The sequence below is a fragment of the Alligator mississippiensis genome, chromosome 1 (genome assembly GCF_030867095.1).
Source record: "Alligator mississippiensis isolate rAllMis1 chromosome 1, rAllMis1, whole genome shotgun sequence".
In the NCBI taxonomy this organism is placed as follows: domain Eukaryota; kingdom Metazoa; phylum Chordata; order Crocodylia; family Alligatoridae; genus Alligator; species Alligator mississippiensis.
In genome coordinates this window covers 430,641,560-430,858,727 of record NC_081824.1, presented here as the reverse complement: position 1 = coordinate 430,858,727, position 217,168 = coordinate 430,641,560, and the positions used below count along the sequence as shown (strand labels likewise).

Genomic DNA, 217,168 nt, shown 5'->3' with positions numbered 1-217,168 from the left:
TGAAAAATTGGAGGATTGGACCAAAAGAAATCTCATGAGGTTAAATAAGGATAAGTGCAAAGTCCTACACTTAAGATGGAACAATCCCATTCACTAGTACAGGCTGGGGACTGACTGGCTAAACAGCAGATCTACAGGAAAGGACCTGGACATTAAGCTAAATATGAGTCAGTGTGCCTTCGTTGCAAAGAAAGCTGGCTGCATTGGTAGGAATGTTGCCAACAGATCGAGGGAAGTGATTACTCCCCTCTATTCGGCACTAGTGGGGCCACATGTGAAGTACTGTGTCCAGTTTGGGGCCCCCACTACAGAAAGGAGGTGGAAATATTGAAGAGTCCAGGGGAGGGTAGTGACAATGGTTAGGGGGCCAGGGAGTAGGACTGATGAGGAGAGTCTGAGGGAACTGGGCTTATTTAGTCTGGAGAAGAGAAAACTGGGTGTATCTACATGTTCTATTAGTGTAACTCAACAAACTGTGGTGCAGTTCATGCCCAAGTCACCTGCTCCTGGGCACAGTGTCTTTATATGCACCCAGGATTGCAGCAGTTTGAGCTGGAGTGGAGCAGCCCTGGATTGGCAACAAGCTTGGGGGGTCAGCTCTGGGCTCTGGGTTGCAGTGTTGGGCATTGGGGAGGCTGGCTAGGGCATGAGAGTGCCCAAAGAGCAGAGCCATGTGGCTAGGTGGCAGGCAGGGGTCTGGTCTCCTGCTGTCTAAGCTGACTGGACACAATTTATGCCCAGGTCACCATTTATACATGCATTTAGGCGCAGTTATTTTCACTTCCATAAGCTAGTACCGTCAACAACACTACTAGTTTACAGTGGTGAAAATTAGTTTGATGCAGTCTAATAGCATCGCAAATTAATATACTGCACAATTAAGTACACATGCAAATGCACCTACTGAGGTGGGATTTAACAGCAGCCTTCAACTACCTAAGGAGGTTTCAAAGAGGATGAAGCCAGACTGTTCTCAGAGGTGGCAGATGACAGAACCAGGAACAATGGTCTCAAAGTTGCAGAAAGGGAAGTTTAGGTTACATATTGGGAAAAACTCTCATTAGGAGAGTAGTAAAATACTGGAACAGACTACCCAGAGAGAGAATCTCCATCCTTGGAGGTTTTGAAGACCCAGCTAGACAAAGTCTTGGCTGTACTGATATAGCTGGGGATGGTCCTGCTTTGAGCAGGTGGTTGGATTAAATGACTGCCTGAAGTCCCTTCCAATCATAATTTTCTATGATTCTCAGTGCAGATTCAGGGCTGGAAGATCAACCATTGATGTAATATTTTCCCTGCATCAACTTCAAGAAAAGTGCAGAAAGTAAGACTGACCATTGTACATTGCCCTCATGCATCTAACCAAAGCATTTGACAGTCAGCAGGGCAGGCCTATTTGCAGTTCTAGAATATAGGATGTCCACCAATCCTGTTAAGTATTATACATTCCTTCCATGACAACATGAAAGCAACTGTTCAGTTTGATGAGTCCACTTTCAACAGCATTGAGGTGAACAGTGGAGTGAAGCAAAGATGTGTTCTTGCCCCTACACTCTGGACTTTTCTTCTCAGTACACCTGAACTGGGCATTTAAAGATATGGAAGGTGGAGTGTACCTTCATAGAAGATCGGATGGGAAAATCTTCAACCTGTCATGACTCAAGGCAAAGACTAAAGTTAGAAAGGTGCTTATCAGGAAGCTTCTGTTCACCAATATGCTCCCCTTACAGCCCACAATGAAGACCTGCTACAAAAATAATGAATCACCTTTCAAGAGCTTGTCAGGCATTTGCTCTCGATATCAGCATAAAGAAAACAGTTGTACTAGGACAGGGAATTTCACAAGATCCATCGACCACCCTTAACCAGCTAGAAATGGTTCAAAAGTTCAGCTACCTAGTTTCTACAGTGACCACTAACCTCTCACGGGATGAAGAACTTAATGTACACATCGGAAATGCTACCACCACCTTCAGCAGACTAACTAATAGAACATGGAGCAACTCAAAGCTTACCACCAAGACTAAAATGCTAGTGCACAAAGCTTGCATACTCAGCACTCTCAAGTATGGTGGGGAAACACGGACAATTTCTACACATCAAAAGAAATGGTTAAACAAAATAGCTTCCACCTAAACTGTTTACATCACATACTCAACATCAAATGGCAAGATAAAGTTACCAATGTAGAGGTTCTTCAAAGGGCAAATTTACCCAATTTGACAGCCCTACTCAGACAGAGATGACTGCATCTGGGCAGATCGGAAGATAGATGTATACCCAAGGACATGTTATATGGGGAACTATTGAAGGGAACAAGCACAACTGGATGCCCCAAGCTTTGCTATAAAGTCACATGCAAGTGAGATATGAAGGCATTTGGAACTGATCCTGGCCAACGGAAAACCTTGGTAAGCCATCAGAACACATGGTGTCAGTCTCCACCAGGGCATTGAAGTCCACAACAGGAATTAGCTGCAACAGCTTGGAGAGAAAAAGAGTCTGTAGGAAGCAAGCAGCTCCTGAACCACCTGACTGCGACATATATATTTATAATCACTGCCTCAGATCATGGAAATCTTAGACTGGACTATTCAGTCACATGAGATCTATGTTACAGGCTACAATATCCACCATCTCTCATGGATGAAAGGAAGCTATATGACTATGAAATGGGGTGAGCGGTGCTTTCATCAGCCAGTCTGGTTGCTCACCTCCACAGAAAACTAGGGCAATCTCATTAGCCAAGGATCAGGGGAAGGTGCGATGGCTCAAGTGCTTGGCCAGGATGCTTGATCAGAGTCCTTGCCACCAGGCACACCACATTGCTTTGCTCCTTAACCACCCACCCACATTGACTCAACTACTTACTCTGGTATGTAGCTGAAACTCTACTGCCCCTTTTTAAAAATATTTTTCTGGCACTTTTTTTCACTTGCATTTTTTGGTCAATAAAGCTATTACCAACTAGCTATGTCCTCTCTCCCTACTTGACAACGGCCCCTCATCATGATCCCCCAGCCCCTGGGAACCAGAAAACATGAGTCCAACCATTTCTCCTCCAACTCCAATTCAGACAAGCACACAGAGAATTCTGTCATTTGCAGGCTATTGAAGTTTATTGAATTCATGTTTAGGAAACAATGGAAAGCAGAAAGGCAACAGTGCTCCAGCCATGTCACCCATCCCCTGGGACTCTCAAAGCATAGGTGCAAGCATCCCCCACACTGAGAGGCATGTTGGACTGGGTGCTTACTTCCACCCCCTGGTGGCAGAGCCACAGCACTTTACACAATTGTGAACCAGTTCCCAGTCAGTGCCTGAATCAGAGTGAGCTGGAAAGAAAAATTCTGCCCTGAATTATTCAGAACCTGAATTGAAATTTCCCTGTGTTTCAGGCTAAATGCCCTAATCATGAGGTGCTCTCACGTTCTCATGCACTCCTGCTTCCACTTCCTCACTGTTTGTAGAAGCATTTGTTAAAGTTCTAATACAGGATGGGAAATTAGTTTTTAAACCTCAAAAGTTGGTATAAACCAGCATCATCATTCTCCCATCAGTTTACACAGTACCTCCTTCATTAGTGATTTATTTTTGCTTCCATGAGGGACTGTGGCTCCTTTCTGTCAGATCCAGATTAGGAAAGGTCACGGCAGATGCACAAGGGTGCTGCAAAAACAAATATTTTATATTTTCTCCTGAAGCTTAGGAATTAAATCCTACAATCAAGCCTGACGTGCTTTGTTTACAACAAGCCCATACTGAGAAGCACAGGTAGGAACAATCATAAAACCAATAACAGAGAACATGACACTTATGCTCTAAAAGTATGGAGGGGGCAGGGGAGACACAAAGTATTTTAACCTTAACAAAGGGATCTAACAGACAAAAAACACCAAACTTTTAAAAAAACTGTTCCACAATAAATTTTATAAGACACAGCGGAAGAACTTCAGCTTTGTATATCATGTAATTAAAACGTACAATAAGAGCAAAATAATAGGAATGTAGGTTTGTATTCATTTCCAGAAAAGATTCATTTACAATGTACTGAAAGTAAATAAATCTGGCAACACAATTATTTCTGAACAAATATACTTCAAGTTACTGCAGTCCTATACATTGTACTTCAGCTGTCAACAGCCAAGTCACGTTCTGTAGCCATCACACTTGATTTACAACATGTGTAACAGCCCACAGATGGTAAGATGCACAAAGCATGTACATAAGATAAAATGTTACAAAAACACTTGTCAAAATAAAATATATAAGCAAGTCATCCCTAATATTTACAACAAATAGTCTTAAATTAGATAGCACTCAGAAGGCATCTCCTGCATACAAATGCCACATGTAGGAAAAAAAGAGAAAGGCAGCCAATGAAAGGTACAGTATTTGTTATGGCTAAGAACCTTTGGCTCCAAAACTCTAACTCTAAGCTATGATCATTTTAAAAAAGAACTAAACATTAAAGGTAGCACACTACTATTACATCTCCTTTACTATATTTGACTGTCATATATTAGTATAAAATTTAGCATGGCAAAAGCCACTTGTAAAACAGTCTTATTATTTTGATCAAATAGTTTGATCAAAGCTTGAAGTCAGATGAAACTATTGTTTGGTGTTATCCTAACTTAAGGAAAACACTGGACAAAGACTATACTTTACTGACTTTTCATGCATTAAATTCTGAGGTTATCTGCTCAATAAGCAATAAGAAATGCTCTTGTCAGGCTGAGCTTTACTTTAATCAGGCACAGTGATGTACTTAGTGATGACCCTAGAACATGATAAAATAACTTAATCTCACAAAAATGAGAGAAAAGTAATGTCCACTGAATTCTGACTTTTGTGTTGCTATGCAAATAAAAAGTTGTTTCTTCATCAGAGGTATGACAGCAACTTGAGATTCAGTTCAAGGGAAGTTTTGATAAAGCAGTTAACCATTACATTTAATTAATAGTTGTTTCCTCTAAACTCTACAATCATTTGGGTCTTCTTGGTTAATATTTGTTTTGACTGGTGGATAACATCGTTGTGTTTTAATTTAACTATGATTTGTTAAAAGAAAAAAGAAAACTGCAATGGAATCTAGATTTGGTCTGTTTTGTTATATTTCACCAAACTTCCTGCCAAGTCAGCACATTCCTAAACCACATATAAATAAATGAGATAAAAAAAATGCACTCAAACATGGCATATTGGTCTTTTTCATTTGGTGGAAGATTAGACTGCAAAGAAAGATGCATAAAAGATGGCAACAAAACCACTTCTGTATGTAAGGTACCATGCATAAAACTGTCCTGAGTAATTTATGTGACAAAATACTTTGTTTTTCATCTTCTTGAAATGAATTAAATTCTTTTGCAGAAGGGAACTTAGAGCATGCAAAAACACAGACATGCCATACTATTCATTCCCAAGGTAAAGGCACCAGCACTGCAGCGCACGAAGAACTTTCGTGGGTATTGACTTTTACGTCAGTAAATCCATCTAGAAACTTATATTGCTTCCATAAACTGCCACAGGAACCAGCTTCTTGGTGTGGAGTAGATTTTATCTTTGACAAATACACAATCAGAGATGGTTCTTACAAATTCTTCAGAATTATCCCACATGGCATAGAAACCTGGGTTGAGTGCAGTGTTGCCCAAACTCTTAGGTTTTTCTTGTACCTAGGACAACTTTTTTCAGTGTGAAGTGGTGTCTTCTAATACTTCTGTATACCCACTACATATATACAACTTTCATTTTTATATATGTACTTGACAACTGACCAGAAAAACGGCACCTAGAAACACAACAGAGCTACCCATTTTTGGGCAGGGACAAGCTTCTGTGCCTTCATCTGAAAATGTATTTCTTACATTTACATAAAGCATTCAGAGTTATTTTTAAAAATATCTGACAGGAGAAAGCTTGTTTTGAACACTGAAAAGGAAAAAAAACTCAAACAACCCAGATAACTGTATCAACAACTTTCTTGCCCAGTCTTTAAGATGAATAATTGATAACAAGAAATAATCAGTGAATAATTCAATTTTCAAATATTTCAGACTGTTTTTCAATGATCAGTATGAGAAAGCAGAAGAAATAAGGTTCACCACACAGCAAATAATTCAGATGAGTATCACCAAACTTCACAGTTACAATGCTGAGCTATGTACACAAGGCATTTCAAAAGGTACAATTTGCAAAAACCATATCATTTAAAATTAAAACCACTTGTTAGTAAAAAGCTTGTACATATGTCCATCTAAAATTGAGGTGGATGTGTTCTTTAAATACATTTATTGACAAACATGTACTGGTATACATCTTTATTAAGGTCTTTTATACTTTTAGAAGCTGCCACACACTTATTAAATCAAGCAGCCTTCAAATGCCTGGGCTATAGAATACTGGCTATAAATAAAAATGCAGAGGGTAACAACAGAGAGGTGAAAAAACAAATGTTTAAAATAAGGTTTTTTTAAAAAATGTTTTAAAATGCCCGATCACTAGCCTATTGTTTATTCATCATTTATTTTTATTGATTCATAACAAAGCAGGCTATCTATAGTTAAAGAACACTCCTGAATCTACATTTATCATCAAATAATGCCCCTGATTCAGCAGCATAACTTTTGCAAGGGTAATTTTTTTTTAAAGAAATCCTTTAAAAATCAATTCTGAAACCTACAGGATATGTTGTCCCCACCATACTTGTTACCAACTCTCATTAATATTGAGAATTTTTAATGAGAAAAAATAACAGTGCTACAAATGTCAAGTCCTGTTTTCTCATAGGGGACTTTTTATATAGGTATTCTTCTAAATCAACTTCATGTCACAAGGAAAACAAAGCAAATCAGGGAAATGCAAACTGGCCAGAGCTGATGTTAGGCAAAATAGGTCCTTCTCTTCCAACAGAAATTGATGGTTTTCAGTCAAAGTCATTTCTGATTTTACCAACTGCTTTTGTCATAATGGTGGTGCCATCTTTTTAGATGTGAAGAAATAATCCTTCGAAACCCACGGTCACTTGATCGGTGTAAAAAGTACAGAATCAAAGACTGCTTCAGAAACTTAATGGATGTTTTAGTTACAGTTCATATATTTTCCAGATGAAACTGTATAAATGAGGAGTTCAGTGTATGAGAATAATATAACAAAAGCTATCTATAGAGTGCCAGTAGTTTTACACGATTCCTTCATGTTGCATTTTTTCCTTGCTCACATTATCAACATTTAAAAAACACTTTAGTTTTTATACTGAAAACATACAGACTTATTACAAGCATAGAGGAGAGTCTCACAGGATAAGAAGTGTAGGCAAGTAATGAAATAATTTCTTATACTGAAGTGCAGACATGCAAACAGTATAGTATGCTAACTGAAAAGAATCACCCAAAGAAACAGTGGGCCATTCCTCTTCACTCCTCCTATGCAGTTAATGCATAAATCTTTGTAATCTATTTTACATTATATTCTGTTCAGGTTTCCATAGTTGATAGTCAAAAAAAATCCCCTGCTCCAACCTAAAAAATAATAAGGCCTTGCAGAACTGTCTTCTGCCAATTTGGCAATTTTATAGAAAAATTGAAAAAAACAGGAGATCAGTCCATCAAATTCAGCAACCATAGCAAAAGTTAAACTACGTGAGATTCACTCACCTGATCCCAATTCCTGCTCTGTGCTCCAAAAGGAAGGAGAAAAATCCCCAAGTTCCTTGCAAATATGCCCTGAGGGGAAAAAATGTCCTAACTTAAATTTGCCCATTATTTCAGTGTTAAGAAAACTGAAATGTTAAAATGACCTCAATGACTCTACCATTAATCCAATACAACTAAAAGAATGATAAAATGCTGCTGCTAGAGACTAGTAGCAATCTGTCTCTGTCACAAAAGGATTTGCTCCTCATTAGCAATGCTTACTGACAGGTCAGTGTTTACTTCAGAACAACCTCGGTTCTTCATCATGGAAGCTCAGGAACTTCATTTTCCTTCCAGACAAGGGTGATATTCAGGGCTGAGGGGAGCCGAAGTGTTTCCTTCCAAAACTGAGAATTCACTGAGCTCCAATAAGTTCAGCAACATCCCAAAGATTCTTCTCAGGGAAACATCAGCTGCTGTCCTTCCAAAGATTTTAGTCCTCTCATTTCTTGAATGGAGTAAATTTATTGATGGTATGCCAGAGGGATGGCTTGCGCTTGGGTTCTGCCAGGGCAAAAACCTGCTGTTGTGGAATGCTGGTAGGCACGGTGATGTGGCGCTGATGGATAGGGTGTAAACTCTGGTGTGGAGGTGGCATGGGGCACCCATTATAACTTACTCCTGTAAAAGGGAATGGTCACGAAAGCACATAAGACAGATGACAAAGCAAACAACCCACAGAACAGACAGAGAATACCAGGGGACAAATCCAGCTTTCAGTCAAGTCAATGAGAATTTTGCACTCTTCAAAGGCAGGCTGATCAGATCCCACCATATCTGCAACTTTTCTAGTTTTGTCTTCACTGGGCAAAAACAATCATTCAAGTTCAAAAATGTGTACAGTATTTACAGTTTTATAGTACTGTTGGGAAAAATTAGCAGTTTTTTGGAAAGCCTTTCAGCATATGCAGAGGCATTGTCCTTTCAGAAAGAAAGGTGGCTAATATACCACACAGCTATTACCACTGAAAACCTGACTGAATCTTGCCACCTTCATTCGTATCTATTTAGATACAAAAAATGCTTAAAATGAATACATATATAAGAATCTCTCATAATTTAATATCTCATCAAGATCAAAATTTTGGTATGGTCAATGACTAATCCATTAAAAGACTCATCATGGCTTTTTCAGCTTCTTAAGGGAGAGAACTATCCCTAAACAACTTCCCTCACTTGGACACACTGTCTCCCAGTTGCTCAGCTCATGTATTCAACCCATCAAAAAGTGATCAAAGTTGGTCTGAATACTGAAAAAGACCAAAAAAAAATCACAATTTTTCCTTGAAGCTACACAAAATGGACAAAAATCTGTTGCAGATGACAAGTCTGCAGATGATACCAAGCTGTTGTGCATCTACTACTCCCCCCACAAGCTTAGTTTCATCTGCAAACTTGCTGAGGTCTTGTTTGTTTGGCAACAGATTTTTGAGACAAGAAGCAATGGTCTCAAGTTGCAGCAAGGGAAGTTTAGGTTAGATACTAGGAAAAACTCTCTTACTAGGAGGGTAGTAAAGCACTGGAACAGGTTACCCGGAGAGGCTGAGGAATGTCCATCTTTGAAGTTTTTAAGGCCATGCTAGAAAAAGCCATGGATGAGATGAAATACTTGGGGATAGTCCCGATTTGATCAGGGAGTTGGACTAGATGACCTCCTGAGGTCCCTTCCAACCCTCATTTTTTATGATTCTATGATCTCATCTGACAGACACCCTATGTACGTACTCATACACAAACTCCTGAACTTCTCTATTCAGTTTCCTCTGTAAGACAGTGATAATACTGACTTGCCCATCTGAAGAAAATCATTAGGATTATATAGTAAGTAGTTTACAAAAGGCTCTGAAATTTAAATAAATGCTAAATTATATCACTTTGACTTTGTCTCCAAAAAAGATTAGCAAAGTATCACAGAATGATTATGTTGAAATTATATTATTTCCTGTAATCAAAACAATGAAACCTGTTTAATTAAAACTTCTTAAATACCCACCTTTAATTTTCCCATGCCTTGACTTTCGGGCATTTTGCATGGCTTGCTTCTTCTGATTTTCTGAAATTTCCATTCCTATATTAAAGGATAAATTAGGGTGTCAGCATTAAAATATTTTATCTGCTCTGTGATGACCAATAATTAAGAAAAGGGCAAAGTAGTAAGTGATACTTCAGTGACTAAGTCATTTTAAGAATAATGTACCTTTTAAAAAAAAAAAGAAAAAAGAAAAAGAAAAAAGAAACAGGTCCAAATTTTACTCTATTATACTAGTCTAATTCTAGGGTTTTACAGACACAAAGGAGATCACAAACTGGCCCTCAGCACAGATTAATGCTATTTTTTTTGCGAAATAATACATGTCCTTCAACACCTGAATCTAGTAGTCACTGGCAACTGACAAACCAAATATCATTTTACATGGCTGATAGCTAAATTAGACATGAAAATGCAAATTAACACTAAAGTAAGTTATGTGAATTTATAACACTCTGGGAGCCACTGTATCTATAAGTGTACTACTGGACTGCATTAAATGTAAATACAGGAGCTGATTGACTTTCACTCCCTCAGGGATAGAAGAGGGTTAACTAAAAGAAGTCAAATTTATATAGTAATATAAATTTGGTATATGTGAAAGAAAAATCAATCCCATAATATTTGTGTGACAGACAATCCTGTTGAAATAGTGCTCCTGCCTGCAAAGGAAAAGTTACCAGTTTCCCTCAGATCAACTTTTTCAGTATCTATTGTCCTTTAATGTATTAATATGTTATTCATTTTATGTATCCTGATTTGAATTTAAGAAAAAATTTAGTAAAGCTGAAAAAGCTCTCTAAGCCTATAAATGAACTTCAAAGTAAGGGCACAAACTAGCAAACCTCCATGACAATCTTGAACAAATCGGGTATTGCTTTCTTTTAATCACCATGCGTGTCAACCAGAATGGAGAAAAGGTTATTTCACATATATCTTTGCTTGCACATTTATAGGTCTCGTGTCATTCTACAGGACGGGGTGTCCCCAGTTTGCTCTTGTAACTGAGGTTATGTGTACGAGTGACTGCCATGTGGCTGAGGAAGGCTGGCCCACAGAAAGGTTAGGCACCGATTATGAGTGCTAGTCAGTGGAATTCTTTCCTGCCCCAAGCGTACTGTGCTTCCTGGAGTTGAAGTGCCAGGACTACAGTATTATCTCCATGATTCTTTTCTCATTTTCACTGATTTAAATCCAAAGGAGACCTATAAAAGTAAATAGGTTTACATTTGTAAAAAAATCAGAATTGGCTTTGGTGTACACAGGAACATTTCCTATTTTCCTCCTGTATAGGAATGCATGTTATAGATAGGTTGGGAATAAAAGGCTCTGGATTGTGTTAAAATGTTATTAACTTGTAAATAATGTCATCTAGGAAATCATATTCACAGTGCTCCCAATTTTAATTTGCTGCTATCTAAAACCTGAAGCATATTATGAATTCTCTCACTTATAAAGATAAATGTCATGACAGCAGATATCTTTCATTACTTCAACCCCCAATGGTTTTTTCCTCCAACTATTTTCCTTTGGACCATAAAATCAGTGTTATGCTTCCTATGACTACAGTCCTCCTCTATGTCTATATTTTCTGAATCTTTTGTTGCTGACTCTGTTACACTAATGCTATTTTACCAATCTAAGACAATGAAGCATTTTAAATTAAAAACCCAAATCCATTTGCTCATAGGAAAAATTGTGGCCAGTGGTTCTCTCCAAGACAGTGGTTTTCAGTCTTTCTGGACTCAAGGCCCCTCTCATTGGACTCAAGCTCCCCCGCACTGGACTCAAGGCACCCCTCTGTAACTTAGGAAACTGAGTGGCACCCAATTTGAAAAACTAATGTATATATTATAGTACTACCTTCCTTACAGAGAGGCTGGGCAGTGGGAGTGGGGAATCATCCCAGCAGGGACAAGCCTTAGCCTGTGCTCATCTGTTTACCTCCTTACAGGATCAGATTCACAGGCTCTGGTGGCACCCCAAGGTGCCCCTGATACTCTGACTGAATCACTGCTCTCAGATTTGCAAGATCCTGTGCAACACTGACCCTAGCATACAGGTCATACCTTATTTCTTTCCTCATTTATCACCACGCATTTCTTCTTCTGCAACTTGTTTTGTGTTGGAACGTGGCAGGCCCCCCATGCCTCTGACTGGCTGAGGGGCCCAGTGGCCCCATCCCTTGCCACTGATTGGCTATGGGGGCTGCCTGTCATGTGGCCCCACCCCTCATTGTTGATTGGCTGGAAGGCCTGTCCTTGTGCAGCCCCACCCCTTGTCCTGGATTAGAAAGGGGCAGGTCCACAAGACAAGCAGCCCTTGCAGTCAATCAGTGGCAGGAGGTGGGGGTGGCACCTACCTTGCCAGCAGCCCTTTGGGCAGACAGCCCCTCCCCACTTCCCCTGCCCTGATGAGCTAGCACAGCATTCACTAAATTGTGGGGTAGGGTTCCCCGCCACGGGTTTTTCAGGCACTGCCTGGATTTCACAGGCAACGCTGTAGTTCATGGAATGCATAACATCGCAAATTCGGTAGGTACCTACCGATGACTAAATGGATTAAAATAAGCATTCAGGGCTCCTGGGTACATATTCATTATGCTACATGGGCAGCATGGACCTAAGGCTGCTAGAGCTTGGCTTTACAATAAAAGTCCTTTAGACTAGTAGACTGCCAGTCAACGGCTGAGTTATATTACTTTGTATTTTAACGACTAGTACTCTAAGCTCCTCCTCATGAAGCAACTCCTGTCACATCCTTGAAGCTGTATAGAGCCACAGTAACCTATCAGAACTACATGGGTTTCCACTGTGCAGTGAAAGGGTGGTTTGGATGGGTTGCATGGTGGTTTCTAAGTCTTCTGTGTGTCAGAGCTCTACTCTGGAGGCCTTTCTCCAGAGGTTTGTTTACATGGAGAAAAGGGAGCACAAGTAGGGGGTAGGCCAAGCAATGGGAACTTAGTTTCTAGTGCAGATCAAGAGCCACAGTGCTGGTTTTGAGATAGTTTTGCTCTTGTTCTGTGGCCAAATTGGGACTACATCCCCTGCACAGTCACTTAGCCCAGAACCATCTTTTGCAATCTGGGAGAAGTCTCTATGCTGCCGTAAGTGTATTCACCCTACCTACTTGTTACTGGCCATGTCTACACAAGATGCTGCCTGCACAGTCATTACTTGTACACACAAGTACTAAATAACTGCACAGTAACTGGAGTTACTGCACAGTAATGTCACCAAATCGCTTTTAGGCAACACGGACTGTGCAGTAGCTCGTTATTACTGTGCAGTAGTGTTGCATCATGCTTCATGCCACACAATGCTTCTGCGCAGTAGTAATGAGCTACTGTGCAGTAGTAATGAGCTACTGTGCAGTCAGTTTCTCATATAGTTGTGGCCACTATGTGGTGTAAATCTAGCCTGCCACAGAGCTGTATCTGTTGCAAACCCCAGCTGCAGGATAATAGAAAACATGCAGATGTTTAGGAAGTGGTGGGCATTCATGTGTGGCAAACAGGCACAATTGTCCAAAGAGACTGAGAATCTATCCAAAAAAGAGAAAAACTTTTCTTGTTCTTTTAACTATGTTTTGTACTGTCAAGTCTTTGCACTCACCCATTTCTTTGTCTTCCTGCACTCTTCTCCTTTCATTTTCACATGCTTCCATCCACCTTTTCTTATCCTCCTGTTTTTTTGCGCAGAAGAAATGAACTTCATCTGTTGCTCTATTTATAATTTTAAAAGCATTCTTCACAGTAATGTTGAAGTCCTTGTCTTTGCCATCCTCAGCATCCACAAGTTCCATCTCATCCATATCAATCCGCCCCTTATAGTATAATATGTCCCTTCTCAATAGGTCCTTCTTACAAAACACAAGCTGATGGTCAAAAAGGAAGAAAGTTCTCTGCTGGCTTTTGCCTTGCTTTAACATTTTGGTCAGTTCTCCTGAGTGGATTAGTTCAGAGCTTCTGGCTAAAACATCTGCCCCCTAATATCGTACATGTGAAAAAGAAAGAAAGAATATTTTAAAAAGCTCAGCCCATGTTACTAATTAGTAATATTTCTATTGTGCTAATTATTCTTTATATACATTTTTTCTTCTGGAAATAAGATTAGCATTTTGCCACATAACTGAAAAGCTATACTTTCATTTCATTTTTAAAAACTATAAAAATAAAATGTAGAATAAATTAGACAAAATTAATTCTGTTCTCCTTTACACTTGTAGAAATCAGGCATAATACCATTAAGCATCAATGAAATGTCAGCAAATGCTAATAAAACAATCAAGAAATCAGAATCAGGGCTAGTAACCCCAGTCTAAAACAAACTCTCTTTTGCCCTCTTTCACATTTTTTTTTGTACTCTCAAAGACAGGAGTGCAGGTTACGGCTGTCACTGTTTGTAAGTAATAAATGAGATAATAAGTAACAGAGTCATTGCAAAGGAAGCAACTGGACTTTTAACTGAACAATGACCACATGAAACGCATGCACCATAAACCCACGGAGAAAGGAACATACCCCAGAGGCCATTTAAGTACACAGTACCCAAATTCCTTTGCTGTTAAATCCTTGCAAATTGTAAGGGTGAAACCTACCTCCCAGTCAACAATAGACACCTGCCAACGTGCAATCTTGTCTATGCTTTCCAGTCTTCGCTTACGCTCATTGATCAGGCATGCTACATTCTTCATGGCTTCGTATGCTGCCTTTATATCGTTATAATCACTGTGAAATGTAGGCAAACAAATGCATCCCATACAATGGATATAACACAACCACAGTTTGTAACCGACTGTACGTATATTTCCCTAGCCAGAGCTCTTAACCATGAAGAGAGCCCAAATCTCTACTACCTTGGATCTTATATATACACAAGTCAATGCTACTGTGTTACCCACTTTGCTTAGAAATATTTTACCACACAAAATGAGTCCTGGGTCCATTAAAATCAATGGCAAATGCCCAATAACTTCAACTGGAGCCAAGGTTTTACCAGTCTTTTGCTTATAAGCATGCTTCCAGGGGGATTAACTTTCTAGAAAGAGGTCTCCTTTGTTATTTTTAGATTATATTTTCCTCCTCTTCTTTCTCAGTGGGCAGCAGATAGGGATGTGGTCTGATAACAAGCACAGCCCTGTGGTAGCATTCCAAATACAGGGCTGAGGCATTACACCATGTGACAGCATTGTCCCTGGCTTCTTACAGAGAAGTAAATGAGAAATGGAAGGACGGCCTGAAGAAGGGGCTGCTGACTGGCTGAACCACTACATGGAAAAACTCTTATAGTTTAGAATGCTTTAGCAATAAGGGTGCTCTTATGGCTTAAGACATATCTTTTTAATCCTCTTACCTGTGCTCTTGGGTAGTATACTTGAGTAATTCTGCAAGCTGAAGAGGGTACTTGCAGATTTTCTGAACTGGTGTTAAAAGAAAACCATCAATAGCAATATCAATCATCTGCTGAAGCAGGCGACAGGCCTCGAAGAAGTGGCGGTATTTGCCTTGTTTCATTAGGTTGGAAAGCTCAACGCAGGCACTGGGATGATTGTTGCAGTACTCTGAATAAATGGCAAAACCTTCTTGCTATAAAGGAAAAATAAATAAAAGCTTTAGCTAAAACACTGGCCTACAAAAGACAAAGAGTCCCACAGAAGTTATAAGCCCTTCTGGTTATCTTAATTGGACATCTTGTAAACTTTGCCCAAAGTGAACAACCACCCATTTGGGAAACATTGGGGAATCTACTTTACAACTGCTTAATGTATACTGACAATTTTATATTTTTACTTTTTAAAATAGGGGAAAAACTTAAGTATTTATTTTTTAAAAATCATTTTTTGGCTCATAATCATAGGGGTTAGCCATGAACAAATATTTTAGATAGGTCCCCAAAATCATGATATTCAACCACACTTTAACGGTACCGACACAGCAGCATAGCAACTGTATCACTAACAACTTTACCACTATCAATAGTCTTGGCAGAATTTGGTTTTCCTTGTTTTCATTTTGATAGCTAAAATTGATGTTTATTTGAAGCATTTATTTCAATTTTTATCTATTGAAATTTTACAGAGTTGCATGAGATTAAGGGTGTTTTTTGATTTTTATCAATTTAGCACACACGCACACGTACATGCATGCATGGCGGCAGCTGCAGAACTTGGGGGCTGTGTTGGTAAGGCTGTGCTCGGAGTGGGGTTTGGAGGAGCAGAGCTGGTAGCACCCAGGAGCCTGGTGCCACATGCTCCTTGCTCTGCCAAAGTCTCAGCAAGGACAGGGGCCAAACTCCCGCAGATCTCAGCCTGGCGAGGACTCCACAGGAATTTGGCCCCTGTCCCAAACAACAGGGGCCGGGCTGGGCCTGCCTCCATGGAAGTTTGGCCCCTGCCCCAGCTAGGACTTGAGCAGAGTGAATGGCTGGTGGCACTGGGTCCCCTGTGGCTACCAGCTGTGGCCCTCCAACCCCCCTTGTAGCACAGCCATACTGGCTGAGCCCCCAGCTCCTGCAGCAGCTGCTGTGTGTGCATGCATGCGTCCACGTGCGCAGCGGCACCCTGCCGCAGATTTCCTTATCTCTACCCCTGATTTTTTTTTAATGTCTCTCATGTAAATTTTGATGACTACCAACAGAAATATTTTTCTGTCAGTCTGGGAGCATCACATAAATTTGTTTATCTATGTCTATCTATGAAAATCAAATCCTGCCAACTATCAAAGAATACCAATACAAATATGAAACTCCTATTTCTGCATCATTCCATAGTTATACATGTGTAGCAAAACTGCTTCCACTTTTATCCTGCTGCATCCAGGGTCAAAGTTAAGGCAATTCATCTTATTTGTGTTTAGCTGTTATGTCTGTGTGATCCTGTAGAAATACAGCAGTTGCTGCATGTTCCCAGCTCTCACCCCTCCCTGTTCTTCTTTTAAAGCAGCTATAAATGTACATGTCCATACCCTAAAAAGCAGTTTTCTTAAAGCAGCCTTGGGAATTGGAAGTCTCTTGTGGTTTCCAATTTTACAGGCATGAATATGTGCCTCCATTACTACTTTTGTTAATCAACCCTACTCAGTATTTATTTGAGAAATTAGGGGGTTAAGTTTTCATTGAGCAACATCAATAAAGATGCTACTTTGAAGATTCAATCTGTGACTTTTGGAAATGGTCCTGTTCCTCTGTGATGATTAAAGTTTTGAAAAAATAAAATGTATTCATGTACAGAGAAACGCGTTTACCAAAACAGTAAGAATTCTAAAATATTACTCATGCACAGTATCTCATGTAATCAGCATTAATTAGTGAAGCATATTCTCTTGGTTACTTAATACTTTCTAATCAGATTTTAGTTTATTTTATAAGCAAAATGGAATTAACATACATGGTAAAGAAAGCATGACCCTATTTCACTTAAATGAGGCTCTTCTTTGTTGTACTGCTTCTCAAGATCCTTCAAAAACTTTCTTTGGAATTTGTAAATATCTTCAATGTTTCCAAATATCGTGGTTAACTGAGCCGTAGTGAACATTCCGGTATGCTTACGGCACTGGCGAATATATCCCTGGAAAAACAAAAACAAAAAGAGGGTTTTTTTTATCCATTTGGAAAAACATGAAAAACTTGAGCAGTATCTTTACTGTTCTGATTTCAAGTACTTGGGATGCACACATTCAAATTTCAGTCTGGACTGCTACATTACTAATTCTCCTGATCCTAATTCTGTTTCACAGGAGACTGAATTTTCCACACAGCCAGATGTCAACATTTACAGCAGGGGTGGCCACAAGTGGCACAAGCAGCCTCTGAGTGTGGCCTGCAGCAGACTGGGAAGGGGATGGACAGCACAGCAGCAGATAGGGCAGGAATCAAAGCAGAGCAGCAGATTGGGCTGGGAGTACAGGGTAGGGAGCAGAAAGTAGAGTGGCCAATCAGGCAGGGAAAGGAAATTGAAGCAGCACTTGAGGAAGGTGCAGGGCTAATTGTTGTCATGCCTACCAAAAAATAGTGGTCACCACTGATTTAAAGAATATCCAATACCAATTTCCATCTTGTCTTTACGACAACCGGCCAAGTAGAAGAAGAGTTTGTTTAAGTGTCCCATCTATGCAAACAATTTTGACAAAGTGCCCATCTGTGCTAACCAGACTGTGATCTTTCTTGTGCTGATGAAACTGAACCCTGTAATAATTTGCAGTCAGATCTGTCATGTAGGTGTCCCTACTTAAGCACTGCAGTTCCTACAAATTAGGCATGAATAAACTACATAGCCTAATAATGAGGACACTTCCCTAAGAGAACAGGTTCTAATCTACTCCCAGAACTATTCATGCATTTTATATCAGACAGTCATTGCATCTGAAACAGAAACAATCCTGGGACTCTCCCCACCCAGAAGCATACTCCAATCACTTAGCTACAGAATCAGACTTTCTCTTGCTTGTTCTCCTTCTGCTACCATGACTCTCCATCATGGATGCCCAGTTACAAATATTCAGCTGAAAAGCAGAGAGTGTCCGCACCTAGCCTGTTCTATAAGTTGGTAGCTAGGTACTATTCTGAAAGGTGGGAGATCTGGGTTCAAGTTCTTTCAGGTTGAGAGACTAAACCAGAGCTTTCCCTCTTGGCCAAATGCTCTAATGACTGGGTGGTTATACAAAATGTGCGGACAGCACCACTACTGGCTGTGTTTTGTGTGAAAGTGATCATGGCATGTGTGCCATATACTGAACTCAGGACTGCCAGTAAGTTAGGACATCTAATGGATCAGGCATCTGATGGCAAATCAAATTGATCTGGATTTTGGGCTTAGTCTAAAGACCATCTTTGCCAGGTCTAGACTGTGGTTCCTGAACACAGCTACTACAAGGCTCAGTCCTACACAGTCAGATTAAGCCTTATTAAAAATTGTTCAAGATGCTATTGTATTTAAAGTACATAGCAAAAATCTATAGCATGGGCAGCACCCTGATGATTCTGTCCGGCTGCCATCTAAAAGCCCAACCATTCCATTTACAAGCATTTCTCTTCCTTTGGTTCCCTCTGTACAAGCAGTATAAGGGCTCAGTTCAATGCACTTGTGTCAGACTTTAAGCAGATGTCAAAGAATACTCCAACGTTGCTTGGATGAACGTCTACTCTGCATTCTGTACCAAGCAGCTGGTACTTTACATAACTAGGAATAAGAGGGTAGGGATTCTGGATTCTGCTAATATAAATGGTATGCTCCTATAGAAGGGCAAATGAACAAAGGCAGTGAGATACATATGGCAGGACAACAAATATTTGCAGTCTGAAGTATTGGAGATAGCTTATGATACAATACACCAGGGGCGGGCAATTATTTTGGGTGGAAGGCCGCTTACTGAGTTTTGGTAAGCCATCGAGGGACGCATGACAGGCAGCCAGGGGCAGAAAAATATTAATTTTCTAAATTTTTTAGGGGTCCCGTGGGCCAGATAGAGGGGCTTGGTGGGCTGCATCCGGCCTGCGGCCGCATTTTGCCCACCCCTGCACTACACTATGCTGGCAGCCAGAAAACATCTGATACATGTACAAAAGTTTATGGAATCTGGCCCATGGAAGCACTGAGCCTGACAAGTGTGACTAGGGGACATCTGCAAGCTCGATACACTAGGATGCCATCAGACCCTATAGTTGGACCCTCCCTGAGAACTGGTAGCAGCAAACAGCAAATGCTACAGTGCAGCAAATAGGTTCAAGCAGAGTCTGGCAACCACTGGGTATTGTTATAAAAGTGCCCCTGCCCTCCTAGCACCTACCTGTTGTAAGTGGTATAGTCACTCCATACCTCAAAATAAGGTGGTACCTTTTTCCTATTGCTTTGGTGCAATTCCCACGAGGGAAGTAATCACTATGCTGTCTTGTAACTCTGGATCAGAGTAATATTTCTGACTCAGCCCTATTTGTGAGCCTACACCAGCCTCACCCTCCTGCTGGCACTGCCTTCAGTGATTCACTCTGCTATAGGGAAGCAGAATCACCTTGGCCCCAGGGAACACTATTTATTCCACTTGGAAAACATGTGTATAAGCACTTTTCCACTAAATGCACAGGTACTCTGGCTTTTAGACATACTATATCAGTAGTGTTTCAGGCCAAATCCTGAAAGGTGCTAAGAACCTCCATACATCTGTGTGTGTATTTCTGTATATGAGCAATAAGTGTTTAAAGCCAGGGGTAGGCAAACTACGGCCCATGAGTCGAATCTGGCCTGCCAAGTGATTGTGTCCAGCCTGTGACAGGTCCCTCAGCCCTGCCTGGTCCCAGTGCAAGGGGTAGCTCAGGCCATTGCACGTGTGGCTGCTCCTGCTGCCCCTGGGCACCTAGCAGGGCTGGGGCAGCACTGCAGCTGGACTCGCTTTTCAGCAGTCCCCGTAGTGGTGGTACCTTGCAGCTGCAACTGCCAGACACCACCGCAGCCACCAAACCCAGCCCTGCTGCCTGAGCACCCCAGCCTGTCTGCCCCGTATGGCATCACATGTGGAAAAGAAAAGAAGGCTAACATTCAGAAGGGATTTTTTTGTCAATCTACATAATAACTTTTTATTAACAAAATCTACAAATAAAAGGTCAGCCTAAACACTCAGCGCACACTAGGGATTAAAAGTATTCACAGCAAAAGCTTCAGTCCCAAGCTTCCTTCATGTAACAACCTTCACGGTCCTTCATGTAATAACCTGTAGGTTCCTGCATGTTGGAACACAAAATATAGTGGGGATGATTTGGAAGGTGACACCAGGAAGTTCTTTGGGTTTGCAGAATTTCACAAGCACACATGGCACCACATGGCTGCAAGCAGCAGCATGGAGCACATGGCACTTCTAATAAAGATCCAAGTTCCTGAAGTCCATATTGAGTCACCTTATTATTGCACAGATCTCTGTGCATAAAACACTTCAAGTAAATTCCCACAAAAATGGAGACGGCAAAACTTAATATTCCTTATGATATAGAAACAGCAGTCACATGAACAAGGCTTTCTTGACTTGTGCAGACTGAAGTGGTCTTTAAAAAAAGGAAGTGGTGTTTTATGAAGATCAATAGAGAAGAGAATCAGAAGTGCATAGAGAATATTCTGCTAGACCGTCTTTGAACTACAGTTCAGAACCTTTTGAAAATTTAAAAAACATTCAAGCTTTCACTCATGCAGGACATTGTTTCAACTGGGCCTGCAGAATGCTATTTAACTTGAAAGTGTACCTCACAGATATCCTTGAGATGTTTGATATAGACTCGCTCCGTGTTCATTATTTCCTGGATAACATTGGTTCTCATCTGATCCTTGTTTTCAGCAATTTTTTGGCGGTGTTTACTAATGTCTGCATCTTGCTCTTCATCCTGAATGCTACCACAATTCTCTGGAAGCTCTTCCTGATTAACTCGCAGCTGCATTCAGAATAAAAAAGGCAAAAAGAGTACAGCAACATACTCCAAAAACAAATGGAGGAGGTTCAAAATATAAATGTACCTACTAGCATTAGAAGCAGCAGAATATAAATGTACCTACTATCATTAGAGTGAGCACTATTGGGCTGGGCAGGCTCCTGCTTGCTTCCATCTGCAGCTTCCCGCTGGAGTGCTGGAAGCCTCATGTGGAGGCATGGAGCCCGCCCAACCCGATGGCAGATGTCCCAGTCTGCAACATTGGCTGGGGCCAGCTGGCTTTGTGCCTCCATGTGGGGCTTCCAGCACCCCAGCAGGAAGCCGTACATGGAGACACAGAGCCCACCAAGCCTGCCTCTACAGTGCTAAGATCCGCACAGGCCAGAACAGAGCTAGTCTAGTCTGGTTTGAAGGTGCGTGCCAGTGGGCCAGGCTGGCTCCATGCGAGCACACACAGGCCCTGGGATTCAGACAGAGGTGCGCACTGCCATGAACTCTCCCTGCCACGGACATAATTGCCCCAAAGGCCTACTGCCTGCTGTTGCTGAGCCACTAGTGGTAAGGGCTGTGCACAACAAACCCCACACCCATCCACAAACCCCCCACACCCACTGATTCCCCTTTACAACACTCCCCACAAACCCCACATACTCCCATACCTACACACACCTACACCCCCACACCTTCACAAATCCCCCTACACACACCTCACACCCCACCACCATACAAAGTACCCGCATATATTTCTAAGGATGGTTCAAATAGTGTTGTATTTAGTTTAATTTATAAAAAACATAAAAGTGATTCATTTTACTTAATTTTGAGTTTTTCTGAACATAATTTCCTGAGGTGTACAGAGTGGTTTCAGCAAGAGCTCTGATTTTCCATGATGAAAAACCCAAAAATCAAATGCCAAAATATTTAGCTATTTAGAATGTATTCTATTATAGTGATCGAGGCACTGGTGGCCTTTCATTTTAATCACAGATTTGGGGGGTTTTAATCAGAGAATTTGTGGTGTTTTTATTAGAGACATTGTGATTTTTTATCAGAGAAAACCAGGATCCCTGATGATAACAACAGGTCTCCAAAACAGGCCCAAACTTGGAAAAGTATTAGGAACGAGCCCATTTTTTCATTGTTGGTATTCAGAGGCATAACTAGCCAGTATGGGCCCCATGCAGTACTGCCCCCTGGCTTTGCACCTTCCCAACAGCAGCTCCAGCTCTAAGATAGCAGAACAGCAGCCATAGTACAGAAACAGCAGCTAGAGGTTCACTGCTGCTGAAAGTGATGAACCTCCTTTTCTTTTCTTGCCACTAACTCGCATGTTGAGTGGCTAAAAACCACCAGTTTTCAGTGGTAAAAATAGGAGGTGACAGCAACAACGAACCATTGGTTATGGCTCCTGCATCACATGCTGCTTCTCTGCCCTCCCTGTTGGTAGAGCCAGAACAGAAGCCACTGAAGGGAAGATGCAACATGTGGAGAAAGGGAGGAAGGAAGGGGGGGATGGGAGGCTGAGGCACACCACCCACCTTCAGCAGTGCTGGGGGCTTGTGCCCCACTCATCCACCAATTGTTATATTACTTACTACTGGTATTTATAAGGCCCTCCTCACTGTAGCATCCCAAGCACATCATAGTTTCATAGTAGCTAGGGTCAGGAGGGACCTGAACAGATCATCTAGCCTGACCCCCTACCACAGGCAGGAATGAATGCTGGGTTCACAAGACCCCAGACAGGTGATTGTCCAACCTCCTCTTGAATTTGCCCAAGGAAGGGGCGAGGACCACCTCCCTGGGAAGTTGGTTCCAGATTTTGGCCACCCTAACTGTAAAATATTGCCTTCTGATCTCTAACCTAAACCTATTCTCCATCAGCTTCTTACCACTGGTCCTTGTCACCCCAGGTGGTGCTGGGGAGAAGAAGGCTCTACCTATTTGCTGTTGATCTCCCCTGATGAGTTTGTAGGCAGCCACCAGGTCCCCCCTCAGCCTCCTCTTGCTGAGGCCGAACAGGTTCAGGTCCCTCAGTCTCTCCTCATAGGGCCTGTCCTGCTGCCCTCTCACCAAGTGGGTGGCCCTCCCCTGAACCCTCTCCAGGCTGGCCACATCCCTCTTGAAGTGCGGCGCCCAGTACTGGACACAGTACTCCAACTGCAGCCTGACCAAAGTCCTATAGAGGGGGAGTAACACCTCTCTGTACCGGCTTGAGATGCACCTTTGGATGCATGACAAAGTATGGCTGGCCTTGCTGGCTGCGGTCTGGCATTGGCAGCTCATGTTCATCTTGGAGTCAATAATGACTCCAAGATCGCTTTCTGCCTCTGTGCTTTCAAGAAGGGAACTCCCCAGCTTGTATGTATGCTGTGGATTCCTTCTCCCAAGGTGGAGCACCCTGAATTTGTCTATGTTGAACCCCATCCTATTCTCATCTGGACACTTTTGTAGTCTGTCTAAATCTATTTGCAGCCTCTCTCTCCCTTCAAGTGTGCCCACCTCGCCCCACACCTTAGTGTCATCAGCAAACTTGGACACTGTGCTTTCAACCCCTTTGTCCAAGTCACTGATGAAGATGTTAAACAGTGCAGGCCCGAGGACCGAGTCCTGGGGTACCCCACTGCTCACATCTTGCCAGGTTGAGTACAATCTGTCCACCACTACTCTCTGGGTGCGCCCCATTAGCCAATTTTTTACCCATCCAACTGTGTAGGCATCAATGCTACAGTCGCTTAATTTATTGATTAGGATGGGGTAAGAGACAGCGTCAAAGGCCTTCTTAAAGTCCAGAAAGACTACATCCACGGTGACACCATCATCCAAGGATTTAGTTACTTGGTCATAAAAGGCAATCAGGTTGGTCAGGCAGGACCTGCCTTTGATGAACCCATGCTGATTGCCCCTGAGCATGATCTCCCCTGCTGGCCCCCCACAGATGTGCTCCTTGATGATTTCCCTCCAAGATCTTCCTGAGCTCCAAGGTGAGGCTTATAGGCCTATAGTTACTTGGGTCATCCTTCCTCCCCTTCTTGAAAACTGGGACCACATTAGCCAGTTTCTAATCCCTGGCACCTGGCCAAATGACCATGAATGCTCATACAGGATTAATGTGGTGCCGTCTCTATTTTTTGCCACATGTCCATATTTTCTCACTTACCACATGCCCCCATATAAAACATCAACTTTGTTTTTGGAAGACAGAAAGTAGAAAAAAAAGATTATCTCAGAGTCATGTTCTAGAACTGGCTTTTTTATGGAGAAGCTGTGGTGCAAGATGGCTGTCAGTTTCTCTCTGGGACAGCAAAGCAAGAGAGATGAAGTTCAGTGTTAGCCCTTTCATAGCCCATCCCAAATTGGCAGCACTTTTTTCACTGCTCATTTGGCTGCTCAGTTGCCAATTTGAGAGCAGTTGTCAAAGGGTTAACACTGACTCCACCCCTCCTGCTTGCTGATCTAAAGAGAAGCTGGCAGCCATCTTTCAGCACAGTGTCTTCATGCTTCTATTCCAGCAAAGAATACAAACAGCTTCCCCACTTAAGACATGCACTCCAATTTTGGTGGGCTGATTTTTGGGAAGGTGTGCATTGTGTGTCCGTAAATATGGGAAATGGGCCTCTCGTAAAGGCCAGGTACTGCTGGTGTTCACTGGTAAACCATGATAAATACGCTGTGGCTTTTTTCCTCATGGTAAATCAGGATGACACTAATATGAAGTAACTGACAGCCATTTCTTTCCCCTTTTCACAGTGAACCTGTCCCTTTCCTAAGAAACAGAGCACTCTCACTGATATCTGAAATCAAAAGATTCAAAAACACTTTTTTATTGAAGTCAGATTTAATAATTTGCCTAGAATTTCATCAACTTCAATATCTGCCTGATGCCCATGTCCCTCCCCTGGCGTTTAATACCAAAATGGTGCGGCGCCCACCTTTTACACTTAGTGGCTAGGATGCTTGTCCAGGAAGTAGAAGACCTGGGTCAAAGCCCTCTTCAGCTTGGCAGAACTCAAAACCGTATTTCTCACTCCTGAGGAGAATGCCATAAGCACCAGCTGACAAAATAGGTTGGTTAGGAACAACCTCCACTGCTGCAGTTGAAGTGGGGCCATGAAATAGTCAAGAGTCCAGGAGCCATGGGGTCAGAAAGAAAACAAGCAAGAAGGACCCAGTGCTGAAGCCCAGTGGTAAGGGCACTTCTTTGATGGAGTGGGGACAGGGAGGGGAGAGTGTTCTGGCTCCTACTTCCAGAACCGTTTCTGCATTTTTCTTGATGAGGTACTTGGATAAAAAACAACACCAACATAAATAATTCTGCAAGCAGGGACCAGAATCCAGGACTCTCCCATCCCATATGGTAGGGCAAACACCATCTCCTTCCTCCCACCCTTCTGCTGACATACCTACTTAGACTTTAATCCACTGGGTGCGAGATGAGTACCTTTGATACAGTGCCTCACTCAGGGAGGCCCCACTGTATAAACTGTGGACTCTGCATCATATTATAAATAATACAATATAGCTATAGCTTTTAATGCTTTCAGGAGTTGTGTTGTTATGAGACTCCTGGCTGAACTTCAAATAAAGGGTTCAGATTGTGAACAGAACTCCCACAGAACAGGTCTGGAAGTATTTTCTCAGAACATCTCTACAATATCAAGGCATTGGGTAGAGCAGTTTCCCCACATCCTCCCCAAAACTTCTGTGCTCATTCTGTCTGTACTGCCCACCTGCATAGCACGTTGGTTGCCACTTTCACCTCCATGAGACATAGCAGAAGTAAAAATAATCATCAATCAATTTTGTCCTCATTTTCATTTGTGGGATTCTTTTGATTTCAACAGACTTAAAGGAAGGGAAGGTAATACATGGAAGAGAAGATTCTAATCTTTGGGCCAATATTTTTTTTTCTGATTTGACCCTTGCATAGTCATGTATGCCTATAAAAAGTGTGAATTACAATTCTGATTTTTAGATGCAAGGAAATGAAGAATTGGGCCCTCCATTTCAATTCTATACTGGTGTGGAGCACTCTTTATGAAATGGGGAAATAAAAATGAGCATTTAATTCCTATTTAACACTGTAAAATAATATTTAACAAAGTGAGATGAATCACTATTATGCTGGTATTTTACTAACAACCTGGAGTAATGCTGTGGTGCACTGGATCCCTCACTAGGCTCAAAACAAAACGAAATAGAATTACTGACCCTGACAAAGCTAGCTGGAAACCAGGCTTCCTTGTCTTCATTTCTTCCCCACCACCAGTCTTTGTTGGAAGCTTCAAGAACTCTGATGACATCTCCAGCTTTAAAACCTAGCTCTTGATCATCCATAGTCACATGGTCCCAAAGTGCTTCTGCATAGACCATAGTGCCATCACTTATCAGCTGAAGAAGGAAAAAAAAAAAAGGGTTTGCAAAGAAGAAGGGTTCATCAGTGAACAAAAACCAATCTACAAACTGCTAGAAAAATAAAAAAGCATAAATCGATAAATGCAGAGAAATAACCCTGATCCAAGAAATCTGTGCTCATTTAGACTGCTTGCAGACGTTAAAAAAAACAACCCACACTTTACTGGAAGAAGCAGCGTGTTACTTCCACCCGGCTCCACATATATAGATCTGTATAGCTCCTGTGTAGATTGGGTGCTTCAGCAGGGCTTTTTGCTGCTTTTTATCTAATGAATCAGCTTTAGGTAAAGTGCCAAAACCCCCACTAAAGCACCCGATCTATAGAGACATTGAAAGAGCCAGGTCCAACTAATGCGCTGCTTCTTCTAGGCATGCACTGGGCTCAGGGTGGGGGCACGCCCAGCTGAAAGTAAACCACTGTTTTTTTGTTTTGTTTTTTAATGTCTGCAAGTAGCCATAGCTGTTAGTCTGAGAAATCACACCATGGCAAAATGCTCTAGATTCTTGACCCCCACATTTCTGAACTTGTATATAAAAAACACACACTCTATCCTCATTCAAACTGAGAAGTTAGACATACTGGAATGCATCCACTTGTTACCTCATTAATTGCTAGCTGTTCCCCTCCAGGCTGCCGGTATCGAGGGCTTGTTTGGCAGAGTTCCTCATAACTGTAATCCTCCTCACTACCATTGTCATCAACTAAGGCAGAAGATTCAGTCCCACCATCTGCAGCAACTAAAACAAAAAAGATGACAGGCTTGAAACAGAAAGTAAATTAGTTCAGTCAAAGCCCTTTCAGAGAAGCTCCTATATAACAACTCAATAAAAAAAATTAAACATAAAACCAGAAAGAGGAGAAAACAAAAATAAAAAGTAAAAAGTGCCTTTGCCTTTTCTATGAACAACAAAGATTGTTTATCACAGTAAAAGCTAGATGAGAAATTTGCTTCCTGTACTTTAATAATTATTGCAAGAGACTTTTGGATTTTTTTTTGGGGGGGGGGGAAGGGATGTGGGGGCACATGGTGAAGGAGGAAGCAGGAGGAGATGCAGAGAGAGAAAGAAAGAATGATAGCCAACTTGAGCCCAGCGGTTTCACCACTGACCTGGGATATATGAAAGAAGCTGATCTAGGGCATGGAGTTGAATGAGGGGAGTGCCCTATTGTTTGGGCTTTCTGGGGTAGCTCTCTTAAATCTTTCCTGTTGGAATTTGTCTAAATTAATTGGACCAGACTGACACTGAGAATGGCTTAATGTTAGGGCAATAACCTGGGATACGAAGACTCAGGTTCAAGGCGTAGGTCTAAATCCACTTTCACGTCTCCTGCAGCCTAGGCAAGTGTCAACACTACCGGGCCAGGGTTATAATGTGGGCCTCTGCTTTTGAACAGTAGTTCCACCCTGGACTTCAGGCAAAACCTGACAAAGGTTTTGTTCTAACCAGGCCCTTTTAACAGAAAAGGTTTGAGTTGGACAAATACACACCTTCTGACAAAAATTGTTTTGTCAGAAGTTCTCAGCTGGCTTTAACACAGAATGATTTTCATTTTATTTATACACCCAGACAAACTAGGAATAACTCCTCTGAAGCAACCAGAATTAACAAGTTGTAAGGCTGGAGTATAAGGGACTGCATCACTGGTGGCTGGCTGTTTAAGGGGATTTAGCTCAACCTACAAATAGTCAGTCATCTCTCAAGGTTGTAAGGCTTGAAGAGAATTTGGTCCTCAAGAAGACAGGAAATAACTCATCAGCACCAAAATGACTTACACACATCCTGGTGAGTCTCAGGAAGATGGTTTGCTGAGTCTAACTGGTGACTAGAAGACCCAGGGTCAGAGGAAAGGAACATGACAGATATATTGAATCCGGGTTGTTTTGAAAGAATAAACAGAAGCCCCTGAAGTAAAAGGGTGTGCAATCCTGTGGCTGGTGAATGGTCTTTGGTACAGGGGCTGGTTAGTTAGCCCACTGGCTTGCAGCCTGATTCTCGTTTACACTAATGCTGCCTAACACATCTCTGGCAATGTAAAGACACTTCAAATTGGATGCAGGTGGATGTAAATGATAAAGTCTCTTCACGTTGTTAAAGAGCTGTGAAGCCTTTTATCTTCAAAAATCTGTCAAAACAGATTACTGTTTGGATCATCCACCCTTTTCTCCATCATAATGTCACATATATGAACCTAGGATCTGTGCAAGTGAAGGGGGCAGAGACTGAACCAACCAGATAGGGGCAAGGAAGAAGTCAGGTCTATAGTGTGGAGAGGGCTTTGAGAGAGTGCTAGAGAAACAAGTGTTACATTCAGAAAGCTCATGTGTATTTTGAGCTTCTCGTTGGAAGTTGGGTCAAATACACTAAGCCATTAAATTCTACCAGGATTATACTTTGTCACATACACAATACTAGTAACATATTTCATTTGATAAACAAGCCACAACCCTTTTTCTAAGTAAGCTGCTAATAGTAAAGTCCTTGCACTGGACTGTAATGCTACTGAGTGAGCACCAGGAGGGACTGTGTCACAGAAAGCATAATCCCACCTCAAGTTCTCAGGCATGCATGAAAGAATGTGCCTGCTGCACTTCGTAGCCTGCTGTGTCCACTGACTGGTCAGACAAGGCAGCAAGTCAAGAGCTCTGTCTCTCACTGAATCTACATGTACTGCTCCCTGCCCCTACTCGTGTGTGATCACAGGGACTGTGAACGTTCCTTGCCTTTGACTGGGGGTGCATGAGTGGAAAGGAAATGACTCCTTGCCCCTTATATCTCTACAAGAACCAAGCATCTCTAGCCCTCTACGGTTTTCATGATGCAGTGGTAAAAGCACCTGAGCCCTGTCTATACTAGCAACAGTCACTTTGTGACTAGTGATGCATCTCTACTACTGTTTGCAGTTTTTATTATGCAGACACTATCTTTTCAAGAACAAGGCTAAAGGATGCAGGGATCAGCTAAAACATTTTCTTGCTGATTTTTTTTCTTCAAAACGTTGCCCCTAGCTTTGGTGTAATAAAGCATGATAACTGTGCCAATCCCAACTTTTCAAACTCCTCACTTATATTAATATCATCAGAGCACTAGCCAGAAAGGCTACAACTTTCCTGTTTAGAAAATTAAGATTTCTTAGTCACAGGGTTAAAACACAGAGAAACCTTTAAAATAGTTACTCCTATAATGTAAAATTTACTGGAATTGCTTTCTTAAAAACTTGTGAATAAATAATAAATGAAAATCAGCCCTTAGCCTAAGGTATCAGAGCAAGTTTTATCCTGAAGCTAATTTTTGCAAGCCACATTGTAATATCACTACTGACTGCTGTTTTTTTATGGCAGAGCCAGTAGATGCAAATACTCCAAACTACTGAACTAAAGATAAAAAATTAAACACAAGTTTGGGTCTGGTAACTGCTTGTTATTGCTCCCTAGTCAAGAAACTTTCAGTGTCTTGATAGGTAAATCTCAAACAAAAATCAGTCATCTCTTCTCAGCATCCATTCTTCCAGTGTTTACTGACAGAAGTAAACACACTACAGATACCAATGAGCTATCTCTGTAGTAAAAAAGGAGACTGCAGAAACTTAAAAGGCAATGTGGGCCTTATTCTGACGCACACTGGCTTTACACTGGTGTGACTGTTGAACACAGCAGAAGCAACGTTGTTTACAACAAAACAAGTATGAACAGAATCAAGCCTAGTGACTGTAGCAGTTACTAATCTTAAACCAAAAAGAATAAATAGAATGCATCTTCTACTCACACATGCCCATCTGAAGGCTCTCCAGACTCCAAAACCGTGCCATTTCCCCCCTGGCTACCATGCTGCCTTCCAAAACAACATACAGAGCAGGGGACTGGCCTTTAAATGGTGAAGCTCAGTCCTCAAAGGTTCCCGGAGAACCACAAAGGCTTTGAGCTACTGAAAATGCAGAAACAGCTTATTCATTGCTTTGAGCTTCAGTATGTGCAGATCAGGCCAGAGCCTACTTAGAAACTGACAGCTCACTCACCCTTCAGTGTAGCTGTGAGTTTAGTGCTTCAGTGACATCATGGGGTACCCTTAGGGAGGAAGTAACAGAAAAGAAACAAAACCTGTATATAAAGTGTTCAATCCTAATGTACTTACAGTCTACAACACTGTAGTTAATAACACTGCAAGGAGGAATGTTTCTAAGTGCTTTCAGTGCCAAAGAGTACATTGGCTACTTTTAATTAAAGCAGCTAAATGTGAATTAGAGTTTCAATCTAAATTCAAATTACTCCACTTCCCAGGAAAAGACTGTTAAATGAAAAGTGGGAGCTGGGATTTCTCCTTGCCATGTACAAAAAATGATTCTGCTTTGCAACACACTGTGCATTTATAATATTTTTCCAGAATGTAAGGTGTTACGTGCCCCAAAGGTGTGTCTACCTAGCTATTTAAGACTGCTGTTACTTCACAATGAAATTCTGTTACATGTGTTAGGTCACAAGTAGATATCGCCACATTGTAGCCCAAGCCAAGGCATCAGCTAATTTTTCCACACAAGTTCCACAGCCTGGAAGCAAAAGCAAGACTTGCCTCTGTCACAGCACATTTAAGCAACCTGCATTTGTATTAGTAATGTTTTACAAGCTAGTACAAAAACAGAAAATAAAAGTTGCACCCCTCCTCCAAATATTTTGAAGTCACAGCACTGTATTGCTATCGTCTCGAAAATCCTACACAGAGAAGTTCTCACTATCTATATGGAAATAATGTTATTTAGCGGTGTCAGTCCTTTAACTAGGGACTGATTTCTCCAGTGACATGCTCAGAAAGCCCTTGAGGCACTATGCACACAGCAATATCCCAACACCCACTAAAATCACATGGTTTCCTATAGCACTGCTTCAGAAACCGAATGAAAAGGCAAACATTGCATTGCAATATTAATGCTGCCTTTTTTTATAAAGTCCAGGCTCTGCTGCACTTTGAAGGCAACCAGTGGAGATGAAAAATACACCTCTCTCTTCTGAATTACTGAACTGCCCCATTAGCCCCTGCTGGAAAAGATTTACTAGATAAGCAGAGTTTCAATAAGCTATAGTATAATCATAAAAAACATATATAGCATATTAACATAAAGATATCATAGCACATCTTGAAATATAAATCAATAAACAACGAAAAAACAAGGCATCTGCAGAAAACTTCCTGTATTTAAATCATTCAAAGGCTCAGTTCTAGAATTGGTGACTAGAGAATTCATGTACAGAGTTGGTGAATAATAGGAATTTGCACTATATGCAAATTATCGTATTCCAATTATTTTTTTTCCTTACAGCTCAGTAGAAAAATCAGACTTGTTACATCTTCTGTTGATGGGAAATTCTGAAAAATGTTTATTCCAGAAAAACTGAACAATGGACTGTGCTGACCAGGGAACCCAAAACACCTGCTGGAGTTGCTGTTGGCCACAAAAGATGAGACTAGGAAAATTCTCAAGTGTCTCTGTCTTGACACAAAGCACAAACAGGGGCCTGACCCCTGTCTGGCTCACAGAGAATAATGCTGAGAAGCAATAGTGGGTCAAGGTCTGTGGGGACAAAATTAAAAGAGTGCCTAATCAGATATAGAAAAATTTAAGTGATGTCACTGGCATGCATGAGGTTGTATGAAGGAAGGCTCAGGTTGGATAGAGGCACAATGAGAGCATGTAACTTGGCACTGGCACCTGAGCAGGGCTTATAGAGTTTCTCTCTCTTTTTAAATATACCTGTTCAAAATAAATATACCTGTTCTATACCATGGGTCAGCAACTTATGGCCTGCAGGCTGGAAATGACCCACAAAGAGGTCGGATTCAGCCCACAGAGGTCCAATGTAGTAAGGCTATATCAGCATCACAAAGCTGCACCATACTGCTCATTCCCTTGCAAGTGTTCCCCTCTGCTGTGGAGTTGCAGAGTCTCAGAATCCAGCAACTGGCTGCTTGGGACTGGGGAAGGGAGGGGACTTCTGGCCTGCAAGGATACTGGGACACAAGCTCTGGCCTGTGATGGCAAAAGGTTGCCAACCACTGGTCTAATCTGTCTTTTGTTTAATTAAATCCTAATGAAGCTGCCAGATGCAAATCAGGAGCAAAAAATTAATATTCTAGTAAACAGCAATACATCACTTACCATTTTCCATCACATTAACAAATAAAATTAATAAGAATCTGAAAATATTCAGATAAATAATTACATAAACAAAAGCAATTATAATGTACTCTCTGAGGCAGTAAAATGCACAACATTTGGTGAAAAGGCCATATTAGTTGTAACTTTATTGTAATAGTCTTATCAACCAATCAAAAAGCACCTTTCTTAGAAAAACACTGAAAAATGGAGGGGGTGAGGGGAAAGCTGTTTAAAATAACTGATTTAAATAAGGTTTTCCACTTGGTGATTTGAATCAATCCATCCTGCTTTATACAGCATCCAGGAAGATAGACAAAACATAAGTGCTGCCCCAGTAGTCATTTAAATACAGAAATGAAAATGTTCTCAGCATATTAGGCTATACTCAGGCCTTGAGCTTTAGAACCAGTTTTTTTTTGTTTTTGTTTTTTTTAAGGGAAGGGATTTCTCTCAGCTTCAGGTCTGCCTCCAAAGGCTCAGGAGATTTGGCTTTACTTCAGCTGTCAGCTTGAAAGTCACAGCAGAGACTTTAAATCATCATAATAAATGTACTATAAATGAGTAAGCAAGAAACCTTAGCTAAAGAAGCTAAGCAAGCTAAGGAAGTATGGGTTGGATGGAAGACTGACTGGATCATTGGGGTCACAGGGCAGTAGTCAATGACTCAATGTCTAGTTGGCAGCCGGTATCAAGTGGAGTGCCCTAGGGTTGGTCCTGGTGCTGGTTTTCTTCAATATCCTCATTACAACCTGGAAGATGGGATGGAGCGTACCCTCAGTAAATCTGCAGATTATACCAAGCTTGGGGGAATAATAGATATGCTGGAGGGTAGGGCTAGAATTCAGAGAGACCTTGACAGACTGGAGGACTGGACCAAATAAGTGTCAAGAGGTTCAATAAGGACAAGTGCAAAGTCCTGCGCTGAGGACAGAACAATCCCATGCACCAGTACAGGCTGGGGACCAACTGGCCAAGCAGCAGCTCTGCAAAAAAGGACATGGAGGTTACAGTGGACAATAAGCTGAATATGAGCCAACAGCGTTCCCTTGTTGCAAAGAAGGCTAATGGCATACTGGGCTGCATTGGTAGGAGTGTTGCCAACAGAGTGATGGGAGTGATTATTTCATAGATTCATAGATTGTTAGGGGCTGGAAGGAACCTTGCAGATCACTGGGTCCAGCCCCCACTCCCCCTCCCCCTCCTGGCAGGAAGACAACTGGGGTTAGGTGACCAGTGAGGTGACTGTCTTGCCTCTTCTTGAAAACCTCCAGGGTAGGTGACTACACCACTGCTGGAAGGAGTTTATTCCACAGTTTGAACACCCTGACTGTGAAAAAGTTTTTCTTGGTATTAAGCCTGAAGCAGCCTTCCAAGAGTTTGCATCCATTGGTCCTGCACTTGCCCAGGGGAACAGTTGTTCCTGATGCACTCCTCTGATATAGCGGTAAGCCGCTATCAAGGCCCCTCTCAACCTTCTCTTCTTTAGGCTTCTTTAGGCCCAGATCCCTCAGCCTTTACTCGTATGGCTTGCCTTGCAAATCCCTGATCATACGGGTGGCTCTTTTCTGGACCCTCTCAAGTTTTTCCATGTCCTTATTGAAGTGCAGTGCCCAGAACTGGACACAGTACTCCAATTGTGGTCTCACCAGTGCTGAGTACAGCGGGAGTATCACTTCTTTAGTGTTTTCATGAGATGTATCGGTTGATGCATGCCAACATGCTGTTTGCCCAGAATGGGCAGCGCCTCGCACTGACAGCTCATATTCATGTGATGGTCAATCATTACCTTGGGGGGACCTTGTGACCGTCTATAAACTCACTAGGGGGGGACCAGAAGGGTTTGGGGGAGACCTTGTTTCCCTTAGCGCCCCCCGGGATAACAAGGAATAATGGCCACAAGATGTTGGAGAGTAGGTTCAGATTAGACATGCATAAGAACTACTTCACAGTTAGGGTGGCTAGGATCTGGAACCAACTTCCAAGGGAAGTGGTGCTGGCTCCTACCTCGGGGGTCTTTAAGAAGCGGCTCGATGCCTACCTGGCTGGGGTCACTTGAGCCCAGTTTCCCTCCTGCCCAGGGAGGGGGTCGGACTTGAAGATCTACAAGGTCCCTTCCGACCCTACTTCTATGATTCTATGATTACCCCTAGGTCCCTTTTGGCCGTGGTGCAAGTCAAGCTGTCACCACTGAGCCCGTATATGTATGTTAAGGGTTGTTTGCCCCCAGATGGAGCACCTTACACTTGGAAGTGTTAAATTTCATCTGGTTCTGGTCGGCCAACTCTTGAGCCTGTCCAGGTCTGCCTGTAACTGCAACCTATCTTCTAGCGTGACCACACTGCCCCATAACTTGGTGTCGTTCACAAACTTGGCCAGAGAGCTTTTCACTCCCCCATCCAAATCATTGAGAAAGATGTTGAAAAGCACTGGTCCAAGCACAGACCCCTGAGGGACAGCACTGGCCACTCTGTGCCAGGACAACACAGATCCATTCCTGAGAACTCTCTGGGTCCTACCCTTTAGCCAGTTTCCCACCCGCTGAACTGTTGAGCAGCTCAGCCCACAGTCTTCCAGTTTTCCCACAAGGATATCATGAGATCAAAAGCCTTTTGGAAGTCTAGGTATATAATGTCTACCATGTCTCCCGTGTCCAGGTGGCAAGAGACCTGGTGGTAGGAGATGAAATTGGTAAGACAAAACCTATCCATGACAAAGCCATGCTGACGGTTGTTCAGAATCTTACTTTCTGCAAGCGTATCGCACATAGATTCTTCAATGAGTTTTTCCAGGATTTTCCCTGGGATGGAGGTTAGGCTGATTGGCCTATTGTTGCCTGGGTCCTCCCTCTTTCCCTTCTTGAAGATGGGTACAATGTTGGCCCTCTTCTAATCCTCAGGGATCTTCCCTGTGCACCATGAATTCTGAAAGAGCTTTACCAGGGGTTCTGTGATGACCTCAGCCAGCTCCTTCAGCACTTTTGGATGAAGTCCATCTGGTCCTGCTGACTTGTAAATGTCTAGCTTTTCTAGTTAGTATTGCAGCCACTCAGCATCCACAGTGGGGAGGCCGTCAGTCACGGCATATCCCCTATGAACCTTATCTCACTTGACTTTCCCCATGGTCCAGTGAAATACCAAAGCAAAGTGGGCATTCAGGAGTTCAGTTTTTTCATGAATGTCAGTTACCAACTGCCCCAAGGTGTTAAGCAGGGGTCCCACACTTCCATTTGCTTTCCTTTGACTGCCTACATACCTAAAGAAGGACTTCTTACTGTCCTTGACTCCAATAGCTAACGTAAACTCCGTCGCTGCTTTGGCTTTCCTGATCATTTCCCTACAAATGCTGGCCACTGTTGTATAGTTGTGCTTGAGGACCATCCCTAGCTTCTACTGTGCGTACACCTCTTTTTTTAAGAGGACTGCAATGGTTGGGAGTGAGGGGCACCAGCAGGACTGGGGGGTGGGGGGAGCAGGGGCTGAGGGTTGGAAGTGAGTGGCACAGGGGACCAGGTGGGTGACTGGGTTGAGTGTGCAGGGCACTGGAAGCACTAGGGGGCTGCGGGTCAGGAGTGAGGGGCACCAACAAGAGGTGGAGGGCAGGGTACTGCTGTTTGGGAGTGAGGGCCGCTGGCAGGGCTGGGGTCTATGGGTCCAGGGTGAGGGGGAGCAGCAGGACTGTGGGGAGGGTGAGTTGTCAGTGAGGGGCAACAGAATGGGCAGATGCAGGGCACTGGCATGTCACTGTCCCCCCTCACCAACATATTTCTCCCCCCATTTCCCCCCCATGACAGGTGTCCTCTTTTTTGGAACTGGAAATATGGTAACCCTACCTGAGCCTAAAAGGTTGAGAACCCCCATGTTAAGCTATTACATATAAACATTCATGAGCAACATTTTCCATTATTCCTGATTGGCCAGGGAAGTATGCCAGATCCCAGGAGAAAATGGCCAAGACCCAGTTATTCGTACCTTCATCTCTTTTCAGCTGCACTATAGGAAAGCAATATGCAATGGGCCCTATACATGAAAGCTCAGCTAGTACAGAACACTGCTGCATGTTTCCTCATCAACAAAAGCTACCACAAGCAAATCAAAGCAGTTTAGTCCACACTGCCTTCACAAAGAAATCTCAGTCAAATTCACTGTCTCTGTTCGTATATCAAGATGCTCCAAGGCTCAAACCCAGGACATACAAAAGACTTTCTGAAGTTCTGGGATGCCCACAACTTCACTCCTCTGGTGTAACAGAACTTCCTACAACAAAGGTCAAGCACTTGGGAGACAAGTGTCTCAGGGGATAGTCTGAGACCACAGAATGAACTCCTTGAAGAGGTAAGGATCCTCACAAACTTCACTACCTTCCACTTGAAATGTTTCTTGCCCTTCTTTGACCTCATCTTCTCTGACATAAACAAATGTTTTTTCCTTCTTTTCTAATATAAACCTTGCCATATAACAAGACCACTCAATCCCCCAAGGAAATACAAAACCCTATCAAAACAAAACATACCATTGCACTCACCTCTCCCTCCCCCCAACTCCCACAGGGAGAGGATGAAAGAACAAGCAACACAAGATGGATGGTAGTCTCTTTGCCTTGCACTCTACTGAAAGGCACTCAGGGTATTTATACATGTGCTCCACAAGTGTGTGTGTGGGGGGGTGCTTTAATTTAAAGCAGCTCTCAGAGCCACAGTAATTAAAAAGTGCCCAGAGTGTCTTGTGCATCAGTGTCCCTGTGCTTAAAAGTGGCAGCAGGGGTGCTTTTACTAGCTTTAGTTAAAGTGCCCCCACCGCCATTTTTCACTGCAGGGATACTGATACACGAGATGCTGGAGTCCATTGGAGCATGGTAATTACCATGCTCTAGCAGACTCAATTAATGGAGTCTGCTCTAACATGCTGTAATTACAATGTGTTGGAGCAGCCTTGCTGCTTGTATGTAGGTGCCCTCAGATAGTATAGACCTATACAAAACAGCAGTAGTGCAAGGTGGGGTCAGTGATCAGGGCAGCAGCTTGGACACCCACTTAACAGGGGACCCTAGACTACATCTACCATGACTGCCAGTCCTGCTTCCAGGGTTGTTACACCTCTGCAGAACGAACAGAGACTGACTTCAGTGTCCAGAGACTTCAAACAGACTTAACCGTAACTCCAAAGTCAAAATTGTTCAGTACTGTTGAGAAGTTCTATATACTGAATCTAAATCCCCCGAACAATCTCCTGCTACCCCTGTCAAAAGCATCAAATCTGCTTCTGCCATGTGCAAAACAAGAGTACTAAAAAGACAGCTTGTCAGTGGGAGGACACTGTATCTATGGTTTTATATTAGGCAATGCATGATGAAACTTTTCTGTAACTAAGAAAGCATTGATACAGAGTTCTTATCTTATTATTTTCTGCCCACTCTGCTTCAGGGCTTTGATTTAAGGAGCTTTCATTCACAATTGTTTTGGCTATTAAAACTAGCTTGCTACAGTGACACGGAGGCATAATCAGCATTACTTTGATTTTACTTTTTCACGAATGGCAGAAATTCTTGCTTTCATAATCTGTAACTGCAAGACTGATGTTTAAAAACCTCAAATCATTCTAAAGTTGAAGGAAGGTGAAAGAACTAGCATAAGGTAGCTGTTTTGGTTAACTAGTGTCATATTTATGCTATTCCCAAAGATGAAACGGAATGCATAACTTAAAAAAACCCAACAACACTTTATGATACTTAGGGATCTGATTTTCCATCTGACCTCATAATGGATTCATATTAAATTCTGCCAGTAGTTCTCCTGGAATCAATAGTTCTGCTCATTCAGTAAGATACTGCTTAATCTTAGTAAAGGTGGCAGAATCAGATCTTTAATCTAGGTTAGTATCTGAAGTCAACAGTGTATTGAAGTGAAAGCTAGAACCCACTTCCACATCCTTTTTTATTTTCAAGTGTTTTTAGATTCTTCTATCCTTAAAAAAAGTCTCCAAAGTTTTAACAAATTAACACAGGATTAAGAGAAAGAGACAGATAATCTCAATAATGAAGTCAGTAATTCACAGCCTGTGATTCAAGGAGCACAGGTATTGATCTAAGGAAGACTGGCTCCTATAACATATCAGCAACTGTTTTCTGAAGATTTCAGAATAAAGTGTTTAAATACCATCAGATCTAAGATAATGCATTTGTGTTTGACTTGGAACTCTATGAATCTACACCAAATACACTCAAAAATTGTTTTATTAATATGCTAAATTTTCAATTTGACATGGTTTTCCTCCTCAGTCCCTCTTCAAGTCTACTTACTCCATGTGTACAGTTTGTGGCAGGTACACTTTTCATTACTGAAGTGAAGGGGTCTGAAGTGAAGAATGCACTTTAGCTACTTATACCTCTGATAATGAAACATGAGTAACTGCTCAGAAGATGCTCTCAAGTACGTGAAAGAAGACAGATGGCATCGACCAATCTTTTTCTAACATCTCCTGCCAAACAATGATTCATGAGTAGGAGCTAATGTTGGATATTCCTTGCTATTAACTCAAGATAAGCTGGCAAGGAAATACTAACCGTAAGTAGATGGGAGAAAAGCATAGGGGCCAAATGAAAGGGACAGATAAAACAGACTGCTTGAAAACTTGCATTTGATTTAACAGTTATTTCTAAGGCTTTGTACTTCATGTAAACATAAACCTGGGCCAATATAATGGACTATATTTATTTTTGGTAGAAACAAGTGTAAATCTCATACAAATCTCCAGAATAAGTTCTTCAGTGACACTCGCCTTTTCTACGTGGCAAGTTAAACAAACTCCCTGAAAGTGTGAATTGTAATGAAAGCACATTAAACCTCTGTGTGGACACTCATTCAGAATTAAAGAGGCCTCAGTTCAGGTGTGTCAAGCTCATCCTGCACCCTGGGCCAGATCTGGAAAATAGATCTCCCAGGCCAGATCTGTGGCCAGTGGCAGCAGTATGTCTGGCAATGGTCTGGCAACCCCCATAGGCAGCAGTGGGGGTCCAGGAACCACAGGGGAAGCAAGGGCTGTATCTATGCATCCCTCGCTCTTCCCCCCTGCCACCAATGACCATGCTCATCAGGTCTCAGGGTCCTGAATTCTGTGGCAGGCTGCATGTCCTATCCCATGCCGCTCCCCCCCCTGTAGCCCAAAGACCTGGATGAAATGGCCATATCTGGCCTGCTGGCCACACATTTGACACCCATGCTTTAGTTCAAGTATAAATTAATGCACTTTAGATATGATTAGACCAGGGTTCAGCAACGTTTTTCAGCAGACTACCAAGAAACCCCACAACCTCAACTTGTAAGATGTTGGTATGCCAAGGGTGGATGGCAGGGGAGCCACGAGGGCCTGATCCTTGTTGTGACAGCACAGCCTTGACCCCTTCCCAGCCATCCACCCCAAGCATGCCACTAACAACGAGCCAAGCCAGGGCTCGACAGACCATGGTGCAGCTGCTTGCAGCCTCCCCGCTGGCTGCTGTGAGCAGGCAGGGCTTCGTGGCCAGAGGCAGGGGCCTGCTCAGAGCCTGGGCCAGCTGCAATGTGCTGAGCAAAACAGCTTCACATGCCACACTCTGGAACACGGGCCAGGGTTGCTGACCCCTGGATTACACAAACTCAAAGATGTTAGTGTGAATTGTATCTGTATAGTAGTTAGAATAGGACTACAAAGTGATACAACAGGGTAACATGCATCAATTAAGCATGCAGTGGATGTGCAAAACAAATGTGTTGAGGTGGCAGGAAAAGCACCTAACAAGAAGATGCAAAATAGAGCAATTTTATCAGAATTGAACTATTTGCTTCTATATTTTATACCACAATCTAAGGCACTGATTAAGCTCACTGGAAAAGATCTACACAACTTACCATTAAATGTTCTCATTTGCTGCCTTCGTCCAACTCGATCCAGCCCAATAGGGGTACTTTGTGAAAAGGTGAAGGGCCGGAACCTGGCTGAAACAGCTTTATATGGGGGAACCTGGTGTGCTGGTACAGGTGGCCGTGTTACTGGCTACAGAGAGAAAAACAAATCTATTATTATTACTAAAATTATCATTAAGCCAAACCTAGGTAGAGGTTATAAAATAAGGTTTACTTACGCTCTCAAGCTAACACTAAAAGAAATAAGAACCCCTCGTTCAAGCAACTTTTACAGTGACTGAACAGCACATTCCATACAAAGTGTCATAGTTAATATATAATAGCACTAAGGTTCTCTGCAATGTTAAACATGCTATAATGTTCAGCTACAGTTACTGATGATGCTCTATATTCCTCTGCTTTATAGTCTTCATCTCACAATATTCCATATATAAACAACCTGGTAGCTAATTTATTTCAGAATCGCTTACTGCAGTATCAACCAACTGTAAATTTGCAACAGAATAGAAACACTGAAGTGAAAGGTCTGAAATTATACCACTGGGAGGGATGGTAATTTACCAGGATCTTTTTCCCCCAAATAAATGTACTGCTGCTAAGTAAAATAAACTTATTTTATAAAGTAAGTCAAAAAAACCTTAATTCCGTTTTTTTCCTTAAATTCCATAAAACAGAGTAATACCATTTATGGTCCATTGAAAATTGAGTCCCATATTTAATAGGAGGCTAATTCTTTTACTTAAAGCACTCAATATTTTTAATGCATTATTATTATATGTATGAGCATTACATTGTTTTTTGCAAATTTGCTCTGATTTATCACTGTTTACAAACTTGGTCTCTCTTAAAACAGGCTCAAGAGACTTCACTAAGCATTCATTCCAAATTGAACTGTAAATCCCTATCACATGCATTTTAGAGGAAATCTTCTTTAGATTTCTTCTTAGTTCATTTCGGGCACTTAAATTAGCTAAATTGAAATACCATGTCCTTTCTATCAACTATTTGTTGACCCTCTGGTACAAAACATGTGATTTACTATTCCTTGAAAGCTTTTTTCCTCCTACACGAAACTGTCAGATTAAACAAAACAAAGACAGAAAGAAAAGAGAGAGTTAACAGAACACTTTTGTATTCCATTAGAAGTTCAAAGTGTTCAGAAAAAAAAATTCAGCTATGTTAAGGCTAGGCCTTATAAATTCTTAATCATATTAAATAAAACTATTATAATAGTTCTAATATTTGTGTTCCTGACTCGGTCCCTTTTCATATCTTTTAACTGGCAATTAAGCTATTAAATACTTGACTGAAAAACCAGTAATCTCTTCATATATTTTAATACAACCTAATTCTCTCAAATTTATTTTACTCTGCAATGCATCAGTAACTCAGAACCTCAGTAACTAAATCAACTCCACAAAGGCCAGTCAACGGTAGTGATGTCCATTTAAATTTTTTTAACTCCAGGATTCCAGCAATGCATTCATTTTAACCCACCCTTGCAAAACTTTGAAAGGACAGTGTGATTTGTTTCCAGTGATAAAAATAGATGCTTCGTCTTTACTGCAGCAACGATCAAATTTAAAAATAATGGCAAACCAATGCTTAAACTCCCTGAGGTTGCAAGTATAAAAATATATGCAACATTTTTCAAGGTAGACTGACTTTCAGACCTAACAATTTTAGGAAGAGATCCTTTGCAAAAGAAACTACAATTTGAGTTTAATGACAACGCAGACTTGATAAAATCTAGAGCCAACAAGAAAAAAGTTAACTAGTTTATAAACTAAACAATATATATAATTTGTTAGGGACAACGGGAATTTTTCTTTATATTACAGAGCTAAAGCATTACTGCCTAATCCTTTGTGAAAACTAATTTTTTTGTTCAACCACTTCCATTCAGTCAGGATGGTAGCTAAGGGAGAGGTGGATGCCTTCAATTTTCCAAAGGTATGGCCTTTCCAATCACCCAACAATATCAATTCAGTCTGTATTCAGTACCTGTCAACTAGAGACTGGGACTACCAATTCATTTATTAAAGGCTACATAGCATTGCTATCTGACTGTATCCACTTCAGTTATCTGCTGAAACACAGGCAATATTAGACTTGGAGGGACTTCTTTTCCTATTACCAAGCCCATCAGCCACCCTGTTCTGCTCTGTTTTAATATATTTTAAAATTGATTATACATGTAATTATACTTACTGTATCTACACCAATCAATTTGCATCCACATTTTAATAGGCCCCATTTTAAATTATATACTTAAATTCTATACTTTATTGTACAATATATAAATGGTAATATATACCAGTCACTTGAAACATACATTCTATGTGCTGTTGATTAATTATAAAACACATGTGAGGGTATTATACTCAAATGAGCATATTAAACTAGAAATATCAACATTCCAAAAAAAGAGAGGTTTAGTTAAAAGGCAAGCAAGATTACCCCAAAGTCTAGATCAGTTAGTTTCATTTCTTTTTTTTTAGTTTAACAGAAAATTAGAGGCAAGAAAAGTAGAATTTTAATTATCTGATACCAGTGTGAGTAAAAAGAAGAAAGGAAAGGAAGTGCCCAGTCTATTGTCTAGCTGGAGACAGACGCAAGGAAGCGGAAGGCTCTTTAGTAGTTGGCAGAGAACACGTCTTATATCTTACTTGTGTCAGCAGACCTTCTATTTCTTCTGTTTGGCTGCTCCCATAGAAACTGACCCCACCTATTACAGAGATGGGTCTTCTTTTGCGTCCTCTTTGGTAGCCTCCTGTACTGCTTTGGACTGTAGACTCAACCGAAGCCAATCCAGACAGCCGTTCACCATCAACACAGTCTGTTTTCTGAGACTCCATAGCAATGGAATCTTCTGGTATTGAGAAACTCCTGATGGCCAATTGACCATAGTCTGAGAGAGGCCTTGGCCGAGTTCTTTTCCCAGAGCCCCCTCTCCTAGGCATGACCTTTTGTGACTCTGTCTTTTCTTCATCCTGGGATGGTGACCTCTTCCAGGGGTCATCAGAAACAACCTTTTTAAATGTGAACAAGTCAAATAAGCTAGAGCAGGTCCTGATGCATAGTGATTTGTGTATATTTTATGGGGCACAGAGATATAACTTGGCTGTAAATGTAATACAACATCAATAAAGAGCAATATATTATAATAAAGGAAACTAATAGTTTAGGAATAAGTGAAAATATAATTGCAAGAGAGAGATATTACATGATACGCAACAGTTAATGATGACACAAAATCCTAAGCACATACTAGGTAAATGACTATTGCTAATTAAATTACTATGATTGGATTGTTATCTTTGTAGTGGCAATAGCCCCTGGAAAATAATTAACTGAATAATAGCTGGGAAAGACATGTCAGCGCTATTAAAAAAATCTTGTGCTTATATAAATATAATAGGCAATAATATCCATTTTAAAAAAAGAAAAAAAAACCTTTATTTTATAATAGTGCAGAGTTTTGATTCAGCATCTCCTAGGTAAAAACATGAATCCTAGCATAGGATATATGAACTTTGACCAGGTTACTTGATGTATATTTGGTCAATATGTTGAGATCAAGTTACAAAATGTAATTGCTAAGATTAAGTCACTAAAAATGACATCTCACAATATAGCTCTTGTGATCTTTTCCTCCAAGTTCTATGAATGCACACCTGTGGGAACTAAACAGAAAACATGCGAGGGGGAAGCTCTGGTGAAAGAAAGGCCACTAAGGTGCTTGCTTACAATAGCCACAGGTATCCTGCGTGCAACAATTAGCGCATGGAAGGATCTGCAACCACTGAGATAATGAGCAGCTTGTTGCACTGCAGAAGAATTGTAAGAGAAGCTACTCTGTTTTTCTCCCAAGCCTAACCCCAGACAACTTTGCTATATAAAAACTACTATAGCCATTTCTTAGCATCTATGTCCACTCTATGCCTTTCCTCACTCCACCCAAAGACAAACATAAGGGGCATACAAGAGGCAGAGTCAAGAGAGCCAGTTGCTGCACTGCATGTCAACCACCAAGCTTCCAAGGGGAAGCCTGGTAGGTGCACAGAAAGATGTCAGCTCTAGAGATATACATCACAACGTCCTGAGCATCCTTCCCTTGGCCCTTCTGTCATACCAGGGGCAGACATACCATGCAGCAGAACAGCATCATCTTCAATTAAGCAGAAACTGGCAGTTTTATTTTTCATCCCACTGATTACTACAAAGAAAATAATTTAACCTGTACTTTATGGGATCTACTAAGACTGCTTACCCAAAGATGTTCATGTTGCACTATACAGGTAGAGAAATTGTACTCCCATGTTCTGTGGTAAACGCAGCATAGAAACTCCTTTAGCATGAGGTGCTAAAACCACAACAAATGGTATATAGCAAAAAGCCTTTAAAACAGAACTGCTCAACTTCCAGCCTGCAGAGCTCCACACAGGTCAGGAAATTTGGCATCAAGGGGGCAGTGACAGTACTGCCACCCCTCCCTGCTGCCAAAATCTTAAATCTGCAGGCTGGGTAGGGACTGGGCTACAACCCTCCCCCAACATGGCCAGACTGGGGCAGAGCCATTCCCCCTACCCTCTGCACAGCTTGGTTGGGGCCAGCCTGCACCGCTTTCTCACCATGGGGTCAGATCATGCACCCTCTCCTGGGGCAGCTGGTTCAGGGGCTGCTCATGTACCCTTTCCCCCCTCCACCTCCCCTCTGCAGGGCTGGGCAGTACCCCATATCCTCTCCTCCGGCCAAGTTGGGGCCAGCCTGAAGAGGGATCGGGCACTGCCCATGTGGCCTTCTGTTCAAAAAGAATTGAGCACTACTGCTTTAGGACACAAGACAGAAAAATGCAAAAAGAAGTCTCTGGTCCACAAAGCCATTTGGACAAGTGCCTGGCTAGATTTCAAGCAACCAATTTTTCAAAGCTCCTGAAAGACAGGCTAAGAGCAAGAGTGACAATTTTAGAGTCACTGCTGAGTTTACAGGCCCTGCTGCCATCACACATACAAGGCATGAAGAGACAAAGTGCTAGATTTCCTCTCTATGGGGAAACAAACTACCAGCACATTTTTTCATTAAAGCATACACTACAATTCAGAAAATACAACCTGTTTGAATGAACAAATCTTTTATCCTGTTCATTTATCTTTACATCTTAATAATGGTGTAGCCAATAAACAGGAAAGCCACCTAAGCTACACTAGCTTTCTCTTTTAAACAGGACACCATGGGATTTCAAGCATTGTATATCCAAAGCAAACATACAATTTTATACCGACCTTCAAAAATATCCAAAGATGTCTGCAGGAAAAAAACTTCCTTGTCAGTCTTTTTAATCTGTAACATTCACAACCAGACTAAGTGAAGCTCTGTGCTACTTTTTATTTTAATTTTACTTTTTTAGAAGGCCACCACAGTTTAGCAGGTACATACTGCTGGTCTTCTTGAGTAGCTGCTTAAGGGAAGTTTCATGTGTACAATAATTTTAGCTACTAGAAGGAATTATTTCTTGAAATCTAAATATTTAATCTGCTTACTGTAATTAAAGTATGAAAAGCATCAATGTAGGTAGCATCCTGCACTAAAATGTTCTACTTACAATGCAAAATTTATGATCAGAAACAAAGCAGCTAGATAAATCATGAACTCTAATGCATTTCACCACCTTCTCTATAAAGAAAAAAAAATGTGATTTATCTCAAGCAAGTCTATAGATCCTAGATAATGGCAAGTTGCAGCTAGTTAAATAAATATTATTTGTACAGAGCCAACACCTTAGCTGGTACAAAGCAATGAAGTTTCACTTAAATCAATGGAGCTATGTTATTTAACTTAAACTAAGGAACTGCCCCTTAAAAACCATTCCTCTTGTCAACAGCAGCCAATCACAGATAAAACAAGGTTCTTACCTCAGAATCTGACACACAGAATGGATTTCCACATACACACTGAGAGAGCAAGGAGTTGACTAGAGTCATTTTATGCTTTAGTTTTACATAGCTTTTTCTCCCCTTTAAGCATTACACATATGCATAGTCTCACAAGGCATCTAGTCTCACAAGTGATCATTTCATGACCTTGTACTTTTAGACTAAAGAAAGGACATGTTACATGTCATCTCCTAATCTGCTATTCACAAGCATATCTCAAGTAATAACCTTTGCAAACAGACAGTCTGTTCACTGTCTGCAGCACTCCGCCTAAAGTACACTAGCAGATCCAATAGCAGATCCAGTATTGTTTAACTTGTTTTGCAACACACAGTGCACTAAAGTACTTCTATTTCTAGGCCTAGATATGTAATCTGCAACTAGTCCCCAACACAACACAGAAGGCTGCCCTTGCAAGAGCAAAATCATAGAAGGCCAGACTGTTAACCCCTTACTCCCACTAGGGAGCAGTTACTTGCCCAAGCACTCCCCTTAGTGTCAGTAAGAACACTCATGCAATTGTTTAAAACTGGGAGTTCATAATCTAGATTAGGGCTGTCCAACTGGTGGCCTGGAGACTACACTGGGCCCACAAGGAGTTAATCTGCAACCCTTTGGCTCCCATCTAGCTGCCACTTCCTACATTGGCCCAGCTGCAGGTGCACCTACAGCTGGAGTCTCCAAGAACTCCTTTCTCTTCCAGACTCTAGTTCAGGGGTGGGCAATTATTTTGGGCAGAGGGCTGCTTACCGAGTTTTGGCAAGCCATTGAGGGCCACATGACAGGCAGCCCAGGGCAGATAAATATTTTCTAAATTTTTAGGGGCCCCGCAGGCCAGATAGAATGGCCTGGCAGACCGCATCTGGCCCCCAGCCCGCTTTTTCCCCACCCGTTCTAGTTCCTGCCCCTGCCTTAGGGGGTTGGGCAGGGTAGTGAGGTCCATCCTGCGGTGCCAGCTATGCCTGTGGCTGGGGAGCTAAGATTGAAGCAGGGTGTTTGTGCATATGGTGCAGTGGGTAGCCCCACGAATCATGGTGATGCAGACCCACACAATGTGGTGTCTCCTACAGCTTAGAAGATGGACAGCTCTGATGTAGACCACAGCCCAACGATCCTGCAAGTGCTTAAGCCTGAGCAGGACTTTTTGACATCAACAGAACTCCAGTATAGTGCATTTGCAGGACTGAGACCACTTCTGATTTTACTTCCTAGTAGTGTTATGTCAGTATTATGCAACAAGTTTCAAGCACCTTTTTCCTCTTTTGTATTAGCATAAGTGAGATCAGAATTAGATTTCCTACAATTATTATCCTGAGCAAACAGCACTAGAGGTGAGCATGCGTTTTTGTCAGGATGAAAAATCACCCAAGTACAGGGTGGGGTCCAGCATTAACCAATAAACTCCCACTTCCATTTTTAAACTTTGGTAGAAAGAGGAATTTCCACACTCCTGGAAATTAAAGAACTTGCCATATCTGACTGGGCAAGGCTGTGTCTACTCAGTATTTTCTGAGATTCTCCCACTGCTGACCTAACACCAGCGTAACTCCACTATTGTGAAAAATAGTGGAAGAGGGCTCAAGACTTTTCAACTTGCAAAGAGCTAATCTAGACTATATGACGATTAAAACAATGGCAATCGCTTTTATACTAGTGTTTCCAAATGACGAGTACCAGTAGCAGCTCCTAATTGCATCTGTAGGGAGGCCCTTGGTTCACATTGCTGTAGCTTCACTTTCCCACAAAATTCTCTTTAATAGAAAAACGAGTCTTGAAGACTAGAGAATCATAAAATCATAAAAAAGTAGGGCTAGAAGGGACCTCCACAGGTTATCTAGTCCAACGCCCTACCAGAAGCAGGATCATCCCTATACAACTATCCTATATAAATGTACTGTCTAACCCAGGGGGGTCAACCTCTAGGATTATGCAAGGCTTTCTCTTGTTGTTTTGATTTCTTACATTCCACTTGAAGTTAGACTACACTGTGTGTGCTCTTACTGTGTTTTACTGGGCTGTATCTTAGCTTAGGCAAAGGTTTTTGCTAGTTCTGTCATGTGCTTGAGGTTACAAAGTGCTGTGTTCCATACATGCTTGCTTCAGAGAAAGGACTATTCCTGTTCAAGTTATTACGAATTCAATGCCACTACCTTTTTCCTCACCCCACCTCCTCATTCTGGCAGCAGCTGCCCCCCACCCTTTGATCGGGGAGCAGGGGGAAAGCAGAAGCCTGGCAGGTACTACCCTCACCAGGTAGACCCAGGCAGGGGTCCCCACCCTCCAGCGGGCTAGCCCAGGCTGTCTGCCCATGCTCCCTGCTCTTAAGCAGGGAACCTAATACTTATGATATCTGGATAATTTATATCCATCCATCCATCTTCAGGCTTTTAAAGTTTTCATCACAGCAACATTCCTACAAATATCACTATGCAACATGATCATGAGCTTAATCAGAGACAATCTTTCTTTCCCTAGGACTACGCAATATCTGTTAACCTTTGGCCTACAGATAGACTGACCTTCCTACACTGAGCCAAGTTACAGCAGCTTCAAGGTTAGAACCCAGTTCTGATCTTTCTTACCTTGGTTTCCCATTGGTTGAACTCTCCACGTTCAAGTGGAGTGATGACTGCTCTAAGTAACAAATATTATCCATGTATATCTGTGTAAGCAAAGGCCTCGTCAGCACTACAGCATTCAGCTGATAGAACTTTGAAAGCATCTCCACTCATGGCTCTTCTGCACCGACAGAAACCCCCTTTTTGCTAACAAGAGTTTCAGCCTTTCCCCCAAGTGCAAAAGCTCCTGTTCAGCAGCTAGCAGCAGGTGTACACACCCCCCCAGGGCCTTCTACTGATTCTACTAGTCCCTTTAGCAGCTGGTGCTTCCCAGAGCATACTCGCTGCTCTCCTGGCACTGCTGCTGCAGGGTCGCTGCCAGAAGAGTATGGGTATGCAAACAGCCTGGAGGCTTGGCATTAGGAAGCACCTGCCACCAGACCTTGTGCCAAAACGCTAACATCACTGTAGATAAGGCCAATGTCAGCAATAGATGCTTAATCAGGCAAACCTTAGCTAAATGCTTATAGCTTGATAAAGACCAGGGTCTGCAGTGATTACTCGCACAGAGCTATTAACTTTATATATACAGTCCCAGCTGTAATCTTCAGTGGGAGTTTTGCACAAGGTCTGTAAGAATAAGTCTAGGCCTGGGGTGTCAAATGCAAATCAGTTATTGAGCCCACCAGAGCATTAATACCACTGCCCAGCATGGGAAGGGAGCAGCAGTACCATTAAGTCTTAGGAGGCTGATAGGGAATATGGCCTGGAAACTGATTTGAAAACTTCACGGCTCAAAAACTGTCTCTGCCTCACCTACTGGCCTTCCCAAAAGAGAGCACTCCCCCCACCCCCCCTGTCAGGGCAAGAAGCCATTGGGGACATGTTTGAGACCCATGGTCTGTGCTACACCATAACACTAGGTCTACACTGTATGATTTGCAGTGATGGTGGCAGCACAGAGCTGCCCCTCTCCCCCCCACCCCATGCGCGAGTGGTGACACTGGGTTCAGGCCAGGCCAGTGGGGTAGAGCAGAGCCATGTAGTGACTGTGGGGTGCACCGGAAAGGGGGGGGAGGGGCTAGCAGCTACTGCTGCAGCACTCCCTGCTGGCTGCACTCTTCCTCTTCTTTCCTCCTCCTCCTTTCTCTATTTAGTTTATGTGGTGCCTGGGTGAGGAGCCGCAGGGGGCAGGGGCTTCGATCAGCCATCAATCGGTGCCAGGTGAGCGCAGAAGCTTGCAGAAAGCCTAGCCCTGTGTGGCGCAGTAGTGACACTGGGGCTTGGCCCACACCTGCAGGCATCCGTCTGCAGCACCATTTGGCCTGATAAACACAAAATTGGGAGCAGGGGCAAGTCCCAGAGTCGCTGCTACCTTGAGAGGCAGTGGAGAAAGATCTACAGCCACTTGGGTCTCAGCAGGGTCCCCACATTCTTAGAGGCCACTGGAAATTGTGTCAGGAGGCAGGAGGCAACTTAACCCACACAGGAGCCTGTGGGGGGTATACCTTCCAGCAGGGCTCTCTCAGTTGGTGGCTCTAGGCTCCTGCCCCACTAAAGGGTAGGGGGAGAAATACCCTTTTAGTTTTTCATGCTGCATTCCAGCCTTCCCAGGATCTTGCCTCTAATTGAGTCTGGGTCCCCCTCCTCATAACCTGTTCCATACAGATTATGTCTTGAATTTGATGGTCCCCTGGTTATTGGAGTGGTTGCATTGAGCAAAAGCGTAATATTGTCAATATAATATTAACTTCCACACAGCATTTTTACTGGCATAGCAATGTCAATCACATCACATCTCAGACAGAGAAATCATGTTGGCAAAAGTTTGAAGCATAGGCCTGGTTTAAGACGGCCCTTTACTGCTGTTGGCTTTTGGGTGGCTGTTCTACACTTCAAGTTTTACTGGCATAACTGTGCAGTATGATTTTTTTGCTGATGAAATTATGCCAGTAAATTCCCTAACAAACAAAGCAAAGTAAAGGTGCTTTTTTTTTTGTATATCTAATATCAACTTTTCAATAGGGGTGCACCAATAGAGATTTTTAGGGCCGATACTGATAGCCAATTTCTGATAAGCAGCTAAGCAGCTTGAAAAGTTGCACGCAGCTGGTAAGTCTGTTGTGGTGAAAGGGGAAGGAGAAGGGGAAAGAAAGGGGCATAGGCGGGGCAGATAAAGGCCTCTGCGGTGAGGGAGGAAGTGGGGCTGGGGCAGGTGCTTCCTTGGCAGGGTGCAGGATGGAGCCACAGCTCATCTGGACAGTTCCTGCCACTGCACACACCCCAGAACGGCACGGGGGGGGGAACATGTGCCCCTGGATCCATGGGGCGGGCTGCAGCTACGGATTGGAGCTGGGGTGGTGCTGGAGTCTTCCCAGCAAGGGCTGGACCAGACTGTGTTCGGGGCAGGTGGCAGCGGTGCTGGGAGAAGGATTGCCCAGAGCCCCCACCAACCCCTCTTCCCAGTGCCACCACTGTCTGCCCGGGTGCAGCCCAGCCCAGCCCCTGCCAGGAAGAGCCCAGCACAGCCCCAGCCCCAGCCTACAATGGCAGCCACCTTGTCCCACGCAGATCCGAGGCACACCTCCCCCTCACCCAGGGTGTGCACAGTGGCGGGGGCCTCCCTCCCTCCTGCACCCCCCAGACTAGCTGCAGCTCTGTCCCGCACCCTGCCCCAGCCCCAATCCCTCCCACACCATGGGGACCTTGATCTGCCCCCCCAGGCCCCTTCCCATCCACCACAACAGACTTAGCAGCTGGACACAGCTCTCCAAGCTGCCAGGCTGTGCTCTTAACCACTGACATGCTGCACTGCAGCTATGCAAGTGCATGGGCCATTTATCGGCCAAATTATCAGCCACATCAGGCCAATTTCCGATACAGAAAATTTTCTTTATATCAGTGCTGATCCAATATTGGACCAATGTATCCGTGCACCTCTACTTCTCAACTAGCTTAGGAATTTTTATATAACTTTTTCAAAGTCTTTGTTGTTACCAGAAAATAACTAACTGTGGGGAGGCAGGGTATCCTTGTCTTATAAGTATACTGATTAGCCAGATCTATTTAGGTTCTTATTTTAGGTAAATTCTTCTCTTTATAAAGTCATCCAACTGGTCCTATCATAGTGCAAACTGATCCATCTGAATTTCAAGGTATATCCTTGGAAATCCACTATGAATTTACCAATAGATCCTTTTGATACTCCAGGTTACTGCCTAGTTATTTCTCACTACAGAACACACAGTTAGTTATCCTCAGTATTATTTTTCTGGCTGTACAAGGAAATGAGACAGTTTCCTATTTCAGTATCTTCAAATATTCATATGTATACTCACTATTTCTGCTTTGGGTTACATTGCTTATGATAGCACTTAATGGACTCTTGAAGCTGTTTCATGTCCAATTTCCCCTGAATTTACTTCCTATGCACACTTAAACTTCTTTGCAACTTGTAAAATGTTATTATCCAAGCTGTCAAATCTCTGCAGGAAGACAAGTCTGAATGCTAATCTAGTAGTACTATTAATAGTCAAAGGAAAATTTACCTTTTTGTCTTTCTGTTGTTTGACAGCTAGAAAAAAGTCAAACTACCTTTACTGTTACTTTTCAGGTAATATGAAACAAAGAATTAACAGAAACTACAGACATCAGACAGCAATGAAACAATAACCTTGCTTTTTCTGCTCAACATTTTTTTATAACATGCTATACAGAGAAGAAGAAGAATTTATTATCTTATTTCTAGGAAGACACTTTAAGACATTCAACAAATAATTTAGTACCAGTAATATAAACTTGTTTAATTGTCCTAAGATTGTGAAGGCCATGCTTTCCAAAGGGTTCACTAAAATATACATGTAAATGAGTACTCATGACTTTCATTACCCGTTTGTGCATGCAAATTCATCTTCGTGGCCCGCCCACCTGTCTCTGGGCAACCGCCCGCTTATCTCGCCCGCCACACCTTTGATGATAATTGATTCATATATCGATGTCAATTAAGCGGGAGGCTGCCCATTGTAGTGCCCCAATGCCAGGGGCGCTCTGCAGCTCCGACCTCCCCTAATACCACAGCCCAAGCCTCGCAGATGGCATCATGGTGTTCCTAATCACCAGCCCCATACTAGGCCCCAGAATCGTCCTAACAGGACCCCTCTATGATCCGATCCTCTCCTCTCAGGCGGCTACTCTGCCATCATCCGGGCTACCTAGCCCCCCCGAAGCCATGTTCCCCTCTCAGGTGTGGTTCCCCTGGAACCTTCGGCCTCTTGCCCTGGCCCACCTCAAGGCCAGTCAGGACCCCAGGCCCGTGGCTCTTGGGCGTCCCTTGTGGTGGGCCCCCGGCCCTTTTGACTACCGTAGTCCTGGCCCCAGCTTGGGCCAGTCAAGGGTACTCTCCCCTTCGGGCTGGGTCTCTCTAGCCACTCACTTTGTCACTGGGCCTCACCGTGCCACTACTCCCCGTCCTCTCGGGGGCAACCGCAGCACCACGCCCACATCACTCCCACTCTCGGGGTCCGCCCTCTCTCGGCCCCTCACAACACTGGCCCATCTGGGCCTCCCAACAAACACATGGGTAACCCACCCGGTGGTGGTGGGAGCTAGGGGTTAAGGCGCCCCGACCCACCTTTCACCAGGGTGATAACTGGCCTGGCATTTCCTGGGGGCTCCTGCACCACAGAGCCCCACCAGGCCACCCACTCCCGGCAGGGTGCAGTTTCAGGTCATGCCCAGGACCAGAAGCCTCCTGCCAACCCTTTGCAGCTCCCCCTTATCTCCGGGTCATTCACAGCAGCCATTCAGCCAGGCGATGTTGCTGCCTGCCCTCCTGCAGCCAAACTGCCTTGTTTATATAAGCAGCCTAAGCCTCAAAATGGCTGCCCTAATCAGGCACCTGGAGGCTGCCAGCTCCAGGCCCTTAAAGTGGCAGAGACACCCTGTGCTCTGCCACAGTATTAAATTGAAGATAATTCTGGGTAAAATTTACAACAAAAAAGATTAGAGTAGGTTGAGAAGTTTCAGAACATTTAATCACCACATTTTCATTGAAAGTGTGTGACAGATAAACCATAATATCCTTGGGCGGGTCTACACATGTGCTTTAATACTCATTAGCCTATTTTCATGTGCATTAAAGCATCACTGAAAAAACAGACTATTCAGTTTATGCCCATTAAAATAGACTAATGCACATTAAGCATCACTTAAAAACTGTGGGTGCCTGTACATGAGCACGGCACCTGCTCCGACATACTATAATTATGGCACATTGGAGCAGAGTTGGTTGCTGGGGTGTGGTGGTTACTGCACTCCAGCAGCCACCCACATCTCCTGTATCAGCGTCCCCACGCTTCACAATGGTGGTGGGGGTGCTTGAATTAAAGCTTTTTGAGTGAACATTTTGAAGCACAGGGATGCTGATACACAAGATTCTGCAGCACTTTAATTAAAGCAGCTCTTGGGGTGTAAAAGTGCTCCATGCTCTTTAGTTAATGCACATTAAAACAGCATAATGTATATTTTCTTAGTACCTCACGATGGAGGTACTAGATTTCACGTGCATTAACTAAAGCATCTTAAAGCACATCTAGACACACCCCTTGTGTGCATATAAAGTCTCAAAGCAAAAATCCTATGGAACCAGACCAACAATATTTGTGGTATTTTATGTAGATATCTGCGAGTTTTGATAACATAAATATATATTTTAGCTTGCCTTTGCACGCTGTACAATGTCCAAAACTCTTATTCTTTTAGCAATGATGACAACAAATCCATTGCCATAACTGCTGATTGTGTACTAAATGTTCCTTTAGAGTTTAAGACGTGACAAATACTAAGAGGTCAGTAATATCAGAATAGGTTTTACAAACCATATGCAGCACAAATGAGCAGGTGGCCATGACTTAGTGGTCATAAATAATTTTATCACCTACATTTAACAGAGTAAAAGTTCAGGCGATATACCTCCACCCAGTAAAATAAAAAGTTAACCTTTGCTTTTTTTCGTGTTGCCAAACAGCATCAGGGAACTTTAGCTGAAGTTCACACACTTCATCCCTACTTCCTAAAGTCACAGAGGTTGCTCTATCTTTGATGGACCTGATCAGTGTTCTACTTACAAAGCAGTAAAGAGTCCCATCACAATCAGACTGACTACTGGACAAGTTTCCAATGGCAAAGAACACAAATTTGATGCATTCGTTCCAAATTTCAGGATCAGTAGCCAGTCGTACAACAGTCCTGAAATTATATTAGTGCCCAATGACTCACTGTTGACCTAGAAAAAAGGCAATTTCCAATTGTTTTATTGTACTGTTAATATAGCATCTGTTACCACACTATTTTTTACTTTAGAAAGAAGCAAATAATATTGTGTTTGCAGCTTCTACCACAACTTAATCACCAGCCTTAAATGTTTCCATTTCACATAAAGGACAAATTTCTACTTTTTCCCTCATGGTTAAATACAGGTCCCATGGGCTGCCTCCTCCTCTTTTCTCCTTTCCAACACCATTAATGAGTTCCAAGATAAGGAAGTCCTTTGAAGGTGCTAAAATGATTTCATTATTTGCCTCTGTCTACAGTAGCAATGCTTTACTAGGACAGGAATACCAGTACATTATATAAACAAAACACTCCTACTGTGGATGAAGGCTATATAAAAATCATAGTTTTGTATCAACATCGTAATGGTGCTTCTCTGTAAAATAAATTACTCTGGTAAAATTGCAACTTGATCAGTAAAGCTTACACTACAAGTTTCTGCCAGCACAGCTGTGTCAGGTAGGTATCTCACCTTTGAGCAACTTTGCTATCCTAGTAGCTATAACATAAACCTGACTCTTGCTAGGAAATGCAATCTTCAGTAAATCATAAATCACTGATTTAATCAATATGGAGTTCCCATTATAGGGAGAGGAAGGCATTTCCAAAAGGCTACTTAACTTAGAAAGAAGGATCATTTTCTGGCCTCGGTGTCTGTCCACGTAAAAAATAAATCTGTACTGATTTAATTTCATGGTTACACCTAAGAAACCTCTATACAAAAAACACGGCTGTATAGATACAGATGTGAACAGAATTTGGTTTCTACTGTGGCTTCAACACATTTGCTTGGTGTACACTGCCATGGGACAGCATATTTACCCTAATCCATATACATAATAGTACTCTCCATCTGAAGATTTCAAAGGGCTGTATAAACATTACTAATATTTCCATTTCACATGAAACAATGCTAACAAAAAGCAGTTAAATGATATGGCCAAGATCACACAGGAAGTATGCTGCAAAGTTGGAAATAAAACAAAGACCAACTGACTCTCAGATCTGTGCTTTGTGGCCTTGAGGATTCTCTTCCTCTTCTCTTCTACATAGCTAGAACCTATTTTAAAAAACAGATTCAGCTGACAAATATTTTCTTCCTGGTGGTGGGGGAAAGGGCTCCACGTGAAACATAGTTATTATTCAGAAATAATTTCATAAGTCACAGGGTAGGACTTCAATAATGCTAAAATCAACAAACAATTCACATTAGTCCTCAAATGATGGCCAGTTGGGGAATACTGCATGATGCTGTCATCCTACAGGCCCCAGATTCCCTGTGCTTCTGCTCCCCTGCTCCTTCCCCACTTCCACCCCAGTGCTGAGATCTTCCCTAGCTCCCATCTTCCCCCCAATAGGTTTCCATGGCTCCCCACTCTCCAAGACAGCATCCAGAAGCACCCCATTGCCTGGGCCCTGATTCCTTAGGCTGGCTTTGCCAACTTCCCCATGTCTCTAGTCCACAGGGAATAGGATTTCTTATACTGCAGAGCAAGGTGAGGCCACTGCTGCAGAGCTGCGAGCAAAGAGGTTCAGCTCTTGCCAGTTGCACTGACTGCTGATTCTGCTTCACTCAAAACAGGAAAGAATACCCCCAGGTGTTGAGGTTAGCTCAGGGGTGGGCAAAATGTGGCCTACCAGGACATTGCATCTGGCCCGTGAGGCCCCTAAAACGTTTAGAAAATTGATATTAGTCTGCCCCTGGCTGCCTGTCATGCAGCCCTCGATGGCTTGCCAAAACTCAGTAAGCGGCCGTCTCCCCAAAATAATTGCCTGCGCCTGGGTTAGCTGCTACAGCTGCTTGCTGCAGAACAGCTCAATGGCATCTAAAGGCTAGAACAAAAATGCAGGCATCTTTGAGCTGCCTGAATGTAACCATTTCAAACTTATCACAGAGTTAAATTGCCTTAAAAATCTGTATCTTGTCTATATTTATTGGCCAACAACAACTTAATTTGCACACAGTGAAAAGTGTTTGGTGGTGCCTTGGGCTATCTTAGAACAATCAGTTCACCTGAGCAAGCCAGTTCCAAACAAAGGAAAATGAACGGCTCCAGTCCACAATGCTGCATAAACTGGCAATAGCCACTACAAATGGTTTAGTAAGCTTGGTACCATGCAGAACTCAAAGAAGGTGCTATTGACTGTTCTGTTCCAGATTTAATCACAAAATACTTTCGTCTGTGTTTATAATATGCTCAGTCATATAACATGTAGATGCACTGCATGGTAGGGGAAGCAAGTTGGAATACATTTCGCTGCCTCCTGTCAGGGCTGTCTTTGGTGTGTGCGCAAGTGTCAGTGAATTATGACCGTAGTGGGGATCATCTACATTCTCATGGTAAGCATAACAGCAGCTTCTAAAATTTAATAATATGCGAGTGAAAGCAATAGTTTAGTCAAAGCAGGCAACTTACTGCTCCGAAGTGAAAGGATGGTAACCTTAGAAAGTCTGAGATGGTTTGTGCAATTGGCTCAGAGTTGAGTGTTATAAAGAGGTAGGTAGCTCCTATTCACAACACTTGACTTCAACCCAAGTTAGTAAAGAGGTGATGTCATGCTTTATTTTGCTGTTCACCTGCTACCGTGTTTTGTTGCATATATAATGGTACAGTGCTACAGTATGCTTATTAGGCACCACTCAAACATAAGAGATAAAAGTGCATTGCAGAAATGGTATGCATCATAACTGTTCATTTCCTTGCTTTCCTAGGTCAGTAAAACATAAATATCTTATCATGTAGGTCTATGGATGGAACAGAGGATAAATAAAGGATGGTAAAAATTGCAAACAACCTTCCCTACCCTATGCACATGTAGAGTTGAACGGCAATACTAGAATTTTCTGTGTTGGGCAGCTGACTGGGTGTCAAGGGAAAAAACAGAGGTAAGTTATTTCACAATACTTTGAAAGTTTATTTCCATATGGATTCAGTCCCTGTGGCTGTAACTGCTGACTTAGCAGCATGGCAGCTCACGGAGATGTAAAATAACCCGTTCATCTCTGTAAGATGTTCTTAGCTGAACACCTCCACCCTATGGTGATGAACACAGCCTAAGATAATAGCTCTGAAAGCTGTGAAGTTGATCCATTTTCCTCAGCTGGTGTTCTTATCCCCAATCCTGTCATGTTTGTGAGTTTTTACTATGCACCATATGCACCTGTTCTCAGCTACTCACCTCAGCCTTAGTCCTATATGCTTGGTGCATGTATTAAATAAAAACACTCATTACCAGCTCCTCATTTTGGTTTTTCACCATGAGGTTATGTTTTAAAAGGGGGCCAGAGAAATGTAACAATAATGCCATAGGTATATTTGGAAGGGCAGAGGTGAAGCCCCTATTATATACAGCTCTTCCCACCTCCTCTATCTCACCCCCCGCAAAAAGTGTAGGGTAGGAGGAAAGGAGAAACCTAAGGAAGAGTTGTGTGCATCTTCCCTTGATGAGGGAGCAGTGGACACTGGGCAAATTCCCCAGCTTTTCTCCTCACCTAGTGAAGCAGCACAGGGAGGAATACTTGGAACAAAGCAAGATCAAGTGTTGGATATACAAGAGAGCAAGACAGCTCCACATTCCTTCACGGAAGTATGCCACAACTTTCCACTCCTTATGTTTCTCTGCACTTCTGAGCTTCTAGAGATAAAATATCTTGTTCACCAAAGTACAGTATTTACTTAAATATAAGACTATCCTAATAATAGGATGACTCCCCCCAATAATTAGATTCTATATATGGAAAACATATAATTTTGTTATAATTTTCTGGTTATATAATCTAATTATTGGAGGTTTGTCGTGAATTTCCCCCCCTCCCACTGTTACGGCAGAGACAATAAATCGGGGGGGGGGGGGGGGGTTGGGGTCAGGTGGCCCTTTGCCTTCTGCCCCTGCCAACTTCTTTCCTCTGAAACCCCCTCCTCAACAGACCCTGCTCTCCCTGAACATATGGAAGGGAGGAGCAAATCTGAAAAAAATGACCTTGAAATAAACATAGCTGTAACAATTTGCATATTGTACCTACAGACTTAGTTCCTCCAGAATTCATAGATTTTAGCTTTTAAACTGCTGCAATTTTTTTTGCATAGTTACTCCATTATCATATTTTTCTGTAGCACTTTAGAACAAACTACATATGGTATTAATGCAAAACCAAAAGGCTCATGATTTACCATACAGTGCATTGGGTTGGGCCACAGCAGAGCCAGCAGCATTTCAAGCCATGGTGACCCTACAGCTCAGTATCTGTTTGTACTTCAGATACCCTGCCACAAAGGATTCTGTGCTAATTAGCACCCCCCCATGACTGGAACAGTGTGTTCTTGTGAGGAGTCCTGGGATCCTACAAAAATGTATATGCAAACAAGGCAACCTGGTTTGGCTTTACTTCATGGAGGGCAGGGCCACACTAATCATATGTGACAGGCTGACAGAGGGGCTGACAGGGATTCTGGGTGAATTATTTGGGGTCCCATTTGGTGACATTTGCCAGACATTTAAGGCTGGTTAAAGAACAGAAATTCTTGGAAATGGGAAAGAAAGGTGCAGCTCAGGTATAGGGGTGAAGACGAAGTGGAAATGCATGCCATGTAGTGACTCACCATGACCTTAAAAAAAGTAGGTGTTGAAGAGGACCAAGCACAATGGGCACTATCATATATTTTATTCAGGTGGGCTGCATAAACCTATTCCTGTGATAAAATTCCTATCAGCATGTTTGCCTAATATGGGCCATGTATTTATAGTCGTGCTCAGTGTTGGCTACATTTAATCAATGTCACAGTTGGTTTCCATTACTGAACACATGCTGCTTTTGATAGTAATTCAAAGGTAGAAAATGTATTTAATGCTGTTCCCTTGTATAGGAATAAGATAAGGGGTATTTTCCCCCCTATGCTGACTTAGGGGGCAAAACCTCATCTGTTATTTGAGTAAATACAGTATTATAGAAAAGCTGCTTCTTTGGAAATTTGTTTTTTCAAGTCTTTGGTCAGCAAGCTGGTTTCTAGTAAACCAGGTATGGCCATATTAGCTCCTCCTAGATCGGTGTTCTGGAGCAGGTAAAGGACAGGAAAGCTGGCAAAGGACAACAGCTCTCACACTATCCCCTTTCAGTGTTCTCCCTCATACATTCCCTTTGTTTTTCTAACCCCCCACTAGTCCCTAGCTCTAGACTAAGACATTCTAAACAAACATAAAAAAAGAAAAATTAAAACCAGCTCATTTGGAGGGGCTGCCTGGGCAGAACACCTTGACCAAACAATCCAGTGACTTGTTTTCATTTGATCACTATATATTTCACCATTCAAGAAAGGAAAGGATACCAGTTATAATTAGGGGTGTACTGATAGAGATTTTTTTTGTGGCCAATACCAATAGCCTCAATTTTTAAAGAGGCATATTGGCCGATACTGATCCGATTTCTGAGACCAGCCCGGCAGCTTGGACAGCTGCATGCAGATGGTAAATTTGGTGTGGTGGAAGGGGAGGGGGGAGAGAAGGGGCATGGAGGGGGCAGATCAAGGCCCCCATGGCCAGGGAGGAGTGGGGCTAGAGCTAAGAGAGTGGCTGAGGCAAGCACTGCCCAGCCAGGGCAGGGCTGGGCATGGGACAGAGCCACGGCTTGTTTGGGGGTGGAGGGGCTCCCACCACTATGCACTGCTCATCTGGGAGCCTGATCTGGCGTTCACCCACTTGTCCAGCAGCTCTCACTGTTTGTCCAGGAGGGCAGTGGGGGGGAGGGGTGCCCCCAGATCTGCACGGGACAGGGCAGGTGAGGAAGAGCTCCAGCCCCAGCCTGCCCCACCCCACCCCACCCCATGCAAATCCAGGGGCACATGCCCCTCCCATACCCTCCAGGACAAGTGGGTGAGCACCAGACGAGCCACCGGACCAGCGGTTCCCACACAAGTGGCACACAGCAGCAGGAGATGCTCCCCCTCATGGACAAGATATGGCTCTGTTCCACGCCCACCCTGCCCCACCTGGGCAGCACTTGCCTCAGCCCCACTCCTCCCTCACCGTGGAAGCCTTGATCTGCACCCCTCATGCCCCTTCCCTGCCCCATCCTCTCCCACTACACCAGACTTACCAGTTGCAAGCAGCTCTCCAAGCTGCTGGGCTGTGCTCCTCACTGCCTGTGTGCTGCACTGTGGCTGTGCATGCATACAGGCATTTATCAGAGAAATTAATCGGCCACATCAGGTCAATTTCCAATACAATTAATTTTCTTTATATCGGTGCTGATCCGATACCAGACCGAAGTATCGGTGCACCTCTAGTCATAATTGCCCTAATTCCTTACTAGAGTAATTCGTTGATTTAATTAAATGCCAGTTCCCTTGAAAATGCTTAAAAAATAATCAGGTCTGTTTGTAGGATATAAACCAAAGTGTTTTAGTCTCAATGCAAAAACTGCCAAAAACAAAGGAACTACTGTAGAGTCCAACTAACATGGACTTAAAGGGCACCTACACACGTTTGCTTTGGCGCATGTTAATGAGCACACATTGGAGCAGCCACGCCGTCACATGTATTTAACATCCCTGTGCTTCAAAATGGCTATGGGGCGCTTTAACTAAAACTCATTGAATGTTTTGAAGCATGCCAGTTTGAAGCACTGGATGTTGGATACACAAGATGCTGCGGGCACTTTAATTAGAGTGGCTCCTGAGAGCCGCTCTAATTAAATCACCCCCTCACCCCAACAACGCACATGTAAAGACACCCAAAGTTGTCACGGGGAGTACATGAGGGCAGCCCAGGTTCAATGACCAGACTATGTCACCTTGAGCCACTGTCTCCCACAGTTACCAGGACAGAGAATTTGCAAAGCCTCCAGCTGCATTAACAGAACCAAGCCAGGTACACCTGCAACAATTTGCTTTCTTAAGATGTGTCTGCACCACAGTGACAGAACCGAACCAACAGTATTGAGTAGAGATATCTAAGCTAGCTTAGAAACTGACTGCAGGCTAACCAAAGCAGCACAAAAAACTCAAAAGGCCATTTTGCCCTGCTTCTCGGGCAAGTTCACATTAATCTAGTGTTACAAACTTTATCCTTAATAACTTTTTTCAGTACTGTTTCCTCAAGATGGGGAAAGGGCTAGGCACTAACTCAGTTCAATCCTGAGTGACAGAGATCAAAATGGGAAGGACTGAGAGCCATGAGCCCCAGGAATGTGCAACAAAACATCAGATGATCCACATACCACATCTGTGAACTGTGCAGGGGAGGGCGAGGGGCTATGTCTTGGGAATTCCTTGCTAAATGACCCCAAAATTTGAACCACTTATCCTACTCCACATCCATATGAGGCATATCAAATTTAGAGACAATCAGCACTGTTAACACATGAATTTCAGAGCACTTAGTATAGTTAGTCTGCCTTTAAAACTAAGTCGCTTTCAATCACAGGTAGAGCAGAACTGTCTTCCTGCTGCAATGTAGAGTCACAATTCCCTTGCTATCATGCAGTTAGGGTCCTGTGCTTAAATAAATAGTAAAATTTGGTGCATAGTTATCACCCAGGCTGCTTAAGTGTCTTGTAGTTCTTTCACAGATAGAGCCAATGCACTGAAGAATTTAATTTCTTCTGACATGTATACATGTACAAATGGGCCAAATTCAGAAAAACAACTCATTTTAGTAACCTTAAGGGTACATGCAAGACCACAATCAAACCAGTAAAAGGTACTACATTTTTGTCACTCTTTACAATAATGCATGTTTATTTGATGGCTCACTTCTTTCAGGAGGCAAAGAGCATGGGAACTACTCCCAACACATCATGCTTGATCATCCACTGACACCAGTTAAAAAGAAAGTGTCTAATACAAATGCTACAGAAAGACATCATGCAGAGATTGGCATCTGGTGCCTGAGAGAGTAAAAAGATGTGGTACCTGATGGAAATATAAGCCCCTTGTCTATACAAAAATAATTGTACGCCCCCAAAAAATTGGGGAAACCAACTAAACTAAATTATGCATTCTTTGTTTGCATACTCTTTAATTAGTTTCAGAGTGCTGTATACTTAGTAAGGAACTGACAGAAATTAAATTAAAACTGTTAGGATGATTAAACTGTCCACACATGGGTGTGGTACCAATTTAATTGAATTCAGTACAGATTGTAGCATAGGCCAGCCCTACCCAGCTAAGTCTAGTCAGCCTAGCTAGAGTATGTGCATGTGCTGGGGAGGGAGGGTGGCAGGGAGAGGGGAAGTCACACTTCTAATCAATATTGATATATTATGCTGCCCCCTTTGCAGACACTGCTTATACTGGCCAAAGAATTCTTGTTCTGATACAGCTGATATAATTCAGGGAGGTAGTGATGTAGCTAGAGCCAGCAAAAGGAATTTATTTTCCTAGTACGAGATGCAGCTCAACTAGAGAACTATACCGGTAAAGCCTCCGTAATATAGACTACCCCTCAGTCCCCTACTCTGGTCAGACTGAGGACAGAGACAGATAGGTCCCAAAGCATGGAGCATTTCAGATACTAAGCATTTGAGCCCTATACAGAACTGCATTCCACCACCCTCCACCCCCACCACCCTGCCCAGAACTTCAAAAGGTCTGTAAAGGCATTTCCTTGAGCCCCTCAGCCCCTGGAGGCTCCCAGCACACTGGAAAGCACTCCCTGGCTGTCTGGCACACACTATCCCCTCGCCCCCCCCCAGCCACGGGAAAACAGAGCACTGTGGGGTACAGAGCACCACTGGAAGGTGCAGACATTTAAGGAAGTGCTTCAAAGTGTTCCTTTTTTCTCAAAGATCATTTCTGAAGTGCTGCTTTGGTGGGAACACTGGCACCCTCACTGTTTGGAACACTTCAAAGGCATCTGGAGCACTCTGGGTAGCTGGTCTGTCTATGACCATAGATTAACAATTTCAAGGAGTTCATTTTTCAGTGGTGCAATCCCTACTAGTTGCCTGGATAGAAGAAACTAGGACTAGAGTATTTGACCTTTAGACAACTAACTATAGCCAGTCCTCTCAAAGAGAAGGCCAGAACTGCCTCACAGTTTAAGGGTCTTGGCAGATGTTATTTTTATATTGCTACAAAAAGGATGGATTGCAATATTAAAACTAGAGCAGTAGCAACCTGTATCTTTCCAATGAACATATGCATTTAAAATCGAGTCTGTGCCGCAGAAGGGAGTTATTTCAGCTCTACCATGTCATGATCTTTGTTCACCACTAGATGGCAGATCTGCTACATTAGTTCAGCCACCAAAACTATTCCATACTTCCCAGGCAGTAAACTGACATGTATGCATATACAACCATTTTCACATGCATACACAAGCTGTTTAAAAGCATCACCTTACATACTCTCTGGGTGTGATAACTATAGAATGAAACTACATGGTTTTGGCCCCACAAAGATGTCTGATCAAGAGGGATCCTGGTTTTCCCTGTTTAAAAATCCCAAATTCTCTGATAAAACTCCCCAAAACTGTGCTTTTCCATATGTACACACATACACACAGTCAGTTAGACTTCCATATCACTAAAATTGTAAATATACTCTGATCAATTAATATATATATTTGATCAGAGTATACACATACACACAAATATACACACACACGGGTATTAATTGATCAGTGTTTTGTTGATATATTTACAATTTTAAAGCGCTGTGGAAGCCCACCAGTGCCTCAGTCATTATAATGGGAGCCAATCTAAATAAAATGCTGCAGCATTTCATGTATTCAGCAGCCCACGTTTCAAAATGGCCGGGGAGACGCTTTAACTAAAGCTTGTTGATGAACTTTAGCTAACGTGCCCCGTGGCCGTTCTGGAACGCAGGACTCTGAGTACATGAGATGCCTCAGTATGCTAGAGCGTTCTATTTAATCGAAGCTGCTCAGACACATTTTAATCAGAATGCATCAGCACACATGTATAGGCACCCTTAAAGTCTAAGTCTCACTCTTGGGAGATCTGCTTGATTTGTTTGTTTGTTTTTTGAAGATGGGGGGTTGTGAATGGATGCAGTTATAATTCCAAACTCTAGGCATAAGTGTGCTGCAGTCTGAACTGTAACTTCCAATGGGGAGGACTGCAAGTGCTGGTGTAAACCATGGTTTAAAGCTGTGCACAGATACAGCCATATTAGTGTAACTTCAGTGCTGCAGCCCTTCCCCACCCTCCCTCCCTCCTTAAACAAGACCTTACTTTTGCTCCACTGACGCACTTCAAAGATGCAGCAATGTAATTACCCACATCCACTAACAGTACTGAAAGTGTAAATTAGGCATGATGAAAACTTATTATGCTTTCCAACATTATATTTCTTAAGTCACCACCCAGCCTTTAAAATTATTAATAGACACCCACCAGTAAAATAATTGATTGTTTTTTAAATACACAGCTAAATATTTACCAACACACAGTGCCATTAATGCACAGTAAAACAATGATAGAATATTTAATGTAGTTGGTGCTGTTCACCCCCAACAGCTTCAAAAACATTACCATTTTCTGGAGACGCTCCCAAGAAAGAGTGCTGTGAATCACCACCACTTCAGTGAGCACCAAAGTGTTCTTCAAAGATCTCTCAGTCTAGAACTGGTCCACCTGAACTCTGCTTTGCTTGGTAAAACCTAGCAGCCACACGGCAAGGTGGAATAACTTGAAGCCATAAACCACCCTTGAAAAATGTACCTAAACAGCCTGGCTGCCAACATCTCCTTTGACATAATGCACAAAGGGAATACATTCTAATGTTAACTTCCACACAGAATATATAACAAAGTTTGCTAGCTGGCTGTCAGCATAATTTAGCACTTACAAGCTGCAACAGCTGACAATATTCAGGTTGTCATCTTCTGCATTATATATATATATATATATATATATATATATATATATATATATATATATAAAAACCCTGTAACATTAACATCTTACATGTAGTGTTCTTACCTCTTCCTTTTTTTCTTCCGTGCCAGAAGCTAAATTGAGGCTCAGCTGAGAGTGGCTGCTGATGCCACTGTCTTCATTTCCATCATCATAATACATAGTCTGTACTGAGTCCTGGAAGCAAACAGGATTTCTCCCCAACTTGGGTGCAGGCATCTCAGATCTTTCCTCACTTTCCATTGAGCTCAGTGATAATGTGCTGTGATGATTTGGACAATGGAAGTTACTATTGCACTTGACCTTCTCAGTACTAGGACTCTGAGGTTTAGGAGCAGTAGGCCTAGCAGGGGCACTAAGCTGCTCAGATTCAAATGTAAACTGGCTGGTATTTTTTGGTTCAGAGTCCACATAAAATACTTCATTAGGAAGTGGACTATGGTCATTTAAAGTAGGTGATAAACTAACAGCCTCAAGGACACCCAAGGAGGTCCCAAAGCTTTTGGCTTCAACAGTAAGATCACTTGTTTCAGTGTCTGTATCCTGAGAAACAGTTGGGCTGTGGAAATAAGGAGGTCCAGAAAAGGTAGATTCAGGACTGGACATGGGTGATATATACCTCTTTCTGTCATTCTCAGTGCTTCTTGAAACCCTGCGGGAATAGTCATCATGTAGTCTGCTGTTTGGCCTTGTCCTCTGGGTTTGTTCACTGGAAGGAGGAGTTGTGCTCTTAGGACCATCTTTTTTCCATGCCACTTCAGTAACATTGCTTACAAGTTTCAAAACTCTGTCAAAATCTTTCGCCCTGATAGGGCTCTTCCAGCGTTTGGACCTTCTCTCTGGGTTTCCATTGACTTTGTCTGAGTCAGCCGAAGACATGCTTACTGTCCGTTGTGGCATCTGTTTGTCACTTGCCACCTTGAGGTCAGTAAGGTTTGTGGTGGACTTCCGTTTGAATGAACTTTTTTTCAAAAAGTTTAAGTTATCTGTACTTTTACTCCTCCTGTAGATGATCCTGTTGTTTTCAGGATCTTTCACTAAGATTTCACAGATCTTTGGTTCATGCATGACAGGAGAGGTTGGCTGGATGCAGTTCTGGTGAGACTGAATTTTATCAGTGTCTAGTAAATTTATACGGCCAACACCATACGCACGTCGGATGCTGCGTGATCGATGAGTATTCCTCAGGAAGGAATCATCGCTTTCCTCAATGTCAGAACAATCAGAAGCTAAACCATCCACTGAATTCTGTAAATCATGCAAAGGCCCTGAATAAGAATACCTGTTAGTATGAACTCTCACCACTGCACCATTTGAGACATGTTTTCCCACAGTGTTTTCATTTAAGAGATCCACGTTTTCCCTAGCCTGAATTCCTTGAAGAACTGAAGATTTTAATTTCTTGAAAGATCCCATTTTTCTAAGGGAAGACAAAGCATTCCATGTTGAGGAGTTGCCCATCACAATCAGAGAGCGAGGCCTTTCCGAATTTGAGTTAGTTTGTTCCCTTGGGGTAGAGAAAAAGCGCATGAGCTTTGAAGGGCTGACTTTGTCATCTTGTATTTCCTCTTCATGATTGTTGCTGGTAATGCATTCCCCATTGTGACAGGACGAGCTAGTTATACTTCTTGGTTCTTTATTTTCCATAACTATACAGGTAATAGTGGTTCCATTTCTGCAGCCATTCTGAAATGTTGTCATGTTCTCAAGGCTGTAGGCATGAGGACAGAGGGTATTATAGCTCACATCCACAATACAATCTTCATCAGTTGACCAGTGTTTCTGCCCTTCATTTGCTGAAAGTTTTGTTGTCTTTTCTTCACTTCTACTGTGTGAAGTGAGATCTCTAGATTGCACTGCCTACATTTAAAAAAAAAAAAAAAAAAAAAAAAAAAGTGACAGCAATTAATGACTTGTCTCCTACATTTCTCCATACAAAAGGAAGTTTGGTTCACATGCATTAAAAAAAACCCCAAAACAATGAACACTTAACTAAACAAAAGCTGTATGTGGTGAGGGAAAGTTGTTGGCAGCTCAGTTTTAAATAACAAAGGAGATACTGGTGTTCTGTTCTGTTATCCTTTAAAAGATCAATATCATGTAATTTTATATTTATTTCTCCGACTCAAATACAGGAAATTAAATTTTTAAAAATACCAGAATCAAATGCCGCTTTAGGATAGCCATGTTATACGAGTTATTAATTGGGTATAATAAGTATGTGTTTTAAGCAAACAGAATCCCACCACTAAAGCAATATTTAGCATGATGTTACAAGAAATCTAATACCAAGACTGAAATGCTTGCCTTGCTCTTTATTTTACAGTTAACTTCAAGGAAAATATAAAATTTAAAAAACAAGAAGCCACACCTACTATTTTACAGAAAGAAAGTGATCTGGTTTTCCTTATCATAGTTTTAAATTCTTTAAGTCCAAGGCACACGAGGAGGAAAGATTCCCATCAAAGATGGGAAACTTGCAGAGCTATAAATTCCTTGACAGGTGTATTTGCTTTTCCTAGTGGATATTTTGGTCCCCACATTCACGTATGCAGTTCCACTGAAGTCATAAATGCACGGCACTCAAATGTGTTTTAGCTCCTCTAGCAGGCAAACTCAGTCAAATGCACAGATCACTTTTTGCTAATAAGGGTAAAAGCCAGTATTTTAGATAGAGAAAAACCGACACCGACATAGGACACTAGCCTGTACTGTACTATTGTTGCATGAAGCCTGAAATTGGAAAAGTGGCTGAGGGCAGCCACGACTGGGACGTTTCAGAGCTGAATCCCTGGATGTGGGAGGCAGCTGCTCCAAACAGCCAGATGAGTACTTGGTGGGCTGTGCTTTCCCAGCCCTCTGGTTAGCTCCACTCTGCATTCATGGCTGCTGGGAGGGATGAGAGTTGAACAATGGCAAGTAAACAGCTCATTTCTCATTAAAAAGCGTTCAGAGACCCCCACCCGTACGCAGCCTATTGCCTTCATCCCGAGAGCCGGGGCGGCGTCCTTGGGTATGGCCAACCTTTGCCAGGGCCAGGAGGGTCAGGACTCAGCCCCTGCCTGGATGTGGAGAGGAGACCCTACCACACAAATTGGGGGGGGGGGGGTTTGCAAATGTACATCTACCATAAAAGACAGCCAGGAAACCGATGTAAAAAGACAGCCAGCAAATCTGTTCCTCTTGGCCTCCCAAGCTCTTTGTCTCCCGTTTTATTGTAAGGTCTCAAGTAATCATGTGAACTTTAAGGGCTAATTTGAAGCAGGAAGTCCAGCCCCCTAGCAACCAGAGAAGCTGGGAGAAGCACTCAGGCACAGCATGAGGACAGAGCTGCCCAGTTCACAGGGCTTGAACGAGCAGCGGTCGTAAATGAAGCCCCCTGCGCCCTTCCCCACAGCCACTGCCGCCGCACGGAGCCCGCTCGGGCAGAGATCCCCGTTGAGAAGCACTCGCAGGCAGGCTTTCCACCGCACCGCTCACGCACCTAGTCCCTCCTTCCGGATTCATTTTCAGTGGATTTTTTTAAAAAGTCTCCTTCCCTCTGGGGATACAAGGCTGCTGGTGTGGGCTTTTCAGGCAGACGCTTGCAACCCCGCGAGATGTGGGTTTTTCACCCCCTCATTCAGACTGGCCCCGGTGCAGCCTGTGGAGCCGGGTGCGGGGCCGACGAGAGCCGCGTGCCCACCCCACTGCCCGGCTTGTCATCTCCAAGGGGGGCTAGTCCGGCGGGACAAACACCGCTTGGCCACCCCAGAAGCAAAGCCTGTTTCACAACTTGCGAGTCACCAGAGCTCCTCCGTGGCACCCGCCGCCTCGCTGAGAAGAGAGAAGAAACACAGCGAATAACTAGCGCCTCTTGCCCCAGCCCGAGGCCGAGGCACCTGCCCCGCGCCCCGCGCCCGCCTTACCTGGGAGCAGCCCGGCGCGGTCAGCGGCGCCAGCACGAGCCCTTCCGCAGCGCGGCTCCCCCGGCCGCTCCCGCATCGCCCCGCAGCAGCGGGACCCAGGGGAGGGGAGGGGAGGGGAAGCGCGGCTGCGGGACGCTGCTCCTCGCGCTTGCACCACCTCCCGGCTGCGGAGTCAAAGGTTGCTGCCGGGCCGGGCTGCAAGCCGCCGCCGCCGCCGCCTCCCCGCGGGCAGGGGAGTGGCTACGGGGCTCCTCCGCGGGGCAAGGAGACTCCGCAGAGCCCGCGCCCCCTTTATCTGCAAACAAAACAAGGCTGACCCGGGACTAGCGAGTGATGATAAATAACGCCCCTGCTGAGCCGCGCCCCCAGGGGTTGGTGCCCGAAAAGCTTGCAATTAAAGACTTTTTTTTCTTCCTTTTTTGCAAAAATCTCTTTGGTTTTATAAAAGAGGTCGCCTCTACGAGGAGTCGTGGTCGCCCCTTGTTTCAGGGAGGAGGCTGGCTGCGCCGCGCTCCTGTGGGAAGTAACAAACCCGAGGAAGAGCAAGGCGGGCGGGGGCAGACGCGGCAGTGCCGGCTAATTCAAAAGGAAGGCGTTCACAGCCCGATTTCTGCTAACTGCCCTTGGAGCCGGCGGCCGGTCAGTGGCAGAGGAGGAAGGAGGTGTGGGAGGATGGAGCCAGAGTCGTTTCAGCCCTTTAGCTGGTCGCCTTTGCTTTCCAACTTTCACCACCCTCCAGTCACAGAAGTCTTGCCCCCTCCCCCATGTCCCTCGCCAGGCCCAGGGTTCTGCGTTTTCTCTGCCAGCTGTGCTCTCCTTTGCTTTGCTGGAGACTATTTCCCTTCATCTCTAGCTTCTTTTCTAAGTAACTGCACTTAAAACTTCACCGCTCCCATGTATGGCCACCTGTGTAAAGCACTCACTTTTTTTCCATTTAAAAATGCATAAGGCCACATCTATTCCTAGCACAACACCACTGATTTCAACAGTTACTCCACAGCTGGATTTGGTCTTCCCAGAGATGAGTCTGCTCGTGTAAACAAGGAACAATGGTCACAAACTGACAGAAAGCAGATTTAGGCTAGATATCAGGAAAAACTTCTTCACGGTAAGGGTGGCCAAAATTGGGAATGGGCTTCCAAGGGAGGTGGTGCTCTCCCCTGCCTTGGGGGTCTTTAAGAGAAGGCTGGATAGGCATCTGGCTGGGGTCACTCTTTCCTGCCTCTTGCCCCAGCCAGATGCCTATCCAGCCTTCTCTTAAAGACCCCCAAGGCAGGGGAGAGCACCACCTCCCTTGGAAGCCCATTGGACTCGATCTGCTGAGGTTCCTTCTGACCCCAGCATTTATGAATCTATAAAAAATGAAGAATCCCACGCCCCATTTGTTACTCAGCACATTACAAATTTTATGTGCTTTAAATTCTGGTCTCCCCCTTCTGTGTTATTTCAAAGACTTCCACCATCATCTGACATACAGTGAGGCAGACTATTTTACCTGCCTGTAATGAACTTGGAGAAGACACTCTCTTCTTCATACCAAACCCACTTTTTCCCTACCAATAACTTCAATTTGTTGTTGTCCCCATCCCCCACCTCCGATTTTCAATCCAGTCCCAGTTGTTTCAATGTAAGCCCTTTAAACGAAATAAGCCCCTCTTCAGCATTTGGGAGGAAGAGGGAAGACACACACCAAGAGCACTTTTCACTCTCTCCTCTCCTCCCTGGCATCCAAACAGAATGTTTCTTGTATGGAATCACATTTAAAAAAACCCCAAAACTAATCCATATGTTGTCTTATTTTACTTATTAAATATTTAAATTGCAGTGAGGCCCCATTGTTCCAGGTGTTGGCTAAATACAAATGTCAGACCATACATGCCAACTTTTTGAAGGAAAAAAGAAAGAAAAAAATAAAACCTCCTCCTTCCCACAACAGAAGCTCCTAAAGACCAATACTTGATTCCCAGGTTACAACTCTGCTCTAAACATTGAATCTTATTAGTGATATTAGGCCACTCGAGCTGTTTGTCACTGTCCCCAAAAGAACCTAATTGCAATAGCAGCAGCAGCATTTCAGCCAGGGTGGTGATTCTCTACCAGGGTGTCATAGGCTGTATCTACATAAGATGGCGACTGTGCAGTTGTTACTGCGCATTTAGTACTGTATTTGCATACACAAGTGCTAAATGACTGCACAGCAACCAGAGCATTTGGTACCCTGGAGACAAGAAACAGCAGCACACCTTGTGCCACAGCTACTTGTCCCCAGGGGACGCCTGTGCCATGCACCCTCTGGCATGTAGCAGGTTGCCCCAGGTTGGGTAGAGGAGGCTGGGGCCAGCTACTGTGCTGGCCCCAGCAGCCTTACCTGGAGCCCTGGGGGCTATGGAAACTGCAGCTGCTGTACTCCTGCAGCTTAGAGCCTGGCCAGCAGCCGGAGCATGGCTCTGATGGGCCAGGCTCCGGTTTTGGGTGACGCACACTGCAGCCATGTGTGCTGCCCCACTTTTTTCCGTGCTTGTTTTTTTGACCCTGGGATCTCTGGGAACAGAAGGGGCCTCAGGAGGTCATCTTATTCAACCCTCTACTCCCTGTCTAAACCAATCTAAACCAGTGTTTGTCTTACCTACTTTTAAAAACTTCCAAAAATAGAGATAGGTAATCCATCCCAATGCTTAACTACCCTCGCAGTGAGGAAATTCTTTCTGATACTCTTAGTAAGTGGACAGAACAAGCAAATGGGCCAAATTTGGATGGGAGGAATGGGGGTAACAAATAAATACAATCTTATCTATGGGACAGTTAACCAGTAGTGGTAGCAATCATAGTTCACCACCTGCTTACCTATTAACAGGTTGTAGTCTCATGTGTGCATTACTGAATAAGATGATAGAGGTTTTGAGGAAGGACTTGGAGAACAATGTGTTGGGTTTATGGATTTAGGTTCAATAATCCCACAAAGTAACATGCTAAACCCCATTTCTGACTTCTGCAATTTAATGGGGTCAAAGTCTACCCTTGCTTATATGCTGAATTTCTGGGAAATTTTGGTGAATATTATCAGAGAATACAGCTTGCTATTGTACCCCTAACAACTTTCTGTACATTCTCCTTAATCTGGATATCCCTTTTTAAACTAGGCACCTAGAAATATACTGTGTGCAGTCATACCAAGATAAAAAATGTCAGACCAAATTTATCAGTATATTTGCCAGACTTTAAGAAAGAAAAAAAATAAGGCTCATTATTGATTTTTTTGGTTTTGAAACATTATTCTATTGTATAGCAGAATATTTCTACAAAGGGATGCGCAACAGGTACAAGAAGCCAAAGGTTCAGTAAATAAAGATGTATGTTCCACTCTTCTACCAATCCAATGTGTTATTCAAACTTCTTTAAAAAAAAAAACAAAAAACAAGATGGTTTGAAAGAGAACTAGTGGGTTTTTTTCAGTTGTTCCTTTCTTGAGAAGATGTTATTTGTCACTAGAGCCTGTGCTAAAAGATGGAAATAAAAACTGAACAGCACTTTTATAGGTTCTTCAGAGAAGTTGCACTATACCCTATTATTTTCAGACTAATAATTTGACCCCTGCTGAATAACAAAGAATGTAATTCAATCAGTGATTGTCCTGGAAGTGTAAACTGTGGGAGACTAAGTACAGCAATTAAGGAATAGAAGAACTACAAGAATAAAGTCCAGATTTGTATATTCACAAGATCATTAGTAATTATTAAACAATGAATAAAACATATATATAGAAACAAAAATTAAACACTTGCCCTAGAAGTTTGAGCCCTTGATTTTTAAAAGAGGTTTAAATGTGCATGTGACAAGTACTGAGAAGGATTACTTGAAGTGTAATACAGGTGGAGAAAGATGATAAAAAAGAATTGGGACACAGGAGAGGGGATATTATGGTAAACTCTTTCATGCTGAAGGAGCTAGATAAATTAGAAAATTAAATATAAGTTTTGGTAGCTGTTGATTTTGTAAAGCAATCATAGTATATCAATGGCTATATGTCAACAGCTCTTAACTAATCAAGACTGTCATTCTACTTAGTCTCAGGGTGCAAAGTCTGAATGAGAATATTTCTGTCACTTTGGGTGCATCTACACATGCATTTAAACTGGCCTTAATTTAATGCTCATTAAGCTAATACACTTAAGCAATTTTTGGCAGGTGTCTACACTTACAGGGAGTTGGCAATAAATTTAGTGCCAAGTCCTTGCAGCCCTGCCGTGTGCCCCTACTGGCTGGGAAGACCCAGCACTAAAGTTAGTGCCAGGTGGCATCTAGATGTGCATTAATGCGCTTTAGCTAATCACACCTAAATTTAATACCTGCATTTGCAAGTATCAAATTTAGCTGTGATTAGCCTAATTTTGCCATTTTCATGCATTAAGTATGCGCACGTATAGACGCACATCTATAATGTACATTGATGCATTTTGTGTAGGTGCGCCCTATGTATATGAAAGGGCACTCCTAAAAAAGTGGGGGTAGGAGGTAAGAAAGCCCAACTCCCACGATGATGCTCATATATGAATATTTAGTCATTGTTTCCCTTAATACTCTTAACTTTTTTTTTAATGACAAGAATGCTTTATAAAAGGATAGAATGCTCTCAAGATATATGCACAAAAAGAACAAGAATGGGACCTTATTATTCCAGGAACTCCTGAGGAAAAACAAAATAAAACCCCAACATTTGGCATCACTCCACAAGTTGTGGAGCAAAGGAAGAACTACAATATCCTCACTGATTTCCAGATAAAACACCTTACATTAAAAGGCACCCTAATTTAACCACAACTACTGAGTAGCATTAAGACAACTGATTCTTTTTCATTAAAACAGTAACAAGCATCTTGTCAAGGTTGCTTTACAATAATCTGCCAATGTTGCAATTTGGCCCTTCTGCTTGCATCTGCCACTGACCAGAGTTCTTGTCCTGCAAGTGATTAATCCCATGGGAAAGAACTCTACCTACTGAGAAGTCCCACTGGGGGCATTCAGCGGAGTCATGCTCCCAACTAAAGTTAACAGCAGCTCCATGACTGGCTTCTGCAGAGGTAAGATCAAGTCCTTATTTTGTAGAATTTAAAAGTGAAGAACAGGAGCAGGTTTGTATGTGCAACTCCAAACCAACTTACATGAATACACTGATTTCTTTGATTTTATATTTATGTTAGCTTTTAATGGATTTAGTCTGTTTCTATTTGTAACTGTAATACAGAAATAATAGAGCCAAAAGATATTTAGGTCAGCTTGGGATTCAAAGAATCTATGACAGAAGATTCATAGATTCATAGATGTTAGGGTCGGAAGGGACCTCAATAGATCATCAAGTCCGACCTCCTGCATAGGCAGGAAAGAGTGCTGGGTCTAGATGACCCCAGCTAGATGCCTGTCTAACCTCCTCTTGAAGACCCCCAGGGTAGGGGAGAGCACCACCTCTCTTGGGAGCCCATTCCAGACTTTGGCCACTCTAACTGTGAAGAAGTTCTTCCTAATGTCCAGTCTAAATCTGCTCTCTGCCAGCTTATGGTCATTATTTCTTGTAACCCCCAGGGACGCCTTGGTGAGTAAAGCCTCACCAATTCCCTTCTGTGCCCCCGTGATGAACTTATAGGCAGCCACAAGGTTGCCTCTCAACCTTCTCTTGCGGAGGCTGAAGAGGTCCAGGTGCCCCAGTCTCTCCTCGTAGGGCTTGGCCTGCAAGCCCTTAACCATACGAGTGGCCCTTCTCTGGACCCTCTCCAGGTTATCCACATCCTTCTTGAAGTGCGGCACCCAAAACTGCACGCAGTACTCCAACTGCGGTCTGACCAGCGCCCGATAGAGGGGAAGTATCACCTCCTTGGTTCTGTTCATCATGCATCTGCTGATGCATGATAAAGTGCCATTGGCTTTTCTGATGGCTTCGTCACACTGACGACTCATGTTCATCTTGGAGTCCACTAGGACTCCAAGATCCCTTTCCACTTCCGTGCCTCCAAGCAGGTCATTTCCTAGGCAGTAGGTGTGCTGGACATTTTTCCTCCCTAGGAAGGAGGAATGCAGCACTTTGTTGAATTGCATTCTGTTGTTTTCCGCCCGTATGTCCAACCTGTCCAGGTCTGCTTGTAGTTGTTCCCTGCCCTCCGGTGTGTCCATTTCTCCCCACAGTTTTGTGTCATCCGCAAACTTGGACAGAGTACACTTCACTCCCTCATCCAAGTCGCTGATGAAGACATTGAAGAGTATCGGTCCAAGCGCCGAGCCCTGCAGGACCCCACTGCCCACACCCTTCCAGGTCGATACTGACCCATCCACTACGACTCTCTGGGTGCGACCCTCTAGCCAATTCGCCACCCACCGGACTGTGTAGTCATCCAAGTCACAGCCTCTTAACTTGTTCACCAGTATGGGGAGGGATACCGTATTGAAGGCCTTCCTGAAGTCTAAGTAAACAATGTCAACCCCTACTCCTGCGTCCAGGTGTTTTGTAACCTTGTCATAAAAAGAGACTAGATTAGTCAGGCATGATCTACCTGCTACGAACCCGTGCTGGTTTCCCCTCAGCATAATTTTTCCTGCCAGGCTCTCACAAATGTGAGCCTTGATAATTTTTTCAAAGACTTTGCCTAGGATGGAGGTGAGACTGACTGGGTCCTCCTTCCTCCCCTTCTTGAAATGAATGAATCATGTTGTTATGGAAAGTGTTTGAAGGGCCACTTAGGTGAAACCATTGGTCTTCAACCTTTTGCCCCCCTCCCTCCGCACCAGAAGGCCAGTCCATGGGCTGGATCAGCCTGGTGTGACAGGATTGGCCCTGTTCTGGCCCCTGCCTGCCCTAATCAGACCCCACACCATCCCTGCCTGGCTCCGCATGCTGGGATTGGACCCCATGTCACCCTGCACACCTGATCTAGCATGCAGGGCCCTGCTATTTGGTCTGCAAGGTTCCCAATGGATCTGGAAATTTGGCAGCAACAATCACTTTCCTAACGCCAAATTTTCAGACTTTTTGGCAGCCCTATGGGCAGGATAATATGGCTCTGGGGGCTAGAACTGGCCCACAGGCTTGAGCAACCTTAGGTTAAACTGAACTGATTTTCTTAAGTTGACAGAGGAAAAAGAATATCAGCACCAACAGCCTGTCACTTCATATGGCAAGGGTTATATACAATGGTTCACAAAGGTTATATATATATCTATCCATCTATCTATAAAACAAAAGATATAACAAATTATATAACAATATATAATAACAAAGGTTATACACAAAGGCTCACTGGAGGCCAGATTCTTTTGTTGTTACTCCCTGGTCACAAATTTTATCATTTAAAGTAATAATCTTCTTTTGATTTTGCTTTGAAAGGGTGTTTCACTGAGTTCACTTCATTTGGCAGAGATATCTAATTTGGGGTGAACACAACAGCATAATGGAATGACGCCATTGGGGGTGGGGGTGGAAAGAAAGACCTTTGTGTACCAGGTTACCATTATCCTAGCTGAGAGTTGCTCTTACTCACCCACCTACACCATTGCAGCTGCATGCAACTTAATGATGGATTTGGCCTTTCAGTCTGGCTATTTATATCTCCATTGAGTCTGGCTGTGATGTTATTATTTGTTCTCATCCTCAAGAGAGACATTATTCAGACAGCATGAAATGAAGAGGTACTTTGTACTACAGAAGAGCAGTTTTCAATAACTAGATCATTGTGTCCAAACATAAAGAAAACTTCCTGTTTCCAATTAAGAAGGCTGCATTCCACCTTTATCTGGTGACTCAAAGAAGTGTAAAAAGAAAGGGAAAAGCTGTGGAGATGACAAACAGGCATAGGAAAGGAAAGAGAGGAAGTGATCAACTGTTTCAAATATTCTGTTCTAGAGAAAAAATATTCATATGACTATTTACAGGAAAGCATACTTACTAGATTCCCTGTTAAATGGGAAGTACATTAAGATAATATAGGATCCACATGTCGAGGAGGGGGAGAAGGGTACAAACTGTACCAAACAGCTGGACTTGGCATTTTCTTGCTTACAGTCATTTATATTCTGTTTCCTTCTGTTCTGCTTCATTCAGGTTCATACACCACACCCATCACCAAGGTTTTTAATTGCCTCATTGCCATGAGTTTTTTTCTCATTCACGGTATTTATATTTAAAAGTCCTTATTAATGGCTCTTTAACAAACCCCTTCACACCAGATTACCCTACCAAACTACTATCCCATTATTACATCTCTGGGAAAATAAAGAGGCTTTGCAATGTGCCCAGGAGGCACACAAAAAAAGAGCAAGAGACTGGAGGGAATTACAGAAAGGAGGACCACTCACAGAGGCTGTTTGGCACATGCAGTAAATAGTACTTGACTGAGACTGAATTACAAAGGACAGGTGCACTCCCTGAGTGAGGGGGACTGACTGGAGGCTCAATGGTGCTATTCACACATCATCCACAGTAAGGGGCATTCCAAATGTCCATTTAATTTCTATGGGGCTGTGCCTCCCACTGCCTTCCCTTGTGTTGGAGGTGCAGATGAGTAGATAAACGTTGCCATCTTCCACCTACTGTGTATCCTTCCCACTGACCTGACTCTGCTTTATAAAGGGTAAGAACTGTAACTCCCCCCTAATCCCATTGGTTCTCAGGTATAGTATCAGGGCAAGGGAAGAGTGTCATCAAATGAAGTAATTCAAATGAAATAGTTCTTCTACTTGATTTCATAGATTTAATAGATTTCATAGACATTAGGGCTAGAAGGGACCTTGCAAGATCATCAGGTCCAGCCCCCTGCACAAGGGGCAAGAAGTCAGCTGGCGTCAAATGATCCCAGCAAGATAGGCATCCAAGTGTTTCTTGAAAGTGTCCAGAGTAGGTGCTTGCACCATAAAAATATAAATATGTGTGAAAAATGCTATTAGTTCTTTTACCCCAAATGTTTACTATAAAATAATAGGGAAAATGAAGCAATGGATCTCTACTGTTGAATAACTGATCCAGTATGATGCAAGAGAAATTCAAATCTCTCACTCCACTTTATACACTGATCTATGCTGTCCTTTCACAGCATCTAATGAAGTGAACTCGTATTCATGGAAAAGTTGTGCTCATGTATTTATCTTATTTAGTTAGTCTCTAAGATGTATACCTTCCCTGCCTTCTGCCTGACTTCAAACTAACATGGTTAACTACTCTCTGCCAGAAAAATACCCAACTGACTTTGGTACAGCTAGTTACCTTCAACATTTCTGTGGTTGTTATCACCAATATGCTTTAGACAATTATAGGTTTTGATATGTGCATGAAAGTCACAGCAAAGAGTATTTCAAATTGTTAGAAATAGAGAAAATGCAAACAACAAGGATTCTATACCTGTTTCTGTGCTCATATGCTAGTAGGGCCACTGGGTTTTTTAAATTGGCATGATGAGCACTTTTCTTTGTTTAGTCTCTTTTTACAATGATATACTGCCTTTGCTATTATTTCACAGTCTAACCTGAAACTAACATTTGCAGACACATTTACTGTGCCAAAAGATTCAGCTATGATCTCTTCCAGGTTACTACTTATATTCCAATAAAAGAAAGTGGGGGAAGGAGAGGGACAGGAGGGCAGGGGAAAGAGACAGAAAGCAAGCCAGGCCTCCTTCTAATTCTGCCTTCTGATTCTAGCTCTACATCTTTGGTCTTTTTTGATTTGCTCTATCACAAAGTCTTACAACAAGAAAGAGATAGAAACAATAAATTCAGTGTACAAAAATTAAAGCTCCAGGAATTTCTATGAGGGAGAAAAATTTCAAAGAGTGGGGAGAGTTTTCTGTAAAAATACTAAATGGACTATAAATATAATATAACTGAAAACTTTAATGATTGATGAGCCTATTATTTGGCATTCTATACTGTAATATATCATATTGCTTAATAACCAATAGTCTTATTTATTAGTAATGACAAAATCCAAAAGTTTCAAACGTGTGTGCTTAAATTTAGGCAAGTACCTCTATATTTTGGCAGGAAAGTAAATGGTCCAATATTAAAGATGACAAGTACCTATAATCACTACACATCTGTTCATTTATTTAACTGTCTAGGTATGGAGTTAGGTGCTCAAATCCATGCACTCAAGTTTCTGTAAATTTGGCTTTGTCTGAATGGCACTGGGAGATCACTAAGACATAGCAAATACTGTGCATCTTATTAACAGTAGTCAAAGAATCTCTAATAATTTTTATAACCATTTATTCTTGGAAAGCAATAAAAATACTAGATTGTATGGTTCCCTTTTGTGATAGCTATATAAAATTTTACAACTGTACTAAGATAGCTCTTTGCATACATCAAAGACCAACTGGACTACAGCCCAGGTGTTATTAGTAGAGGGGCAGATCTTTAACTGATGCAAATGTCATTTATTTTATTTGTATGCCTCCCTCCCCCCAAAAAGGTACAGCAAATTTTACAATAAAAACAACATAAATCATAAAAAACAGATACATTATTAAAATAAAATAGTATATGATAAGACAGTTCACCAAGCAATATCCCAAAACTTAACCGTGCCTGCTAAAAGCCTGCCAAGACAAGAAAGTCTTATAATGCTTTTGGAAGAAGTCCAGGCTTGGGCCCTGATGACCCTCAAGGGAGAGAGAGTTCCAAAGCTGAGGAGCAGCCACCAAAAACACCTCCCATGTAGTTTCGCACAAAGAACCTGGTGCACAGACAGAACTTACTCTCAGATGACCTTAGGGGTCATGATGGAATCTAAAGGTCAGACTATTTAGGGCTCAGACTATTTAGGGCTTTATAGGTTAAAACCAGCATCTTCAATTATACTCTGAAAGCTACTAGAAGCCAATGAAGACCCTGGAGCACTGAAGGAATGTGCTCCTAGTGACTCACTCCTATCAGAAGGCATGCCACCACACTGCTGCTGCTGCATGGCCCTCAAGGGGAGGTCCATGTAGAGTACATTGCTGTGTAGTCTATTTTCAAGGTTATGAAAACACAGATGATGATGGTCAGATTCAAATCTCAAAGAAAAGTACACAGCCTTCTCACCAGATGGAATTGGTGAAAGGTACTTATGTACCACTGCGACCCAAAGATCCGGGTGCAGTGAAGAATCCAGGAGCACCACAAGGCAGCAACCCTGAGTGACAAGGGAAGGCTGAATCTATCAATGATAAGTGTTCCTATTACCACTAAGTTATGAAGTCTGTCAACCACCGGCTTGCTCTGCCTTGTCTGGGTTCAGCTTTAATTAGTTTGTTTACAATAAATCCCCAATTATAGCCAGGCACTGGGGAAGGACTGAGACCAGAGGACCTGAGCTGCATGAAAAGGAGAGATAAAGATGGGTGTCATCAGCACTTCACTCCACATCTCCAGGCAAACTTGCTAAGCAGCCTCACATATACATTGAACAAAAAGGATGACAGGATGGGACCCCAAAGAAAAGATCCTGAGGGAACAACAAGTACTCACCCATCACTACCCTCTGGGACCTCCCAAGAAAAAGCAGAATTATTAAGAGTAGGTCTGGGAATACCCATCAAGTATTGTGTTATCCATACCTCATAGTCAACTATATCAAAGGCTACTGAAAGATCTTATAGGATCAACAGGGTACTGTTTCCCTTATTGATCTCCAAATCAAAGTTGTCAACCAAGGCTAGAAGTAGAGTCTCTGTACCATACCCAGGAAGAGGATCAGACTGAATCTGATAGTATCCACACGTGCCTGGAGCTGTTGGGTAACCACCTATTCAATGACCTTCCCCAAAAAGGGAAGTTTAGAAAAGAGACAGAAATTGGCTGGGGAGTCAGCGTCAAGAGATGTTTTTTTGAGCAGGGCCCAGATAATCCCAGGTTTAAGACTATGTAGCATTCTGACCTCCTGGAAGGAGACACTGACATCCCCTCACCATGAATGTCTTCAATCCTATCTTCCCACTACCCACCCCACTACTGGCTTTTGCAAACTAGAACTGGCTTGTAACCAGTTCACAAGTTTTTGCCCACATCCCTCCCACTCCCCAAACATATCCTCTGTATTAGTGTGTGGCAGTGATTGAAAATGAGCCATATAAACCAGACAAAACCAGCCAAAGAAAACCTCCCCCAACCCCAAACTTAGTGTGGCTGCCTAGCTGCTTTTGCCTGACAAGCCCAGCTTGGGAAAGGACACTTTGGAGTGGTGGAACATTTCCACCAATCAGGTAACAGCTGGGGGGGGCTTGGCCCGCCCCTGCTCAGAGCCGGGGGCATGCAAAGAGCCCCTGGGCCTGATTGAAGACTGCGCTTTGCAGGTCCAGCAAACTTCAGGGGTAGGGCCTCTGGTGTAAATAAAAGCCCAGTGTGCTCAGCACGCTGGGCAGACACAGCGAGGGATTCAAGAACAGCAGAGCCAAGAAAAGCTGGGGACCTGTTCCCCAGCAGGCAATAAGCCCAAGGCTCCTGAAGCCACCACTGGAGGAGCAGTCTTGGGAGTGGTGCGAGACTGCTCAGGCTGTTGATGGCACATGGGGACGGTGCATGGAGACCCAGCCCTGGGAGTGGTGTGAGACCGCTAAGGCCCATCAGGGTGCATGGTTTGGTGCATGGAGCCCAGGCTTTGGGAGCCACAAGCAGCGGCTCGAGCCTATAACCCCAGAGGGCCAATGCCACACAGTGCACAGGGCAAGGACCTTGGGGGCCGCAGTGAGGCGGCTCAGGTCTCATCTCCCGGCAAGCGCCCAGGTTCCACAGTGCATAGGGCAGTGCAGCTTATGGCAGGAGACAGCTCAGGCATCATTGTGAGTAACCCCAGCAGGCAGCTGGGCAGGGAGGTGTGCAAGTGGCACACAAGGGAGTGGAGCCAGGGAGCAGTGGCGGCACTTGGGTTAAGCACCCAATGTATAGACAGATGGCTGGAGCCTGAAGGGCCCAGCCTGTGCTAAAAGAGCCCTTGGTGATGAGCCCGGGCATAGGGAAAGAGTAGTGCTGCAGCGTGAGGCCCAGCACCCAGAAGCCAGCAGCAGTGGTACAGCAGCTGAGAGGACCTGAGTCCTCAGTGCCCAGAGCAAGGAGGAACCCAGCGGCGCAGGAGAGGCCTGGAGAGGCACTCTAGCAGAGGAGACCCCATCAAGCTGTTCCCTGACCACTGCCACCCGAGTGAGTGTGAGTCATTGGGCCCTTGGGTCCCACAGGGGAAAGACGTTTGGGGCAGCAAACCCAGAGAAGGAGCTGGGTAAGCAGCCCCCACCCACCTAGTCAAGGCCAAAAGGGGAAGGGCCCCTGGTGCTTCCTGGACACCGTCCCCCCAAGGGACCTCATTGGAAGGAGGGCTATCTCTTGCCATGAGTCAGGGACTATATTAAGGAATAGATGTTATTAAGATTGTTCATGTTTGCGCCTCTTATTTTGTAATTAAAATGTTGTATTGTGATAGGTAAATAGTGTTATTTAGGGTTTGACCTTGGTTATTGTTTAATGTTCACTGTGTAAATATATGTATATGATATTTAGTTTTATGTTTATGTATATTATAACTCAATAAATTGTATATAGTTAAGAACTTTGGGCTTGAGCTAACTCTATGGAGGAAAGAGGGATCCACTTGAAATTCTGGCATCCCTCTCTCAGCACCCCCTCCTGCCTACCCATCCCATCCCATCCGATTGAGAATAGGGCACATCCTTGGGTGTACCCAGGTTACATTAGACTCTGAAGCTAAACGTGCCATATACAAGTGATTTTGTCTGCAAAGTAGGTAGCTGAGTCTTCACAGCAGATTCTGAATGGCTCAATTTTCAGATGGCAGACAATCCAGATTTACCAGGCCTCTCATCATCCAGAAAAGTTTGCCAGGTGGCACTTTTTCAGATGCCATAGCAGAAAACAGTGTCTTTGTTGCTGCCACTGTCACAGCATAGTCCTTTGAAAAGGAGCTATACTGCAATCCAGAATCTTCAGGATGGATTGAGAGCCACCTATGCTCCAGCTGTTTACCGTCTTGGTTCAACTGCTTTGGCTGTCCCATATACCAGGGGAATCTGTTCCACTATAGCAAGGGGGGTGGATGCCTGGGTGCCACCATGTCTATTGCTGAGTCAATGTGCTACTCTACAGTTGGACCAGGCCATCAACAGAGCAGTTGTCAAAGTCAATGGGACTATCCCCCAGGGAGCTCTGGAATACCACTGGCTCTATGAGTCTCCAAAGGAAAAATCATTTCACTGGTCCACCACTGCAATAGGGGCACCTGGGGACAAGGATCTGCACCTTTAGAAGCTAGTAGTCTAACCATGACAGAGGCGTCTTAATGACAACCCCCAATGACTGGAATGCCTGTTCCTAGGCAGGTGCAAAATATTAAATCCAACATGTGCTCTACCACTTGTGTCAGTCCAGTTATCTGGAATAGCCCTATCATTGTCACAGGGGCTTCTGCCCTAAGGAACCAGCCTCGGCATGGGTGTTGAAGTCACCAAAGACAATAAGTCTGTGTGTCCACAGGCCCTTGTTACTAAAGAGGAGAAGGCACAGCACACTAGCCTGGCTGTGTAGGTAGGAAGCAGCTGGGCCAAGGCCAGCAGCACAGCAATATGTAAAGGAGGTTGTTCCTGCACTGATTAGCTGGAGCATGCAAAACAAACCGTGGTACATGAAATATGAAAGAACTAAAGTTAGTGCCGCTACAGGTTTTATGAACATAAAATTGGACATCTAAGCATTTTGGGAGGAGCTTAAAAACATTATTCATAAAGCATGTGCTGAATCAATTGGATATTCCACTTACTGTCACCAAGATTGGTTTGACAAGAACAATGAGGAAATCCTAGCACTTATCCATCAGAAGAGAGCCGCATTCTGCAGTTGGGAAAATGAACACTCCAAGAAGCAAAAACAAGAAGCTTACCACTGGCTAAAAGCTGTAATTCAGAGAAGGCTACCAGACATCAAGAACCAGTGGTGACAAGCGAAGGCCATGCAGATCCCGAGTTTCACTGACCAGCATGACATGAGAAGCTTCTTTCAATCATTAAAAGCCATCCATGGGCCACGTTCTAATGGCTCAACCCCCTTGCAATCCCAGGATGGCTCCACCCTTCTCACAGACAATATATCCATCAAGCAATGCTGGAAGGAGCACTTCAAGACTCTACTCAACTGTGAATCTGAGGCCTCAGCTATAACCATCGAGTCCATCCCTCAACACCCTGTAACAGAACCTCTTGCTGATCCCCCATCCTTCAAGGAAGTCTGCCATAGCATCACTCAGGCCAAGAACAATAAGGCACCAGGCCCAGATGGCATCCATGCAGAGGTCTTCGACACTGGTGGAACAGCACTAGTACAAAAATTTCACTCACTTCTCATCAAAATTTGGGTTAATGAGGTAGTTCCACCTGACTTAAAGAATGCCAATGTTGTGACCATCTTCAAGAAAGGGGACAAGTCAGTGCATGGGACCTAATGAGGCTTTGCCCTCCTTCCCATTGCCAGGAAGATTCTTACTCGCATCGTTCTCAATTGCATCCTCCCCCTTGCCAAAGATGTCCTTCCAGAATACCAGTGTAGCTTTACACCATCTCAGGGTACCACCAACATGATTTTTGTTGCATGAAAGATCCAGGAGAAGTATAGAGAGCAACACCAGGAGCTGTTTATGGAATTCATTGGCCTAAACAAGGCCTTCAACTCTATCAATCATGAAGCCTTATGGAAGGTACTGTCTAAGTTTGGCTGTCCACTGAAGTTCATCGGTGACCTTAGGCTACTCCATGACAGGAGGACTGCCACAGTCCTTTGCAATGGATCAGAGACAGACTCACTTACCACCTGTACTGATGTCAAGCAGGGCTGTATCATCACCCCAACCCTTTTTTTCCATCTATCTTGCTGTGATTTTGATTCTCGCCCATGACCACCCCTGGTCCTGGAATTGGGGTTGAGTATCAAATGGACAGTCAGCTTTTCAACCTGTGGCACCTTCACAGCAAAATGAAAGTTACCAAAACTGACATCACAGACCTTCACTAAGCTACCCCTGACCTTTTTTCAGGTGCCTATCACAGCCTGGGATAACATTGGGAAGACCAAGTGCTCCATCAGCCTGCCCCAGCACAAGCAGCCCTCTTCCCCCCACAGATTACCATTGGTGGAGAACCTCTAGAAAATGTTGAGCATTTCCCATACTTTGGTAGTCACCTCTCCCACTTAGTCAGTCTTGATGTAGAAATCAAACATAGGATTTGCTATGCCAGCATATCCTTTGGAAAGCTGTTTCACTATGTCTTTGCTGACCAAGATCTGCAGATGGAAACTAAGAACCTGGTCTACAATGCAGTGGTTATCATCATGCTCCTCTATGGTTGTGAGATGTGGATGACATATTGAAGCCATCATAAGCGTTTGAAATGGTTCCATCAGCATTGCCTCAGGAAGATCCTTCGCATTAGATGGGAAAACCACTAGACCAATGCCATCATCGTCTCTGCAGCTATGAGGCAGAGATCATGAAACATCAACTCTGCTGGGCTGGCCACTGTATGTGGATGGCTGACACTTGTCTCCCAAAGCAAGTCCTCTTCTCTCAATTTAGTCATGGCAAGAAGATGCTCAGAGGAAGCACTACAAGGATTCCCCAAAAGCATACCTTAGGAAGGGTGGCATCAACCCTACAAACTGGAAAGTGCTGGCTGGTAATGGCACTAGACCAGACATCAAGCTACACCCACTTAGAGGGGAAACAGTCTTGATCAGGAAGCCAAGAAACAGCAGAAGAGGAACAGAAGTGCACAACACCCTGGCCAACAGTTTTGCCGCCTCCCCCCTCCCCCCCCCCCCCCCCCCCAAGGCACCACTTGTCATATCTGTGGAAAAAACATGAAGAGCACAGATTGGACTCTTCGGTCACCTTAAAACTCACTAGTAATTCCCTCCCTAGCAGACATCATTCTCATAGTGAGGGATAACTGATATATATGAAAGAACTAAAGAAGTCAATGCCTCTACAGGTTTTATGAATAGGCAATGGTCAATTTTAGGACCAAGACTGCATACACATTTGTTACTTTTTAATTCTCTCAAACAGACAACGCTGATCTTATGTGAAAGAAAAATGCTTATAGGAGCTTACATAAATATATATGTATGGGCTGGCTTTCTTTACACTGCATCACAGTTTGAAAGGACCTCTCTTAAACTGATTAAATAATCAGTAATAAAATATGTCAGACAAATTGAACCTACAGGTATTTCATTTCAGGCAAGCTACATATGGGATTGATGTCAGCCAGCTCATCCTGTATTATAAGAAGGGTTCTCCGTTCTTCCTTCAAATACTCACACAGCTCCCTATGGTTTTTAGGTGTGTATGCATGTCCGGGACTCTGATCAGGCAGACAAGCATGAGCCAAGTACTGCAAGGGACTCTGAGCAGGCCAAGTACCTCAGCAGCCACACTTGCAGCAAGCCTCAGCTAGAGACTTCTGCCCCATTTCAGGAGCAGTGAGCATCCTGATTGGCTGTGGGGAGTGCTTTCTATCCATTTAACACTAGCTGTGGACCTGGGTTTACAGGCCAGTCAATGGTTTTCTGTGGAAAGCCTCCTGGTTCCTGGAGGCTAGGATAGAGCAGTTCTGGGGTGTAGTTCTGAGTGGTTTTGGGTATTGGGAAAAAAAATTCATTATGCTTAGTTGGTATTCAGATACTCTGGGGATGAACATTATAGAAGAGCCTCTATATAAACAAAAGTGATCTTCAGCCTCCATGCATCTATGTCAAAACCAAGGCAAAAATGCCTATTTTCAAATAATATTTCACATTAAGGTGACTGCTGCAAGACACTCCCATTCGATTCATCTTGTTGCTATTCCATTCATCATCTTTAAACTGGAGTGTCTGAACTTGACTAATTTATGTCTTGTAAAAGCATGGTAAGTCTGGACCTTTAAATTGCAAGTCTCCTTGCTGCCATAGCTAATTTACTCTGAGTCCTGTCTGTCTGTAAACGTTCTAAATAATGGACGCTTCTATTTTTGTCAGCAACTGTGTCCTTTTCAGAATGCCTTCTCATTACATCTTTAGCCTAAGGTTTGACAACAACTGTAGGACACACTTCTCACAGAATCAGGGCGCCAGTAATTTATAAACTAAACCAATAAGGTCCAAAAGTGAAACAAATAGCACTGCTCCTATCCCAGGACTGCTATCTGCCTTCAATTGTGCCCTGGGTCTCCTGGGGCTCTAAATGAACAAATTTCCTGCTGGATACTAACCTATCAGAACATATCTCTGGGACACCTTTTTCCTGTGGTGATTGTTTCACTTGTCTACAATCCCCTACATTACTCCACAGATCCTTTCAGCATCACCTCCTTCCTGGTACTAAGCAACCTTGCTCCCTTAGCTCCACACAGTCTCAATGAGGGTTGAGGCAAGTTGTTGGCCATTACGGCTGCACGAAATTTCACCAGCAGTTTTGTTTTGATGCTGTTTCGACTCGTTTTGAGCTTAAAACACCAAAACCGAAACAAAGCAGAGAGCTTTGAAACAGCCTCGAAACAAAATGAGGCAAGTTAAAACGTTTCGAAATTTTCAAAATGTTTCAAGTTACGAAGCTCAAGCTAGGCTTGCGTGCAGGGAACTCAGAAGCCCCTGTGTCGCAGGGCACTAAGGTGCCATGCTCCTTTAAAGAGCTGAAACTGCTTGGGGAAAAGCCCTAGCAGTGAGTTGGGAGCCCCAGCTGCTGGTTATCAGGGCAGCCAGAATGAGCTAGTGGCCCACACCTGCCAGCGGTCAGCTGTCCGAAAGGTACAGGGCCTGGATCATGTATAAACCCCAGGGCTGAGGCCAAGAAGGCAGTTTCCTGCCAATAGCCAAGGGGGAAGGAGCTCTCCCAGAGCAAGCAAAGGGGAGAGGCCTGGCTGCAGGAGCAGCTTGTGTTACTGTTGAGGAACAGGGTGTGGCTTGAATGATGTTATAGCCGGGTGGCTTGAATTTATGTTATAGCCCAGGGGCTTGTGTTTTGTTTGCTGTTGTACAAGACCAGTGGTTTGGGTGAGGCTATTAGGGGAAGGAGGAGGCCTTATAGGGGGCCCACGGCAGCATAGGAACCATGGCACCAGAGAGGGCGTGGCAGTTGGGGTGCACAGACCCAGGCACCAGAGAGGGCACAGCACTTTGCAGGGTGAGACAGGGCCACGGAGAGCCCAGGGAAGACAAGGGGGCCAAATGACAACAAGGCTCAAACCAAACCATGTCAGTACCATCTGTGAGGCTTGGGGCGTGGTAAAGTGGTGGCTGGAGCCATGCATAGCACATAAGGCTAATATGCCCTGAAACACCCGTTGTGACATCTATTTTGGAGCGGGACACACCAGAGGGTGGGGTCCAGAGAATCAATCAAGACCGTGTCAAAGAGGACTTAAAGGCAACCTCCCTATCAATCATTTCATCAAAGATGCGGTGGGTGAGAATAGAGGGTGCACATTGGGCCAACTTGGCATGGTAAGGGGGCCTTGGGGAGATCACGGCCATCCTGCAGTACCCCATCCTGTGACACCCTGCACTTATCTCCTTGACAGCTGGCAGGCTTTGTGGCCTCTGCAGGGGCTAGCATGCCTGCAGTTTTCACCCTGCTGCACCTTAACACACAGTGTCACCTATGTCATGAGTTTTGCTTGTCAGCAGCTTGAGGTGCAGTTTTCCCCCAAACCTCTGCACCTATCTCCTTGAAACTTGGCAGGCTTCATGCACCATTCCTGCAAGTTTCATCCAAATCTGGCCAGAAATGACAGAAGTTATAGGCTGTTTCAAGCTTCCCCATTATAGCCTATGGGCAAAACAATGAAACAGCAAAACTGCTTCAACAAAACAAAATGCAACAGCAGTTTTGAATCAAAATTAAATTCAAAACGAAATGCTGTTCTGTTGAAACTCAAGTTGAAATGGAACAGTGCAGTTTTGCACAGCCCTATTGGCCATGCTGGAAAATGACACTTATCAGCCATTTCTAGCATCTAAACCCTGGCATGGGACTCCAATTAATTCTGTGTAGGTTTAATTTGCAAACTAGCAAGAGTGGCCTGAGCTGGAGACACCATCAGAAAGTATAAGCGCAAAGTCGAGAGTTTGAGGGGAATCACTGATTAGAGTGGGAACCCCAACCTCCACATCCGAAATACAATAATGTCAGGACAAAAGACTTTTATATGTCTCCTCTGCAAAATACTTCCCCTTAATTATGTGATAGAAACAGTTCTATAAAAGAGTTATTGTGCCATATTTGGAGGTTAACGTCAATCATTAAAGAAAAAGGAAATATTTTAGTGCTGCTTTACATACAAAGCGTAACTCAACCTTAATTATGGCATTACTACAATGTCTCCATGTGTATGACCACACATGTTCACACACATTATCCAATGCAAATGAACCTGTAAGAATATTTAAATCCGCTCATTTTAAAGCCTGTTTTAATCATGGTTTCTGAAACTGTGCAGCGCATGGCTTTTCTTTTTGACAGTTGCAATTAGACTATGTACAGCACCTGTTCAGCTGAGCTACTGCTGACACCCCCTGTCAGCAATTGGTAATTTTCATTGCACAGACTTCAGCATGTAGAAAAGCTTTAATTCTGAACCTTATGAAAGTCTTAAGGCTCTGTAAGAAAATACATTGGAAATATGCCACTTTTCCCATGAAAGAGTGAAATATTGTGAAACTGAAGATTGAAAGTGCGCCATGGCAACTAGCCATCTCAGCAGACCGAAATTTTCCTGAATAGTTCCAAACCCCAGAAAAAATAAGTGTTCCTAACACAAGAGACTTCCTAACAAATAAAGCGTTGTAATTCAACTGCTTAAAGTCTTTAAGCATTCAGTATTCAACATTGTTGAATCGCCACATTAAATTGTTCATATTACAACCCGAAAAAAAGTTACCATAGCATTCCATGCAGTGGTCTGTGTGTTTCAAACATTTAACCAAACAACATATAAAATAATGTAAAACTGTGCTTGAAAAAACAGCTAAATTCAAGCATTATATCTGACAACGTTCGGAGGTATCTAGAAGAGTAAAACCGGGTAAGGTTTTTGTTTTCCCAAAAGAATCCTCTCCCCCCCCCCCCCCCCCCCGCAAAAAAAACCAAACAACCAAAAAAACCAAACCCCAACAAAACAACAAAGAACAAAAACAGGAGGCAGTCATTTACACTCAAACCCACTTTGCTGTAACCAATGAAAAGTATTAGGAAAAACATTTCAGGTTTGAACTGGTATTGAACTGGAGGAAAGGCAGATCCTCAGAGTTTGCTTAAAGTTAAATCTCACAGCATTGAACTTGGGGTGTATGCTGTAGCCGTGTTGGTCTAAGGACACAGGCAGACAAGGTTCATTGGGTAGATGTGATATCTTTTATTAGACCAACTAAATAGTTGGAAAAATTGTTCTATTAAGATTCCAGCCACAAACACTCTGCTTCAGGCATAGGGAGAGTTTGTTTGCATTAGTTTGTTGGTGATTTTTTGTTTAAGCAACATTAGCATGCAAAGTCAAACTAATTTATACTAATACGAAAACTATTTTCCCAGGGAGAATATTGGCTAATTAACCAATTTCCTGCCACAGTACTCTTTCATGGAATCAGATAGTGCCTTAAAGTGAAAGTCTTTGGTAAATACTTCTTTGTTATCAAGAGCCCACTGTGTTTACATAAACTTCCACCTACTTCCCAATTTTCCTTTCAGTGGCAACACAGTCATTTTAACTTCCTACAGATGAAAAGGCTAGTTGCTAGATTAGCTGATTGTGCCTTAGGTGCACAGAAGCCTCTTTAAATTACTACTGTCTCCTACTCCTCTCCTTTGTCTCACTACTTTTTTACTTGTGTTTACTCACCAGAAACACCCTACAAACCTGACTGCTACTCTTTCAAGAAAACTAGCAGTCCAAACAATGCTCTCTCTTCCATGTACTGCCATCTATATTGACTTCAGTTAAAACAAACCATTAAAGTCTTGATCTGGCACTTACATATATGAGTAATCAGTCACATGTACCCCAACGCTTGAAGTTACTTATATAGTCCAATGCAACCACCCACATATAGTAGCATTTGCAGGGCTGGGGCAAAAATAGTCTCCAATTATCCAGTAATTTATTCGGAACAGATACAATCATCATCAGAGAATATATTTAAACTAAACTGAAATTTACCCCCACAGTATCTAGAACAACCAGTGCTGTTTCTATACTAATGTCCATTTTGAGTCACAAAAGCCATCAGTGCTCTAGCTATCTTCCCCCTGACTAACGTGAAATACAAGGCGGCTGCAAAACTCTGTTTTTGTTTCCAGCTTCTAATAATTCTAATTTCTAAAAGTGGTCTCTAAAACAAAAGGCAACTATTTTCTCCACATATCCTTTAATTGATGGCAGTGCCATTTACTGGTGAATGGAGACAGCTCCCTTTTGTGAGCAACTTTCTTTCCTTACAAACTCAGTTTAAATCCCATTAATTAAAGGGGAAGGCCCTGATTTTTCTTGAAACATTGGAGGATGGTGGGCTTTATTCTCATGTAAAACAAGGAAAACCAAGTTTGAGATCTAAGGATCAGATATGATATGGTAGAACATTTTTCTATACTAGCTAATCACAAACCTACAGCTTCATGGGCAGAGTTCTTTGGAAGAATTTCGACACAACTTGTAGAGAAGGAAGGAAGGATAAACAGTCTTGCTTGCATACGCTGTGCCACATCCTGATTCCAGGAAAGAAAACTGAATTTTACCATTAACTTTAGCTGGATCAGGAGTTGAACTACTACTTCTCTTTTTTTCTGTTTTCCTAAATGCAAGCAGTCCATCTGTTTTCAAAGTGCTATTTCATCATTTTGACCTTTTAAAACATTTGTTGTGTTAACTGTCTCTTAAATCTGCAATAAAGGACTGACATCAGGGATGTGACTCCCACAGACTTTCATAGGTTCAGAATTTGGCTGGAAGGTAGAAAGCCAGGTCCAACTCCCTTTAAAGCAAGTAAAAGGACTCCTAGGGTGCGATCCCATTAGCAGGAATGTGGATTTCCCCAGGGACAAACAGCAGTGGTACATATTTGTGCCACTGCTACTTGTCCCCAGGGAACACCCCTGCATGCACACTCTGACATGCGGCAAGTTGCCCTAGATGGGGAAGGGAAGGTGGGGCCAGAACCCAGGCTGGCCCCAGCTGCCTTACCTGGTGTACTGGAGGCCTCCCAGGGCTGCAGCAGCAGTGATCTGAGCTTGTGGAGCCTGGCCAGCAGCTGGAGCATGGCTCTAGCCAATCAGGCTCCGGTTTCGGGCAGCGCACGGTGCCGCCATGTGCACAGCCCTGCTTTTTTCTGCCACAGATTTTTTTGATGCCAGTGTCAAAAAAACCTGCTGTGCTGTAAATTAGCAGCATAGCAAACATGTGCATATGTGCCACATGTGGTTTATGATACCACAAATGGGTTTGTGGTGCTGCAAACTGTATGGGCATGCTAGTCTGGACGCATCCCCACTGGCTTTACCAAAAGTTGGATCAGACTGGGAGAGCTCACATCAGCTGGCACAAACATGCTCATTAAAAAAAAAAAAAAAAAAAAAAAAAAAAAAAGCTTTTTAGGAAATAATTGAGAAAAATATTTCAGGTCTTGGGAATGGGTAGCAGACATAGTTCCCAATAAGCCTTTCCCCTTACCTCTGATCTCAATGCCTTCTGAAACATTTTAGCCATCTATGCACTGAAGAGTTTGCACTTGAATGATATATAGATGCAATAATTTAGAATAGACAAGTATCCTAATTAGATCAGTTTAACAGGTAATCTATAGCCAGAAGAACATTGTTCTCTACAGTGGTACAAGAAAAGAATGAAAATACCAATCTCAATCTAAAAGCCAGACTCTGAATGCAGAATGCCTCCCAAGAAACATGCTTTTCTTTGAAATACCTTAGCACTTAAAGAAATCTGATAAAAGTTAAACATAAATGTAATTGATTAGCATTTCACATACCTCTATGTTGAAGGTTTCCAACATCCGTTAATTAAAAAAGAGCTGTTGTTTTAGATGAGCACGTGAAAATGCTTTGCTTACAAATATTACACAGCTACAGTACAAATCTTATTCCACTCTAGAAAATCTGTTTGGCTTTTGTAAGCAATTGCCTACTGTTGCCTAGGTGTTTGGTTCAATCCTGCAAGATGCTGGGTGCCCTGTATTTCCTTTAATACCAGTTGGTGTGAAAGTGCTCAGGGTCTAAGAGATGTAGTCGCTACCTTGCAGGATTGAGCTCTAAGTTAATATATAACAACTGGCTCCACAGCCCAGTGTGAGATCAGCAAGTTAATCATGTACTTACAAACATGAAACAATAGGAGAAACTAGCATAATTTAGGCTGGCATTTCATTAAAAATACTTTGTTTAAAATATCCCTATGTATGATATTCCTGTGTGCTTGTTCCTAGCAAAAAAAAAAAAGTGTGGGAAATGGTCTGGTCAATATAAAAATTGGTAGAGAGAAAGCAGTGCATTTAAAAAGACCATTGTGTAAGTTAAGCATAGCTATTTAGTTAAATATTGTGCAGATTGTGATATGGTTTTGTTGGCTCAAAGTCTACCATGGGAAAGCTGCATTTGACACTGGCAGATCAAGAATGACACATGCCAAATGCTCATATGAACAATATGTAAACAGCAACAAGTATTAGAGGTAGGCTTTGCAATGTATTTCTAATATTCATACCCAGAAAATAATGACTGGCTGCAATAAAGGACGACTCATCACTGTAACAGCCTTGTGAAAGAGAAACAGGAAGAAGTAAAAGTTTGGGTCTTCATTCTGGCTTTCAGGGCAGCAAAGGCAGCAGGAAGGTAAATGAATGTGTCCTGGGTATTGCTGCAGTAGCAGTCAGATAACAAACTAGCACTGTACACAGACAACTAGCTAGCTGCACCAGTCATAATGGTGTAACTTGCACATCCCTAATGATGTATGGGAGAAGTAGTCATAGTTTGCTGAGCAGCCTAGGCAGAAAACTTGGGGGCTGGTTGGCTTTATAAGCTAGGCAAGCGTTCCATTATTTTGTGCTCTTTAGCCATAATAGTAAATGTATAACTGTCCCTATTTTTCAGGGGTATAGGTTGTAGCTGTGCTGTTCTGAGGACTTAGGCAGACAAGGTTCTCTGGGTAAATCCAAAATCTTTTATTAGAATAACTCAAATAGTTGGAAAATTCTTCTTTGCAAACATTTGGGTACAAATTCCTCAGCCTGACGAAGGGTATTTGTACCCAAAGGCTTGCAAAAAAAGAATTTTTCCAATTATTTGAGTTGGTCTAATAAAACATACTAGATTTACCCAAATAACCTTGTCTGCCTAATTGTTCCTATTGCTCCTAACTGGTGTAGTTGCAGTACAGTTTGAAGCTAATCATACTGTTTTGTATGGCAATAATTGTATTTGAAAAAGATAAACCGTGGTACTATTTGACCTTTCCTCCCCAAAATGGTTGTGGTAGGTTCCATCTTCTTTTCCACAATTTTTTTTTCTTATTTAGTGGCAATGAGAGTAGAGGCAACATTTCCTGATACACTGAATACAACAGAATATATATTTCTTCTATATGGAATTTTTTTTTATGTTTCATTTCAGGAAGAATTGTTACCTTGATGTAACACTAAAAAAGTAGAAATTCTAGGACAATAATGGCTTTATGTCCCAAATGAACTTAAGTGGCAAAAAAAAAAAAAAGAGTTTGTACCTGAATTCCACAGCACGGTTGACAAATAATTATTTTATTGTAGCAATAGTCTCTGCTGTTGGCAACATGATAACAAGAAATTTACTGAACGTGAGTTACTGGTTTAAAACAAAGCCCACTGAAGACAAAGAAAACACTTGACTTCATCAGGCTTTGACTATGAACTACACAAGATGTCCCCCCATTTGATGAAAAATGTTGTCATATCTTGCAAGAAGAATTGAAACATTTTCTTTATTGTCCAATTAGCCACCAACGTGCTTGCTTGTGAAGTTGAAATGTGAGTGTTAATTGAGATAATGAAGTTGTGATGAAGCAGATGAAGCATACTCCTCTACAGTTAAACATTTTACAAGAAACTGAAATTCAGATACAACTGTAAGGCATAAGGTGAATTCCCAAGAAGGTCACAGGCAGGAGGAAGTGGAGCATGAATCAGATGGTAAAGGGAAGAACTGAGTATTCAGACCTATAAGGTTTCAGATTTCCTATATTACTCCTCATTAAAACTACTTAGGAATGTTCTCATGTTCCTGCTGGTGACAAAACTATACTGATACTCTCATGCTTAGGAAATCAAGCCCTGGTATAGAAGATCTCCTAAACTTTTTAAAGATGTATGTTGTCTGTTTTCCTGGAGAAACACTCAGCTGAATCCTATGGAATCTTCGGAGCTAGGAAATAACACCTTGAACTGCTGTTACCCCAGTCATCTTGGGATGTCAAAGCACATCACAAGCTTTAATAAATAAATCCTTGTACCTGCCATGTGATTAAGGCCTTATAATAGAAATGGGGAAAGTGGGTGCATCTACATGTGCACATTATGCCAGATTACTGTGCAGTAATGCATGTGTAGTTATTGCTCAGTTACACTGTGTGTGGACTGACTTGGGACTAACTTTAGTTCCAAGTCAGTCCACACACAGTGTTAATGCACTTTAACACATGCATGTGTAGATGCTGGCTTATTCCCACTTACTGCACAGTAAATTACTGCGTAGTAAATTTAAGCTGGAGTAAATGTAGACATGCTCAGTGATGCACAAAGGCTAAGTACAGACAGTTAAAGAACCTGAGGTTGAATTGATTCAGTCTTTGCAGGTTAATCTAAGATGCATAGATTGAACCAATAAGCAAGTAAATAAACTTTTGATTCTGGAAATGCAGCCATATGCCTGCAGTGGCCCAGGCCAAAAGCTGTGAGGTGCTAGAGCACACCTCCCTGCTGGGCTGGAGGAGACGGCTTGGGCCAAGGCTAGCCCGCCCACCCACCCTGCCAGGGGGTGGGTGAGCTTGTGGGGGAGGTGCAAAACATACTGGGATGCTGGGATACTGTGAGTTAACTTGAATCTATAGGGGATCTGGGACAGAAAGAAGTTCAATAAACCAATTTAACCTAAAGCAGTTAAGTCTGATACTACATCCATCCAGGTTTATCTTAAACCAGTTTCACCCATTTTGAAAGTGATTTATAGGCACTGAACTTCTGTTGTGTTACAGATTTGAATTGCTTTCTGAACACTTATACTGGTTTATGTTTCTTTTCTGTCCCTAGCCAAAAAAGCTAAGGTTCACATTTGCAAAAGTTGCCTCTAATTTTGAGTGTTCCAGATTTGGAGTTACCAATCTGAGACTCTGTCACCCAAAAACTGGGGCACCCAAACCCAGGTAGAGTTCTAAATATTTTGGCTTTTAGTGACTTTTCCTAGAAATCCCCCTAGCCCTTTAGACAGGCTTGAAGAAAGAGTGAGTTGCACAATCAAATATTAAACCCAGAAGTCCCAACTCCTACTTATTGGCTGTGAATTCTCTTCCTACATCTACACACCTCCATTCTTTTGACTTAGTTTGATACTGACGGTTTGGTCCCTCTCAAATTAGAGCCAATAGGCAGCGGCAATGACTCATTTAAGACTGAGTCAACATGAAGCTGTTGCTAAAAAGGCAAAGGAGTCTCTCTATTTGTCTGGAATATTACCCAGAACAACAACAGTTGACAGAGCAAACCTGTTAAAAGATCTAATTTGCAGTAAAAACTTTATTAATTTAATTCAGCTCTTTCGTATATTTCATGGCTGCCTAAGAGAGAAGTAACCAAACCAGTTCAAAAGGGTCTAAAGAAGGCGGGTTAATCAATCATTCTGCATAATCTGCTCCAATACTTGTCAAGAGGTCAGACAGAGCTGAAGGGCCTGGTTTTCATACTACAACTACTATGCTGTTCTGTTTTATTTAGATTCACATCCCCATAGTCCCTGAGCACCTTTAATCTGACTTCATTGAGAAAGCTAAGCACACAGTGAATCAAACAAAAGATATTGCAAATGGAGGTGGCTGTGAGATGGTTTTTCTGTCCGATGAGTGTTTTAGAGATTTTGAAATTTTTTTTATCATCTCAAATTATGGCAAAAATTTATACCTTCAAAAATTTCTTAAAACCAATAATGTTAAAAGGAGTTTCTTAACATTTCTTTGCAAGTTCAACCATAATTTTAAATCTGTTAAAATATGTATTATATTTTTAAAAGAAAACATCATTTTGAACTGAAAAGCACAACTTTTCATTTAAAAAAATGATGTGTTTATTCAACTTTTACTTGTAGAACTATGTTCTGAAAAGAGCTGTATGCATTTGCTCACAGGGTCCTGTCTACAGCTCTAAACTAATTCAAGACAAGATGTGAGAATTTGGGGAGTTCATCTATGTGAAACTCCTGTTATCTCTTTGATAACAGGGACAGACTTTGTTTATCTATGTCAGATGGCAAACTCCATTTTTGAATGTGGGGCTTACCTACCTTCTGTGCTTTGTTTATACCTCTGAGGGCTGAGAACACATAGCTAACTAGAGAGTCATTAAACCTTAAGGATTGTCTAGTCACATGGAAAACTTCCTTCCACTTAGACAAAGAGTTGTCTACCATCCAGGGCAAACAAGTTTTTCTTAAATCTAAATTTACAGGAGAGGGTGGCTAAGCAACAGGTTACTTCCAAGGGGATTTTGATCATTTGGTGAAGCAGATTAGGGGAGCACTTGAAAGTTGACTAGCGGTTTGAAAGAGGAGAGTCTGTCATTAATAATAATAAAAATCTGAGCCTAATTTGCACAAAAGGAACTATCTCAACCAGAAGATTTTACAACACCTTCAGCTCTCCTGTGAATTATGAATGTAATATTTCTCCTAGGTAGAAATGAAAAATCTTTGCATTTTCCTATGCCTGAGGAAGGACATGCGCGCCCAAAAACTTGCAAATATATATATATATATATATATATATATATATATATATAAATCTAATCTAGATATATAGCTAATATCTAGTTGGTCTAATAAAAGACATGACTTCTACCATGAGTTCTGGTTCCAGTTCTAGACATTTTTGAGGTAAGAGAGTAAAGAAAGACTCAGATTCAGACTCCTTATCCCAGACAGGAAGGTTGAACAGGAGACCAGACAGACACTTATGGCTGGTACCAGAGAGAGAGGAAGAAGGGACTAGGAGCAGAAACAGAAAGCTGGCAATAGAAATGAGATTCTTGACATCCTGCAGGACTTGCACTCAAAGAACACTAGAATGATGAGGAAACTGAGGCAGGGACATGTATGTAACTGGCTATTTTTTTATTTTGAATATTTCTTGTGCTATTTAAAGTAAAGCATGATTGTTTTCTGAAAGCCTTGAAAAGTCCATGCATCTGTTAGTTTCACTGTCACATGTTACTAAAGAAGTGAAATGTAAATACAAAGTGCCACAAGGTTGAAGATTTGGGAAGTAGTTAATTTAAGCTACTGATGAGCCCCAAGGGCCAGTGCTAGTCCTGGGGACCTAGGCCAATGACTTACAGGATTCTACTTCTGGGAATGGGTAGCAAGCAGGCAGCCTGTGCCCAGGAAATAGGCCAGTTAGACCAAGAGCAGAAACAATGCTGCAGCGTACATATACCAAGGAAGCTTAAGAGTGCACAGAATTAGCATGTTGGAACCCATGATATGAGAACATGGCCAGGGCTCTATAAAGGGTAAATGTCCTGGTTACTCTGCAAGTCATTAAAAGGATGAAGCTAAAGACAATGCTTGGGCATGCTTGAAACTTCTGGAGTAATTCTGACAGCAGGAATAGGAAAGTGCTTTGATTTCCCAACAGATGAATGCATTGTTGTGTATAGTTCAACATCTGTAAAGTTCCTGGGAGCTTCAACATTGTAGTCTTCTTTTGCTTAAAACTTCATGGCTAGAATTTGGAGGTCTAAGTTTAACTCTTAGTGGACAGATGTTTATAACCGGGAGTTACTTTGAGACTGCAATAGAAATGTCTACAGGCAGTTGAACATAAGCTGGGACCTATAGGCTGCAACTGCTTACTGCATGGTTAGCTGCCTAGCTATTAATAACACAGTAGGGCAGAGCCTGGGGAAGGCACCAAGGGAGCCATTGCAGCCTAGCTGCAGAAACAGCACTAAGCTGGGAGGACACACCTACAGGGGAACACCTGACTGGAAGAGAAGGAGCCCAGGGAATATAAGTGGGTTCTTGAGGCAGAGGGGCCAGTACAGCCCTTGGAAGAGATTAGTTCTTGCCAGCTCAGGCAGGGTCAGATACTCCCAGGAGCTAAGGGAGCCAGGAAGTGGAGAGATGGCTTTAGGTGCTGTCTGGTGACTCAGAAAGGGAGACTTTGAGTGCTTGTGTCAAAAGCATTTGCTTGCATTTCTGCTCTAGTTTTAAACTGGAGGACCAGGTTGTGGCTGTAGCAGAGGACTGAAGGCCATGTACCAAGGTGCCTGGGGCAGCCAGGAGTTTTGAGCCTTGCAAAGGAGAAACGAAAAGCATGAGGAGAGCAAGACAAGGTTAGGCTAGAGCCAAGAGGGTCAGAGCCCGTGTCCTGATTAAAGCTAGGAGGGGGCAGATTAAAGCTAGGAGGGCCGAAGTGGGGCAAGCAGGCAGGGTCTCCATGGAGACCAGCCCAGGAACCTGATGAGCAGGATGTGCTTGGCTGAGCAGATGGGATTGGACTGTAGGTGGGCCGGGAGCAGTGTCCGGGAGTGTGATGGGCAGGCAGGGCTAGGGCTGGGATCGTGGGACAGTGACAGTGCAGGGCCAGGGCCTGGGGTCAGGGCCCATGGGCCATATTTTGCCCACCTCTGCTGTATAGGCTGGTGAAGAGTGACACCTGTCAGGCATGGGCATGGCTATGGGAGAGGCTGGAGGCCACAATAAATGCCCTTAAAGGCAATTTAGTGCCTATGGGCAAGACTGGTGCTAGCTAGGCATGAACATTAGAGAGAGAAGTCAACTTCAGGGCCCTAGAGCAGCCTCCTGAAGGGCTAAAATATATATTGAGGCACGGCAGTCAAGACAAACAAGGGAGGGTACCCTGTGGAACTGGGTGAGGCAGGGGTAGCTTGGCCACCAGGGAGGGAGTCACAGCCACCCTCAAGGGACAGGCCTTCCTACAATGTCCTCAACACCACAGTCTTTAGGGACTTTGTTACTCTTAGCACTCTCAGGAGAGCAGTGAAGGATTAAGTAGCCCTGAATGCTATATTATAGCACTGAGGTCTACATATTTGTTTATGTGTCTTCTGCTCTGGATTGAGGCATATCTGCAATACAGTGTGATAGGAAGCAGATAAATGTGATGCCTTGTTCTGTCTAACTATCAAGGGTCTAGAGAATATATCCCTCTAAATAGTTAAGTTAGTAACAGCAATGTGTCCAGGCACAGACCTACTCATGATTGGGTCACATAGAGCACAGACATACACTAATTGTTCAGGAAAGGACTAATGTAAAAAGATATTTTCACTCTATTTTCAACAATATTACATCTTCCTTGGAAAAAGAAGTTAACTCCTCACTCAGGAGGTCCCCATCACTAAAGTAAAACTGTGGTGGGAGCATAATGCTGAGTGAAGGTACCATTCTATGTAGGATTTCTGGGCGCGTCCAGATGAGCGCGCAGGTGCGTCTTGCAGCGTCTCAAAGCCCTTTGAGATGCTGCAAGAGGCACATGCAGGAATGAGAAAATATTCCCCATGCTGCAAATTTGCACCGTGGGGGCAAAATTAGACCCCTGGATATCTAGGGGACAAAAAAAATGCAGCAGGAAAAAGCGGGGCAGGGCATGGCCCCAGACCATGCCCTGAGGCAACTGGAGGCTGGGTCCTCCACAGAGACACTCTGGTAGCAGCCAGAGCATCTCTATGGCTGGCCCTCACCCTGGTGCTGAAGCATGCTAACTGCTTGTGCAGGGCAGGCCACGTATCAGCCACAGGGAGCTGCACCTGGGCTCCAGTACTGGTGGGGGGAGGTCATGAGGGGAACCCCCGCTGGCCCTGCCACTCCCCCAGCCTCCCGATTGCTGCCCTGCCCGGCCCCACCCCCTCCCTTCCCCCTGAGCCCCACAATCCCTACCCCACCCAGCCCCATCCCCTGCCTGCCCCCTGAGCCCCCCAATCCCTGCCCCGCATGGCCCCATCCTCCCAACCCCCCCCACTATCCTGCCTGGCCCCATCCCCCACTTGCTCCCCCAAGCCCCCCCATTGCTGTCCTGCCTGGCCCCATCCCCGCCAGCTCCAGTATCTTGGCAATTAAAAAAACAAAAACAAAACCCCTCCTGCACTCACTAGCAGTACCAGCTGCCATTGGGGTTGCTGGGCCTCCCCCCCACCCCCACACAGCGTGGAGCCAGGTGACAGCCACAGCAGCCCCAGCCTGGGCCCTGCTGCCCCCCGCTGCCTCCTGCTGCAGGGGGGGTGCTCTTTCTGCCAGGAGGCCCCACAGCCCCCATATCCCCTGCTCCTGCCCATGAGTAGATGCCTTTTTTTCTTTTTTAAGTGCCGGAGACACATTGGGGGGCTGGGGGTGCAAGCAGGGGATGAGGCCAGGTGGGACAGCCATTGGAGGGTCTGGGGGACCATGTGGGGGTGGGACTGGGTCGGGCAGCCATTGGGCAGGGCTGCAGGAGTTGGCAGGGGATGGGGCCAGGTGAGGCAGCAATCTAGGGGGTGGGGGTAGCAAGCAGGGGTGGGGCATGTGGGCCCTGCAAGCAGGGGGTAGTAGCCCCTGTGGGGGCCCTGTTGGGGGGGCTGTAGCCCCTGTTGGGGAGCTGTGGCCCCTGTGGGGGGCTGTAACCCCTGCGGGGGGCAGCAAAACATATAGGTATTTAGAGTTCACTTTATTATTATGATAGAGACATTGGTAGGCTTCCAAATTGCTTTACCACTGTAGATATATCAATAAAATATTGCCCAACTGATCGCTGTCTCTCTCTCTCTCTCTCTCTATATATATATATGATGGCCTTTTGTTTTAATTATGGAGGAACATGGATTTTGGGGTATTTTATAGAGGGACTTCAGGATTTTTTTATCAGGATTTTTCAGTTTTCCAACAGGGAACACCAGAATTCCTGCAAGGGAGGCCAGTGGTAGGACCCTGCCTGCTCAGAGCTGGCAGCTTGGACCCAGCTGAAGGTGGCTGACCTCCTGGCCAGTTGGGTCCAGGAGGACATGCTTTGACAGTTCAAAGCAGGCCACCACACTGGGAACACCTTTTGGGCAATAGCTGCCCAGATGGCTGGGCAGGGGGCATACATGGCAGTAGTGCTGCATAAAGGCCAACCCTGCAGCCACAGCCCACTGGGAGCTGGCCCAAAGGGGCAGGTGCCTCTACTGGCTGTGCAGTCCCCATCCAGGTCTGGCAGGTCCCAGCCAGGCAGCAGCCCCCACTGCCAGACTGCTGCAGTGGTAGACGGTGCAGGGAAGTCTTAGGGCTGCTTCAGCAGTCCAGCTGGCACAAGGGGTAATGTCCCCAGGTACCAATTGGCTGGGCCCCAGAAGCTCCTGAGAGCGAGTAGCCCTGAGCTACTTGCCAAAGCAACTTTTTGTACTGCTGGGGCCAGGACAGGGCAGCTTTTTATACTGCTGGGGAGAGCACAGGTGCTGGCCCCAGGCTCTAGCTCCCCCTGGCTGTAGATCCAGGAGGAACCAGGCAGGGTTATTTTACCCCAAGTGGCACAGTTTGCCCCACACCAAAGTGCATGTCTAGGCATGTGTGCTGAGGCAAAAAGCCCTGGCTCAAATTTGTACTGCTTCTCTTTGAGCTGCTGCAAGCGCACGTGCTTGCATTTGTGGACGCACCCTATAGGGATATAGCTATGTTAATATCATTAAGATGTAACAAAGGACATCACTGCCACTCTAATTTTGGTTTCCCTGAAACATAAGGGGGGAATGTCTATATTTGTATTAATAATATTATCTGAAAACCTTAAAGTAGAATTCTATCTACACAGGTGTTAGATGTCACTGCCCTATTCTGATTTTGTCAGTACTGGATTCTTTTTGGCAATGATGTTGGATGCTGGCCTTTAATGACAAAACTAGCCAATTGCCCATTAGGAATGATCGGGGGGGGTGGCAGGCGGGGATGGAGTGCCACCACCCCATGCTACCACTGCCTCCCAGGAGCAGGCAGGAGGGAAGCTTGCCCCGCCATCCCCTCCATCCCCCTCCAGCACCCCATGCCACCGCCTCCTCCAGGGAGCAGGGTTGGAAGGGGGAAAGGGGGATAAGGCCAGCACTGGCCTCGCTCCCCCCTGGCTCCATCCACTTCGTCACTGCAGCCTCCAAGTTTGAAAATCTGGCCCTGCTGGTGGAGGTTGAGCACTGGGAAATCTGGTGCATACAGCACTGACAAAAGGAATGACATTAGTACTGAGCATGGTAGGTGTTAAGGAAATCATCTGAGGGAAAAGGACGGATAGCAAGAGATGGTATGTTATGTTAGGCAAGTTAAATTGTTGTTTACACAGATGCTCTAGGTTTCTGGACCTACAACTTTAACACGTATGTATGTTCCTGTTTTCTTCCTGTGGCTGCAATAAATAACCTTCCTTTTAAAAGCACATGAATTTTGACTTCCCCTTCAAGCTTCACCATATTCTAGTGTTGTCTTACCTCCTCACTCTGTTAGTAGGCAATGGTTTTAACTTTTATGTACCCTCAGTAGTCTGGAGCCCTAATAATGAATGCCACTGATTCCAAAAAATCAGTCTTTTCTCTCTCTAACGTCAATGCACTAGGAAGCATTATGTTGTATTTGAACCTTTTCTCAGTTTTGCGTGACAAGTTGCAACTGAGGCGTGTAACTTGGGTGGATGTTTTATTCCTGGACCTATGGGGTAAAACTTTTCCATCAGCAACTAGTGTTGTTGCAACAACCAGTAACAACATCATGTGTGCCATTAAGGGACCAGGAAGCCATAAGGCCAAAAATTTAATGGTGCCTGATGAAGTGCTAGTTTCTTTTTACTAGGACCTGATTAACAAGGTGGAACAATGTAATAACCTCCTCAAACAGACTGGACCAGTTAAACACGTTCAAACTTTGTTATATATAGTCAAGGAGACTAGTGACAAAGAAGACTTGCTTCAGTTCTGACTAAATCTAAAGTTTTATTTGGGTTATTTGTAAAAGTCAACTCCCCTAAAACATTGTAATCCTGTCATGAAGCATCCTTATCAGTCCTTTCTGGGATCCCAAAGTGTTAGTATCAGGCAGGAACTTCATTTTTAACTCAGTTTTGTCCAAGATTTTTACTTACCTTTTTACATTAATTGAGACAGGTAAATTAGTGCACTTTATTCTTTCAACAATAATCAGTACTATCATTTTGGTTTTGGTACATTTGATCAAGTAATGGGTTGATATTAAGATTGAATTATTTTAATCCTACAAGATCCTAAGAGATACTAGTATCTTGCAGTTAGAACAGGAAGTTTGGGTTGTATTCTTGAACTATATCCCTGTGTGATCTTGAGCAAGTAATTTGATCTCTTGCTTTGAGTTTGCCTGTGCATAAATGAAAAATGAAATCAGGTGATAAAGTACTAAGAGACTATTTTTAAAAAAAGGGAACCAATACTATAATAAAATTTCACAGAGAAGGACCTTTGGGGTAATGGGCCCATGTAATGATAAGGCACACTCCTTACCAAAGAAAGCTGTGAGCATGGTAGGGAAATATATAAAAGTCTTGGGAATCTTATGGAAAAAGTGATATGACCTTATGTGGTAAAAAAAGCTGGGGAAAAACAAAATTAAATTTGATCATTAAGTTTAGAAATTATTTGGATGTACCCTACCCTGCCTGAAGTGCCTAGTAGCATAACCTGTTAAGCGCCTAAACTTCTGTGACCGTATTCAGCCAACCTCTAGTTGCTCTTGGTACACATTTTGGCCTTTTTATTTTCTCATTACAGGAAGTGTAGGATTTAAACTATGGAAATAAATGAAAGTATCCTTGGACCGATACTCTTTAATGTCTTCATCAGCGACTTGGATGAGGGAGTGAAGTGTACTCTGTCCAAGTTTGCAGATGACACAAAGCTATGGGGAGAAGTGGACACGGCGGAGGGCAGGGAACAGCTGCAAGCAGACCTGGACAGGTTGGACAAGTGGGCAGAAAACAACAGAATGCAGTTCAACAAGGAGAAATGCAAAGTGCTGCACCTAGGGAGGAAAAATGTCCAGCACACCTACAGCCTAGGAAATGACCTGCTGGGTGGCACGGAAGTGGAAAGGGATCTTGGAGTCCTAGTGGACTCCAAGATGAACATGAGCCGGCAGTATGACGAAGCCATCAGAAAAGCTAATGGCACTTTATCGTGCATCAGCAGATGCATGACGAATAGATCCAAGGAGGTGATACTTCCCCTCTATCGGGCGCTGGTCAGACCGCAGATGGAGTACTGCGTGCAATTCTGGGCACCGCACTTCAAGAGGGATGTGGATAACCTGGAGAGGGTCCAGAGAAGGGCCACTCGTATGGTTAAGGGCTTGCAGGCCAAGCCCTACGAGGAGAGACTAGAGAACCTGGACCTTTTCAGCCTCCACAAGAGAAGGTTGAGAGGCGACCTTGTGGCTGCCTATAAGTTCATCACGGGGGCACAGAAGGGAATTGGTGAGTATTTATTCACCAAGGCGCCCCCGGGGATTACAAGAAATAATGGCCACAAGCTAGCAGAGAGCAGATTTAGACTGGACATTAGGAAGAACTTCTTCACAGTTAGAGTAGCCAAGGTCTGGAATGGGCTCCCAAGGGAGGTGGTGCTCTCCCCTACCCTGGGGGTCTTCAAGGGGAGGTTGGATATGCATCTAGCTGGGGTCATCTAGACCCAGCACTCTTTCCTGCCTATGCAGGGGGTCGGACTCGATGATCTATTGAGGTCCCTTCCGACCCTAACATCTATGAATCTATGAAAGAGAAAGACTTCAGAAGATAAGGTGAAGTTTTGCCTAAAGACATTAGTGATGCGTTAACATCATTGTTGGAATGACTGAATTATAAAAGTTTCTACTCCTCAATTTCCCCAGGAAAAAAATAATTAAGAAACAGTGTAAGATAAAAAATGAGCTTGCCATGTATAACAACATGCATCTGTTGTAAATGAGCCAAGCTCATTTGATGAGAGCACTGTAATCTAACTAAATTTGACATGACTTGCATAATTAAAGGAATCAAGACTTGGCTTTATATGTGGCACCTTGTTTTTGCATGCACTATGATTCTAACTCAGGTATTGTGCATGAAAAAATAGTCAGAGTGAAGACTTGCGGGAAAATATTTCTTGTTAGGAGCATGAAGTATACAAACTCTGATTTGGGAGCTAAGCCAGGTTCCGGTGTATTTAAACTGTCCTTGGACTTGTTTACTGTAATTAAGCAAATGAAATGTGTTCTCTGGGAACATAAAACATTTGTATAGCACAGAGAAATATGCCAGCATACAGAAAAGCAAAGGCAAAAGCCTGGTGTTTCTGATCTCACGTGTAAATCACGTGGATCGGAATCCTGGTTCCAAAGAACTTCAGCGATGCGGAGAAGAACCAATGGGATTAAGTTTCTAAAGCATGGCACTGTCCAACCATTCGGGTCAAGCACTTGGGCTTCAGCAAATGAGAGGCATCAGAGCTCTTGAGAGCTCCAGCTATTCTCATTGTCAGAGCCATAGGCAGCAAGGCACAGTTTAGACCTGCTTGAAGGGAGCTCTAAACTGCAACGGGCATGGGAAGCTTGCAGTGCTCCCAGTCAGGCCCAGCACTGAAGAGCTGCAAAGGCAACGTAACAGGATCTTTCCTCACCTTTTATTCCCTGTGCCAACTCAGGGTCTAAGAATTCACTCTTTTCACAACATATCCTACAGAACATTTGAGAGATTATTACAGAAGGCCACAAACATTAACAAAGTGCTTTTTATGATGCAACTTCTGGGTTTAACAAAGGCATTTTGGCTCGGTTAGTCTGGTCCTGAAAGTATTAGGCACATCTTACAAAGGGATGTACACAAGGGCACCCCTCCCTCCCAAGAATCTTGCAGGATCAAGATCTTATTCTGAAAGGGATCTGGCAGTCACTAGAGTGATCTAGTTTATTTTCACTATACCATTTCCAAATTAAACATGTGAATGTACTTATGGGACTGGCATAGTCTCAAAACCCTCTAGTGTTCCCCTTCCAACTGAAGGAAAATTGTTCTCTGCTTAATTATTTCCTCACACTTTGAAGTTAGTGCATCTCTAATGGAAGGGACACATACTTCATAAAATTTGGCTTCTCATCAGTAATCCTCTGGGTCTATTTTAATTAATGACATAATGATTATTTACTCAATAAATCCCAGGAAGCTTTAAATATGCCACCTCACAGTTTTTCTAAAAAAGCAATGTATAGAATATTAAACCAGTCTTTACACCACAGTTTTTCTCCAGCTAGTATAAAAGCTTAAGCCACAGTCTACAGCAGTGATTCCCAAAGGGTATGCAAGACCAATTGATGTGTGCTGTGGAAAATGATCCCTCCCTCCCTTCCTTCCTCTTTTTAGCTGGGGGCACAGCGTGCACGCGGCCTAGGGCACAGAGCAGCCTGCAGCAGAGCACAGCATGACTATGTCCACAGGGTGCGGCAACAGCATTTTAAAGATGTCTGGTCCTCCTGGGACAGCTCTCCAGCAACTGGAAGCTGCATGCAGGCCCCAGCCAGGGAGCAGCAGGCTGGGAGAAGCAGCAGCAGCACTGGGACTGGACATGTGCGAAAGGCTGCTGTCATGCCCTGCCTGCACCCCAGGCTATGGCTGCTCTGTGCACTTGGGTGCTCAGTGCTGTGCTCTGCTGTGCCCTGCTCCGCACTCATGTCCTGCCCCCTTGCTAGGCAGGTAGGTGTGGGTCCTCACCTCCCTTCCCAGGTCCAGACAGGCAGCATGGAGCCTTCTTGCTCACCCCTACCTTGCTGAGCTCTAGGGAGCCCATGCCATCAAGTGTCCCTGTGTCTCATTTCCTGCCCTAACTGTGCCTGCACCGTGGGGCTTCTCAGGGCAGCATGGAGTTTCTTTACAACCCCACCTTGGTTGCAGTGTGCACAGCAGAGAAGCTCCATGTGCCCATCAGTGCGGCTGCTGCCCCTGTTTACCCTGACCCTGCCTCCCCTGAAGAGGGCTTTCCCTACTCCCATGCTACTAACTTTCTCCCAGCCCACTGCTCCCCAGCTACAGTGTACGTGCAACTTTCAGCCTCTGAGAAGCTGTGCTGGGCCCAGACATATGCAAACTGTGTTCTTGCAGCCACCTCTTTTCCCCACTGCCCTCTTTGGGTGTAAGAGTGAAGCATATTCCAGTTATCCAAAAGTCTGAGAAACACTGGCCTATTGCATTAGAAGGCCAAGCTGTAATTTCTACAAAGTTTCTATTTCCACCAAGAAAGGTAAGGACCCTGATGTCCTCTTTGGGATTTCATTTTGCATCCCTGCTTGCTCTACCAGCTCTGCTAACTTTGGCCTCCCCAGTTTTGTCAGAGAGGAGTCCTTTGCTGATACCACATCAGCTAGGCAATATGAAGTTGCTAAACTTGATTCCTGCTCACACTAGCACAATGGAGACAGACACCATTGATTTTAGTTGCACAGGACTGGACCCTTACGATTCATCCCTACCAGATGGTGAACACCAAATTTCCTTGAATTAGAGACTGCTCAGGACCTCACTGATGTAAGCAAAGGTAGTGATCACTGTAAAAAGTCCATAATTCCTTCAAGACATGCATGTTTTCCCTCTGCCAAATTAGGAATGTGCACTCCTCAGTACAACATGAAAGTACAGAAAGAAAATCACAGGTATAAGACGAGTGAGATTTTTTTTTCTTACTTGCCTCTTCCTCTAAAACAAATACCAAATGTCTGGACTGTGTCTAGCAGAGGTGTAGCAGGACAGGTCTGCTCCTGGGACAACCATCAATGCAGGGGGCAGCACCGGTTCCTGCCATGCCAACTGTCACTGTCTGCAATGGAAGTTGTTTTTGTGTGCCCCGCCTGCTGCCCCAGTCACCCTCCCTCAGTTACACCCTTGGACTGCGTCCAGATGAGTGCAGACATTTGTTTCCCCAGAGACAAGAAGCAGCAGCATAGCTTGTGCTGCTGCTGCTTGTTGCCAGGGAATGCCATGCCTCGTGACCTCTGGTGCGGGGCAGGTTACCCCAGGTGGGATAATGAAGGCTAGGGCCGGCAACTGTGCCAGCCCCAGCAGCCTTACCTGGGGTCTAAGGGTCTTGGGGAGATGCAGCTGTGGTGCCCCTGCAGCTTGGAGCCTGGCCAGCAGCCAGAGCTTGGCTCCGTCAGGTCAGGCTCTAGCACACACTGCCACTATGTGTGCCTCCCTGCTTTTTTAAGGCATGTTGTTTTTTTGACCCTGGGATCTCTGGAGGTCAACCCCCCTCTGTACTACCTAGCCGAAATGAAGCACTAGATTTTCCTAGGGGAGAAATTAAGTTGTGGACTTTCTATAACTGGAGATGTTCAAGAAGTTGTTGGATAGCCACTGGTCAGGGATGATCTAGGTATAGCTATGCCTGTGTTCTACTATGGGTATTTCCCAAGGTATTGGGCTTTGCTGGTTGCCATATGGGGCTGGGAGGCAATTCTGCACCCATGCCCACTTTTTGCTAGTGTCAGGTTTTTTTTCTTTCTTTTTTTTTTTTTTTTTGGGGGGGGGGGTGGGTGTTAAACTTTCCTCAGAGGCACTGGGTGTTGGCTGCAGTCAAGGCTGCAGATTTTGACTGGGTTGCCCCAAGCCCTGCGATTTGGGCTCAGACCGATTTATAGAATCATAGAAAATTAGGTTTGGAAGGGACCTCAGGAGGTCACCTAGAACAATCCCTTGCTGAGCCCCAGCCCCAGCTCCAACTAGACTAGCCCCAATTCGATCATCCCGGCCAAGGCTTTGTCTAGTCGGGTCTTAAAAACCTCGAAGGATGGAGATTCCACCACCTCTCTGGAAACCTGTTCCAGTGATTTATTAACCTAGTAATTTTTTTTCCTAATATTTAACCTAAACTTCCCTTGATGCAATATGAGACCATTACTCCTTGTTCTGGCATCTGTCACCACTGAGAACAGTCTATCTAGCCCCATCCTCTTTGTAACCACCCTTCAGCTAGTTGAAGTTTGCTATTAAACCCCACCTTAGTCTTCTCTTCTCCAGACTAAATAAACCCCATTCCCTCAACCTCTCCTCAGAAGTCATGTGCCCCAGCCCCCTAGCCATTTCTGCTGCACTCTCTCCATTTTGTCTGCTTCTTTCCTGTGGTAGGGGGCCCAAAACCGGACACAGTACTCCAGATATGGCCCTACCAGTGCCAAATAGAGAGGAATAATCCCTTCCCTCAATCTGCTGGCAATGCATCTACTAATGCATCCTAGTATGCTGTTAGCCTTCTTTGCAACAAGGGCACACTGTTGGCTCATATTCAGCATATTGTCCACTGTAATCCCAGGTCCTTTTCTGCAAAGCTGCTGCTTAGCCAGTTGATCCCCAGCCTCTGTCCGTTCATGGCATTGTTCCATCCTAAGTGCAGCACTTTGCAATTGTCCTTATTGAACCTCATGAGACTTCTTTTGGTTAAATCCTCCAGTTTGTTGAGGTCTCTCTGAACCTTAGCCCTACCCTCCAGAGTATCTATTCTCCCACCTAGCTCAGTGTCATCTGCAGACTTGCAGAGGGTGCACTCAATCCCATCTTCCAGATAGTTGATGAAAATATTGAACAAAACCTGCCCCAGGACTGACCCCTTGGGTCACTCCACATGATACCAGCTGCCAACTAGACATTCAGCTATCAATGACTACCCTTTGAGCCTGACAACCGAGCCATTTTTTTATTCACTTACAATCTATTCATGCAACCCATACTTCCTTAGCTTGCTTGCCAGAATGTGGTTGGAGAATCCCCAACAAAAAGCCTTGCTTAAGTCACAAGGTATATCAAATCCACTGCTCTCCGTGCATCCGCAGAACTAGTCATCCCATCACAGATTGCAATCAGGTTGGTCAGGCATGACTTGCCCTTGGTGAAACCATGCTTACTGTTCCTAATCACCTTTTCCTTCTCCAAGTACTTAGAAATGGATTCCTTGAGGACTTGCTCCATGACTTTTCCAGGGACTGAGGTGAGGCTTCCTGGTCTCTAGTTCCGTGGATACTCCTTCTTCCCTTTCTTAAATATAAACAGTACATTTGCTTATTTCCAATCACCTCGGACCTCTCCTGATCACCATGGCTAAGTACAGGCAGTCCAAAAGCTTGAGGCTGAATCGATTCAGTCTTCATATGTTAGTCTAAAATGCGTAGATTAAACTGATAAGCAAGTAAACAGACATTTACTTTTGATTCTGGAAATGCAGCCACAAGCCTGCAGGGGCCCAGGCCAAAAGCCAGGGGGTGCTAGAGCATGTCTCTCCAGACAGCTTAGGTCAAGGCTAGCCTGCCCACCCTGTGGGGTGGGAGGGTCTGTGAGGGGAGGTGCAAAGCATCCTGGGATTCTGGGAGACTGCGAGTTAAATTGAATCTGGAGGGATCTGGGACAAAAGTTCAATAAACTGACTTAACCTAAATCAGTTAAGTCTAATATTACATCCATCCAGGGCTATCTTAAACTGCTTTTGGCCATTTTGAAAATGTTTTATGTGCACTGAATTTCTGTTGTGTTACAGATTTGAACCAGTGTCCGATTACTTATACTGGTTTATGTGTAATTTCTGTCCCTAGCCCGTGACTTTTCAGAGATAATGACCAGCAGCTCTTCCAGTAACATCAGCCAACTCTTTCAGCACCCTTGGGTACATGCATCTGACCCCATGGACTTGTACACATCCAGCTTTTCCAAATACTTCCTAAACTGTTCTTTTGCAACTGTTGGCTGCCTACCTCTTCTGCAAACTGTGCTGCCAGGTACAGTAATATGCAAGCAGACCCTGCCTGTGAAGACTGAGGTAAAAAAGGCATTGAGTACTTCAACCTTTTCCATATCATCTGTCACTATATTGCTGTACTTGGGTTCAGGCAGAAATTTTACCCCATGATCAGATATGGACAGTGTATGTGGTGGGGGGGCTGGCTTTCTCTGTAGTGGTAAGCATGGGCCTCTATCTGGGATCTTTTGAGTACATATTGACAACCCTTTACACAAGCAAGATATTGGCTGTCATGATTCCCCTGCTTTACTGCGGGTCCTTCTTATTCTACCATGTGAATACAGATAGGGCTCAAAGGCATGATCTTGCCTCTATTTTTTCCATCTTGGACAGGATGTAAAAAATAGTCTTCTGTAGGTAGCTTTCTGAGAGCCAAAGGTCAAGAAATCAACAAGTTTTTCAGTTTAGTGCTTTCTATACAAGATTGATTTGCCTCAGTTCACAATAGTCTCATTTTCCTCAGAGTAAAGTGTACTTCAAAATGCACTCATTCTCCCGATCGAAGGTTCACTACTGAACCTGTCAGTGAATGTGTTAGGGAAGTAGATTAATTTGTGGCTTGAATTTTCACAAGGGAGACATGAATGACATGGCTGAATTCATAGAATCTTATTGTCTTTAGTTAACAAGGTGTGTAAACATTTCCTTCCCCTTTGATTTCCCAGCAGGGGAACATAGATGGAGGAGAGATACAGGGATTCGTAGATGGCATAATACCTTTAGTAATCAAGAAATGTAATTCCTCTTAGTGATGCACATTTTTCTTTCTAAACTGCTGCTGCTTACCATTAGGTATATCTTCATGCAGATAAGTGATTTTTTTGAGCCCGACACACATTACACTTAAGACATGATTAACCAGTTAACCATGATTTACCATGCACCCCCTGTGGCTGGGAGCCATTAGCTGATGAGGCTCCCAGCCGCAAGGGCACACTGTGTGCTCCCGTGCCTGGAAGCCCTGTCAACTGGTCCCAGTTTTCAGCCACAGGGGTGCACTATACACTCCTTCAGCTGGGAACCTGGATCAGCTGATGGGGCTTCCAGCCCCAGGAGCTTGTTATCTGTCAGTGCAGCAGGAGCTCAGGATCATGATCCTAGGCTCCCCCTGTACCAGCAATAAGGTGTGATGGGATCTGATGCTCAATCCCACAATCATGCCTCTTGCAATGCATGTGTGCATGGCAGGAAGCATTATTGTAGGGACTGTGTACCATATCCTCTTGTGCCTTTACTTGCACGTCTGCCAGGGGCTTTGTATTCCATCGGTCATCTGTTCAAATCTGCATCTCATTAGCACCCATGCCCACTTGAAACTGGCATACCACTGTGTAGAGAGACATAGTTAGCTGTGTTAGTTTGAAGTCAAGTAGAAGCAAGGTAGATTTGTACCTTATAGACTAACCAAAGTGCATATGTACAGACACTTTATTTATATGTGTGTGTGTGTGTGTGTGTGTTTGTGTGTGTGTATGCATGCTGGACTGCTGCAATCAGCACATCAGGAGCTGGCGCTGCCCCCTGTGTTGGCACCTGTCACAGGCACAGACCTGCTCAGATATGCCTCTACCAGAGACAATCCTGGAACTTGATATTTGTTTTAGAAGAATGTATATGTATGTGTGTGTATATACTGCACACTCACACACACACATTCTTCTAACACACACACATACACACTCTTCTAAAATAAATATCATATATATACACACACAGTCATACATATATGCTGTAAAAGGAAATGCACAAAGCAGTGTATAAGGAGAGAGAAATTTGAATACAAAAGGCAGAAAGGAGGAACAGGAAGGAGGGGGAGGAGGATGTGCTAGGAGAGGCAAACAAACAAGCAATAAACCCATAGGAACAAAGGCATCACAGAAACTAATCCAGGTAATGGGATAAAAATCCATAATCCGTGTTTAAATCATGCTTAACAGTCCAGTCTGTAGATGATTTCTTGTTCTTGAATTTCCCATTCAAATAGGTTTTTAAAGGTTTGCTGCCTAAGAAAAGCCACTCTCAGGTCAGTAATGTAGTGTCCAGGGCGGTTAAAGTGTTCTGCCACAGGTCTGCGTGTCTTTCTGTAGCTATCATATCAGTCTTCATTCATTCTTTCACATAAGGTTCATTCCATCTGTCCAATGTAGACAACAGAGGGGCACTGTGAGCAGGTGGTGGTGTATATGGCATTGGTAGAGTGGCAAGTGAATGAACCTCAGGACTAGGGACAGAAGTTACACATAAACCAGTTCAGTGCACAAAAACCATTTTCAAAATGGCAGAAACGGGTATAAGATAAACCTAGTTGAATGTAGTATCAGACTTAACAGATTTGGTTCAAACCAGTTTATGAAACTTCTGTCCCAGGCCCCTTCCTGGTTCAAGTTAAATCAGAATCCCCCAGCATCCCAGCATGCTTTCCAGCCCTGGGCTGGGCTGGGCTGTCTGCTCCAGAGAGCAGGACTGGCCCCACCCCTCTGCTCTGTAGCTGAAGCACTGAGGGCTGGCTTGCTGGTCTCACTGGCTGGCTCACTGCTCCCCCTCCCCTACCTCTGCCAAACCCCTGCTGGGGTCTGGAGCCAGAGAGGGGTGTTAAACTCCTTTTCCCTGAGTATGGAGCTGTCCTGCCCTGCTTACTTAGTGCTAGATGTGGCCGTGGATTGCAAATCCCAGAGGCACCTGGAAGCAGGAAGAGGAAGTGATGAGGAACCCTGCAGAATTCTGCTTTTGTGAGTCTGTACTGCAAATCTCAGAGGGCTTGCGGGCAGCAGGAAGAGGAAGTAAACACACTGCCCATGCTGGCTATGTGCCAGAGAGCTGTGCTCTAGCATCTCCTGGCTTCTGACTTCAGCAACTACAGGCATGTGGCTGGATTTCCTGAATCAAAAGTGAATGTCTGTTCATTTGCTTACTGGTTCAATCTTTTCAGCCTAGACTAATTTGCAAAGACTGAATCAATTCAGCTTTGAGCTTTTTGACTGCCTGTACTTAGCCCAGATGTTATAGTCCATGTTATTCCATCCAGTGATTTAACCTCCGTGGAGCCACGGCTGGAGATGCTGCCACTGCTGCATAGCTAGGTGGGATCCAGAGCAACCATGTACTCTATGTCCCAGGGCTAGAGCCAAATCGTAAGTAGTGGTGGTGGGGGGATGGGGAGGAGGCAGCAGGCAGCAGAGATGACAGAGATAGTGGAAAGGGGTGGAGGGGGCAGAGCCAGAGGTCTAGTGGAGGTGATGGGGGAGGAGAGGTGGGCAGCAACTGCAGCTCCAACTCCAAGTCAGAGTCTGGGTTGTGGCCAAAGTCAGAGCTGCAAGCTGCTGTTAGATGGAGAAAAACCTCGTTTTGGATTCAAGTAAATAAAGTGTATATGTGTGTGTGTACAATTATATTACACACACAAACACACACATTTTGGTTAGTGTATAAGGTGCAAATCTAACCTCCCTTATATCACTGTAGGACAAGCAACTCTTATACAATAGGGTTTGTTAGTAATATTCTACTAGCACAGCTATATTTCCAAAGGGAAATATTTGAAGCATTGGTGGGTCATGTTATAACACAATACTGATATAACTTTTGCATTTTATTGGTACAAATCTGGAGCCTGGTTCATGTTCTTTTCTACTCAGGCAGTCATACTGATATCATGGAATTACTTGTGAAGGATCATAGACTTAAAATCAGTGGCAGCAAACTAAAAACAATGATAATGCCTAAAGCCTACATCTTGGAACTGTGTAAGAGGTGTAAGGAACTAGCCAAAAGAGAGACAGCAGGTTGTGCTGAAAGGAGAACTATTCAGTAAAAGGGAGGTTAGAAATCCTTTTTTAACATTTTCATTATTAACTTGTCCACAAAAGGCAGGCACTTACTAATACAAACGTAGATGGAAAAAAGTTAGGAGGCTTTATCAATATGGAAAAGAATTACAGTATCCTAAATGAAGAACTGAATATCCTTGAAGATTGAAGCAGTAGAAATGAAGTGGGCTAGAAGAATGAAACATGTAAGATCATATCCCTAAAAACTAATAATTTCTGCTCCAAGCTGGGGGCTCATTAATTGGAAATGATAGAGGAGGGAAAAAAGCTTGGATGTCAGTCATGGGACGATTGTGAGCTGTTGCTGTGATGTGACCATGAAAATAGCAAATGTGATCCTTGGATGTATAAGAAGAGATATGTTCAGGAATGAGAGGGAAGTATTAATATTCCAGGAATTGGTGGTACCTCATCAGGAATGCTCTATACCATTTTGGTTAATCATGTTGAAGAAAAATAAATTTAAACTGGAACAGGTGCAGAGAAGGGCTTACCTTGACAGTCTGGGATGGAGAGCCTACCTTAGGAAAGGAGACTAGAAGAGCTTGACTTCATTAGTTTAGCAAAATGAAGGCTGAAAAGGGAGGACATGGTTGCTCTATATAACTACACAAAGAGTAAACACCAGGAAGGCCTTGTTGTGAGGTAGAATTGTGCAATCCTTCTGCTTCTAGACAGCTTCTGGACTCTAGTCCCCCCTGCAATTACCTCAGCAAGCCTGCCTTAACCTTCACACCTGCAGTTCTGTTTCCTCTGGTATTCTCTACAGACTAATAATCTTTTTAAGGCAAGCTAGTATTTATTTAGATCAAAAGCATTATAAAGAAAACAGATCTTAAAGCAACAAGAAAACATGCATGCATATTTGCCTCTCCTTGAGGCTTATGGTTCCCTGGCCTGGGGAAGAGGCTATACTTTCACATATCCAATCTCAACCTGTCCCCGGGGAGAGCATTTGACAATTCATCGGCAACCTTCTTTGCAGAGATGGGCTTTTGAACTGTTTAGTGTTCTTTTGATCTTTGGGCTCCCAGCCTTGCAACACAAGGCTTGTATCTTTGGAGGAGACATGGTCCTCAAAGCTAATTGTTTTACCCATTGCCTTTCAAGTACATGATGGAATGTTTTTAACCCGGCAGCCAATGTTCACCTTTTGGCTTTTTTCAATAGCAACCTATTAGCCGCAGTCAGTACATTCATTCAGGAAAATTTTACAAGCCACTGTGCACTAATTTTACTGTTCAAGTCACAAACCATATGTGTAATATTACTTCATCTCAGCATCCTTAGATTATTACAAAGCAGCTCCTAAAATTATTCATAAAATTATTAGAATTATTAGATTAGTGCATAACAACTCCATATCTGTAACAATTATGGTTTTCAAAAGTGGGATTTTGTAAAAGAAATACTGCAATCTTCTCCTTCCATTTTATGCTGGACTCTTTCAATAACTGTTATAGGAAGGTACAGCTGCATCATCTAATGCAATAAACCTCTTACAGCTACAAATAAATATCTGAATCAGCAGATAAAAAAAAAATGTGTAATTTTTTTTGCTTGACTTAAATTAAACCATCAGCTTGTGTCAGGTATTTTGTTTAATCTAACTTGGACCCAGAAGACTAAATAGTATTTTAATAGCTCAAATTGTGCAATTCAGGCTACTTGTTTTATACTGTTGGGATTTTAGTGGTCTTGGTTAAGCTTTAAATATACTGCCTTGTAAATCTGAAAGTTTGTGTTTGTGCAATAGTTTAAGACTCTTTGTCTGCTGATTCAGCTGTGCAGAGTTCAGGGTAATTTGATTAAAGAAAGAGAATCGCTTTGTAACTAGCAGAGAACAGTTTGAATCTGCTACTCCACAGACTCATTATATCATGGTTCCACAGGAGGATCGGGTGGAGTAGGGGAAGAGGACCATGCACAGGTGAACTTGCACCTGCCTTTGATTCCTGGTTCATCCAAAGTTTAAAACCAGCTGCTTGGCAGTGGCAGCAGAATGCCTAAAGGACAGCGCTGAGGAAGTGAATTGACTTCATGGCCCATAATCTACTCGAACTGTTCTAAACTCATCATTCCATAGGTGTTAACAACCCTCTCTTAATGCTCATCCTGTTCCAACAATCAAACTAGCCTTTGTTCTGCACGTTTGTTGTCTGTGAGCTGCTCCTGGGAAGGAAGCTCCTATTTCACAGCCCTGCGTATTTTTTTTCACTCATACCAATAAAGTTATATTTATTTTCGCTTCAACCTTACACTGAATAATCCAGCCCTAGCCCCTAGCCTATGAATAAAGCTTTTAGTTTCTTTTTAGCTGGAGAAAAATGTGTTGTTTCATATGTGATGATGCATCTTACCATCTGAACCCCAACTTTTCAAAATTCTAGATTGGCCCATGCATATCATGGTTCCTGTTGCTGATCAAGTCTTTGCTACTCAGATGACAGCAGTGGTGAGCAATTATTTGGGCCCATGGGCCACACAGGGAGTTTTGCTGAGCTCTCATGGGCTGGATCAGCATCCCCCTTTGCCATGCAACAACTCACTAAAACTCCTTATGTGGGGTGGGCCTGCAGGTGGGCAGGAAAGTGTTCAGGAGCAGGACAACCTCACCCAGTGGGTGAGGTTAGATTTACAGGCCAGGGTTGCAGCAGTGACAGCACAGGGCTGGGACCCATGGCAGAGCTGTGATCTGCTGTCCTCATGACTCTTCAATTGGCATGGGTTCTGGTGGCAGGGGCATGAAGGGAGTAGATCACAGCCCCGTATTGTCACTGGCCCAAAATCCCGGCCTGGGCCCCAGCTCCCCACACAGCTCCCGGCTGGTCTTCATGAAGACCCCAGGATCTTTGAGTAGTGATAGTGTGGGGCTGGGGCAGAGCCATAATTCACTGCCTACATGTGCCTGCCTGCAGAACTGGTGCTCTGCTCCAGGCCCTGGCTCCATGCCGTCACCACCCCAAGATCTCAAGGTCTCCCCAGCACTGCGCACCTGTCTTGCTCCTGGATGCCACTTGCACTGGTCCATGGCCCCATCCCGGCCGCCCATCCTACACCCCCAGCTTGGTGTCATCTGCAAACTTGCTGAGGGTGCACTCCATCCCATTTTCCAGATAACTGATGAAGACATTGAACAAAACTGGCCCCAGAACTGACCCCTGGGGCACTCCACTTGATACTGGCTCACAAGTAGATATGGAGCCATTGATTACTACCCTTTGAGCCTGACAGTCCAGCCAGTTTTCTATCTACCTTACAGACCATTTATCCAACCCATATTTCCTTAGTTTGTGAGAATGTTGTGGGAGACTATATCAAAAGTCTTCCTAAAGTCAAAGTATATCACATCCACTTGTCTCCCTGCATCCACAGAGCCACTCATCTCATCATGGATGACTGTTTTTGCCCTGTTTCCAGTGGGATGCCTAGAACAGGTATTTCAAACAGGACTGTCCCAGGGAAAACAGAACTGTTTCATGCTCGGCACCTCACCTGAGAACAGAGTTTGGAGATAGAGGAATGTGATGGGGAGTAGGGGGAGGGAGTTTTGTTTTCTGAGAGGGGAAATATGGTCAGCCTACCAATACATTAAATGTAGCTTGTATGCATGTGCTCTTTATACTCATGTGCTTATTGTAGAAGAGGGCAGAAACTGCAAATTACCTGCAAAGAGAATGTTAGCTATGCTACAGTCTACTGCATTAATGAGAAATTACCTGAGTCTCACTTCTTGTTTCAGGGAAGGCTATGGTAACATGATAGAGCTAAATTCTGATCTTGGATGCACATACAATTTTCCAACAGATAACAAAATATCAGTCACCTAACATGATACCTTTTATTTGAAGGCCCCATACTCTGTTTTTAGACTCACACACCTCCTCCTGGCTTGACATCAAAGGAGTCTTGTCCTCATATCAGAGGTGATAATTTGGCTCTAGGGGAATATTCATTCTAGAAGGAAAAAAGAATGTAAATCTGCACCCTATAAGAAGGGACGGGGGATTGTATCATGAGCTCTCTTGCAATTAAATGAAGATTGTAATAATTCTATTCTACAACAAGGAGCAGAAAAAAGTTAAAACTGCAAGTCACGTGTGGTAGATGTTGTTTGATAGTATAATCTGTCAACATAAGGTGGAAGAATTTTGGCTTTGCAATCTGGTTTGGAGTCCAGCCACACAGTTTTGCACAACTATGTCTGAACTGTATCAACATGATCTCAAAGTAGTGTAAGGGAGAGGAATTTGATTCTGAGTAGTATCAGAACAATTAATACACCAAATTCAATGGAACTCAATGTCAACAAGCACAAGATAATACACCTGGGAAAAACAGCCTCAGTGATATGTACACAATGCTGGATTCTGAACTAGCTGTTACGACTCAAGAAAGAGACCTTGGTATCACTGTAGGTAGTTCTTTAAAAACATTATCTCAATGTACAGTGGTGACCAAAAAGCCAATAAAAATCTTTAATGCATCCACATCTTGAATACTGTGTCCAGTTATGGTCCTTACATCTCAAAAATGATGTAGTAGAATTAGAAAAAGAACAGAGAAGGGCAACCAAATGAGCAGTTGCCCATACCAGGAAAGACCAAAAAAAGGCTAGGATTCTTCAGTTTGGAAAGATGGCTGAGAAGGGATAGAACAGAAGTCTATAAAATCATCATCAGTGACTTGGACGAGGGAGTGAAATGTACTCTGTCCAAGTTTGCAGATGACACAAAGCTATGGGGAGATGTGGACACGCTGGAGGGCAGGGAACAGCTGCAAGCAGACCTGGACAGGTTGGACAAGTGGGCAGAAAACAACAGAATGCAGTTCAACAAGGAGAAATGCAAAGTGCTGCACCTAGGGAGGAAGAATGTCCAGCACACCTACAGCCTAGGAAATGACCTGCTGGGTGGCACGGAAGTGGAAAGGGATCTTGGAGTCCTAGTGGACTCCAAGATGAATATGAGTCGACAGTGTGACAAAGCCATCAAAAAAGCCAATGGCACTTTATCGTGCATCAGCAGATGCATGACGAATAGGTCCAAGGAGGTGATACTTCCCCTCTATTGGGCGCTGGTCAGACTGCAGTTGGAGTACTGTGTGCAATTCTGGGCGCCGCAATTCAAGAGGGACGCGGATAACCTGGAGAGAGTCCAGAGAAGGGCCACTCGTATGGTTAAGGGCCTTTAGACCAAGCCCTACGAGGAGAGACTAGAGAAACTGGATCTTTTCAGCCTCCGCAAGAGAAGGTTGAGAGGCGACCTTGTGGCTGCCTATAAGTTCATCACGGGGGCACAGAAGGGAATTGGTGAGTATTTATTCACCAAGGCGCTCCCGGGGGTTACAAGAAATAATGGCCACAAGCTAGCAGAGAGCAGATTTAGATTGGACATTAGGAAGAACTTCTTCACAGTTCGAGTGGCCAAGGTCTGGAACGGGCTCCCAAGGGAGGTGGTGCTCTCCCCTACCCTGGGGGTCTTCAAGAGGAGGTTAGATGAGCATCTAGCTGGGGTCATCTAGACCCAGCACTCTTTCCTGCTTATGCAGGGGGTCAGACTCGATCTATTGAGGTCCCTTCCGACCCTAACATCTATGAATCCATGAATCTATGAAGGGTATGGACCAAGTGAACAAGGAACTGTTGTTCACCAAGTTTCAGAATATTAGAACTAAGGGGCACCACCTGAAATTAGTAGGTGACAGGTTTAAAACCAACAAGGGAAAGTACTTTTTAAAGCAATACATAGTTAACTTGTGGAATTCATTGCCAGAGAAGGTGGTGGAGGCAGATAGCATAGCCAAGTTCAAAAAGGAATTAGATAAATTCGTGGATGATGGATCTATTAATGCCTATTAAACAATGCCTGATGAATGATTGGAGATGCTTCCTCTGGCATCTTTAACCCAATAAACGGTGAATGCCAGGGTAGGTACTGAATAGAGGACAGATCACTCTAGAGATATCAAGTTTGGTGCTCTCTCTGTATACCATCCACTTCTGCCACTGTCAGAGAAAAAATACAAGGGCTAGATGGACCATTGATTTAACCCAGTATGACATGTCTTATGTTCTTATGTAACTCTATTCAGGATTCTCAAGCTGCTACATGCACACCTGCAGGGGCAGTTCTACAACAGATGGGATGTCAGATACATTCATTATAGTCACCCAAACTCGATGGTCCCTTAAGGACTGATGTTGAAACAAATACTCAGCTGGAAAGAACTGCTTGCGATGTCTCCCACCTAGGTATTGATCAAAAATGGAATCACAGGCCTCAGCCCTGACAGAACAATGGGTAGTAGTACCTTAAAGCCACCAACTTCAAACCAATTCACCTGCTAATATCCAGCATCCTTCTGGTTAGAAATGGCAAGTTGAATGTATAGAAACAGGGAACCAAAATATTGATTTCTGGCAGAGCTGTACTGTGCAGGTAGAAATAGAAGTCTGTGGCATAGGACACAGGGCTTAAAATGTCTTCCATTTTACCATCCTCATACTGCAACATATGGTTGCTCTTGTATTCAGGGAAATAGTGGTAATGAAAATGGTTTTTATTCTGTACTAGTGCCTATTAACCCTGTGCGAGGCAGCTAGCATTCGCTTCGGAATCAGCTGATTCAGGGGGCAGTGATTTGATTTGGTGATTCGAATCACTGTCCCAAATCGAATCATTCAAATCTGATTTAGAGATTCAGCTGCTGCCAAATCGGCCAAATCTCTGAATCATACTGGCCCCATCCCCCACCTGCTCTCAATGGGAGATCTCAATCCCCGCTCTTTAGAATAAAAAAGCCCCCACTCACCAGCGCCTGCCCGGCAGGGGGCAATCCTCACTGCCCCACACCACATGGGGGGCTCTGCCATGAGCCCCCTGACCCCTGCCCATTCTTCCAGTCCACCACCCATGGCTGACCTACCTACCCTAGCTCCCAGCTCTTTAAAAAAAAAACCCCGGGACTCACCAGCTCCTGCCCAGCAGGGTGTGATCCCCTCTGTCCCCCACTGCCCCACACTGTGTGGAGAGTTCAGCCAGTGAGTCCAGGGTATTTTTGTTTTTCTTAAAGGACTGGGAGCTGGGGCGGATGGGGCAGCCATGGGGGGGAGCTGGGAGAGCAGGCGGGGGTAGGGGGCTCATGGCAGAGCCTCCTATGCAGCGTGGGGCAGTGGGGTGCAGCGGGGATCACCCCCCTGCCTGGCAGCACCCAGTGAGTGCGGACTTTTTTTAAACAACCGGGAGCTGGGGCAGGCGGGGCAGCCATGGGGTTGGGGGAGCTGGGACAGCAGGCGGGGGTCCGGGGGCACTTGGGGGGTTTGGGAGAACAGGCAGGGGATGGCGCCTGGCAGGGGTCCCTCCATGGTCCCCTCCCCCCTCCTCCAGCCTCCCCTCCCCCACCCCCTACATACCATCATGGAGTCCAGGTCCAGCTCCCTGCTGCAGTGGACAGGGACTGCTCAAATTGCTGAAGCTCTCCAAATGTTTTCTAAATTGATTCGGAAAGCGTTGAATCAATTTGGACCTTTTAACTGGTCCCCCGATTCGGTTTGGATTCAGGCCGAATCTCCTCCGAATCGAATCAGCATCCAAAGCTTCACACAGCCCTAGTGCCTATACTGATATAATGATAATTAGCATGTCTCTGACACCAGCTTCATATGAGGTGAAATAGTATTTTCATAAAAATGGAAACATCTAATTACAAAAGTATGTACAGAGAACAAGTCAGTCCTCATCTTTTCTAAAGTGAACCACAACTGAAGATGTTACTTAGAAGCTGCTCACCCAATACCTTTGATTGATCTGAGGGTAAGTTGATACCCAACTGAGATAGAAACAAAGAATCTGATCCTGGAGTTCTTCTCAATAGGAGTAATCCCAGTGTAACTGATCCCAACCCTCATATGGACAAAGTGCTGTAGAATTGGAACGCCAAGCATATTATGAGTGCTTACCTATAAGAAGAAATTTACTGACACAGTTATGCTGGTACAAGTATACTTCTGTGGTTATACTGCTATAACACCATATGTGGATGCTTCTTCTGATGTAAGAGGCTAGGGACAGAAGTTACAGACAACAGAGGGGCACTGTGAGCAGGTGATGCTGTATATTAGGGGTGTGCGAAGCGGGCCCTATTTGATTCGGCCCAAATCAGGGACAGTGATTCGATTTATTTGTTCAGATCACTGTCCCTGATTTAATTTGGCTGAATCTGAATCTGAAGGTTCGATGCTGATTTGGAGAATCAGCAATTCGGACATAGACACAGCTTTAAAAGCTTTTTCTACATACCTTGAGGTAGCAGGCACGGCTCATGATTGCTGCGATGCTAGGGCATGTTGAGTGTGCTTGACATCCTTCATGTGCTAGGTGGCAAACCGTGAAGTACTTCTGGTCTACCAGGGAGTGCACTGGGGGGTCCCCCGCACCTCCCCAGCTCAGCAATCGACTGCAGGAGGACCCTGGGTGTGCCCCCCCGACTCAGGAGGCACCAGTCACTGAGACAGGGTGGTGTGGGGGGGGCCCTGCGTGCTCCCCAACAGACCCAGAATTTGACCAGAAGTGCTTTTGGTCCACTTCCAGGTCTGCTGCCGATCGAGCTGGGGAGCCCCCCATGCTTCTGCGGGACACTCTATGCGCCCCATCATTGCAGCGATCATGAGCCCCTGCTACCTAGAGGTATGTAGAAAAAACATTTAAAGCTGTCTCTATGTCCAAATCTCTGAATATTTCTGAATCTCTCTGAATCGATTCAGAGGGTTCCGATTCGATTCGGAGAGATGAAAGGGTCTCCTGATTTGATTTGGATTTGGAGATTCAGCCACTGAATCAGGCCAAATCTCTGCTGAATCAAATCAGGGACCGAAGCTTTGCACAGCCCTAGTGTATATGACATTGGTAGAGTGGCAAGTGAATGAATCACAGGGCTAGGGACAGAAGTTACACATAAACCGGTTTTAGTGATCAGCAGGGATCCAGGTTTTCCCTTACCCATGGAAAAATGAAGAAAACCACAGATTCCCTGTTTTTATCGGAGAAAACGACAATTTCCCCTTTTAGCAGAGAAATCCGCGTATTCTCCACTTTTGCAAAGAGCTCTTGCAGGCTGGAACTGTTCCAGCCTGCAAGAGCCAACTGCAGAAAGGGCAGGAAACCCCCAGCCCTGGCGGGAGGGGGAGGGAGAGGGGGAAGGGCGGGGCCTGAGCCTCTGAGTCAGCCAAGGCTGGGCTCAGGCTCAGGCTCAGACTTGCCCTTCACTCCTGGACCCTAGAGATAAGTGCGGCTTGGCGATTGTGGGACAGGGCTGGGGAAGGCACCTGGGGGCTGAGGGAGCGGGGGGTGCTGCCGGTCACAGGCAGCACACCGCAGCTGGGAGGCGGGTCGGGGGGGTGAGGGCAGGGGCCCTCTGTGGGCCACACATGTACTGGCCGCCCTGACAGGGGGTTCACACATGGAGGCCACCACCACTGTGCCCTGCGCTGCCTTTCTGTGGCCGACCACATGGCTTTGCGGCCAAGTGACACAGGGCTCAGTGTGGTGGTGCCCACCATGTACGGGCCACACACACCGCCCAGCCAGCTGCCCAAGGGAGGGGGAGGGGGTAGCTTGCATGTGGCTGGCTGCACAGCTCAGTGGCCACGGCTCTACAGTGGTGGCGAGGGATGGTGGCTGTGGGGTGTGGGGGTTCACATGCAGCAACCGCTGCTGCTTACCTGTGGAGCCGTGCCAGCGGTGGTGGCTGCTGCGTGCAAAACCTTCCCATGCCACCTCTGCCACCATGGAGCCATGCCTGCAGAGCTGTGCAGCTGACTGCAGGATGGCAGCGGCAGTGTGGTGGTGGCCGTGACTGCTGCATGGCACGGGATGCCACCCGGCTGCCACCACACTGCTGTTGCCACCCTGTGGCCGGCCTCACAGCTCTGTGGGCATGGTTCCATGGTGGCAGCAGCAGCACAGGGAAGTTTTGCATGCAGCGGCCGCCACCACTGACACCGCTCCACAGGTAAGCGGCAGCAGCTGCCACATGAGAGCCACCATCCCTCGCCACCACTGCAGAGCCATGGCCACAGAGCCATGAAACTGGTCTCATGCGAGCTCCCCTCCCCCTCCTCCTCTTCCACCCTTGGCCAGCTGGCTGGGTGGCATGTGTGTGGCCCGCACATGGTGCACACCACCACACCACACCCTGCGTCACTTGCCCACAAGGCCCCTCACTCCTCCAGCCAGCACACAGCCGCCACCACCTGGCATCACTGCGGAACCATGCGGCTGGTCGTGGGGCATAAGCTGCAGTGTAGTAGCGGCCGCTGTATGCAAGTCCTCCTCCCCACCCTCCTGGGTGGCACATACGTGGCCCACACATGGTGGCTGCTACCATACTACCACTGCCGTGCCCTGTGCCACTTGCCTGCAAAGCCATGCGGGTGGCTGTGGGATGGTAGCCCAGGGTGCAGTGGCAGAGTTGCGGTTGCAGCCTCTGTGTGCAACCCCCCCCCATCAGGCCGGTCAGCGCATGTGTGGCCCACAGAGTGCCACCCCTGCCCTTACCCCCTGGCCCTGTTCCTGAGAGTGGGCAGAGGGGCACACTCCCCTGCTTCTTTGTCTACGCCCCCCTGCACCTTCCCTTTCTGCCACACACACTTACCTGCTGGGGTGGGTGTCAGTGTCTGTGTCTGCATGCCTGTGCCTGCGCGTCTGTGGGTCTGGGGGGGCTGTTGTGGGGGAGTGAGGGGTGTCAGGAGGGCTGAGGAGGCTGTGGGGGACCTTTCATTTTTATCATAGATTTTGGGTTTTTAATCAGAGAATTTGCAATTTTTAATCAGAGAAAACCAGGATCCCTGGTGATCAGAAACTGGTTTAAACCTGTAACAGAACAGAAGTTCAGTGCACATAAACCAATTTCAAAATGGCTGAAACTGGTTTACAATAAACCTGGTTAAACCAGATTTAACTGATTTGGGTCAAACCAGTTTATCAAACTTCTGTCCCAGACCCCTTCCTGGTTCAAGTTAAATCAGAATTCCCCAGCATCCCAGCATGCCTTCCAGCCCTGGGCTGTGTTGTGCTGTGCTGTCTGCTCCAGAGAGCAGGGCTGGCCCTGCCCCCCTGCTCCCTAGCTAGAGGAGTGAAGGCTGGCCGACAAGGGGCTGAGGGGGGCAAGCCTGGCTGGGGATGCAGCCAAGTCTATGGGTGGGGTGGGGGGAGTTGCCCCCCACCCAGCAAACCTCAGCTGGGGTCTGGTATCAGGGAGGGGGCTTAGATACCCTGCTTACTTAGTGCTGTCTGCAACTGTGGCTTATAAATCCCACAGGCACCTGGAAGCAGGAAGAGGGAGTGATGAGCAACCCTGCAGAGTCCTTGCTTTAATTCTGGACTGTAAATCCCAGAGACCTCAGGGGCATCAGGAAGAGGAAGTGACAGTGAACAGGTCTAGCCAGAGACCTGTTCTTGAGGGTCCCCTGGTTACTGGCTTGAGCCACTGTGGGCATGATGCCACATTTCCTGAATCAAAGGTAAATGTCTGGTCACTTCTGTTTCAATTTAATCTGTGTATTTTAGACTAACCTGTAAAGACCGAATCAATTCAGCCTCAGGCTTTTTGACTGTCTGTACCTAGCCAGAGTGTCCACATGGTGAGCTGTGCTGGCATAACTGCAGTGGTATAACCAGTGTGATTAAGTGGATAAATTTCCCTGTGTACACCAGCCCTTTGACCATGCAACAACTCTAATTTAACAGCATGTAAGCAATATAGAAAAATCAGTTAGGGCCACAAATGTCAAAAAGAGTTAACCCAAAAAATTTTAAGGGTAGAAAAATTATCCCTGCTAAATAATACTTGGATTTGTATATACATCTATAATATTATGATTACAGATAATAACTACAATAATGCTAACATGATGATGATATTCACTTATTTGCAGTGTAGTAGTGCCTAAAGGTCCCTATCCTGGATCATGCCTTGTTACATTGGAATTTACAGTGAGCTAGGTATAAAAAATATTTTAGCCAAAATCACAAGAGAATCTTAAAGAATAATCTCTCTGCCTACTTATAAACAGAGGAAATCTATTCAGACTTTCTGAGGGCTCCAGACTACTTTAAACTTTTGGTAATTTGACCAAAGATGTGATGCTATGCAACTCAGTTCCTGCTGGGTGACATCATTACTTCACAGAATCATAGAATTATAGAAAATTTAGGGTCGAAAGGGACCTCTAGTCCAACCCCATGCTCAAAGCAGAATCATTCCCAACTAGATCATCTTGGGCAAGGCTTTGTCTAGCCAGGTCTTAAAACCTCCCAGGATGGAGATTCCACAACCTCTCTACGTAATGTGTTCCAATGTTTTACTACTCTCCTAGTGAAAAAAAAAATCCCAATATCTAACCTAAACTTCCCTTGCTGCAACTTCAGACTATTTCTCCTTGCTCTGTCATCTGCTACCACTAAGAACAGTCTAGCTGCATTCCCTTCAGATAGTTGAAGGCTGCTATTAAATCCCCTCTCAGTTTTCTCTTGTCTAGACTACGTAAGTCCAGTCCCCTCAACCTGTCCTCATCTGTCATGTGCCCCAGCCCCCTCACCATTTTTGTTGCCCTCCACTGGACTCTCCAATTTATTTACATCCTTTCTGTAGTGGAGGGCCCAAAACTGAACACAGTACTCCACATGTGACCTCACCAGTGCTGAATAGAGGGGGATAATCACTTCCCTTGATCTGCTGGCAACATTCCTACCAGTGCAGCCCAGTATGCTGTTAGCCTTCTTTGCAACAATGGCATACTGTTTGCTCATATTCAGCTTATTGTCCACTGTAACCCCCAAGTCCTTTTCTGCAGAGCTACTGGCCAGCCATTCAGCCCGCACTGGTGCATGCTATTGTTGCATCCTAAATGCAGGAATTTGCACTTGTTGTTGAACCTCATGAGATTTCCTTTGGCCCAATCCTCCAATTTGTATAGGTCACTCTGAATCCTAGCCCTACCCTCCAGCATATCAACTACTCCTCCCAGCTTGCTGTCATCTGCAGAATTGCTGAGGGTGTACTCTGTGCCATCTTCCAGGTTGTTGATGAAGACATTGAACAAAATTGGCCCCCGGACTGATCCCTGGGGCACTCCATTTGATAGCAGCTGCCAACTAGACATCAAGCCATTGATTACTACCCTCTAAGCCCAATGCCAGTTTTCTATCCACCTTATAGTTCATTCATCCAGCCTGTACTTCCTTACCTTGCCTGTGAGAACGTTTTGGGAGATCATATCAAAAGACTTGCTAAAATGAAAGTATACCACATCCACTAGTCCCCCTGTGTCTACAGAGTCAGTCATCTCATCATAGAAGGCAATCAGGTTGGCCAGGCATGACTTGCTCCTCGTAATCCATGCTTACTGTTCCTAATCACCTTCTTCTCCTCCAAGTGCTTTGAGGTGGATTCCTTTAGGATCTGTTCCATGATTTTTCCAAGGACTGAGGTGAGGCTGAGTGGTCTGTAGTTTCCTGGATCCTCCTTTTTCCCTTTCTTAAATATGGGCACTCTGTTTTCTCTTTTCCAATCATTTAGGACCTCTCCTGATTGCCATGAGCTTTCAGAGATGATCATCAGTGGCTCCGCAATCTTATCAGAAAGAAGTTTCCTCGTGATCACCAGGGACCCACTGTGTCCATACCCAGACTTGGGCTCACAACATTCCCACCAGTAGCTCAGCACACACACCCCTGAGCCAGACAACAAATTTGATGCTGGGAGAAGCGGGGCTTGGAAGATAGGATTCTCCAAGCTCCTGCTCTGTGGTCCCAGAGCCAGGGCTGGGAAATAAGAATCTCCCAACCCCTGCTCCACTATCACAGAGCAGGGGCTGGGAGCTCCCTTCTGCTGGAGCAGGGGGACATTGTCTCCACCCAGGAACCAGTGGCAGGGCCTGCCCCAGCAGGAGGCAGCTTCTGGGGGCGTGGAGCAATCTCCCAGACCCTGCTAGAAGGCAGCTGTCTCCTGGCCCCATGCTCCCTGCCAGCCCTTGGGCTAGGACCCAGGGGGAGCCTAGCGCTCCTTCTGGCTGCTGCAAGGGGCCAGTGCAGGGCCAGCAGGGGAGGGAGACTGCTGCCATGAGCAGCAAATATGCTCTCGCTTCCCTGCATGTGTAGATGCCTGCTTGGGTAAACTATTCTAGAGTAAACCCACCCTGGAGCATTTGCACTTGTAGATGCACTCACTGAGTAAATTAAATTAGCCTCACACAGCTTAACCTTACACAGCTAGCTAGTAATTATGCAGCAGATCACCTGAGGTCTTAATGACCTTGGCAACAGGGTTGGGGTTATATTTTCACATGGATAAACTGTTCTTGTACAGTTTCTTCAGTGTATTAAACACAAATGAGTTATTCTTTAACAGCAGGCCAGCATGTCTTCCCATTCCAGTTATTTCCTCACCACCTAAAATATCTATTAGGGTTTGTGGAACCACTGAAAGAAAAAAAGAAACCAAATTTCCCCCTAATTACTGCTTTCCCCATGATTCCTGCTAGAGAAAATTGTTAAGGACAGAGACCCCTATTGCAGGTTTTATTTTGTGGAATTCTTTCTATTTACAACTCTTAGAGCAACTGGTAGTGTTTATTGATCTTTGACCACAGCTGTTCTGTTCTTGCAGGAAGACTGAGATGGATTATTCTCAGCCCTCCCATGTGAAGCTTTAAGTGAACTTTTGTCTTGCTTCCCTGAAGAGGTCTCAGTGGCAGCAGATGGAGAAGCTTTTCAGGAACTGGTACTCAAGGATGCACACAAAGCAAAAAAAAAAAAAAAAATATTTTGGCTTCATGCCAACCACAAAGAAAAATAATTGTTTAAGGTAAATTCTAAGATCCCTGTAATAAGTGGGAATGGGGAGAAAGAACTGAGAGAGCCATGCAGATAACAGGGGAGGGCTGTGGCAGCAAGCAGGTCAGTAGTTGGTTCAGAAAGGACCGAGGGGCACCTAGGGCTGCATTGGATGACATGAACTTCAAGTTCTAATACTCTTGAACTCCTGTGACTTAATCTCATAAATTGGTTCACCTATTTGACTAACCTACAAACTTGATAAGAACGAATGTATAGGGTTATAGTATTAATACTGCACATATACACAGACTCACAGACAAACACATACCACCATACCTATACATATGATCCCAAGCCACCACCCCAGATCCAAACACTCCTAACTTTGGGGTTGTTTGAATACAAAACCCAGGTTCTGTTCCAAATTATGCAAATAGCCCTTCTTATTACAGTAAACTGAACACCGGGATCTTTGGAATCTGTTTTCAAATTTGTAGGTAGGCAATATAGCACTTTTCATCCTCAAGTGCTTTGCAAACAATGGTGAAGCAGCTGTCTCTGGGACAGGAACAACAACTGACCGATAAAGAGCCGCCAGCAGTAGAGGATACAGCATGGATGCTACACTAATAAGAGTCTGTAACTTCCCAAAGGAGGGAAAAAAAGGAAAAGAGAAGGGAAGAATATTGTTACTTCCTTACCTCTCTGTAGACTCAAAAGAAAAATGCAGCAGATAACTGTAAATAACAAATCCATTCCAGAAACAAGGCACAAATCTCAACCTGTACATTCAGCAAGAAGAAAACCTACATGTTCTTTTGTGTCCCTTCAACACACCCCAAAAAGTTTTCCTGTTATTCATAGTTTATGCTGCCCAAGCCTGGGCAAAATGCAGTCAGTAATTCAAGCTTTCTAAAGCCAGAAAGCTTCAGTGTTTTCTGTAGCAGCCTCCACACCAATCAGCAGCTTCCTTTCCTCCCCCTACTCTGTGGTGGGAGGTACAGCTGGAAACGTGTCAGTGTAAGAACAAGACCATGCTTCATAAATATTCCCTCAGCCTGTCTAGAGACATATGTCCTTGAGAAAAATACCAAAATCCTGTCATGTATTGACATAATAACCACACTTCACTTTTTGCTCCTTCAGAAGCCGTATGCATAGAAGAATCCATTCTGTGAAAGATGTATCCAACCTGGAGACCTTTGGTTTTACATGTTTGGTTTTTCTGTAGGAAAGAAATATCAAGAGTATATATTCGTGCACCAAAGACTTCACATCCAGCCCAAGTATGTGTCTTATTTGGACTACTTTAATTTTAGGATCTAAAGACTTCTCACATCCTTTAGAAGGAAGCATATTACTGAATATTTCACTAACAGACTTTCCTTTTAAAGACTCAATTTGACAAACAGAAGAAAAGCAAAACCTTCTGAACATAGAGTTCAGTGTTTTCTCCTGACTGGCCCAAAGAAGTTGATTGAATTTCTCTACATCAGGAGTCTAAAACTCATCAGGCCCTGCAGGCTGGATGAGTGGCACACAGACAGTCCACGGGACAGATAAGAAAAACGGACTGCCTCCAGGTACTGCATGTAGTATATACCCTAGACTATTCCTGAAGGCCATATGCAGGGTCCAGTGCTGGGGCCAGTGTGCACTGAATTCAGCGTGTAAGTCAGTCTGTGGCATGCTACATGCATATTAGCACCATGGGCTGGATGAAAAGGTCTGCAGGCCATATCTTTGATAGCCCTGCTCTAGGTAAGTTTAGAGTCATCATAATGTTTCTAATGTACTTTATAAAAAAATATAGATATATACTAGTGGAATTAGTGGCTTCTTTAACCACAGGATGTTGTTTCAAGAAGAAGGGAAGAGAAAGAGAAAGAGCTAGGAAGAGATGGGATATACCCAACGAAGAGAGAGAAGAGCATCTTTGCAGAGAAGTTCACTAGCAAGGAGGGATTTAAAGTAGGTTCACTGGGGGATGGTGCCCTGAGGTAAGTGGGGAAATGGGTGACCCAGAGAAAGCACAAGCAGGAGGGCACAACAGGGGAGGTCTTCTCATTCTTCCTGAGAAAGTAGAGAAATCGGCTAGTTACCTCAGGTGTCTGTACACAAATGCATGGAGCCTGGGAAACAAGCACGAAGAATTGGAAGTCCTTGCATGGTCATGGAACTATGATGTAACTGGAATAACAGAGACTTGGTGGGATAGCTCATATGACTGGAGCACTGTCATGGATGGATACAAACTGTTTAGGAAGAACAGGCAGGGGAGAAGAGGAGGAAGAGCTGCACTTTGTGTAAAAGAGCTGTATGATTGCTCAGAACTCCAGTATGTAACTGTTGAAAATCGCTAGGCATGGGGCAGGGGGGTGCGCTATAGATCAGCAGACCAGAAAGATGCGGTGGATGAGACTTCCTTCAAACAGTGAAAGTTTCCTGATCACAGGCCCTGGTTCTCATGGGGAACTTCAATCACCCCTACATCTGCTGGGGTGGCAATACAGCAGTGCACAGGCAATCCAGAAAGTTTTTGGAGAGTGTTGGGGATAACATCCTGATGCAAGTGTTGGAGAGACCAACTAGGGGCCATGTTCTTCTTGACTTGCTGCTCACAAATACGGAAGACTAGGTGGAAAACAGAGAAGTAGATGGCAACTTGGGCAGCAGCGACCACAAGATGATTGAGTTCAGGATCCTGAGGAAAGGAAGAAAGGAGAGTAGCAAAATAAGTACACTGTATGTCAGAAAAGGAGACTTCAACTGGCTCAGGGACCTGGTGGACAGATTCCCCTGGGAGGCCTATCTGAAGGGGAAAATAATCCAGGGAAACTGGTTGTATGTTCAATAAACCTTACTAAGTGGACAGGAGTGACACATCCCGATGCACAGGAAGACTAGCAAGTATGGCAGAAGACCAGTTTGGCTTGAACTTAATCATCAGTGAGCTAAAACACAAAAAATAATCTTAAAAGAAGTGGAAACTTGGACAAACAATTAGGGAGGAGTATAAGAGTATTGCTTGGGCATGCAGGGATGAAATTAGGAAGGCAAAAGCACAATTGGAGTTGCAGCTAGCAAGAGATGTGAAGGGTAACAAGAGTTTCTACAAGTATGTCAGCAACAAGAGGAGAGTCAGGGAAATTGTGGGTCCCTGACTGAATGGTGGGGGTGGGGGGTGGAAACGTACTGTCAGAGTGTCAGAGGATGCAAAAAGGGCTGAAGTACTCAATGCCTTTTTCAACAGTGGTGAAAGAATTAGTTAGGGACTTTTTAGAAAAGCTGGATGTGTACAAGTCCATGGGGCCAGATGGGATGCACCTGAGGTTGCTGAGAGAATTGGCTGACATGATTTCAGAGCTCCTGGCCATCATCTTTGAAAGCTCATGGTGACTGGGAGAGGTCCTAGACAATTGGAAAAGGGCAAATATAAGGCACATCTTTAAAAAAGAGAAGAAGGAGGATCCAGGGAACTACAGACTGGTCAGCCTCAACTAAGTCCTTGCAAAAAACATGAAGTAGTTTCTCAAGAAATTCATTTCTAAGCACTTGGAAGAGAAGAAGGTGATTAAGAACAGACAACATGGATTCAACAAAGGCAAGACATGCTTGACCAATATGATTGCCTTCTATGACAAGATGACTGGCTCTGGGGAGACCAGTGGATGTGGTATACTTTGACTTTAGCAAGGCTTTTGATACAGTCTCCCACAACATTCTTTCAAGCAAGCTTAGGAATTCTGGGTTGGATGAATGGACTGTAAGGTGGACAGAAAACTGGCTGGATCATCAGGATCAGAGGGTAGTAGTCAGTGGCTTGATGTCTAGTTAGCAGCCAGTATTAAGTGGAGTGCCCCAGGGTTCAGTCCTGAGGCTGGTTTTGTTCAATATTTTCATCAATGATCTGGAAGATGGGATGGAGTGCAAACTTAGCAAGTTTGCAGATGATATCAAACTGAGGGGAGCAGTAGATATGCTGGAGAGTAGGGCTAGGATTCAGAGAGACCTTGACAAATTGGAGGATTGGACCAAAAGAAAACTCATGAGATTCAGTAAGGACAAGTACAAAGTCCTAGACATAGAACAGAATAATCCCGTGCACTGGTACAGGCTGGGGACTGACTGCAGCTCTGCAAAAAAGGACCTGGGGATAACAATGGACAGTATGCTGAATATGAGCCAATAGTGTGCCCTTGTGACATACTGAGCTGCATTAGTTGGAGGGCTGCCAGCAGATCGAGGGAAGTGATTACTCCCCCCTATTCGGCACTGGTGAGGTCACTTCTGGAGTACTGTGTCCAGTTTTGGGCTCCCCACTACAGAAAGGATGTGGAAAAATTAGACAGAGTCCAGCAGAGGGCAACAAAAATGGTTAGGAGCCTGGGGGACATGACTTCTGAGAAGAGGCTGAGGGGACTGGACTTATTTAGTCTGGAAAAAAGAAGACTGAGGGAGGATTTAATAGCAACCTTCAACTACCTGAAGGGGGGTTCCAAAGAGGATGGAGCTAGACTGTTCTCAGTGGTGATAGATGACTGAACAAGGAGCAATGGTATCAGGTTGCAGCAAAGAAAGTTCAGGTTAGATACTAGGAAAAATTCTCCCATGAGGAGGGTAGTAAAATCCAGGTACAGGTTACCCAGAGAAGTTGTGGACTCTCCTTGGAGGTTTTTAAGACCCAACTAGATAAAGGCTTGGGTGGGATAATTTAGTTAGGGCTGGTTCTGCTTTGAGCAGGGAGTTGAACTAGATGACCTCCTGAGGTCCCTTTCAACCCTAATTTTCTATGATTCTATGACTTATCCAGTCCTAGGACATCCAGCTTTTCCAGATAGTCCCTAACCTGTTCTTTTGCTCCTATTGGCTGCTCACCTCCTCCCCAAACTGTGTTGCCAGATGCAATAGTCTGGGAGCTGACCTTGCCTGTGAAGACTGAGGTGAAAAAGGCATTGAGCACTTCAGCCTTTTCTGTATACTCTGTCACTAGCTTGCCTCCCCCGTTTAGTAAAGGACCAATACTTTCCCTGATCCTCCTCTTGTTGCTGACATACTTGTAGAAACCCTTCTTGTTACCCTTCATGTCCCTTGTTAGCTGCAATTCCAATTGTGCTTTGGCTTTCCTGATTTCATAGTCCTATACTCCTCCCTAGTTTGTCCAAGTTTTCATTTCTTGGAAGCTTCCTTTTTGCGTTTTAGCTCCTGAAAGGATTCCTTTGTGGCAGGTCTGCACCCCACTTGCTACACTGCTGGGCTCCAGGTGTGCACATGGCCACTCCAGTGCTCTGCAGCTGGAAGTGGGGCTGTGGATTGGTCTGGCTCCTCAAAGCTCCTGGGATAAAGGGAGCCCAGATGCACACAAGGGGGGAGCAGGAAGGAGGGAGCACTGGCAGCACCTCTGGATACCTTCCCTGCAGCCAGCATGGACCAGCAGAGCCGCAGGCCAATGGACCACCAGGCAGCACAGCAGCTCCAACCGCAGCAGAGGCTCCCCTACAGCATCTGAGCTCTCTCAGCTCTTAAAGGTACGGAGTCTACCCACACTGGAGGTGGCCTGCACAGACCAGATGGAGGCAAGAAAGAGCCTGAACCCACTGAGACCGCACCCATGCTGGATGTGGTCCACAGGTACATGCAGGGTGGCCAGGACAGGACGGAGGCAGCCCAGGACACACTAACTAGTCCTACCTGGAAAACAAGCTCAGCAGGGAGCCCGGCTACTGAACCCATCATAGCGTCATGCCTTCAGGCCCTGAGACCCAAGAGTGGGCAACACCGGACCTGTAAGGGAAGCAAGACGTGGGAAGTCACCCCATAGGGTGTTACCAGATGTGGCCAGGGGCCAGCTGATCCAGAGCCTGGTGCTCTTGAAGTCACAACCCCGACACAGAAGTTACGTGATGGGTGCTTGGTGTAACCCACATGTAGGGGAGGAGGCGCTAAAGGAGAAGTGCCCAACACAGTGAGCATCGTTGCCCTGCTCATCTGTACCCCAGGGAGAATTTCAGTTCTAGTATTGTTAAGTTGTTCCTTTTCTGATTGGAAACACCTGTACCATCAGCTGAGAGCAGAGACAGACTGCTCAGACAGTGCCCCACATCACATCCAGATCCCACCAAGACCCAAGCCAGACACCTGAGTGGAAAGGGGTGGGGTGAAGGGGGGCGGTAAGGAGCCCCACAGAAGAAGCATCAGCTAAGGTGCCCAGGGTTTGGAAGCCACTGAACATCCTCCAGTGGAACCTCAAGTAACATCAAGTTGTGGCAGACCAGTAGACCCTGATGCAACATGCTTCAGCGAACAGAGCAGGCCAGCAGCGACACGGTGAGCACAGGCCTCCCACATCCCTGCTAACCCAAGCTGGTGTTCTGTTATACTTGTTTGTCTTTCTGCACATTGGGATGGTTTGTTCCTGTGTCCATGGGGAATGGGGCTGGACATGATGCACCCAAGGGTCCTAAAGGGGGGTCTTGGAGCTAGTTGGGGCTGGTCCTGCTTTGAGCAGAGGGTTGGACTAGATGACCTCCTGAGGTCCCTTCCAACTCTAATTTTGTGTTAGTCTATGAATGTAGGGCCAAATTCTGCCTTTCACGTACAAATGCATCAAAAAAACCTGGACCCAGTGCATGCACTATTGCATCCTGACTTTCCCAAAATCTACTTTTTATTCTTGGGAAATGAGTGATTAGGAGTTTTTGAGGCAGGGTTTAAATGCATTTTACTGCATCTTCCCCATGTACTGACCATTCATGTATATCTTCTTCCATTCAGATCTTTTGCTCTTTTCACTGGTAGTCTGAGCTGACAGTTGTATGGGAGCAGCCTGGTCACACTCAGATGCAAAATACTGTTATTCTGGAGCAGTTCACTTGAACCAATTTGGGAAAGTCAGACAAAATAATGAGAGCTAGAATTTGGCCCATAGCTTTGACTCCAGTTTCTGTGAAATATAGTATTAATAGACAAACTATACTATTAGCAGGATTCTAAAACTACGATTCTTTGCAAAGATACACACTCCAGATTGTGCTCAGCAGGGCTGTGCGAAGCTTTGGTCCCTGATTCAATTCGGCGGAGATTGGGCCTGTTTCGGTGGCTGAATCTCCAGATCTGAATTGAATCAGAGGACCCTTTAATCTCTCCGAATCAAATCAGAGCCCTCCGAATCAATTCAGAGAGATTTGGAAAGTTTCAGCGATTCGGACATAGACACAGCTTTAAATGTTTTTTCTACATACCTCTAGGTAGCAGGCAGCTCGTAAATGCTGTGATGGTGGGGCGCATGGAGTATCCCACAGAAGCGCAGGGGGTTCCCCAGTGTGCTTGGCACCAGACCCGGAAGTGGACCAGAAGCACTTCCAGTACACTTCCAGGTCCACTGGAGAGTGCACTGGAGGATCCCCTGCATCCCCCCGGCTCAGTGACTGGTGCCTCCTGGGTCTGGGGGGGCACCTGGGGCCCCCCTGTGGTCAATCGCTGAGCAGGGGGGGGCCCTCAGCGTGCTCCCTGGAAGACCCAGAAGCAGACCAGAAGTAGTTCTGGTCCACTTCCAGGTTCACTGACGAGCATGCGGGGGGCCCCCCTGTGTTCCTGTGGGATGTCCCATCCCCCGCAGCATTGCAGTGTTCACGAACCGCACCTGGTACCTCGAGGTATGTAGAAAAATCATTTAAAGCTGAATTGAATTGGGGACAGTGATCCGAATCAAGGAATCGAATCACTGCCCCCAATTTGGGCTGAATCCAAATTGAATAGGGAGTGTTTCACACACCCCTAGTGGTCAGCATTGTTAGCTTTTTCTATCTGAATTTTTTTCTCCAGAGTGTGGTGAGACCATTCTGAGACAGTTTACTCATGTATTGTACAATAGTTAGAGTGTCTTAATATATGCAGATGGCTTACAGTCAAAGTGATTAAGCAATTTTGTTCCATAGGCTATCACAATGTAAGCAAAGGTAGCTCAGCCAGGGTATGATGACTAGTATTAAAGACAAAGCTGGTTATACTGATCAGATCACAGAAAGAGTCCATGTAATTTTCACAATGGAACTTTAGAAACAAAAGCATACAGAAATACAACAAATGGACCCTGGTGTATAAGTTGCACCTAACAAGTATTAACAGCCACTCATTGCAGTATTTGCCAGTTCTCAGGTTCCTACCGAAGTACTTAATCTTCTGTGAATTCTAGCCAGGGTTTATAGCTAAATGCAAAGAGCAAGAGACAATCCCTGATTACCTGCTGCTTATCTACCATGTCTGTTTTGTGTGACAATAGATTTCCAGCTGGATTTTTAAAGTTTAATTATTCAGACAAAATATTCATCAATGTTTTTCATTGTCATGTGTCCTGACAACCTATTTGGTGGAAAGTCATACAATGGATGGAGAAATTTGTTATAGTCATTAGGTTCTCTGCACTAAGCTACACTGTAAGGTAGAATGAATGTAGCAAAATGTTGTTCTGCCACTTACTAGGGTACATTTGTTGATACAATGACTTCTATAGTTTTTTTTAATTACCCTATAAAATTGATACAGAATTATATTAATAAAATACAATTTTATTAGATGGTTTAAAAAATCTAGAAAAAAAAATCACTTTTCATTAGATTATAACAGAGCAGCAGCAGCAGCAGCTCTCTGCTGTAATTAAGGTTAAGAACTCCTTTCTGTCTGAAGGCTGACTTTACTAAATGCTCTACAATTAGACAAGATTTTTAAAAACAATATTTCTTCCCACTAGTTCTTTCAGGACCAAGCACTGGAGGCCTTTTCAGTAACAGGCAAAAGAATACTAAAATAGATGTGTTTTTAAAAGCCCCTGGCAGAAGAACACACAACAAATAAAAATAGTTTGTGACCTATTCCTGCATGTACTTACACTGAAGTCAGTGATAGGATTCCCACTGACTTGAAGAGGGAGAGACAAAGTGACCAGTATTGAAGGTACAACACTCACCCATAAACTAGATGTGGGTGAATTAAGTACCTGCAGTTGTTTTACCTTCTCTGTGCGTTTGGGCCCCCATTCAGCAAAACTTCTTAGTGTGTTTACTGACATCAGTGAGACATAAGAGTGTGTTTACATGCTTTACTGAATTCAGGCCATAGATACTAAAGTTTATTATAAATACCCAGATAGACAGTCACATGATATATCATTGGCAGTCCCTCAGTATAAGCACAATAGTATCCACAAAATAGGAAAGTGAATTTGCAGAAGACTCAGGAGGCTGACCTAAGATCTGCTTGGCTGACTGCAGATACAGTAAATAGTTCTGGGGGGAAGTTGTAGATCCTGGCGACGTTAGGTCACAGATCTTTCCCTTTGTCTCCCTTGTCTATTCACCTCCACAGTGAGGCAAGTTTGCTTTTTGTACATGTTGGTACCATGGGGGATGATTCAGTGCTTGAGACTCCCTGTATTGACACTGATATTAAAATTGCATTTCTTCAGATTAAACTTCAAGATGTCCTTGAATTTCTTTTTTTACCCACCTCTTCAACGGTGACTATTGCTGAGTTGGGACTATAGGGCTAGGGCTATGCGAAGCTTCGGGTGCTGATTCGATTCAGAGGAGATTTGGCCCAATTTGGTGGCCAAATCTCCAAATCCAAATTGAATCAGGGGATGAATTAAAAGGTCTGAATCGATTTGAAGCTCTCTGAATCTTCGGAAAAGATTCGGAGAGCTTCGATGATTCGGGCAGTCCCTGCTGGTAAACAGGGGGCGGGGGGGACTCAGAGCTGGTAAATGCGGGGGGGGGGGGGGGGGGGGGGCTGGAGGACAGTGGAGGGGACTATGGGGAGACCCCTGCCAGGCCCCATCCCCTGCCTGTTCCCGCAGCCCCCCCGACCCCTGTCTGCTTCCCCAGCCCCTGCCATGGTTGCCCCGCCTGCCCCAACTCCAGCCCTTTAAGAAAAAAAAGAATGAGAAAACCCCTGGGACTCAGCAGCTCCTGCAGCAGCCTCGGGACTTCAGGGGGCTCATGGAAGAGCCCCCCCATGGGGCACAGGGCAGTGGGGGGGTAGCAGGGATCGATCCCTACCAGGTAGGAACAGGTGAGTTCGGGGGTTTGGGGGTCTTTTTTCTTAAAGGGCTGGAGCTGGGGTGGGCGGGGCAGCCATGGGGAGGACTAGGGGAGCAGGGGGGCTCAGGGGACTCATGCAGAGCCCCCCCATGCAGCGTAGGGCAGTGGGGGGCAGCAGGGGTTGATCCCCTGCCCAGCAGCACCTGCTGTGTCAGGGCTTTTTTTTTTTCAAAGTGCTGGGAGCTAGGGCAGTCAGGGCAGTCATTGTGGGGCTGGGAGAGAGGACAGGGGATGGGCCTGGGTGATTTGGAGATTCAGACATTTAGCTTTCACAGGAAATGGGAAGCTGTCTGAGCAACAAGGTTATTGCTACCTCTGGACTAGTTTGCTGTTCCCTGCATTTCTGCTTCAGAAAGCCTGGCCAGTCTCCACAGATGGGCACTGGGGTTCTTCTGGTTGGGTTTGGTATTGGGTCTCTGCAGGTGTCCTGAGCTTCTTTTTGCATGAGGAGGTATAGGGCCTGGTCTGCCTCTGAGGCCAGGTTGATACCTTCCACTTTCAGGCTCAGCAGAGGCTCCTGGTAGCCAGGTGGCATGCTGCCTGATAGGACATGCCTTCCTCCACTGCTTCACTAGCACCTGCCCATGTTACCACTCGCCCATTGCTGTAGGACTATTGAAGTAAAATGCTTGCACATGACTTCTTTAAACATGGGGATGCTGTTTCACATCAGCAAGCACACAATACTTTGTAGAAAGGAAACCTTAGTCTGATGGCAAGGAAGTTTTTATTCCACTGCAGTCTTCATTCAACTTTGCCGCCATTGTGAAGTATTCTTTCTTCATCCACCTGCTCCACCATTCAGGACTTTTGTTTTATTTTTGGATTGTTATTCATCTGGAAATGTTGTTCTCTACCTTGCTGCCATTGGGTGATCCTGATGACATTTAATATGGAAAAATGCAAGGTGCTCCACCTTGGGGGAAAAACCCCACATCATGCTTATACAGGCTCAACAGTGCTATGCTCACTAGCACCATGGCTGAAAGGGACTTGGGGGTCATGATTGACCACAACATGAACATGAGCCACCAATGTGATGTCGCAGCTGGTAAAGCTAACAAAACTCTGGCTTGCTTGAGAAGCACCTATGGATGCAACTCTCAGGATGTCATCCTCCCACTGTACTCAGCCTTGGTGAAGCAGCAGCTGTAGTAATGCATCCAATTCTGGGATCCACAATTCAAGAAGAATGTGGAAAAGCTTGAGAGTCCAGAGGAGAGCCTCACACAGGATCAGAGGACAAGAGAACAGGTCCTATGAAGAAAGGCTGAGAGCCATGGGACTCTTTGGCCTAGAAAAGCGCAGGCTCAGTGGGGACCTGGTGGCTGCCTATAAGTATACAAGGGGTGTGCATCAGGATCTGGGGAACACCTGTTCACCACAGCGCCCCAAGGGATGACAAGGTGAAATGGTCACAAACTTCTCCAAGACCATTTTAGGATGGACATAAGGAAAAACTTCTTTACTGTCTGAGCCCCCAAGGCCTGGAATAGACTCCCTCCAGAGGTGGTGCAAGCAGCTACTCTGGACTCTTTTAAGAAATGTTTGGAAGTTTATCTTGCTGGGATCCTTTGACCCTAGCTGACTTCCAGCCCCTGGGGAAGGAGGCTGGACTCAATGATCTTCTGAGGTCCCTTCCAGCCCTAATGTCGATGAAATCTATTAAAGCTACGAGATCCTACCAGGAGTACAAAACTCCTGATGGCATTATTCTCATGGTCAGTGGTAGCACACTAGTTTCTCCACTATATCAAGCTTGTGATCCTTGGGAAGACATTATATATATATATATATATATATATATATATATATATATATATATATATATATATATATATATATATATATATAGTGTATTTGGTGCCTATACTCATATTCACTAAAGCTAGCAATAGACTATAGTAGTAAGCATATATAGTATTACCATGAAGCAGCATATTTGAAGAAGGGCACATGTGCACGAAAGTTTGTCTGACATTTTTCCCAACCGTACAATTGGTCCTATACCCCACTCAAAAAAAACAAACAAACAAACAAACAAACAAACAAACAAACAAACAAACAAACAAACAAACAAACAAACAAACACAAAAAACCAAAAAACAGCCTTGCTTCTTAATTATTTTTTTTACTCTCACAGCCACAACACTCCAACTCTACTACAGTTAGTAGCATTCACAAGCAATCAGACCCTGTCCCCAGGACAAAGTTAACAGCAGGGGTGGGCAAAATGTGGCCTGGGGGCCAGATGTGGCCCACCAGGCCATTTTATCCAGCCCACGGGGCCCCTAAAAAAAATTTAGAAAATTAATATTAATCTTCCCTGGGCTGCCTGTCATGCGGCCCTCGATGGCTTGCCGAAACTCAGTAAGGGGCCCTCTGCCCAAAATAATTGCCCGCCCCTGGTTTACAGGTAATCATGAGTTGAGATGGGCCACTTAAATGATATTGCAGGAGGTGTTGTTTCATTTCTATAGAAAATTATTTCCCCATGGTACAATGGACCCTCCCCCTTCCATTGCCCCCTCCATGAAGGAGTCAATTCTGTAAAGCTGTTTCCACAAGCCTATTTAATGTCCTTAGGTACTTAGGACTTAATCTTCCAATGAGAGTTTACACTGATAAAATGTAACACTTCTACCTAGTCAATCTACCAGAAAGCTTTGATGGCTGAAGTTTCTGTGAAAACAAATGGAGAGGGCTTACTTGTGCAGTTTCAATTAAGCTCATGTGCATTAATCTTTAACCAAAACCAGCTATTTTATTAATTCACCTCATGAAACTTAAATAGCATGTTTGTAAACTCAGTTCCTTTTTCATGCTAGCAATGAATTATTGACATCACCACCTTCTTTGTCTCACTTAATAGCACTTATATGCTAATGGACAATACCTGAGTAGTGAAGGAAAGGATTTGATTTCCTACAGTGAGAGACATCAGTATGAAGTGTCAGCATGCCATAATGTGATATCTTTTATTAGACCAACTAAATAGCTGGAAAAATTGTTCTTTGCAAGCTTTTGGGCACAAACAACCTGAAGAAGGGTGTTTGTGTCTGAAAGCTTGCAGAGAACAATTTTTCCAACATTAAGTTGGTCTAATAAAAGATATCACATTTACCCAAAGAACCTTGTTTGCCTATGTCCTTAGACCAACACAGTTATAACCAACAGCCCCAAAGCATGCTTTAATGGCATCTTAATGCTGAATTTCTACCTCCCACTCCTTGATCTTGGTCTCACTGTTGAGGCCTCACTGTTGAGGCTTTCATCCAGGTCCTGGTTTGGTGCTGTGGAGACTGTGGCTTGCAGGTTCCTTCCAGTGACAGCCAGGCTGGGGAGTGCCTGCAATGTGAGCAGTGCTTCCTCATGGTATCCCTCAGGAAGCAGGCAAGAAAGCTACAGGAGAAAGTGGCAAGACTATGAAGCATCCTCCACCAAGAGGACTTAATTGATTTCATGCTAAAGGAGATCCCTAGGACTATGGAGGAAGGACTGCCAAAAGCAGCGCTAGAGAAGGGAGAGGACCTGGACTCCCAGGAAAGTGGAAGCTAGAAGCATGTGAACTTTGTCAGCAAGCAAAAATTTTCATCTCCACCTGCAGCAGTTTGTCTGGAGAACAGGTATGGATCCTTAGCAACAGAGGAGAAGGAGCATGCTCCATTGGTGGAGGAGGACAGGATAGGCCTCCCCAAGGTTGGAAGGACTGAGACCACTACCACCAAGAAGAAGTGATGGCTGGTGATGTTTGGAGACTTCCTTTTGAGGGGGATGGAGGCATCCGTCATCCTGACCTGTTTTCTCGGGAGGTCTGCTGCTTGCAGACCCCAGATCCGAGATGTCACAGAAAGATTACTGAGACTCATCCAGCTTTCTGAGTACTACCCCATGCTGCTCATCCATGTAGGTACCAATGCTACTGCCAGGAGAGACCCTGGGTAGATCAAAGTGACTACAGGGCTCTGGCTGAAAGGCTGAAGGGGATGGGGGCTCAGGTGGTATTCCCTCAACCCTTCCAGTCAAGGGGAAAGGCCCGGGCAGGAGCAGATGCATCCTGCAGATCAATGCATGGCTGCACAGATGGTGTTGCCAGCAGGGCTTTGACTTCTTTAACCACAGGATGTTGTTCTAAGGAGGACTGCTAGGAAGAAATAGGATCCACCTGAAAAAGAGAGGGAAGAGCATCTTTGCAGACAGGCTCATTAACCTAGTGAGGAGGGCTTTGAGTTAAGCTCACTGGGGAATGAAGACAGAAGCCCTGAGATAAGTGGGAAAGTGGGTGACATGGAGAAAGCGCAAGCAGCAGGGAGCAACAGGGGAGGCCTTCTCATTCTTCCTGAGAAATTAGGGCAATTGGCTTGTTACCTCATGTGTCTGTACACAAATGCACGGAGCCTAGGAAACGACAGAAAAAATTAGAAGTCCTTGCACAGTCATGAAGCTATGATATGACTGGAATAACAGGGACTTGGTGGGATAGTTTTCATGACTGGAGCACTGTCATGGATGGGTATAGACTGTTCAGAAAGGACAGACAGGGGAGAAGAGAAGGAGGAGTTGTACTTTATGTAAAAGAGCTGTATGATTGCTCAGAGCTCCAGTATGAAACTGGAGACAGGCCTGTTGAAAAATCACTGGGTTAGGGTCAGAGGGGACAGCAACAAAGGTGATGTCATGATGGATACTTGCTATAGACCACCAGACCAAAAGAGATGTGGTAGATGAGGCTTTCTTCAAAAGCTAGTGGGTTTCCTGATCACAGGCCCTGGTTCTCATGGGGGAGTTGAATCACTGACATCTGCTGGGACAGCAATACAGCAGTACACAGGCAATCAAGGAAGTTTTTGGAGAGTGTTGGGAGCAACTTCCTGGTGCAAGCGCTGGAGAGGCCAACTAGGGACCGTGTTCATCTTAACCTGTGGCTCACAAACAGGGAAGAATTGGGGGGGAATGTGGTAGCAGATGGCAACTTGGGCAGCAGTGACCATGAGATGATTGAGTTCAGGATCCTGAAGATAGGAAGGAAGGAGAGCAGCAGAGTAAGGACCCTGGACTTCAGAAAAGCAGACTTCAAATCAGGGAACTCATGGGCAGGATCCCTTGGGAGACCAGTATGAGGGGGAGAGGAGTCTAGGAGATATGGCTGTACTTTAAAGAAACCGAACTAAGGACACAAGAACAAAATCACCCTGATGTGCAGGAAGACCAGCAGGTATGGCAGAAGACCGGCTTGGTTTAGGAGGGCACTCTTTAGTAAGATAAAACACAAAAAGGAAGCTTATAAAAAATGGAAACTTGGACAAACAACTAGGGAGGCGTATAAGTGTACTGCTCAGGCATGCAGGGATGAAATCAGGAAAGCCAAAGCACAATTGGAATTGCAAATAGCAAGGGATATGAAAGGTAACAAGGGTTTCTACAAGTATGTCAGGACCAAGAGGAGGATCAGGGAAAGTGCGAGTCCCTTACTAAATAGGAGAGGCAATCTAGTGACAGAGGATGCAGAAAAGGCTGCATGCCTCTTTCACCTCAGTCTTCACAGGCAAGGTCAGCTCCCAGACTACTGCACTGGGCAGCATAGTTTGGAGAGGAGATGAGTAGCCAACAGTGGTAAAAGAACAGGTTAGGTACTATTTAGAAAAGCTGGAATTGTACAAGTCCGTGGGGCCAGACGGGATGCACCCAATGGCTGAAAGAATTGGCTGATGTGACTACAAAGCCATTGTCTCTGCTGGAGGGAGAGGAGAATCGAGGCAGTAAAGCAAAGACTGCAGCGCTGGTGTCATCATGAAGGCTTCAGCTTCCATGACCACAGCCTGCTCTTTGATAAGAGAGGCAGCAAGCTGCTACCTCTCTCTGCTGGGGAGGAGGCTCTTCTCAGCCAGACTGGCTGACCTGCTCCACCTGGCTTTAAACTAAGCCTGGCGGGGGATGAGGAACTACCACCACTGCTGGCCCGCTGAACAACCCTTACAAAGCCAGCAGGCCAAGGCACTCAAGAGGGCCCACCCCCGCCCTAGCCCTGGAACAATCTGAAGGCAAGGCAAGGGCCCCCAAAGGGACACTTGCCTGCCTGTACACAAATGCCAGGAGCTTGGGGAATAAACAGGAGGAACTTGTCCTCCTCCTTAACACAAATAAATTACAATGTCATAGGGATAACGGAGACCTGGTGGGACTTCACCCATGACTGGGTCACAGGTATAGATGGCTATACCCTGTACAGGAGAGATTGAGTGGACAAAAGGGGTGGAGGTGTAGCTCTCTATGTAAAGGAAAGCTACGCGTCCCTGCAAACCGACATTGGTGTCCAGGGTGGATGACTGGAGACCCTCTGGGTTAAAATCCATGGGGAACATGGCACAGAAGACAATGGTGGGAGTCTACTACAGACCCCCTACCCAGGATCAAGAGCTTGACCAGGAGTTTGCCAGGGAACTGGCTGAGGCTGCATGCTCCCAGTGCATGGTTGTCATGGGAGACTTCAACTATCCAGACATCTCATGGGAAGAGCACTCAGCCAAATCTGAACGGTCACAAAGCTCTCTCATGTGCATGGATGAGCTCTATCTAACTCAAAAAGTTTATGGGCCAACAAGAGGTAAAGTGCTGCTCAACCTGGTACTGGCAATGGGAGATGACTGAATCAGTGACCTAATGATTGAAGGGAAGCTGGGTGACAGTGACCATGAGCTGATCACCTTCACCATCTGCCGTAAACCTGGCAAGTAAGTCAGCAATACAGAAGTCCTCGACTTCAGGAAAGCTGACTTTGACAAGCTCAGGAGGCATATCAGTGAGGCCCCAAGGGACCACGTCCAAAAGGGTTAGGGGAGTTCAGGATGAGTGGTTGCTCCTCAAGAGAGCGATCCTGGATGCACAAGCAAAGTCTATCCGATCTCAGAGGAAAGGCAGCAAAAGGGCACAGCAGCCCCCTTGGATCTGCAGAGAACTAGTGGACCTCCTGCATCTAAAAAAAGACCTACAAAGGATGGAGGACTGGATCCACCTCCAAGGAGGAATATTCTACACTGGTCCAGACCTGCAGGGAGTGAACCAGGAAAGCCAAGGCTGCAACTGAACTCCAACTAGCTACAAGTATCAAGGGCAAGAAAAAGTTATTCTTTAGATATGTGGGGAGCCTGAGGAAAAGCAAGGGCAACATTGGACCCCTGCTAAACCAGACAGGACAACTGACAACCAACACCCAGGAAAAAGCCAAAGTGCTAAATGGGTACTTTGCGTCGGATTTTCACCAGTCTCAAGGGATGCCCCTGCCCATTACGGGAGGGGAAGGCCTGGGTGAGGGAGATTCCTTATCCTCCATCAATGCTGACCTTGTGAAGGAACACCTTGCGAGGCTAGATACCTTCAAGTCAGTCGGAGCTGGCTAGCATCATAGCTCAGCCCCTAGCACGGATCTTCAAGAACTCCTGGCACTCTGGTGAAGTGCTTGAAGCTTGGAAGAAGGCCAATGTGGTGCCTATCTTCAAGAAAGGGAGGAAAGTGAATCTGGTAAACTTCAGGCCCATCAGCCTGACCTCTATCCCGGGGAAGGTCTTGGAAAAAATTATCAAAAGAGACCATTCTTGACAAACTGGCTGATGGCAACATCCTGAGGGATAGCCAGCACAGGTTTGTTGTGGGTAGGTCTTGCTTGACCAATCTTATTTCCTTTTATGACCAAGAGACCTATCACCTGGACAAGGGAGAAGAGATTGATGTCATATATCTTGAGTTTAAAAAAGCTTTCAATTTGGTATCCCATGATCACCTCTTAGCAAAACTGGCCAACTGTGGTCTTGGCTTCACCAGGATCTGATGGCTGGGGAATTGGCTCCATGGTCGGACCCAGAGGGTGGTTGTTGACAGAAGTCAATTGTCATGGTGTGCTGTGAACAGTGGGGTCCCCCAAGGCTCTGTCCTTGAGCCTATACTATTCAACATCTTCATTAATGATGTAGACATTAGTATCAGAAGTGGACTGGCCAAGTTCGCCGATGACACCAAACTTTGGGATAAAGTGTCCACACCTGAGGACAGGAGGGCGATCCAGGCTGACCTGGACAGGCTCAGGAAATGGGCGGATGAGAACCTGATGATGTTTCATACCAAAAAATGCAAGGTACTCCACCTTGGGAAGAAAAACTCACAGCATGCTTATAGGCTCAGCAGTGCTATGCTGGCTAGCACTATGGATGAAAATGACTTGGGGGTCATGATTGATCACAAGATGAACATGAGCCATCAATGTCATGCTGCACCTAGTAAAGCAAGTAAAATGCTGGCTTGCATCCATAGATGCTTCTCAAGCAAATCCCAGGATGTCATTCTCCCATTGTACTTGGCCTTGGTGAGGCTGCAGCTGGAGTACTGCATCCAGTTTTGGGCTCCACAATTCAAAAAGGATGTGGAGAAGCTTGAGAGGGTGCAGAGGAGAGCCACACGCATGATCAGAGGTTAGGAAAACAGACCTTATGATGAGAAGCTGAGAACCATGGGACTCTTTAGCCTGGAAAAGCGCAGGCTCAGGGGTTATCTGGTGGCCACCTATAGGTTTATCAGGGGTGCTTACCAGGATCTGGGGGAACATCTGTGCACCAGAGTGCCACAAGAGATGACAAGGTCAAATGGTCACAAACTCCTCCAGGACTGTTTCAGGCTGGACATAAGGAAAAAACTTCTTTACTGTCCAAGACCCCAAGGTCTGGAATAGACTGCCATCAGAGGTGGTTCAAGCACCTACTTTGAATGCCTTCGAGAGACATTTGGATGTTTATCTTGCTGGGATCCTATGACCCCTACTGACTTGCTGCCCCTGGGGGAGGGGGCTGGACTCAAAGATCTTTCGAGGTCCCCTTTAGCCCTAATGTCTATGAAATCTATTAGGCAAAAATTGTGATAAAAGTACAAATGGTTATTTTGGACAGAACGCTAAAGTAGTGGAGGGAACATCAGGGGGATGAAAACTGCTATGATCCACCAGGACCCATAAACACCTCTCAGGCATTGAGAATCCAAAGCAGAGAATGACACTAGCTGTATGTTAAGTGGGTGAGCAAGGAATTATGGTAAATTCTAGAGACCCTTTTGTTTCCTACATTCTCTGGCCTGCAACAGTGGCTTTTCTATGACTGACAGAAGCCAAGTCTTCTAGGATGAATGTGCACCACTTGTAATGGGTGGTCAGTGGCTGTATAGAAAAAGATATAGGCAGCTCCAGTATTGTGCCCACTAAACAGCAGAACATATATTTACACCTGCTTTTTCACAGTTTGCAAAGGAGTAGGGCAAAGGCTGAAAAATGACAATTGTTTTTCTACCTCCTCTTGACAAATGCAACTGTGTTAATTATTAAATAATCACTGGTTCTACCCTGGAAATTCTGTCTTGTTGAAGTAATCCAGTGACTTCTGAATGCCACAGCAAGTTTCTGCATTTACTGTATTAATTACGAAGTGCTCTATTGTAGAAGGGTGTGTGCTAGGCTCCATTTATTATAGGGTCATGTGTATTTCCTGAGAATGTCAGTGTTGTCGCAATCTTAACCAGGATCCCAAGAAGCAGTGAAAAGGGTGATTTCACTTTAAAGATAACAATACCATATTTTTTTGCATAACTTGTGCCCCCCACTAAGATGTCCAGCTTGTTTTTGGAATGCAGAAAATATTTTTTTTCCATAGTCATGGCTGAGAGAGCTAACTGCATTCAGCAGTTCACTTAGCTTCAGCCAGCTCAATAACTGCTTCAGACACAGGCTACAGATTTGGCAGTGGCTGAGAGAGGGTAAAAACTGAACTCCACTCCTGCTGCTTGCTGGCCCAGAGAGAAGTAGCAGTGATTTTGGCAGCCATTGCAGCACCTGTCTGTAGGCACAGACAGAAGAGCCCTGTGGAGGGTGCGGTGAGGGGGGCTCCAATCCACCCACCCCACCCTCCAGCACTGGCTGAAAAAAAACCCAGACCAAACTCCCTCCACTCGCTTCCCCCCTCCCATGCCGAAGACAGCATTCAAGCTGGGAGGGGAGAGGAGCAGAGCTAGGGAAGTGGCTGCCAACTCAGCTGCTCCAAATTGCAGCTGAATCCCCGAACCCCCAGGACCAAAAGTGAACATCTGTCAGGTCTGGGGGGTTGCTATAACTCATAGCACTTCCTGTAATGTGTTATGAGTTACAGTGGACAGCTATATTTCTATCTGTGCCTTTTGTGCTTCTACTCCAGCAAAAAAAATCAGCTTCATCATTTAGAAATGCACCTCCATATTGAAGGGTTGATTTATACTGAAGTCAAGGAACTACTTAAGCACATTTTAAAGAAGCTTTGTTGAAATGGTGCTAATAGTATATTTTTAAAGCTCAAACTGTGTACAAATTGCAGATGAAAAGAAACTTGCTTTCCTTCTACCCATTAAGATCATGTCAAAACAGGAGGTATCATTCACCAACAGCAACAAATGTCTTTGTCCCTTTAGAGGGAGAAAGAAAACTTGTTTATTATGAGCCCTGCCTTTTAAAAGGGAAAATCATTTTACTCTTCCTGGAACGCGAGTGCTTAATGCTCTTGTTCAGCTGGCCTAATAAGTGGTAGGACCAGTTTGCATTCTGCCTGGTAGGTTTTTATTTCTTCCTTTACCCCTGAATCTTCCCCCTGGCTGGAAAGGGTCCTGACAGAAATGTATTTTGTAGGTCACATGCTTTCCCAGGCATGCCCTACTGTGGGGCAGCATTATCAATCAAATCTATTACCTCGCTTCTTAAATGTATGTTTCTTCCTGAGTTAGTATCCAAATTCTGATATTAACATCTTCAGTAGCCTCAGGCAAAGAACTGTATTCCAGTGTGGGAGAGTCAGGAAGCAAGCCATGTTAGTCTGGAACTAAACTGACTCCAATCTGCCACACATTCATACTGCTTAGTTCCAAAAAGAGCGCTGTGCCTGCTGGCTGCTATTCAGCATGTGTCAAAGATTCAAATCTGGCTCATAATATTTGGGGTCTAAAAACCATAAATACAGTGGATGAAAAGAAATCACAGTTTAGATAAGCTATGATAGCCTTCCATATAAGTTATGGTAGTGTTGGAGTGATGTTGTAGCTGTTTTGGCCCAGGAATTATAGCAGAGGAAAAGATTTTTTGAGGTGATACCTTTTTGGACCAATTTGTTGAGGCAAGGTGTCATCTGGGTGACCAGTTTGGCTCAATAAAAATATCACCTCAAAAAAATCCTTGCCTCTCATGTAAATTATTGCTTTTCATCTTGGCTCTTTAAAGGTTAAACCCAAAATAGTTTCAAGTCACTGATTTTTTCCATTGATTTCCCTTTATTTTTTATGTTCTAACTAGTCCTAGAGGGTGAACACACTCTCTGCAGAGCTATTTATGTTCCTCTTGTCAGGAATACAAGCAATAGAAGAAGGGAAGGTTGTTCTCAGGCTCTGGGAAGACCACAAAGATATACATTAAAAAGACCATTATATTAGCCATCCTTTCTGCATGGCAAGCCCAGCCCTTTGACATTTTCCAACTGGCTGCCCTGGACTAATGCATAAGATGTCAAGGTGTGACAGGTACAGCTCATATTTCCACTCCCAGTCACAGCACTTGTGGTGAATTTGTTCACGACCTGCTGATGGTTTTTTAAAAAATGCGTTATCTTTGTTTCCTTGTTTGATTTATGGGAAAGCTGAGACTGATAGTTAAACTGTTCTTGGAAGCAGCTTTTTCATTTTATGCATATTTATCAGAATTGTTTCATGTTGTTCGGTTAACTAAATTAGGCACTCTGATAATAGTGCTGAGTGCTGCAAAAGGCCGTGTTTTAAATAACGCAAACCACTTCTCCTATTTTACATGCCGTCTTTTGCTAACAGCCCTTAGATTTGGTAATTGGAGACAGGGCATTCTTAATGGAGAGCCCTCACCTCTGGAATTCACTATCCCATTGGTTTATCAGAACAAGTGTCTGTTAAAGTTTATGCTTATCTGTTCACTGTGGACCAAATCCTCTGTGGTCAATTATGTAATATTTGGCACTGATCTGGAACCCAGTAATATAGAGTACAGTCAGGATCAGAGAATAAGTTGCTGGAGAGGGAGTGATTTAGGATTACATTGCAAGACTTGGGACTCTTAAAGTTATAGTAACGTCTTTAGGGGTGCATCTAGACATTTGCTTTACCACAGAGCTGACTAATTAGTTCCATAGTAAAGCACCCGTATTAGGATGCAGTAAAGGATTAACTCTACTGTAGGATACTACTAGGGCTGCGCAAAGCTTTGGTAGCTGATTCAATCTGGAGGAGTTTCAGCCTGATTCAGCAGCTGAATCTCCAAATTTGAATCAAATTGGGAAACCCATTAATCTCTCCGAATCGAAAATCGGCAGCCTCCAAATCAAAGGGAAGCTGAAACACAGTGACCATGGTCTCTCGGAGACCATAAAAGGTAAAGAGGCGGTAGTCATGGGGGACCTAAACTACCCGGACATCTGCTGGGAGTCACAGACAGCAGAGTCCCACCGCTCACGCAGGTTTCTAACCTGTGTACAGGACCTCCACCTGACACAGGAGGTACACAGTCCCACTAGGGGGAATGCCATACTGAATCTGGTATTGGCAACGGGAGATGACATGGTAGCGGACCTCCAGATCGGTAGCCATCTGGGGGACAGTGATCACCTAATAATAGAATAAACCATAAGACGTTGAGTGGGTAAGGTAAGGTAACTAGTAGGGTGAAAGTGCTAGACTTTAGGAAAGCTGATTTCAATGAACTCAGGGGATCAGTCAAGGACAGAGTAGGAGATTTGAAGAAATGGAAGCCCAAGAAGGGTGGCTGTGCCTTAAGGAAACAATCCTTCAGGCACAAAGCAAGACGATCCCCGAGCGAGGCAAAAGAGGGAAAGGGGCCAGGAGGTTTCCCTGGCTGACCAGAGAAATCCAGGGCAGCCTAAAGGGACAAAAGGGGAGCACATAAAAAGTGGAAACAGGGAGAGATCACCAAAGACGAATATACCTTCTCTGCTCGTGCTTGTAGGGAGGCAGTTAGACGGGCCAAAGCTACCATGGAGCTGAGGATGGCAACCCAAGTAAAAGACAACAAGAAATTGCTTTTTAGATATATTGGGAGTAAAAGGAAGGCCCAGGGAGGAACAGGACCCCTACTAAATGGGTAGAAACAATTGGTGACAGACAGGGGGGACAAGGCTGAACGTCTCAACGAGTTCTTTGCCTCAGTGTTCCTAAGCGAGGGGCACGACAAGTCTCTCACTGGCGTTGTAGAGAGGCAGCAGCAAGGCGCCAGACTGCCATGTGTAGACCCTGAGGTGGTGCAGAGTCACTTGGAAGAACTGGATGCCTTTAAGTCGGCAGGCCTGGATGAGCTCCATCCGAGGGTGCTGAAGGCACTGGCCGACGTCATTGCAGAGCCACTGGCGGGAATATTTGAAAGCTCGTGGCGCACAAGCCAAGTCCCGGAGGACTGGAAAAGGGCCAACGTGGTCCCCATTTTCAAGAAGGGGAGGAAGGAGGACCCGGGCAACTATAGGCCGGTCAGTCTCACCTCCATCCTTGGTAAAGTCTTTGAAAACATTATCAAGGCTCACATTTGTGAGAGCCCGGCAGGGCAAATTATGCTGAGGGGAAATCAGCACGGGTTTGTGGCAGGCAGATCGTGCCTGACCAATCTAGTTTCTTTTTATGACCAGGTTACGAAACGCCTGGACACAGGAGGAGGGGTGGATGTCGTATACTTAGACTTCAGGAAGGCCTTCGATACGGTATCCCACCCCATACTGGTGAACAAGTTAAGAGGCTGTGATGTGGATGACTACACAGTCCGGTGGGTGGCGAATTGGCTGGAAGGTCGCACCCAGAGAGTCGTGGTGGATGGGTCGGCTTCAACCTGGAAGGGTGTGGGCAGTGGGGTCCCACAGGGCTCGGTCCTTGGACCGATACTCTTTAATGTCTTCATCAGTGACTTGGACGAGGAAGTGAAATGTACTCTGACCAAGTCTGCAGATGACACAAAGCTATGGGGAGATGTTCCCTGCCCTCCAGCATGTCTACAGCTGCAAGCAGACCTGGACAGGTTGGACAAGTGGGCAGAAAACAACAGGATGCAGTTCAACAAGAAGAAATGCAAAGTGCTGCACCTAGGGAGGAAGAATGTCCAGCACACCTACAGCCTAGGGAATGACCTGCTGGGTGGCATGGAAGTGGAAAGGGATCTTGGAGTCCTAGTGCACTCCAAGATGAACATGAGTCGGCAGTGTGACGAAGCCATCAAAAAAGCCAATGGCACTTTATCGTGCATCAGCAGATGCATGACGAATAGGTCCAAGGAGGTGATACTTCCCCTCTATCGGGCGCTGGTCAGACTGCAGTTGGAGTCCTGAGTGCAATTCTGGGCACTGCAATTCAAGAGGAATGTGGATAACCTGGAGAGGGTCCAGAGAAGGGCCACTTGTATGGTTAAGGGCCTGCAGACCAAGCCCTACGAGGAGAGACTAGAGAAACTGGATCTTTCCAGCCTCCACAAGAGAAGGAGGAGAGGCGACCTTGTGGCCGCCTATAAGTTCATCACGGGGGCACAGAAGGGTATTGGCGAGTACTTATTCACCAAGACGCCCCCAGGGGTTACAAGAAATGATGGCCACAAGCTAGCAGAGAGCAGATTTAGATTGGACATTAGGAAACACTTCTTCACAGTTCGAGTGGCCAAGGTCTGGAACGGGCTCCCAAGGGAGGTGGTGCTCTCCCCTACCCTGGGGGTCTTCAAGAGGAGGTTAGATGAGTATCTAGCTGGGGTCATCTAGACCCAGCACTCTTTCCTGCCTATGCAGGGGGTCGGACTCAATGATCTATTGAGGTCCCTTCCGACCCTAACATCTATGAATCTATGAGCCGATCACCTTCACCATCCACCGTAAAGCTGGCAAGTCAGTCAGCAATACAGAAGTCCTTGACTTCAGGAAAGCTGACTGTCCCGGGGACAGTGAGAGGAGGGACTGGGAAGCCCCACCCACGTGGCTCAGCATGGAAAAAAAACATGAAAATAAAGAAGGTAACACAAAACGACCACTTACCTGCAGAAGGAGCAACACCAGATGGACGAGAAGAAGAGCCCGTGTGGTTTACAAGCCACGCCTTTATACAATTAAAGCCAGTGGGTGACGTCACAGGGACACACCAGCTAGCAGGGATAAGAGTGGCCACCAGCAGAAAGGTGGGGAGAGCAAGTGAGGAGGTGGAGGCTCTCCACACCAGCAACGGACAGAGCCAGCACAATCGGGGATCACCCAGACAGCGGGCAGCTGCAGAGGCTGCAAAAAAATCTTCTCACCCAGGGTGCTGAGATTCAGCCTTAAAAGAGGAGGAGTATCTGGGGTGACTCACCCTTAATACTGCTAGGGAAGCACCGAATGACGACACGACAGGTACAGTGACCTGGAGGGAGAGGCTGAAGCCAACTGTCATGGTGCGGGGTCTTGCAGGATGACCGTGATCTCCCCAAGGCCCCATTCCCGTGCCAAACTGGCCCAAAAGGCACCCTCACTTCTCGCCCACCACATCTTTGATGGGGAATAAATATATGGGAGGCTGCCTTACATCCTCTTGGACACGGTTTGGTGTAAATACCTGACCCCGTGTACTCCTGGACCCTTTGTGGGTCCTGCTCTGCAAAGGGTGCTTCAGGGGCACCCTAGCCTTATGGGCTATGTGTGGCTCCAATCATCCTTTTACCACGCCCCAAGCCTTGCAGATGGAATTGCTGTTGTTCAGTCCAGGCCTTGTTATTATCTGGCCCCCTTTTCCTTTCTGGGCCCTGTGCGGCCCTGGTCTTGCTCTGCACCCTCACTAGCGCTTGGGCTCTCCACGGCCCTGGTCTCACTCGGCGCCCTCTCTGGCACTCGTCAATGCTGCCCCCCTTCTCTCTGGGGCTTCTCACAGTAATGCTGCTCCCCTTCTCTCTGGGGCTTCTCACAAGCGTCCCCTCTCTGGGGCTTCTCAACTGCCCCCCTTTCTGGGGCTGGGGTCAGTGCACCCCAAATGCTGTGCCCTTGCTGGCACTGGGGTCCCCACACTGCTGTGGGTCCCCTATGAGGCCTCCTCCAACCCCTAATAGCCTCACCCAAACCACCGGTCTTTAAAAAGCAACATAACACAAGCCCCTAGGCTGTAACAGAAATTAAAGCTGCCCGGCTAAAACCACGTTACTCAAACACCCCAGGGATGCACCATCCTTTACCTGGCTTGGGCTGTACCTGTGGTCAGGCCTCTCCTCACAGCTTTGCTCAGGGAGAGCTCCTTCCTCCCTGGCTGCTGGCAGGGAACTCCCTCTGGCCTCAGCCCCTACGGTTTATAAGGGAGCCAGTCCCTGGCCCTTTCAGTCAGCTGACTGCTGGCAGGTGTGATTGCTTGCTAGCTCCATTTGCTCCTGGTAACCAACAGCTGGGCTCTTTACTCACTGCTAGGGCTCTTTCCCTAGCAGTTTCCCCTCTCTAGGAGCAGGGCACCCAAGTGCTCTGCGACACCGACCCCAAGGGAACAGGAGTTTCCCCGCCCGGTTGCTCCCAGGTACCGGGTCGGGGAGCTGGGCTGAAGGCAGAAAGGGAACAGTGACCCCGAAGGACCAGCGTTGAAGGAGCACTGCCAAGCACAGGCAGTAGGACGCTGGACTAGAAGGCCCTTTTGAGTTTTTTCTTTTCTTGGTTTTATTTTCTTTACCCCTGCCTGACAGGGGCACCCCCACCAGCTCCAGGAATAGAGCCGACCGGCTCAAGAGGGTTCTAGGCCTAGGGCCTGAGCTGACTGACCATCCTTCCCCAAGGAGCATGGAGGATATCGTCTAAGGCACAAAGAAGCAACGATACCATACAGCACTTACGAGGAACATCCACACTGGAGGAGCAGCCATTTCAAGACCAGGCATCCCGCCAGAGGCTGGTGTAAGGTTAGGGTGTTGTGGGGATGGAGCCTGACAAACATCTGGTGAGTGAAGTGGTCACCCCTGAGAGGACCTTCAAGGCTACCCCCCACACTGGTATACCATTCAAAGTCATGGCAGGTGAGTTTGGGGGAGGCCAAAGAAACAACCAAAGCCCACCTTGGGGGATCCATGAAACCAAGGAACGCACGCTCTCTACAGTTCGGGCCAAGGCAGTACGTGAGCGGGCACACAGCCAGGCAGGTGCACTGACTTGGACAAACTCAGGAGGCTTGTTGGCAGGGCCCTAAGGGACCACGACCCAAAGGGGAGGGGACTTCATGAAGAGTGGTTCCTCCTGAAGGGAATGATCCTGGAAGCTCAAGCAATGTCTATCCCGTCTCAGAGGAAAGGCAGCAAAAGGGCACAGCAGGCTGCTTAGCTCTGCAGGGAACTAGTAGACCTCCTGTGTCTAAAAAGAGAGACCTATAAAGGATGGAATACTGGATCTACCCAAAGTGGAAGTATTCTGCACTGGTCTGGACCTGTAGTGAGCAAACCAGGAAAGCCAAGGCTGCAACTGAACTCCAGCTGGCTACACGTATCAAGGACAATAAAAAGTCCTTTTTCAGATATGTGGGGAGCCAGAGGAAAAGCAAGTGTAACGCTGGACCCCTGCTAAACCATATGAGTCAACTGACAACTGGCGCCCAGGAAAAAGCCAACCTGCTTAATGGGTATTTCGCGTCAGTTTTTCACCAACCCCAAGGGACAGCTCTGCTCAATATGGTACAGGATGGCCAGGGTGAGGGAGAATTGGAGCATCCCTTGAGCCGGCAGCCCTGGGAGAAGCCACAGGGGCTAGGGGGAAAGATCGGGAGTGGGGAGGGGAATAATCAGGGAGCTAGGGAAATAATTGGGAGCTGGGGGATCAAACCAGCACCTGGGGGGAATTATCAGGGGCTGTCAGAATGAACAGGGGCTTCTCCCCAGCTCCTGGTTGGATTCCCCAGTTCCCCGTTTGATCCCCCAGCTCCCAATTATTCCCCCAGCTCCCCAATCATTCCGCCAGCCCCTATGGCTTCTCCCAGGGCTGCTGGCTCAAGCTGTGGTTCATCCGGCTACTCCCCTGGCTGCTCCCCCACTGGGGTGAGGCAGGCAGTGCTGGCAGCCCCAGGAGAAGCTGTGGGGGCTAAGGAGTTGGGGGAATGATTGAGAGCTGGGGAATCGATCCTGGAACTAGGGAATCAAACTGGGAGCTGGGGGGAATGATCAGGGGGTAGGAGAATGAACAGGGGCTTCCCCCCAACACCCGGTTCAATCCCCCAGCTCCCCAATCATTCCCTCCAGACCCCGCATCTTTTCCCAGGGCTGCCAGCATTGCCTGCCTTGCCCTGGTGTGGGGGCAGCTGGGGGAGCAGCCGGACAAGCTGAGGCTTCTCCCGGGGCTGGCAGCTCAAGCTGGGGCTCATCCACCTGCTCCCCAGCTGCTCCTGCCAGCACTGCTTGCCTGTGTAGTCTATGGCCGAATAAGACTTGGTGCCAAATATCTTTGGATTTGGCTGAATCAAATAGGGACAGCGATTCAAATCACCAAATTGAATCACTGTCCCGCCAAATCCGAAGTGAATACTTTCCGCTTCACACGGGCCTAGATACTACTGTCCAGGACAAGTATTATCCTATGGCAGAGTAATTTAGTGCACTGAAACACATGTGTAGATGGTGACCAGGGCTGGCTTGGGCACAAGGATGCTACAGTTCAGCAGCTGCCTGCTGGTTAGCTCTGCACTGTAGCACTCCTGTGCTCCAGCCAGCCCCTCTGCCACCTAATGCCACCACCTGGAGCCTGGGGCTGACCCCCCAGGCCCTCTGCCAGCCCAGGGCTGCTCCATCCCAGCTCAAATTGTTGCAATCCTGGGCACAATTGCAAACATGAACTGCGCTGAAGTTTATTTAGTCATGGTAATTGCACATGTAGATGCACCCTAGATCTACCAAGAAGAGAGGATATGAGGGATGCTTCCCTTTATGAGATTGCTAAGGGACTAATGGGTCCAGCTTTGGGCTCTCTTTTCCTCTGGCTACAAAAAGGAATCTTTTCTTCTGGATCATGTTCTTCTAGCTACCAACTGTTTTGCAGCTCACTGATACATTCCATCTTCCATCCTTAAGTGTCACTAAGCAGTAGTGAAGCCAAAAGAGATGATCAATGACATTGCTTGGTGACATTACAGATTTTGAACACTAGCCCTTTCCTCACCCTGCACTCTGGAAACTCACTCCCCTGAATTCTTCTTAGCTTGCAATGGCAATGCAGTAAACAGATCTTCCTCAAACTGCATGTCTGAGGATTCCTCAAATTGCATGGCTGAGGAGTCAAGCTAAGCATGTTGTCCCTACCTGGCCTCAGACTGAAGAGCAGGAGCTGGATTCAGCCCTCTGACTTTTGCTAGATAAGGAGCAGGTGGGGAGTAAGAGCAGTCTCACATATGGGCTTGGAGCCCACGATGACACTTAAAATACCATGTATATTATGCTTTGCTTTTGTACCTACACTGACAGCCTGCTGTGTAAATGCACTTTTCAAATTCAAAATTAAATTAAATTAACTGTGTGATATGCTGGAGACATTTACTCCTACCAGGTGGCACTCTGTAACTATAGTGACAAGTGCTATGGAAATGCTAATGCATTGAACATGTGGAAATGCTAGCAAAGCTACTTATGGAAAATAGAAATAAGAGTGAAATTGGATGGATGAACCTGAGCAAGCTTGGTGACATTACAGATTTTGAACAATTAGTGCTCTCTTCAACCCACACTCTGGAAACTCACTCCCCTGAATTCTTCTTAGCCTGCAATGGCAATGTAGCCGATTGAGCCAACTGTGCTGTGTTTTGGGAGAATCTTGTGGGGTGCGTGCTTTTTGCCATCTACTTTCCTGTGAACCTTTGGACCTGTGTTTCCAGCTGCCAAACTCAGCTTACAAAATCAACGTTTGGCTAAAAGGCTGATCTAGACTGCTGCCTGGACTCTTCTCCTAGCTGCAGGGGCCATAATGGAATTTGGACCCTTCTGAACCATTGTAATAAGGACAATTCCATTCTCTTGGACTATTGAGGCTTTTTCATTTACAAATAAAAAGTTACTGATTCCATTAATGTTTAGTGAGATATTGCACCCTTGGTTTCAAAGGAAGCTGGTATTATAGGAAAAAATCATGTTTTAGTAAAACATAATACCTCATTTCCTAGATTCATCATTTTCCTAGTTTGTGGAAAACTGACTTCCTCCTGCAGGAGCCCAGCTTTTTCAGGGAAGTATGCACAAACTGTGCCTTTATGGAAGCCAGAAATTTGTTTCAGAAGAAGACCTGCTCCCATTCCACACAGAGGATCTTTTTAGAGCAGTAATTTAGTGTTATTTATTTTGCCTTTCCTTTCCTGGCACACCATAAGGTGTTTAGGAGAGAGCATAAACTGCTGCTCTAAAGGATGGCTGAGTTGTAGATACAGCCATTTTATGCTGCTGCCATTTAAAAAGGTTTGTTACATATCATGTTGTTTTTTAAGCAAACAAATAGCAAGTATGGATCAGTTGGGACTGCATAATCCCAGTTGTAATATACTTTTGGAAGCCTCTTGAGAATTCAAATGAACTATGTAAAGGGGCAAATTACCCCCTTTTAGGATTCTATCATTTAAAAGCAGATACAGCTGGAACAACAATTACTTGTCCAAGTTTTCATAGGGAAAAAAAAATCCTGCCTCTTTTCATCCCAGCCAAACACTGCATTTCATAATAAATGTTTTAGCCTGGATGTAGGCTAACTTGACATTTTGGTTAATCTTTGTAGATGGCAGTAAATATGACACACACATCTCTTAAAAATAGAGGAATAGAGGGGTTTGCCAAATAAACTCTCTTCTATTTATACAAAACCCAAACACCTGAGCTGAATCCATAGGCCCTTCCACAGTGTGATGGCTCTCTGATAGTGCCTCTCTTTCAGACCTGCACAAAGTATTTCACAGGCCCAGAACAACCTGTTTTTCAGATGTGCTTTTTTTGGCCCCTTAAATAAATCTTATATGCGTTCTTGATGTGATGCCATGATATGAAACTGACTGCAAGCAACCATGGAAGCCATGCAGTTAGAGAACCTGACAGTTTGGGGGGTAGGGCTGTGCAAAATTTCAGTGGGTGTTTCATTTTGAAGGTGTTTTGACATGTTTCAAGCACAAAACAGCGAAATTGAAACTAAACAAAAGGCTTTGAAACAGCTTGAAAACGAAACAAGGCCACTCGAGTTTCAAAGCCAGGCTTGCTGCAGCGTGGGCCCCTGGATCTGCGCATGCAAAGATGGCATACTGTCGCTGCCAGCTGGGGCCAGTGGCATCACCAGGCTTCCCAGCGCTCGGAATAGGCTGCGCCCAGCGCCGGTACCATTGAGCAGTGGCAGCCTGCTGTCATCCTGCACACAGATCTGGGGGCCTGTGCCCCCTGGGAGGAGACTGACATAGCCCCACAGCCCTCCCAGGGGGCATGAGCCCCCGGATCTGTGCGCAGGATGACAGCATGCTGCTGCTTCTAGCTGGGGCCAGTGGCAGCACCAGGCTTCCCAGCACATAGCACGAGCTGTGCCCAGTGCCGGTCCCAGCCAGCAGCGGCAGCCTGCTGTCATCCCGCAGGCAAATCCAGGAGCCCGCACCCCCTGGGACAGTCCAGCACAGCCCTGCAGACCTCCCAGAGGGGTGCAGGCCCCCAGATCTGCGTGCGGGATTACAGAAGGCTGCTGCTGCCGGCAAGTGATGAGAGTTTTGCTTGTCAGCAGTTTGAGGGGCAGTTTCCCAGAAACCCCTGCATGTACCTCCTTGAAACTTGGCAGGCTTCATGATCTCTGAAGAGGCTACCATCTCTGAAATTGTCATCTGAATCAGGTAAGAAATGACAAAGATATAGGCATTTTCATGATTCTCCATTATAGCCTATGGGTAAAATGTTGAAACATGTCAAAACAGTGAAAGTTTTGACGAAATGAAACAGAACGGTGCTTCAAAACAAAACGAAATGAAAAAACAAAACTCTGCCCCTTCGAAACATCAAAACGGAAGTCGAAATGAGACTGTGGTTTTGCACAGCCCTACTGGGGGCTATGTTCAGTTGACAACCTTGTGTAATCTCACCCAGAGTGTCGTCTCTCTCAAAACATGAAGTCTTCAGAGGCATTGTACTCATTTGAGACACTGCAATCTTCTCCTTGCAATTTCTTTGGAACAAGACTCTTCCTTGTTTATTTATTCCTATGTACAATTACACCAGGAATAGCTCTGGTTTCTATCACATTATTCAATACTGTGCATTTTAAACAAAGTCACTGAGGTGATACAGGCCAATTAAGTGCAAGCAAAGACATCCTTGGAGGAGCTGTGATATAGCAGGAGTTCCCAGGAAGAGTTCTGAGTCAGACTCTCATGTAGAGTGCATAGTGCAGCTGAATCCCTATCACTAGAGCCTAACAATGTCCATACTCACTCTGCCCCTCACTATACTCTCACAAGCATCAAGCGCACATGAAGCATTTGAAGGGAATAGCATTTGGACTTTATCTTTGCTGTGGGTAGCACTTGTTCACAGTGCAAGGATGGGATGGTAAATTCAAAGGTCTTTTCCTTCTACTTTAGCTGTTAATGTCTGACCATATCCTGACTCTTCTTGTGCATAATAACTTTCATGCAATCTGTATCCTAAAATGCTTCACGACATGGAATAAGACGGTTACAGAGCAAAATTATAGAAAGAAGAGAGAAATTCAAAAGAATAGGCAAGATGGAAAAGGTGATTGCAGCAGGACAGTCAGACCTTTTAAAATGGAGCAGACAGTTCTATTATAGGAGGCCAGCTCCGGGTGCTTAGCTAACGAAGGAGTATCCCACTAGCAGTAAAACCCAAAAGATGCATTTACACATGCAATTAATCTGCAGAACATTCAGGCTCATTAAAGCGCTCCCCAGCCCATGTCTACCTGTTGTGAGCAAATTGAGCCCAATAGGAGCAGCCCAGTTCAGGGGCTGCTCCTGCCCTGCTTTGCCCGCCTACAGCAGCCAGGGAGAGCTCCAGGCTCCCTTGGGTGCCAGTTCAGGGCTGGCAGGGGACACAGGAGCTTAGCCCCAGCTCCAGAGGGTGGTAGGGGGAGCTGTTCCAGCTTGGTGGGCAGCTCTGTCCCAGCTGAGGGGAGATCGAGCTGGCCTCTAGCAAAGGGGCAGGAAGCTGTCCGGGCTGCTGCCTCCCTGCCCCATGGAGTTTGGGACCCACCCCTATCTCCACATGGCTGGAAGAGCTATTCTGGCTGCTGGGTAGCCAGGACAGCTTTGCCAGCCACATGGAGATCAAATGGGTCCTGATTGCCATGTAACAGGGAGGCAGCGTCCCACCAAGCCAAAACATCTCTCCCCATCCCCTGTGACCCCCTGCTGCCTAGGCTGACTAGGAGCAATTTGCTCCCTGTCGACACCTACACACGTGGTATGGTGCATTAGTTAATGTGCCGTTTTCCTAGTACCTGTATTCACAGGTACTAAAAAATGGTGCGTTAAACTAATATACTGCACAGTAATTACTGTGCATATGTAGACAGTGACGCTTTGCTGTGCATTAGATTAGTCCAGGGGTGGGCAAAATGCAGCCCGTCAGACCATTCTATCCAGCCCATGGGCCCCCCCCCAAATTTAGAAAATTAATAGTTATCTGCTCCGGGCTGCCTGTCATGCGGCCCTCGATGGCTTGCCAAAACTCAATAAGCGGCCCTCTGCCCAAAATTATTGCCCACCCCTGGATTAGTCTAACGTGCAGTAAAGCATCTTATGCAGACACACCCGAAGAGGAGAAAGCAGAGAGGGATGAGCTATGGGAAGGAGTAGTTCATAGATTCATAGAAGTTAGGGGCTGGAAGGAGCTCAGAGATCATGAGGTCCACCCCCGTGCTCAGGGCAGGAAAGACTGCTGAGGTCAGATGACTCCAGCAAGGAGTGCATCCAATCATCTTTTGAAGATCCCCAGGAAAGGTGACTGTACCTCCTCTGGGGGAGTCTATTCTGGACACAGGAACCGTAAAGAAATTTTTCCTAATGTCTAATCTGAAGTGATCCTCTATCAGTTTATGAACATTATTCCTAGTCTTTCCCTGGGGTGCTTTGGTGAGCAGGTGTTCTCTTAGCCTCTGATGTTTGCCCCTTGTGTACTTAAAGGCTGCCACCAAGTCCCCTCTGAGTCTTCTCTTCTTCAGGCTGCAAAGTCCCATGTCCCTCAGCCTCTCACCATATGGTCTGTTCTCCAGACCTCTCATGTGGCCCTCCCTTGGACTTTTTCCAGCTTCTCCACATGCCTCCTGAACTGCGGCACCCAGAACTGGATGCAGTACTCCAGCTGAGGCCTCTCCAATGCTGAGTTGGATGAAAGGACGCAGATTGGAATGCAGATAAGCTTGCTACCAAGAAGGGGGCAGAGCTAAAGCTCCCAAGGGAGCAAAGCCGGCCTATGAGGCAGCAGGCACACCACCCTGCATACAGTGGCTTCTCAGTAATTTGGTGAATATGGACCAATATTGCCTTCTGCTACAGAGATACACCTGCCATACTCTTTGAATGGAGTTCAAATCATTTTGGTGAATTCATTGTGATTGGATTCTGTGTGAGCGAGGGCAGAACAGGGCCAGTGAGAAGGGGCTAAAGATCTCTAATGCAGAGGCTGAAGAGCTGGGTCTAATGGGGGCAGACCCTTAAAAAATATTATGTTGTCTTCTTAGAAAACTGCTGACTAAATAGACTCCTGACATTCCCACCAGAGCCACTGCTTAAAGCCTCCTCTGCTCCACAGAGAATATATAGGCACTGGTGTGGCAGATGGAAGTAGGCCCTGGGCTTCATCCTGCAAGATGCTGAGCAGGATGTTGAACAGAGATAAACAGGCACAAGATTACACGTCTGAGTCCACAGTCTGAACTTCCAAAAGTTTGAGACTCCTGAGAAGCAGAATTTCAGGCCCATTGTAGAGAAGGGCCAGGTGAGAAATTAGGACCAAAATCTAGCTTCTGATTTTGGCTATCTTCTCTCTCTTCTTAGACACTAGAGGTGGTCATCATTTGTGTTATGGTTTAAGCCTATCACTGATTAAACAGGTGTAGGTGTTTAATAAATGTCCTCTCTGACAGAGTCCCCTTTTGTTCTCTATGTCAAAGGAAAACGGAGAGCCAAGACAGATGAGTCATTGGAATTCCTCTCCTTTCCACAGGTCTCTTGTTAATCAAGTTATTATTCCTTATTTCATAGATAAAGCTTTGGCTGGGATGACCTAGTTGGGGATTGTCCTGCTTTGAGCAGGGTGTTGGACTAGATGACCTCCTGAGGTCCTTTCCAACACTAATTTTATAAGATTCTATGATTCAATATGAGAACTCACTGCCAGAAAGGCAGCAGTGGGCCTGGAAAGGCACTGGAGGCTGCATCACTACTGTGGAAGGTAAATGGGGCTGTCTTGCCTGATGCTATTTATTTAACATTCACATTAAAGTCTTCTGTCATGGATAAAAATGCCCTGAAAAGGCATCAGTACTGTCACCCCACTCTGCTCACTTCACTCATGCACTGAGTCCTATTGATCTCCTCTGAGTAAAATGATCCAGCTTCACATCCCCCATTGAGTTCTATATTTTCTACTTCTAAGACTGTCAGTGGAAGATGGGGAGTAAATAGTGAATAGACCTCTGAGGGAAGACATGGGAAATGGGCAACATAGTATTTTTCCCACACACCTCTAAAAACGCAAATACACATCTTCTCAGAACCCCTCTATCTATATGGTAAGAGGTAACTAAGGAAACCAACACTTTCAAAAGCCCCTTTAATTTTCTGATTGGATCCTTCCTATCAGCCTGCAGAGTCATTATTAGATCTAACATTTTTATGCATATTGACTAGGATGCCTGTTTGGCATCACTTGACATTATGAGTTCAAATACAGTACTTCTGTGCTTTTAAATGGAAATAGTTGGTGACAAGAGTCCTTTCATCTCCATGTCAGCTGCTTTTTTGCCAACCTAACAGGAAAAACACTCTCTTGTTTTCCATTTTGACACACATCTGAAGGATTCTATTGAAGCAGAAATTAGAAGTCCTCATAATGCCAAGCACACAGGAGGTATGCACCAAATAATAAACAATAATAATAATGAATTAACTTAGTTCTTGTGAAAAGTGTCAGAATAACAGCACTGGGGAACAAACTCTTTATCTCATCCAATAAAATGGCAGCAATTTAGGTTTCCCCCACTTACCCTGCTTGCAGGCAAGCTTGGAAGAGTCACCTCTAAGCTACATGACATCTAAGTGGATAAGATACTGACCCAGTCATTGGCCCACCCAGCGGACCCACCACAGAGATGAGTGCTTTCACAAGGGGACATTGCTTTGCTAGGAACTGCAGAGATGGTACAAATGCTTGTCATTTAGTTTGTTAAAGAGGAGTCAGTTGTTTCATGCTCCCAGCCTGCATCCTCATATGTAAGCACACACCTTGAGAGCAGATATTCTGAAGTCCCAGGCAGAATTAGTGCAGGACAATTACAGAGGCACGCTCTAGGTTACTGGGCACATGTAAGGTAAGAAAAGAAACAGCCCAGCCCAGCCCAGCACACAAAATGGCAGGGAGTTACAGAAACAACACCCTTTTCTTTCCTTGAGAACAGTTAAGAAAGAGACTAAACATCCCAGAATCTGTGAGCCATAAAATACTTGCACTAAGATGTCCTGGCATTGCTGTGCACCATTTGTGCCAATGAGTGTATGCTGTGGTGATGCAATGTGGCAGGTAGCAGAGCACCATACTGTGGTTCCTTTATATCTCTCTGTAACTGCAGCAGCTCTGCAAGCTCTAAGACTTTGTGGCAGGTTATGAATAACATTATCTAATGCATACATACGCACCACCTTCAACCATTCCAAAGAGAGGAAGGAGACACAGAGCCCACCCACAAACATTGAACCCCAGGGACTCTAAACACATTATTGTCTGATGGATTAAAAAGTGAATTTCTAGTTCCTGTGAGGCACCTGATGACACAGAAAGCAGCAGCAGGCTTTTTGGCAGCGTGCTGCAACAGCCTGCATGCTCTGACGGGAACAAAGTACAAGCCCTGTTTTCAGACCCTGGCAGACCCAGGGAGCCATCAGAAAGCTGTTCATCTGGCTGTGATTACAGAAGAATACCTTCCTCGCTTGCATGCTAAGTGTTATGTAATAAGCAGTGAGTGCTTTGCACCCTTGTGTTCCAGCTTTGCCTGAAACGGCAACAGAAGCTGGCAGAACAAAATTAGCATCTTCCTCTCTCTGGCGGGTGACAAGCTGTCCTAGCTGCATGTGCCATGCATTAACAGCTACCCTGCTAGAAGTCACTTCCAGTGGGCGGCCTCTTCTGCATGGAGCACTCATCCAGGTGGCCATGCAGTACAAGTGTGGGGGTGGTGCTCTGGCATTAAGAGTATAATTATTGTAATTTGAAAAAAAAATGCAGTTGCCCATTAGCCTTCCCAGAATGGCATCTCATTCTTGCTCAGTTTCATTAATCAGCAGTCCTTTGTGAGTTCACAAAACCTGGCCTGTGAGCCAGAATGTGTCATGCTACACAGGCCCATGCTAGGGTTGCTGAGAAGCGGTCCCAGGGTGGGGCTAGAAGTCCTGGGTGAGAACCAGATGAGACACAGTTCTTCCTGGAGCTTTCTGGGGCTCAGGGTGGGTGTGAATGGACCATATGCCCTGCTGTGCAGAGAACCAGCCAGCCAGTGCAGAAGAAGTACTCAGCTATGGACCAGCCTTCTTTGGCATGGTTTGCTGCCCTGGGAGACATAACAGTGAGAGGCAGAATACAAACAGATTGCACTGAATGACTCATGTAATTGGCCCACGAGAGAAGAGGGACTGAGATTCTGCCAGGCCCAGGCACAGAAGGATCATACAAACTGGGAGAAAAGACTCATTGAACCCACCTTTCAGGCACCCAGAGCAAACAGAGTCCAGGCCACTGGGGAAAATAGCATGGTTGAAAAGCTGAGGAGAAACGGTGTTCGGCATCAAGGATCCTGCTTTAAGGATCTCTTACAAGCTCTTACTCTTTGGTGCCAAACAGTGGGCCTTGATCTTCCCACATAAATCATTGTGTCCTAGATTTGCTGACAGCATTTATCGAGTCATTTCTTGGTTACAGTAAACAGTCTGAAAGGACTTAAATGAACTGCTGGAAGTTTTCAAGAAAATGCCTGAAATGTGGACTTGCCTAGGCTACCATGTTCAGAAAATGATCTGTCCATTTTCCTCTCTGAAAACAGAGAGAATTTGGAGCCTTTATGGCCAAGCATTTTAAAATGTGGCATAATCCCAAATTTCTGTAAACAATATGAGCCTGATTTGCCTCATACACCAACAATACGTCCAAGTTTGCTCTTAATGGAGTTAATCCTCTTTTATACTAGTCGGAAAAGAAATTCAGATCCAGCTCACAGCTTGCACATTAATAACAAATGATGTTTTCAGAGGTTCCATTGAATACCTCTGAATCTATGGTATTTAAACGTTTCCCTTATTAGCCTTGCTTTGCTACGCCCCTGGATTCTCACCTAATTTAGCCTGGGGCCAACAGAAAATGCATATTATACTTTAGGGCAGCCTGAAAGGCTTGGCAATAGCAGACATATTTTTTTAGAAGGTTAATATGTCCCTGCAGTGAAGTCAGGGGTATAGGTTGTAGCCATGTTGGTCTAAGGACATAGGGAGACAATGTTCTTTGCATAAATCTGATCTCTTTTATAAGACCAACTCAAATAGTTGGAAAAAAACTCTTCTTTGCAAGCTTTTGAACACAAACACCCTTGGTCAGCCAGGCTGAGGAAGCATCTGCAGTTGGTCCAGGAAGAACATGAACCAACTGCAGATACTTCCTCAGCCTGACGAAGGGTGTTTTTGCCCAAAAGCTTGCAAAGAAGAGTTTTTTCCAATGATTTGAGTTGGTCTAATAAAAGATACCATATTTACCCAAAGACTCTTGTCCTACAGTGAAGTTGTGCTTTCAGTGACTCCAGTGTATATCTGGTGTAACCATGTGATTCTGTGTACTGCCCTGGTGCAACACAGAAGAACTTGGCTCATAAGCTGTTACTTTTTGTTTCATAGTTTCCTTGCCTGAGACGCTCATAGTCTTCCTGATTATGGAAGCAGTTCCTGGAAACTACAGGCTCAAGCTGCAACTGCATTGATTTCCCTCTCAGACATAGAGGAGAACTAAGTGACAAGATATCTTTAAAGCCACCTTTGAGTACAGTCAACAGCCCCCAGGGCAAGTAAGTGCTACTTCAGCCTTAGCAGGTCACATATGGGCTTCTCTGCTCACACAGGATCAGGTGAAGAGTTGTATGCTCTCTTCCCAACCTGACACACACCCCATTTGCCTCCATCCTTATATGTCCCAAAACAGGGAGAATGGGAAACTGCATGCCACCTTGCAGTGCCTGAGGACCCTTCTGTACCAGCATGAATCTGAGTCTGTACTGAAGCAGATAGGTCTGGATGGAGACTGAACCCTTTGTTATAGGTGTTTCATCCACAGGGTTCATTTAAGCTATGCTGCATTGACATGTACTGACTCAAATGGAACATTCCCTCTCCAAGCATGACTTAAAATGTTAGTTTGGGAGTGATAGGCATCACCAGGCTGTTCCAAAGTAACAGTTATTCTGTTTTGGAGCAAAACATCGTACACATTCAAGTCATGCATGCATTAGAACAAGAAGTAATTTAATGATACCTCTGTACCTGGCAAATTGGATACCCATTCCTAAAGTCTCCATGACTAGAGATACATAAGGTATAACAGGAGAAATCACAATTGCTGCCAGCACTATGGTACCTAACTGTGGAGAGCTGAACAGCATCTACACATGATGATACCTTTTCCCTTCCATGCCAACATAGCAGAGGTTCAGTCCCAATGTCAGAAGATAGTAAAGAAAGAAATCCAATCCTAGGTATCTGATGGAGTCACAGGTGATAAACAGGAGCATAAGGTAACAACCTGTAGGAACAGTTGTAGATACAGTTGAAGCAGAGACTGCTGCATGGGAATAAAGCAGATAAAAAGAGGCCTATAGAGGACTACCTTTCCCCACCGCTACTCCATGGGACCTAGAACTGTCCAGGAGACATCCAGTATCACATCAGGACCCACCTGCTGTTTTCTCCCATGCTGAACCCTCCCCCCTCTGCAGGTGATCTTGGTTACAAACAGCAGAGAAACGAGCACCAGAGCACTCCTCTCAGAAGTAGCCAAAACTGTTGGACAGCCCCCTCCCTCAGTCTCTTCACTTCAGCTAAACTCCACCTCTACCCACCTTCTTCCCTGCCCTATTCAATTGCAGGCAGCCCTATAACAAAAATTCAATCCAAAAGGGTCCACAGGAAGGCTCATTCAAGTTCCTTATGTGCATCACAGCCACAAAGCCTCTGCATAGGATATCAATAACCATAAAAAGATAAATCACCAGAGCCATAGAAAACTACAGTGTGCCACAAGGAGAGAGCAGTTGAGACCTCTGGCTCTACCACTATCTGTACTCAAGGAAAGACTGTTCCAATGGCTGTTTATGATACCAAAAGAAAATAGTGCTTTTGAGAAGGTTGAGCTAAATCAGGGGTGGGCAAAATATGACCTGCGGACCAGATCCGACCTGCGAGTGGGCACCTGCCAACTGGTGGTATCCAGCCTGTGGCTGCCCCCTGCAACAGTCCACGTGGGGCTGAGCCCTACCCATGCTCTCTCCCATACCCGCTGACAGCCCTGGCCCCAGCCAGCATGCACAGGTTCCTGGCAGAGCTGCTCCCTGTGCGGCTGCGGCTGCCCAGGTACTGTTGAGCTCCCCCCATGTCCGGTGACTCCTTCTTCTCCTGCCCCTGCTCCACCACTCCAGGCAGCAGGCAGTGCATGGAAGTGATGGCAGCCATGGGGATTCATGCTGGGCACCACACACCCAGCCAGGCAGGGGGGAAGCTGCAGCCAAGCAGCTCCTACCCCAGCTTGTGGGGCTCCAGTCCCAGCTCCTGGTCACCTTCAACCCACTCTGCCTGCCCTGCTTGGGTACTAGAAGTAATCTATCAGCATTAGTGGTGGGCATGAGAAGCAGGATATTTTAACATGGGTAGATTAGCTATATAGAATAGCTGTACTATAGCTGTACTGCTGCTACATTGTTGTGCCACACAGAGGCAGCTTCACTCTTTCCTGTAATTTCCACCACTTCTCCACTGATTTGGTTGGAATCCCCCTGGATCCTTCCTGCCAGTAAGTAAAAATTGCTCAAATTCAGATTGGTTCATAGGGGGTCTACGTCTACATGTTCATTAACATGCCATAATTATGGTACTTTAAGTTAGTACCTGTTATAACAGGTACTAACTTAAGGTGCCATCATTGGTGCTTGTGCATAGTGGCGCCAGTGCATGCTTTTTTTGTGATACTAATGTTCAGTAGACTAATTCTACTTTGCATTAGCACATTAGCATGGTTTTTGCCTGCTGCACTAATGCACAGTAGAATTAGTCTACTGTACATTTAGCATCTCATGTAGCTGTGCCCAGGATGAATTTAACTTAGTTCATATGGTTTTACATTACTGCTAAAAAGCTTGATGAAAAATGGAGACCTGGAAAAGTTGTTTCAGTCTGATCTCTCCTGGATTAGAAGCTGCAGCATTTCTGACAAAGCTGTTTGTGACACAGATGCTTTTTGCCTCAAAGAAAATGTTGGATGAGCTGTGAATTTTGAATGTATTTCATAAAGATCTCTGACATGGCTGTATGACTGCTGCTATATACACTATATCAAATGCTATTGCTTCTCCACTGTACTTGTCCCTTACAGCCATAGGGAGAATGCTAAACATTGATGTTTCATTCAGAGACCACAGGAACCTACTCCTTGCAAGAAAATTCTCTATCAGCATGTTGTTAACTAGCATTTTTCCCTGCTGTCCATTACTTCAAGGGGAGCAGGAAAAAATAAAGGTGAAGAATTATGGTTTAATTATGGGGTTTTCTGGTCCTCAAATTTCTGCTGGTTTTCTGCTTTATCAAATTAACAATGAAGATTTCCTTGAAATATTTAGAAGAAAAATGAAAAAAAATAAACCTACTGTAAAGTAACATTTTCCAAAGCAGTCTGTTTGGCCTATCTGTTTCCATTGACTTTAATGGGAGAAGATGGGCAAGGCCACAATACTTTGAAAATCCTACCTTGAGCAAAATGCCAACCACCCCACAGATGACTCCACAGTGGTTTTCAATTTGCCTGCAGACCTCATGGGAGTCTACAGACTATGTCCAAGGGGTCTGAAAAAGATAACTATGATCAATAAAAAGTATGTAAATACCCACACTTACCATTCAAAGGGGTCCACACCTCCATTTACATTTTGTTAAGGGTCCGCAAATGAAAAAAGGTTGAAAACCACTGCTCTAAACAGTTTGGGATAAATAGGAAAGCCACATTAACACAGGGGTAAACCCTGTCCCCTCTTCTATGGTAGTATGGAACCTGCCTAAAACAGTAGCATTATGTAAGACTAGCAGGATCTGGATAGATAGACCACTTGTACAGCATCCATTGCTAGGGAGTTTTCCTGTATGCAGTCTTGTAAGAGAGATCATCTGGTATAGGGTAGAGGAGGATAGGTAAACTGAAGTTAGTATCTCTCTTGCAGGTACAAAGCAGCTTGACCCCCATTCCAGGCCTCGAAGCATTTCTTTACGTGCCTGCATGGGGAGAGCTTGTCTTTTGTTTCTATGGAGATTCCTCAGTGCCTAGTCCACTGGGCTCTGCAGAGAGAACTTGGGCCAGACTGAAGATATATTTTGAAGGCAGCAGAAATTTAGGCCCATTTCTGTCTTTTGCATACATGTCCATATGCCACACCAATAGCATTACTCATAGGACTATGAAATATATGTATGCCCCTCATCCATGACGACCATAGAAATTTGAAGTGTATGTATTCCACTTACAGAAGAAAATGCACAAAACCAGTAACAAAGGTTATATGCATATCCAATTTAGCTTATATGTAATAGAATTTAGCTTCTGTTGAATCTGTGGGCACAATATAGCTCAAAGTAAAGTTTCAGTAATACATATCTTTTAATTCAAAACAAGGGAATCAGTTGAAACTGTGACCCGGTGTTCAGAACAGTTAGAGATTGAGTTATTTTATGCCTGGAAAAATTTTGACTTTACTACTCCCACAGTAATAGTCTTTAAATAATTTCTGAGGATTTCTCTTGGGCTCTTTAAAGTGAAATCTACAAAGAAGCCTGAATGCATTTATGTCAGAAGATCAAAAGTTTAATTACAGAAGAGCCCCTGCTGCCCAGCCCTTCTTTTCAGCTTTGCTAACAGTACAATCACTCCATGTGACAAATTGTTTTCTGGAACTGGCATATGAATCATTACAGAGCTTCACAAAAGCTGCCACTATTTGTTATAAGTAAATAATGCACCTTCTTGAGTCAGAATTTGATTAGCCCTCCATTCACAGATAATGGGATTAGGAATGGGAATAGTCAATAAATCAGTTTTGGGGCCCTTCTGAAGAAATACTCCATTTGGAACTATAGCATTTCGATTAAATATACTAGAATAAATAACTGTTATCAGTTACATGTATGCAAACTGCTACTGTGGCTCAAAACAGAATGTGACCCACTCTGTGGAGAGCATAATATGCAGGTATAATAAAATCTTTAGGATTCCCAGATAACAGTTACCTAAGATGACTGATAGTTGGAACTATAGCAGAGCTTTGTGTGAAGACAATAATATGAAACAGTTCTGGTCCATTTAGGTAACACAGGAACCTAACATGGAATCTAGGCAGCTGTGCTTTAGAAACAGGCCATATTATAGAGGGCACATGAAACAGTACTTGTCACATGGCCAAGTACTGACTGTAGAATAAAACCATTATCTAGTGCAATCACCAGAAACCTGATTAGGAGTCTAGAATCCTTGTAGTAAGTCATTCTAGACACAACTCAGAAGTCTTTAATAATGTTCCATAAAACAGGCTTTCAATATAGTTCCCTATAGTTAATAGTAAAAATTTACAGCTTTAAAAAATTGTGTATATTCTTTTAGAGCAAAGTATACTTTTTTAGTATATTAAAGATCAACAATGTATTAGCAGAGTGGGGCCAACTTTTTTGGCAGGTTAAGTCGTGCATCCTCCTCAAGTGCCACTGATTCCTTTGCCCTGCCTAAATTGCTGCTGTTTTCTGCTCCTTTCCTGATCTGTTCCTCCGCTTTCTACTCCCTGCATTGTGCTGTCTGTATAATCTGTAGCTCTGTTTTTTCCTCCCTGCCCTATCTGTTGCTGTGTTCCCTGCTCTGTCCTTGATCCGCTACATGCCACACATCACTTGTGGCACGCATGTAGTGGGTTGGCCACCCATGCCTTACAGAAACCTAAGATGAAATGTGCATTAGCTGATTGATAAGGTGGGTTTAAAACAGTGGGTGTCAATTGTTTTGACAGGCATGTCATGATATTAGACAGGGGGCTAGGTTATAGCTGTGTTGGTCTAAGGACATAGGCAGACAAGGTTCTTTGGATAAATCTAATCTTTTATTAGACCAACTCAAATAGTTGGAAAAAACTCTTCTTTTTGGGGAGTGAATGTAGCTGGTAAATAGTGGAGAGGTACCTGGGGAGTTATAATATTAGACACATACCCTCCCCAAATGCCACTATGATCCCCTTCCCTTGCTTGATCTGCTGCTGTTTTCTGCTCCTAGCCCTGTATTCTCTGCTTGATTTCCTGCTTTGTTTTCTACTTTGTTCCCTATCTGCCACTGTGCTACAAGTCCCCTCCCTGAGCTCCCATGTGCCACACACACAGGCTGCCTGTGCCATTTGCAGCAGCTGTGCTGCCAGTTGGCCACCCATGTATTCACACGAGTAAACCCAGTGATAGGCTGCTTTCTTGTGTTGTATTACTGCTATAGGGCAAAAATAATGCTATCAACATAACTAAGAGCTCTATCAATGGTAATACTTTATCACCCTAGTAATCAGTTTGAAGAGTCCTTAAATGTCCTGAAGATGTTTTAAATTGTCACTAAGGTTCTTCTGAGCTAAGGGATCTCAACACATTCTCAGCTGTGCTTCTTGCTCTGCAATACTGTGCTCCAGATGCAACCACATACTGAAAGCAAGTCAAGGGCTCAGCAATGTAGAAAGGCACATTTTTTATGCTATGTCAGTTTTATCCCAGATCAACAAACAGTACATGCAGTATTGTGTACACGATGTAGAACTTGTCATGATCCTGAAAAGATCCTGAAAAGAACTTGTCATGATCCTGAAACGGGTAATGTCATGATCCTGAAACGAATTCCCCAACCCTTGCAGAATCTACTGTAAGTGCTAAAAGGAATACAGGCCAGAAAACAAACTAGTGCCAAAAATAAACCAGCTTTATTTAATCCATTTCCCCCTTAAATATTACATACTTCTTCTGGGTGGTTATCTCAGATGCATAAAATTTTATACCATAAAAACTATGAAGTAATTTATCTGAGTGAATATGAAAGCACTGAAAGAACTACTTATTCCAATGATATTTAAGCTGCATGCCCCCAAATTTGTGTATGTAGATGCATTTTTGTTTGAGGTGCAAAATCCACATTTGCACATAGATAGCATGTAAGTGCCTATCTGGATATAAGTGCATGTCCTTTTGGTGGAGTGAAGTGGGACATCACACTCAGCTTGATGCCCGGGTACGTTATACGGATCAGTGTGAAAATGCTATTGATTTTGGTGAAAAAAAAACCTGAACTTCCACCAACAACACCCATTAGCTCACTCAGAATATGGCTGACACAAGCAGGGGAGCAGTGACCTTACAAAGGCCTATGGCAAGGTCACTCTGGATACAGGGTGAGGCAGTGACCTGAGGATGAGGTTTAGAGCATCAAAGAGCTTCCTCTGACTTGCACTCTTCAGGTACGTTTTGGGCCTGATTTTACTGCAAGACTATCCGGCTATCACTACCTCCCCTCAGTTGGTCCCTCTGTCACCACTTCACCAGCTTTGTCTCCACTCATTGCCAGCTCTGCCACCCCAGTTCCTGCAGCAGATCCCTTGTTCCAATTAACACCACCCTTTCCCAAGCAGTCCCCTGCTACCAGTCCTGGACAGTTCCCTCACTATTCTCACAAGCTTTCTCATCCTCAATCTGACTATATGCTCCTCAGGTAGTGCCCTCACCCCACATTTCCAGTCATCCCTTTCAGGCCAGCCCTCTTCCCCAATTTCTGCCAACTGTCTCTCAACCAAGCCCCTTACTATCCATTCCAGTTGGGTCATTTGCCCCTAGCAATCAGGATAGTTTGGTTTTGTGTTCACCATCACTGATAAGGTTCTGACTCGAGTGGGACTGTCATTCTTACTCAGTCTACACAGACAATATGTATGTGAACTTCTAGTTTATTGAGGAATCGCATGGATGTGGCTTTTGGAAATATCTGAGCCCTAGAAGAAATGGTATCCTGACCAACACTGAAGGATAGTGACTAAAACAGTCTAGAAGTTCCCCACAATATTCCCGTTTATAACATCAGGTACAGGTCACCATCATCTAAGCTAGGGGTGGCCACTTCAGTGGCGTGCAGCAGATCAGGGAGAGGGCAGGCAGCACAACAGCAGACAGGACAGGGAATGGAGAGTAGCGCAGCTGAGCAGGCAAGGGAAGGGGATCAGAGTGGCACTCAGAGACGGCACAGGGCTTAATTTGTGGCACACCTGCCAAAAAGGTTGGGTCCCACTGATCTTACCCATACAGATTTCAAATACAAGGATGCAGTATGAATGATCATGCAAATAGAATGCTAATTTGTCTCTTAAAATCCAAACAGCAATTAAGATACAGATTTTGCCCAGGCTAGTCTCTTTGGGAAATATAGGCTTAAAACCTTCAAGTAAAGTAACTGACAGAAAAAAATGCCAGACCAAATAAATAATGCTAAGGCAGTAATACAAACTCTGGAATGCCAGCAAAATCAAAGGTAAAGCTCATGACAATCTATTATGCCTCTTAACATCCCATTTCCCATATGAACAGACAGGTTTAGAATCGGGGGCATTAGCTTTGATTTTTCTTGGCTGATGTTGCTGTCATGTTATTTGAGAGTAAGGTTCTAAGGAATTGAATAGAAGTTGTGTTTGTTAATAGGCTTGCTATGGACACTGGCACTGGGAAAAAAGAAGGATCAAACATGGGAACATAAGGAGTAAAGTGCACACTTGCTGATGAGAAGTCTTATGGGCCTCTTTTCCTCCCACATGTGGCACATATCCCACTTTGTTCTTTGAGATCTGGTTATTCTCCTGACCCCTCAGCTCTTTTCTCTTTAACATGATCAAAAAAAAAAGAGAAGGTACTGTTATCTCTGAAGCTTTCATCCATTCCTTGTTTTCAGCCCATGCCACCCACAGTTCATGTGGCCCCCAGAAGTCGTGTAGTTCTAGTGAATACTGTCCTATTATGAGAGGCACAGGGGGTCTCATTGTGCCCATTACATCACTCTGGGAGCTGTAAAGCAGACCTAAATTATGCCAATTTTACAGAACCAGATTAGTGTAAAAGGGCCTTAGTATAAATGTCAAGCAGACTGTTTATCCATTAACTGTCTCTCCAGCCTTTTCTGAAGCTGCTGTCTTGCAGAGTCAAAGCCAACATTTTCAGGGATGTCAAACCCACTTTGTGGAGATCATAAGAAAGTAGGGCTGCAAGGGCCCTCACAAGATCATCCAGTCCAGCCCCCTGCTCAAGGCAGGATCATCCCTGACTAAACCATCCCAGGCAAGTGTCTGTCTAACATGTTCGAAATGACTGCAATACATTCTCAATTTTGAGTGACACATAGGGATTATTAAATTATGGCTAGATAATCTCAATCCATAAGATTTCCTTCTTCTTCACTGTTCTCTATGCAGTAGCCTCAGAGCTACCCAAATTCAGCTTCATTAAGTGTGGAGAAATTATACAATGAATTTTTAGAATTTAGTCCTGCTTGATTTGTCTGTTTGTATAATGCACTTCATCACATGATCCTAAAATAATTTACAGTCATGCTGACCATCTCTATATATAAAGGGTTTAGTCCATCTGTCTGTCCGTAATGCTCTTGGAGAGTGTGGCTCGCAGCGGGGCATGGCTCCAGCCAGTGCTGTATCAAGAGTGCCCATGAAGAATGATCGGTAGAGTGGGTGGGGATGGAGCAGCACCACCCAGTGCTAAATGCCTGGGTGGGGGGGCTGGTGCAGGGCCAGAAGCAGGGGTGGGGGTGGCACGGGGCTGGATGCAGGGGGGATGGTGTGGGGACAGACATGGAGTGGGGGGGATAGCACAGAGCCAGATGTGGCGGAGGGGTGACACGCTGCTGGATGCAGAATGGCAGCAGCATTGGGTGGTGGGTAGCAGCAGCAGCAGCCACCATGTGCAAGCTTTCTCCCCCATCCCGCCCCTGGGAGGCGGTGGCGGTGCAGGGTGGTGGGTGGCAGCACTCCATCCCCACCCACCCCTCCCCATCATTCTTGATAGGCAATTTGCTAATATGTTATAATTGTTTAACTAACAAATTAGGCATATAACTGCAGGTATTTACAGAACTGCCTATCCAGGGCAAGACAACAACTTAGATTTTGGAAACGTCTGATCCTTAAGGCTCATTGTTAATCTCCGGAGTGAAGGTTCCTCTGAGCGGTGGTTGCGTTGACTTCCCTGGAGCTGTTGTCTTAGTTTAAGACTACACCAGAGTATATTGGTTTCTTTGGAAGCTTTACTTTGGAGCCATTAGATTTAGATCCTCCCACGCCCAATATAAAATCTTACATTCTACAAAATTCTCTCTTTCATATACAAAAAACTAGAACTCTTGGTTCCAAAATGATACCTTTTATTAGACCAACTGGAAAATGGCAAGAAAATTGCCATTTTCTGCAAGCTTTCAGGATCAAAGTCCCTTCGTCAGACTCTGGGAAAAGTGTAGATGGTACAAGATGGTAAAAAAGTCCCCATAGGTAGGAAATAAACTTCATTTTTGTGCAGAGGGAGCTGAAGATGGAAGGCTGTCCCTCTGGGTCCATGAGAGTGTCGACTCTCTTTCATATGACATTTTAGGATTACAACAGTCATACAACATTCATAGAATAGTATCTAAATTTGATAGCCATTCAACTGCTTCAGGGATGGCTGCATGGATTGATTTTAGATCACCATTAAATGATCTAATTGGACAATCATTCACAATGTGTTGCACTGTCTGAAAAATTGCACCACAATTGCAACCTGGACTCTCTTTGATTTTCTATTTATGGAGTAGGTATCCACATTTTCCATGAAGAATCTGGATCTGACTCAGGGAGGACTGAATCTTTCTTAGTAGGTCAAATCCTGGCTGGAGGACTGTAGGGTTGCTAGTGAAGTATTTTTACGGTGGGTTGGTATTTGCCCAGTCTTCCCTCTATTGTTATGCTCTTGTTATCATCATAGAGCTTCTTGATGTATTTCCAGAAGGGTTTTCTAGATTTGAACCTATCTGGTGGTGGCATAGTTATGTCCTTATTGATTGGGAGATTTGAGTTACCGATGTCCTTATGGTATTCCCTCGTCCATGAAGCATACAAAATACTGTGGGTGGACCACGTAAATACATTAAGCATGCTGAAATCAGGACCAAGAGCTAGGAGTTTGACCTTCTTGATCTAGGCATTATATTTTTCTGTTCGAGAGTTTACTTTGGCCTCACATAAGGAAGACAAAATTAAGCTGACAAGAGAAAAATTACTTGATCTGTTTCCTGAAAAGTGTAATTTACACATGAATGACATAATAACCAATATTCAAATGAGGTGTGCCTACTTGAGCTTTACAGTAACCACAGCTATTCAGTAATTGCTAAAAAGAATGTTTATGTCAAAAACATGTTAATATTAAGAAATATACTATCAAACTCACTTTTTAAACTTTTCTGCCATACTAATATTATCTTACCTGTGAAAAATCCATGAGTTGTTACAGTTTGGGCTACATAGTTCCTCTTCTTTTTTCTTTTTTTTTAGCTTTTCTGTTCATCTCATCTCTCCCCTTCTCTACCTTTATGTCCCATTTCGCCTCCTCCTTATTTCCCCCTTTTCTGTGCCCAGAGGGCAACTGAACTGACTGAGCACACTGGTTAGTGATGGGGTAAATCATTCCTCACTCCTGTTTTCTTACATGCTGATCGTAACATAGCTGAATGTATGCCACCTATCTGGCAGGGCTATCATTTTCTACTCTGCATTTACTTTGGTTTTTTTCACTCTCTCAGACTTTGGTCTATAAATCCCTCTCTGTTGGGACTTCTTTAAGTATTCTAAGTCCTGTGGATTCTGCCATTGTTACAGACCTGTGCAACAGACATTTGGGAAGAATGAAAAAGGTACATTCTTTGAAATTTATTCTTACTCAAAAACTAGAATACAGTTCTCCAGCCCTGAAACTGGCAGACACATAAAAATCTGACTGGGCATATACTCCTTAATGGCTTCCACCATCAATGACTTCTTTCAGTGAGTAAAGCAAAACTACTTGAGTGATGCATGGCCTATATGCAATGCAGTACTTCCCACAGCCCTTACAAACATTGACTTGATGTGTCAGTGGGGATCATGAATTTTCAGTGAATGTTTCCAAAAAAATGTCAAAGTTACTAGGGAAATGAAAGTATTGTTTCTCAGATATTGTTATGTTAGTCCTTACTACTCACTCCTTTGATTTAGTGGTTTGCTTATTCATTGTAACAAGTGTATTTAAAAAAATACTAGACCACATACTCCGTTGGTGTTAGTTATAGTAATCCCATGGATTTCAACAGATCTCACATAACTCAGCTGGGGATCTAGCCCACTTTATCTCAACAAACCTACACAGAAGGGTGATATAGATGTACATAGAAGAGCAATACACACCCACAGGTGCACATGTGGAAAATTTTAGAAACAATATTTTATTTTTTTATTCAAACCTGCTGAAGTGAATTGAAAGCCTCCTATTGATTTCAGTGTGCTTTGAATCAGGCTTGGTAACAGCAAAGTCTTCACAAATATCAGGCAGGTATTTTGCATATTCACCTTGTTAGCATAACCCTGAGTTAGCTGAACTTTATCTGCGTGCTTCCAAAATACTCTTTCTATATCTTTGGTTACCCTTGCCTACTTCTAATTTCCAGCTGAATGTCAGAGCTATTTGATGTAGCACTGTGTGTACTGCAGAGGGGAATGGTTAGCCTGTGAAAAGGTCTAAATTCATCTGGGTTAGAAATAAAATGGAAAGACTCTTAGAAAAGATCCAGTGTCTCTCTTGCTTGTAGAAAGTTTGCCTGTGACCTTGGGGATGCCTGACCTTTGTGACTGCTGCAGGCACTGCTGAACAGTTCAGATGATATGAATGACGCCCACTCACTGCAGTGGCTAAGGTCAAATCAGTACACAGAAAAATCTGTTAAATATTCTGATTTTCTGGAAATTTCTAGTAATTAAAAAGAGACCCAGAAATGTCTCCATAATTAGTTTATTTTGTGGTATCCTATTAACACCTATTCAAGACAGATAGGTTCAAACAGAGCAGAATTCAAATAGAAATGCACTTCATAGAAATATGAAAATCATAAGTTCTTTTCTTCCTTCCATGGTGTCAGGTTGACGGATTTTTCCCTGCTATCCTTGGAAGGGAGCCTGCAACATTCTCCAAAAGGAACATTGTTGACATTAATCCGCATTTAATGAAGCAGCACGATGGTTATATAAGCAATGTCGGTTTCATAAAGAGCCTAAATTAGTATAATGTACTTTGTAAAGTACATAGTACTTATGCTCAGAAAACTGGAACATGTTCTGCTCTGAGCCTCAACAGACAGTGCCAATGGCACGAGATAAATGTTTCAGTGCTGCCATTCTGAGTCCCTGAAAAAAAAGGTAAATCGTAACAAGAAATAGTTGGTCAGATTAGTGTCTGCTGCAACTTTATTGCTTTCAGTGGTATGGCCTTCGGGAATAATTTGGCCTATTAACTAAATCAACAATCAATTGATGTATGCCAATAACAAGCTATCACATATATTAGCCAGACTAGCAGGACAAGATAAGATAAACATTTTACTGATAGCTAATGTTTTTCAGCAATTAAATCACCTCCAGTTAGGGATAAAGAGATAACTGGCTCTGCACTTAAAATGAATACTTTTAGAAAAAGAATAGAACATATCAAAATAAATTTGCAATTATTTTGCACCCAAATGAGGGGCATCAAAACAGCAGGTACAAGATGTCAAACATTCTAACATAATAAAAGCCTTAGTCTGCCTGTCCATAACTCTTTATTCACACTCTGATTGGTTGCCTTGGCAGCCAATCACTATGCTGACTGAAACAACCAATCAGAGTGATCCAAGAGCGTTTCAGATAGGAGGCGGCAGAGGCAGCATGGCAGAGTGCTGCTAGGATGGCAGGGATGGAGGAGATGGAGCCGGGGGCTGGTCTCGCCCCTCCACCCCCATCTCTGGCCCTACTCCCTGGAGGAGGAGGCAGCGATGGAGCGGACAGAGCAGACAGAGTGGGGGGGGCTAGCCTCGCCCCCCCCCAACCTCCGGCCCTGCTCCCTGGAGGCCAAGGTGGCACGGGGTGCTGACTGAGGATGAAGGGGCAAGCTTCCCCTCCCTCCCTGCTCCTGGGAGGCGATGGTGGTGTGGGGTGGTGGGTGTCAGCACTCCATCCCCAACCCCCCCCCCCCCCCCATCATTCCTGATGGGCAATTGGCTAGTGTCTGATAAACAGGGGTTCTGGTTTTCTTTGATAAAAAAAAATCCCCAATTTTTGGATTAAGAAAATATATATAGTGGTGTTTCATTTTAATCACATAAAAATGTGGATTTTTGGTTCCTTTTTTTAAGCCAAAAATTGGTGATTTTTTTTTAATCAGAGAAAACCAGGATCCTTGAAGATAAGAGACACAAGGGGCAGTTGTGCAGTATGTGGCGCTGCAAACACATTTTCAGTACCACATACTACACAGTCTGGAGTTCTCCATGCTACACCGGCACACTGCCCAAGCGTGCACTGCTCCATTTTTTTCCATGTTTTTTTTTTTTACCCTGGATATCCAGGGGGAAAAAGAAAATGTAGAACCCCCCCCCCCCCCCCGAAGCAGCGCACGCTCAGGCTCCGTGCACTGCTAAAAAGCACAGCTGGGCCACTCGGAGCCATACTGAGGCTGTCAGCCAGGCTCTGCCCAGCAGACTTGCTATGACTGCAACTCCAGGAGGCTCCCAGGACCCCAGGTAGGGCTGCTGGGGCCAGCACAGTGCTGGCCCCAGCCTTCCCTACACCACCAAAGCACGTGTGACATGGGCATTCCCTGGGGACAAGATACGGTGGGACAAGGTGCACCACTGCTACTTGTCCTCAGGGAACCAAATGTCTATGCACATCTGGACATGCCCAGGGAAGTGTCTCTAAACAGTTACATTTTGGAAATGAACATGACTACTCCAGTACTCTTATGGTTTGGATGCCACAGGTCATCCACTTACGGAAGACATTGCTAATTTAGTGACCCCTATGCTTCTAGCATTTCTTGTCTCTGGTGAATGCCATAAAGGTTTAAAGGAGACCAGTAACATACATGTGTGGGCCTATAAGAGGGGAATGATCTAAGTCAGGGTTGCTCAACCCCCATCCAGTTCACCACAGGTCTGGAAACTTGGCAGAGGTGGAGCAGTGGCAGCATTAATTGCTGCTCCCCCGCTGACAAATGTCTGTACCTGTGGGGAACCTGGCAAGATAGTGTGGCCCTGAGCACTAAATTGGGCATGCAAGCCTGGGGTGTCATGGGGCAGGATCCTGGTGCTCAGGGCCTAACTGGGATGGCACAGGGGTCTGACTGCAGCAGGGCAGGGCCCAATCCTGCGTGCTGACCCCACAAGGGATCCAGACTGTGGACCAGCCTGGTGCCACTCATTCCACCCACACGGCTGAAAGGTCGAGCACCACTGATCTAAGTTTACTTGTATCTTCTTACATCTTCCTGTCACTTGCTTTCCCTATTATCTAATCTCTCCTGACTTCTCACATCAGTGACATTAGTTTAGACTTTCTTTGGCTAAATGAGCTGAATTTAGGGATAACTATACAAGATTTAAGGTCCCTCTAGAAAAGTTGAAATTGGAATTTTCTGTGCTTCAGAAAGCAACCAGATTGAGTGACTCAATTACAAAATAGTTGACCTCTTATCTGGCTGTGGCCCTGTTAAAATTTGCAGTGATTGGGTTAAAGCCTTGGATATGAACATGGGCCCTTGTGTCAGGGCACTCTGTGTGCCTGCCACTTTAAGGGCTTGGAGCTAGCAGCCACCAGGTGCCTGATGAGGGCAGCCATTTTCAGTCAGGGGCTGTCTATATAAACAGGGCAGTTCGGCTGCTGGAGCCAGGGCAACAACATCACTTGGCTGGAGGGCTGCAGAGCTATATCTGGAGGTAAGGAAGGAGCTGTAGGGGATGGTCAGGAGGCTCCTGGTTCTAGGCATGACCTCAAACTGCACCCTGCTGGGAGCAGGTGGCCTGGTGGGGCGCTCAGTGGTGCGGGAGCCCCCAGAAAATGCCAGGCCAATTACCACCCCAGTGAAAGGCAGGTCGGGGCACCTTAACCCCTAGCCCCCACCACTGGGTGGGTAACCCAGTTTGTGTGAAGGGCCCAGAGGGCAGACCCCTAAAGAGAGTGAGGGGCTAGAGACTCAGACCTGAACAAGAGAGTACCCTCGACTGGCTCATGCTGGGGCCAGGACCAGGATGGTCAAAAGGGCCAGGGGCTCACTGTGAGGGATGCCCAAGAGCCGGGGGCCTAGAGTCCTGAGTGGCCTGGAGGTGGGCCAGGGCTGGTAGCCAGAGGTTCCGGGGGACCACACCCAAGAAGGGAAAATAGTTTCAGGGAGCTAGGTAGCCTGAATGAAGGCGGGGTAGGTCGCCTGAATGGAGGGATCTTGGAGGGGTCCTGATAGGCAGATTCTGGGGCCCAGTGTAGGGAATGGTGATTGATAAGAACACCTAGATGCCATCTGTGAGGCTTGGGCTGTGGTGTAGGGGAGGAAAGGAGCTGCAGAGAGTACCCCCTGGCATCAGGGCAGAAAAATGGGCAGCCTCCCACTTAATTGACATCAATTAACATCAAGACATGGCGGGTGAGAAGGCGGGTGGTTGGCCCAAGAACAGGTGGGCGGGCTATGGAGATTGGCCCTGAGCAGCCCCCCTGTTACAGCCCTACACTGAAGTGACAAGGTGGTGGTGTAAGTTACATCATTTTAGATTTATCTCTGAACGTAGCTCCTATGCTCAAGCCCTAGATTGCTATTAGAGGAGTTAAGTCTATGCAGGCTCTGCTTACAGTTTTCTCTATCCTTTTTCATGTATTCTTTACATTATCTAATAGATAGCCAAGACCACTAAAGAGAGGCCTAAATCAGTACTGGACTTTGAGAGGTATAGTCCCCTCTCCCTACATGCATGCATTCTGTCATTAGAGGAGAAGAAAGAAGAACACTGTGTGCATGTAGGGAAAAGGAGAGTAGGCCCCTTACGTTCTTGATAGATGTTTGACATAAATCAGATGTATCATTACAAAATATTTCCAGAGGCGGCATCGTAAGCTTGTTGCAACTAGAAGATGTCAATAGTCTAAGAAAGCCTTATGAAATCTAGTGATGTACCATGGGTCTCCGGAGCCCAGGGGGCCAATGCCTATATTTGCGCCCCACCCCATTCACAGCTGATAGCTGAGCCGGGGTTGGGGGTGTCCCCCTGGCAGCCAATCACTGAGCAGGGGAGGGGGGCCACCCCACGTCTGATCACTGAGCCCAGAAATGTTGGCAATGAAACTAGAAGCGCTGTTGGGGGACCGAGTACCCCCTAGAGGACCCGGCTGGCACCCTGCCCCACCCCAGGCTGGCACCTGGGGGCAAGGCCTCCCTGCTGCCCCCCCATTGGTACACCACTGCTGAAACCTGAAGTAAAAAGTAAACGAGTCTATTAAAGACAATGACATTTATTGTTTTGGAAGTCTGCAATAGTTCCTTACTCCACTGGGTAAATGGGGCTCTCCATGTTTTCTGAGCACAGAGGTGGTTAGCCATGTTAGTCTGAAGTCAGCCTGCAGATAAATTAGGGATTCTAGAATATGCAGAGAATGCTGTTGTTTGCCCCAGAGCAACACACAGAACAAGAATCATAGCAACAAACGGTACCTCAGCCACCAGACTCCCTCATTGTGGAGTCTCACAGTCATTGTGTCTCTTCAGGCACCTGTACATGTGGGAGAGCACACATTAGAACAGACTTGATTAATCGAGTCTCCTGGAGTGGGCTAATTAGCATGTGCCAGCAGCCTCCACATCATGTGTATTCATCATCCCTGTATTTCAAAATGGTGGTAGGGCTGTTTTAACTAAAGCTTGTTGAGCAAGCTTTAGTTAAAGTGCTCCCATTGCCATTTTGAAGCATGGGATGATGAATACACGTGACACTGCGGACTCTTTAATTAGAGTGGCTCTGAGGCATTAGGGAGACTCTACATGTGCTCTATGGTTGGGAAGGGGGTATGTTTTAATTAGAGCGGCTCTTGAAACTAATAAACACCAAGGTCACAGATATGATCCCCTGTTGGACTAGAAGATCTCTTGAGGTCCCTTCCAATCTTACTTCTATGATAATGAAGCTCTATAATAATGATAATGACAAGGACCCAAGCATTAACACACATAAATGACGCACAGCTTTGTCTGTCCTTCACCATGAAGACCAGAATACCTGGATGGCATCATAAGAAGTGCCATGCTTGGTCAGACCATGTCCATTGAGCCCAGCATCTTATATTGGCAAATAGTTGATGCTAAGGGAAAGAGAATTTATGCAGAGACTATCCAGACTGATCTGTCCCCTATCCTCTTCCCTTACTGCATTCTGAGGCCTAGGAAGTCTTAATTTGGAGGTTGCATCCCTAACAATCACGTTTGAAGTAGGTCAGGTCATACTTGTAGAGCAGCTGACTGAAATGGAACCTGGGTAAGGAGAAGTTATGGTGGTGGATACAAAAAACTAGTTGGAAGTGTTTTCAGCCACAGTGCAGTCCTCTTTAATTCAAGGCACACACAATCAGTCTGTAGATTATGAATTTTCCTACATTTCTTGTTGATGCTAAACTTGCACAGGCACATCTAAAAACAATGCTTCTACCATGTCCAGTTGGCTTGAAGATCTGTCCCAACCTAGCAGATGGCCTCAGTTATACATGCATTCTCATAATCCTCCTGGACTACCATAATGCAACATACCTGGGTATAATACTATCAGACCTTATTAATCCCCTAATAGTACAGAACACAGCTGCACAGGTCTTTGTCAACATGAAATACTCAGATCACTTCTTTAAGAGCTCACCTCATAATCAAAAAGAAAATTATGAGGTGACTTGATCACAGCATATAACCAGCTTCATGAGTACAATATACCAGAAAGTAAGCGGGAGAAGAGATGTGTGGAGCTCCTTCATCTAGATGCTTAAGGAAAGGAAGCAGACACTTTATTTTGTGGCTCTGTTCCTGGAGTGGAATGGCAGTATTGGGGCATGATTGAACTAGGACCCTATCTGTGCTCTTTCACTTTATGAAATAGAGTTCTAGCTTTGTGCCCTAATAACATCATAGTAAATGTAGATGTGTAAATCACTTGCTTAAATATACATCTAATTATTGCCTTTTATTGCTTGTATTTCATGTCCTCTTAAAACGTTTGTAGAGAGTGCTTTAAAATGCTCTGAAGTAGCATTTTATTATTAAAATGTATTTCTTGGTATAAGCTTTGATTAAGAATAATTTGGTTTCCTCAATAATATGCAATGTAGGGTAAAAATACTAATTTGCACAATGCAATTAATCCTGTTGAGTGTGCATCTCATTTTGTCTAAATATACAGATTTGCTGTAGTGCAAAACAATGCCTCTCCCAAAAATAAATTTCCAAGCAGCTTCCAGCCAGTGCCTGAAAATGCAGTCTGCATATGAATCGCCTATTGTTTCTTCCTCTGGTGGGGTCTGACAAAGCTTCTTGTGAAGCAGCAATCTGGGTTGCTATTTCTATATTCTAGTTAGTCAGATGTGGTGGGGTAGCAGGGACAGGAACTTTGGGCATTTTAGTTAGGAAATGCAGTGGGTTTATACAAGTGCTGTGTCAGTCATAAAACAAGGAACAAGTTGCCACAAGGATGCATTAGACTTTAGTTGAGATCTTAGTGAATGTAAAAAGATTTTGCATTCATCTTGAGTAATGTTAAGATGAGAGAAACATCAAACTGTTTCCTTCAAAATGGTTGTCGAAAATGTGGAAAGGGTGCAGAAAAGAGTGACAAGATTGATACTAAGGTTGGGAAACAGACCTTTCATACATGAGGAGCCCAATCTGCTTAGTTTATCCAAAATAAAAAAGACAGAGAATTTGTTTAAGTCCTAGTGGGCTCTTTAATTTAGTGGAAATGTGTAACAAGAACTAAATGCTCTAATCTAAAACCAGACAAATTCAAAGCAGAAATGGAACGCATGTAACCTGGGCGGTACTCCAAAAGGTACCCCCTCTCCAATTGAAGGGATCAAAGCAGGTGCACAAGTGCTGTGGGAGGTGTTGGGACTGTCCTCACCCTATAGAGCAGAGCCAGACCACCATTGGGGACTTAGCCATATATCTTTTAATGAGGGAACAATACTGGGAACATAACGGGCATAATCAGTGGGTATAGTGGACACCACAATGCCCCAAGGGGGCAGGATTCAACAAAGGTTAGATACTTACAATCATTGGCAAAAGACAGGGTTAACAAAGTATAAAAAACACAAACAGCAGAGCAAACAATACTGGTTGGGGAAATATAAAAAGGCACAAAATACAAAATGTCAAAGGACAAAGAAATATAGGGCCTAGGTACCTGGAACGGGGGAGAGAGGTGGAAAACACAATGGCTCCTCCTTCCTAATGCAAGAGGAATTTTTCCTTGTTAACTCACTCACCCCAAGTCACCAAAGCTGGGACTTGAACTCAGAGCTCCCATGTAGTAGGCAGGAACACTGCCACACAGCCACCAGCGCTGGTATTGCTCCAGGCTGCTAGGGGTCTTGACCTTCCTGGACCCCTGGCCGCACATCGAGCTGCCTGGTCTCTGATTGGAGGAGCTGGAAGCCAAGCTGGGACCCCTCAGGTCACTGCTCAGATCCTCCTGCTGGCCACAGCCTCTCATAGGGGATCCTGGAGCCCAGCAGGAAGCCTCTCCTGTCAGCCACATGCCGTGCTGCTGAGGGTCCAACTGCTGCCTGCAGGTCCGGCTCCTTCAGGCTCTTCTGGGGCAACTGCTTCCACCCCTCTGGCTCAGCTCTTTCCAGGTCTTTGAAGCTCCTTCCTCATAGTCCCTCGCTGGTCTCTCCCCTGAGTCAGCCGTGCTGCCCCTTTTATCCCCCTCCAGGTGACCCAAGGGGCCAATCGGGGGACGTGAGGGGCGAGTCTCTGGGGCCTGACTGGTGAGGAAAGGGAATCCCAAGTCCTCCAATCATCTTGTATCCCTTCAAAACCCCTGGGCCAAATCATTACCAGATTGGTGAGGAAAGGAAATCCGAAGTCCTCCAATCATCTTTTGCCCTTTCAAAACCCCTGGGCTAGGTCACTGCCAGCTAGCCCGTCACACACAAATTTGTAAGACAGGATAATTAACCACAAGTGCACACTAACAGGGGAAGAGGTGGGTTCTTCATCTCTTGAGGTCTTCAGACCAAGGCTGGATGCCTTTGCAAAAGAAATGCTTTAGCCAGACACAAGTGACAAAGGGGTAAATGGGGGGGGGGGGGGGAGTAGAGGAGCAGTGGCAGGGGAGGAGAGTGTTCCTAGAACTGCAAAGCAACAACATGCCATTGAGTTGAGTATTCCACCTTACTTTGCTCAACCAATAAAAGAGCGAATACATATCACACAAATCAGGAAGACAAAGAGTTAAGTGGGCTCATTAAAACAGAGATATAAAGAGAAGGCCAATAAAACTTGAGGAGGGAAGCCTGCAATACCTTTTCTCTTTCTTCAATAACAGAGTCAAAAAGTTCCCTGGTCCAGATTTAGAAACAAGGAGGAATGGATGAACTGACCTTTCAGTGCTACAGGTCAGTCGCATCTTACACGGGGGTTACGTTCTAAAGTCAGCGTGTAAGGCGAAAATCATGTATAGTCAAATCGTGCATTACTATGCCAATGATTTGACTAACAGTAACTGCCTCTGCCTCCAAAACCTCCTGCCACCACCGCAGAGCTGTGCGGCCAGCAACAGTGGCGCAGCGCAAGGTGGTGGTGGGGGTGGCCACCACCACACAGCTGCTGCCACCTGGCGGCCGGCCACACAGCTCTGGGCACGGCTCCACGGTGACAGCGGGAGGTTTTGGAGGCAGTGGCCATCACTGCCATAATGGGCCTCCAGGTAAGTGGCAGCGCTGTGTGCAAACTCAAGCCCCGCCCCCCTCCCACCCCACGTATAGTTGAATTCGCGCAAGTTAAATGTGCGTATGATGCGACTGACCTGTATTATCTTTATTCCTCTCCCCTCCCCACCCTGCCCCCATTATGTGTGATTATAGTTTGGATTACACTCAGACCTGGTATTGCTGGTATATGCCCTTTTACTTTTTGCTTCCTTTATCAGATGAATTTTCTATTTAGGAATGTTTGCACTAGAGGTGCACCGATACTTTGATCCGATATTGGATTGGCACCGATATAAAGAACATTGATTGTATTGGAAATCAGCGTGATGTGGCTGATAAATGCCCATGCATGCACGCAGCCACAGCACAGTACGCAGGCAGTGAGGAGCACAGCCTGGCAGCTTGGAGAGCTGCGTGCAGCCAGTAAGTCTATTGTGGTGGAAGGGGATGGGAAAAGGAACGGGCATGGAGGGGGGGGGCAGATCAACGCCCCCCACAGTGAGGGAGGGAGTGGGGCAGGGGCCGGGGCAGGTGCTGCCCAGCCGGGGCAGGTGCTGCCCAGCCGGGGCAGGGCAGGACACAGGATGGAGCTGCGGCTTGTCTAAGGGGTGTGAGGCGGGGGGGGGGGGGGGGGCCTGCTTCCACTGCTGTGTGCACCCCAGAAGGGCATGGGAGAGGGGGCATGTGCCCCCAGATCTGCGCGGAGTGGGAGGCTGCAGCTGCAGGCTGAGACCAGGGCTGTGCCAGGCTCTTCCTGGCACATGGAGGAGGGTTGGGCCTGGGCTACACTCGGGGTGGACGGCGGTGGTGTTGGGAGGGGCTATGGTAACATTTTGGGTAGCTCCAGCCACCCCACAGACCCCCTCCCAGCACTGCTGCCGCCCATCCCAGCCCCAGCCTTCAGCTGTGGCCTGCCCTGCCCTGTGCAGATCCAGGGGCACCCCCGCCCCCATGTCCTCCTGGAGTGCCCAGAGTGGCAGGAGCTGCCCCACACCCCCCTGGATGAGCCGCAGCTCCATCCTGAACCCCGCCCCAACCCAGCTGGGCAGCACCTGCCCCAGCCCTAGACCCAGCCCCAGCCCTACTCCCTCCCTTACTGCAGGGGCCTTGATCTGCCCCAACCACATCCCTTCCCTCCTTCCTCCCCTTCCACCGCAACAGACTTACCAGCTGCACACAGCTGAATCAGAAATCTGATATGCCTCCTTTAAAAATTGGCTATTGGTATCGGCCCCCCAAATCTCTATTGGTGCACCTCTAGTTTGTACATATTTAAAGACCCAATCAGTGTTTTTAATGCAAAAAGCATCCACCAATAGATGTTACCTGGGAATAGCAACAAAAAGAAATCTCTGGGCCTAAGTATATTGACAGTTTCCTTTTAATCTTGCTTGGTTCATCTTAGGGTTTTGTTACACACTAGTTTTAGGCATCTTATGGAGTTCTTAGCCCCGGGACTGCCCACACATTAAGACACGAGGCTAGTTTTAAGCACCCTCTAGGCATCTAAGTTACGCCACTCCAAGGTAGGTTTATCTGTGCTGTGTTACCCAGCTCGTGTCACACTAATGTGTGGCCAGTTTACCTTTCAGTCCCCCAGGCCCCTGCTTGCCAGGGGTAAGTTACAGTTGTACAGGTCCAGGACATTCAGAGAAGGTTTTTAGCCTGAATGTGTGACTGCTCTAAATTTGAACTAACATTTACATTGATTACTACTTTGAGGAGCCTAAGTGTAACATGTAACAAGGCCCTTATACTTTAAATTTTAAGTATTTAAACTAAAAATACTTAAAGGTTGTGTATACAAAGGGCCTTCTGTATATATGCCCACCTCAGGGATTATTGCTGCAAGGGCAGATTATAAAAACAATAAATCAAACTCCTGAGAGTGAATCTTTGCAGAGTGGGAGGGGAGCATATTTCCTTGGCACTTTTCTAATATGTTCCCACATACATGGCTATTTATGGCAATTTAAACAAAAAAACAGCCAGTCATCATTACAAAAACTGCAAAATCATCCCTAATTAATGAAATTCCTACTGTGAGTTCATAAATGTCAGGATATTGAGTTGTCGTTCATTAAACAGAGGTTGATTATTTTTATTACTTAGTACAAGGGAGTAAAATAATAGTCTTGAAATCTACAGCAGCAGCAAACTAACATATTCCACAGGAACCCTGGTGCAGACTCTGAAGCAACAGAGCAGTACTTGTCCTTAAGCTTCATACATGGTATATCCATATTACATTTTGATTAACATTCCCCAGAACGCCCTTCTCCAACAGCACTCATGGCATGGCTAGACAGGGAGTTCAGATGGACAAATCTCAGAAGAGTCCTATGGACCATCTGTCTCTACCAGTTTTGCCCTTGTCACAAAGGGGAAACCCTTTGGTCAGGAACTATTTTACTTTGAGGGATGGATGGGCAAGTGTACTTCTAAGAGGACATATATAATGATGGGGTGGGTATATGGATGAGATGAACACTAAGCAAGCAAAAAAAATATAAGGGAACCAATTTATACAGGTCTATGGATTAAGAAATCCAAAACAAACTTATTCTTTTGGCAACCTGGCTCAGAAGAGCCTGAAACTTCACTGTGACAGAAAAGGCAATACAGTAGGCACAAATTAAGCATTTTCCTTTTTCACTGGAAAGGAAGACATTAATTAATTAAGTTAGCAGATACTACACTTACAGTGGAGAATACTACTAAATCCAGGAATAGCTTAGCAGCCAGGAAAAAAAAAGGTGAAGAAACTTTTTTAATGCTACTCCTATATACACTGAATACACTCTATATACACTTACGGGTAACGGGCACAGGAGGGAGAGATGTATTGAAGAAGTCAACAGAAGACTGTGGCGTTGGGCCATCGCAAAGGCTTCAGGTTCTTCTATCAGTCCATACTTCAGAGAGAAAGGCAGCAGTTTGTTGGGAAGGGATGGCCTCCACCTCACTCCAATGGGTAAGAAGCTCTTCTCAGCCAGAATGGCTGATCTGCTTGATAGGGCTTTAAACTAAGATCACCAGGGGATGTACAGACAATCACTAGTGCAAACCCTGGAAGTGACAACCACAGAATCAGCAGGTCAGGTAATACAAGGGAACGCACTCCTACTCCAGCCCAAAGACAGGACTCTTCTAAGAGGACAGGGAAGCCCAGAGCTATCGATGGCAGGGTTAGCTGTCTGTACACAAATGCCAAAAGCATGGGGAACAAACAGATGGAACTGGCCCTTCTGCTAAGCAAAAATGAATAAGATCTCATAAGCATAACAAAGGCCTGGTGGGACTCCACCTATGACTGGACCACAGATGGCTATACCTTGTACAGGAGGGATCATGTTGCAAAGAAGGACGGGGGTGTAGCTCTCTTTATGAAGGAGCAGTACACTTCCTTATAAGCAGAGATTGGCACCCAAGGAGGCCGACTTGAGACCCTCTGGGTTAGAATGCGGAGAGAATGTGGTGAAGGTATATAACTGTAGGAGTATATTATGGACCTCCTAACCAGGAGGAAGTGCTTGACAACTAATTCATTAGGGAACTGGCAGAGGCTGCATGGTCATCATGGGCGACTTCAACCACCCTGACATCTCATGGGAAGAGCATTCAGTCAAATCTGATTAGTCACAAAGCTTTCTCACCTGCAGGATGAGCTCCATTTGACTCAAAAAGTCTATGGGCTGACAAGAAGTAAGGTGCTGCTGGATCTGGTACTGGCCAAAGGGGATAATCTAGTCATTGACCTGAGATTCAAAGGGAAGCTTGGTGACAGTGATCACGAGTTGATCACTTTCTCTATCCATCACAAAGCTGGCAAATACATCAGCAATGCAGAAATCCTTGACTTTAGGAAAGCTGACTTTTACAAGCTCAGAAGGTTGGTTGTTGAGGCTCTGAGAGTCCATAATCTGACAGAGAGGGGAGTCCACGATGAGTAGTTGTTCCTTAAGTGGACATGGTCCTAAACACACAAGGGATGTCCGTTCTGACCCACAGGAAAGGTAGGAAAAGGGCTGGGAGAACCCTTTGGCTCAATAGGGAACTCATGGACCTCCTAAATCTGAAAAGAGAAGCTTATAAGGGATGGAAATCAGGAACTACCACTAAGGAGGATTATGCAGCACTGGCTTGCACCTGTAGGGAGTGGAAAAGAAAAGCCAAGGCTGAAACCAAACTCAAACTGGCTATGGAAATCAAGGACAATAAAAAGTCCTTCTTCCAAATTATTTGGATTCAGGTGTCAGAAGTGGACTGGCTAAATTCGCAGGCGACACCAAATTTTGGGGAAATGCGGTCACACTACAGGATAGGCTGGCAACTCAGGCCAACCTGGACAGGCTTGCAAGGTGGGCAAATCAAAACCTGATGACATTTAACACAGAGAAATGCAAGGTGCTTCACCTCGGCATAAAAACCCACATCATACTTATAGGCTCAGCAGTCCTACACTCACTAGCACCATGACCAAAAGAGATTTGGGGGTCATGATTGACCATAAGATGAACATGAGCCACCAATGTGATGCTGCAGCTGACAAAGCAAATAAAACTCTAGCTTGCATCTACCAATGCATCTCAAGCAAGACCCAAGAAGTCATCCTCCCACTTTACTCAGCCTTGGTGAGGCCGCAGCTGGAGTAGTGCACCCAATTCTGGGCTCCACACTTTAGAAAGGATGTGGAGAAGCTTGAGAGAGTCTAGAGGAGAGCCACATGCATGATTAGAGGTCAAGAGAACAAGTCTTATGAGGAGAGGCTGAGAGGCATGAGACTCTTCAGCTTGGAGAAGCAAAGGCTTAGGGGTGACTTTGTGTCAGCCTTTAAGTATATAAGGGGTGTGCATCAGAAACTGAGAGAACATCTTTCACCAGGGCACACCAAGGGAAGACACAGCCTTATGATCACAAACTGCTGGAAGACCATTTTAGACTGGACATAGGAAAAAACTTCTTTACCGTCCAAGTCTACAGATTCTGGAATAGACTCCCCCGAGAAGTGGTGGAAGCACCTGCTCCGGATACCTTTAATAAATGCTTCGATGCTTATCTTGCTGGGGTGATCTGACCCCAGCTGACTTCCTGCCTTTTGGGCAGAGGGCTGGACCTGATGATCTCGCGAGGTCCCTTTCACCCCTAATATCTATGAAATCTGTGAACACAGACTTAATTGTGCTGAGAAATATAACTGACTTGGTTTCTAACATTTTTTAGGCTAATAAAGTATTGGCATTTTTATTACACATGGAGGGGGTGAATTAGGGTCACCATTGACAAATGTGCTCATGGCAGAGTGTGCAGGGGGCTCCTCCTTGCTTCCCTAGTACATCCCCAGAGGAGACAGAGGACACATGGCTGTTAGGAGTTTCTGGAACAATGGAAGAGTTGCCAGCTAGAGCACCATGCACTCTTTGGGTATGTCCACACCTCACCCTTAGTACCCAGAGATGACCAGTCTTGAGCACAATACACTGTGGAGGCCACAGAGGGATGCCTGGATAGGCAGCCTAGCCTGTGGTCAGGGACCCAAAGAGCTGAGGCTGTTACAGTGAGAGGGCTGATATAGCGAAGACAGCCTGGCCTGGGATCAGGGACCCAGAAGACTGAGGACTGGTTGGGAGCACAAGAGTGCAGACAGGACAGGCCAGGGCCCAGAGCCTGTGAGGAGTGAGACCGAGGGGCTGAGATGCCCAGAGCTCATCAGGGCGAGGCTGGAGCTGGGACCTGGGAACCTAGGGTCCTGGGACAGTGGACCTTGGGTAGAAGTGCCCAGCCAGACTACAAGTGAATTAAGGCCAGGGGGCCTCAGCCCAGACAAGAGCCTAAGGCCTGAAGCAAAACTGCCTGCCCTCTAGGGACTGCCTCCTTGTCCAATTATAACAAGGCATGGCAGGTGAGACAACAGGGTGGGACCCTGAGAGGCCAGAGGGGGCGAGCAAGGCAGGACCCAGGTGGTTGCTTCAGAGCAACTTGGCTTCCCCAGGGCTGAGCGTGTTACACGCACTCACCCATCTCCTGCTTGCATGCGTCAAGCCTGAAAATCAAAGAGCTGTGAAACTACTCTGAGGACACCTCCTATGGGCACATTCAAGCTTTCTGTCTCCAGAAAGCTTGCAAGCCTCAACCTTGGGCCTCTTCAGGGCAGCTTCACTTCCTTCATTTCCCACTTCAGCATACGTAAGGAATGGGTAGGTTGGGAATGCTTGAGAGCGAGACTTTGGGAGTGCCAGAAAGCAGGTATAGGCACACTCTTTGAGGGCACATATGCCTCTGGACTAAAAGACCTGACTAAATTGTTTTTAACATTACCAACAATATACGGAATTCTTTCATTTCTACTGAATTTCTTTTTAGTCTTATCCATGAAAAAAATCCTGCCTGTTAATTGGACTGAGGATCCTTCCTCAGTATTCTGTTTCAGTGTCATGAACCCAGCAGACTGTCTGAAATGTCTGAACCCAGCAGAACTATGCAGGAGGTGAATAAGGCAAGCGAGACCAGACTGTTTAAGGACACACTACACAGATATTTAAACTGCTATACAGCAGCGTGGTACATTCCTACTAAAGTTTGGGAATTGTTCTATGCATCATAACAACACTTAAACTTGGAGATACCCAGCAAATCCTAGGCAACCTTATACCAGTTTGCAGTAGTGGGCAACTAGAGGTGGGCAAGAGAGGCACCTGCCCTGGGCACCAAGTTAGGAGAGTCATTGGATTCGCTCCCCACCACTGCAGAGTCTGTACCCCGAGAATAGTTTCAAATCATCCCCACCTACTATTGCTTTAAGAGCAACAGAGCCAGGGTAGGCAGAACACATGCACTGCCATCAGATCAGCTGGGACTGTTTAAATGTTCCTGGCTGAGTAAGGCTACTGGCCCCTACCCCTGCTCTCCAACCTGTGTCCCTCCCACCCCAGGTGTCTGACCCATTCCCCTGCCCACTATGCCTCTCCCTGCTCTCAGAACCCGTGTGTCCCCCACCCACTTTCAGAACTACATGCATCCTCCCTCTCACTCTTCCTCAGAGTTTGTCTTGGGTGCTAGCTCAGTTTGTTATGCCATTGTCAGTTTAATGACCTTAGATACCATGATGCTTAATCATTTCATAAACCAAATATATTGACTCTGTGCTATTTTAAATCATGGCCACAGGGTCCTTTTTTCCCCACCAAGGCAACCCTTAAGGTTTGAAAGTGGGAGTAGTATGCACCCTGCAAAACTCCTAAGAAACCAAGTTGTGTAAGTATTCACATCCTTAGAAATTCACTGCTAATCTACAAATCAAAAACCTTAAACAAAGAAATACTGCTGGTGAACTGTATCATTTCTCTTCCAAGGGAGGATAATTACAACTGCAGTGAAGGATGACGTATGAAAATGTGTTGGAATGTCTGTTAAAAAGGCTGTCAGAAAGCTGGTGTCTTGGATTAAGTTCACTCAAGGGCTGTCAAGGGCAACAACTCTAATGAAACAAAAGCAATGAAGAAAAGAACGTTTGACCTGCTGAGTGCAGAGAAAATACATGGATTGCTACTAACAACAGGCAAACCTGCCAAGATCTGGGCAAGCACTGAAGTTTATGTAAAACTTAGCCTTGATTTTTAGGTCATAACATTTGGTTGGAAACGTCATTTCTGTTTCTAATGTTCTTCCTTGTTGATTGATTACTACCCATACAGGCAAGGGTATACTAGGGAAGTTAAATATGCTATAATAGTCTTGTTGATAATGACACCATGGCTCCCTGCTGAAGGAATCAGGACCTTATAACTGGGTCATATAGGCAGTTCTCCTTGATGACTCTCAGATGTTATGACCTGGTGGTTATGGAAGCCGAATATTTGGGTTCTCTCTTCCATATTCCTGAAATCATAGAAAATGAGGGTTGGAAAGGACCTCAGGAGGTCATCTAGTCCAACCCCCTGCTCAAAGCAGGACCATCCCCAACTAGATCTTCCCAGCCAAAGCTCTGTCTAGCCAGGTCTCAGAAACCAATGATGGAGATTCCACCACCTCTCTGGGTAACTTGTTCCAGTGTTTTACTACCCTACTGGTAAGAATGTTCCAAAAGTAATCATGACAAGCAGCATAATCACATTCTCATGTCCTCCTTGGACAAACTGCAGAGAAATTTTCACTAGTCCTTCATGCAGGTGTTGCACCAGTACACCTCCACCAAGCCCAACAGTGGTGGGAAGGCTAAAGCAGACAATTCAGCTGGATTCTAGCAGCCTTTGTGAATACCACATTTAACCTGACATGCAACATCTTTGAACAACATAAATAATGTAGGGTTTGTCTGCACTGTATCCAGGGAAGGATCCAGAGGGGGTGCAGTGGCATCATTACACCCCTTTTCAGACCATACCAGGAGAGCAGCAGCTGGGGACTTTTTTAAAGTCCCAAAGCAGGTAAGAATTCTGCCCCTCTCCCTTCCCTTCTGTGCTCAGTGGCACATCTCTTCTCCTCCCCTCCCTACTGCTGTTGCTGTTGCTACCACTGCTGCCCCAGAGACAGAAGGAGCTACAGACCTGACCTGCTCTTATCCTGCTCCAGTCAGGTTCATCTGGGACAGTGGTGCTAAGAGCAGGTATGAGGAGGGAGTACTCACCACTAGCTGCTGAGCCAGGGTGGAGTAAGACAGGAGCAGCTGTGGCAGCTGATGAGTCCAGAGACATAAGTAGAGAGGGGGTGGGGGAGGAATGGGAGAGTAGGGGACATGCCCTTGAGCTGAAGAGGAAGGGAAGAGGTGCAGGGATTCAAACCTGCTCCCAGGACGTAGAGAAAAAGTCCCTGGCTGCTGCTCCCAAGGCTGCCTCAGTGGCTGGGAATAGGGGTGCAACCACCACTACAGTGGCAGTTGCTACTCCTGCACCCACTTTTACAAAATCCTAGATTTGCCTATGACTGTCTCCAGTGCTCCTAAGGCTACTGCTGATGAACATGGTGCTCACTCTTACTTGCCCCTACCAAAATGGATGGAAATGTAGGAGTACATTTTCCTTTCTCAAGCACACAGAAAAAAAATCAGCCCAAAGCTTATTTTGTTTACAGCATATCACAGTATTCCCTTAGAAACTCCTATTTCTTGTATAACTCACAAGCAATGCTTACCCTTTCCTTTTTGCTTTGTGGTGTGTGGACAAACATCTTTTTGAATAGCCTTAAAACAACTGGGGACAAAAACATTGACAGATAAAACACAGCCCACCCCTCTTCTCAATCAACTGAGAATTTAATTAGGTCTAAATTTAATTACCTGTGATTAATTAGGTCTAAATCTATATTGGTATGGAGTACATTGGTATAGAAAATGTCTGTCTGCATTCCCTCCTCAATTTAAGTAATCAGTCAGCAAAACAAAATCAAGCACTGCTTTGTGGTCTATCATGAGACCTCTGGCCTTGACTTCCCTGGTATCATGGGAACCAGATGTGGCCTACATAGTTATCAATCAGGTAATTTTTTTCTCACCCCTAACCATTATACATCAGCTCACTCACCCACAAGTATACCCAGCCAGCTGCACATCTGCTCCTGCCTACTGGTCTACCACTTGAAATCAGAATGAGGACCTTTTCTTCCTTGCTCCCTCTGCTGAGGGAGCAGTGCTTAGAGGCACTTCACAGAAATCACTGAAATGAAGAAGTATACAGCATCACTATGATAAAGATGGCTGCCCAGGGTCAGAAGCATGTGGTGATGCTGAACAATATGAAGTGCCACTTCAAGAAAGTGTGGGATGCCAAGCGGGACATGTGCTTACAGTAGCAAGCTGGCAGTGATCTCTGATGTGGCTCATGTTTGCCAATGAACAACAGTTCGTGGCTGATTTTGGGCAAGGCCAAACTGACATGTATGTTATCAGTTTGGAGGAGCCCAGGGAAAGGTGGTGAAGATTTCATTTGAAGCCTTACACACTTCTTTCAGCAGAGATGCCTGATTGAGGTAGTCCCCTCATCTACCAATGAAAGTTTAGATAAAACCAGCAGCCACCATTCATAGGTATCTACATCCCTGAGAGGTACCAGACAAACTCCTAAATCACCCTGCTGAAACTGTGGTTCATGAAGACATTGACAAGGTGAATAAGCAAGGATTAAAAGCCATTTATAACTCCCAAAAGGCTTCCCAGACTAGTACTCCCCTATTCCCAGGATTGTATGGGTACCAAAGAGGCCCGGTTTTGGCTTCTACCAGGGCCCACTTTTACACCCTGTACCTGGGTGTGGTTGAGCTCTTTCCTTTGGCACCAAGCAAAAACTGAACTGAAAGTATTAAGCCTGCACTTCTCCATTAATTTCAGCAGAGCCCTGCTTTGAATGCTGCTGAGGATTCACCCCCACTAAGCTATCTGCCCCTGGACCAGGTTGCCACATAGCTGGCAATAAGATTCCACATCTTCCTTGACACAGCTCCATCCCCTAGCAGGAACCTGAAATGTAGCCAAAAGGCTGGTGTGTTTCCAGATCTCAGTTCACACCTCAAAAGCCTGCTGTGATAATCCTAAACTGCAACAAGATTGTTTCTCTGATGCTTCTGCCCTAGTAACTGGTACACTACACTGGGATGAGAAGGTTGGAGTTCTTTATCTCATGGAAGTTTGATGTAGGATGTATTCAAAATGTCCCTGGTAAATGCTGGGGGCGTGAGTTTTAGTACCTTGCAATTTTAAAGTGCCATATTAGTAGCACCTAACAGTTGATTTACTAGTTACAGCATGGATGTCCCTTTTTTCCTTCCCCTGCCTCTAGTGAAAACATCAGCTCCAGCCAATGTCTCTGCCTTTAAAATAACCATTTTTAACCTTTCACCATTAGACTTACTGTGATTGCTAATGAATTTGTCTGAGAAGCCCTGAACACCTCCTTCTCTAACATGGAGAGGGATCTGTGACAACTGTTGGTGATTTTTTTTAATAGTCACTATTGTTACTGTCCAGGAACAACTTCATTCCCCATGATTATATTACCTGAGTATCTCCTAAACATTTAAAAAAGGAGCAATAACAATGTCTTCTCTTTTCAGCCTTGATTTCACTTGGCAGATGTGCATGTGCAACAGATGGGAATACATGTGTATATAACTATGCTATAAATGTATAAATACATGTACCTTTGTGCTGTCCCTTCACATTGCCTGCCTTTTGTGCTCTTGGCTAGAGACAGTAATTACACACAAACCGGTATAAATGATCAGAAACTGATTGAAATCTGTACCACTACAGATGTTCACTGCATATAAACTGCTTTCAAGATGGCCAACACAGTTTTAAGATAAACCTAGATGGATGTAGTATCAGACCTAACTGATTTAGGTTAAATCAGTTTATTAAACTTCTGTTCAAGATCCACTCCAGATTCAAGTTAACTTACAGTCCCCCAGCATCCCAGAATGCTTTGCATCTCCCCCACAACCTCCTGCTCTACTTTGCAGGCTGGGTGGGCTAGTCTTGGCCCAAGCTGCCTGCTCCAACAGAGCAGGGATGTGTCCTCTAATGCCCTCCCCCGAGCTTCTGGCTTGAGCCACTGCAAGAATGTGGCTGCATTTCCAGGATCAAAAGTGAATGTCTGTTCACTTGCTTATTGTTTCCATCTATGCTGCTTAGACTAATCTGAGAAGATTGAATCGATTCAACCTCATTTTTTGACTGTCTGTTCTTAGCCCTTGTGAGTAAGCAGAGCAGTGCAACTCAAAAAAATCCCTCTGAAAGAATCCCCTCAAAGTTAAGCAGCTCTGACAGTTCCAATGCCTGCACTACTCAAAGTAACAGCACACAATTGATTTTCCTGTTAAAAGATACCTTGTCTTTATTTGCTAATTTGCAGTATATCAACTGCAGCTAAGAAAAACAAGTATATTTTCAAATAGTGGGACTCTTCTCCTAGCTATTCTGTCCTTGTTATCAGTATTTTAGAGAGTCAAGCATTATTTCAAAGCAAATAACTGAGCAATTAACTGAGATCCCTTAGCAATTAACTGAGGGGGGAAAAGTGTGTGTGTGGGGGAGGTGGGGGTGTATGTAAAAGTTTTAATGCAAATTCTAGTTTGATCAACTCAGGGGTATACTTTTTTGTGAAAGCCAGTCAAGTTTAAAACAAGCAGTGTTCTTTCTTCTGTAGTTCTGGGTCTGTTGTCAGATGACTGATGTTTCTGATCTTTAATGCATACAACTCAAATGCATGCCCTGACTTATAATCAATGGAATTGTGGTCACCAGTAGCATAACTATGGGTGGATGATTGGGGCATGAGCCACAGGCACTATCTTAGAAGGGCTACAAGATTGGCAGTGGTCACCAGGGGCAGATCCAGAGGTGGGAAGTGGCACAGCAGCACCGCCCTTTCTGACCACATGGGTGAAGCAGCACTTAGGGACTTCCTTAAATTTGTAAAAGGTAAGGAATGCTCACTTCCCCGTCCCCCTTCCCTTCAGTGCTCAGAGGCACATCCTGTCCCCATCCAGTCTCCACCCCCACCTGCTGCTGTGTCCTTACTGTCCTGAGAGTGAGGGAAGCTCCTGTTGCACTCCAGCTGACCACACAGAGGTGGGCTCAGCCTGGAACAGCAGCAGGGGCAGGTGGGAGGGTTCCCCTTCTCTGCTTCATCCCTCCAGCTGTTCTCTGCCAGCCTAGGAGCAGGTATGGGGAGGGGGGACCTGCCCACCAACCACTGCTGTCCCCAGGCCCTGCAGAGCTCAGCTGGAATGGGACAGAAGCTACCCTTGCCCTTAGGACAGCAAGTCCACAGCAGCAGCAGGTACAGGAGTTGGGGATGGGAAGAGAGGGGAAATCCCTGTGAACAGGGAGGGGAAGGGGCAGAATTCCTATATGCTTTGGAGACTTAATAAGTCCCTGATTCTTGTTCCCGCCTACCCCAACCCTATCAGCAGGGAGAAGAGAAAGCTAGAAGCAAGGGGTATGGCCACCCCTGTAGTGTTGGCTGTTGCTCCCACACCCCGCTCTGTAAAATATGGGATCCAGTTCCAGCTGGCACTGCCTAGAATACAAAAACTACTTGTTATGCTGCCTGTGCTTCTATGTGCCAGCAGGTAAATCTGACCTAACATGTTAGCTTTTTTTTAAGAAAGAGCTTTTAAAAGTAGATGAATAAGCATGAATCATGAATAGGCAATATTCTTGGGTTAAGGTTTAAATCTACATTATTAGTACCAAAACAGGAAAAAGAAAAGGACAAGGTTACTGTGCATGAATAAGGATGGGACTGATCACTAGAATCATCTTCCACTTGCTACCAATTTATATAATAGCCTGGTCTGGAATATACACAAAAATCTCTAGGCTGGTACTTATAAACTGCTTCTCCCAGTTCAGGACTACTTGAGACTTCAAGTTTCATAGGAGTAAACCTGAACCAGCCCTGAGATTGACACTTATCAAAATTTAACAATTTGGAATTGGGTCTCTTTTGGGATAACGCACATTTGTCCTATGTAGCAAAATATTTTTTTTTTGGAGTTTGTTAGTGTGGTAAAGGAGAGCTTTTTGTACTCTTAAAGAAATGTCAGTGGAGATTACAGGGGTGTAGGTTGTAGCTGTGTTGGAGTCACCCAAAGAACCTTGTCTGTCAGTGGAGACTGACTCTTCTTTAGTTTGACTCTTGTGTGTTTGATTGTAGTAGTCTTTTCAGTACCATAATACGAAGGTTTACCATGCAAAATGTGTGTCACCTCCTAAATTCATCTTTATCTGAACTGGAAATATGCTTTATTAAATAACTCTTTGGTAAAAATGGAGGTAAAAGACATCCAGGGACAGTATTTCTATTACTGCCTTCAATAAATCATTTCACTGACTCATTACTAGAAGGGAAAATGCAAACCATATGTAAGAGATGGTAAGCACATTATTTAATGAACTATTTTAAAGTGGTCAGATATTACCATTTGTTAAAACCTCTATAAAATTAATTAGTGGTACATACAAATGTTTGCTGCATGCAGTCTAGGTGCCTTACTTTAAGGTTGAAGAGATGAGCATTATCAAAACCTTGTAATAGAAGTGGGCTTTTTGTAGCATCAGAAATGACACCCATTTTATTCACAGAATCTGATATTACTTCATGTGGAAAAGAGGAAAAAATAGGTAATAAATTCTGTGAATTACTGATTTTGGAAAAGCCCAATGCCAGCAAATTCTATACAAACTGCCAGGCTCCTGAGGACTCAACATTCATAGATTCTAAGTGACGTATTCTTCTCAGCAACAGAAAACACTTTTCTTTAACTCAGGGATTGTTTCCCAAGTAATCACACTGCAATTTGTAAGAGAATACAGGCATCCCTTGACTTACAATGTTTCAAGTTACAACATTTTGCACTTACAATGTTTATAAATTGACACCATTTCAACTTTCTCACGTCAGTTTCAACTTTACAACACTTGATCTGACGCCATGCCACACCAGTGAACAAGTTCACTGCATCACCCATTTCCCTGGAGAACATCTGTCCAAACTTCCTTGGATACTTTCTTTAAGAAAGCAGACAAGACTCCAGAAAAACCTGCAGCCAAAACTACTGAGAAGACTCCAGCCAAGGACCTTTCAAAAAGTCCAACCAAGAGCCCTTCAAAAAGTCCAACAAAACCACCTCAAAGAAGTCCTTCCAAATCAATATGATTGCTATTTATAATACAAATACACTAATGTAGCTATATTACTCATCTATAATTGATTGAGTACAGAATTTTGGGTTATTTTTGGTGAAAATAGGATATCGGGCCTTGGTTCAGGAACCAATCCCCCATTTGTAACATTGTTTCCTGTGGGATAATCAGTTCCAAGTTACAACGTTTCAACTTAAAATGTGGTTTTCAGGAACCAATTGTGTCGTAAGTCCAAGGACTGCCTGTACAGAGGCCACTTCATAATACTTATTTCTATTTAACTTCTGAACACTGCAACAAGTTCCATTCACAAGCGAAAAAAGGAATAAGAATAGGCTGCTGGCTTTCTGTTTAGTAAGGTAACTCAGTCCCACTCTGAATCTTCCTTATTATCTGCAGTGATAGCTGGTGTCTTTTATCAAGGTGCTCTGGAAATTGTCTTAATGTTGGTACTATGCAGTCCTGTTGGCGCACAGGTTGTTTCCAACCCTACTGCATAGTAGCAACAAGCTACTGCACAGTTGCAGCAGCATCGTGGTTAGTGCCCACCGATGCTACGTTGCTGTAGCAAGAAGCTACATTGCCATAGCATCTCATGTAGATGCGCCCACTAATTAATAGCAAGCTTGATTTTTTTTTCAAATAATTTGTAATGGAAAGCTTTTTTATAAATACTACCAAAAATGTACTAAAAATAATGTAGATTTACAAAGTAAAGTACATAATCTGTAACTACTATCCTGTTTAGAACCACAAGAAGTAAAGATTAGGTCACATATACAACTGTTGAACTGCACAAAAGTTTTTGCAAAGAGTTAATTGATCTGTTATTCTCATAAACAGAAGGTTGTTAAATGTATTGCTATCCCTAGTCTGTTACTCGGTCCACCTTTATTATACTGTACTACAAAATGTTTAATGAAATCTTATGCTGTACTGAGTTGTCTTGCTGCTACTTATTTTTCTTAGCAAGATCAACAGCAGTAGATATACCAAGGCAGACTCTATGGGCATATCTAAGCCACTTGGATGGAGAGCAAACCTCAGAGAGAGCAGAGAATCTCAGACACTATATATAATCATATTGGCTAGGGACAGACATTCAAAAAGCATGAGCCTGAATTGATTCACTCTTTGCAGGTTAGTGTAAGTGGCTCAGTTTAAACTGATTAATAATTGGACAGGCATTCTCTTTTAAATCAGAAAATGTAGCCACATGTATGCAGTGGCTCAAGCCAGAAGCTGGAGGGTGCTAGAGCATGCCTGCCAGCCACTGCCAAAGGAGAGGGCAGAAAGATGCCCTCCAAGGCTCTCACCCCTCCCTGCTGGAGGGGAGGGGGTATGGCCAGGAACCAGCCAGGGATAGCACAACAGATGGAATGCCAGCCACCAGCTTGTGGGGAGGGAGGAGGCAGCTACTGCCAGACTGAGGAGTGGGGATGGAGATAAAGTCCTTTCTCTGAAGCAATCAGGGCTCGTGGACAGAGGTGATAACTTTTATTAGACTAACAAGATTTTTGCAAAAAAAAATCTTTAATTGCAAGCTTTTGGGCACAAACGGCCTTCATCAGGCATCAGAGAAAAGATTGTAAAAGTTCTCCTGGGTAGAAATGAAAGTTCATATTTCATAGAAAAATGTGTAATTAAAGACATTTTCTTGCAAAAATCTTGTTGGTCTACTAAAAGATATCACCTCTGTCCATGAGCCCTGATTACTTTTTCCTCTAAACCAATATGGCTACAACCTGGATACCTTTCTCTGAAGCAAGCATGTACTGAACACAGCAATTTGTAAAGCATACAACAGGAAACTACCAAAAATCTTTGCCTAAGCTAAGATACAGCCCAGTAAAACCCAGCATACACAATTTAGTCTAACTTAAAATGTAGACCAGGAAGACAGAATTAGTTTTACTAAGTCTGAGAGCAGAGTGTCGCCTTACAGCCAGGCATTCAGAAAGGCTTTGTTTAGGTATTCCCACCTTTTACACATTTTGCTTTATAATGTAAATGTAACTCTGCATTCTTTGGTGAAGCTGTCTGTAACTTCCCTTAACTACATCTCCAGCATGTGTGATGATTGTCAGGTCTTTGCCAATGCTTCCCTACTCCCAGTCTGGTCCTGCAGGTCTTGGCTCTAGGCTCACAGGTCCAGGGCTTAGATCTGCACACAGGGGACTATTCTGCTTCTCCCCCCCCCCCCCATACTGTGGAATTAATCCCCTCCCTGCCTGGCTACAGGCAAGCTGCAGAGACTGCAGCCAAACCCTTGGGGGTTCCAGGGGAGAGAAGGGACAGAGGAAGGAATTAACTCCATCCCTACCTAGCTGCAGGCAAGCCATGGAGGTGCGTTTGGGACCAGCAAACCCCAGCTGTGGTCCACAGAGTTTGCCAGTGGGGAGGAGAGGGAACGGAGGGAGGAATTTGCCTCAGGAGCCATACCAGGCCAGTGTCTGGCCACACCCTGCTACTGCTCCAGCTAGAAAGCAGAGGGGAGGGGACAGCCCAGCTAACTGGAGCAGAGAGCAGAGCTCCACCAAGCTCAGAGAGTATGCTGGGATGCTGGGGAGTCTGATTTAATTTAAACCAGCAAGGTGTCTGGGGCAGACATTGCATAAAACAGTTTGAGCCAAATCAGTTAAGTCTGATACTACATTCAACCAGGTTTATCTCAAACTGGTTATGGCCAATTTCAAACTGGTTTATGTGCACTAAATGTCTGTTCTCTTACAGGTTTAAAACAGTTTCTGATCACTTAAACTAGTTTATGTGTAATGTCTGTCCCTAGCCAATTTGAACATCTGTAAGCAGAGCAAGAGCAATTTGAACAACTGTAAGCAGAGCAAGAGGCATAACAGCCAGGGTCTGTACCCCGGGTAGTAGATGCAGCAGCAAGGGTCAGGCTCATTAGCTAGGCAGGCAGTGGTGGTGTGCCCCTCTGTCATTCACGTCCTTCCTATACTACTGAGAATATAAATGTGGGAACAAAATCAGAAGCACTGTGAAAGACATCATCGCTGAAAAAAATACAAATGGGGGGGGGAGGGGAACAAATAAAAAGAAAGAGATAAAGGAAACCTAAATACAAGTATAAGAAGAGAAGAGTACCATCTGGAAGGTTCACTATTCAGAGATTTAAGTTCATATTAAAATTCCAGACAACAATTCACACTATATAAAATCCATGAGGGCAATAAATCATCATCTAGCAATGCAATTTATTAGTTCACTATCAGTGCCCTCACCAAGTATAAATTTGACCCACTCCACAGTTTGAGGTTGAAACTTAATACTTGATGCTCAAGTTGCACAAACACTACAAAACATTTTTCCGCCAAAATTCATTCACACAGAAACAAGTTAACTTACTATTTCCTTCTGTGTTTTCTTTCTATTTAATAAGGACAAGCGAGCCAGTTCTACCCAATGGGCTCACTTGTCCTTATTAAATTATTATGATAGCAGTGAGAGGCTTCACCCCAGACTGAGCTCAGCAGCATCTGGCACTGAACATGCATGTAGAATGCCCATATAAGTTTACCAGCCAAAGACATGGCAGTCAAAGGAAGCACTAGACCCATTTTACAGATGAGGAACCAAAGCACAAGACAGATTAGTGATTTCTTTCAAGTAACACAGAAAATATGTAGAAAAGAAGACAGTTGGACTGTTTTTCAATCTCATTCCTTTACCACAAAGCAACATGCAGAAATTTTTTATGCAGAAAATTTATCAGAATACTGAAATTGAAGTGAATATTAGGGAACATTCACAGAAAGTAAATTTCAAATTTGGGATCATACTAAAAATCCAATTTGAGGAGTTATCCTCCAGAACTCACGAAAAAGAAACAAACCATGTGCATGTCTGGTGAAAACTTCCTACTTTTCAATGATTACATACCTGTAGTGAAATGTAATCAAGCAAATAATTCTGAGTTAAGAACATATTTAAAAAACTGTGTCTCATGAACGGCACCAGATCCAGGGACAGGGCAAGATGGGGTGCCCTCTGTTAGGTGATAGGGGTGTGCAAAGCGGGCCCTATTCGGTTTGGATTCGGCCCAAATCAGGGACAATGATTCGATTCATTGATTCGGACCACTGTCCCTGATTTGATTTGGCTGAATCCAAATCTGAAGATTCGATGCTGATTCTGAAAATCAGAGATTCGGACATAGACACAGCTTTAAAAGTTTTTTCTACATACCTTGTGGTAGCAGGCACAGCTCATGATCACTGCAATGCTGGGGCACACGGAGCATCATACAGGAGTGTGGGGCGGGGGGAGGGGGGCCCTCCATGTGCTAGGCAGCGAACCCAGAAGTGGACCCGAAGAACTTCTGGTCTGCTTCCAGGTCTGTCAGGGAGTGTGCTGGATGGCACCCCTGCACCTCCCCAGTGTGGCAATCAGACATGGGGGGACCCCAGATGCCCCCCTGACCCAGGAGGCACCAGTCACTGAGCCAGGGGGTGCCGAGGGGGTGCAGCACACTCCCTGGCAGAACTGGAAGTGGACTGGAAGTCTGCTGCTGAGGACACTAGGGAGTCCCCCATGCTTCTGTGGGACACTCCATGCACCCTAGCATCACAGCACTCATGCGCCCCTGCTACATAGAGGTTTGTAGAAAAAAACATTTAAAGCTGTGTTTATGTCCGAACATCTGAATCTTTCCGAATCTCTCCAAATCAATTTGGAGGGTTCCAATTTGATTCGGAGAGTTTAAAGGGCCCTCTGATTTGATTCAGGCTGAATCTCAGCCAAATTGAATCAGGGACCGAAGTTTCACATAGCCCTATTAGGTGATTCTCCCTGCTGGACCTCTGCCTGGAAAGTGAGTTTCAAGCTCATCAGTTGCCTGGGGTGGGGTCTGGCTGAGGCCCCTGCATTTACGCAGTTCTGGAGCCCAGGGGTTGAGTGCAGCTTCTGTTTGTCCTTCCCTTCCCTCTCTACTGAATTCAGTAACAGAGGAAAGGAGGGGACAAGCAGTGATCACCCTGCACTAAGAGCTCACATGCAACAAAGGAAAGGGAATGTGACTATGCCACCACACTCCCTCCATATCCACCTCTTCTTATGGACAATTCATAACTAGATAGAGACAACATGTTATTTCTTGAATTGATGAATCCATGTCTAGATTTCTTTACACTAGGTACAGGGTTGGTGAAAGTCTATATTTTCAAATAAATAAGAATTTTCTTTATGTAAATTAGATTTTTTTTTTTTAGTCTGTCACTCAATTTATAACATGTTCCTTTAAAAGAACATGAGGCGTAGGTGAGGGAGCTCCGGGAGGAGGTTAGCAGGCTGAGGGGAATCAGGGAGGCGGAGGATGAAATTGACAGATATTTCCTTTCCCTGCAGGACCAGGCACCAAAGGAAGAAGCAGCCTGGGGAATGCCCTCCGCAGCAGAGTGGCAGACGGTCACAGCCAGGACCGGAGCAGCTCGCAGAGAATCGGTACCAGCTTCTCCAGTTCGACTGGAAAACAAGTACGAGGCCCTGGCGATCCTGCAGGAGATGGAAGGGGAGGAGGAAACCCTTGGGCAGGAAGAAACACCATATTCTTCACACTCCAAACAGATCAAGAGATCCAAGAGGACCCAGAGGAGGAGGCGACAAGTGCTCGTCATAGGCGACTCCATCCTGAGAGGTATGGAAGGGCCCATCTGTCGCCAGGACCCCTCAGCATGAGAGGTATGCTGCCTCCCTGGAGCAAAGATTTGGGATGTGACGGAGGTAATCCAGGCCAGGATCAAGCCCACCAATTACTACCCCATGGTCCTAGTCCATGTGGGTACTAATGATGCGGCCAGGAGAACCCCCAATCACCTGATGGCGGACTACAGTGCTCTGGGCGGCGTGCTGAAGGAGTTCGGTGCACAGGTGGTATTCTCTTCCATCCTACCAGTGAACGGATGCAGAAGACAGCATGAGAACTGCATCTGAGAAACCAACTGGCAGCTTTGGCAGTGGTGTCTTGAGGCAGGCTTCGGCTTCCTGGACAACGACCCACACATCACGACGAGGGACATGCTCAGCTGGGATGGGCTTCACCTGTCCCCCAAAGGTAAGCGTGTCTTTTCTTCTAGGTTGGCAGATCTCCTCCGGCGGGCTTCAAACTAGGCTTGTCGGGGGGAGGGGAGTACAAGGGCAGGGGAAGCTGTGGACCACCAAACCATGTGGCACCCACAAGGACAGCCCAGCCTGAAGAAAGAGAGCATTGGGAACCTGAAAGCCATGGGGAGGCCAGCACTACGGCACACGTAAGAAATGAGAAGGTAAGTATCAAAGGGCTCCTTGGGACTCAGAGCGGGGGGGCAGCAAAGGCACCAGTCGCAGGGCTCAAGTGCCTATATACTAATGCTAGGAGCATGGGAAACAAGCAGGATGAACTAGCGCTCCTGCTTGCACTAAAAACCTATGACTTAGTGGGGCTAATGGAAACCTGGTGGGATTCATCCCATGACTGGGCAGTACATATTGAGGGTTATAGACTGTACAGAAAGGACAGGGTGGGGAAGAAAGGGGGAGGGGTTGCGCTCTATGTCAGTGAGCATTATACATCAACCCTCATCAAGACGGAACCCAAGGATGAGGAAGTAGAAGGATTGTGGGTTAGGCTACATGGGGGTCAAGGAGAAAGGGATTTGGTGGTAGGGGTCTGCTACAGACCCCCACATCAAGGGGAAGAAAGAGATTCGGGGCTCCTGAGTCAACTCTCAGAGACCATAGAAGCTAAAGAGGCGGTAGTCATGGGGGACTAAACTACCCAGACATCTGCTAGGAGTCACAGACAGCAAAGTCCCACCACTCACGCAGGTTTCTAACCTGTGTACAGGACCTCCACCTGACTCAGGAGGTACACGGTCCCACTAGGGGGAATGCCATACTGGATCTGGTATTGGCAACGGGAGATGACATGGTAGCGGACCTCCAGATCGGTAGCCATCTGGGGGACAGTGATCACCTAATAATAGAATTCACCATAAGATGGCGAGTGGGTAAGGTAACTAGTAGGGTGAAAGTGCTAGACTTTAGGAAAGCTGATTTCAATGAATTCAGGCGATTAGTCAAGGACACACTGCAGAGCAGGAGATTTAAAGAGATGGAAGCCCAAGAAGGGTGGCTGTGCCTTAAGGAAACGATCCTTCAGGCACAAAGCAAGACGATCCCGATGTGAGGCAAAAGAGGGAAAGGGGCCAGGAGGCTTCCCTGGCTGACCAGAGAAATCCAGAGCAGCCTAAGGGACAAAAGGGGAGCACATAAAAAGTGGAAACAGGAAGAGATCACCAAAGATGAATATACCTCCTCTGCTTGTGCTTGTAGGGAGGCAGTTAGACGGGCCAAAGCTACCATGGAGCTGAGGATGGCAACCCAAGTAAAAGACAAGAAGAAATTGTTTTTTAGATATATAGGGAGTAAAAGGAAGGCCCAGGGAGGAATAGGACCCCTGCTAAATGGGCAGAAACAATTGGTGACGGACAGGGGGGACAAGGCTGAACTCTTTAATGAGTTCTTTGCCTCAGTGTTCCTAAGTGAGGGGCATGACAAGTCTCTCACTGGGGTTGTAGAGAGGCAGCAGCAAGGCGCCAGACTTCCATGCGTAGACCCTGAAATGGTGCAGAGTCATTTGGAAGAACTGGATGCCTTTAAGTCGGCAGGCCCGGATGAGCTCCATCCAAGGGTGCTGAAGGCACTGGCCAACATCATTGCAGAGCCACTGGCGGGAATATTTGAAAGCTCGTGGCGCACGGGCCAAGTCCCGGAGGACTGGAAAAGGGCCAATGTGGTCCCCATTTTCAAAAAGGGGAGGAAGGAGGACCCGGGCAACTATAGACCTTGTCAGTCTCACCTCCATCCTTGGCAAAGTCTTTGAAAACATTATCAAGGCTCACATTTGTGAGAGCCCGGCAGGACAAATTATGCTGAGGGGAAATCAGCAGGGGTTCGTGGCAGGCAGATCGTGCCTGACCAATCTAGTTTCTTTTTATGACCAGGTTACGAAACGCCTGGACACAGAAGGAGGGGTGGATGTCGTATACTTAGACTTCAGGAAGGCCTTCGATACGGTATCCCACCCCATACTGGTAAACAAGTTAAGAGGCTGTGACTTGGATGACTACATAGTCCAGTGGGTGGCGAATTGGCTGGAGGGTCGCATCCAGAGAGTCATGGTGGATGGGTCGGTTTCGACCTGGAAGGGTGTGGGCAGTGGGGTCCCGCAGGGCTCAGTCCTTGGACCGATACTCTTTAATGTCTTCATCAGTGACTTGGACAAGGCAGTGAAATGTACTCTGTCCAAGTTTGCAGATGACACAAAGCTATGGGGAGAAGTGGACACACCGGAGGGCAGGGAACAGCTGCAAGCAGACCTGGACAAGTTGGACAAGTGGGCAGAAAACAACAGAATGCAGTTCAACAAGGAGAAATGCAAAGTGCTGCACCTAGGGAGGAAGAATGTCCAGCACACCTACAGCCTAGGCAATGACCTGCTGGGTAGCACGGAAGTGGAAAGGGATCTTGGAGTCCTAGCGGACTCCAAGATGAACATGAGTCGGCAGTGTGACGAAGCCATCAAAAAAGCCAATGGCACTTTATCGTGCATCAGCAGATGCATGACGAATAGGTCTAAGGAGGTGATACTTCCCCTCTATCGGGCGCTGGTCAGACCACAGTTGGAGTACTGCGTGCAATTCTGGGTGCCGCAATTCAAGAGGGATGCGGATAACCTGGAGAGAGTCCAGAGAAGGGCCACTCGTATGGTCAAGGGCCTGCAGACCAAGCCCTACGAGGAGAGACTAGAGAAACTGGATCTTTTCAGCCTCCGCAAGAGAAGGTTGAGAGGCGACCTTGTGGCTGCCTGTAAGTTCATCACGGGGGCACAGAAGGGAATTGGTGAGTATTTATTCACCAAGGCACCCCCGGGGGTTACAAGAAATAATGGCCACAAGCTAGCAGAGAGCAGATTTAGATTGGACATTAGGAAGAACTTCACAGTTAGAGTGGCCAGGGTCTGGAACGGGCTCCCAAGGGAGGTGGTGCTCTCCCCTACCCTGGGGGTCTTCAAGAGGAGGTTAGATGAGCATCTAGCTGGGGTCATCTAGACCCAGCACTCTTTCCTGCTTATGCAGGGGGTTGGACTCGATGATCTATTGAGGTCCCTTCCGACCCTAACATGTATGAATCTATGAATCTATGAAACAAACCAATTTAAATGAAATCTGATTTTGATAAAGAATACAGTGAGGCTAAATCTTTTATTAGAATTGCTTTAAAACATTTAATTAAAAAAACAAACATCCTGAATCCATGGTCCTCTATCAAAAACCCTTGAGATCCAGGCTGCTTGCTTTTCTATGTATAGAAAGAATGGAGAAAAACATCCAACTTTTGAAAGTACTGTAGGATAAGCCTGATCCAGTGAAGGATTCAAGGGTTATGTTACTTAGTAGAATAAACTAGCGAAGTCACCAGGAACACTGAGACCTAGCTTCTAACTCTAGGAGAGACCATAATTTCTCTCATCAGGATCATCCACTGTGTTCACTTGAGTGATCTCATACTCATGAGTTATGGCTTCTCTTTACTGGAGCTCTGATTGGCCTGGATCTCAAGTTATATGCATGTTAATGTTTCTAAAACATGCAAGATTAAAACACACAAAACATTAAATTCCATTTGCCACCCTAATAGAGCTTCCTGGACAAAAGTCATGAGCTAATAAACTGAAAATATTATGCCATATAATTGCTTAAATACATGCATCTAGTTATAACATATCCTCCTAGGTAAAAAAAAAAGCACCAAAACCAATGTAAAAGTTCAATTTAATTTAACTGTTTTAATAGTTTTAATGTTTTAATGGT

General features: G+C 44.8%; 1 protein-coding gene and 1 long non-coding RNA gene across 7 annotated transcripts; one reads left to right on the top strand and one right to left on the bottom strand.

Moving 5' to 3' along the window:
• Positions 1–3,092: 3,092 nt before the first annotated feature.
• Positions 3,093–132,884, bottom strand: SPATA13 (spermatogenesis associated 13). Of its 5 annotated transcripts, XM_014595938.3 has the most exons (14): positions 70,203–70,454; positions 69,779–70,110; positions 66,361–68,154; positions 43,264–43,626; positions 40,580–40,724; positions 27,151–27,287; positions 26,346–26,525; positions 20,952–21,137; positions 17,113–17,292; positions 15,081–15,313; positions 14,326–14,455; positions 13,341–13,713; positions 9,691–9,765; positions 3,093–8,318 (listed from the first exon to the last, which is right to left on the bottom strand). In XM_014595938.3, exons 3-14 carry the CDS (start codon positions 67,993–67,995, stop codon positions 8,140–8,142), a joined length of 3,816 nt encoding a protein of 1,271 aa, XP_014451424.1. In that variant the 5' UTR covers positions 67,996–68,154; positions 69,779–70,110; positions 70,203–70,454; the 3' UTR covers positions 3,093–8,139. The 5 variants fall into 5 exon arrangements, with proteins under 5 accessions (XP_014451424.1, XP_019352899.1, XP_014451423.1 ...); XM_019497354.2 differs by lacking the exons at positions 69,779–70,110; positions 70,203–70,454 and adding an exon at positions 132,648–132,884; XM_014595937.3 differs by lacking the exons at positions 69,779–70,110; positions 70,203–70,454 and adding an exon at positions 94,233–94,390.
• LOC109285648 (uncharacterized) lies at positions 94,825–121,916 on the top strand. 2 transcript variants are annotated; one of them, XR_002093460.2, is made up of 3 exons: positions 94,825–94,930; positions 113,077–113,300; positions 119,002–121,916. It is a non-coding gene; the product is annotated as an uncharacterized LOC109285648 (long non-coding RNA). The 2 variants fall into 2 exon arrangements; XR_002093459.2 differs by having other exon boundaries at positions 94,838–95,091.
• Positions 132,885–217,168: the final 84,284 nt, after the last annotated feature.

What these genes read in the sequence shown, in the direction of transcription:
- SPATA13 (XM_014595937.3), bottom strand. Translation starts at nt 94,256, where the DNA reads ATGTTGGAAACCTTCAACATAGAG. An exon ending in TGTCTATTGTTGACTGGGAG is followed by an intron (nt 13,714 to 14,325) that starts GTAGGTTTCACC and finishes GTACGATATTAG; the next exon opens with GGGGCAGATGTTTTAGCCAG. An exon ending in GCAGGAAGACAAAGAAATGG is followed by an intron (nt 9,766 to 13,340) that starts GTGAGTGCAAAG and finishes CCTTTAATATAG; the next exon opens with GAATGGAAATTTCAGAAAAT.